At 38.3% G+C, this 288,358-nt stretch overlaps 2 protein-coding genes and 1 long non-coding RNA gene across 12 annotated transcripts in view; 1 reads left to right on the top strand and 2 right to left on the bottom strand.

The window, feature by feature from the left end:
* The window catches only part of LOC309635088, a 16,120-nt gene extending 2,000 nt beyond the window's left edge, over nt 1-14,120 (bottom strand). Inside the window, exons 1-2 of the long non-coding RNA XR_014248627.1 lie at nt 13,859-14,120; nt 1-13,818 (exon numbers count right to left, since the gene is read on the bottom strand). The exon at nt 1-13,818 is cut by the window's left edge and continues 2,000 nt beyond it. This is a non-coding gene — a long non-coding RNA (uncharacterized lncRNA). The remainder of the gene's footprint in view (nt 13,819-13,858) is intronic.
* Nucleotides 14,121-101,964: 87,844 nt separating this feature from the next.
* SNAP91 (synaptosome associated protein 91) lies at nt 101,965-260,227 on the top strand. 10 transcript variants are annotated; one of them, XM_082405849.1, is made up of 30 exons: nt 101,965-104,811; nt 106,152-106,311; nt 156,560-156,702; nt 157,338-157,413; nt 158,165-158,267; nt 159,997-160,090; nt 161,731-161,842; nt 169,643-169,749; nt 173,754-173,795; nt 176,840-176,923; nt 179,406-179,476; nt 185,062-185,089; nt 196,425-196,534; nt 198,979-199,100; nt 216,568-216,582; nt 216,731-216,898; nt 222,876-222,983; nt 223,632-223,895; nt 224,135-224,212; nt 224,373-224,444; nt 224,867-224,950; nt 226,237-226,320; nt 234,503-234,637; nt 236,193-236,342; nt 241,862-241,892; nt 242,789-242,900; nt 252,417-252,500; nt 253,268-253,372; nt 256,852-256,954; nt 258,814-260,227. In XM_082405849.1, the coding sequence occupies exons 2-29, from the start codon at nt 106,182-106,184 to the stop codon at nt 256,942-256,944; spliced, it is 2,805 nt and encodes a 934-aa protein (XP_082261975.1). In that variant the 5' UTR covers nt 101,965-104,811; nt 106,152-106,181; the 3' UTR covers nt 256,945-256,954; nt 258,814-260,227. The 10 variants fall into 10 exon arrangements, with proteins under 10 accessions (XP_082261975.1, XP_082261984.1, XP_082261983.1 ...); XM_082405852.1 differs by lacking the exons at nt 101,965-104,811; nt 226,237-226,320 and adding an exon at nt 105,035-105,273; XM_082405851.1 differs by lacking the exons at nt 101,965-104,811; nt 176,840-176,923 and adding an exon at nt 105,037-105,273.
* A 12,106-nt stretch (nt 260,228-272,333) lies between these two features.
* PRSS35 (serine protease 35) lies at nt 272,334-287,864 on the bottom strand. The gene is made up of 2 exons (XM_082405887.1): nt 287,646-287,864; nt 272,334-275,202 (listed from the first exon to the last, which is right to left on the bottom strand). Exon 2 carries the CDS (start codon nt 275,181-275,183, stop codon nt 273,942-273,944), a length of 1,242 nt encoding a protein of 413 aa, XP_082262013.1. The 5' UTR covers nt 275,184-275,202; nt 287,646-287,864; the 3' UTR covers nt 272,334-273,941.
* Between the last annotated feature and the right edge of the window lie 494 nt (nt 287,865-288,358).

The raw sequence follows: 288,358 nt of genomic DNA, 5'->3' as shown, positions 1-288,358 counted from the left end.
ATTGGCAGGCAGATTCTCAACCACTGCACCACCAGGTAAGCCCCAGGAATGTAGTTTATTTATTTATTTATTTATGGCTGTGTTGGGTCTTCGTTTCTGTGCGAGGGCTTTCTCTAGTTGCGGCAAGTGGGGGCCACTCTTCATCGGGGTGCACGGGCCTCTCACTATCGCGGCCTCTCTTGTTGCGGAGCACAGGCTCCAGATGTGCAGGCTCAGTAATTGTGGCTCACGGGCCTAATTGCTCCACGGCATGTGGGATCTTCCCAGACCAGGGCTCGAACCCGTGTCCCCTGCACTGGCAGGCAGATTCTCAACCACTGCGCCACCAGGGAAGCCCCACTAATGATAAATTTTATGTTACATGTATTTTACCACATGAAACTTTGTTATCACATAGTAAGCATTCCATAAACATTAGTTATTATTACTAAATAACTTTTGGCATTTTTATGTATTCTCAGAACAATATTACTTCACGGTTATTATCTAACAATATTATGCGTTGGGTTTTATTCTATTGTTGTCTAACTGATAAATTTTTTCTCTCTCTAACTAAACTGCATGCAGCATCAGATTGGAATAGGACCTCATTATCTCTCACTAAGCCATCCATGTACATAGAACTTCCTGTGTGAACTGATCTGGGAGATGCTGAACAGCTTATCTGCCCCAAGGTCTTTACCCCAGGGGCCCACTCTGAGCTCTGAAATTCCATATAAGAAGGACTCCGATGTGTAAGGCACTGTGTCTCCACCGTTGAACTGCAGGGTTATTATCTGGAAGAGGTGATCCAATGAACCACCAGACCAGAAAATTTAACATCGTAGCATGAATTAAGTCGGTCACCAAAGAAAACATCTGAGGAAATGAGACTTCGGTGGGGGATGACTGAGGTGACCGTTTGGCCTATGAAGGTGATCTTCGGTGAGTGGCTCTGAACCACCAGGGCCTTGGGAGAAAATAGTACTGTGGAGGAGGGCAGCTGAAAGGGAGGAAAGAAATTTCAGAAGCAGTTTTCACCTAGTTGAGATTTTACCAAGATCTTGTGTTGTATCCAATGCCGTTACTTCTACCCCAATAGAGTGGGCACCCAATATGACAACCAAGGGGTTTCTTCTGAATGAAGAAATGAGTGAATGAATGATGTCTGGAATAGGTTTTAAAAGGCCTCTTTCCTATACCCCTCTCTTTTATCACCAATATAACTAAAGTAATAATAATAGGAGTTAACATTTATAGGGCTTATCATGGGCTAAACCATTTGTATCATTATTTCATTCAATCTGCCCATAATCTTATGAGATAGTTACTATTATTATCTCCAATTCACACACACACAAAAGGACACTGAAACTTAGAAAGGTTAAGCAGTTTGCCCAAGTTATAGCCTCGTAGAGTTGGGTCTCTATCCATCCAGAACCTCCACCCTAACCACTATGCTGACTATTCTAGTGCACTCTTTCACTCTTGGTGGGAACATCAGCATGAGCTAAATGGATGTCAGAGTATGAGTCAGAGACAACAGAAGCAAAAAGCAATCATGAACACTGTGGGTTGGAGGGCCATTTTGGTCATTTCCCTCTCTGCCCTTGCCAGTCACCCATACCTCCCACCCAAGCCTGGGAGCTGTAATTGTTAATATCAAGGCTAGATCACTGTAGCCCCTATGAGGAGAGCATATCAAGCGCTAATTCCAGGTGGGCTGGCATTCTCCCTTCGTGGAAAACAAAATTAAACAAAAAGGCGTATTGAAATAACGGATGCAACTTACAACCCTTATTGGCCATTCATTAGGTGATGTTCGTTGCAAGTGCTATGTTTAGCTTGTGTGGAATATCCACAGCCCATTTTGTTTCTTTTATTTTGTCTCAGCATATTTACCAAATGGCCATTCATGAGTTTTAGTAACACATCTGCTATGTCAGCTATATTTATTCAGTGACTTCTCAGGATAGCCCCTGACCAGCAACTTCAGACAATTCAAATCCCTGGGTTGAATATTTCTTAGCATTGGCACTAACCATCGTATAAATTGGGCCAGTTCTCCTTATAGTTGTGCAGATTTGTTTATCGCATTTATGTGCTTCGAAGTCAAGTAAGACTTCGGATCTAAAACATCTGGGTGTGGAGTGTCATATAACCAAATCATCTGGTGATATTTGGAATTTTTCACTCTCTGAGTCTATTTAACAATCACTTTTCTTTTTCTATATCTCATTCTCTCCAAGGGTTCAAAATCTCAGCGTGGCTTTTATCTAGAATTGCCGTTGTTTCCTGGACCTGTAGAATTTTCCTTTCACAGCTAAGGAATTGCTAGGCTATAGCGTTTCATCCGGTTAATTGTAAAACCTTTATCTCTTCCATGCCGTGATGCTCTCCAGAGGCAGTGAGCAGGGAACGTTTTAGGATTTAAGTGCAAGAGTGGTGTGACCAGGAACAGCTGTCCCTTTCTGACTTGAGCAGAGGCACACAGTGACTGGGGACACGTTACAACCCTGTCTATGCACATGTGGTAACGTGTTACTCCAAACACCCAACAATCCTCTGCTCCCCCCTCACTACACACACAGACCCACATGCTGGCAAATGGCTAAATCGATGCAACCAGATGGGTAAGTGGCCTGAGAGTTGCTGAGACCATATGATGCAATTAGAGATTTGATTTGATGGAGATGTTAATTACTTTGCGTTCAGATAAACACTATAATGTGTCCGGGAGGGAACTGTTATTTGGAGTTGACTCCTGTTTTAGAGCACAGAATGGCAGGAGGATACTCTGGTTGGTTGCTTTAGGATCTACCCTCTCAACAAGGCTTCCTGAAAAGATATTTAAAGGACTCCCAGCTCAGCTAAGCACGTAATGTTTACATCAAGCAGATAATACCGACAACAACAAAAAAATACTTTTCAATATTTGTATTTTGGTTTCTGAGCTTCTGCAGGAATCCATATAAAGCATGTTAAACGTATGTGTCTGTTAGCTCACAGTGTGCGTGTTGAACCTCTCTTACTTACAAAGTAGGTAGCTATCTGGGTAATGATTCAACAATGTTACTTACTGAATGGCTGCTACATTTTCAAGACTGTGCTGTGTGCTCTGGGAATAAAGATGTTATTTCTCCCTTCAAGGAAACTACATTCAAGAGTGAAAATGCAAGAGAGGGAGGGTCAGACTAACCAAGAGACCAATTCAAGAGTTATTTCTTTCTTTTTCCCAGCAGAATTCCAATTTTGTTTGGGTAGCAATGTGCCCTGCCCCAAGTGATGAATTATCTAAGCCAATCATGGCATCCCTTTTCTCCTTTCCCAGACACTCCTTTTGCTAGCCTCTCCAACTAAGGTTGACATATTTGCCATTGATACTTTCTTCCACTTGGGGCACTGAAGTGAGTATGTAATGACTGCAGCTATAGCAGCCATCTTGTGATGGTGAGGTAAAAAGCACAGAGATGAACATCCAACAGGCTGAGAATGGTGAAACCAAAGGGTAGAAAGACATTTACAGGTTGTTGATGAAACTTTGGAAGCAGACAATAAATATCCCTAGGGTTTAACCTTCCATTAATGTGGTCTTCTATGACATGTAACTGAAGGCTTTCTAAACTGTTATAACATATAGTCATAAACGATTAATCAAGCAATAGATAGTTCTAAAATCTGTGATGTTGACTACTAGAGAAAGGATAATTAAAACAGAAATATTTATCAAACACTTACTATGTGTCAGATATTCTGCTTGATGTCGTTAGACATACACGTTGGAAAAGCACAACAGACACTACCTCTGCTGCAGTGGAAGAGGTAGAATTTGAGCTAGACCCTGAAGAGTGGTTAGAATTGAGACAGGTAGACGATAAGAAAGGGGATCTTTCCAGGGAAGAAAAGCAACCCAAACAAAGGTAAGGTGGTATGAAAAGTCTTGACTTCCTCCGGAGACAGTAAGTAGGTCTCTGAAAGGAGAGGTGAAGCATTGGAGAGCAAAGAGAAGTCAAGTTGGGTGGGTGGGGCTTGATTACTGAAGGTCATGATAGTCAGACAGAGGAGTTTGGGCCTGATCATCAGGTAACTGGGGAACCACTGAAGGACAAAGAAGGACCATGAAGAAAATGATTGCAAAATTAAATGCAGAATGGAATGGAGGGGATAGAGTTTAGGAATAGATGGGCCAGTTAAAAAACTGTTACAGAAATAATAATATTAATATAACACTACAAGAACAACAGCTAATGTTTATAGAGCATTTGTTATGTGCCAGACTCTCTTCTAAGTGCTCTCCATACAGTAACTCATCTAATCCTCAAATGACTCTATGAGATAGGTAGGAACACTTTTACTAATAAGGATCTGAGGCCTTGAGAGTTTACCTAACTTGCCAAAGGTAATAATTAAGGCAGAGCAGTAGTACAGTAATTAAGTAGTAATATAGATATGAGGGCTCAGACTAGGGTGACGTACCAGGGAAAAGAAAAAAGCCAGTGTAGTAAGCTCTGTAATCTTAGCAGCACCCTTCCTGCCCCCAGAGTCATCAACAGATGCTCATAAAATTCCTTTGCCCTACATCCATACTTCTAGAACCCTTTGTAGACCTTGCTTCTCAGACTTGCTTGTTCCATCTTGCAGGTTATATGCTATAAAACCTTCCCCATATTTCTCACTGTTGTTCTCAGTCCTCTCCAATGGACTTTCTGCTTTGATCTCTCACTGATTCGTGGATCATGAACCCCAAGTGCTGGGTGCTCTGATCACACAGCGCACGGCCAACCCCCTTCCCATTCCCAGGCCCAAGCTGCCTTCATTCTTAGAGCCTCAGGTCTCCAGCTTGCCCTGCAGGAAGAGCAGGCAGGATGAATACGAGGGACATTTATCGAGGAGGAATTGGTCTTCTGAAGGTTGGTTTGTTGACGAATTGAATGAAAGGATAATGTTCTAGACACCAATATCTCCAGTCGCAAGAGGAGAAGAATAGTGTTACCACCCACAAAAGATAAGACGTGAAAGAGGTCTATGATAAGATCAATCTGGATATAAAATGATAGACCTGTAGCCTAATAATGTCAGAAAGTATCGCTATTAGAGGGTTATTGAGCCAAATCCTCTGATGTTGGGTTTGTGTGGAACATTCAGGCAGAAGGGTCCTGGGGAGTTAGCAGCTAGGATGAAGCAGCCCAATATGAAGTCTGAGGCTCAAGATGCTGGTTTGGGAGTCAAAACATAGTCATGGGAGTGAAAAGTGAACGGAGACTTGGTGGAGCAAGCAGATATCAAGAGAAGAGTCTTAAGGGCTCAGGGAACAAAAGCCCAAATAGGACGCATGAAAGTAAATAGGAACCAAAAGACCAAAAATGGAGACTGAGAAGGAAAAGAAGAGTAGAGGGAGAAGCTGGACACCAGGGCCAAAGAACTCAAGAAGAGAAGAGAGTTTCTAGGAGTTTTTTTTACCTGATTCGAAGTCTCAGAGAACTCAAAGTGCAACTGAAAAATATATTTTCTTAGAAGGGTCTCCAAACCTTTAGAGTTAGATCCTGCTTTAAAATCGATATATTTTCAGATTATGCCCATTGATCTTTATCCATTTCCTTTCTAAAGGACATCTTGGTTGCTTCCAAGTTTTGGCAATTACAAATAAAGCTGCTATCAATATCAATGTGAGATTTTTGTGTGGACGTCAGTTTTCAACTCCTTTGGGTAAATACCAAGGAGCACAGTTGCTGGACCATATGGTAAGAGTATGTTTAGTTTTGTAAGAAACCACTAATCTGTCTTCCAAAACGACTGTACCATTTTGCAATCTCATCAGCAATGAATGAGACTTCCTGTTGCTCCACATCCTCACCAGCGTTTGGTGTTATCAGTGTTCTGTTATCAGTGTTATCCATTCTAATAGATGTGTAATGGTATCCCATTAGTGTTTTGATTTGCATTTCCCTCATGATATATGACATAGAGTATCTTTTCATATGCTTACTTGGGTATATACATCTTTATATTTTATTTGGTGGGGTATCAATTAAGGTCTTCGGACTTTTTTAGTCCAGTTGTTTGTGTTCTTTTGTTGAGTTTTGAGTTCTTCATATACTTTGGATAACAGTTCCTTATCAGATGCATCTTTTGCAAATATTTTCTCCATGCCCAGTGGTTCAGAATCTCCAATTTTATCTCATCCCTGCCATACTCTACTATAATTTTTCTTTGATGATCAAAAATGATTTTTTTCCCTAGAACTATGTTGTGCAATATGGTAGCCACTAGCCATCTGTAGGTATTTTAATTTAAATTAAGTAAAATTAAATAAAATTTTAAATTAAGTTCCTCCATTGCACCATCTATACTTCAAATGCCATGTGTAGCTAGTGGCTACCGCATTGGGCAGAGCAGATATAGAAAATTTCCATCATCACAGATAGTTCCATTGGATAGTTATGTTCTATAGATTCAAGGGATTATATTTTTACAGAATAAGAACATGCTACATTTTCTATCTGCAGATCATAAAGTCTCTACATAATGCCAGAACAATCTGATACTTTTGTGCTTTTGCTCCTGTCATTAATTAAAATTTCTGCCTAAATGGATCATTGTTAGACATAGTTAAGGTAATTTGGCACTATTCCCAGACGCTTCTGGCAATTACGAATGTCTATCAAGTTGCTATTACCTTTCAGAATTTTTAATTCATATTTAAGGATCTGGATTTCCTATGTATTCCTTGAGTCACAAGGTCCAGTTGAGGATGTAAAAGGAGAACCTGAGTTCACTAGGAAATCAAGACTTGGTGCTCATCCTTTTGTCTGACTTGGATATCAGAGCATTTCATAGGGACGGTATGCCTGAGTATAAATAGCCTACAGTCTCTGTGTTAAGTACATACCTAAGAGCCATTGTCTACTAGACCATAGACTAAGACATGTGGAGCAGATCAAATTAACAAGAGCATTAAATAAATAATTGATGTAGCTTCAACTAAATAACCAAGCATAGTAAATAAATAAACCCTAAATTGGCAGGATGTTCTTGTCTATTCTAAATCCAATCAATGTTGGCTGAATACCAGTCTTCTTGATGCAATTAAAACACAGTAGTGTGCATATGTTGTCCTCTAAGTAATATTATTTTTTACAGGAATGCATGCTATTCCGCCAAGTATGATTCAATGTCATGCTTGGATTATGCAGCGTTGTAACTGCAACTTTGATAACTTTGCTGTATTTTGCTTTTCCATCGTAATCGTAATCTATATGTTTAACTACTTCAGACCTTTATGATATTCTCTCCAAAGATATAGAAAAGACATGCATAGGAAGCCTAGGGATAAATATTTACAAGTTTCATTTTCCTGGTCCTATGCTCATGTCTTTCTCTTTTACACACACACGCACACATCCACAGGTGCACTCACACCCTGGAGCTTTAGCTGGGAAGAACACCTTCCAATAAATCCACTTACAATGTAACAGCAGCTTTTCATACTTCCCATTGCATAGACCAGAGAAAGATCTCAGTGTTTCTGCTCTCTCCAGAACTTGGTGAGGATTATTGAGCCATGAGTGTAGGAAGACATTTTCCATCCTTCTTCTCTTATCCACCTATCTTTCAGAATGCTCAGAAAAGGAGTGTTATGCTTATTTTTCTGTTTAAAAATCATCCAGTGCTTCCTGTGAGTCATCAGCTGGAGGAGTAATGTGACTCCACCTTATGGCTGAGTAAACACAGAGATCTGATTTCAGGCTAGGGACAAATTTCAAAATGCAAATATAAATCACATAGCTGATCCTTTTTTTCCTCTTCTAAGCAATCCTACCAGGCATCCAACAAGAGAGTGAAAATCACACTTCTTACTTGAGTACACGATTCCCCACTTTTCATCACCTTTTTCTTTTTGTTAAAAGCATTTCTTTCTTGAATGTTTTTTCTCCCAACTTGGGTCATCTTTATAATTGATTTTTCAAGGTTAAGTAATTTTGATTATTAGTGTTTGGGTAATGAATGAGGGAGTTTCAGGACAAAGCATCAAGGAACAGTTCTAAGAAACAGTTTAACATGGGGAAGAACTGGGACAAACCAGAAGACATGCAAAAAAATCCATATTTCTAACTATGTGGGCATATGGCTCAGAGGTAGGTGACTAGAAACAGGATACAAGGGCAGGAAGAAATGGTCAAATGTTCTTTGCACCTTCTAATCCCATGAGGGTTTATTTCATTACCAGGTATTTTTCATTCCTGAGAAAGGGGTACAGGTCATAACCTACGGCCACAATGAAGCAAGAACACTAGAAAAGAGAAACACCTATCTACTCATTTGGCTATTTGGCCAATTTAGGAACTTTTATGTGAAAGGAAGGAAAGAATGAGACAATTAGAAGGTGGGTAAGAATGGAAACACATACAACTTAGAGGAGAGTGGGTGACCTGGAGCAGATTTCTTATTCCAAATCCTGCCATGTCCTTGACCATGTGGAATCAGTGCTGCCCCTTGTTGAACAATTGACTCAGTTTATGACCAAGGATAAGCCACTTGATCTCGCTCTGGACTGCAAATCTCCTTGCCTCATAAATTAAGGATTTGGAGACCCACAGAACTTCAGGGTTTTGTGAATAGATAGAGTAAGAAGGATGACCATCAGGTCCAATAATAACAATCATTTTACTTCCAGGGTTGAAAGAGAGACTTCCCAGAAGGCATCTTGATATCCTGGATCAATGATATATACTCAGTGCACTTGGCTTCTTGCACACACTCTTTCCCACTAACTCATAATCCACTATTCTGTGCAAGACCTTGTGATGACCCTGATCATCAGAGCACCTTGAAACAGGGAGCCTGGATTCTCTTCCTGGGCATTTGCTTCTGTGGAACCCTCATAATAACCAACGTGATGAAGTCTATTTGTAGGATAATTTGATCTTTCCTTTTATTATTATCAAGAGGAAATGCTGTTTGGATGTAAAAATTTAGAGACAAACTAATGTCCTTTAGAGTGAAAGGTAGGATGGGGGAGAGGTGTAGCAGATGCTGGTGCCCACACACCGGCTGGGCTTCCAGCTGCCAGCGCCTGCACCAAGGACTTCCTCTTGCTACTGGAGCCCACTCTGCCTCACAGAGGGCAGGCTTGACCCATGGCAGAATCGTTGCCCCTCCCCAGAGCAGCCCTCATTTGATGACTAAAACAACAACTGATGGGAGTTGATGTGTCAGTGTCCCAACTCCCTCACCCTTCTTGGGTGCATGGTCTCCACTGGCTTTCAGGGCTTCCCCAGGGAAATTAAGCCCCATTCATACGAGGTGATAACTGGCTTCTTAATGTGCCCTTTATTGGTTGCCTCCTCCCTGTCTCTCTTCCCCACTCTCTTCTGGTCACATCCTTCTCCTCCCAAACAAACTATTTGCTTTTCAAGTCTTATCTCAGTGTCTGCTTCTGTGGGACACCAAAGTAAGACACAAGGTCACTGGAAATTTGACTTATTATATATTAGTTTTATCTTAAAGGAAGCATTTTAAAAATACCTGTGCCAGGTGTTCTTAAGTACTTCACAGGTTTAAATCTCATCAACCCTTTCAAAACTTTCTGAGTTGAGATACTCAATAAAATTTGTGTATTTGAATTTTCTGCAAGAGTAGAAGATAAATGCTTTCAATCTTTTCTTTCCTTTTTATTTTAAATGAGTTAAACTTTAAAGTGGATAAATCCCTAACAATACTTAGGTTTTTAACTTAGTTGTGAAACTCTATATAATCTGAGATCACCGGGGAGACAAAAATGATATATAATTATCTCATTATTTCACATTGATTCTCAGTTCTAATTCATTTATGCATGGGTTTCTCTTATTAAAACTGAAGTAATGGTAATAGCTACCACCTACTTTTACGGAATTTTCAGTTTTATTGATATTTTCATAATACAACTCATCTATATTATTCTGTTTTTATGATAACAACATGACCTAAAATACATTAAAATGCACTGTGATATAACAGCATAGGATAAAAATGAAGTTTCTTCATGAAGACATGAAATTTAAAATCAGATTGCCTGGGTTTAGATCCTGGTTAATGATACTTTCAAACTGTGTAATCTTGAGCAATTTACTTAACCTTTCTGTGCCTTGGTTTCATTATCTGTGAAATCAGGGTAATAACTGTTCCAAATATATAAGGTTTCTGTGTGGATTGATGAAATTGTAATTTCAGAGCACTTCCAGATGCCTGGCACTTGGTAAGAACTCAGTACATGGCAACGATTTACTCTCATTGTTATCACTCCTCCGTCTGGATCATGTGAGGTCAGTCTCCAGCTCCTTTCAAGAACATTTTTCTTATTCAGAGATAGGTTATCCCCTGAGGAAATGTGAACAACTGTGGATCAAAATGCTTCTGTTAGAGTCCAACTGTGTTTTTGTGAGTAAATTGGAGGTCCTCTATCCTTTCTCTTCTTCCCCCACCATTGATCAGAGATTTGACTAAGAAATGAAAGACAATCACATGATTAAAGGACAACAAGACATCTTCCTGAAATTAAAGACATCTTTCCTGAGTCTCTGCAGGAATGGTGCGGGATGAGAATAGTTAATTTAGTTAGTCATCTTCCCCCCACTACATATTCTTTTCTTGTAGCTCAGCAGTGACATGGCAACTGGATAATCACAGTCAGACCTCCCCCTCCTCCTCCCCTCCTCCCCCCTCACTGCTTTGCCATTGTTTTAGACTTTGTTACTCATTATGTAATGTGTTGCCTTTCAAATGTGTACCCATTTTGTGAGTCATCTATTGACTTGATTTGCCTGTGTTTTTTAATGTTATGATTCTTTGGATGGCAGATGGTAGTGTTTGACAGATTTTCTCATTTTATTGAAGGACCACACAACTAGAGTGTTGTACATATGTCATTATCTTATAAATCTTAGTGGTTTCCCCCTTATTTCCCCATGTTTCAAGATTTCCTGGAAATGTAATAGGTATTAGGCTTGTAAAATCAATTTAGGCAAACAAGGTTGAACTTGAGAAACGTATAGAATTTTCCTCAATGTTCTAAAAATAATCCTTTAATTTTTTCATCTGCACATATTAAATAAGTAGCCATTATGTAACCAGCGCTGTCTGAGAATTCACAGGAGAAGGAGAAAGAGAAGGAGGAGGAGGAGGAGAAGCAGGAGAAGAAGAAGAAAAGGAGAAGAAGGTGGAGGGGGCAGGAGGAGGAAGAAGAGCAGACGTTTCTAACCCTTCATAAATTTATAGTCTTTGGGGGGAGATGATACCTAATTAGAGGTCAATAAATAATTATATAGCACAAGTGCATAGTACACTAACAATCCCTGCCCCCCACGGAGGCTTGCACTCAACTCATAACAGAGTTTCTCCCTTCTCTCAGTCTGTGGGCTGATGTGTGAGACCTCCATAAAGAAATCATTTCTAAAAATTCTGATTCTGGTACTGAATCTCTAGGAAATATGAGGAGTCATTATTTCTCCCACATTCCCTTCTCCCTCTTCCCCAAGATACAGACTAGAAGTGAAGTAGAAATCCAGAAAAGAGTGACAGAACTGCATTCTGGAAGATCCATGCTCAAATTCTCCTTCATGGGCCTGTAACCGTGTCAATCACACAAGTGACAATTTTTCCTCACTGTTGGGAAATGAATGGGATTAGCCAATGTGATTGTTCTTTTTTGCAATGAGGAATGGTGAGTGCCTTTTCAGGAAGATAAATTTGACAAACTGTAACAAGTGGAACAAGCTGTTTCTCTTTGCTGTTTTTTTTAGTCACTTTTAAAGACCAGACTGGGGCCTACCGACTGAACTGTCCTCAAATGAAGACATGGAGCTAGTGTGTAGCACAGTGACCTGCCATTTTTGTCACAAAAGAGGCAAGAAAGATAGTCAGAACGCCACCTCTCCCTGTGAGGCAATAGCCTGGATGTGCAGAGAACTCTGGGTCCTCACCCCCCAAAATAGAGGTTCAGATTTGCTTGGGCATTTGGGGGGAAAAAAAAATCTTACCAACAGAGGACCAAAAACCTGTATGGGTAATGCCAAAATGTTGTATACTATTGTTCTCAGTAGAGAATAAACAAAGGAGTGGTAGAGAAATTAACTGGCCTCAAAGTGTCTTGGAGTCCTCAAACTTCTGTCTCCATTGCTTAACTTAGAAGAACCAAAATTAGGCCCAGTTCAGAGAAGGGAGTTGTTGCTGATTTGGCCAAGTGATTAAAATAAATGTTGATTGGCCTATTTAGGGACACTTTAAAGGAAGATGTGGTTTATGAACTAAACTCTGAAAGATGGGTAAGATTTGAATACTCAAAATAAACTATTGGGGTTAAGTTCAAAGCTTATAAACAGATGGAAATGGGAATTTATACTGAGAGAGAGTTAAGGAAGCCTTTTCAATGAATTGCCTTGGTGATAGCCTGAGGTGTAAAATGTGACAAAGAGGATCTCATCAAAATTACTCTAAAATTTATATCCTTGAGACCAACGTGGAGTCAGTTGATGAAAGGTGAGGATGAAGTAGGTTTTGAACATCTCATTTTAAGGTGCTGATGTGACTTTGAAGCGGCCTGTCCTTCAGATGAGTGGAAAAATGAAATTGGAGCAAACTGAAAGGGTAAGATGGGAATTAGAGATTAAGAGATCATCCCTGTGGAGGTACCAGCTGCAACCGTAAGAGCTGAGGGTTCTCTTTGGAGTTCACAGAGCAATGAGTACAGAGGGCAGATAAAAGGATGGTAGGGATGCATATGATGTGGGAGGTGAAGGAAGAGACAAGCCAGAATAGGGCAGAAAAAGAAGACTGCAAGACTGAAGGACAAATGGGGAAACAAGGAGTCACCAAAAACTAAAAGGGAAGGGGGAGTTTCAAGGAGCATGTGATAATAGCCTAAAGGGTTATAAGATCAAGTCGAATGGAAACCAAGGAAAAGCTATGGAATGTTATCACATTTGTGGGAGCAATTTCAGTACTGATAGAGCAAAAAGTCAGAACATGGGGAACTGAAGCAATGAGAGGATATAAAGAAAGAGGTGACCAGAGGTTGGGCAGGAAAGGAAGGGAAAAGATGAAAAGAAAAGGTGAATTTTAGGTGAAGCTAATGAAGCTTAAGCTTCACTGCCCCTTACTTACAATGACCCCTTCCAAGGCCCTGGGAGGAATGCTAGCAATGGACCCATATGGTTGTATGTTTTGTAAATTTTGCAAGAGCAAGATATTTTTACTGCAATTTGTTGTAAGACCATTTTCTTTCCTCTTTAACTTCTCCTCAGTACGGGATGTAAATTAAGGGGAAGTTGAATTGGAGATACATTTAGTTTGGATTTATTGGAATTTATTACAAAGTCACAACTGAGTATAGTTAAATTACTGTTGGTTGACCAGATGTAAGAATAGCTTTCAGAAATAGCTTCTGCCCACGCTATGCAACATCATGACATGAGGACATCAACAAAAAAATAGGTCAAGTGTTGCCAGTATCCTTTCAAAAGGATATTTAAAATTTGTCACTTAGAGGAAACTTGAAATTCCCCCAAATCTTGTAACTCATGTAGGAAAGAAACTTGATAAAAACTCTTCTAAAATTGGCAACAATTCTACAATTCAACATGCCTTTCCCAAGAACAAGTTATGACCCCCCAAAAAAATTTTCCCAGACTAAATAGAATTAAAAACCAAAGTTCCATCAACATACTAGAAGAAAATCTAAATTATTTTCTTTTTCTCAATATAGAAAAATGCTATTACAAAAGTTGTTGTCATATGAGGAGGCTAACAAAAAGTATTTTGTTTCATCTGGATTTTTAAATCAGCTTTTTAAAAAATGTGTAACTTGTTATGATTTATTTTCTCCTTCCAAATATATATTTACTTTTAAAACTAATTTTGTATTCTTAAGCTTCATACCACCCCAAACCACAATACCCTCATGATGTACCCAGGTTTTATTGTTTTGTTGCTTTGAGGGTAGAGGGTGGATTTGAAGTGAAATAATAGCCTACTTACTAACTGTGACAAGCAGTATTTCCTGATTTCATTTTTGTAACAACCATTCAAATTAAATATTATTATACCTGTTGTATAAGTGATGGAACTGAGCCTTAGGTTCCAAGGTCATTCTGCTAGTAAGTGGGAGAGCTGGATTTAAAGGCAGATCAGTCCAATTTAAGAGCTTATGCCCTTTCCATTATAACTACGAGGTAAACTGGAAATGTGGATAACTAGAACAAGAATGGGGATTTTAAGCACCATGATTCACTAATAAAATGTAGTGGTGACTATTTGCAGAAAACTCTTTTGTTTCTTTTTTCTTTTTTTCCCTACTAATTGATAATTCCCATGCAAATACACAGACTTCTCATGCCATCTCAAAACAACAGTGTAGGCCTCTAATATTGAAATATTCTATGATTCTGGCCACATACCATATTGCAGTACACTTATCGGTCTATAATAAATACAACACCTTCACACTGATAAAAGAAAATATAGGAATTGCTATTAAGAAACCTCAGAGAAGGAGGCAATACATGTATTAATAAAGTCAAAAACTGGAAAACTCGTTGAATATCTTTCATTACAGCAAATGTTTTGCTCATAGTCAATATGAAGTATGCTAATTTGGATTTCCTGGCTTGTTTCCATCTTAGTCAGTAGGCATCTGTCAATTCTCCGTGGCAAGATGTCCACTGGCTGACTCCCAGGTGCTTATGTAACAGGAAGAAAACAGCTCAAGCAGATACATACCCTTCCCGAATGAGAATTTCTATTGTATGTAATATATTCCCTCCAAGGTCTTCCATTATATTAAATGCTTCCACCTCACAATGGTGCTTTTAGTACTTCATGAGTTTGATATTAGAATATTTCATGAAAGTAGATGTGATTATTCTTTGGGGGTTGTTTAGCATTTATAGAAAGGACAGGTTAAAATTCTGTGATTAAATTTTATTGGTTTATTCAAATGGCAACCAGGACACCATAGTGTGATATTTTTAATCATGGTTTTATTTGTAGAATCTGAACACACCTAGATGATGGGAAATGGCCTATGACAGACAGGTAAGAACTTGGTAGGAGGTAATTGTTATGGGATTACAACCAATTCTTTCCTGAGATGGACTACATGTGAATTTCTGGGGAACTGAATCATCTTACAGTATTTTATGTTTCCTGTGCTAATCTATATAATATCCATTTTTAGCACACATTTGTTAAGTTAGGGTATTTCTGAAAGCTTATCAGCTTTTAAAATAATTCATTTCCACTAATATCTTTTACAAGATAGAGATATAACCAAAGTGCTGCTCTGAGAAATGATCTAAATATAGTGTCTATTCGTAGCTGATTAAATGTAGAAACTTGATCTCGGTGTCTATATGGCAAATTCTTCAACTGCTCTTGGCTTGTGCCTTAATATAGAACTGTGATGCAGATGATTAAAGCTTTTGTAGTAAGCTGAATGTTATATGTCTTGATTTTGGTATATTTCATTAGCATAAGGGAGAGGTACCTTACCAGTATTATTTTGATGATGTTTAAAAAGTTGTTTTCTGGGCTTCCCTGGTGGCGCAGTGGTTGGGAATCTGCCTGCTAATGCAGGGGACACGGGTTCGAGCCCTGGTCTGGGAAGATTCCACATGCCGCGGAGCGACTAAGCCCGTGAGCCACAACTACTGAGCCTGCGCGTCTGGAGCCTGTGCTCCGCAACAAGAGAGGCCGCGATAGTGAGAGGCCCGCGCACCGCGATGACTGGCCCCCGCTCGCCGCCAACTGGAGAAAACCCTCGCACAGAAACGAAGCCGCAACACAGCCAAAAATAAATAAATAAATAAATAAATTTATTTTAAAAAAAATTTATTTTCTGTGTATACAAGAAACTAATAAAACTTAGATTACGCTATAGCAGTGTACTTGGTTTGGTGTGAATCCAAATATAGTTTTGACAGTGTTGTTTCCTTTTTTCTCAACTGACTTTGTTCTTGAGTTGAATTTTATTTAAATTGTGATTACACGTTGTCAGGCACTATTATGACCAAATCAGCTGTTTAGCTTGGTGTCAACTAGGTACCCACAGAGCTCATTTTGTGACGTTAAGGATATTAATAAAACCAAAAAAGATCAAGCTTAAAATATTCACTAGGCTGTAACCCTGGCATTTACATACTGCCCAGAGCCTACTAGGTACCAATAACTATTATTTAAACAAATGACTGAAGAGTGAAGTTATAATTCAACTACGTCTACCTGATAATCATTGTGAGCGGGGGAAGGGTGAGATGTGACAGGGTGAGAGAGTGTCATGGACATATATACACTACCAAATGTAAAATAGGTAGCTAGTGGGAAGCAGCCGCATAGCACAGGGAGATCAGCTCGGTGCTTTGTGACTGCCTGGGGGGGTGGGATGGGGAGGGTGGGAGGGAGGGAGATGCGGGAGGGAGGAGATATGGGAACGTGTGTATATGTGTAGCTGATTCACTTTGTTATAAAGCAGAAACTAACACACCATTGTGAAGCAATTATACTTCAATAAAGATGTTTAAAAAAAAAAAAAAAAGCAAACCCAGAGAACAAATGGAAATATGTGTGTATGGAATGGAGATTACTTTGTAGAATAATGTATGAACCCTGTTTCTTAATTTTTCATCCTTCAATAGTGTTTTTTAATATTGCATCCTGGAGTGCAGGATGGGGTCTGAAGACACAGTTGAACACAGAAATGTGAGCATTACTAGGAGGCCTGAGGAACCTACTAGAAAGCGGAATTTTAAAATAGATCAATATTCTCTTTCTGCCCAGGTAATGTAGCACATAGGTTTAGCTGTGGTCAAAGAGATGGACTTAATCATCTTTCAAGGAAGCTTTCATGTCACTGATTCTTACCCTAGCTTTACTTCACTTAGCAGAGTATATCTCTTGTATTAATTTTAAGGGAGAACTGGAAATAGTTACTCAGAATCCACAACTATTTTAGTATGGCTTAATAAAAAAAAACCTTAGACATATAGAGATATTTAAATCCATATATAAATATTATATTTTTATATGATATAATATAAATTTAATATTAACAATGAGAAAAATGTGAACAATGATTTCCCATGCCAAACTGAAGGATATAGTAAAGATTCTGATAGAGTCTATTTGTAACTGCATTGTCTTATCAAAAACAAGAAGTGCCTATCTTACAATTAGGCATTCCTTCCTGTTTTGAGGACCAGAAACCTGCTATCACTTACTGAGTTCCGGTAAGCCAAGAGAATGTAAACATCATAAACAAAAGGTAATGTTTGAAGAATATTCTGCTGTGGCCCTTATTTGTCTGAATTATGTGAACAAGTATCTAGTGCTCGGAGTTTTTTGTTGTTGTTTTTTGTTTTTTGAAGTATAGTTGATTTAAAATGCTATGTTAGTTTCAGGTGTACAGATTCAGTTGTACATACATATATATATTCTTTTTCAGATTCTTTTATCTTATAGGTTATAACAAAATATTGAGTATAGTTCCCTGTGCTATACAGTAGGTCCTTGCTGGCTATCTATTTTATATATAGTAGTACTTATGTGTTAATCCCAAACTCCTAACTTATTTCCCCTGCCCTTTCCCCTTTGGTAACCATAAGTTTGTTTTCTTTGTCTGTGGGTCCATTTTTGTTTGTAAATAAGTTCATTTGTATCTTTTTTTTTTTCAATTCCACATAAAAGTGGTATCATATGATATTTGCCTTTGTCTAGTTTACTTCTTTTAGTGTGATAATCTCTAGGTCCATCCATGTTGTTGCAAATGGCATAATTTCATTTTTTTTTAGGGCTGAGTATTCCATCTTCTTTATCCATTCATCTGTCAATGGACATTTAGGTTTCTTCCATGTGTTGGCTACTGTAAATAGTGCTGCTATGAACATAGGGGTGCATGTATCTTTTCAAATTAGTTTTCTCTGTATCTATGCCCAGGAGTAGGATTGCTGGGTCATATGGTAACTCTATTTTTAGCTTTTTAAGGAACCTCCATACTGTTTTCCATAGTGGCTACACCAATTTACAATCCCACCAACAGTGTAGGAGGGTTCCTTTCTAGTGCTCAGTTTTAACAGGCTTAAAATGATCTCCTGAGGTAAAGTACCCAAATAGTTTTTCTACTTGTGAACCATGCAATTTCATAAATAATATCAACTCATGAACCAACCAATGAAGAAATATTTGGCCAACCTCCCAAGTTGACAGGTGAGCAAGTGACCTTTCTGGAGGTCCAGACTGTCATTGGCTTGCCCAGTCTCCCAGCTGGCTGGTGAAAGAGCACAGACTAGAATCAGATCTCTCACCTTTCAGTCCTCTCTGCTTTGCAAAATTGTATAACCTCATACCTGCACTGGTGTTTCCTTTCTTAAAAAACAGACAGAAATAAATATGTGCTATCTTAAAGGTGAATGAACTAGAAATTTCCCATGCTGGGCTGTCTCTTACCCCCTGAACAGTATTGGCAGAACATGAGTATTTCCCACAATGGTGGGATATTGCCCCCTCCTAGAAGAGATCTATTTAGGTTTCTAATTAAATGATTTGACCTGCAAAGGAACAGTTGTGTGTAGCGGCTTGTTAGTAGTTATAATGTACATAGTGGCTCAGGAAAAACTAATCATAACATCTAGTACAAGTTCAGGTACACAAGCCATGCTTTGTAAATATTTGACTATAAGGGTGTTTAACATCTATTTGAAATGTTCTCAAAGTGAAAACAAACATGGTTATGCTACATGATTCACACCTTTTCTCCTGCAGACAAACGCTTACTGTAGAAATCTATCTTCTGGGTTGTCTTGGGTGAAGTGCTCATTAGAAGCAATGGCGTGAGTTGTACATCTCCTTGCTCTTTCCAGACCTATGCTTCTTTTACTCAAAAAATTATCCAGTTGTTTTTTTTTTTATCGTGACTATTGTGTTATAATATATTTTAAACTAATTTCTGCCTCTCCTTGTCATGCCCCACCCTCCCCAAAATGGTGGGAGAGTTGGAAACAGGACTGTTTGTAATTCAAGTAGACCCCACTAGAGTGCACCATATGATCCAAAAAGCTAATTTAACAAGCTTTTAAAGTCTCAGAATGGAATCACAACTCTAATCATCCAGGAACCATTTCTGAACACTTAAGTAAATACGTGCTTTGAAAAATAGTAGCTTGGAAAACTATTAAGAACAAGACCATAGAATTTATATTTACTACATTTATAACTTCTGCACCAAGTGAGTTGGCTCCAGGAAATGCTAATGTTACATTTTTCAAAGGTAAAAATCATTTTAACATTTCTGTGTCAATAACAAACAAGCACAGACGACTTTCTTGAATGTGGCATACGACAGAATCTTACACTAAGAGTTTGACGGGCATCTACTTTATGTTCTGGTAAAATGATGAGAAGAGGTTACAGGTTTTAAAACAAAGAGAAAACAAAAGCAAGTGCCAGAAAACCTGGGCGTTGGAACAGAAATGGTGGAAGGAGAAAGCATCTGATGGAACACAGCATTAAAACTTGGTCTGTGGATATAGATGGTCTTGAATGAGAAGATAAATGCTCCCAGAGCCCTTGAGGGAAAAGGTAATGAAAATGAAAAACCCAGCTGTGTGGACAATAGAGGGGTTGTGAGCGATGGGCGGGGCCCAGGAGGAGCAGAGGCTGGGACCACCCTGGAACACAGGATCATCGTGTGGGCTACTAGAAACCTGGGGTCACTCTAATTGTTAACAACGACAAGTTGATATTGGGGAATACGTCAGGACAGGAAAAAGGAGAGAGCCATTTGACATTTGAACTTGTAATGCAAGACAAGGACTGGCTGCTATAAAGCCCAACCCAAGAGGTCTTTACATTGCTGGTGCCTCCATCAAATCACTGAAAGGCTGCCCAGGAGGCCAGTCACATGCCTGGAAGCTGCTGCTGGGGAACAGGCAGAGTGTGGTCAAGACACGAAAGGAAATGAAATTAAGTTGGGAAGAACAGCTCCGTGGCCATGTAATTCTGAGAAGTCTTATTGAACACCCCCGATGACTCCATAAAAAATGCTTCTCCAGTTACATGGATTCCACGGGTAAATATTCCAGGTGTGGAAAAAAATAACAAGAATTTACAAAGAGACTCCAAGAAATTGGAAGGAGGAACATCAAAAGCATAAGCCAATTTATGGTTACCAAAGGGGAAAGGCGGGGAGAGATAAATTATGAGTTTGGAATTAATAGATACACACTAGTGTATATAAAATAGATAAACAACAAGGACCTACTGTATAGCACAGGGAACTCTATTCAGTATCTTGTAATAACCTGAAAAAGAATATATATATATATATGTATGTATATGTATGTATTACTCTAACAAAACATTGTAAATCAACTATACTTTAATTAAAAAATATTTTTAAAATGAAGCAATTAAAAAAAAAAAAGCATAGGCCATTCAAGAGGAAGTTGTGCAAAGGCAGCAGCCATAAACTCCCCCACAAGTTTTAGGGTTATTGTTATTCAAAAAAATTCTCTTTGAATGGCTAAGCCACAGAATCCACATGTCCAAAAGTAATGACTGATCATCAAATCTTTGTGTTTATTTTTAAGCACCATACAGTATTTCACTGCAAGGGGCTTCAGATCAGCCATGTATATAAGAAATAAATAGCCCGGTTTAACTCTTGTAAGGGCAGGAAAGTGGTACAGCACAGCTGTTGAACATGGTAAAATGGCCAGATGAGTATGGAAATATTGAAACCAAGATTATAGTATGTAAGGAAAACATTTATGATCTGATAATTGAAGGATATCTCCCTGGATGAGAAGAAAAAGATAATTTAGACAAGAATTTAAATGTTCCAGCAAGATTTAGGAAGGTGCTAATGGAATTGACTGAGAGACCATTGACACCTGCCTGAGCTTTGTGGTCTACTGAGAAAAGCAATGATTCCACAATGGATGGTGGGAAGTGGCATGGTCAGGGCAGACATCTCCAGGTAATGGACAAAAAACAAACAAACTAACAAAACAACTCAAGAGGCCTTTTGTGGGGGCACATCTGCAGAGAAATCTCGCAGTAGTGCATGCAACAGAATGGCACTGACCACATTCAGTGGGTTTCCCTGCCCTGGAAAAAACATGAAATTTAGAATTACGATTGCTTCTGAGAATCGTTTTGGGTTCCATTCCTTGGGCCTCTATTTTCACAGAATAATTGCCTTTTCGATATTTACTGCATGTTTCACCCAAAGGAGTCCAATTACAATAGCAATTTATGAATAATTGAAGTAGAAATATAAGTCATAAGAACTCTGAGACAAGTTGGGAATTGGAGTGGTTTGTTTCTATTTAAAAATCAGGAAAAATTTTTCAAAAACTATTATTTTTGTTTCTAGTTAACACTTCTCCAGTCTTAGTCATTTTGCTTGTGCTTTCTTTGCCTGCTTTGACACTTTCTCAGTTAAAATTCTTCATAAACCAACTGAACTTAGTATGAGGCTGTTCAAAAAAACACTTTTAAAAAAACCATATCAGATCATTCAAAATAAATAAATGTACAGTATTCAAGAGCTGTCAGATCATTCTATGAAAGGGAAAGGGGGAAAAGAAAAGAACTACTTGAAAGTAATTCTGTTGAAGATATCTACGACATACTGTTGGATGAAGAAAAGAAAACCACCAGCAGTATGTATAGTCTGACCTCCTCATTTAAAAAGAGATATAGAGACGTGGATGGACCTAGAGACTGTCATACAGAGTGAAGTAAATCAGAATGGGAAAAACAAATATCGTATATTAACGCATATATGTGGAACCTAGAAAAACGGTACAGATGAACCGGTTTGCAAGGCAGAAATAGAGACACAGATGTAGAGAACAAACATATGGACACCACGGGGGGAAATCGGTGGGGTGTGGTGGTGGGATGAATTGGGAGATTGGGATTGACATATATACACTAATATGTATAAAACAGATAAGTAATAAAAAAAATAAAGTAAAAAATAAATAAAAAGAGATAGATGCTAGATAGACAGGTAGGTAGATAGATTACACATGTACACAGTTTAAAGTATAAAAGGACACACAGAAATTATTTTATATTAAAAAAACATATATAAGTGGTATATTTGTGGCCTATTCTTGTTTCTTCCTTTTACTTATTTGCATTTTCCTAATTTTCTGCAATTATCGTATGTTCCTTTGAAATAAGAAAATAATTTAAAAACTTACTTAAAAATAAAACGACTCATTTTCATATAAATGCCCCTGGTATGGTTAAGAATGCCAGAACTGGTGACTCAGCAGACTACTGCTGGATCTGACTGCTGTATTTTGGGAATTTTTTTTTTCTTTTTAGTGAGTCATGCATGGCAGTTTACTCAGAGTGAAGTAAGTCAGAAGGCGAAGGGCAGGCATGAGTGGAGCTCCTCACTTTAAGCTCTTTCCTCACCCTATCCAGATCCTCAGAATTACACCAAATCTTGTTAAAAGAGGGCTATCAGCCTGAGTGTTCCATCAGCATGATGTATTGTGTACAGACCCAGCTTGGCGGCCAGGCCTTGCTCCACCTCTGCCTAATTTGTCTTGACAGCCCCCAACCCTCGCTTTGCCTAACTATTTTGTTTCTTCAGTCTTAGCTCTAGCCTTGACATCTGCACCTTTGCCTCTGAGGTCACAACTGGTGTCTTTCTGGCTGCCTCGGCTGTGTTCTGACTTGACATTGCACCTGACTTCTCTCTCTTTCTGGAAATTTCTTGAGGGGTCTCTTTCATGTAGCAAAGGATTAGGGGGTACAGCTCCTGGCCCGGCTGACCTGTTTAAACAGCTCAATTCAGGATTCAAGCACACAGTCAGCACCAGGTTAGAGGAAGTCCCAGCTGTAATGAGATTTCTCAGCAGGATGATGAATCTAGCATGGTGATGGGAAAGTGCAGGGGTGTAATACCAGGTGTGGGCAGTGGTTCCTGGGCAGATCTGTCCACAGGATCAAGGCTCCGGCTTCTAGATTGGGTTTATAGGACAATCGCCAATCTTGAGGAAGAACCAAACAAGAGAGAAGCAGAGCCCTGGTACTTATTTTGTAGAACTGGTGAACTGTGCAGGTTAATGCAAGAAGGTCTCAGAATTGGGATCAAGGCAGATAGGTGCTCAGTGCTAAGAAGCAGAGCCACAGGAGAGTGCAAATACTGGAGCCCCACTCTCAGAATGCAGATACTACAAGAGGCAAGTTGCAACTCTAAGATGAGGACAAGAGCTTAGGGCTTGAGTACCAAATCTCACCAGAGGGGAAATGAGGCAGAGAGTATTGGCTCAGGAGCTGGGAGAGCTGAAAGAAGCTTGGAGAAACAGTAGGGAGCCCACATTGAGACTCCAAAGGGAAAATGGACAAAGGAAAATTAAAGCAGACCAAAATCAGAGAATTCTGGATGACACTGGAAGTTACTCAACCATATGAACTCATTTGAAAATAATTTTTAAGTAACCAAGTAAATTATAAATATGTATTTGTTGTAAAAATTCTAAGTTATTACAGGTAAGGTTAAAATCCTTTTTTGAAACCATCCCAACCTGGTCCACTCCCCTCTCCTCTCCAGCCAGTGATATCCCAAATGTTTCACTTTTACTATCCTTCCTGGCTTTGTATGCATTTATGTGCAGATTTTAAGGATAATTATCCCCAAAGAAGAGCTTTCCAAATATGTAGCAACTGGAAAAATGACTAAGAAGATGTAAGCATTTTGCACCCATGATGAATGGCCTTTGATGAAGCTGTCTTGCTGTTACTTTTCCCGGAAAGCTAGCTTCTCATCTTAGCCATGCAGGCTGTGCTGGATCTCCAAAGGCAGCACTAAGTATCTGGGCTGTGGCTTCAGACGTGAGCAGCGGCCCAAAGAAAATGACAAAACAAAGATGTTTGAAAGTATTTCATATTGATGTTAAAACCAATTCAAGTACACACTATTAGAAAAGCCAAAACTTTGTTGAACTCCTTGCATTTATGTCATATTTTAATATTGTTTTGCTTTTAAATTACAAATGGAGAAAGGGCAGTATGATCTCATTGTTTAGAGTCTTGGAGATTCAAATGCACCCACATTAAACAGGTCATGGAGTGTGATGCTGTGATGTCATATGATCACTTGCCCCTCCTTTTTGTATGTGCGAGTGCGCACACGCATGCACACACGCATGTGCACACCCACACATGCCCCCCCCCACACCCAGCCAAACTAACCTGAGAATTTCTTACTGTAAACTTTTATCCATTTAGTTTAAGAATTTGGTTCTTATAAAAAATGCAAATACTTTCTAAGATGAGTAATACAATACTTTTCCACCAAAGATGGTGGGAAGGGAGCATGACGATGCTGGGGGAGAACTAGTGGAAGAAGGGAATGAGCACAGAGTCAGGATATGGGAGCCTCAAAGACAAATGTGACCATCTTCATGATTGGCTTGTGACCAACACACATCTTCAGAGTGAGCTTGATGGCTCCTGCAATCCCCCTTAATGAAGAAATGTGCAAATAATTCCATTGGTTTCCCTATGGCTTTTAAGAGCTGGTCTCAAAATAATTATCTTTCGAAAGGAAATAAAACATGATAATAAGTAAGCGATGAACAGTTTTTTTTTTTGCTGAATGCAGATAGTATTACCAGAATTTCCTGTTTTATAATCCGTATCCAAAAAATGTCCTCAGGTTCCCTTAAGAATTAAAATAGGATTAAACTTCCCTGGTGGTGCAGTGGTTAAGACTCTGCCTGCCAACGCAGGGGACATGGGTTCAAGCCTAGGTCCAGGAGGATGTCACACGCCACAGAGCAACTAAGCCTGTGCGCCACAACTACTGAGCCTGCGCTCTAGAGCCTGTGATCCACAACTACTGAAGCCCGCGTGCCTAGAGCCTGTGCGCCGCAACAAGAGAAACCACCGCAATGAGAAGCCCGCGCACCACAACGAAGAGTAGCCCCCGCTCACCACACCTAGAGAAAGCCTGGACACAGCAAGGAAGACCCAACACAGCCAAAAATAAATAATAATAAAATAAAATTAAAAATCTTAAAAACAATAGGATTAAAAATACCTACTCACAGAACTCTTATAAAGCTTTTAAATGTATATAAAAGCTAAGAAGTGAGAATGGGGATATTTTAAGGAGATGGCAATAGAGAATTGGAGAGATAAGTGCAATTCAGCATTTTCATATTTAGTTTCTTAATAAAAACCAATATTTATGTGAGTAAAGACATGGCAGGTTTTTTTCTTTTTTTCTTTCATGATTAAATTAATTTAATATGAATCAATTCATTACCTAAGAGTTTACATGTTTGTGTATAATTTAGAGATATTTAAATTTCTCTATGAATTTATTACTTCAAATTAAGGAATTACACCATATCTTAGTCCAATGCAATAAATACTAACAGTCACTGTGCCAGTAATGAGCCTTGAATGTAAAATATCATTATGAAATTCAGAAAGGACATCCAACTTTAAAAAGTATTGAAGGTTATATCTGGCCAAATGAAAATGCTTCAAGGGTATTTGGAAAACATTGCTATACTTGTAGAACCACTAGTAGTAACTATCAGATACAATTTCAGACTTTTTGTGAAAAAAAACCTGATTCCCCCAAATTCTTTATTTTAAAATCTAAGTAGAGGAATTATGAAGGAGTATATTTTCCACATGTGTTCAGGTGACCCAAATTTTACAGGCACAAAAGTATACATTTATTAGTCACTCAACAATAGACTCCCCTACGTCTCATCTTTCAAATCTCTTCCCACATACCGATTTTCAACTCCAATACACCTGTGAATGTTCTTTTCACAAATCGTATATGTCCTTCCACACACTCTTCAACTTGAATGTGACCACATTCCCCTAACCGAAGTCCTCAGTTACCTTAAGAACTAAAATATGATTAAAAAATACCTATTCACTGTGAGGGGGAGGGGTAAATTAGGAGCTTGGGATGAACATATATACACTACTACATATAAAATAGATAAAAAACAAGGACCTACTGTATAGCATAAGAAACTATATTCAATATCTTGTAATAATCTATAATGGAAAAGAATCTGAAAAATATATATACATATATATATATGAATCACTTTGCTGTACACCTGAAACTAACACGACATTGTAAATCAACTATACTTCAATAAAAAAAACACTTCCACACAGGACTCTTATAAGGATTGAGTTTAAGTAATACGAAGAACCTAATATAAACCCTTGAACCCTTGAACATGGCAATGTTGGGTTTTGCTCTGTAACAAACCACCTTAAGTCTTAGTGACTTACACAGCCACCATTTATTTAGCTCATGGTGCTGAAGGTCAGTAATTTGGACTGGGCTCAAGTGGGCCATTACACTGACTTGGGCAGGCTTGGCTAATCTCTACTGGGGTCCCTCCGGTGTCTGCAGCTGGCCTCCAGGTCATATCGCAGTCATTGGGTTCCGAGAGGCAATTAGAAGCATGCCAAGCCTCGAGGCCAGGCTCAGAACTAACGCGATGTTGATTGTACCACATTCTATTGGCCAAAGCAAGTCACCAGGTCTGTCCATGGTTAACCTCTTGATGGAAGGAGATGCAAAGACTTGTGGCCATTTTTCCCATCCACCACAGCCCTGACTTCATTTCCTTTCCTTTTCCAGTACTCTCGCAGGAGGTCTTCACAATTAAAGTGATGGATTAATTTGAAATTTATTTTCAGTTTTATTTCTTTGAAACAGTACCCATTTCTGCAGGGCATGCTTCCTGCTTTCTCTTCCTTACATTTCTCTGTTTTTTTTTTTTCCTGAAGTAATATTTACATAGCACTTTGGCATTACAAAGTTCTTTCACCAAATGGATCATTTTAGGTAATTCTCACAAAAATCAGAGATTGTTAGACAAGGCAAGCATTTAAATTCCCATTTTATAGTAAGGAAACAGTAACTCAAATAGGTTAAGTTGGGTACTGGAGTTCACTTGAACAGGCTCCTGAGAGCCAATCGTTAAATTTTCGGGAGTCTTGGGAGCTAGTTGTTAAATGTAAATGTAGCCATTATTAAAAATTAAATTTTATAAATTTATAATTATATCATATTAAAAACAAAAGTAGTAGATACCCAAAACTCATCACTTCCTAGTTATTTTAGTATTCTCTTAAGATTACTTACATCTCTTGTATCCGTATGATGGAAACACCATATAATGTTGTGTTCCTCACTGCCCGTCTTTCCAGTCCCACATTCAGCAACATCATGTTGGCAGCTTGAAACTGGCTCTAGAGAGAATATTTACATCATGGAAGTCAGTATTTGACTCATCATTTTGTTGACTTTCTAGATTTTCAAAAGAAGTGAAGAAAACGTTAATAAATCAGATTAAACTTATGTTTTGTCTATAGCTGTTCCACTGTGAATAGAACAAAAAATTGAGAAAATGTCCTTCCAGTATTTAAATCCGATTATCCGACTTAGTGAAGAAGTCACATCATTGACAAACAAGTGAAGAGCCAACATACATCTTCATGGCCTTACTTTAGTCTTGGTAACATAACTGCAAGTAACATCAATCAACATTCACGTCAGAGCTACCCTCAGAGAACCAGGTGCTAAACATTTCCCAGCCCAAGTTCACACAGCTAAGGAGTGTTAAATTGGTGATGCAAAATCAGACCCTGCATCCCAGACTTAGCATTCTTCTCAAACCCCTCGTCCCTCTTCTCAAAGAGAAGTGCAGCAGGGGGATAGGACAAGGATCATTGATTGTAGACAAATATGTGGTTCCTTTCTTCACATTTCATCTTACAGGTTAACTTTATTTTTTAAAAGTTTAAGTGTTAGAGCAGTCTGAATGAGTTAACACACAAGAATTTCACATTTTTGTTTTTAGTAGAAAACAATCTCTAAGCCCACTTCTCACACTGTAGCTCACAGCTGAGAGGCCAAATGGATGGTTAGTAAGTTCATGGACTTTTCATTGGGCCATCCATGCACCCTGCCACTCGTTAGCTGCATGACCTTGAGCTGGCCAAGCCTCTCTCTTTTCTCAATATTAAATTGAGAATAGTAATAATAACAGTGATGATTACTGCATGGGATTTTATCAGATTTAAATAAAATAATGATGATAATTTACTCTGTATCATGCTTGGCACATACTGAACAATCAAAACATGTTAGGAATCACTAAAACTACTCTTTCACTAAGCTGGAGGGTCTAGTAGGAGGAAATAGGTGAACGTGGTCGATAGTGTTGCTTGGTTGAGCCCGTCCCATCCACAACCTTTCTCTCTGGTCACCTTCCAATGATGGGTGTGGGGATGCCAGTGTAACCCAATTAGAGCCAATGAAGTAAATGAAAGGATTTTTTAATGGACAGACTTGACTGGCATGGTCCTTTGGCCTTTTGCCATTCTCTCCTCCTCTCTATTCCTGCCCAAAGGTGGAGCCAAATGAGGCAATTGTCTTGATCGTAGAAGCTAACAGGCTGAAGATGGTGGTGTTTGTAAGACAGAAAGAGCTTGGGCCCTCAGTGACATCACTGAGCTGCCAGATGCCCTAGACTGCCAACCTCAAGACTTCTTGATATGTGAGAAAAATGAACTCCTGCCTACTTAAGCCACTGCAAGGGTGTTTTCTATTATTTGCTACTGAAAGTATTTTTAACTAATAAAAGGTGTCAAAATTAGAGGTGGGAGTCAGGAAGGAGGAAGAACAGCGGGTGAGAAATTGCTAAGCACCTTCCAATAGTCAATACTATATACATATTTCTTTAAAAAGTATTGATCACATAGTCAGGAAGTTCGTAAAATGGCAGAAAATACCTAATGAAAACGTTATATAATTTAAGAGATTTCCCATGGAGAAAAAGAAATCCATTTTATTCCTAACTCTGAAAACATTCAAGGATGATAAAAATACAAGACAGTAGATTGGAAATTTAATCTGAGGAAAGGTTACCTAAGAACAGAATGGACCATATAACTGTCAGAAGGAAAAATTATATATATTTCTATATATATATAAATATAAATTTTTTTTTTTTTACTGTGTTACTGAACTTCTAATGAAGTTCTCCTAATGAAGAATTGCCTGGATATAGGAAATATGGGCTACAGTAGTTGGTACAGTCTTGCCAAGAGTAACTAATTTGGGGCAAGTTATCATTTTTAAAAACTGATGTTGAAAATGATAAGCCATATTCACCACAATTAATTAAAGAAAGCATGTTATTCTGTTCCTTTCCTAACATCCTTAAGTTAAGTTACAGGACAAAATAGCATTTAGCCAGGCAGGACTTCCTCTGCAACACTCATTTTCGTGATGTCTAGAAAAGTGTTTTTCCTTTGTGAATGCTTATTGCTCAGTGCTGTGGAAAACTCAGGGCTTCCCTAAGGCAGCATCTTAAACACTTCACAGTATAGTAAGATGCAATTCTCTCTCTTTTCAAAATATGATTTTGTTTGTACACCAAGAAATGAAAACACCTGTAGGATGCTCCGAACTGAGTGCTGGTTGGGAGGACTTGTTGCCAGGTGTCGGTCCCTTTAAAGGGCATATGGTCCTAGGCAGCCTAGATGCAGCAGAGTCAAAAGCTTTCAATATTCTGGCTAGCAGTGGCTGGTGATGGGCTTTCCTAAATGCTCACTCTCCATCTATTTAATAATCCCTGCTAGAATTGTGCCAAGATTTGACCTCAAGTTCGTTGATCTGCACTTCCAAGGTCCACCCTTCAATATGTGACTTTTTAAAAATCGTGGCTACATTTTCCTACTTCGGGCACCTGAACTCTTTACCATGAACCCCCAAGCTTACCCATAGAGGTTCCGTGATCATATTTCTAAGAATCTTGGATATATTATATGTCAAGTATCTTTTAATACAGCTGGGGGAAAAAAAGAATCTTGTGTATGATCTGTGTCTGGAGTTTTAAAGACATTTAAAGAAGCAAGTGATTTTCAATGACTACCTCTCTGAAGCTGGTCTCTTGTTCCCTCCTAACTACATTGACTTTGTGAGCCCCAGTTTAAATGCCATTTTCTTCATAGAGAAATAAAAAGAGAGTTCTAGTTCTGTCTTTTTTCTACCATCTGCTAATATCATACCATCTGCCCCAAGTCTTGGCTGTATCTCTATTTTGTTGTTCTTGCTCTGGACTTAATAAAAATATCACTTGAAATCCTTTTAAAAATACTGTCAGCATTTCTACAATATTCAGCACATCCTACATTTGAGCCTTTCTGATCATCTTCTCCTAGGTTTAGGTCACTCTCACATAATGATCCTTGAAATTTTAGATCCCCTTTTATGTATGTGTGTTTCCCTTGAAAACGTCTTTTTATCGAAATGCAGAGTGGGTAGAGGAAATAGCAGGAAGCACGAAAGAGGATCCGGTTTGAAAATCTCGGAGTTCGCCTCTCGGATGTGATAAACTGTATCATGATTTTCTCCAAGGTCTGTATCATTTCCATTTAACTGAAAGTTTTGTTGTAGGTTAACACTAAATGTATATCAGAAGTTGCTCTTTTGGGGACTTCCCCAGTGGTCCAGAATCCATCTTCCAATGCAGGGGACGTGGGTTCGATCCCTGGTCGCGGAACTAGGATCCCGTATGCCATGGCGCAACGAAGCCTGTGCACCACAAGTAGAGAGGACCCCAGGCGCTGCTAGCTACTAAGACCCTATGCAGCCAAAAAAAAAAAAAAAAAAGTTGCTCTTTTTGTTTTCTCGATCTTTTGCAATGTTATATTGTTGACACTAACAATTATCTGCTGTTCTTCATTTACTAGAATGAGGCTTTCTGTAGATGCCTAGAGTTGCGGACTCCACCTCCCTCTGTGTGTGTCATGAGTCTTCCATCTTCTCCATCTAACTGGACACAGTGGGGGATACTTAACCACATCACTTCTGTTTTCTTCCATTTTCTCTCTTCTTTTCTCTTTAATTCAATGCCCTTCACACTTTCAACCCTTTTTACTTTGTGAACAAGAATCATATATAGGAGAAAATGTTATGATTGCAATAGTGATTTCAACATTTAAACTCTTCTGAATCTTTATTACAATCTCACCACGTGAACCAGGGTGGGCAGAAAAGCCTTTCTGGCATTATGCTGTTTTTTTAAATTGACATAAGGGCTTCCCTGGTGGCACAATGGTTAAGAATCCTCCTGCTAATGCAGGGGACACGGGTTCGAGCCCTGGTCCGGGAAGATCCCACATGCTGCGGAGCAACTAAGCCCGTGCGTCACAACTACTGAGCCTGCACTCTAGAGCCCATGAGCCACAACTACTGAGCCCATATGCCACAACTATTGAAGCCCACACACCTAGAGCCTGTGCTCCTCAACCAGAGAAGCCACAGCAATGAGAAGTCTGCGCACCACAATGAAGAGTAGCCCCCGCTCGCCACAACTAGAGAAAGCCCGCGTGCAGCAACAAAGACCCAATGCAGCCAAAAATAAACAAATAAATTTATTTTTAAAAAAAAAGACATAAAACAGGCTGTAACCCTAGCCCCTCTCACTTTTTTCAAAGCGTGCTTCATAACTGGGTCAGTTTTCAGAAAACAAGGCTACTTCCTTCCTGTGTTTGGTTTTGCCAGCCACGCAGCTGCACTCTGCATCTGTAGCAGACATATCTCCGCTGCCCACACCTGCGGGCCCACAAAGGTCAGCCGCTGTCATCCAGTGGTGGGCATGCCCATCCTCTCAGGCCTTCTTCCCTTGCTCCCATCTCTTCCTCCTCTGACCCAGTCTGGTTTCTGGCCCTCACCTCCGTCAGTTGTGTGTGCTTGTACTCCTGACCTTGACATTTGTGAGCTTCTGGTCCACACCTTGATCTCCCTCCAGGACTCTGGCTGGCATCTGTATTAACAGCTCCCTTCAGTTGGTGTTTTCTCAGTAGCAAAATTCACACCATGTGGGCCTTCATTCACTCCATCTAATGTGTGTCAAGCTAATATGGCACAGCTAATATGAGCTAATATGCGCCAAGTTTCCTTATTCCCCAGAGACTTAGCTCTTTTCCCAGCCCCTTCCATAAGTAGTTTCAATGATGGCTTCCACCTGTCATTCAGTGGAAGTTCACACCCAGCTCTTGAGCCAACACTGACAGTTACAAGACGCAGCACTAATGGTGGATTGAATCTGTGGTCTTTCTGTTGTGGACCCAGAACGAACCCACCACATTGCAGCTCTCTCTTACTTCCAGCTGTATGGACCAATACATGCAGTAAAGTCTATGCCTGAGTTTTCTCAGCTAGCAATCTAGCTTCCTTCCCAGGTCTGGGTCATGGCCTCTGCCTAAGCCAGTCCACTTCGGGGAGCCCTGACAAGCCCAGTTCCTGCCAGTATGCCTCCACCATCACTACCACAGCCGGCTGCTCCATGCACACTCCCTCGCACAGAGTCTTGTCCTAAGCAGACCTGGACCGTATGCCTGGTTTCGAGCACTGCCTATTGCTGGTCACATCCACCAGACTGGATTTTGTGTAACATGCTCTGAACCAAATACACCACTTTGGACCTGTTCAGTGTGTTACAGTTTCTTGAGATTTTTTACTCTTCCTTCCATTCCCATCCTGTTGATTTTTCTTCTGGACACCACTTCAGCCATGTTGCTCAGTCCCTGCATATCTCAGGCCTGAGCTTGTATGAGTTACAATACGTGATGATGCTAAGGTAATCACATAATGTGTAGTCCAAACCAGGACAATTCTGAAAGTACAATGGAGTCCTAATAATAACTACACCAGGACAGCAACATGGATGGACCTAGAGATCATCATACTAAGTGAAGTAAGACACATGGAGAAAGACAAATGCCATATGATGTCACTTATATGTGGAATCTAAAATATGACAGAGGGGAGGAGACCTTCAAGATGACGGAAGAGTAAGACGTGGAGATCACCTTCCTCCCCACAAATACATCAGAAATACATCTACATGTGGAACAACTCCTACAGAACACCTACTGAACACTGGCAGAAGACCTCAGACCTCCCAAAAGGCAAGAAACTCCCCACGTCCCTGGGCAGGGCAAAAGAAAAAAGAAATAACAGAGACAAAAGAATAGGGACGGCACCTGCACCAGTGGGAGGGAGCCGTGAAGGACGAAAGGTGTCCACACACTAGGAGCCCCTTCGCGGGTGGAGACTGCGGGTGGCAGAGGGGGAAGCTTCAGAGCCACGGAGGAGAGCACAGCAACAGGGGTGCAGAGGGCACAGCGGAGAGATTCCCACACAGAGGATCGGTGCCGACCAGCACTCACCAGCCCGAGAGGCTTGTCTGCTCACCCGCCGGGGCGGGAGGGGGCTGGGAGCTGAGGCTCGGGCTTCGGTCGGATCGCAGGGAGAGGACTGGGGTTGGCGGCGTGAACACAGCCTGAAGGGGGCTAGTGCGCCACAGCTAGCCGGGAGGGAGTCCGAGGAAAAGTCTGCAGCTGCCGAAAAGACAAGAGACTTTTTCTTGCCTCTTTGTTTCCTGGTGCCCGAGGAGAGGGGATTCAGAGCGCCGCCTAAACGAACTGCAGAGACGGGCACGAGCCGCGGCGATCAGAACGGAGCCCAGAGACCGGCATGAGATGCTAAGGCTGCTGCTGCCGCCACCAAGAAGCCTGTGTGCAAGCACAGGTCACATCCACACCACCCCTCCCGGGAGCCTGTGCAGCCCGCCACTGCCAGGGTCCCGTGATCCAGGGACAACTTCCCCGGGAGAATGCACGGCGTGCCTCAGGCTGGTGCAACGTCACGCTGGCCTCTGCCGCCGCAGGCTCGCCCCGCATCTGTACCCCTCCCTCCCCCCGGCCTGAGTGAGCCAGAGCCCCTGAAGCAGCTGCTCCTTTAACCCCATCCTGTCTGAGCGAAGAACACACGCCCTCAGGCGACCTACATGCAGAGGCGGGGCCAAATCCAAAGCTGAACCCCGGGAGCTGTGCGAACAAAGAAGAGAAAGGGAAATCTCTCCCAGCAGCCTCAGAAGCAGTGGATTAAATCTCCACAATCAACTTGAGGTACCCTGTATCTGTGGAATACCTGAACAGACAATGAATCATCCCAAAATTGAGACGGTGGACTTAGGGAGCAACTGTAGACTTGGGGTTTGCTGTATGCGACTGACTTGTTTCTGGTTTTTATGTTTATCTTAGTATAGTTTTTAGCGCTTGTTATAATTGGTGGATTTGTTTATTGGTTTGGTTGCTCTCTTTTTTTTTTAATGTTTTTAATTTTTTAAATATTTTTTTTTATTTTAATAACTTTGTTTTATTATTTTTCTTTCTTTCTTTTCTACCTTTTCTTCTGAGCCGTGTGGCTAACAGGGTCTTGGTGTGTTGGCCAGGTGTCAGGCCTGAGTCTCTGAGGTGGGAGAGCCAAGTTCAGGACACTGGACCAGCAGAGACCTCCTGGCCCCACATAATATCAATTGGCAAGAGCTCGCCCAGAGATCTCCATCTCAACGCTCAACCTACCTAAGGAGACAAAAGACCTGTATGCAGAAAACTATAAGACACTGATGAAAGAAATTAAAGATGATACAAACAGATGGAGAGATACACCATGTTCCTGGATTGGAAGAATCAACATTGTGAAAATGACTATGCTACCCAAAGCAATCTACAGATTCAGTGCAATCCCTATCAAACTACCAATGTCATTTTTCACAGAACTAGAAGAAAAAATTTCACAATTTGTATGGAGTCACAAAGGACCCTGAATAGCCAAAGCAATCTTGAGAAAGAAAAACGGAGCTGGAGGCATCAGGCTCCCTGACTTCAGACTGTACTACAAAGCTACAGTAAGCAACACAGTATGGTACTGGCACAAAAACAGAAATATAGATCAGTGGAACAGGATAGAAAGCCCAGAGATAAACCCACGCACCTATGGTCAACTTATCTATGACAACGGAGACAAGGATATACAATGGAGAAAGGACAGCCTCTTTAATAAGGGGTGCTGGGAAAACTGGACAGCTACATGTAAAAGAATGAAATTAGAACACTTTCTAACACCATACACAAAAATAAACTCAAAATGGATTAAAGACCTAAATGTAAGGCCAGACACTATAAAATTCTTAGAGGAAACCATAGGCAGAACACTCTATGACATAAATCACAGCAAGATCCTTTTTGACCCACCTCCTAGAGGAATAGAAATAAAAATAAATAAATGGGACCTAATGAAACTTAAAAGCTTATGCACAGCAAAGGAAACCATAAACAAGACAAAAAGACAACCCTCAGAATGGGAGAAAATATTTGCAAATGAAGTAATTGACAAAGGATTAATCTCCAAAATTTACAAGCAGCTCATGCAGCTCAATAACAAAAAAACAAACAACCCAATCCAAAAATGGACAGAAGACCTAAATAGACATTTCTCCAAAGAAGATATACAGATTGCCAACAAACACATGAAAGGATGCTCAACTTCCCTGATCATTAGAGAAATGCAAATCAAAACTACAATGAGGTAGCACCTCAAACCAGTCAGAATGGCCATCATCAAAAAATCTACAAACAATAAATGCTGGAGAGGGTGTGGAGAAGAGGGAACCCTCTTGCACTGTTGGTGGGAATGTAAATTGATACAGCCACCATGGAGTACAGTATGGAGGTTCCTTTAAAAACTAAAAATAGAACTACCATATGACCCAGCAATCTACCTACTGGTCATATACCCTGAGAAAACTATAATTCAAAAAGAGACATGTACCACAATGTTCATTGCAGCACTGTTTACAATCACCAGGACATGGAAGCAACCTAAGTGTCCATCATCGGATGAATGGATAAAGAAGATGTGGCACATGTATACAATGGAATATTAGTCATAAAAGGAAACGAAATTTTTTTTTAACACAACTATTTTTTTTAATCAGTTATCAATTTTATACACATCAGTGTATACATGTCAATCCCAATCACCCAATTCAGCACACCACCATCCCCACCCCACCGCGGTTTTCCCCCCTTGGTGTCCATATGTTTGTTCTCTACATCTGTGTCTCAACTTGTGCCCTGCAAACCGGTTCATCTGTACCATTTTTCTAGGTTCCACATACATGCAAGGAAATGAAACTGAGTTATTTGTAGTGAGGTGGATGGACCTAGAGTCTGTCATACAGAGTGAAGTAAGTCAGAAAGAGAAAAACAAATACCGTATGCTAAGACATATAGATGGAATCTAAAAAAAAAAAAAAAAAAAAACTGGTTCTGAAGAACCTAGGGGCAGGACAGGAATAAAGACACAGACATAGAGAATGGACTTGAGGACACGGGGAAGGGGAAGGGTAAGCTGGGATGAAGTGAGAAAGTAGCATTGACATATATACGCTACCAAACGTAAAATAGATAGCTAGTGGGAAGCAGCCACAAAGCACAGGGAGATCAGCTCAGTGCTTTGTGACCACCTAGAGGGGTGGGATACGGAGGATGCGAGGGAGACGCAAGAGGGAGGGGATATATAGATATAGGTATCTGTATAGCTGATTCACTTTGTTATACAGCAGAAACTAACAGAACATTGTAAAGCAATTATACTCCAATAAAGATGTTAAAAATAAATAAATAAAATATGACATAAATGGACTTATCTACGAAACAGAAACACTTTGCTGTACACCAGAAACTAACACAACATTGTAAATCAACTATACTTCAAGAAAATAAACCAGGCAACAGGCATCAACATGAACTAAACCAGGCAAACCAGGTGACTCTAGTCCATAACAAACGGGATGATAAATACGCTCTATACTGATTTTTATGACTTCCTCTTTCAGCACTAAGAATGGCCTTAGGAGAAGCTCATCGTATTTCTAAAAATCTAAATATTAATTTTTCCAACACCTAAACTGGTTTTTTGTCAAATATGCTTTAGCATACTAATGAATGTTATCAAACAATTATACTTAACAGATCAACTCATTTACTTGTTCAGCATCTATTTCCAGTTAATGTTATCTGTTAGATGCTAGCACACAGTAGTTGCTCAAAAATTATCTTTTGAATATGACAGGTTTGTAAGTTTACATTTCTGCACAAATAAATGAGTGAGGAGAGCTCTATTAAGATTTTATCATCGTCATCATAGTAAGCCCTGTGAGGATCCATGGGAATGAGGGTATGTCACAACCCCAATCGTCCAAATCCTATACACCAGAGCCTTTTCTCCTACATTTTATGATCGGAACCTTGGGCTCAAAATGGGTACCAATTTGTGCCTTTAAATAGACATGGGATTTGGAGGTGTGGCCTGAGAAAAAAATTTTATTGAAGTATAGTTAATTTCCAATGTTGTGTTAGTGTCAAGTGTACAGCAAAGTGATTCAGTTATACATATATATATATATATATATGTCTATTCTTTTTCAGATTCTTTTCCATTATAGGTTATTACAGGATATTGAGTATAGTTCCCTGGACTGAGAAAATTTTATCCTTATGCAAAGATAAGGATATATTCTTCTTCTTGGGGAGGTTAGACTTCACCTATATTAATGCAAAACTATCCATGAATATCATTCTTAAATGTTACCATAGGACAATACTTTGCCAACCCAATGGGCATCTTCTTCTCTTCAATAACATACCTACTTATCAAACATGAAGGTTCTTACATTTTATTAACGTCCTGATGAACTTTGTCACAAGAGAGATCAGGTATTTCAGTGCAATATGGAGCTAATTTAGAGGGAAATCATTATTTTTCTTCATTGCATGAGGCTACCCCTTCTCAGAAAAGATCTGGAAACAGAATCCATGCTGTACACACACACACACACACAAACATTGCCCGCAGCCTAATATAATCACATCTGAGGTATGCACTTCATTTGAAAAGCTTTCCATTTTTCTCCTTATGATAGCATTTGGTTGTGTTCCAAACACTAAGTCAAGTCCAACTATGTACCTTCCCACAAGTTCTTGAGAGGTGCTAATGTTCTGTTGTAGTGTTAATGAAACGTAGGCCACCTTATTGAGCCTTTTACTAAAGAAGCAAGTGTATTCAAAGCAAAATCATTTGTTAGGTAATATCATAGCTGATGTCTTTACTGGGAAAGAAGTGGAAAAACACAAATGAAAGCCATAAGCCCACAGTCTCATGAAACTTCTCAGTTTATGCATTTTAAAGACTCATATGTCAGGGCTTCCCTGGTGGCGCAGTGGTTGAGAATCTGCCTGCTAATGCAGGGGACATGGGTTCGAGGCCTGGTCTGGGAGGATCCCACATGCCGTGGAGCAACTGGGTCCGTGAGCCACAACTACTGAGCCTGCACGTCTGGAGCCCGTGCTCCGCAACAGGAGAGGCCACGATAGTGAGAGGCCCGCGCACCGCGATGAAGGGTAGTCCCCGCTTGCCGCAACTAGAGAAAGCCCTCACAGAAACGAAGACCCAACACAGCCAAAAATAAATAAATAAATTAATTAATTAATTTAAAAAAAAAAAGACTCATATGTCAGAGACATGCTATTTCAAGTCCTCTTATAAGGAAGACTTGGAGTCTCCCTGCCCGTGGCCATCAGTTTGTCCCTTTAAGGAAAGGCCATGGCGGATGGCAGAGGTCTTCAGAGACTTCATAGTCTCATAAATTTTGGTGTCTTTGTTAGAGAGTAGATAAGATACTTCTTATCGAATAAGTCTGGACAAGCCCTGGAAAATGACCACCTGTGTTTAAATCACGGACCAGCTGCTGAACAGATATGCCGTCTTGAACAAATTACTCAACACCTCAGGGCATCCATTTGCTCATCTGTAAAATGGTAATAATAATTTGTACATTCCTCAGAAGATTATTGAAAGGATTAAAGGAACTAAGAGTAGAAAAGTGCTTTACAGGAGTGCCTGGCATAGTAAGTGTTTAATAAATATTAGACATTATTAATAACAGACATACCCAGCAGAGAGGGCAAACAGTTGGCCTATGTACTGCCACATCCTGTGACAAGGGCACATTTTTCTACTGAACCCAGACAGAAGCTCAGAATCCTTCTAAACATGGTGCCCCAACCGGGCACTACCCTATGACCCAGGTAAAACCTACATCACAAGGAATGGACAGCTAGAAATAGCGCTCACTCAAGAGCACACCCCAGAAACGCATTACGAACATAGTGTGTTCAGGCATGTGTGGTGGTTTTCCCGCTGTGGGAGGTGAGTTGCCTGACAGCAGGAGAGAAGGCAGGCTCTGACGTGCGGAACTCCCGTTTCAATGGGAGCCTTGACAGCGGTGGTGTAAAACACCTCCCCCGAATAAGTCTGCAACTGATATTCCACAGGGGTTTTGCCTGTAAAATGATCCCCTGCACTTTGTATCCTCCATCTCCTTTCATTACACAAATCTTATTTCAAATCAGATGTGGAAAAACAGGCACCAGGCTTTGTACCCAGGGCCTTAAACAAGTCAGGACAGGAATTCCCTGGTGGTCCAGTGGTTAGGACTCGCTGCTTTCACTGCTGCACGCCTGGGTTCCAAGCCGCATGGTGTGGCCAAAAAATCAAAATCAAAAACAAGTCAGGAAGTCCTCAGGAGAATTAGGGGCTACCCAGAAGATAGTAGAAGCCCAGACTGGTGAAATATAGTTATCAGCTGAAGTTCCTTTAGCATTTATCGATACTTTGTAACAGTAATAGGGTTATGCATGAGTAGTGGAGACATTCACGTGATGTGGTTCTTTATCTTTGAGAACAAAACTTTAATAGGCGAGAAAGATCCATAGGCAAGCAATTATAATACATTTTACTAAAAACATGATAGGTTGGATGTTGGACTAATTTTCAAATAGATACAAAGAGAAAAGGATTCAGTGTGTTTTCCAGAATCACCTAAGAGGTTAGTGGCAGGGCTGAGGCTGGAGATAAATGCTTCCGCCTCCCAGTTGACTGCACTTGCTTCAACAAGACCTAATAATCATCGAATACCTTGGATTTACATTTATGCTATCTTATGCTGCAAACACAAATCACTCTACGTAAATTATCTCACTTTTCATAAGACAACTGTGCCCCTCCTTCCTGCTTTGGTTTGCTGGGTCATGGGTTCTGTATATAATACTGATGTACAATAACTGCTTTGGTAAAGCATCAGCTTTGTCAGTGATAAGGAGAAGCAGTAGGATAACCAGGAGTGTCTGGAAGGAGAAATTATACATTTTAAGAATGGCCAATTGATACACAATTTCTGCCACCTAATGGTTTTTCAAAGTTATTTGCATGTCTGGCATCAATGCTTTACACCTACGTGTGAAGAGGACAAATGATGGAAATGAACAAATGCTCAGGGAACAGCCTGATAGTTCAGCAATATAAGGAACTATGACACAGGAAAAGAATGTTATGTTTCCTTGAATATGACAAAAGGAATGTTTACAATTAGCACTGAATTTTTAAAATTTTATTGGGGTATAGTTGAATTACAATGTTGTATTAATTTCTGCTGTACAGCAAAGTGAGTCAGTTATACATATATATTCTTTTTCATATTATTTTCCATTATAGCTTATCACAGGATATTGAGTATAGTTCCCTGTGCTATACAGTAGGGCCTTGTTGTTTATCCATCCCATATATAATAGTTTGCGTCTAGCACTGAATTTTTGAGGTGTGATAACACCCTTTCAAAATGCCAATATTATCTTACATAGAAGCAAGGAATAGAGGGGAAAAAAATCAATACACTGCCTGCTTGAGCTACACATAGTGAGTATTGGATCTAAAATCAAAATGCTTTCTATAGAAGAGCTGTCAGGGGAAAAGTTAAAATTAGAATAGCTGTTTGAGGACTGAGCAAGAGAAAGAAATGTCATGCAGGTAGATTCAAAATATTTGAATAAAGTTCAAGGTGGGAAGCCTTTGACCTTGTTTTCCAATAGAAATCTAAAAACATCTTAACAAAAGCTCTTGAATCCTCTTTATTATAGATGGGGGGGGGCGTGCTAAATCAATGAATTGAATGATGGGAAAGAAATAAACACATTCTTTAACTTGAAGGAAGAGTCATCTTAGGGAAAGGACGCATTGGAAATCTCAAATAAGGGGAATAATTTCTTATTTGCTTGTTTCCGGTGAAGATGCATTCTATCTGTGAAAACTGATTTACCCACTGATAAAAAATACCATTTCTCTTCTCTAGGACCACAAACAACCACATTTTTGTTTTGTTCCTCCTCTCACATCATTAAGGATTTTGACATGGTATATTATTACATACCAAATGGAACATAATGCACCAAGTAGAATCATCACTCAAGACAAACAAATACTACCTGAACATTGTGGTTTAGGAGAAAACACAAAACAGCATGTCATTAAATATTCAGCAGATTTCCTCACTTCTCTTTGTCAGGAACTAAGTACTGCATTAGAGGATATTCAGAGTGTCAAGTTGGTGTGTTTACCCTAATAACACACCTGTTCTCTAATAGAGCTGGCTTCTATTTAAGGAGAGACCAAACTGAAGTCATATCCTGCTATAAATTCCTTGTTTCTTTGAGTTACAGTGCATTGCTACTGCAAGCAAATGATATCAAGTCCAAGAAAGTCGGAGTCAGTGCATTAACATTACAGTGCAGTAATTCATATTGCTCAAAATGTTAATTGGTAAAAGCATAAGTCTGCAAATATTCTCTGATTTCTTTTTTGAGGCCAACACTTTGCATTCTGTGAACTCAGAGCTCTTTATTTATGGAGAACTGAGTTCTAGCCTCAGCTTTGTTGCTAATTAGCTATGATAAGTTTACTGGTCAGGTCACTAAGTTTACTGTCATTCAATTTCCTAACCTGTAAATGGAGATATCTTATGAGATGGTTCCTAAGATCTTTCCTACTTCTGAAATTTTCACTCAGTTCATGAAATCATAACACATTCTCTCAGCGCTTCTGTGGCTACATAAATAATAATCAAATGTTAGTAAGTTAGGGATATTTGCAGGTCTTGTAGGACATGTAAATCAACAAGTAAATCATGATTTAGGACTGGGCCTGGGTCAAATTATTTAAAGGCCTCTATCAGTTTCAGGAGAAAATAAATGTTGACTAGATTCAAAGACTACAGTGATGTTTTAACATTAACTCATGATTTGGTTTGTTGAGTAGTTGAATTTCATCTGGTCCTGTGGAGGTTTTCTAGTTGAGTCTCTAAAGGACAAGTTTCTTGTCATTAAAATCAGAAGAACTACTGTGTCTACTGAAAAATTGTTTTTCTAAAATTTCTCAGGGTTTTCTTCAAATTCCCTCTGTTAGACCTAGGAAAAGAATAGATAGTTTTGGAAGTTAGGGCCTTTATATGGAGCCAGAAAGAATCTAAAAAAGAGGGGATATATGTATATGTATAACTGTACACCTGAAACTAACACAACATTGTAAATCAACTATACTCCAATAGAAATTTAAACAAATAAATAAATGGAGCAAGGAGGAACTAGTAATAGTGACAGTGTCACTTCTCCCTGAACTGGTTAAAGCATGTAACAGAAACAATGTACTATTTCTTATGCTTATTGAATAAAGTTTTCTAGTCCGTGTTTTGAAATGATAAACTTTATTTCTTAGAGCAGTTTTAGGTTCACAGCGAAATTGAATGAAAAATACAGAGAATTCCCACATACTCCGTGCCCCCAACACACATAGCCTTCCCAACTACCAACATCCCATACCTGAGTAATGTGTTTGTTACATTTGACTAACCTACATTGACACATCATTATTACCCAAAGTCCATAGTTTACATTAGGGCTCATTTTTGGTATTGTACAATCTATGGGTTTTGAGAAACGTATAATGACACATTCCCACCATTGTAGGATCATACAGAATAGTTTCATCGCACTAAAAATCCCCTGTGCTCTGCCTATTCTTTCATCCCTCCCCGCTAACCCTTGGCAACCACTAATCTTTACACTGTCTTTGTAGTTTTGCCTTTTCCAGAATATAGTTGGAATCATATAGTACATACATTTTCAGGTTGGCTTCTTTCAATTAGTAATATGCATTTAAGCTTCCTCCATGTCTTTTCATGGCTTAATAACGCATATCTTCTTAAAGCTGAATAATATCCATTGTCTGGATGTACCACACTTTATCCATTCACCTATTGAAGGACACCTTGGCTGCTTCCAAGTTTTGGCAAATATGAATAAAGCTACTATAAACATCCATGTGTAGATTTTTGTGTGGATATAAGATTTCAATTCATTTGGGTAAACACCAAGGAGTGCAATTACTGTATCTTAAGAGTGTGTTTAGTTTTGTAAGAAACTTCTAAATGGTCTTTCAGAGTGATTGCCACATTTCACAATCTCACAAGCAATGAGTGAGAGTTCCTGTTGCTCCACATCCTCACCAGCACTTGTCAGTATTTTGGATTTGGGTCATTCTAATACATGTGTAGTGGTATCTCAATGTTGTGTTAATTTGTATTTCCCTAATGACATATGATGTTGAGCATCTTTTCATATGATTACTTGCCACTTGTATATCTTCTTTGGTGAGATGTCTGTTCAATTCTTTTGATCATTTTTTACTCAGCTTTTTCATTTTCTTGTTGTTGAGTTTTAAGAGTTCTTTGTATATTTTGGATAACAGTTCTTTATCAGATGTGTTGTTTGCAAATATTTTCTCCCAGTCTATGGGTTGTTTTCTCATTCTCTTGATATTGTTTTTCACAGAGCAGAAGTTTTTAATTTAATGAATTCTAGCTTATCAATTATTTCCTTCGTGGAATGTGCCTTTGGTGTTGTATATAAAAAGTCATCGCCATACCCCAGTCTTTACATTTTCTCCTAGTTAACTTCTAGAAGTTTTATAGTTTTGCACTTTACATTTAGGTCCATGATCTATTTTGAGTTAATTTTTGTGAAGGGTGTAAGTTCTGTGTCTACACTTAGTTTTTTGCATGTGGCTGTCCAGTTGTTCCAGCACCATTCGTTGAAAAGACCATCTTTGTTCCATTGCATTGCCTTTTTCAAATGTCAGTTGACTATATATATGTGGGCCTATTGCTGGGCTCTGTCTTCTGTACGATTTATCTATTTGTCCATAGTTTTGCCAATACCACACTGTCTTGTTTACTATAGCCTTATAGTACATCTTGAAGTCAGATAATGTTAGTCCTTGAATTTTGTTGTTCTTCTTCATTATTTTTTGCCACTCTATATAACTTTAGAATCAGTTTTTTGATAATTACAAAATAATTTACTGGGATTTTGATTGGATTGCATTGAATCTGTAGATCAAGTTGGGAAGGACTGACATCTTGACAATATTGAGTCTTCTTATCCATAAATATGGAATATCTTTCCATTTATTTAGTTCTTCTTCAATATCTTTCATCAGAGTTTTGTCATTTTCCTTATATAGTTCTTATACATATTTTGTTAGATTTATTCCAATGTATTTGGGGGAGGTTAATGTAAATGGTAATGTGTTTTTAATTTAAAATTCCATTCATTCGTTGCTTCTATGTAGGGAAGCAATTGACTTTTGTATAGTAACATTGTGTCCTGTAACCTTGCTATAATCACTTATTAGTTTCAGGAGTTTTTGGTCAATTCTTTCAGATTTTCTACATAGATGATCATGTCATCTGCAAACAAGCCAGTTTTATTTCTTCTTTCCCAATCTGTATACCTTTTATTTTCTTTTCTTGTCTTACTATGTTAGCTAAGCCTTCCAGTAACGTGTTGAAAAGCAGTGGTGAGAGGGAATATACTTTCCTTGTTTCTGATCTTAGCAGAAAAGCTTTGTGTGTCTCACCATAAAGTACAATGTTGGCTATAGAGGGGTTTTTGTTTGTTTGTTTGTAGATTTTCTTTATGAAGTTGAGAAAGTTCCATTCCATTCCTAGTTTACTGAGAATGTTTATCTTAATCGGTGTTGGATTTTGTCAAATGCTTTTTCTGCATCTATTGATACATGATGTGATATTTTTTCTTTAGCCTGTTAATGTGGTGAATTACATTAACTCATTCTTGAATGTTTAACCAGCCTTACTTACCTGAGATAAATCTCACTTGGTGTATAATTCTTTATATACATTTTTCGATTTGACTTGCTAATATTTTGTTGAGGATTTTTGCATCTATGTTCTCGAGAGATATTGATCTGTAGTTTTCTTATAGCATCTTTGTCTCATTTTTTGTATTAGGGTAATGCTGGCCTCATAGAATGGGTTAGGAAGTATCCTCTTTGATTTTATCTTCTGGAAAAATTCACCAGCGAACACATATATGACTGGTGCTTTCTGTTTTGGAAGGTTATTAATTATTGGTTCAATTTCTTTAATAGATATAGGCCTATTCAAATTGTCTATTTCTTCTTGTGTGAGTTTTGACAGATTGTGTCTTTCAAAAACTATGTCCATTTCATCTAGGTTATCAAATTTGTGGGCATAGAGTTGTTCATAATATTCCTTTACTACCCTTTTAATGTCCATGGGATCTGTAGTGATGTTCCCTCTTCCTAGTCAGTTTTTAAATAAGTGATTGAAACATTTCTTGTACCTCTCAAAAGAGATCAATTGTTTTTTATTTTTATTTATTTTTAATTTTGTATGGCACACGACTGATTAGGATTTAGAAATTAATGGCATTTGGTACAAAAATGGGTCTTCTACTTACACTTTCTATAAGAAAGAATAGCACATATAATTTGGTTTCTGTACATTAGCCATAAACTACTTAATAAAGAATAATATAGCTAAAATGCTCCTGTAGAAAAGAACGTATCCCCTTAATGTGTTTCTTTGTTAATAAAATAAACTATGTATTTAAAAAATATATTGAATTTCCAGCATCTTACAGAATGGGAGAAAATATTTGCAAATCATATATTTGATAAGGGGTAAATATCCAAAATATACGAAGAACCTTACAACTCAATAAGAAAAAAATATTCAATTAAAAAATGTGCAGGGGCTTCCCTGGTGGCGCAGTGGTTGAGAATCTGCCTGCCAATGCAGGGGACACGGGTTCGAGCCCTGGTCTGGGAAGATCCCACATGCCGCGGAGCAACTAGGCCCGTGAGCCACAACTACTGAGCCTGTGCGTCTGGAGTCTGTGCTCCGCAACAAGAGAGGCTGCGATAGTGAGAGGCCCGTGCACCGCGATGAAGAGTGGCCCCCACTTGCCACAACTAGAGAAAGCCCTCGCACAGAAACGAAGACCCAACACAGCCATAAATAAATAAATAAAATTTAAAAAATAAAAAAAAATAAAAATAAAAAAAAAAAATGTGCAAAGGAACTCAATAGACATTCTTCCAAAGAAGACACACAAATAAAAAACAGGTACATGAAAAGGTATTCAACATCACTAATCATTAGGGAAATGCAAATCAAAACCACAATGGATATCAATTCACACCTAATTAAAAAGGTAATCATTAAGAAGACAAGCGATAACAAGTATTGAAGAAGATATGGAGAGAAGGGAATCCTTGTGCACTATTGGTGGGAATTTACATTGGTGCAGCCACTATGAAAAACACTATGAAGATTGCTCAAAAAATTAAAAATAGAACTACCATATGATCCAGCAACTCCATTTCTGGTTATAGATTCAAAGGAAATGAAAACAGGATATCAAAGAGATATATGCACTCCCATGTTCACTGCAACATTATTCACAATAGTCAACATTTGGAAACAACCTAAGTGTTCATCAACAGATGAATAGGTAAAGAAGATGCAATGTATAATAATATATAAGTATTATTCAGCCATGAGAAAGAAGGAAATCCTGCCATTTGGGACATCATGGATGGGCCCTGAGGGCATTTTACTAAGTGAAATAAGCTAGACAGAGAAAGACAAATACTGCATGGTATCACTTATTTGTGGAATCTTTTTTTTAAAAAAGTCAAACTCATAGCAACAGAGTAGAAATTCGTTGTCAGGGGCTGGGAGGTGGGGGAAATAGGGAGAGGTCAGTAAAAGGGTACAAACATTCAGCTATAAGATGAATAAGTCCTGAGGATCTAATGTAAAATGTGCTGGCTATAGTTGATAACACTGTATTGTATAATTGAAATTTGCTAAGAGTGTAAAACTTAAATGTTCTTACCCCCCAAGAAACCAAAGAGATAGCTATGTGAGGTGATGATGTGTTAACTAGGTGGTGTAAATTCTTTCACAATGTGTATGTATATCAAATCACCAGGATGAACACTTTAAATATCTTATAATTTTTTTGGCAATTATACCTCAGTAAAGCTGAAAAAATATACATATTGAATTCCCCAAAGGATCTGTTAGATTTTGCATGGCACACCCATCATTCTAGTTAGCATTTTTCCAGCTTCTGCTTTTCATAAGGAACTAATTCAAGAATTAAATGTGAGTCTTCCTCTCATTAAGCAAGTCAAAAACCACCCTTCTTGGAAATTTTGGTCCTCTCCACACAAACATTTTTTAGGGACTTTTTGCCCCCCAAGATAGTCTCTCAATGGCAGCTATCACATAGCTAATGAATGAATTTGTGCCAACATCCAACATTTTATCATAAATTCTTAATTATTTCCTAAAAATATTGTTAAAATATTAGCCATATTTCCAACTACAAGCAAATTACTCTTCTATCAGTTTTTGGAGTTTAACATAATCATATTAATTCTTGTTTTACCAACTAGTATCTGAAAATGTTTGAAAGTCTTTATAAGACATACTTTCAACATATTCCTTTAAATAAATCCATAAAGTAGTTTAAAAAAAGAGTTCTATTTCTTGGCATTATGGCATTAGGTCATAATGTCAATTTTGCAACAATAAAACAATTGTTCAGATCCAGAATTAGAAAAAAATAATCTTTGTCTTTCATTTATTATTTTACAGATTTTCTCTGAAAGCATTTCTATGTAATCCTTGACCATTTAAAAAACATTTAGTAATCAATTTCCTAAAGCCAAAAATATTTCTTGACTGCATTTATTTTTTGCTATTGAAGTTCTCCTGTTATGAATTACATCTGAAGTTCAGTAGAGTATTTAACATTTTTAACTTCCTTAATTAATTTCTTGTTAACACCAGGGATTTACAGTGTTCCCTCAAACCTCTGTTCATTTGTACACAATTCACAATGACAATGCAACAGAGCAGTGACCAGGGTGAGCCCACAGAGGAAGAAAATAGTGGGGATCAGATCCCCCAGGGTCTGGGCTTGTGGAAGGGGGAGGGGTTTCTTTGATCCTTTCTGGTGTGGAGTAAATCCTGAAGCAAGCAGAAAAGCCTAGGGAAAAGGGAAGTTGGCGGTCTAAACAAGTCTTATTTCCTCTTTTCCTTTCTTTCGCTCCTATAATTCTGGTCACCAATTCCAATGTGTGGGAGTTTTTCCCACACCACCAAGCAATTCTCTGACACCAGCTGGGTGTCCTACAATTCAACTCAATTCTGACACTATCCACCTGGAAACAGCATCAGATCCCACAGGTTAAGGGCTCAGTCCCTCAGAACTGCCCCACCCAACCCCGCTCACCACTTCAGTGCATGTTGTCACCAGTGCCTCTGACCAACCAACCATAGGTCAGAGGTCCCAATGACCCCTCCTTTGATTAATTTGCTAGAGTGGATCACAGAACCCAGAGAACTATTTTACTTACTAGATTACCAGTTTCTTATAAAAGGATATAACTCAGGAAGAGCCAGGTGGAAGATAAGTAGGGCAAGGTATGGGGAAAGGGCACAGAGATTCCATGTCTTCTCCAAGCATGCCACTCTCCTTGAATCTACAAGTATTCACCAACCTGGAACTCTTCAAACCCCTTCCTTCTGGGTTTTTATGGAGGCTTCATTACTCAGGCATGATGGATTAAATCATTAGCCACTGGTGGCTGATTCCATCTGAAGATCCTTTCCCCTCCCCCAGCAGTCAGGGGTGTGGGACGGAGGTTCTAACCCTCTTTTCACAGGGTTGGTTCTCCCGGCAACCAGCCCCCATCCTTAGGTGCAGCCCAGAAGTCGCCTCACTAACACAACAAAAGACACTTTTATTGCTCTCATCACTTAGAAAATTCCAAGGGTTTTAGGAGCTCTGTGCCCAAAATGCAATGAACACCAAATATATATTTCTTATTAAAAATCACAGTGTCACGCCTCCTTTCCTCTCCTATTCTCTCCTCTCTTCCTGTTTCAGTTTAGACTCTTTTATTTACAAGGAGCAGAAATTCATTCAGATTCATTCCCATAAAGATTTAATGTTAGAATACAGCAGACACCAGAAGTAAGAGGAACCCCAGAAGTCTGGCTGTCTGCCTCCCCTCTCTCTGGTTGTATGACTTCTCTCTCATACATCTGTTTTTCTTTGTGCATCTGTTCTGTTTGCACCCCTCTATTATCTGACTTCTCATTACTATTCATTTGTGCTTCCACCATGCCCATTTCTTGACTCTACATCATGCCTTCAGCTCCAGTTTCCTTTCCTAATTCACTCAGTTTCTCATTCCCCAACTCTGAAGCCCCAAGAAATGAATCTGACTGGCTCAGCCCATCTTTACGAGCCATACCATTGAGGGTTCTAATCCCCTGGGGCTGAGGAATAGGATCCCGTGGTGCAGACGGGCTATGAGTCAGGCAGGCAGTGATCAACTCTCTAGTATAATCTTCTTTTAACTTCCTCTCTTTGTGTCTTTATTTTTTTCAAGTAGTTGCTGAATACTCATGATGTACCCATTACTGTTTTAGGCAACAGGGTTTGAAAGACTCAGCCTCTGCTTTCAAGAAGCTATGTGTCCATGAGGAGAGAAAAGCAAGCTAGCAACAGCTGTCAGGTATTGTCATAACAGCTGTAGTAAACGATGCTAAAGAAGCAGTCCGAAAGGGCACCCCAGCAGATGGGGAGTCCTGGGAGTTCCTCAGGTGAGATGATGCCTGAGCTAATTTTAAGAGAATAAGTAGGAGTGATAGGAGTGGGAGGTTGATGAAGAGGAGAACACAGGGGATTCCCAGCAGAGGGAGCCATTTGTGCAAAGGCACTGGGGTCAGTGACACACTGTAAACTCCTGGAGCTGCAAGTGGTTGGGTGGTCCTGGGCACCTGGCAGGAGTCAGACTGAAGAGGTAGGCAGGGGCTAGACCATGAAGTGTCTTGTGGGTCCTGAGTTTGGAAGACAATGGACCATGGAAGAATTTTTAATTCAGTAGTAATACGATCAGATATGTGTTTTATAAAGATATCTCTGCTAGCAACATTGGCAGTGGATTGCGCTACTGGAACCTGGGAAACAAGTTAGAAGGTCACTCTAGGTTTCAAGATAGGAAATGATGTGAGGGCCAGAATTAAGGAACACGGACGGGGGTGGAAAAGAAGAGAAGGATTTAGAAAACAGAATCAACACATACACACAAAGGATCTAAAAGAAAAAGGGGTCAGGAGTCTGGTAGGTTTACCTCCCCAAATACTCTCCAAACCCACTAACATAGGTCCTAGTCAAACGCCCAGGTCTTTCTTCCATATCTGACCATTGGTTCCCACAGTGGGTGAGAAGAGGCAGGGAGAGAATGAGGGTTCCTATTTAACATCGAGGAGGAACTATTTTAAGATCTCTCCAACCCCCTTTACAAAACCTTATCTACTTTCATCCCTCAAGCCCCTTTTCCGTCAGCTCTCTCTGCCTTCTAGCCCTTTCTTCCACGCTCTATTTTCCTTCCTTGGCTGCTCTACTCTCCCCACTTCCTTTGACTGATATTAATCAGAAATTCCTCACTCATCTAGTCAGTGAACATTTACTCACTTCCTGCTGTGGTCAGAGAGGAGAGAGTGATCAGAGAGCAAGAGATCAGAGTAGGAGTTTATGAGTGCACAGGGATAAGCAAAAAATGAACATCAGCAAGGCTTTCACGAACTCAATGTGGGCGCAGACTTTTACTGGATCTCATGCTTTAGAAACCAGAGGAGAGTTGATATAGGTTTCCATATCTTACTATCTGTGGTCAATAACAAGGGTAGAGACAAATATTATTTGGGACTACTTCCTTTGGAGACCCCTCTGGCCTGTCTCACCTGCATCATCTCCTCCATCTGCAATAAATAAAATTCCATACATCTAAGGGACTGATGAAAGCGTCAAGGTTCCACTGAAGTGCAGTTGGGAACAATTTAACAGTGCAGCAGCTGAGATACATAGTATGTGACAGAAAATTCCAGAGGGTGCTATCAGGGCCCGGGGTTTTCTGTTTGGGCTGAAGCAATTCATAGACTACCAAGAAGGCAAAGTTGCAAATCTTGCCCTAGAGGTCAGGACACTGACGTGAAATTGCACATGGAATTCTTGCAGCCAATCACAGTGGATTCCTCTAGATGCTTGGTAAACAATCCCTGTCTTGGCTGCTGTGTCAGGGCAAAATTCGGTGGCCAAGGACAGCTACAAAAAGGCTTTCTACAGTTTTACTTAGGTTGCCTTCTGCCTCCAACTTCCAGAAGATCAGATGTTTCCCCTGAAGAGACTGTGCCCCTTGGACCATGAGCTCTCGGGCTCTCCCGTTGTGCTTTCCGCCCGTTGTTCAGTGAGAGCTATAGAATACGCAATCAGTTTAGTCCACAGAAGGCAGGTGGGTGACAGCTGCATGAATTTGTAGCACTGCATTCCTTTTGACATAAGTTGACACCTGTGATGGCATTTTAGGGTAGTTTTGGAGGCCCTCTCCTAATTCACTTGTACAACCACCTTCCTTGCAAACCAGAGCTACTTTTCCCAGCTTCCTTGGTTAATGAGAAAGTGAAATCCCTTCTCTCTGAGCTACAGTTTCACCTCTGTTTCCAGGTCACACTCACTTCATTGCTTGAACCCACTCGAACTGTAACTTAATTTGCTTATAAAATATTCACTAATTATATATCCCTGGGTCAGAAACTCAATGTCGTCCATGATGTAACCACTTCTTCGTGTTCTAAAACCTCCTCTAAAAGCTCCCGTGTTTTCTTCCAATTTTTCCAATGATCCTTTTCCACCTCTTAGGGTCCCCTCGGTCCCCATGCAGCCCCCTCGCCAAGTACTACATCTGGTCTGTACTTTCCCCTCAACCATACAGGAAGCATCCTCATAGCGCCTCTTCAGACTGACTTTGTTGGTTTATTCTCTGCCCATTTGAATTGTTTTACTATCTAGTCTTCCTTTGATTTTGGTGGAAGATGGGAATTTATTTTGTACCATGTACTTAGGCTGTATTGACAGAACAGATGGGAGCCAGGGAGGTCAAAGGAGCTGAAATATAAGTATAGAAGGTCAAAGCTGTCAGGGAGAGGGAGAGAGAGAGAGCGAGAAGTGGGGAGAGAGAGATTCTCTGTAGAAAATTACCACCTGCTGTATTAGTTAATGCTTTTCAAGTCAATTACTATATCGCTAAGTTAATGTAGGCAGTGATTTTTCCCTCTTCTTCCTACAGCAGATAGTGATGATATTTTCTGACAAACCTGGGCAATCTACTTACTTATTCTCCACTCCTCCCCTAAGCAGGACTGCAGTCATCTCCATCTGAAACAAAACTCTCACGGTTCAACAGCCATGCCATTTCGTTTGTTTAATTACAATGCTTATTTTTACCAATACCCAGCAGCCTGTTACTGAAGGCACATTTTTAGAAATCTAACAAATAAGCAAATACTTCCTTAGATCACAGACACAGCTATCCAAATCTGTACAAAAGGGAAAGAGCACTTACCATACCTACACACTGGTTTGTTTGTTTGTTTGTTTGTTTTTTCTGTTTCATCTACTTAAAGGCATTTTCTGGAGAAATGACACATGATTTCTAGTTTTTTTTAACCATAACTAAAACTGCCTTCTTGGGTATTTATGTGAATACTTTCTAAAAATCTTCTGTAATTATATTCAACTCTTCCTTCATGCTTTAAAATGGCTTTATAACAGAGCAGATAAGCAAATAAAATTATGTGGGCACAAGCAGGCTAGAGAATTACTAGAAAACTATAATGGTAACCCAGCAGGACTTTAATTTGGGAAGTGCCCAGATGGCTTCATTGGTGAATTCTTCTCACATGTAAGGAAAAAAATAATACTAATTTATCAAACTTTTTAAGAATATAGAAAAACAGGAAACATTTCCCCATTTGTTTGTGGTGCCAGCACAACCCAGATAATAAAACCTACAAGGATATCTTAAGAAGAGTAAATTAGAGCCCAAGCCATCTCATGAACACAGATGCAAGAAATCTTTTAAATAAGTGGTTGAATATCCAGATGGGAAAAAAATGAACCTTGACCCTTAACTCACACTCATTTCAAATACATTATACATTTACATGTAAAAACTTTTAAAATAATAAATCTTGGAGAAGAAAACATGGAATATTTCATAGCCATGAGGTAGGTAGGCAAAGAATTCTTAAACAGGACACAAAACATTTCTAATCATAAAGAGCAAGAATGATAAATTAGACTTCATTAAATCAAGAAATTGTCCTTATCACAGGACAACAAAGCAAATGAAATGGCAGTTCACGGAGGAGTTTTTCCATACATATATCCAACACAGCACTTGTATCCAAAATGTATAAAGAACTATTATAGCTCAATAAGGAAAAGGCAGCCAATCTAATTTTTAAATGAGGAAAATCTTGAACAGGCACTTCATGAAAGAGGATAACTAATAATGGAAAAGAATCTGAAAAAGAACTATATATATATATCACTTTGCTGTACACACATTGAAATTATACTTCAATTTAAGAAATGGTTAATAAAAAAGCAAAACAAAACAAACCAAAAAGGGCTTACCTAAATATCCAATAAGAATTTGAACAAAGCTCTCAATATCAATAGCCAGTGGGAAAGTGTAAGTTAAAGTCACAATGAAATATCATGACACAGCTGCCAGAATGGCTAAAATTTTTTTAATGATACAGTAGGTCAGAGAGGGCAGGAAACAACTGAAACTCTCGTACACTGCTGTTTGGAACAACTGTTTTGGAAAGGTGATGAAACATGCAAAGAAACATGCAATATCTCTATGACTCAGCAATTCTACATATCTACCCCAAAGAAATGAGTACACATGTTTACTCTAAGACACAGATCAGAATTGTCACAGCACTATTAGGTATAATAGCCCCCAACTAGAAACAATGTAAATGTCTATCAACAGTTAATGGATGAATAATTTATGACATGTTTATACTATGGAATGTTTTACAGCAGTAATAAAGGATGAACTACTGGTATGCAATGACAAGGATAATTTCACAGAAATAGTGCTGAACTTAAAAAGCTGGTACAAAAGTGTACATTCTGTATTCTTCCATTTTACAAAGTTCAAAGAAAGGCAAAACTAATGTATGATAATAGAATTTTCTTTTTAAAAGACTCCTGAATGATTCTAATGTGCATCTAGGTTTGAGAACTACTTACACGCCAGGGAGGTAACTGAGGTCCCAGGAAGTGAAGAGACTTGGCCGGGTTTTCTTGATTCCCAGCTTTGTTTTACGTGTATGAACAATACTGCCGCCTCCATTACGGAAAAATGATCCCACCAGAACTTGATTCTATGTGCAACACGTGGATCCCAGATCCTAAGCTGTTTTTACTGTCCTCAACAAACTCACTCAGTGTAGATTGATTCCATGTGCTGCCTGAGAGATGGCTTTCATTCAGGAGTGAGTGAATATTTCTGATTCTTTTCCACAAAAACTTTTTTAGATAATTTCTGTTATTTTATTTTTATTGAAGTATAGTTGGTTTACAACGTTGTGTTAGTTTCAGGTGTACAGCACAGTGACTCAGTTATATATATACATATATATTCTTTTTCAGATTCTTTTCCCTTATAGGTTATTACAAAGCATTGAGTATAGTTCCCTGTGCTATACCATAGGTCCTTGTTAGTTATCTGTTAATTCCTGTTATTTTAAAATGGCAAGCACATAGGAGTATCCATAAACATGAAGGAAGCAGAACCAATACGTATTTCTCTCAGGTGTCATTTTACATCTCTATCTGATACTAGTTAAACCCATGTTCTGATACCGGTGTTCAGCTTCTTTTTCTTTTGGCTTTTTGTTCATTTTTTAATAAACTGAAATATAGTTGATGTACAATATTATGTTAGTTTCAGGTGTACTACATAATGATTTGACATTTGCATCAATTATGAAACGATTACCATAATGTCTAGTAACTATCCGTCCTCATACAAAATTATTACGATATTATCGACCGTATCCCTTATGCCGTATATTACACCCTGTGACTTATTTATTGTGTAACTGGAGGTTTGTACCTCTTTCTGTTCATTTTAAAAATCATTTAGAAAGATTCTGAAAAGGCTTAGGAAAAGGAGAATTTCAATCTCCATCGGGGAATTGAGAAACAGTTTTTGGTCTATTAAAAAATGCTTATTATGTATATTCCGTGCCTTAATTCTACGTGACAAAATGATAAAGGCAGAAAAACGCTCATATTCTCTGCTTTTGGCATTAGCAGCATTGAATGCATTCAGATTAATAAAATTCAAGTGTTGCCAATATAAACGAAAGAGCTGTGTTATCACTTTGCACCCTTAGTTATTAGCAATCATGACAGCTCAAGGAAAGTCAGCTGACACATTTATTTATGAAAGGATTTGAACAGCCACAGCTGAAATTCATAAATGTAGATGCAGTAACTGCTGGAAAACCACAAGAAATGGTAGGAAAGAAAAACTAGTAAGGAGAGCGAGCAACCATAATCAGCTTTGTTGAAACAAGTGGTATTAATGGAGGGAACTCCTCATTTTTTTACTCTTCTGAAATCTTTATTCTCTTCTAAATTTCTCCTCCTCTTCCTCCTCCTCCTTCTTCTTTGTCTTCCAGAGTGTTGTCACCTATGCAAAATGCTCTGTGGGGCTTGAAATGTGTTTCCTTATTAGTTTATCTGAATCTCAACTTATTTTTTCTATTGGTGAGAACACTGGTTCTTAACCTGTAGCTTTTCTTTATCTCCAAGTATATCAATGGTGTTAAGTAATACCCATCCAATGCCATTTTCTTCATAGTTACCATTTCCTCATACTTCTCAACGTGACTGATAAGTCACACCTGCTTGTGAGTTCCCTTCCACCCACCAGTCAACCATCTTAATTCACAGCCAGAGCCAAGGGCTCTCTGCTCCACCGCTACCAGTATTGGAGTCCTCAATTGCTAGCTGGGCAGCGAGTCATCCAGCTCCAAAGCCCCATCATATTATCTGTGTTCTTGGACCACTGCTGGTACTGTCTCAGGTTGGCATCTGTTGATGAAACAATCAACACATGTGTAAAGGAGGGGCTGACGCAGACTGGGCATAGGGAAACGTCAGACTGTGATACAGGATGACAAAGCCTCAGCCAAGGTCCCAGGGAGCTAGAGCACGTCCTGTTCATCATTGTGGTGCCCACTGAACCCTTATTCGCCCGCCAACTTCAGTCACTGTATGTGGGCCTCTGGGAAGGGCTTGCCTGGAGGGAGGGGTCTGTCTGCTGCTGAGGCGAACCCAGAAGGTGCTGACAGCCCCGGCATTGAGTCCTTCCTGGAAGGCAGATTGTTTCCATCACAGAGATGCATGAGGACAGAATGCAGATTAGGTCAGGTCTGAAAAGGATCCAATCCTCCAAAATGACCCCAGATTTCACTTGAAAGACTATAGGTTTCATTCAGGTCTGATCTTAATTTACAGCCCAGAGTGTGGGCCAAAACGTCTCCATTTACTTTGGGAAATACTCCCAAATCTCACTGACCTAAATACTTGGTACACTGTAAGGTCACTAAGAGGGCTTTTTAAAATGTACTTTTGAAAGAGATTTCTAGTTTGGTTTTCAAGAAAGATTGTGTATGAAAAAAAGTTTTGGAGGGAAATGATATAACTCTAAAAGAGATTTAATATCAGCAGGGGGAAAAGGATTGGGGAAAAAGGGAACTCATGGCATCTCACTGAAGTACGTTTGACCTTAGGCCCTGCTTTAGATATTAATTTCTGAGCTAATGAGGCTCGGCCAGACTCTTGGGATCTAGGAACCATTTGCCAAAATCATCTTTAGCTTTATCCTATCTCCCTGAATCCAGACCAGGATCCTATAAATCTGTAATTTAAATGCTGTCCTGGCCACGTAAAAGGTTTAACCACTACGTTAAATCCAGTAGACGATTTAAAAATCCTAATTTAGGGGCGTTCATCCCTTTCTCTCTTGAGAGTGTTCCATGTTTGGCCTCATCACAAGAGTGAAGACCCTGTAACCACCAAGCTTTCCCTCCTTGAAGCAGCTCCCAGTAACCAGCAGAGCAGCCTCAAGAAGAAAAGTGTCCACTAAGCAGAGCATGGACGTTCTCGCAGGACACCAGAGCTTTGCTGGGAACTAATTTGAAACCGGTTTCCCATACATTAGGCTTCACAAGGTCACACTGTGCACTTCTGGTGTCTGGCCGATAAGGGTATTTTCAGTAACAGTTTCAAGAATAGGAATGCTAGAATGCTAAACCATTGTTTTCGATTATCTTACCAACTGTCAAATCAAATTCCTTTGTTTCTCTGGTGGTCAATAAGAATTGTATCAAATATTTTGTGTGTGTGTGTGATTTTTAAAATTGAGGTATAATTGACATACAACATTATATTAGCTTCAGGTGTACAGCATAATGATTCAATAGTTGTATATATCGTGAGATGATCATCACAGTAAATGTAGTTAATAGCCATCACCATCCATAGTTACAGAACATTTTTTTCTTGTGATGAGACCTTTTCAGATCTGTTCTCTTAGCACCGTACAAGTACACCAATACATTATTATTAACTATGGTCGCCATGCTGTACATTACATCCCCATAGCTTATTTATTTCATAACTGGAAGTTAGTTCCTCAAAAATATTTCTTGAAATAAAAACAAAAAATACTTTAGTATTATAAATTTGGAGCTTGTGTCATTGATCAATAATCCACATACTATGGGTTGATCCTATCAATGATGTAAAAATAGAGCATCCACCTTATTGTCAGAATCACATTTCATTCAAGAAAGGGATGGAGAGCTTATTGGGGTCTATGTCTGGTGATGAAAATAAATATTCTACTTCAGTACTAAGGGTATTCTTGGAACTCTTCCCTTTGTTCAATTAACTTGATTAGGAGCAATTCAGATGCAATGTTTCCTCTTATTAAATTCACACCACCCCAAACTTTCTTCAAACAAAGCAAGGTTAACATTTTGTTCTCAGTCCTTCAGAGTAAGTGACAGTATCCAAGTTCTTCTCACTTTCTCCTATTGCTTCTTCTCCCTCTTTTTTCATCCTCAACCAGAGTGTAAGCTCCTCCAGAGCAAAAAAAAAAAAAAAAAAAAAGGCTTGTTTTCTACTGCCTTCATTGCCTGGCACGAGTCCAGTAGATAAAACAGTCCCCAGGGCCTGGACAACTGGGACTATTAAATGTAATTTTACAGTTTGGTGGGGTTGAAGCTGTAGCACATATCAGCCTGACGGGCCTATGTAATTAGTTCCTGTGAGAAGTCAGGAGAAGGAGGCGATATCAATAAACTAGAACTCAGTCAGCAAAAGTGACCCATGTCAGCATGTAATTCCCCTTCCTCCTCCTCCACTGTCACCATTCAGCCATCTTTTCCACACTGATGGTCACCATCTGGCAGTCATCTCTTCCCACCTCTGCCCTCCAGCCAAAGGACTCAGGTTGATCAAACTGTCAGTGGGGAGAGAACGAAGGAATGGCCCTTTACAGCATAACTAGCCCTGAGTCCTACACCTCTGTAGGAATCACCTTCACAGTAACGGATGAAACCACAGGCCTCTGAAGCTGCTGGGGGCCTCAGAGTTCTCCAGAAGCCTGCCACTAAAAATAAGTATTAGATAGAAATGCAGACTCTCAAGCCCTGCTCCCTTCCTACTGAACCAGAATCGGAGGTTTAACAAGATCCCCAAATCATCTGCATACACAATAAAGTCTGAAAAGCACTAGAATATTCTTCATTATGTGTACCAGAAAACTGAGCCCGGGAGAAACTAGGTATCTAAATAAAATGCATCAGGAGAGATTTGCAGATCAATTCATTCATTGATCCTGGAGAAACAATAACATGAAAATGTACAACACATTAGTAAAAGCAGGGCTTTGGCTCCTTACAAAAGATTTTACCATCAACTGAACGAGAAATCCAATTGCATGAGAATACTTCGGAGTGTATCACAGCAGTTCATTAATATTTCTAAGCACCATCATAAGGACTATACAGTAAATACTTACATTAAATTAAATTTAAAATTGGTTTTTTGTTTTGTTTTTTAACTTTTTATTTTATACTGGAGTATAACCGATTGTTGTGATAGTTTCAGGTGCACAGCCATACATATACATGTATCCACTCTCCCCTCAAATCCCCTCCCATCCAGGCTGCCACATAACACTGAGCAGAGTTTACTGTTCTATACAATAGGTCCTTGTTGGTTATCCATTTTAAATATAACCGTGTTTATTTGTTTGTTTGTTGCTTTGTTTTTTTTTACCTGAGCTGGGTCATACAAATGTTAAAAGGCAGTTCTTTGTCGTTAGGCAAGATTTTTGTAGTTTCTAGGATTCCTAAAGTTGTTACTCCCTTCATCCTTGACTTTTCTACCTCGTCTATTATTTCACCTCCAGCCACGTGCAGATCCCTATTTTTTAATTATTTGTTAATAAAAGGTAATACATGCCCTACATGGAGAATACAAGAGAATATCTCAAGGACTAGAAATTACCTAGAGTTCCAACCCAAGAGAAACACATTTAACGTGTGAAATGTATTTTCTTCCAACTTTTTAATGTAGTTAAAATGATACTGTATTTATAGGTTGGTATGCTGATTTATTTTAAATTAAGACAAAGCGTATTATCAGGTTATTACCTGGAACGTAATCAAAACTTCATATAGGAGACCTTCAAGATGGCGGAGGAGTAGGACGTGGAGATCACCTCCCTCCCCACAAATACATCAGAAATACATCTACATGTGGAACAACTCCTACAGAACACCTACTGAACGCTGGCAGAAGACCTCAGACCTCCCAAAAGGCAAGAAACCCCCCACATAGCTGGGTAGGGCAAAAGAAAAAAGAAACAACAGAGACAAAAGAATAGGGATGGGACCTGCACCAGTGGGAGAGAGCCGTGAAGGAGGAAAGGTCTCCACACACTAGGAGCCCCTTCGCGGGTGGAGACTGCGGGTGGCGGAGGGGGAAGCTTCGGAGCCACGGAGGAGAGCACAGCAACAGGGGTGCGGAGGGCAAAGCGGAGAGATTCCCGCATGGAGGCTCGGCGCCGAGCAGCACTCACCAGCCTGAGAGGCTTGTCTGCTCAGCCGCCGGGGCGGGCGGGGGCTGGGAGCTGAGGCTCGGGCTTCGGTCGGATCCCAGGGAGAGGACTGGGGTTGGCGGTGTGCACACAGCCTGAAGGGGGCTAGTGCGCCACAGCTAGCCGGGAGGGAGTCCGGGAAAAGGTCTGGACCTGCCAAAGAGGCAAGAGACCATTGTTTCGGGGTGCACGAGGAGAGGAGATTCAGAGCACAGCCTAAACGAGCTCCAGAGACGGGTGCGAGCCACGGCGATCAGCGCGGACCCCAGAGATGGGCAGGAGACGCTAAGGCTGCTGCTGCCACCACCAAGAAGCCTGTGTACGAGCACAGGTCACTCTCCACACCGCCCCTCCCGGGATCCTGTGCAGCCCGCCACCGCCAGGGTCCCGCGATCCAGGGACAACTTCCCCGGGAGAACGCATGACGCCTCAGGCTCGTGCAACGTCATGTCAGCCTTTGCCGCCGCAGGCTCGCCCCACATCCGTACCCCTCCCTCCCCCCAACCTGAGGGACCCAGAGCCCCCGAAACAGCTGCTCCTTTAACCCTGTTCTGTCTGGGCGGGGAACAGACGCCCTCAGGTGACCTACACACAGAGGCGGGTCCAAATCCGAAGCTGAACCCCAGAAGCTGTGCAAACAAAGAAGAGAAAGGGAAATCCCTCCCAGCAGCCTCAGGAGCAGCAGATTAAATCTCCACAATCAAATTGATGTACCCTGCATCTGTGGAATACCTGAATAGACAACAAATCATCCCAAATTGAGGAGGTGGACTTTGGGAGCAACGATGTATATATTTTTTTCCTTTTTCTCTTTTTTTCAGTCTGTATGTGTATGCTACTGTGTGTGATTTTGTCTGTATAGCTTTGCTATTATCATTTATCCTAGGGTTCTGTCGGTTTTTTTTTTTTTTACTATAGTTTTTAGTGCTTGTTATCATTGGTGGATTTGTTTTTTGGTTTGGTTGCTCTCTTCTTTCTTTTTTTTATTACTTTTTATATTTCTAATAATTATTTTTTATTGTAATAACTTTATTTTGTTTTTATTTTATTTCACTTTTTTTCTTTCTTTCTTTCTTTTTTTTCTCCCTTTTTCGGAGCCATGTGGATGACAAGGTCTTGGTGCTCTGGCTGGGTGTCAGGCCTGTGCCTCTGAGGTGGGAGAACCGAGTTCAGAACACTGGTCCACCAGAGACCTTGCAGCTCCATGTAATATCAAATGGCGAAAATCCCCCAGAGATCTCCATCTCAACGCCAAGACCCAGCTCCACTCAACAACCAGCAAGCTACAGTGCTGGACACCATATGCCAAACAACTAGCAATACAGGAACACAGCCACACCCATTAGCAGAGAGGCTGCCTAAAATCATAATAGGTTCACAGACACCCCAAAACACACCACTGGACCCGGACCTGCACACCAGAAAGACAAGATCCAGTCTCATCCACCAGAACACAGGCACTAAGCCCCTCCAACAGAAGCCTACACAACCCACTGAACCAAACTTAGCCACTGAGGGCAGACACCAAAAACAACGGGAAATACGAACCTACAGCCTGAAAAAAAGGGACCCCAAACACAGTAAGTTAAGCAAAATGACAACAAAGCAGAGAAACACACAGCAGATGAAGGAGCAAGGTAAAAACCCACCAGACCAAACAAATGAAGAGGAAATAGGCAGTCTACCTGAAAAAGAATTCAGAGTAATGATAGTAAACATGATCCTAAATCTTGGAAATAGAATGGAGAAAATACAAGAAACGTTTAATAAGGATCTAGAAGAACTAAAGAGCAAACAAACGCTGATGAAAAACACAGTAAATGAAATTAAAAATTCTCTAGAAGGAATCAATAGCAGAATAACTGAGGCAAAAGAACGGATAAGTGACCTGGAAGATAAAATAGTGGAAATAACTACTGCAGAGCAGAATAAAGAAAAAAGAATGAAAAGAATTGAGGACAGTCTCAGAGACCTCTGGGACAACATTAAACACACCAACATTCGAATTATAGGGGTCCCAGAAGAAGAAGAGAAAAAGAAAGGGATGAGAAAATATTTGAAGAAATTATAGTTGAAAACTTCCCTAATATGGGAAAGGAAATAGTTAATCAAGTCCAGAAAGCGCACAGTATCCCATACAGGATAAATCCAAGGAGACACATGCCAAGACACATATTAATCAAACTATCAAAAATTAAATACAAAGAAAAATATTAAAAGCAACAAGGGAAAAACAACAAATAACATACAAGGGAATCCCCATAAGGATAACAGCTGATCTTTCAGCAGGAACTCTACAAGCCAGAGGGAGTGGTAGAACATATTTAAAGTGATGAAAGGGAAAAACCTACAACCAAGATTACTCTACCCAGCAAGGATCTCATTCAGATTTGAAGGAGAAATTAAAACCTTTACAGACAAGCGAAAGCTAAGAGAATTCAGCACCACCAAACCAGCTTTACAACAAATGCTAAAGGAACTTCTCTGGGCAGGAAACACAAGAGAAGAAAAGAACCTACAAAAACAAACCCAAAACAATTAAGAAAATGGTAATAGGAACATACATATTGATAATTACCTTAAATGTAAATGGATTAAATGCTCCAACCAAAAGACATAGACTGGCTGAATCGATACAAAAACGAGACCCGTATATATGCTGTCTGCAAGAGACCCACTTCAGACCTAGGGACACATACAGACTGAAAGTGAGGGGATGGAAAAAGATATTCCATGCAAATAGAAATCAAAAGAAAGCTGGAGTAGCAATTCTCATATCAGACAAAATAGACTTTAAAATAAAGACTATTACAAGAGACAAAGAAGGACACTACATAAAGATCAAGGGATCAATCCAAGAAGAAGACATAACAATTGTAAATATTTATGCACCTAACATAGGAGCACCTCAATACATAAGGCAAATGCTAACAGCCATAAAAGGGGAAATCGACAGTAACACAGTCATAGTAGGGGACTTTAACACCCCACTTTCACCAATGGACAGATCATCCAAAATGAAAATAAATAAGGAAACACAATCTATAAATGATACATTAAACAAGATGGACGTAATTGATACTTACAGGGCATTCCATCCAAAAACAACAGAATACACTTTCTTCTCGAGTGCTCATGGAACATTCTCCAGGATAGATCATATCTTGGGTCACAAATCAAGCCTTGGTAAATTTAAGAAAATTGAAATTGTATCAAGTATCTTTTCCGAGCACAATGCTATGAGACAGATATCAATTACAGGAAAAAAATCTGTAAAAAATACAAACACATGGAGGCTAAACAATACACTACTTAATAACCAAGAGATAACTGAAGAAATCAAAATATACCTAGAAACAAATGACAATGAAAACATGATGACCCAAAACCTATGGGATGCAGCAAAAGCAGTTCTAAGAGGGAAGTTTATAGCAATACAATCCTACCTTGAATCAACAAACATCTCAAATAAGCAACTTAACCTTACACCTAAAGCAATTAGAGAAAGAAGAACAAAAAAAACCCCAAAGTTAGCAGAAGGAAAGTAATCATAAAGATCAGATCAGAAATAAATGAAAAAGAAATGAAGGAAACAATAGCAAAGATCAATAAAACTAAAAGCTGGTTCTTTGAGAAGATAAACAAAATTGATAAACCACTAGCCAGACTCATCAAGAAAAAAACAGAGAAGACTCAAATCAATAGAATTAGAAATGAAAAAGGAGAAGTAACAACTGACACTGCAGAAATACAAAGGATCATGAGAGATTACTACAAACAACTATATGCCAATAAAATGGAAAACCTGGAAGAAATGGACAAATTCTTAGAAAAGCACAACTTTCTGAGACTGAACCGGGAAGAAATAGAAAATATAAAAAGACCAATCACAAGCACTGAAATTGAAACTGTGATTAAAAATCTTCCAACAAACAAAAGCCCAGGACCAGATGGCTTCACAGGCGAATTCTATCAAACATTTAGAGAAGAGCTAACACCTATGCTTCTCAAACTCTTCCAAAATATAGCAGAGGGAGGAACACTTCCAAACTCAATCTATGAGGCCACCATCACTCTGATACCAAAACCAGACAAAGTTGTCACAAAGAAAGAAAACTACAGACCAATATCACTGATGAACATAGATGCAAAAATCCTCAACAAAATACTAGCAAACAGAATCCAACAGCATATTAAAAGTTTCATATACCATGATCAGTGGGGTTTATCCCAGGAATGCAAGGATTCTTCAATATATGCAAATCAATCAATGTGATACACCATATTAAGATATTGAAGAATAAAAACCATATGTTCATCTCAATAGATGCAGAAAAATCTTTCAACAAAATTCTGCACCCATTTATGATAAAAACCCTCCAGAAAGTAGGCATAGAGGGAACTTATTTCAACATAATAAAGGCCATATATGACAAACCCACAGCCAACATCATTCTCAATGGTGAAAAACTGAAACCATTTCCACTAAGATCAGGAACAAGACAAGGTTACCCGCTCTCATCACTATTATTCAACACTCTTTTGGAAGTTTTAGCCACAGCAATCAGAGAATAAAAATAAATAAAAGGAATCCAAATCAGAAAAGAAGAAGTAAAACTGTCACTGTTTGCAGATGACATGATACTATAAATAGAGAATCCTAAAGACTCTACCAGAAAACTACTAGAGCTAATCAGTGAATTTGGTAAAGTTGCAGGATACAAAATTAATGCAGAGAAATCTCTTTCATTCCTATACACTAATGAGGAAAAATCTGAAAGAGAAATTAAGGAAACACTCCCATTTACCATTGCAACCAAAAGAATAAAATACCTAGGAATAAACCTACCTAGGGAGACAAAACACCTCTATGCAGAAAACTACAAGACACTGGTGAAAGAAATTAAAGAGGATACCAACAGATGGAGAGATATACCATGTTCTTGGATTGGAAGAATCAACATTGTGAAAATGTCTTTATTACCTAAAGCAATCTACAAATTCAGTGCAATCACTATCAAACTACCACTGGCATTTTTCACAGAACTAGAACAAAAAATTTCACAATTTGTATGGAAATACAAAAGACCCCGAATAGCTAAAGCAATCTTGAGAAAGAAAAATGGATCTGGAGGAATCAGGCTCCCGGAATTCAGACTCTACTACAAAGCTGCAGTAATCAAGACAGCCTAGTACTGGTACAAAAACAGAAGTATAGATCAATGGAACAGGATAGAAAGCCCAGAGATAAACCTACTCACATATGGTCACCTTATCTTTGATACAGGAAGCAAGAATATACAATGGAGAAAAGACAGCCTCTTCAATAAATGGTGCTGGGAAAATTGGACAGCTGCATGTAAAAGAATGAAATTAGAACACTCCCTAACACCATACACAAAAATAAACTCAAAATGGATTAAAGGGGCTTCCCTGGTGGCGCAGTGGTTAAAAATCTGCCTGCCAATGCAGGGGACACGGGTTCGAGCCCTGGTCTGGGAAGATCCCACATGCCGTGGAGCAGCTAGACCCGTAAGCCACTACTGAGCCTGCGCGTCTGGAGCCTGTGCTCCGCAACGGGAGAGGCCATGACAGTGAGAGGCCCACGCACCGCGATGAAGAATGGCCCCCACTCACCGCAACTGGAGAAAGTCCTCGCACAGAAACAAAGACCCAACACAGCCATAAATAAATAAATAAATAAATTTATTTAAAAAAAAAGAAGTCAGCAGTAATTACAATGAAATCTCTTTTAAAAAAATGGATTAAAGACCTAAATGTAAGGCCAGACACTATCAAACTCTTAGAGGAAAACATAGGCAGAACACTCTATGAGATAAATCACAGCAAGACCCTTTTTGACCCACCTCTTAGAGAAAAGGAAATAAAAACAAACAAAAAAAAAACAAATGGGACCTAATGAAACTTAAAAGCTTTCGTACAGCAAAGGAAACCACAAACAAGATGAAAAGACAGCCCTCAGAATGGGAGAAAATTTTGGCAAACGAAGCAACTAACAAAGGATTAATCTCCAAAATTTACAAGCAGCTCGTGCAGCTCAATATCAAAAAAACAAACAACCCAATCCAAAAATGGGCAGAAGACCTACATAGACATTTCTCCAAAGAAGATATACAGATTGCCAACAAACACATGAAAGGATGCACAACATCACTAATCATTAGAGAAATACAAATCAAAACTACAATTGGATATCACCTCACACCAGTCAGAATGGCCATCATCAAAAAATCTACAAACAATAAATGCTGGAGAGGGTGTGGAGAAGAGGGAACCCTCTTGCACTGTTGGTGGGAATGTAAATTGATACAGCCACCATGGAGTACAGTATGCGGGTTCCTTAAAAAACTAAAAATAGAACTACCATACGACCCAGTAATCCACCTACTGGGCATATACCCTGAGAAAACTATAATTCAAAAAGAGACACGTACCACAATGTTCATTGCAGCACTGTTTACAATCGCCAGGACATGGAAGCAACCTAAGTGTCCACTGACAGATGAATGGATAAAGAAGATGTGGCACATATATACAATGGAATATTACTCAGTCGTAAAAAGAAACGAAATTGAGTTATGTGTAGTGAGGCAGATGGACCTAGAGTCTGTCATACAGAGTGATGTAAGTCAGAAAGAGAAAAACAAATACCATATGCTAACACATATATATGGAATCTAAAAAAAAAAAAAATGGTTATGAAGAACCTAGGGGCAGGATGGGAATAAAGACGCAGACCTACTAGAGAATGGACGTGAGGACACGGGGAGGGGGAAGGGTAAGCTGGGACGAAGTGAGAGAGTGGCAAGGACTTATATATACTACCAAATGTAAAATAGATAGCAAGAAGCAGCCGCATAGCACAGGGAAATCAGCTCTGTGCTTTGTGACCAACTAGAGGGGTGGGATAGGGAGGGTGGGAGGGACGAAGACGCAAGAGGGAAGAGATATGGGGATATATGTATATGTATAGCTGTTTCACTTTGTTATACAGCAGAAACTAACACACCATTGTAAAGCAATTATACTCCAATAAAGATGTTTAAAAAATAAATAAATAAAGGCCACCTTGGAGGCTACCTACCAAAAAAAAAAACACTTCATATAATCATACTCTATAGTCATAAAGTAATAAGATCCTTCATAATCATAACCTTAATGATTACATAATATTTTATTGGACACCATAATTTACTTTATCATTCTTTCATTACCAAACACTTAAATTATTGGCAATTTTTACTTTTCAGATAAAGAGGTGAAAATCATCATTGTGAATAAAATTTTGTTCATGCTTTGGCATAGAATCATTACAAAACTCTTGATACAGACTGCCAAACTGATTACCAATTCTTTACAAGACTGATCATCTCATCAGAACCTCACAGATGCTTAAGGTATTTATTAATTTGATTAGGGAGATCAAATTTCACAGTGTGAACAGAAAATTTTAAATTTATATTGTATTGGGTTGGCCAAAAATTTCATTTCGTTTTTTCCGTAAGATCTTATGGTAAAATCCCAATGAAATGTTTGGCCAACCCAATATTTCTTCTTTGGTAAATAATTCATGTTTTCCAATGTTCATTTATCTACTGACGTTCATCGCATTTTTCTCACTGATTTGTATGTGATAGTTATAGATACTGTCTTTATTTGAATCTATGTTGCAAATTTTTTTATTTTAGACATTTTAATGTACAGGAATTTTTTAAACAAAATTTTATATAGCCAAATCTATCTTTTCCTTACTATATCTTTTGTTTGCTTCTAGGCTTAGGAAATATTCTCCTGCTCAGAGATACACTATTTCTATTATTGTCTAGTTATCTTCTGTCTTGACTTTTAGATTCAACAGTTTATTCCATCTGGAACTGATTTTGGTGTGTGTTATGAGATGAGAATATAAAGGGATTTTTCCAAATTATGAACCACTTGTTTCAATAAAATTTACTGAATCTTTTTCTTTTCTACTCAATTATTATACCACACACATATAATATACATAATTATTTAATATATAAAAAATATTCTGTTGTCTGTTCTGAGCTATATATTCTTGAGTGGGAAACACTATTTTTACTATTGTGACTTTATGGTATGTTCACAAACATGATTGACAACTCTTTTCTTGCTGTTTTTCTATATATTTTCCTGTACTTTCAATATAGGATTTTAATTGTTAATTTCTAATATTCTATTATGGTGAGAGGATTTGGTGTTTGTTGCAGTAATTTTTTGAAATTTACTGGAATTCCTTTTTGCCTTGTAAAGGGTCAATTTTGTAAATGTTCGATGTGGGCTTGTCTGATAGAAAGGTACAGAATTCTCTCTATACGTCCATTAAATCAAACTTCTTATTACATTTTTAAGATCTTCCATATTCTTACTAATTTTATGTCTGCTTGATCTACAAATTTTTGAAAGCTGTGTTAAATCACCCACTATGACTGTGGACTTATCAAGTTTGCTTATTATTTCTTAGGTTTTTTTAATGTATTTCATGGCTATGTGGCTAAATACAAGTTTATGATCAATGTTCTTGCTGGGTTTTTCTTTGTATTGTTTTGCCATGCCTCTTGATTTCTATTAGTACTTCAGTTCATATTCAGTTCATATTCACAGTTTCAATTTCATTACTTGTGACTGGTCTGTTCATATTGTCTATTTCTTCCTGGTTCAGTCTTGGAAGGTTATACCTTTCTAAGAATTTGTCCATTTCTTCCAGGTTGTCCATTTTATTGGCATAGAGTTGCTTGTAATAGTGTTTTATGATGCTTTGTACTTCTGCAGTGTCCATTGTAACTTCTCCTTTTTCCTTCCTAATTTTACTGATTTGAGTCCTCTCCTTCTTTTTCTTGATGAGTCTGGCTAAAGGTTTCTCAATTTTGTTTATCTTCTCAAGAAGCAGCTTTTAGTTTTATTGATCTTTGCTATCATTTTCTTTGTTTCTATTTCATTTATTTCTCCTCTGATCTTTATGATTTCTTTCCTTCTACTAACTGTGGGTTTTGTTTGTTCTTTTTTCTCTATTTCCTTTAGGTGTAAGGTTAGATTGGTTATTTGAGATTTTTCTTGTTTCTTGAGGCACGCTTGTATTGCTATAAACTTCCCTCTTAGAACTGCTTTTGCTGCATCCCATAGGTTTTGGATCATCGTGTTTTCATTGTCATTTGTCTCTAGGTATTTTTTGATTTCCTCTTTGATTTCCTCAGTGATCTCTTGGTTATTTAGTAACATATTGTTTAGCCTCCATGTTTTTGTGTTTTTTACGGTTTTTTTTTCCCCTGTAATTGATTTCTAATCTCATAGCATTGTGGTCAGAAAAGATGCTTGATATGATTTCAATTTTCTTAAATTTACCGAGGCTTGATTTGTGACCCAAGATGTGATCTATCCTGGAGAATGTTCCATGTGCACTTGAGAAGAAAGTGTAATCTGCCGTTTTCAGATGGAATGTCCTATAAATATCAATTAAATCTATCTTGTCATTTAAAGCTTGTGTTTTCTTACTAATTTTCTGTCTGGATGATCTCTTGGTTGGTGTAAGTGAGGTGTTAAAATTCCCCACTATTATTGTGTTACTGTCGATTTCCTCTTTTGCAGCTGTTAGCATTTGCCCTATGTATTGAGGTGCTCCTATGTTGGGTGCATATATATTTATAATTGTTATATCTTCTTCTTGGATTGATCCCTTGAGCATTATGTAGTGTCCTTCCTTGTCTCTTATATCATTCTTTACTTTAAAGTCTATTTTACCTGATATTAGTATTGCTACTTCAGCTTTTTTTGATGTCCATTTGCATGGAACATCTTTTTCCATCCTCTCACTTTTAGTCTGTATGTGCCCCTAGGTCTGAAGTGGGTCTCTTGTAGACAGCATATATATGGCTCTTGTTTTTGTATCCATTCAGCCAGCCTGTGTCTTTTGGTTGGAGTGTTTAATCCATTCACATTTAAGGTAATTATTAATATGTATGTTCCTATTACCATTTTCTTAATTGTTTTGGGTTTGTTTTTGTAGGTTCTTTTCTTCTCTTGTGTTTCCCACTTAGAGAAGTTCCTTTAGCATTTGTTAGAGCTGCTTTGGTGGAGCTGAATTCTCTTAGCTTTTGCTTGTCTGTAAAGATTTTGATTTCTCCGTTGAATCTGAATGAGATCCTTGCTGGGTAGAGTAATCTTGGTTGTAGGTTCTTCCCTTTTGTCACTTTAAATATATCATTCCACTCCCTTCTAGCTTGTAGAGTTTCTGCTGAGAAATCAGCTTTTAACCTTATGGGAGTTCCCTTGTATGTTATTTGTCATTTTTCCCTTGTTGCTTTCAATAATTTTTCTTTGTCTTTAATTTTGGTCAATTTGATTACTCTGTGTCTGAGTGTGTTTCTCCTTGGGTTTATCATGCCTGCGTCTCTCTGCACTTCTTGGACTTGGATGGCTATTTCCTTTCCCATGTTAGGGCAGTTTTTGACTATAATCTCTTCAAATATTTTCTTGAGTCCTTTCTCTCTCTCTTCTCCTTCTGGGACCTCTATAATGCGAATTTTGGTGCATTTAATGTTGTCCCAAATGCCTCTTAGGTTGTCTTCATTTCTTTTCATTCTTTTTTCTTTATTATGTTCCGCAGCAGTGAATTCCACCATTCGCTCTTCCAGGTCACTTATCTGTTCTTCTGCCTCAGTTATTGTGCTATTGAATCCTTCTAGTGTATTTTTCATTTCAGTTATTGTATTGTTCATCTCTGTTTGTTCTTTAATTCTTCTAGGTCTTTGTTAAACATTTCTTGAATCTTCTCAATCTTTGCCTCCAATCTTTTTCCGAGGTCCTGAATCATCTTCACTGTCATTATTCTGAATACTTTTTCTGGAAGTTTGCCTATCTCCACTTCATTCAGTTGCTTTTCTGGGGTTTTATCTTGTTCCTTCATCTGGTACATACTCCTATGCCTTTTCATTTTGTCTATCTTTCTGTGAATGTGGTTTTTGTTCCACAGGCTGCAGGATTGTAGTTCTTCTTCTTTAGTGCCCTTTTTGAATTGATATTCTTCATACCCCCTTTTTCCTCCTCTGCTGATTTGGAAGCTATAGATTGTATTTCTGCTTTTTGGTGATTACTCATAAATTTTACATATATGCAAATAATTCTAACAAAGTCTACTTTTTTAGTACTTCTATCTTCCTCTCAAATATCAGATTCTCATTGCAATTTACCTACTCAGCCATCCCATCTACAATCATGTTACTGTTATCTAGAATTTTATTTTTCCTTCTTAAAGGCAAAATTATTATGTTTAAATAGTCAATTACATTTAAGAGGCCCTTTTATCATTTTCTGAGCTAACAATTGTTCCCTCATTCCATGTCTCCACTCTTAATCCAGTGTTATTAATACTTGTATAATTTAGAAAAAGTCTGTAGGGGGTAAACTCTTTCTGAGTATGTCTGACTTTCTTCTTTTAGTTTTACCTCACTTTTTAATAATAGTTATGCCACATAAACAATTTGAATTTGGCAGGTATGTTCCTTTAGCACTTTAATGATATTATCCTATCGTTTTCTAGCATCCATGGCTGCTGAGGAAAAGTTTGTTACCAGTTTCAAAGTATTTCCTTTCAATATAATTTACCCTTTTCCCTTGGTAGCTTTATTATAAATAAGTAATCTTATTTTTTCTTTGATGTTCAACAGTATCACCATGATACATCTCACTTTGAATTTATTTTACCTGCTTGCTATTCATAGTGTACTTTTGTTATGATAACTCACTTTTTCTTTTTCAGTTCAGCTATTATTTCTTCAAATGTTATTTTTCCTCTATTCTCTTCTTCTGGAACTTCTATTAGACACGTGTTAGAGCTGCTATACATAATCTACTGTCTCAACTGCTCTTTCGTATACCTCATCTCTCTTTCACTCTGAGCAAACTCTTCAGTACCATCTTTCAATATGCTAATTCTCTCTTTGACTAGGTCACAATCTAGAGGATATCCTACTTTTAGAGTTTTTCATTTCAATGACAATCCCTTATTTTCATAATTTTTGAAGTTTATTTTCTCACGTCCATTTAATTTTTAAATTTTTGCCTTTTCACATTTTGATTGTTTTTTTTTTGTTGTTATTCAGATTCCTTCATTTAGCTCTTAGAGCATTCTACATATATTCATTTTGAAGTTGTTGTCCAACTGATACGAAATACTGTTTTAATCTGAGGTTAATCTGTGTCCCATTGTTGATTTTGTTAGATGGCCTTCTGAGATCAAATTTCTTGACACACTGTAGAGGTTTGGCCATATTTCTGAAATTAAATTTCCTCATGTATGGTAAAATTTTGGTTTGTAGACTCATTTTGAATACAAAGATTTTCAGTTTCATTTTTTCTCACTCTCTTAGCTATTTACTTGCTTTTTGTATTACATTTCATCTAGAATTTTTATACGTTTGAAATGGGTGGCATGGGGAAATAGGTCTTCACCAGTTAATTCTGTCATGTGTCATCTCTTTTTCTGTATTAATACTAGGGTAAATTCCTCCAAACATCACAGAGATTGTGTTTAGAGATGTTAAAACTTTAAATTAATTTGGGAAGAATTGATACCGTATTAGACTTTCCAACCAAGAACAAGGACCATGTGAATTTCTATTTGGTCAGGTCTTCTTTTCTATCTCTCAGTAAACTTTCATATTCTAATGCCTTCTGGAATAGTTAAACCTATAGTACTCAAAAAAGTTCTTTTATTTATTTATTTATTTTTTGATGAACAGAACAATAGATTTTATTACACTTTTCTTAGTGATTAGTGTTTTAATATTACAAAAATGTATGTCCCCTTTTAAAAAATTCAGATATTACAAATATGCACAAACTAAAGAGCATACATTATTTCCTTCTTCTCCAGTCCCTTGTTCTTTCCTAGAATTAATTCTTTTATTTTATTTTTTAAAACATCTGTATTGGAATATAATTGCTATACAATGTTGTGTTAGTTTCTGCTGTATAACAAAGTGGATCAGCTATATGTATACATATATCCCCATATCCCCTCCCTCTTGTGCCTCCCTCCCACCCTCCCTATCCCACCCCTCTAGGTGGTCACAAAGCACCGAGCTGATCTCCCTGTGCTATGTGGCTGCTTCCCACTAGCTATCTATTTCACATTTGGTAGTGTATATATGTCAATGCTACTCTCTCACTTTGTCCCAGCTTACCCGTACCCCTCCCTGTGTCCTCAAGTCCATTCTCTACATCTGCATCTTTATTCTTGTCCTGCCCCTAGGTTCTTCAGAACCATTTTTTTTTAGATTCCATATATGTGTGTTAGCATACGGTATTTGTTTTTCTCTTTCTGACTTACTTCATTCTGTATGACAGACTCTAGGTCCATCACCTCACTACAAATAACTTAATTTTGTTTCTTTTTATGGCTGAGTAATATCCCATTGTATATATGTGCCATATCTTCTTTATCCATTCATCTGTCGATAGACACTTAGGTTGTTTCCATGTCCTGGCTACTGTAAACAGTGCTGCAATGAACATTGTGGTATATGTCTCTTTTTGAATTGTGGTTTTCTCAGGGTATATGTCTAGTAGTAGGATTGCTGGGTCATGTGGTAGTTCTATTTTTAGTTTTTTAAGCAACCTCCATACTGTTCTCCATAGTGGCTGTATCAATTTACATTCCCACCAACAGTGCAAGAGGGTTCCCTTTTCTCCACACCCTCTCCAGCATTTACTTTTTGTAGATTTTTTGATGATGGCCATTCTTACTGGTATGTGGTGATATCTCATTGTGGTTTTGATTTGCATTTCTCTAATGATTAGTGATGTTGAGCATCCTTTCACATTTTGGTGGCAACCTGTATATCTTCTTTGGAGAGATGTCTGTTTAGGTCTTCTTCCCATTTTTGGATTGGGTTGTTTGTTTTTTTGATATTGAGCTGCATGAGCTGCTTGTATATTTTGGAGATCAATCCTTTGTCAGTTGCTTCATTTGCACATATTTTCTCCCATTCTGAGGGCTGTCTTTTCGTCTTGTTTATGGTTTCCTTTGCTGTACAAAAGCTTTTAAGTTTCATTAGGTCCCATTTGTATATTTTTGTTTTTATTTCCATTTCACTAAGAGGTGGGTCAAATAGGATCTTGCTGTGATTTATGTCATAGAATGTTCTGCCTATGTTTTCCTCTAAGAGTCAAAACAGTTCTTGATCAATTTTGCTAACTTAAGATTCCTAGAATGTATCCAGTATGCAGGAACATTCAGACTTGAGGTGATATTTCTCCTCATTCCCTACAAGGTCTCTTCTATCAATTAATACCACTTGTTATTTGTTTTTTACTGGGAAAGGATGCTATCAGCAGTGCTTCAGCCTCTGTAAGGACATGAGTCCATTTCTCTCCCTGGGATTGCTAGCTGTTTTGATAATTTAGTGCTACATCTTCTTGGACTTGTTTCCTACAGTCATCTGTTTCCTTTTTCAAGGACAATGTCAAGGCCCAAGGCCAGAAACACATGGCCATAAGCCAAGAACAGAAGTGCTCTATAAGCTAGAGCAGCAGAGGTAGTTGATGGAAGGCATGTGTGGGTGTGACTGTGTGTGTATTTGTGCATATTAAGGACACCTGCTTATAAGTCTCCAGAGAAAAGAATCATTTCTCATAATTGTCAAGCTCTACTTCCCCTCTGTTGCATACTGTTGATTATAAAGTATTTGTTCTGAATACTAATTATCTGGTGTGGGGTGGAGGGAACTATAGCAATCCAAGAAATAAATATACCATTATGTTCATATTTAATCCATTTAAATTTGACTGTTTATTTATTTAGCAATTGGAACTTCCAAATGTTTTTGAGTACCAGGTTCATGCTTGAACCTAATTAACTCTTTTCATTTTAATTTACTTATGTCATGTCTGCTATCTTCAAAAGAAATGTCACTTGGCCTACCACTCACCAAGGAAAAATAGATTTAAAATATAGATAGTTTGTTCTGAGATTTGTCCATAAAACATTTAGAAAATGGAATAATTTCTGAACTGCTGCCAAACAATATATTCCTATATTTGATATATATGTGTACATAAATAATGCTTTCTTTCCAAATAAAAATCCTAAACAAATATCGTATATTAACGTATATATGTGGAATCTAGAAAAATGATACAGATGAACCAGGTTGCAAGGCAGAAATAGAGACACAGATGTAGAGAACAAACATATGGACACCAAGGGAGGAAAGTGGGGGTGTGGTGGGGGGGATGAACTGGGAGATTGGGATTGACATATATACACTAATATGTTTAAAATAGGTAACTAATAAGAACCTGCCGTAGAGCACAGGGAACTCCACTTCGCTGTACAGTAGAAACTAATACAACATTGTAAAACAACTATACCCCAATTAAAAAAAAATCTGGGGCAAAAAAATAACAAAGGAAAGTTTAGTACTTCATAAATCCAAAAAAAAAAAATCCTAAACAGTATCAAAATTTCAAGATCTACAAAATTCCTGTTGACAACAATAACAACAACGAAAACCAAATGAAAACAAAACAAAATCTCAGTAGATCGGAAGGACTAAACCAAATTGTCTTGAAATGAAATGTGTGCTACGTGGGTCATCTCTTTAGGAACCACAAAATCAGTTTCCCATAAGATAAAATAGTTTCAATCAAGCATTTTTTTCTTTTTTTAAAAATTTATTTATTTGTATTTATTTTTGCCTGCATTGAGCCTTCACTGCTGTGTGCAGGCTTTCTCTAGTTGCAGCGAACGGGAGCTACTCTTTGTCACAGTGCGCGGGCTTCTCATTGCAGTGGCTTCTCTTGTTGCAGAGCACAGGCTCTAGGTGCACAGGCTTCAGTAGTTGTGGCACACAGGCTCAGTTGAGGCTTGCGGGCTCTAGAGCGCAGGCTCAGTAGTTGTGGTGCACGGGCTTAGGTGCTCCACAGTATGTGGGATCTTCCTGGACCAGGGCACGAACCTGTGTCCCCTGCATTGGCAGGCTGATTCTTAACCACTGCGCCACCAGGGAAGTCCCCAGTCAAGCATTTTTAATTAAACTAGTTTACAACAGAATCCCATTACCCTAATTAAAGGACTAAACATAGTATTTATAGACACTTCTTAATAACTTAAAAATAGATACCAACAATTACACTTAAAATTCCACATTAAAACAAAAATCATAAGATCCAGTAGATTAAAGTGAGTTATTATAAGTAGGAACTTCTGAAATGTTGGTCGTGCCTTGCTGATTACACCATGCAACTCTTTCAAGCATCATGAGAAGACAAACCAAGATTTAGAACATTCCTTTGGCTGAATTATGTCCTTGTAATTTGCCACAAATCACTCAATTAAAACAAAAAGCCTTGAATTATTACAATAATAATCTGAATCTTTGACTTCAAGAAATGAATTCTGTCCTATGAAAATCATTAAAGCAAAAAGCAATAAATATGTTATAATATTTTTGAGACTAGGTCTTTAATAATCAACCACAGAAAATTCCCAGTTCAGAAACCAGCTTTTCAATACCCACTGCTATATTTAAAATGGATAACCAATAAGGACCTACTGTATAGCCCAGGGAACTCTGCTCAATGTTATGTGGCACCCTGGATGGAAGGGGAGTTCAGAGGAGAATGGATACATGTATATGTATGGCTAAGTCACTTTGCTGTGCACCTGAAGCTATCACAACACTGTTAACTGGCTATATTTTAATATAAAATTAAAAGTTTTAAAAAAATAAACCAGCTTTTCAAGAATAAAAAGAATCCACTTTTAAATATATTTCAAGTGTATCTTTCATTCTCAAAAACCAGAAAATATGTGAGTCCATAGCTATTGCTCTAGGTTCTGCAATGTTCCTTCAACATTCCTTCCGAGGATTTAAATGGATTTAATTTTTAATGGAATGAAATTTAATAAAACTGTTCTTCATTGCAAAATGCCAGTAATTGGAATTGCTACTGTAACACAAGCTTTCAGCTTTTCATCCAACTTTTCATTACTGAAGGATTTGATAGTAGCCCCTTTTTCAAGTCACCCCTTTCATCCTTAAATATCAATTTTCTTCATTTCAACTCATTCTAACATCTTACCCAGCTCTTTCTCATTCCTAATCATAGCAGCCCAGTTAATCATAAACATGCTACAAAAGAGAAGTAACAAGTAGGTTCTGCAGATTCAGGAAAGCATGCCAAGTTGTGGATTTCTTCAGAGGACAATTTGAGTTATTGACCTCCAAAGTCTCACCTCCTCTGCAATATCCCCCTCAGACTGTATACATCATCTAGCTAACCAATCTAATTCCAAGGAATTCATTATCTTTCATGGCTGACCATTTTGTTTTGAACAGTACTAAAGTGACTATTCAAAGAGACTCCTGGATTTACATAAAGAAAGTCTATTCTGTCTTCTCCAAGACAGCACTTAACATTTTTGAACAAAACTATGACATCTACCTACACCCAAGTCACCTTCCCCTGTGTTAAGCATTGGCACATTCTTCAATTCCATTCCCTCACCCTTTCTTATCTGAGTATACGCCAGTTTGCATATATCTCTCTTACAATGTGGCTTCCAGAACAAAATAAGTTTCAGACAGTCTGATCAGTGACAACTAAGATGGGGATGCCACATCCCTATTGTAAATTCTGTTCTTGTGGTTTAGCTCCTCAATATGGAATTTGCTTTTGGGGGAATGATATCAAATTGTTGTTTCATTTTGAATTTATAGTTAAAGTGTCTGGGCCTTTTTATCTGATGTGTTGTCAAGCTGGTCTCTTTAATACAATATTTATCTTTTTGGACCTATATGAAGACATTTTCATTGTTTTCTTTGGCACTAAAATTAACCCGCAAAAATAGAAACAGAAAAAATACTTAAATAGCCACAGTTCCACTAATCTAAACATATCAAATCAACCATTAAAATTTTTCCCTTAAGTCTTTCCTATATGCTTAGTAGTACTCCTATCATACATACCATTTTGTTATTTCATTTTATATTATGTTGTATGTTTCCATATTTCTAATACATGGATTCCAAGATTTCTATTTAAATCTTCTGCAGAATTTTCCGTTAAGTTAATATACCACGATTTCATTAAGCATTTCCAGTTATTATTATAAGTCATCCTACTTACTTCCCAGGATTTTAAGGTTAGATGAACTCCTCTATGAATCTACAGTAAAATGGTCAAACTGCTTCCAAAATGGAAGGAGATGCATGTGCTAGGTTTCCCCTAACTCTGTAGGAATGACCATCCCAAGGAATACCCTCTAAGTATTTAAGGATATCTTTGTTTCCCTCAAATTAATGGATGGATATTACAGATATTGGGTTTAACTTCTTAATTAGAAAATGAAGAGCAGTTATTATCCTTTTCTACCTTATGCCAAATTCCCTAGCAGTGTCATGCAAGCAGCTGTTTAACCTGGCCTCACCTTACCTTTCCTACTCTCCTCTCTTCCTCCAGGCACAGTTAATAACCTCTACCTGTGTGTTCCAATAGCCTTTTGTACATGTGTCTGAGTAAGATATACAATTCATCACATTGTTTCATAATTGAACTCTACATCTTTGTCTCTTACCTGGACTGAGATTTTCAAGGGAAGGATGAGGTCTTCATTTTTCTATCACCAGTATATACAAGTGTACCTGGCATAAAGAGTAAGTGTTTTGTGAAGGAACAGAGAAGCATACCCATTCCATCTTGTCTGCAATGGTATTACCATTATAATGGTACCTTTCTTTTTTTAAGACACATCCCATTGATTATTATTAATGTTGAGTATTTTTGCATGCTTATTCAATCGTTGAATCATCTGTTGTGTGATTGTCTATGTTCTTTGCCCATTTATATGTTGGGATAGGCCTTTATATTGCCATCATCAATCTGAATGTCCATTTTCATTTAGCAAATGCTTATATCACATTTATGATTCGCCAAGTGTTGCTCTAAGTGCTTGGCAAATATTAACCCATTTAATCCTTGAAAAACCCTTTGAGATAGGTGCTATTAGAGGCATAGAGAAATTAACTCACTTGTCCAAAGTCACACAGCTAGTAAAGGGTAGAGCTGGGATTCGAAACCAGGGACTTCAGAGTCCAGGGTCCTAATCCCTATATTAAGCTATCCCTATTCATATTTTTAAATTAAATTTTGTAATATTTAATTTTGTAAAATTAAATTTTGTAATATTGATTATTGTAATATAATCAATAAACTAGTCTGTGGTTGTGCTATTTATTTTAGCTACTCTATTTTCAGTTGTACTAACATTCTGAAAATAACTTCAGTGTCCAGAGCTATCTAGACCAAAGCTGGATTATAATCTGGAGCCCCGCTCCCTCAAATCGGTTGGTTGTTTTTAATGTTGATTTGCCTAGCCTGGCATCTGACACCCCAAAGTGGACCCCAGGTAGCCTCACACACTGATCCTTCCCTCCCCTGCCCCATGTGCAATCCTGATTGTGAAGATGTTATCTTTGTTTCCAGAATTTAATTCACTTTCCCTGCTAAGACTGAGACTCGTTTATCCATAGAACTGACTTTCTCCATAGCTTTTTTTTTAAAATATAAATTTATTTATTTATTTTATTTATTTATTTTTGGCTGTGTTGGGTCTTCGTTGCTGCGCGCGGGCTTTCTCTAGCTGCGGTGAGCGGGGGCTACTCTTCGTTGTGGCGCGCGGGCTTCTCATTGCGGTGGCTTTTTGCCAGCCTCCCCTGCTGGGAATTGTGCTGCTCCTCAACTGCACTTCCTGCTCACCGCATTCCAGCCACCTAAACACTAGGAGGCAGATTGCCCCTTCCACTGAGAAACCCCCCACTGGCTCGTCCCAACTATCAGACAGAACCCTGTGTCAGACAGTAAAACGTTTCCTTCAAGACTAAGGCCACCTCCCCTTTTGGGTATCATTATCTTAAACTGCTACTTATACCCACAGAAGGCATAGAGTCTCTTAGAGTGTGAATGCAGACCCCCAGCCTCCAAAGCACAGCACAGACACAAGCCAACCTCCCACCCACACCCACCCCACACCTCAGCATCCTCTGCCAATTCTCGGCTTATTTCCCATTAGCCACTGCCCCTCTGTAGGGATTCCAGCTATCCTCACTGCACTGAGAGAGTCTGTTAGTCTTCTTTACATTTTGTTCTCTCATTTCAAAGCTTAGAAAGTTGCCAAGCCTTGGAAGACATTGGGACCGAAAGGCGAGTGTCATGCTCTTCCTTTAAAGTTTAATCTCATTCATTTGATTCATTAATCCACATTTCAGCATTCTTCTGAATATGAATTGTTTCTAATATATTCACATCAGCAAATTTATTATCTAAAACTTGATAAAAAATGTCTCTTGTATTTCATTCCATTTACTCTCATCATATACAAGACCACTCACATACACGCAGGGTCACCTGTCTCATTTGAACACCTAAAGATCCACACAGCTGTACTGTAATCCAGTCTACATTTCTCTCTCCTGTCCATTACGTTGCCATAAGAGACTGCAAAATGCCATCCTGAAATCCAGGTAGATTGTTTACACAGATTTGCCTGATAGAACAATGTATTTGTGTTAAGGAAGGAAAAGGTGTCCCTAGGGATTTTGTGATATGTGTTTGATTTTTTTATCTTAATTGTATTTCTCTTCCATATTCAGAAGTTGTAAAGTTGATGTGGGATATCCCTAAATGGCTATGAACTTCATTCCAACCTAATAGTCCCTGCAGGTTTCAGAAGTAAGGCTATTTACTACTAAGGTAACTTGTGTTATAATCTCTCAAAGTTCCCCTAAGTCTGGTAATTTTTCTCAGGAGAACCATAAATATTTCAGGAAGTAGAAGTGACAGGTACTTATTGGGTTCATCAGATATTTCTTGATCACTAGATTTGAAAAATAGCTTTCCAGTAAGTATTATAAGTAGACAGCTGATTTCTTTACAGTCATCAAGAAATAGTAGGAATTATTTTGGGAAGAATACAATGGAGGCCTTTTATAAAAAATAATTTTGTTGCTTTCACAATTGAGCTATTTCCATTGTTTATAAACATAGAACTCTTCCCATTTTATCTCAGGTAGCTTCTGTCTTCATACAAAAGACCCTCACCACTTCTAGTCCATCATTTCATTAACCTATTTAAAGTTGATTTCAAGTGACACAGAGTTCACTTGAAGCACAGAGTTCCAGACACCTTTAACTAACAGTTCAGTGTTCTAATCACTTACAAAATTCAACTTCTGGGGGCTTCCTTGGTGGCTCAGTGGTTGAGAATCTGCCTGCCAATGCAGGGGACACGGGTTCGGGCCCTGGTCTGGGAAGATCCCACATGCCGCGGAGCAACTGGACCCATGAACCACAACTACTGAGCCTGCACGTCTGGAGCCTGTGCTCCGCAACAAGAGAGGCCGTGACAGTGAGAGGCCCGTGCACTGCGATGAAGAGTGGCCCCCGCTCGCCGCAACTAGAGAAAGCCCTCGCACAGAAACGAAGACCCAACACAGCTAAAAATAAATAAATAATTAAAAACTTTAAAAAAAAAAATTCAACTTCTGCCTCAGATGTTATTTTGTATTACAAAATGATTTTTCAATGGCTCATTTATAAGAAAGTTGTTTCACAGCCATGATCTTAAAATTTGGAATGAAAGTCCTAAAATGATTGCATGTAAAAAATTTCATCCTGTCCAATGTTAACCCTAGCAACAGGGCAAGCATAATAGAAATGAAAGCCTTATGAAATTCTTAATATTTTCTCATTGCTGTGGGGATTTTCTTAGCTGAATGCATATACCTATGTAATTTTAAATTAGTGCTTTCCCTTAGCAAGTTCTCATATATTTTTCAGTGTCCCAGAGCTAGAATTGTTAGTTTAACTAACTCCTCACCATTCTGAAAAGAGAGTCTAATATAGATTTCTATTTTTAGGCTTATGTGGTTTTAGGGCAGATTTACCTTACTGGTTCTGACTTTTGGTAATCTCTCATTCCAGAGAACAAGAATGAAAAGAATGAACATTTTGTAATTAGGAAATTCAGTAAATACCCTCAATGAATACTAGAAAGTATAAAATGAAAAAGCTACTACTAGTTTTGATTCCTTAAACGCAGTATTGTGGGTTTGTTTTTTTTTTCAGTGATTTACTGGCAACACCAAGTGAGCAACTGTTTCCCATATGAAAGGCAACATTTAACATGTCATCCAAAGTAACAGGTTCAAAACCTAATCTCTCTGCTTTAACTATCAAGTACTATTTTGTTTGTATGTTTTGTGTAGTATGTGGAATCCTAACCATTTTCCTTCAGAATCCAATCATAAAAATAAACAAGCAGCATATGCGACTACCTCTGTAGTCACATATACTTGAATTCAGTTTTGTAATGCATATTAAATGGGCAATTAACACCTTTGCATACTTAGCTAAAGAGCTAGTTTAATTGTGATGTTAATCATCTATCTTTTGTCCTAATCCATTTTATTTTAATGTAGGCATCAAGCAAAGAAATAAAATGAGAACCTGTAGTCAAAAAGATATCTGTGGATACTTAGAAAACATTAAGGTCTTCATTTATATGCATTACAGGGTAAGGCGTGCAATGGAAAATGTTAAATTCCTATGTTGTGATGAGTCAGTTTTGCTCTGTGGGAATACAAATAACTGAATAAAGCAAATTTGTCCTTTGCTGTATGCTGACAGGATTACCACGTGCTCATACACCATAATTAGTGGCACTCCACACTCTCAGGAATCTTAAAGTGTGGAAAGCAAATGGAACAAGAGTATTATCTAATGCACCAACAATTCAAATGCACAGGTGATAAAATGGTCGCTTTTAGTACAGCATGCATGGAATGAGGTCTTCCGGATTTGTCAGTAGCAGGTGTTGGATATATAAATATACATCCAGAACTGTACGTTTGGCCTCTCTCTGTTTCCCCTTCTCTGTTACTTCTCTTTGTTAAGCCACTGACCTTATGGCTTATGCGAGAATAACTTACCAGAAGTGACTGTCACGTTCCTCAGATTAGAATGACAAATGTGTATTATTTTTTTTTGCTACTATCTAATCCACTTAGAGTACCTCTTTTAAGATGGATGAATTCTGAAATAGATGGCTTTTTCAGCTATAAGAGTTCCATCTATTTGATTATGTTGAATATAGAATTCATTGCCTAGTATACAATCTTCTAATTAAAAGCTCTATGGAAAAGCTACATTGTGTGCCGTATACTTTTAACAAATTTACTTATTGACTCCTGAGGGTCATCATCTGCTCTTAAACGAGAGATTTTGCGAAGTTTGAGAAATGACATTTATTTAGTCAAATGTTCAGTCTTCTAGCTTCCAAGACCAACTTTAAGTCCCTGATATGGTGTTATATTTCAAGGTAACTGACCAGGCATTTAGGGGCAAGTTGTTACTCTTGGACTTCTTCAACTCTATAAGGGACATGATTCACCTTGCCTATAATTGACATATATTCTAGGTAGTGGCTTCCCTTTCTGATTGCAGACCTTAGCCAAATATGCAATCCAAAGGCTTACAAAATGCTTGCCCCATGGACATAGACTAGATAATCAAATAGACATTTCCGCATTTGGTTCCTTTTGAAGAATTGGAACATCGCTTTATAATCTGTCCTGCTATACTACATGCTTAGTGATTGATGAGACTCACTTCAAAGATGTAACGCTGCACAGAAACTTCCAAATAAATTTTGATTAACAAGCTCAAGCTAGGTTGCTGGTGCCACAGAGCAAGATCAGAACTACTTGCTTACTGCACATGCAACATCTAGGCTAGAGTCTGGCACATAGCAGGATGTCAGGAAAGGTATTTGGTTTGTCTACTAGGCGAAATTGATGGACTGGCCAGTTGTAGTTATGACTGAACCACTCAGCAATCCCATCATTAGAGGTTCTTCCAAGACTAATGAGAATCATCATTGGCCTAAAAAAAGGCAAAATCCAAGGGTTCCACCTGAGATTCCACCTCAGATAGGAGAGAAACCATATGATTTGCTCATGCCTTTAACTGGATTCTGAATGGTCCAGTCTCCTACTAATGATATGGTAAGTCAGACCAGATTATAACAGAACCTCTGGTTCTAACAAAATTACTTGTCCTATATCGACCTGTACAAACATGGCTTATAACTAACCTCAGAAATTAAAAAGGTCTCCACAAGCTCAACAATAACACTATTTTGTGATCATCAAAATGATATCTTATAGAAAATAAATAGAAAAATACTTTTATAGAAAAATACTTTTTTTCATAGAAAAAATACTTTTTATAGAAAAATACTTTTATCTTTATAGAAGAATACTTTTATAGAAAAATACTTTTATTTCAACTCACAGGAAAATTAAGATATCATATGATTACAGTCATTTTTTTTAATGATTAGAAAACTATATCAGAAGGAAAGACACCAAAATAACAAGTGATTATCTCTGGGTGGTAGGATTATTGGTGAGTATTTTCTTATTTCTTCTTTCCCATATCGTCCAAATTTTCTACAATAAACAGGTACTATATGTGTAATTCTAAAACTTTTATGTTTAAAATGTTACCAAATTGCTATTCATGTTTCACTTATTTCATTTCCAGATAACTGTTCAGTTCACCTCTGCAGCTTAATTAAGACCTATATTTTCATAAATGGCTGGGATAAGAACATAATTTTATTTGAATGAATGTTTGTCGATGCTTTTCTGCAAACAGAAAGAAAAGCCTGAGCTAGAACTTGTCGTCACACACAAAAAAATGAATGCCACTTAGAAATGTCAACCTATTTGTTATTTCTTTTTAAAAGAAGGCGTATGGATATCTCATCTGTATTCTGTTTCCCCATGCTAACCTGAATTCATGGTGAACAGTAACTAAAACTTAGTGTGGTGTGCCTGGCGAAGAATCATAAGAATTGCTTTTATTATTATTTTTAGAAAAGGAATTTCCATTTGAGGTTGCTGAAAGTTTCAGTTCCTAGAGTTGAAAGTATCAGTTAACTTTGGTAACAAATTCCCTTTGTTTTGGGAAATTCACCAGGAAGGAACTTTTAGTTCCACATAAAATTACCTCCCATTGTTCCTGGAGAGACTTGGGAAGTCACCATAAATCTGAATGTACTTTCTATGGAATAAATCCTTGTTCTGTCAGGTAAATGCAAATGGCTGCATTTTCATGCAGACTGTGTCTTTGCAGGTTAGTGAACTATTTTCCCCAAATATGGATTTACACTGGATATTAGTGCCCTCCACATACCAAGACTGAACTACCCCAAACTTGGGAAATACATTTTCAACTAGTATTGTGATTGTACCATCTGAGCCTTCACTGTCAGCTATGCACTGCTTCTTCTGCTAAAGGAATGGGAGTTTCCAATGTCGGTCTAGCTGGGGCAAGAATGGGTGGGCCTGGGCCTTGGGGAAGGAGAGATACTCCTTGAGATATGGAGCTAAAGAAGTAGGGAGCCAGGGCTTCCCTGGTGGCGCAGTGGTTAAGAATCTGCCTGCCAACGCAGGGGACACGGGTTCGAGCCCTGGGCCGGGAAGATGCCACATGCCGTGGAGCAACTAAGCCCGTGCGCCACAGCTAATGAGCCTGCCCTCTAGAGCCTGCAAACCACAACCACTGAAGCCCGCGCGCCTAGAGCCCGTGCTCCGCAACAAAAGGAGCCACCGCAATGAGAAGCCCGTGCACCACAACGAAGAGTAGCCCCCGCTCGCCACAACTAGAGAAAGCTGTGCACAGCAACGAAGACCCAATGCAGCCAAAAATAAATAAATAAATAAATAAATAAATAAATAAATAAATAAATAAAGTAAGTTTATAAAACAAAAAAGAAGTAAGGAGCCTGAAGTGAAGGAACGTGGAGATTTCTACTTGGCTGGAGTAGTAGACTAGCTCCCAGACACACAAGAATCTGCAGGGGGCGGGGCTAGAACCCTGACATCTGGTTCAAACCTCCAGGTAAATCACTTCAGCACCAGAGAGTATTATTTCCCAAAGATTCAATAAAGCCTTACTGAACATCATTGCCCTGCACCTCAAAGGGATTTGGAAGTGTTCAGAGAAAGATGTATCTGCACTTAGAGCAAATCGATCTTGCATGCGCAGTGTCAAGTCTTACCAGAAATGGCCACAGGTGACTTGGAAAACTCTGGAGTTCCGAGTGGCCATATGGGTGGGTTCGAGACATGTGGAAGCATTCCGTAGTGATTCCCAGGACTACGTGAGGAGAGGAGTCCTAGGAAAGAGACTGCAGACTTCAACAGTCTGGGCAAGTAGGAAACACCAATCGTTATGGCTTGAATAGTCAAATAAACGTGACCCCAAGCTAGGGAAGAGAGGTGTGTTGCCTATGCACGTATAATCCAGTCTTTATAATATATCAGAACACAGGGTTTGAGACTTTTAGTCAATCAGATGACCCATTTTGAGTTCTCAGTTTCACCTGTTAAAATGTGTTTAGCAAATGCTTCACTTAAAAAAAAAAAAGGTTTTCCATATTGTTTTCAGTTCTACCTAATTCCTGATACTTTCCTCTCTGGCTTCACTAAGAGATTGTCATTCCATTCTTGTAAGACTCTTATTGTTAGAAAGTTCTTTCTTATACCTTCCTCTCCCCCAAGCTAACATTCCCCTCCTATCTATATGGAGAGAATTGTGCCCTCTACTGCAAAGAACACATCAAATTGCTTCAGAAAATAAGATAGAATAAGTCAACCTTACATTCCTGACGGGCTATCGGAGGAGTCCATAAATGATCCAAATCCTGTTAAAAGGCTCAGCACGCTTCCGAGGAAAGTGGCCTGCATCACTTCTCAGGATCCTGTATGAGCGCTATGGCTCCTACTGCGTGGTTTTCATGAAAACAGTTTTGTTTACCACCTCCAGGAGAGTCCAGCCCTGACGTGGAGCCAAGGTAAACAGTGGCAAGTGATGGAGAACCACTGAGCCAGGGGAAGCTTCCGGACTCCTTGTTCACGTTGTTGACCAGACTGGCTTCTCGTACTTCTTGAAGAGCTGAGGCAGCCTCCTTCATTATCTTCCACCAACACCTGGGAGCCATTCCCCTGCATCACCTGTCAGGTGGGGACCGGAACAGTCTCCATTTCTCCACCGTATCCTCAAACTAGGTAGCCGGGAGAGTCCTACAAGCTGCTATTAATTGGGGCTGGGAGGCATACAAGGAAGTTGCTTTCTCCTTCAGGGCTTTATGGATGAGACAGGGGCAGTCATGGGTCTGTAGGGACCCTCCGTTCTGCTCTTGCCTTCTTGTCTCAGGGACAATGGCTTCCCTCACAATGCCTACTCCATCCCCTTAAGGGCCTAAGGCTGGGATGCAAATAATCAGAGTGCAGTTCACCAATGGGAGTTCCGGAACGGGGCCAAGACACAGAGGTCAGTGACCTCTTAGCAGCTCAACATTAGGAGAAATTCAAGTCCAAGCTGAGGACCAAGGCAGGTGAACTAAGAACCAGGAGCCATGTTGGACAGGATGGCTGACTGGAAGGTGAGCAGGTGAGAGGGCAGAGGAGAACAGGGAGGGTGAGACTGATGGGCACAGAGCAGCTTGGCGGGAGGGAGTGGAGCTCCGAGCCCCCTTGGCTTGGACCATTGCACCCACAAGTCTTTAAGATGAATGATTGCACCTGACATTAATTATCCAATTGGAGGGGTAGTGACTGAATCTGTGAGCCTCTGAGGGCTTATCTAAGGCCCCTCAGGCACAGACTGCCAGAAGTTAGCCCTCCTCCCCAGAACACAAGGATGGCTGCCACAGGAACACATAACCCAAGGATGTGCCTCCTTCTAGGGGCTGGGACAAGTGCTGGTGCCTCCTAGTTAGGGACTGTCACTGCTTCCCGCTCTGTGAAGTCTGGAGCCGCGCTTCTTCAGGTGTAAGGAGACTTCCTGTGTGGAAAGAGCCTGGTGTTTGTGTGTCACCCCAATCATACGCTTTCTTTTCTCTTTCGAGACCCACTCATTCATCTCACACTCATTTTCCTTTCCCTCTGCCCCTCACCTCCACTTCCTGATAATTTTTTTCTCTATCTTTACACTTTCCTTCTTGACTTGTTCCTTTCATCTTGTCGAGATGCATTTTATTCCTCCTAATGAATGGAAGGATACTAGTCTGAATTTAGAGTACAAATAACCCCAAGCCCAGACGCAGGCCAGCCCACGCTCAGAGGATGCCTGTACCCTCACCTCCACGGCCCCATTCTTCCTGAATCCCAGTCTCTGGGGATGGGATCGAGGCCTCTCCTTGGAAGCAAAACCAGCAGGTGAGTCTTGAGAAACCCTTGCATCAATGTCGCCTCCTTCTACGGCAGGGACTCTGTCCTTTTCATCTTTGCCACTCGGTCCCCAGAATAGTGTTTGATAGAAAGTAGGTGCTCAGTAACTTCTTGTTGAAAGAAGGACTAAACTAATGGCCAAATTGAATAATAAAGTATCAGCCCTGGGCGAAACAGTAAAAATGTATTCAGTTTTTCAGCCTATCACGTTTATCAAATTTTGCCTAACGTCCCAAAGCACCAACACCTTCCATTATACCCTTGACCCCAGTGATCCTAGTAAAAGGTTCCATTGAGTCCTTATCCCACAAACCAAACATGTTGATTCTGTAATTTGCTTTTCAAAAATTCTACTAAAACATAATTGCTCATTTTCTCTTCATCTAGGGTCTCTGTGCCTTTTATGATGACAGCTCCCTAATATGATAAATAAATATGTATATTTGGTAATTGTATAAGGGTAAAAAAGTTTCCTAAGAGCATTCTCCCTCTCCTTTTAGGTCTTGTGGATTCATCTGAATAGTGTTTTCAGAAAACATGGGTATTCAATGTCTTTGCCCTGATCCCCTGGTGAGACCCAGATAACAAAGGCTGCAGGTTTCCTGGGAGGAAACCTCAGCAAAAAAAAAATGGGAAAATTTATTGGATAAAATAAAGTATTTCATTTGTAGCACCTGTTATAAATAAGAAAATGGCCTTTGCATCTTTTGTTGTTTTGTTTTTAAAGAAGCTTACTACTATGGTTATTCTCAATATTTCTCATATATTTAAAACTAAGCATGCATTTCATGTTATGGTTTATAAAATAAATTTTAAGCCAGAAAGAAAAATCTTTTACTTTTGAAAAAAATGACTATTAAAATCTTATTAATTACAAAGTGAATTTTTATCTTTTGTTTTAGCCATCAAAGAATTTTTAATATGGTTTATATTTTTTAAATTCTATAAATATATGATATTTTTATATAGGCCTGAATACTGCATCACTTTTTCCAACAGGGCAAAAAAAGTGTGTTTTTAAAAATATAAACCCATCTAAATAAATATGAACTAAAATTTATCCTTGACAAAGATGACTGTGAAATAAGAATAAGTGAGCCAGGTTACTAAAATTCAAAATTCAAAAGGTAGGCCAAAAAATAAGATAATAATGAAATTAGAAAGCTGCTAACAGGTTGAGACAGAAGTTTGGGATCACCAATGGATCCCAGTGGAAAGAACAATCAAGAAAGCTTATGGTCATGAAAAGATGCTCAACACCATTAATCATCAGGGAAATGCAAATCAAAACCACAATGAGATATCACCCACACATGTCAGAATGGCTATCATCAAAAAGAACAAATGCTGGTGAGGAGGTGGAGAAAAGGAAATTCTCATACACTGTTGGTGGGCATGTAAACTTGTGCAGCCACTGTGGAAAACAGTATGGACATTTCTCAAAAAACTAAAAATAGAACTACAATATGACCCAGCAATTCCACTCCTGGGTATATATCAAAAAAAAAAAAAAAAAAAAAAACCACCCGAAAACACTAAGTCAAAAAGATACAAGTACCCCAATGTTCATAGCACCATTATTTACAATTGCCAAGATATGGAAGCAACCTAAATGTCTATCAACAGATGAGTGGATAAAGAAAATGTGGCATGCATATATATATATATATATATATATATATATATATATATATATATATACATATATATAAAAGAATACTACTCAGCCATAAAAAAGAATGAAATTTTTCTATTTGCAACAACATGGATGGACATGAAGGGTATTATGCTAAATGAAATAAGTCAGACAGAAAGACAAATACTATATGATATCACTTATATGTGGAATCTAAAAAAATACAACAAACTAGTGACTATAACAAAACAGAAATGGACTCACAGATATAGACAGCAAACTAGTGGCTACCAGTGGGGAGAGGGAAGAGAGGAGGGGCAATATAGGCGTGGGGGATTAAGAAGTATAAAATACTATGTATAAAATAAATGAGCTATAAGGACATACTGTACAACATGAGGAATATAGCCAATATTTTGTAATAACTATAAATGGAGTATAACCTTTAAAAATTGTGGGGGACTTCCCTGGGGGTCCAGTGGGTCAAACACTCCATGCTCCCAATGCAGTGGGCCCGGGTTCGATCCCTGGTTGGAGAACTAGATCCTGAATGCATGCCGCAACTAAGAAGTCCACGTGCTGCAACTAAAGATCCTTCATGTCACAACGAAGATCCCGCATGCCGCAACTAAGACCTGGTGCAGCCAAAATAAATAAATAAATAAATATTTTCAAAAATAAAAAATAAATAAAAATTGTGAATCGCTATGTTATACACCTGAACCTTATATAATATTGTATAACAACGATACCTTAATAAATAAAAAGAGTTTATGGAATTCATTTCTCGAATCTTCATTAAAAAAAGAGATTTTCCCTAGTGTGGAATGACTTACACGGATTGTTATCAGAAGGCAAGAGGATGTACTAGATAAATATTCGACTATCTTTGGCCCAACAGGCCTTTTTTCCTATTCACGTGGTCCTGGTATTTCAAACTAGATCATTAACTTATTTTTTTTCTGTAATATAAAGCATTGACATATATACACTACCAAATGTAAAATAGATAGCTAGTGGGAAGCAGCTGCATAGCATAGGGAGATCAGCTCGGTGCTTTGTGACCATCTAGAGGGATGGGATAGGGAGGGTGGGAGGGAGACGCAAGAGGGAGGGGATATGGGGATATACGTATACATATAACTGATTCACTTTGTTGTACAGAAGAAACTAACACAACATTGTAAAGCAATTATACTCCAGTAAAGATGTTAAAAAAAAAACAACATACATTTTAAATTTAGTGTCCAAGCTTTGGTGATATTCAACTAAATTTAAATCAATAAATTATTTTACTTGCAGTAAGACCACATGAAGTTTGGTTCTTCTGAGCATGGTTTGAGGGGTTTGGTTTCTGACCCTGTGACAGTGTTGGTGGACACTGGTTCATTTTCTTCTTCTTTTTTAACCCAATAGGAATTAAATATAATGGAGCTACATTGAACAGAATAGTCTGTACTTATAGTTTTATTTTTTTTTCAGGCTCCCATAGAAATAACTCCTAAGAAGAAGGCAACATCCAATAATAAAAAGACTAGGAAAATGGACTCCTGGTTTACATATAGGAAACATACACATCATTCAAGACCAAATGTGTTCAATACACATAAGAAATATATCTTTTATCTTATTAAGGAAAAAAGAAAATAACTTAGCAGAAATGTACACCTGACTGTTTCCATGACAAGTGTGGCGTATGGTCTCTTCTATTCACTAGCTCAGCTCTGAATAAGAAGGACTTGCAAGGGCTGAGGCGGGGCCGCCCTGGAGAGGCACTACAATCCTTGTCACACAATGTTCTGTTGCCACAGAGTCCTCAAGCGGTTGCGGTGGAAGGCAACGCACTGTAAAACGCACTAATGCAGAAGTGTGTAGGGCATTATAGGAATGTGGGGGCTGAGTATGCAGCTCAGCTTGTGCAGGCACAGGGGCAGGGGCTGAGGCTCTCAGGTGTCCGCTGTACACATCCTGCTGAGGATTTGGACTTAATCCTGAAGTTAATGAGACTTCTTTAGAGAGTTTGACATGGAACGGTCTGATCAGAGCACTCTTCTAGAAAAATCACTTTGATAACCATACAGAAGACAGATTCGAGAGCAGTGAGGGTGGAAACAGGGAGATGAGTTAAGAGGCTATCCAGGAGAGAAATGGCGATGACCTGAGATAAGACAGAGCCAGACAGGCAGGGAACGGTGGGAAGAAGGGAAAGTATTCAGGAAGCATTAGGAAACCGGTGGACGGCCTGTGGGGAACAAGGGAAAGGAAGGCATCCAAATGGAGTCAGCTGCTCTGCTTTGGACAGCTGGTTTCCTTTGGGTCAGTGGTCTTATAGAGATACCAGCTTGGGAGGAGAGATGGTGAGGTCAGTTTTCCATGTCACTACTGGTGCTTAAAAATTTCTTTGTACAACTGAGCCTCAAAACCTATTTCTGTGTCAGTCAGGATAAGTTAGATGATATTGCAAAAACAAATCACTCAAGGTTTTAGCGACGTAAATAGAGTAAAGGTGAATTACTTCTCTAGGCTATATATCCGACGTGGGTCAGCTGGGAGTGCCATGTTACCCCAGTGCAGGGACCGCTCACAGACTAGCTGCCACCTGAAGCACTGCCTAGTGCTGTGGCAAACAGAAGGAGAAAGGTGGCCAAGTGTGCAGTGACTCTTAAATTTCCTGCCTGAAGTGACATATCCTATAGCTACTCAGTTCACGAGCCAGAGAAGGTCCCATGGTCACACCCAACTTCAGAAGGGCAGGAAAGTGTATCCCTACCACATGCCTAGAACCCAGGGGCTGGGGGAGAGTGAAATGTTTGGAGAAGAGCACTAATGGTGACACTTTCTAGTCTATAATCATTATCGAAGAAGACTCATTGCCAGTTATATGCGGATCCATGAGAAGAATAGACCCTAAAAGGGTTGCCTATAGACGTTAATGGTCTTTCAGTCTCGACCATTTGGTTTAATAGTATATTTAGTTCATTCAGGGAAAAAATACTTTTCATTATTATTTGTCCACTGTGTAATCTGGGAAAACTCTTTCTCCCTAGCCCAACAACAGAAATCCCACCTCATTTCAAGCTTGCTTTGTTCACTCAACAAATATTGACCATCTACCACATGCCAGGCACTAGGGATATAGGAATGAACAAGGCAGACATCAGACAACATCCCTATCATATGGCTTAAGGTCTATCTGGAAAAACAGAAATGAAACAAATAATTACACAAACAATTATTTACTTATTGTTGCAATAAGAACTGGGAAGGCAAATATAATGTGCAATGAAAATCTAAGAACGGGGGACAGTTCGGAGGGTGAGGGGCATCAGCTGGTTGGAAAGTGGGTCAGGTAAAAGTCCAGTCCAGGGAATGGTTACAGGCAGAGAGAAATGCTTGTAGGAAAGCCATTGGTATTCGAGAGGGAACTGAAATAAATCCAGCATGGCTGGGGCATAGTAAGCAATAGAAAGAGGCAGGGGGCTGGACTTGAGACAGGAATGAGATCACAGAGGTTGTCATAGAACAAATTAAGGAGATGGCACATTACACTAAAAGCAGTAGGAAATGATTGAAGTTTTAGGCAGGGGAATGACATCACCCACATACAGACATACGAGGGCTGCTCAAAAGGAAATTTACAAGAGGAATTAATGTGTTGGACACCATAGTGGCTCATTCATCTTCTTCAAGTCTTTTTTTTTTTTTTTTTTTTTTGGCCACGCCACACTGGATCTTAGTTCCCCCACCAGGGGTCAAACCCACACCCCCTGTATTGGAAGCGCGGAGTCCTAACCACTGGACCGCCAGGGAAGTCCCATCTTCCTCAAGTCTTTACTTATATGTCCCTCCTCCATGAACCCGCCACCTTTGACCACCCTTTCTAAGATTACAGCACCATCTTCCCACATTAGCCTCCAGATACCACTTGCTCTTCTCTTTTTCCATTGCACTTGTCCCTTTCTAACATTTTGATAATTTACTTATTTATTAGTTTATTTTCTGTCTTCTCTTCTAGAATGTAAGCTCCACTGGGGCAAGGATTTTTTTTCCTAGAAAGTGCCTGTCACATGGATTCTCAACAGATATTTGTTGAGTTAATGGCATATCACATTATTATTTAGAGCTATATTGTAAGATGGCATATCTACCAGTGTTTATGCTTCAATATACTTTGTTTAAAATAACTGTTTCCTAGCTAAGCAAAGCATGGATGGTGATTTGATTCTTAAAAATGAAAATTGCTGCTGCAGCAGAAATGCATCATCTCCTTACTCAAGTGTATGGAAAAATGTTTTTAGTTGATCAAATATCAAAACACTGAGCAAATTTTAGGAAGAAAAGATTATGAAACATGGTCAGGAATCATGAGTCACTGTGACAGCTTAGCTATTTTACAATGTTGCTACATATAACAATCAAAATATTCTGCTCTGCTGACTAAATTATAGTATTTTCACAACACAGGAGTGATTAACCCTTAAACCTACTTTTGAAACACGATTGTAGCCTTACTTGAAGGTGCTTTAAGGACTAATGTGCAGTTGGCAAATTATAGCTTGTGACAATGTCTAGAATTCCTTGGAGAAAAGCCAGTTGAGTTGCAAAAAGGGCTGGGAATTCTCCCTTTAATTTCCCTGTGTATCTGACCTCATATAATCAGAGGGATCTGAAGAGTTTCCAAGCTTATTTCACCAATAAAATTTTCCAGGAAAAATCATTTCCACTGTCAATGTCATTACTACCTATGATTTCCCATTCATTCATTTATTAAACTCATTTAATGAACATCTATTACATTTTTGGCACCATGGTAGATATTGGTCCATTCATTTATTAGCTCACTCATCAAATATTTATCTGTATTGAGGAAGGACACAGATTTTAAGAGGTAAAATGGGACAATTGTATAGTCATGAAATTATTTGTAAAAAAAAATGAGAAGGCTTAGGTAAATAGAGGAAGATATATTTAACTTTTATTTAAAAAAACAGATTCAGTTAGCTCCAGTTTTAAAAGTTATTTTGGCCAAAAGCAAGACAATGAGATTATAATTGGAAATCTTCTTTGCATTAAACATATATAGATATGTTAAACCAAATATAAACGCCAAAAATAATTACATTACTTCATTTATATGTCTAGCACTATAAAGAAATATGATTGCATATTATTGTCTACTTTCTAAACCACTTGAAGACAGCTTTCACATGAAACTATAGTGCAAGATAATAAGACTAAAACAAGGCAGAGTTCTCACTGAGCTTGGTTTCTTGCCTCTGCACCCATTTTTGGAAATGGGGTTCTTTTATTCATCCTTGCAGAATGAGTGTTATTCCAAGTCTGAACCAGTGGGTAGTATTAAAGAATGACTTTTAATCCCTGCTCTAGAATTTCTTTTTCCAGCACTCCTGCCCCTGCCCTTGACCTGCTAACTGGGTTCTGCTTCCTCATAACACACTTGCCTGGATAACTAGGTATTGCCTGCTTGGTCCTAGGCTCACCAAGGTTAATGAACACCGAGCATTTTCTGGCATGTTGAATGTTACCCTAATATGTGCAATTTGGTCATAGACACCTGCACCTCAAACACTAGAGATGAGCTGAGATTCATATCCTTTTTTTTCATCCTTCTGTACCAAATCAGCCTGAATAAAGCATCCAAATATATGCTTTCAACAACAATTAAAGCAATCTATTCTACATAAACTTGCTCATAGTTAACAAAAATGGACATAGCTTGTGCCAGAATATTCTTTCACACATGTAAGAAAATCATTCATTCCACTAGCCCAAGATATCCCTCAAGATTATGAAGGTGGGTTGTGTTATTTTATTTCTCAAATAATTCTGCTATTTGCTATTCTTGAAGTTTCCATGTAAGAAGGAATTTCCCGGCCATGGAATGAGCACATCTCTACTGACCTGATCTCAGCCAAGCCTCTGCGAGGTATCCCTACCACAATTAAGAACTTCCATTTACTCTGTGGAGTCAGAGGTCACAGGGCAGTGTTTGAAGACAGATACTTTGGTTTCCTGAATCAAGGAGGCCAAGATGAAGCTGGTAAAGTTTAGAATCGGTGAGTTATCAAGCTGCAGAGGTATGGGTCTAACTTTCCAGATGACAGTAACACTTAAACCTATCATAAATGTCATCCAGCCTTTGAGATGGTCACTGGGGAGAACAAAGGGGCAACAGAGACTCTGCAGCAATGAGTTCCTTGGACAGACCCCTGACAGTAAATGATTCTGCTACACGCAGCTGTATGAAATGAAGCGGATGAGGATGAGGACTTGGAAATGCCTCCACTATTGCCAGCTGAAGCTCAGACAACTGCAACTAGAGAAAGCACCAGATATGTTTTAAGGGCTTATTATGCCTAGTAAGTGGCAAGGCTGTGGGCTATGAGGGGATTATAGCCCGTGAAAGATGATGAACTTAAGTGAATATAATCACCATTAAGGGTTTATAAGCAAGAGATTGTGTATCTGAGGCAGGTCTCAAACAGAAGCAGCCACACAAACCATGACTATAGTTGGAAATTAATCAACAATATTTATAAACATAGTTCAGAAAGGGCTATGGGTCCCTAATAAGGACTGATTGGTAATGACAATCAATAGTATCTCCAAATGCAAAGGACAGAAACAAGCAATAAACCACACAGCTGCCAAATAATGTCCCTCACTGGACAGCGCCAGGCTAAGGGCCAAAGCCCCCAACAAAACTTCAAAGACCAAACAATAGTATGTGTTACCTGAAAGAAATGTATATCTTCAAAATTTTGTTGCTGACTAATGAGTAATATTTTGATGTCCCTAGGAAACAAAGCTACATAAATACTAAGTTTATTGACTTATTTATTTGTTTCCTATTTTATTGCCTATGCCCATGAAATGGAAGCTTTAGGGTTTTCTTGTATGTCAATGTTCACTCTTTCTTATCAGCAACATCCTGAGTGAACTTGACAGGGGCTATAGAATAAAGTCAGTAACAATGGAAACAAATTGGCTGTCTCTCCACATCTAGTAGATATAAAAGATGCACCACTGACACTGATTCAGGTGTCATTAAATCAAATGCACATCTCTGGTGATACCCATCTAGAAGCATCTGAAACAGAGACATAACAAGCCTCCAAGTCCACGAGTTATGAACGATCATGCCGGAGAATTTCAAGTTTTGTTCTTATGAATACATCTAAAATCATTCACAATAATAGAATTAATCCAGTTTTAAGTTGAATAAGACAAAAATTTAAGGTTAAGACATACACTGATCAAGTCAATAATGGCCATAAATTTGGGGAAGCACAACAATCAACTCATTCTTTTTTTATTAATTTTTATTGGAGTACAGTTGATTTACAATGTTGTGTTAATTTCAGGTATACAGCAAAGTGAATCCATTATACATACATATATATCCAAAGAGCTGGCACTCTGACATTATTTTTTTTACCTGTCTTCCTCCTTAAAAGCGAAAATGTGATCCTCCATTGAGAAGTTGGTTCTCCAAACTAACATTTTTTTAAAAAGGAAATTATATATTTTGTTTCATTATACTTGTATTTGGAGTTTAATTTGGGAACTTTCTAACATGAGGCTAACATAAGTATTTGAATAAACTATAAATGTAGAGACTTCTAATTTTCTAAACCTCGCATGACAGTCCTCTGTCCTATGTAATGACACCCACATGCCTGAAGCATAAGCTCCTGGACAAAGGAAAGCACCTGAGGCAAGTAGAAACAAAATTCAATATTGTTAAATGCATTATGCGCTAGAAAGAGTAAGGCCTTACTTGTTCCAGCCAAAATTAGTTTAAACAGTAACACAGCAGTCATTCTCATCTGCTTATACTGAACATCAAATAGCCTAAACTTTCCATTTCTCTTTAATGTTCTCTTTACTGGAGAAACAGAAGTGGATGACTGATATAATTATAGCTGATCTATGTAATTACTTTTGCATGGGAACTTTTGAAACTGACAGGCAATGTGTGCATGTTCCAGTTACACAATTTGAGGGAGGGTCAGAACCTTGGGTCTTTTCCTAGTGCACTGCTGTGTTCCTGCATCTGGACAAAGACAAATGCACAGCCTTCTATAATACCCAATATCAAAGACAGCCTGAGTCACTCACCCTAAGCAGCTCAGAATATAAACTGTAGACAAATACAGACAACAACTGAAAATACAGAAGGTAAAATAACGAGAAGAAAACTTAAAGAAATACACAGTGGGAGGTGAGGCCCACTGGCTCAGCCCTCACATGCTTTTAAGTTAGAAGTTTATTTAGGGAACTTCCATCTCCAGACAAACTTTTCTGCTTAATCCTCTCCTTTTTCAAAGAAAAACCTTCTCACCCCCAAGAATTCCCTTGAAATCATCTCTTTAGATTGGAAAAAAATAGAAAAAAAATTGCTGTTCAGAACAGCATTACTGTACAATGACTGTATATGCAAGTGTTTTCTTCTCTAGTTTACTGAGAATAATAGAAGCTCAGTTCAACCTATGATGGTATTTGAAATAATCTGGTTTCATGTCTCAGGAACTAGGTAAATTCTTATTTTCTCACTTTAGAAATGATACTAGTTGAATAATGTATTTATCAGAGAACGGTATAAACTTGAATTTTAGTTCCAAATTAATAAAATAAAATAATAAAAATATAAAGTAACATGACCATATATTAATCCATGAACAATTCCATTACTCCATGAACAATTCTGAGTACTATTACTCAGAATCCATTACTCCATGAACTATTTTGAGTACTATTAATCACATATATTGGGCTTTTAATGTGCGTCATACACTGTGCTATGGGCTTTATATGCCATTGCCTCATTTGGTGGTAATAACAATTTTTTGAGGTGGATGTTATGATCATACCCATTTAACAGATAAGGAAACTAAGCCTTAAAGACTACAGAATTTGCCCAGTCATACAGCAAATAAGGGCCAATGCAAGGAATTCAAACCAATACTATAACCTAGGATATTAGCTGCTACACTTCCCAGCCCATAAATTTCTAAAAAGAACTTTGCTGACTAAAAAGCTAATTAATATTATGACATGAGAGTCTATTGTAATACTATCCTATCTTTATCAGAAGCAATGAGTACAGTGGAAAGAACACTGGATTGGAAGTTGGACGTGTGGGGTTTAGGATTTGTTATGCCATTATCTCACTGTGTGATAGAGGGAAAGTCACTTAAACTCTCAAGTCTTAAATGTCCTTATTTGTAAAAATAAGAGACTAACAGAGGATTTGGGAAAGATTTGCCGATCATGTACAACTCGATCTGGGGTCTTGAAGGATGAGTAGGAGTTTACCTAGTATGTGAGAGAGACTATTCCAACAAGAGGAAATGGTGTACTGTGCTATTTTAATTTATGCTCAAGCAATTTTTTGCTAATTTTGGGGGTACTTCTCCATGAGACCTAAGTGAATCACTTAACCTCATACTTTGAAAGCATAGGTTTCTCTCTATAGGTTCTTCACAAGGGTTTACTTCTGTGTGTCGCTGTGGTAGTTGTTCCCCAAATGAACCTTCCAGTAACAGTCTCTTCCCCTTGAATCTGGGCTGTCTGTGTCGCTTGCTTTTGATCAATAGAATATAAGAGAACTGATGCTGCATGACCTTGGAGTCAGGTCGCAAGAAAACTTATAGCTTCCACCTAAGTTTCTTGGAGCACTCACTTTGGGATGTTCCCTCTTGGAAGCCAGCCAGCATGTAAGAAATGTGACTACCCTGGACCACTTTCCCATGAGGAGCCCAAGCCACGTAAAGATAACTTGTGTTGGTGCTCTGGTAGAAACCTCAGATGAGTTCTCAGTGAGCGGCCAGTGTCAAGTGCCAGGCATGAGAGTGAATAAGCCATCTTGGACAGCCCAGCGGGGACTTCCGATGACCACAGCCCTGGCTGTCATCTGATTGCAACCACATGAAAGACTTCAAAGGAGAACTACCCAGCAGAGCCCTGTTAATTTACAGAACTGTGAAAGAGAATAAGAAATTGCTTTTTTAAGCCAAAGATTGTTGTACACCAATAAGTAACCGGAACAGCCACATGAGATTTAAAACAGGGAAGCAAAATGAAAACACCATATTTAAATTTTTCTAATTGTTATCATGCATTAAAATGTACATGTTCCTTCAAATATGCTTATTGTCATGGAATTCATTCCTAGACTGATTATGAAGCAGAACCAACTTAATAAATATGTTTGTCCTGTCTTGGAATATACTGTCTCTTCATTTACTTCCATTCTTAAATAAGTTGAATGGTTTCATGGATGAAATGTTATATTTCCTGAGATGATCTAGTTGTTTGAATCTCAATCTTACTGATATTTCATGCAACCTACTGTTTTCTTGCTATGTTAGAATGCTCATCAGTTTCATGGTCTCTTTCATTTGCCATCTTATAAAAGAGAAGTGGGACTTCCCTGGCAGCACAGTTGTTAAGAATCTGCCTGCCAATGCAGGGGACATGGGTTCGAGCCCTGGTCTGGGAAGGTCTCACATGCCGTGGAGCGACTAAGGCCATGCGCCACAACTACTGAGCCTGCGCTCTAGAGCCTGCGAGCCACAACTACTGAGCCTGAGTGCCACAACTACTGAAGCCCGCGCACCTAGAGCGCGTGCTCCGCAACAAGAGAAGCCACCTCAATGAGAAGCCCACGCACCACAATGAAGTCCCAATGCAGCCAAAGATTAATTAATTAATTTTAAAAATCACTTAAAAGAGAAGCAATCTTTTCATCTCTGTACAGTGCAAGTGCATTCAGGATATCAAAATTTGCTTTTTGTTGTCGGTTGCTTTTGAGTTTGGACAGACATGTCACATTTGTATGTGGAGGTGGATATATTCCAATATAGTTATATTTGCAACTCATGTGTTTTTTTCTGCTTTGTCAGAAAAGCATCCCTGGAATAAAATCACTCTACAGTTTTACCTGAAGAACGACATTAAGTTTTTAGAGAAAAATGCAAATTCCACTTATACCTCAGGTCGTTGCCTAAGGCAATCAGATTGTCCTTAGCTTTAGTTCTGTTTCTTGTACTCACTGTATCTTACTCTTGTGTCTTAAAGACATTTGCCCTCACATGTTGGTGTGAATTGTCGATCTACATGTAATTATTGTTGGTTTGTTTTTTCTTTATTAAATCTGATACTCAGAAGAAAATATGTATTAAATCAGAGACACAGAAAAGAATGTATATGGTGACATATATGTAGATTGGCTCAGAAAAAAATAAGTGCAATGTATTTTTTAAAAACATGTTTTGGATATCTATGTATTTAACTTCTTTTCTGACCACTGAGAGAGATCAAAAAACCTTTCCATTTTTAAAAATATTGAATGTCAATACTTATTCTTGCTTCAGATTTGTTGAATATTATTTATTATGTCCTTGGGCTTTCAGAGGGAATATATTGACAAGGAATCCTTTCTCTTTCTCTCAATGTATTTCTTTTAGTCAATTTTCTTTCCTTCAACTTTCATGGTTGAAATTTCTAAGTTTTTCTGGAGATAAGAACATGGCATTTCTTAATCTTTGCCACTGGAAATATGCTACTATTTTCAAAGCTTAGGAAGATTTTCTTTCAAAACAACCAATTACATTTCAAAAGTTGGTTTTACCCTTGACATGATTCACTAAAGTTGGTTTTACCCTTGACATGATTCACTAATTTTTATATGATACTTCCATTGTAGGGAGATTTTCAAACGTTTTTCTGCTACCACCCATGACAGAAGGATGTTCATGTGTGGGATACTCTCCCATGTATAGTAACAGAGACACGATTAGCATACTGAAGACAGACTATGGCTTTCCATACTTCCCATGCCACGTGTACATAATTTACTGTATGTAATACCACACTATTATAGGATTACAATGAATCCACTCCAATTTATTTTCGAAAAGTATATCACTCACAGATTGTATTATTTTAACCATTATTGGAATCATGTTACTTGCTCAAAATCTCTTAACTAATAGCAATGTATATGACCCAACATCACTTTTGGACTATGGGAGAACCAGTATTCTACACTATTTCCTTATTTCATGACAATTGTCTAATTTATTGGCATAATGTTCATAACAATCTCTTATCCTTTTAGCATCCATAAGACCTATCCTCTCTTTCATTACTATCATTGAAAATTTGTGTTATCTCTCTTTTTCCTTTCTGGCTAGGGAGCTTATCTGTTTTATTGATCATTTCAAATAAACAGTTTTTGGTTTCATTGAATTTCTCTATTATTTGTCTATTTTCACTTTCATTGATTTTTACTTTTATCTTTATTATTTCTTTCTTTCTGCTCATGTTGAGTTTCATTTCTTCTTTTTCTCATTTCTTAGTTGTTTTTCATTCTTTAAAGTATCTTAATGCTATAAATTTCCCTCTAATTTCTGTTTTACCTGCATCCCACAAGTTTTGATATGTAGCATTTTCATTATCATTTAATTCAAAGTAATTTCTAAATTTCTTATGGGAAAGTTAGACCCATGGGTTGTTTAGAATGTGTTGTTTAATTACCAAACATGTAGGGATTTCCAGATATCTATTTGTTATTAATTTTTAGTTAAATTCCACAGTAGTAAGAGAATGCAGTTTGTATAATAGTAATCCTTTTAAATTTATGAAACTAGCTTTATGGTCCAGAATGTGGTCTATCCTGATAACTATTCCATGTGCACTAGAAAAAAATGTATTCCACTGTCGTTGGGTGGAGTCCTTTATAATTGTCAATTAGGTCAAATTGATTGATATGGTTATGTCAAGTCATCTGTAATCTTTCTGTCCACCTGTGCTATCAATAGAAGAGTGTTGAAATCCTGAAGTATAATTGTGGATTTGCCTATTTCTCCTTTCAGTGCTATTAGTTTCTGCTTCAGCCCATTTTGAAACTCTTCTCCTCAATATATATATAGGTAGGATTCTTACATATGCTTGAGGAGTTTTTATCTTTATGAAATGTGCCTCTTTAACACTCCTAATATTCCTTATTGTGTAGTCTGTTCTGTCTGATAATATTGCCACTCCAGTTCTTTTTATCAGATTTATTGAGGTTTAATTTACATACAATAGATTCACCAATTTTAAGTATACAATTTGATAAGTTTTGAGAAATATATGCAGTTGTGTAACTATCATCGCAATCATGATATCCAACTTTTCCATCACTCCAGGAAAGTTACCTTCTACCTCTTTGCAGTCAATCTCTTCCCCCATCCCTGGCAGCTGACATGCTTTGTTTCTATAGTTTTGCCTTTTTTAGAATGTTATATAAAGAGAATCACAGCTATAAGTAGCATTTGAGGTGGGGTTTCTTTGATGTAGCATAATACATTTGAGATTCATCTATGAAGTTAGTTCCGTCCTCGTTATTGCTTAGTAATATTCCATTTTGTTTATCCATTTACCGCTAGAATAACACTCTTCCAGTTCGGAGCCACTATATAAATCTATTACAAAATGGGAGGACAAGGTTTTGAATGGAAGTGTGTTTTTATATATTTCTTTTGTTTAAATATCTAGGTGTGGTATTGCTAGATATGGTAAGACTAGCATTTGAATCCTGACAAAGATAGTCTTGGGCTGCCTTTCTTTAGTTGTCAAGCTTCCGATTAATGCTAGAATCAGTCCCAACAGTTACAAAATCATGATTCGTACTCAACACTGTACCAGGTGAAAGAGAGTACACAATAAAACCTTGATATCTATAGGTAGACATTTTAAAGCCTCCAGGCCTAATAGAGGTCACCTGTAGCCAGGAAACATGGCAAGAAAATTCACAAATGAAGTTCTGATCTTGATTGTACCGTGAGAATTTAAAAGTTTTTTTAGGTTAAGGTAAATAACAGTCTTTGAAAATGTCAACACGTGAAACTTTTAGCATAGCCAAATCCCTGTTTAGAAATCCATGTATACAATTCAAATACACTTAAGACATTCAAACACTCTATTTAATTGGCAAAAATTACTTAGGGGTACAGAGTTTTCCTTGCACACCTAAATGATTACTGTGCGTATGATCTGGGACTCGATTGATGGTTTTGTCAATTACTCGTCCTTGTGGTAGACTTCAGTATGCGTTTCAGACCAAAGTGGCTAGAATTACCTGCCCACCCCAGATCCCAGCTAAAAGAGAGACAAGTAGAGGAGCTCCAAGGAGTTGAGGACGCACAGGTAAAGGGCGCGGTTGGCCAGCAGAATCTGACATTTTAAATCGCCCTGCCCATCAGGGCCTCTGCTGCCTTTGACGGGTGGGCGAGTCAGAGGTAGGGGAGAGCTGGCTGGGCTTTGCCAGGCAGCGCGGGACGACGCCCCAGCCGCGGCCTTCACGGCGCTGAACTCCAGGAGCCCACTTGCCCATCTGCGCCAACGCCCCCGGCGCCCCCGGCGCAGCCCGCAGTCGGCCGGCAGGTGTGCGTGGTGCGCGCGCACGCAGTGCGTGCTGGGTGCGGGTCCCGCGAGCCGAGAGGCAGCTGGGCGCCTGGCGGAGGGTGGCTGGCTGGGTGAGTGTCGCCCTCCTCGCCTCCCCGCCTCCTTCTCTCCTCGCGCCTGCCGGGGATGCTCGCGCGCGGCGCCCCCTTGCCTGTAGGCTCGCGGCCCCGGGGGGCGGCGTGTGTGAGTAGCTGGGAGGGGGCCGCGAGGCGCTGCGTGGAGAGCTCGCCCGGGTTTGTCCGCCGCCGTCACCTGACTCGTCGGAGCAGCCACAGCTGAGGTGGGGGCGGGGATGGGGACGCAGCGCGGAGGGCTGGAGAGGCACGGCGGCGGGCGGGTGCGGCTGGCTCCTGGGGCCACGGGCGGCGGGCGCAGGGACCGCGGAGCTGAGGGCGGGGGCCGGGCCAGGGCCGGAGGCGGCGCGCCGCGGACACCGGGTCCGCTCGCGGCCGCTCACACCCACCCGACGCGACTTCCCTCGGCGGCCCGGGCTCCGCTCATCCTGCGGCGGGCGGCGCCGCTCCCGGGGCGGGGTGAGTACCGCCGCCCAGGCTCGGCCCCCTCCCCGTGCTTGGGCCGCGCGGGGATCCGGAGAGGATAATCCTAGGGCGCGGAGAAGGGCAGTGGCCGGGTGACAGCTCCGCGGCGCGCTCGAGGGCGGGCGGGGGGCTGGGCTGTCAGCCTGTCTCTGCTCCGCTGTCAGGAAGGGCGAGGCGCTGCGAGACGCCGGCGCCTCCGCGGAGCCCTGGGGCGGCCCCTGCGGCGGCGATTTGGGGGCGAAGGGAGGGGGTCCGGGCGGAGGGCCTCGGCGGGGCTTTGGAGACCGCGGTGAGGAAGGAAGGGGAGGCGGGCGCGTAATATGGCGCAACGCTAGGATAATCTCTGCCACGACCGAGGGAGGACGAGCCAGTTGCTGCAGCAGCGCGAGGAGGAGGGAGGCGGCCAGGGCTTGCGTATGCTATCCATTCTCCGAAGCCTGCGGGCTGCTAGGAGGAGACGCTGCGGCTGGGAGGCGAGAGGTGGGCACACGGCGGGCGCGGCGCCCAAGGCATAACCCCGACGCACGCGGGAGCTGGTCTGGCACCCGAGATAGCTTGCAGGGGAAGTGCTGATGGACGAGGGGGGGGGGGGCGCGGAAGGGTGAGGCGGGCAGCATCCGGGGGGAGGGGAGTGGGGGGGGGTCGGTCGGGGACATTGGCACGATGCTGGCACCGGACTCGCGCTAGTCTCGCTCAAGATCTCCTAGACCGCGTCGTTCGAGCGGGGCTTAGCGCGGTGCTGGCTCCGGGGAGGTGGTACCGGGGCGGGAAGGAGAAGAGAGCCGCCATGCGGCTGGAGGAGGCAAGGCCTGGGTGCTCAGAGGGTCGGGTCTGCGGCTTAAAGCAGGACCATCTCCCCCTTTTTCCCGCAGAAGAGGAGGCGGTAGACGCGGCCGGAGAAGATGTCGGGCCAGACGCTCACGGATCGGATCGCCGCCGCTCAGTACAGCGTGACAGGCTCCGCTGTAGCCAGAGCGGTGTGCAAAGCCACCACTCATGAAGTGATGGGCCCCAAGAAGAAGCACCTGGACTGTAAGCATCTCTTTATATAAGTGGGACATGCGCACGGCCGAGGCGCGGTGGGTACGGGCGGCGCGGCCTGCGCTCTCGGTCGATAATGCTGCAGCCTTCCGACCTACCAGCGGGGCTGCCCCTGGGCTCGAAATCTCCCACCGTGGAGGTGTCGCCTTGGGTCGGCCCTGAAACCTTGTCTTTGAGCCATTTTTTTCTCCTGTTGACCTCCAAGGTTTTGCTGGAGAAAAAAAAAAATTATATATATATATAGATTAATAATTTGATACCGAGAAATTGTAAATTCAGGGTTAGGCGCTTTTCACCTCTTTTTTTTCCCCCCCTTTCTCCACCCCCCCCTTTTCCAGTCCACGTTAGAGGAAATCAGGGGTTACACAGTAACCCCAAAAATGGATTCATGGAAGGTCAAATTTATCACCCTAGTTGTTTCCTAAATACATTTTGGGTAGTTTTAAAAGAGTGTCATCTTTTTCGGTGCTGCTGCTGAGATTTGGTGCTTGAGTGTGTGTTGTATGTCACCACACCAAACTGAAATAAATTCCAGCTCTTGAATGAGGAAATTGCACATCATAGATAATGGAGATTTCATTTTACCCATCCTGGCACACTTCTTTGTCCCATTCTCAGGAGCTGCTGGGCAGAATGGCCATGCAGTGGACACAAAATGGATGTGCTTTCCCAGCCTTAGAGATGGTGCAATTTTAGATGAAAACATTCAACTTATAATTTTTTTTAAAGTATTGGTTTTTTGATGGGAAAAGGCTTTAATCTAGTTTGGAATCTATATATTTCTGAAGTAAATATTTCATTTGATTAACATAGTAAATGTTTAGTTATTGAAGGGCAAATGGGGACACTTAGAAAAAGGCTTTCACCTGCTTTGAGTAGTGAGGTTCCTTATAAGTAAGGCTACATCAGAATATATTCTGTAGTTGCTGTTCAGTCTTTTGGGACCTGTTTAGGATCTGTCCTGCTGTGGCGTTCGTTTGTAAAGGTCAGTGCTGGCATGAAAGACACAGGCAGGTCTAGCCATACCCATTTCCCATCTGGCTTCCTTTGCCCATTTTCTGGTTTTCTTATGCTTGAGGCCTTCCCCAGTGTCTGCCTTGTGCAGCTGAGAAAATGGCACCACTGTTAGAATTGACTCTGGTCCTGTTACCTGTTTAAGCAAAGCTTGATGAAGCTTACAGCTGGATATTATTGTAAGGGTTCTCCAGCCTTGCGAACCTGTTGTCTCATAAAATTGAATAATTTTGCTACTAGAAGCTTGCCTGAGGGGGAAACACCATTACTCTTTCCCTGAGGGAATTTTCAACAAAATGTGTTGATTATGGTATCGTGTGTTATACATGCAGTACAGGGTGAGAGAGGTGGCCACGGCCCCTAACAAAAGTGGAAATTATAAATTCATGACCAGCTCGTTTTGCTGCAGCGTGCTGAATCATTTAGCCATCTTTGATCAGTTTCCCCAACTCTGGAAGGATGATTCATGTTTTAAAGGTAGGTGTAGGTGTAGCAAATCCTCATAATAAAAAAGCTATAGGTTATGGATTTGCTCAATGGTTTGAAAATGATAGATCGATATATTGATACATTTCAGAGAACACTTACAGGTTTGAGCATTTCATTAAACATGATTCAGATAAAGACTGACTTTTCCATATCTAGATAGTCACCTTAATCTTTAGATCTTGAAAAGTCTTTTATAAACTTTCCAGGTGGGAGGTTTTTCAGTATCTCCAGCATATGTTAGTGAGTGAAGTGATTCTGAAGATGTGGAACACAGGGGGAAGATTCCTTATTTAAGGAAAGCAGCGGAAGTAGGAACTGGTATTGAGTTAAGAACACGGATAATCATAAGAGCTAAACATTTATTGAGCAGTTACTATATGCTGGGCACTGAGCTTTACATTATTAATTTATCATCACTTAAAAGGTTCGGGGAAGGTAATTAACTTTCATACCTTTTAACCCCTGCACTTAACTGCCATCTGTGGTTTATTTAGTAATATTCTCTAACAGAGAGGGGGGAAAAAGGGAACCAAGTGAGCCTGAATGGTCTAATCTTCAGAATACCCATCCTGTTTGCATGGCTTTATGTGAAATTGAGCATCACAGCCCCACACACTGACTGTAATTTCTATGATATGCGTGCAAAAATGTTAATTCTGTCATTTAAAAAATGAGCAAAAGCCAGGCACTGAGGAGTATTGGTCTTTCTTTTTAACATTTTACTTTTCCAATAAGACATAAAATAAATTATCTTCACTTAAAGCCAACCTTAGGGTAGAATTTGGAAAGATAGGTATCAAGTTACTGATATGTCCTATTTTAAGAAAACATGATATGGAAAGTCTGAACATATAAATAATGTTGTATGTATATGTACTGCAAGAGGGGATCTTTGCACAGAATTCTTTGTAGTGTTCCTTTAAGTAACAGTAGACTACCTTAGTAATTTATTCACAGGTGTTCCAGTAACACACCAGTTTTAAAAGTGAGTTACACCAGTTATTAAAACATGCAAACATATAACTAAGTTTCACTATAGGCACTGAAATAATCTTAAGTTTATTTAGTTTTGAAAATATTAAATACTAGTTAGGAGGAAAAGAGTGCAAAATGTAGAGTTGGGGATTTGAAACCAAAAAAGTTTTGTTTTTTTTTTAAATTTCTCTTGTAAGTTTATTTTCAATATTCATAACGAAGAGCTTCCTGTTGTTTAGCTGGTATATAGGTCTTTTTTTTTAACATCTTTATTGGAGTATAATTACTTTACAATGGTGTGTTAGTTTCTGCTGTATAACAAAGTGAATCAGCTGTACATACACGTATATCCCCATTTCTTCTCCCTCTTGCGTCTCCTTCCCACCCTCCCTATCCCACCCCCTTAGGTGGTCACAAAGCAGCGAGCTGAGCTCCCTGTGCTGCTTCCCACTAGCTCTCTATTTTACATTTGGTAGTGTATATATGTCAGTGCTACTCTCTCACTTCGTCCCAGCTTACCCTTCCCCCTCCCTGTGTCCTCAAGTCCATTCTCTACATCTGCGTCTTTATTCCTGTCCTGCCCCTAGGTTCATCAGAACCATTTTTTTTTAGATTCCATATATATGTGTTAGCATATGGTATTTGTTTTTCTCTTTCTGACTTACTTCACTCTGTATGACAGACTCTAGGTCCATCCACCTCACTACAAATAACTCAATTTTGTTTCTTTTTATGGCTGAATAATATTCCATTGTATATATGTGCCACATCTTCTTTATCCATTCATCTGTCAATGGACACCTTAGGTTGCTTCCATGTCCTGGCTGTTGTAAACAGTGCTGCAATGAACATTGTGGTACATGTCTCTTTTTGAACTATGGTTTTCTCAGGGTATATGTCCACTAGTGGGATTGCTGGGTCATATGGTAGTTCTATTTTTAGTTTTTTAAGGAACCTCCATACTGTTCTCCATAGTGGCTGTATCAATTTACATTTCCACCAGCAGTGCAAGAGGGTTCCCATTTCTCCACACCCTCTCCAGCATTTATGGTTTGTAGATTTTTTGATGATGGACATTCTGACTGGTGTGAGGTGATACCTCATTGTGGTTTTCATTTGCATTTCTCTAATGATTAGTGATGTTGAGCATCATTTCATGTGTTTGTTGGCAATCTGTATGTCTTCTTTGGAGAAATGTCTCTGTAGGTCTTCTGCCCATTTTTGGATTGGGTGGTTTGTTTTTTTGATATTGAGCTGCATGAGCTGCTTGTATATTTTGGAGATTAATCCTTTGTCAGTTGCTTCGTTTGCAAATATTTTCTCCCATTCTGAGGGTAGTCTTTTCATCTTGTTTATGGTTTCCTTTGCTGTGCAAATGAAACCAAAAAAGTTTTAATTAGTTTGATATGTATATAACTTTGTAGTTTGGAGTTCAGATTAGAAGGTTGTAAGAATAGAGTTTATGGCTCTGTGATTTTCTTTTTTTAAAGACACTGGGTTAATTGAATGGGCTCAGAATCTTTATGAAATGTGTACTTAATATTATTTAAAGTACTGGTTTAGAAGATAATTTTTTTCTCTTTGGGTTGGTAGGCCACAAAAATTATTGTTAACTATGGTAATTTATAAAATGATGCTTAATGATATATGATTTATACATTTGAAGAAATGATTTGTCAACATCTGGAGGCAGAATTACATGTAGTAAGAAGGTAGAGAGATAAGCAAACTCTAGACATATATTCTCATATATTTTGTCCTTCTTTTCACTCATAGTATGTTTCTTGGAGGAAAAAAATGTATTCAGAAAAGCTTGACCATAATCAGCAGTTATAGATGAAATTTAAGGGCTATGATTAACCTTAATAATTTAAATAAGGATTATATATTTTAAGGTACTTTTGGATTATGTAAAACTTTTATTCTATACTATAATAAGATTGCCCTTTGCACATGAAAATTAAACACCTAACCAATGTTAGTTTAACATTAGTTTTTCTGGATCCATCTGTACATTTTCACTTCCTTTCCCTTTAACATTGTGTACCTATTTGATAGCATATGAAACATCCAGACTTGTCAAGCATTCACCTTCTTGATTGCGTTACATTACAAAATGTAAACTGTTTTACATTTCCATTGTTTTTCCTTTTCTGTTTTGTAGTTGATGGCCTAAGGGATAGCCCACGTCAAATAATAACGTAACAGGATCCAGTAGGGCACCCAGTGCTTTCCCAAGCGCTGCGTCAAGGTTAAAGAACAACAACAAAATAGAGTTGGCCCAGAGTAACACCTGCAGGGAGAATTTGGGAAGTTTTACAGCCCTGTATAAGATTCATTTTGGTTAATTGCTCTTATGAACAGTTTCTGTGTATGCTATACTTTTAAAATACCCTATTTAGGATTGTCAAAATTCCAAACTTAGATGTTACTATCAACATCAAACCAAACCTTATAAAAAGCCAAATTGCTTATCAGTAATCCTACTTTTTTCCATTCTAAACCTCTTGTGAGTTTTTAATAATGAGCTTACCCTACATAATTAGCAAGTAATTCAAGTTCTGAATCTTATGTTTGAGAGATATTGGCATTTTATAAATGATTCTTTTCCTCCCAAATTAAGAAAAAATAAGATTATATTTCTTTTTTTTTAAATCAGACTATCTTTATTGGATACCTTTTTTTTATATATATACATTTATTTATTTATTTATTTTTGGCTGCGTTGGGTCTTCATTGCTGCTCGCAGGCTTTCTCTAGTTGCAGCAAGTGGGGGCTACTCTTTGTTGCGGTGCGCGGGCTTCTCATTGCGGTGGCTTCTCTTGTTGCAGAGCACGGGCTCTAGGCATGCCGGGCTTCAGTAGTTCTGGCACGTGAGCTTCAGTAGTTGTGGTTTGCGGGCTCTAGGCGCGCAGGCTCAGTAGTTGTGGCGCACGGACTTAGTTGCTCCGCGGCATGTGGGATCTTCCCAGACCAGGGCTTGAAACCGTGTCCCCTGCACTGGCAGGCGGATTCTTTTTTTTTTTTAATTATTATTATTATTATTTTTAAATTTTATTTATTTATTTATTTATTTATTTATTTATTTATTTATTTATGGCTGTGTTGGGTCTTTGTCTCTGTGCGAGGGCTTTCTCTAGTTGTGGCAAGTGGGGGCCACTCTTCATCGCGGTGCGCGGGCCTCTCACTATCGCGGCCTCTCTTATTGCGGAGCACAGGCTCCAGACGCGCAGGCTCAGTAGTTGTGGCGCACGGGCCTAGTTGCTCCGCGGCATGTGGGATCTTCCCAGACCAGGGCTCGAACCCGTGTCCCCTGCATCGGCAGGCAGATTCTCAACCACTACGCCACCAGGGAAGCCCAAGCACGCGGATTCTTAACCACCGCGCCACCAGGGAAGTCCAAGATTGTATTTTTTACAAGAACATCTGGTAAAGGGAATGGGTGATACAAGACTATGTTTTGATTCGAGACAAATATTGGCAAATGACCACAAAATTCCTACTGCTTTTACTTTATTTATAAAATATCTGCTAATAAGAAATTTTGTGAGTAAACATAGAATGAAAATTTAAACTTAAAAATTTATTTGCTTTACATAAGCTTCTTTAGGATACAGTATATAAAATATATTTCAGTTTAGAAGTGCTATTTGCACACTGATTCAGTTGATACCATATCTGTCTTTGTGATAACTTATAGAGCTTTCTGTAATGCTAGTATCAAAAACGTAAGCTTAGTTTATTGAGTAAAATTAAGTTGGAACAGTGTATAAAAGTTTACTGAACACTCGGGTAACTTTCAATATGAGAAGTGTACTAACCTGCTGTAAATATATTTTACTTTGATTCCAGTTCTCATTTAACCATTTGTTACTCTCTAAAGAAACCCTCTAATTTTCTATACCGAGGCATACTCTGTTCCTCCTCCTTGATTTCACCGGAAGCCTCAGCCCGTGTGGAGATGGTTTAGAACAGTCTGTGTTATTTTTTAGGTAGTCAAGAAGAGATGAGGGAAATAGACTTCTGAAAAACATTCAAGCTGAGTATCCTTTATACCTTAAATCTGAAGGGGTCCAATCTGTGTGGTCCTGTGACATTCTCAGGTGATGTTCAGCGTCCCAGGAGGGGAGAAAAGAGATCTTGTGAAGTTTAGGGGTTAGCAGGATTAGGAAAAGAAGAGTGGCAAAGACTCTTAGGTGTATCTTTGGGTCACTTTAGATTTTTTTTTCCCGTTTGAGATCAATGTGGTTAACGGGTACTTTCGTAGAAGCAGTATAATTGGTAACTCAAATCAATTTTTTTAGAAGTTACTCTAGTGATTTAAAAGATTGTACACATGGAAAAAGATGTAAAACTATGTACGTAGTAGGTGAATTCATATCTTAATTGCAATATTAGCTTGATGCATTTTAGATTAAAATCTAGATTTTTTCATACATTGCCGTATTAGTTTTAACGTTTAACAAATGGCTCCTGAAGTCTTATTTGAAATTTAATCTGTGCACTTAGTTGCCATGGATCTTTCCCTTAGTTTTTCACAAGTAAATATCCTTTAAATATCTTAATTCTTCTCTTCAAATTGATTGATCCTGGGATAGGGTGTTCTTTGGAGCTTATCTTGGTTTCAGTAACTTGGTAAAGAAGGTCAGAAGTGGCATATAACCCTGTTCCCTGAGGGCCGAGGATGCTTGAGTTGTATTTTAGGTGACTCAACTCCTGAGCCAGCAACTCCTGAGAGAACCTTCAATATAATTTTAGTGCAGTTAAATAATTTGAAAAGCCACATTTCTTGCCATTAAAAATATTTATTCTTCAGTTTCACTTTGTAAAATTCCTTTCTCTTTACAGAGGAATATATTGTTTGCTTGTAAGGGACATGTTGACTCTCTGTTTTTTCTTAGGTGTTTATGTAACATGGAAGTTTATCTTTTGTTCCTCACAGAGGGGAGAATAGTTGAATGGCATACTCATTGTCAATTGCATGGTGACCTATAAGTGCAAAATGATGGTGTCTTCCTTGGAGCAGTTGGGTGAAAGCACAGATCAGAGTGAGAATTGTACCCTGAAGCCCACAGCCCTTCTCTAGCTGTTTGTTTTCCTGCTCTCTCTTCATTTGTCCCAAGTGTGTGAGGATCCCCCTGTCCCCCCTCCCTGCCCTCCCATGTGTACATAAGGTTTCTCTATTATGCATCTTTAAGAAGGGTCTAGTGTCTTCTAAAAGATTTTGTGATGTGCCATTCCTGGCTACCTAGGAGAGAGAAGCTAGATCTTTGCTTTCTGTGGTTTTGCTTTGTGGCCCGATTATTTGATTATTCTCCTAGGGTTAGCACTTTTATTTTAAGGTATAACTCTCCTCCTTTCTGCATCAGTTATTCTCTCTGTCATCCGTATCTTTAACCTCTCTCTCTAGCTCTCTTACGAAATTTTCGAGTATCTCCATTGAAAACAAACAAACAAAACCTCCTACACACAGCTCTCCTTGGACTCTATGACCTCTTCTAGCAACCAACCTGTCATCCTTTGCTTTTCTTTCACAGCCATGCTTCTTGAAAGAGACACTCACAATTCCAAAGAAAACAAGCACAGCTCTAGCTTACTTTGGATATTCTGTGTCTTTGGCTTAATTCATGCATGAAATATTAGAAGCTTTGTGAGGTGCCAGGTATTGCCCACCCAGTTGCCCAGGCCACTGACCTGAGGGTTTTCCCTCCTCTCTCAAATCCAGTGAGTGATCAATTCTTTTAAAGCTCTCTGACCTCTCCTTCTTTAGCTGTCTTCTGCCTGGTTTTGATCAGTAATAAGCCTTATCTGTAAAACGATTAGTAATAGTACCTACCTCATATTTGTTGAGGAGTAAGAAAGAGAGTACATGTAAGAGACCCAGCCCAGAGCTTGACACACACACCTGCAATGAACATCAGTTATTACTACCACTACTGTAGTTAACCATTACTAGTACAATTGCTGTTATTGCCACGACTAGTACCATTACTGCTACTCCCACCACTATAACAACTGATGCATGATCCTTACTAATTTGCCCTTACTGTGCTTGTTTTTCGTCTCCTTTCAACTGCTTCAGGTTTTACTTTAATTCTAACTTTCCCCTTCTTTAGTTTGGAAGCTATATATACTATTTCAGTTCTTTTAGTGATTGCCCTTCAAAATTTAGTATGCATTCTTAAAATCTCACGTCTATCAGTATCTCTTTTTTTTCCTACCAAAGAAAAGAAATTTAGAAACTTTTTTTTTTTTGCCATGAAGCGTGTTTTATTGGCATTAATCATGCAAACAATTTTCTATAATATCCCAGAGCAAACCAGAGAATTTGGCAGTCCTATTAGAGGATCCCCTCAGAGATCCACAGGCCGGTGGCATCGGCACAGAGTGCCTGGGTTCCCAGTGCAGCTTGTTGCTCGTGCCCATCTTGTAGGTGTCTGTTCCTCCACATCACGACTAGGGTCTCCAAGATGATGGAGGCGGAGAATCCTCCAGGTTCTTAGGAAATCTCACTTCGCTTGCAGGGTGTTCTTCTCCTGCATCTCCGTCTTCTTCAGCTTGGCCTTATCAAAGCTCACGATTTCTCTCATGTCCAGCTTGTCTGCCATTTTCTTAAAACAATCTTAGAAGTTCCACTCCAAGCCTGCGGTCCCGGTGCTCCCACTCGCATCACGTCAACAAGAGACGAAATTTAGGCATTTTGAATTCCAGTCACCCACTTTTACTTAGATGCTATTATTGTCCAGGGTTTTGGTCCGCCATTGTTTTAACCCCCAAAGCCAGACATTATTACTTCATACAGGCAGTGTTTATTTAGCTGAATCCACCGTTCCTTCTTTGCTCACCATTCCTTGATCATGCCTAGGATTTCCTTGAACTATATCTTTTTGAAGCTCTTTCAGTGAGGCTGTTTAGTAGTAAACTCTGTTTTTGTCTAAAAAAAAAATCTGTATTTTACCCACGTTGCTGAAGGATAGTTTATCTGGATATACAATTTTAGATTGAGTTATTTTCTCTTTAAAGATAATATTTGGCTTCCATTGTTGCTCTTAAGAAGTCATCTATTAGACTACCAGCCTTTAGGTAATCTGTTTTTGTGGTTGCTTTTAAAATCTTGTGTCTTCTCTATCTATACTGTATGTGTGTTTAGACGTAATTTTCTTTTTTATTTACCCTATTTGGAGCTTTATGGGTTTCCAGAATTTGAGAATTCATGTCTCTCATTAGTTCTGGAAAATTCTCCATCTTTGATTGTTGCCTACACCCATTCTCCTCCTTCTCTCCCTCAAACCTGATTATATATATGCTGGACCTTCTCATTACACCCTTATATCTATAAATATACCTTTCATAGTTTCTAACACTTTCTTTACTGTTTGGCATGCTTTGTTTTTCAGATATGTTCCAGTTCATTAATTCTTTCTTTAGCTGTGTCTTATCTGCTTTTACTCATTCTTAGTTTCTAATTTTATTCATTTATATTTTTCATTTTTGGAGTTTTTCAAAATTGCCCTGTTTGGGGATAACGTATATTTCTTGCTCACATTTTTGAGTTTCTCTTTTATTTCTTTACCATTTTGAACACAACTCATTTTATATTCTGTATCTCTTAGATCTATTACATGAAGCTCTGTTTCTGCTGTTGTTTTTGCCTAACCCTCAGTCATCGTTTATTTCCTTGTGTGTTTTATAATTTTGGACTGTGAGATCACGTTGGCTAGGACTTCATCTTTGAGAATCCTGGAAAGCCTAGGATCACCTAGACAGGATTTGTGTTTGCTTCTGCAAGGTCCCACAAGTGCTACCATCCTGGGAGCACCTTAAGTTGATTTGTGCTCTTGGAGCTTCCCATCTAGTGCAAGACCAGGTCCATAATCCTTATCCATAATTTGAAAATCCAGAAAGCTCAGAAGAATGAAATTCTTTTTGTAAATCATCTGGTGGCAAAACTTGATCAGATATAGCTGTTGTACTACCTACCGTGAAGGTTCATATATTGAGCTACAGAAATGTTGTCATATTATGGTGTGTTGTCCACATTATACTAGGTTACTTAGTATATGGTATATGCACCACATTACTTTTGTAAAATCTGGGAAATCCTAAATTCTGAAACATGTATCGCTCTAAGGGTCTTGGTTGCAGGAATGTGAGTCTGTAATATAAATTTGAATCACAGACTCGAGCAAGGTGAAAAGCTATGTTTACAAAATGCCCCAGAGATTTTTTCCCCCCTGACATCTACCAAGAACCTGGGTTGAGTGAATTGTTTTCCTCTGGTCTTCCTTTGCTTGAAGGTGTTCTTTGTTGGTTTTTTTCCTCCTAATTTTAGTAAGGGAGTAACTCTTTGAGGATCCCAGCTCTATAAGGAGGTCTTAGTTCCAATCAGCCATCTTGCTTAGTCCCAACGATCTTGTCTTCTATTCCCCACAGGGTTGTTAAAATCTAAGCCTCTGGCTGCTCAGACTAACACATGGCCTCAGGGCAGCCTTTTCTTAAGTATGAGTTTACCATGTGGTTTTCTGCATCTTCTTTCATTTCTGGCCCTAGGGATTGCTTTTATTTCCTCATGAGTACAGCCAAATGGGTAGAAGATGCCTGTAATGTTTATCTAAATTATCAGGTGGTTTTTTTTCCTTGATAGTCCACCTATATGCTAGAAACGGATCCAGCCTGTTTTTCCCATCCTCTGTCCTCCCACTCCTGTTACACACCCCCTTTACACACATTCCAGAGCAGCTCTGACATTCATCAGCTTCACGATACTGTGCATTATTTTGGGGTCTTTGTACACGCTGCTTCTATGTTTTAATATATATTTTAAAATCTCATGTCTGAAACCTAGCTTCACTCACTCCTTTCCAGTAGGTCGATGGCACCCAGTGCTTCTGTCCCTGTCATCTCACTCATGGAGCTGTGGTGGGTTTGGTGGCTTCCTCTGACCTGCAGTTTTGTGAGGCTGCCTTATCTCTAACACCAAACATAGCATGGTAGCACGTTTAGGTAAACATTTGCTGAGTGGTTTTTTATTACATCTTTCCTAAATTTTAGGCCCTTTTTTTTCCCTTACTATTTAAAGATTCTATTTAAAGATTTTACTATTTTATTTAAAGATTTTAACTTTGCTTACTAATCTTTCAGAAGGGCATGGACTTAAGTTGGATCCATTGTCTCTCAAGTTTATGAAAGCAATAGAAATATGATATTGAAGGAAAGCAAACAAAAGAATCATTAAATTGCTTAATGTACATAGTTAATGTGCATTTCCTGACCGTCTCTTGACACTTGCATTCTTTTGACATGACAAAAATTTAATTTGGGGAAAATTATAGCCTTGATATGCCAAGTTTTTTGGTTGTGGATTTAAAGCATATGTACTTCTCTTGGTGCATATCACGAATGATTAGATAGGAGATGATTGGGTATTAATATCAGAGAAAATTCTTCACCAGCATCTTGTGTGTGCAGATGCATTTGCTTTGGTTTTTTTTTGAGCTGGATACAGTTGGGTAGCATTGTTCTTCAATAGCCCTTTTATAATTTATAACTGCCTACATTATGAATGGTAAGGGTATTTATGGAAGAAAAGCATTATTTCAAAAGTAGCTACATGTTGTTAATTTTCACTGAAATGATATCATTCACCAGGTGTATAGTGATATGATATTACCATTAACAACTTGAGGGTTTTAGAAAAACAGTGAGGAAAGGAGACAAGCTTAACCTAAAGCTTTGGATTCTCTTGCCTTTGTAAAAAGAACAGTGAATATCAACATATTTAATTTAGCTTTTAATGATCTGTTTGGAGAAATTATAAATTACTTTTAGTATTGAGGCTTTTAGTAGCTTATTAAGCACAATCCCATCATTTGTTCATTTAACAAATGTTTGGGTGTTTACTAAATGCCAGGAATTATTCCAGGAGGCAGAGGTACTATGGTGAACAAGATACATAGAGCTCTTGGCATCAGAGAGCTTGCAACTTACTAGTGTTGACAGAAAATGGAAAAACTAATTACAGGTGGTTCTAAAAGTTTTAACAGGGGGAGGTGAAGACATCCATGGGAATGCATTGAAGGGGAACTGATATTTAAGCTCAGCCTTGAAGAATGATCATGACTTACCTGGGTGAGAGGTGGACAAGGGCTGCCGCACAGTGTTATCTTGGAAGAGGCTCAGAGCAAGCGAGGCATGTTTTAGGAACTGAAAGAAGTTAAGGGCTGCTGGAAGACTGAGGTTTAGAAGGCTAAGAATGCTGTGAAAGGAAACCTGAGTTGTGGGCAGTGGCAGATCTGGAGGGCCTTCTAGGCTGCAGAGGATATTAGAAGTTGTCCAACTTTTTCATTTTTATAGATGAGGAAGCTGAGTCCCAAAGAGGCAAAAATCACACATTCTATATGTGTTAATACTGAATATTTCTTGGAACTTCCCTGGCGGTCCAGTGGTTAGGACTCTGCACTTCCACTGCAAGGGGCATGGGTTCAATCCGTGGTCAGGGAACTAAGATCCCACATGCCATGCAGCACGGCCAAAAAAAAAAAAACCATACTGAATACTTCTTAGCTATCTGCCTGCAGCAGGTACACTAATGGGCCATTGCTTTGTTCACCTAGTTCTGATGGCTGTGCCTATGGCAGATAATACTCTCCATGTGGGGTCATGTGGGAAATGTAAAATATATATAAATATATAATATAAATATTAAGTATACACACATACACACACACTTGAATTCAAATTCAAATTCACCATAAATGTACACGTAACCCTGGGCACTTCTGACACAGGGACAACCGTGCAGCTGTCCCTGATAAGTGTTCCAAGCCTCATCCTGCCAGCCTGAACCTTCTTACCTTTTTCCTCTCCTTGTCTTTTGCTTGGTTCTTGGGTCCTGGTGCTGACACCAGAGAATGCTGTCTATGCCATTGGTGACAGTGAAGACTATAAAGATTACAGATGTGTAATTTAGTTGAAAGTCTTCTAAAACTATGTATTAAAACAAACTTTAAGGCCATTTAGTTTGGTCTTCTTATTGTGGTGACATAATTTGTAACATTCCTTAACTATCACCACTGAAATAATAGAATTTTGCAAATCAGGCTTCCTAACTATTAAAACTCCAAAACAAAATACCGAAAATAATCCCCCCCAAAACACCATATATGTTAAGTATATCTAAGTACGTTCATGCCATACTTCACTGGGTTGGTCTCTTAGTCTGTTAACACCAAAGAAAAACACGACAGTTATTAAAATTTAGGTTAAGAAAATATCCAAGTGAAGAATGTTACCTTTCTCCTATTCTTTCCAAAGCCAGTTGCTTTCACATCGCTATCCTTTGTAATTTTTTTCCTCAAGGTAAATATTAAAAAGATATAAGAAAGTATCCTATTGGTTCTTCCTTAATAGCATTTTTTAAAACTTTCTATAATCTCACTATCATCTTGATTAGCATCAAATTATACAGCTTACAAACCATCATCTAGCTAAACACTTCAGTTAGACCATGGCTTAATGAAGTTGTTATTTTTGTCTCCCCATCACAACAGAGATGCAGCGTGTTCATGTTTTTCTGGTCTCTTCATTAAATATTTTAACATTTGAGATTCTGGTTTTGGTTACCCTTGAATGAGCATGAGTGTACTCATGGCAGTTGCCATGGAAGACTGATTTGAGCCTTGCTAATCGACAGGCTGCACCAACAGCTTTTAACACTTGAATCTCCTCTTTGCTTTGTGGTTCTCTAGTTGTTCATTTTTTCCCACAAGAGTTCTCATCATGGTTCCAAAGGAGTCACTTAATTTTTAGTTATAAAAAATATAGTGCATTTTTTGAAGAACAGTGTGCTGCACTAACATGACTATGTCAAGGGTCTGTTCTGCATGTGTCTGTATATATATATCGGTAGAATAGAGATTTGACTTTGGTCCTTCTTGTGGATTGTACTAATCATTTCATGCGGTAATGCTGTGAATTCAGCAAGAAATGCTTCTTCAGTTGAGTTCAGCGTTACTTTCTCAGGTGGAAAAAGAAGAGTATGAATTGGGCATTCAATTGGTGGGAGTATAAATTGGTACAAACTTTTGTGGGGGCAGATTGGCAGTACTAGCCAAAACTCTTGAAAATCCTTTGACTCAGCAATTTGACTGTTATAAATTGGTCTCAGATAAATAATTGGAAAAATAGAGAAAAGTATGCATTTAAGGGTATTTGTTGCAGCAATGCATACAGGAATACAAAATAATACACCTAAATACTTGATTAAAAAAGGATGGTGTGTGCCAACAATAAGATACTGGGCAACCTTGAAAAATGAGTTTGTCAAAGTATATTTGACATGGAAAGACAGTTTGTGAGATATGATTCAGTTTTCATTTTTTTAGAAAGTATGTATATGCCCATAGTACTTATTTTGGTAGAATATATGCCAGAACGTTGTCTGTGGATGGAAAGATTTTTACTTTCTGCTTCATACCCATATTCATCATGACCGTTTTGAATGTGAGTCACAAGAATATAGATCAAACTATTTTGGCAAACAGCTTCTCCAAAAGAAAGGGACTGTCTTCCTAGAGCTAAAGTTTTAGAAAATCTTAGGGAAGAACTTTTTTTAACATCTTCATTGGAGTATAATTGCCTTACAATGTTGTGTTAGTTTCTGCTGTATAACAAAGTGAATCAGCTATATGTATACATATATCCCCATATCCCCTCCCTCTTGCACCTCCCTCCCACCCTCCCTATCCCACTCCTCTAGGTTGTCACAAAGCACCAAGCTCATCTCCTTAGGGAAGAACTTTGATTTGCTTTGCTCAGGTCCTGGTTGACCTGTGAGAGTATGTGGCATGTTACTAATGATTACCGGTCCAACCAGAACTACTTAGTTGGGAACCCCAAGAGCTAGTGGCTTGATACAAGTTTGATTTCTTGCTTGCACCACAATTTGCTACAGATTAGTTCATTCCATCTAGCTGATTTCATCACCTAGTTTCAGAGTCCTCCACTGGATTCTATGCATCTGTGTGGTGGAAGAAGGAAGACAGAAAGGGGAGTATTGCAGGGGAAGATGGAGGGCCAGGCCTAGACATCATTTCTGTGTATTTTCCATTGACAAGAATTCAGTGGCCTCACCAAAATGTAGAAGGTAGGAAATGAAGTCTAGCTATGAGTCCAGGAGTAGAAGGAAATGGGATGTGAACACACAATTGTTGACTCCACCATGCCTATGGAAAAAGAAATTGGATTATGGCTTGTCGCCTATATCTTAAAAACACTTATTTTATGCCACTGAGATCTCCAAAGATTTGACTGCTATAGTAATGTCATTCATGTCTAGCAATAAGCTAGTTGCTGTTAATTGTTTTTTCAGTGAGGCCAGATAATTCTGGAAATGGATGACTAATGTCTGGTCAGTAGACTCACTGCATATTCCTCCCTCCTTGGCAGACATTGCAGATTGATGCTGGCACTCTTCAAAGCATTGATTCAGCCTCAAAATGCCATACATATACAATGTTTTGGATTTCTACTGTCAATCGTAGTTGACATTTAAGATGAAACAGATTTGCTATTACTTGTCTAGGTAATTTATCTATGTTAGATACTGAGGCATACTGCTCTCTGGATTTATCTAGACGCCCAGAATTGACATTCAGCTTGGCTGGTTCCTAGCCCGGGATTCATCTGCCAGTGATCTTGTCTTTAAAAGCTAGTAATAGAGTGATTTGTGTGGTTAGGCCATGGGGAGAAGTTCTTCCTGGCTCCATTTAACAGCAAAAAGCTATTCTTGATTTTATATTTTGTGTAACAGAGACAGTTATAGCTTTTGTGAGATAAGGAAAGGATGTTTTGGATTTTTGCATAAAATCTAAACTTTCTCTAGGTAGGCATCAAGTCTGATATTAACCAATTGCCTTAAAATATAAGTTATGCAAAGCATATTAGAATTTTAGTACGAAAGAATTGTCTTTGAGCTGCTGCTTAGGTACCTACATGGATATGGTTTCTTTTTTAATGTAAGTTGATTCTTGATTCACTTGTTTGATGTATAATGTATTAGCAGTCTGTCTTTTCCTGTAAGATTTAAGTGAAGAAAACTAAAGGAGGCCCCTAGGGCTGAAGGGGGTGAGCACTGTGCCTGGCACGTGTACAGGATCAATTGCTGCTTTCCTCACAAACCTCCCTGAAATTAATACTTTTATCCTAGGGAGGTTGGGAAACTCACCTGAAGTCCCCCTGCTAATGAAGGGAGGAGCCAGGGGTTCTAACTGCAAGACTTAAGGATTTTTTTTTCCTTTGTATCGTGTTTTTTGCCTCTTGCCTGTGTCTCTAGTTATCACAAGTCGCAATAATCCAAACCAAACCAAACCAATTAAGATACCATATGATTGTTGTAGGGAGGAAAGACCAGGGTGAGCTCTGAAGGCAGTTCATTAGCTAATTAGCTTGATGGGCAAAAGCCCTGTGAAGGTCCTTTTCTGCCTAATGGGGAAAAAAGTGGAGGGGTGGTTTCAAATGACTGCCCTTAGCCCAGTCTCACCTCTCATCAGTTACGTCTTTTGATGCTTTGCTACTGAAGCCTTTATTGGAACATACCTGTTAATTAAGGACTTCGGGCAGTGCTGGGAGGTACAGGAGGAGTAGTGATTTGTGAAGAGGACCTAGGGTAATTCCAGGCTCTGTTGCTCTCTGGCTGTGATCTTGGCCAGATGAATTTCATTTCTTTGGGCCTCAATCTCCTCTTCTCCAAGGCATCATGGGGTTATGGTAATATTTAAATGAATAGATTTGTTAAAAACATCAATAACAACAATAAACTTCAACCCTAAATGACTCTACAAATTATTGTTATTAGAGGAATAAGCCTTGTGGGCCCCAACAGTTAGCGTCCTAGGAATCTTTCACATACGATGTGCAGCAGTGAATGTACAAAAAGATCCCAGTCTCAGCTGCTCTCTGCATATCTTTGGCATCTGCTTGAGAGATGATAGTTTATTCCTAGAAGATAAGAAAAGAGAACTGGGCAATTAAACCCTCACTGTATGGTTTTCATGATCTTGTTTTTATTCTGTTGACAGATGTTAGTACTAATTATCAAAATATAGGTGTAACTTATGTTTGATTAAAATCATCTACTGAAATAGATTGACTTGATGCTATAGGTTTAAACTTCGCAGTTTTAGATATCAAGCTTTTCAAATATAGTCTTTTAGTAAAAGAGGGTTATTGCTTTAAGAAAGATAATGGTCATTGCTCACTGAAATGTTTAATAAGACAAGAAGGCAGTGATAAAACTGAAAAATGTGGAGTGACTTTATTGTTGGGTCTAGATTCTTCATGGTTAGCATTTTGTACTATTTTTGGTTTATATTTGAACACATGAATAGAAATGGAGAGACACTAAATATATTGTTTTGCATTGAACATTAATGAATTGAGGAAAGAGTTAAAAAATATTTAGAAAAAATTTTTGAACTGATAGCAAAACTGATTTAAAAGTGAGGTCAGTTTCATGGTGAATCTCAATTTATATTGTATGTACTAATAATATTATATTTGAAGGATTTGACAATTTTTAGTACTAATAGAAAGGTAAACAAGACATAGTAGAACCATATAACAAGATGTAGTCAATAAATAATGTTAAGGATACTGATGTCCGTTGTTTGTATTGAAGACATTTTGAAAAAATATTAGCAGGATAATTGAATCATTTAAAATTTACATATGAGAATTTAGTCCTTATAGCTAACAGTAAGTTGTGTAGTTGTGGTTAGGAATTCATAACATTTAATAAACTAATTGATCAGGTGCAATATAACTTTAGGGAGGTTATAGTATGTAGAGCTTGTCAAAATCTTAGGTCATAAATATGAGCTATTTTATTTTTAAACATTTTTTGTGTGTTTTTTGTTATATATTTCTAAAAATGTCTAAACTTGGCCAGCCTCTGTTAAGAGTGTGGAAAGAGGAAGCATTTGTCTTGACTCAGGAGTACCATTTTTTGAATTAAAATTTTAATTTTAAAAACCCAGGAATTAATTATCAGTAGTAGAACATTGGAGTTGAAAAGGATAGGAAATGGAATATTAGCAATGTCTGTACCATAGTACAACTCAGTATGTATATCAAATCTTGGTTATTTTATATAAAACTGTGTTATATGGTAGTTTAAATGATTTTCTTTATATTATGTGATAGTTCTTAGAAAAATTAATGCCTTTCCCATTATAATCTAATAATTATTTTTGGACTGTTAGTTAATATAGGAACCAAACTAATACTGCCCATCTCATCTTTCTTACAGTGCATGGCCGAAGAGATAAAATTGAAGGGTATTAGGGAGTGAGATGGAAAAGCAAAAATTGTCAAAGTCATAAGACGTATCTGTTTTCAGCTAAAGATTCACTATTTCTGTTTCCAGACTTATTCCTATGAAAACACTTGAGGTTTTATACTGTCAGCCTTCTCTTTCCTTTCAGGTATGTCAGTCAGTTTGGATATAACCAACCAAACAAAACAACTGGTTCGGTGTCTCTATTGCTTTAACAGAGAATTGAGTATTTTATTACTAATGTGTAACTGAGCTGGACTGTGTTTTCCTAGACCTACAAACCTTCTTTCAACAAGTGCTTCCTCACTAACTTTGAGATCTTAAAATATGTTCTAGTCTCTTTTGAGTTATACAGCAAGAGAAGAGTAATGAGATCACAGTTCTCATCAAAAACTGTGCTAAAAGAGAGGTACTTTAGAAATGTGTTCCATTTGTCTTAATCACAGTATGATTTATTCCTCACAGAGAGATTTGTTCATCAGAGTAGTATTAGGAATTACTTCCTGGAAAACATTTAAATACTCAAGTTAAGTTATTGTTCTCTGTCCGTAATCATTAGGAAAACCTTCAATATATGATGTTCCCTTTTATCCTTATGTTCAAGAAAATTTACCTGAGAGTATTTTTCTATACTCATCATGAATGCAAAGAAAACTTTAATTGTTCAAAAATAGGGTGGAGTAGAAAGAAGCTGTTAAGATTAATAAAAGTTTTTTAACATATAAAATGAAATTAAATGATGAGAAATGGAAAGGAAGTAAAAGGAAAAAATGAAGATAATGATTGTAAACCACTTAAGATAAAATTTTATACTCTGAAGAAAAGATAGTTAAATGACAGTATGTGTAAGATAGAAAAGAAAGAAAGGTGAGGCAACTGACATGAAGAAGTGGGAGGTTTGAAGACAAATATTTGACATAGATTAATAGAAAATTAAAGATGTCATATTTATAGCCATACTTTTTTGAGGATTGATGTCAAAAATTGTTTTCAAAAAAAATTTTTAACGTCTTTATTGGAGTATAATTGCTTTACAGTGTTGTATGTATACATACATCCCCATATCCCCTCCCTCTTGCGCCTCCGCCCCCATTTGAGGCCTCATTCTTTTTGGTCCTCTTTCTTTTCTTTTCTTTCTGTTTTTTTTTTTTTGTGGAGGATGGGCACCACGCTGCATGACATGTGGGATCTTAGTTCCCTGACCCGGGATCGAACCCGTACCGTGCCCCTGCAGTGGAAGCACGGGGTCTTAACCACTGGACCACCAGGGAAGTCCCTGGTCCTCTTTCTTGATCTTTAGATGACAAGAGAGTACTTAGATGACAGAGTAAAGAGAGTACCATCATACTGAAATTGGGTTAATATTTACCAGATTTTAAAAATATTTATCCCAAAGTTATGTGAAAGTTTCCATTTTTTAGTGCTTGTTTTGTGTATACTTTTTCTTATAATCTACCTTTTTTTTTTAAACCATTCTTTGTATGAGCAAAATGTATAAAGATTCATTTATCATTGCTATCTTCAACAAATGTTTACTGAAGACCATAGAATATTCTGCTAGGTGTTGGCTTTCTGGCTCTTATGGTTTTGTAATTTGGCAGGAGAACCAAAGTAGAATTTTGAATTTTGAGGACTTAATTGGATGATTGTTTGAAAGATGTGCTTTGTAGTTTCATAGGCATGTTATAAAGACTTCAGTATATTCAAATACAGAGGATGGCTGATAGTTCAGTTACCGTGAAGGCTGCTCTGTCGTCAAGCTGTCTTGGCCTCCCACCTGCTTCCCTTTCTCTGGGTGGTCCTAAATGTCTTTGTCCCTAATGTTGCAGGTGGGATGGGGTAGGATGTCCTAATCCCTACTCTGAACCTTGATGGGTGGCTCATCTGAAGGTGAAAGATCTTGAATAAGAAGTACCTTTGCTACCTCTGAGCAACACTTAGTTTCATTGGGGAGGCTCAGTTTAGCAAAGACTTTTCCATGAACCTACTGCTTAATGAGATGCTGTGAAAAAATCAGATAAGACACAGCAGCCTCTATTGAGATCCTCAGAGGATAAACATGTAAACAGACCAATAATAATACACCATTATAAGTGATATAGTGAAGAAATAACCAATGTACTGTGAGAGCACAGAGGAGGGATGGCCAGTTTTGCCAGAAGAGAGTCAGGAAAGGCTTTTCTGAAGTGGTGATATGTTTGGCTGCATGGGAGACAAATAGGAGTTTGCAAAGAACAAAGAAGCGTGACTAGGCACAAAGTATTTAGTGTGCAATGAAAAGGAAAAAGAAGTAGGGTGGGGCTGTGTAGTAAAGAATCATAGGGGCCAGCCCTAAGTCTTATTTTATAAAGCAGTGAAAAGCCAGTGCAGAGTTTTAAACAGGAGAGTTCCATTATGAGATTTAATTTCTAGGAATATACATCTGGTTATGGAGAAGATGGCTACATTAGGAAGAATGGAGACCAGATGGAAATACTGGAGTGAGTCAAGTGCGAATGAGGGTCTGAGCAAGGAAATTGCGAAGGGGATAAAATGGAGAGGCTAGATTTCAGAGGAAATTCTGCCTCAGAAGCTACGGGAGTGTGTTTGAAGGGTAAGGAGGAAAGATTAGAGACTAGAGAAACCTAAGCTTTTAAGCTGGCTAACCATGGAGGCAAAATTAATGAGTTTGCAAACATCTAGACTCTTAACACTCAGCACATCCAAGACTGACCTGTTTATTTTCCCCTCAAACCCGTTTCATCTCATATCAGTCATCTGAATCTCAGTTGATAGCAGCTTCATCCATTCTGTTGGTTAAGTCATTGAGGTCATTCTCGACTCCTTTCTTTCTCTCCTCCCCTGTATTCTGTTGGTGGGGAAAACCTGTTGCCTCTTCCCATCTGCAAACTTATATTTATCCAACCACCTGTCACCACCTCCTCTGCCAGTCTCAGCCGCCATCATCTCTTTCCAGGATTACTGCAGGAGCTGCCTAATTCTGCAGCTCAAGTGATCCTTTTCAGTGTCATTCCAGTTATGGCACTGCTCTGCTCAAAACCACCATTCCACTCACCCCCAAATTTAAATTCTGATAAATTCATTACAGTCTACGCCCTGTCATTGTTAATTAAATACCTCTGTGGCCAGTAGCTTTTTGTTTTGTTTTGTTTTGTTTTGGCCATGCCACGTGGCATGTGGGATTTTAGTTCCCCAACCAGGGATCGAACCCACACCCCCTGCATTGGAAGCACGGAGTCTTAACCACTGGACCACCAGGGAGGTCCTGGGGCTAGTAGCTCTTAAAAAAGAAAATGGTGAATTTTATTATGAGTTATGTAAATGTGACCAGCTGATTCAGAAAAAACTCGAAGTAATAAAAATAGCACGTAACTAAGGAGCCACCTTACACCTGAGAGACTTCATCTAATTTTGTCTGTTTTGCAAGCCTGGTATAGGAGGAACCCAGATTAGAATCATAAGAAAAAATCAGAGCTGACTATAGGAGATGAAGGAAGACTAGACTTAGGCAATTGAGATAAAGGCAGAGTGCATTCCAGGTTGACAATAAATATTAGTGAATAGGTCCGCTGTCCACCAGGTCCTGTTCTGGATGCTTGGGTGTACATCAGTGAACCAAACAGATGACAATGCTTCCCTTGTAGAGTTTATATTTGAGGTGGGTAAGACAGTCAAAATAAACATAAGCAAATGGAGTTAGATGTTAAAGACAAAAAATGGTCTAGAAACAAAGAGATATGAGAGCACAGATGCAGGAATTCATTGGGTGGACCTTGAGTGTGAAATAAAAATGACTGGATTTTATTTGTAGGTAATAGGCCATTGAAATTGTTTAGAGCAAGAGAACAATCAGCTCAAAGAGATGTTTTTGAGAACCTCAGTCTTGTCGAATGTAGAGAGGGTTGGAGGGAGGGGAATCTACTTGATAGGATTGTTTCAGAAGACCAGGTTCTGAAGGGTTGGTAGGCGGTGTTTACAAGGAAATTGGAAGGAGTGGACAGAATAAAAGACATTCGCAACACTTCGTGTGGTGCTCAGGAGAAGGAAAGAGTCAGAGATTGCAGTGCTTCCAAGCCTGGTTTTGCTTGGAATGGTTGAATAAGAAGTTAAGCAGTGTGCGATCATCTTTAATTTACTAAAGTTAGGGATGGTCCCTCTTGGTGTTGAATCTCACTTTAATTCTTTTTAATCACAACGAGATGAATGTCTTTGGATAGGGAAAATCAATTTATGATTTCCTCGATTCTCTACTCTTAGTCTGTGCCAAGCAACGCATTAGGCGTGGCTCCTCCTCCTTCTGTCCTCTGCCAGAGATGAGATGTCTCCCTGTGGGGAAGGAGGCCTGAACCCCCAAGCTGGTGCACCCACTGTGCTTGGGGAAGGCGCAGAGGGCTTTCAACAGTCATGTTCTAAGGGCACAACCAGGCAACTGTGTCCATGTGGGCTGTGTTCTGACCCTTATTATATCTTTCTCTGATGCATAAATGTTGGGTCCGTGGCATCCAATCATAGTTCTTCCGTTATTTACACACTGAGGGACAAGTCTGGCTCCTTTTTCTAACAAGAAATTAGAGCAGCAAACAAGTATGATCTTTAAAGAGAATTTTAACAAGGTCTATGTGGATATTTCTCGTCCTCCTCCCTTTCTTTTGGTCACGTGTTGGTTATCTTCAGGGAAGGAGGCACAGATCTTGTTGCAACTCATTGTAACAATAGTCATCATGGTTTTCTCCATCTCTTCCTTTGAGAAAGAGGAGTCATTATATAGTGGCTCGAGGGTTTCTTGTGATTAATGCCAATGTGATATTAGTTTCTGATTTTCTTAATTAATGGGTAGAGCTCCAAGAATTGGAGTTACTACTGCAGGTTTTTTGGGATAAGGAGAAAAGGAACATTTATTATGTTTCTCTCCAAAGAGTTTTATTGCATATCCACTGTGTTTCAGGGATTTTGCTGGTGAAGCAGAGCTCACATCCTAGTAAAGCATGCAGATATGCGAATTATCCTGCATGATATTGTGAGATGAGCCCTAAAGGTGGGTCCAGAGTGCCATGGAAAGGACTGTGTTTGGTGAAGTCCAAAGAAGTTCACAAAGAAAGCATTGTGTGAGCACCCAGGCTGCGTGGGAGCCCTTGAGTGGACAAGTGGAAGAAGAGAATGCCAGGCCAGGGAACAGCACGTGCAAAAGCACATGGGTGTGCAAGAGCCTGGGGGTCCTGTTTGGAGGCAGGCTGTGTGTGTGAAGAAGTAGCAGGACATGATGGAAGTTGGGCAGCTGGAGGCCTGTGTTAGTCTTTCTCAACCGGAGTAACTCATCTGAACCACAGAACGTAGAACATGATTTAAGTGACTCCTTCCTCAGTTCTCCCAGTGGTGGTCTATAACTAATCTATTCCAGATGCACGCCAGAGACGTTAATTTGTTACGTACAATGGCTGCTCTAGGGCATTGGGGAACCCAGGTTGAAAAGGACAGTATTATATGAAACTGTTCATTTTATCAGTAGGATGACATCACATTTGTATTTAGAAATATACTTTTGAGAGCTGATTAAAAATAAAGTGAGAAAAGGACAGGGAAACAAGTTAGGAGGTAATGGTGAGAGTGATCCTAGTGGAAGATAGTAAGATGATTGAGCAGAGAAACAATTTCAGAGATACTTAGGGCTTAGGATCTATATGACTCAGTAATTAAATACAAAAGACAAGAGAGAAGACAAGGATGACGCTGAGGTAGAAAGCTGCGGCGCCTTGTGGATGGCAGCACTGTCATCTGGGCAAGGCTAAGTAGGTTTGAAGAGAAGGGAATGATTTCTGTCTTGCTGGTCCATTTCAGATTATCCAGGTCTAGTAGAAGTACAGGCATGGGAGCGAGTGCTTAATGAGAGAGTCTTGATGAGAAAAGAAAAGTGATCTTGGGGACATCCAATATTTAAGGGACTGGAGGAAGAAGAAGGGCCAGTGATGGAGACTGAGAAGGAAAAGCAGAGATAAGAAAAGGGCGGTTCCCCCAAATCACAGGAAATATGACTTTAAAAACTAAAATTTGGGAGAAAAAAATTATTCAGCAGCACACGAAATGGAATAGGATGGGAACTAGAGGGTGTCCATTGGTTTTGGCAGTTTAGGGGTCCCTGCTGGCCCCGGAGCAGATTCGGTAGCGTGGTGAGGATTATTGTCATGTTGTAGAGACTCCTGTGACTGAGTTCTAGTGGATTCCAGACACTTGAGTGAAGAAATGGAGGGAGAGAGAGAAAGCGTGAGTTCAGGAAATCTAGAGTATAACACAGGGTCAAGAGAGGGATTTCTTGTTTCTTCGCCCTCCAGAATGGGCTATGTTGACCTTGTTTTTAGAAGATACAGAGGAGCGGGTATGATGGAAAGAATAAAGATATAGACAGAGTGGCAGAGAGGCCGGGGGGGAAAGAGAACGCAGACTGAGGTGTGGCCTTAAGAAGGAGGGGAGGACTCGTCTTTCTCCAAGGTCGAGGAGAGAAAGCAGTAGGGTATCAGACCACCAAATGGAAGGGAGGTCCAGAGGGTGTCAGCAGAATTCTAAGGAGCTCTTGTTACCCCGTGACTTAAAAGAACATTCTCGTGTGCTGGTTGCCCGCCCCCCCACTTCTGTGACTTGATCATGGGAGCCCCGTGACCCATGGAGCTGGAAGTTTAAACTCTGCATCTCCACTGGTTTTGAGTCCAGGATTCCGGCCTCCACTCCCCATTTCAGAACATTTCGGGAGGAACGGTAGAGCATGTTTAGTCATCTTCGGTACAAGTTATTGTGTGCAGAGTTGATTGCCACTTAATGGATAACCCTCTAATCTACCTCTCAGCCCTTGCTCTGCAATACAGAATTGCTCCTCAAAGTAGCTACCCTTCATTTACCTGCGTTCTCTACTATTCTTCACTTCCAACAAGTGCAATTCTTTTTCTTTCCTCATCTGTTCTTCCTTTGAAGTTTTCTAACTTTTTCTTTTGCCTCTGAGCTGGCTAGTAATCTTTGTCATATTGTAAACTATAGATGAATCTGAAGTGGACTTTTGTAGATACTAAGACCTATCATTTGTCTTTATCTTGGGGATCTAAATAAATGGGAGAAAAGAGCCGAAGAGAAGCATAGGAAGCCGACATCTTTTTGGGGCCACTGGGTCTTAGAAAAGCTGGAAGGCGATGTATTTTCCCACGGGGTCTGGAAAGGTGGAAAACCTCATCAGAGACAGAGACCGCTCTTGGAGAAAATGAAAATGTGAGTCAGTAGTGCCTGAGGACCTTGAAGTAAAGGGACAGCCGGAGTAGAAGAGTTCAGCAGGATTTTGTGGGAACATAGCATTGTTACAGAAAGAAATGATTATGTTGAATTATGTGAAGTTGCTGGTGGTGTTAAACCATTTTTTGATTGACAGAAATGGTAATTTTGATATAGCCCAACTGAATGTGTTCCTGATTCTAAGGACACTTGTAAACTTTAAAATCATAACAATCATAACCCTTTCGAAAGCTGGGAACTGCTGTCCTTGGGTATGTGTGAGAGTTCCTTTTCTGTAAGTCTTCTTTGCTTACAACAGTACATGCTCTCCGTGCATATTCAGTTCTTATAGACTGCTACCCATGCAGCGCGGTCCTTTGCCCACAACTGCAACTGGAGAGGATACTGGTCACAGGCTGGGACAGCTTCCCTGGGGACCTAATCTAGCCTGACTTCAGCTCCTGAGATCTCCAGATTCTTACTCTAGACAAGCAGTTCTTACTAGGGGGCAGTTTTGTCCCAATGGGGAAACTTAGCAGTGTCTGGAGATGTGTTTCGGGGGGCGAGAGGGTGCTACTGGCGTCGTGTGGCAGAGGCCAGGGATACTGCTAAGTATCCTGCAATGCGCAGGGCAGCCCCCATAACCAAGAATGTATCTGGCCCCAAATGCCAGTAGTGCCAAGGCTAAGAAACTTCTTCTAGACTGAGCCACCGGGGAACTTAAGAAAACACACACAAATCATATTTCTTCGTGCTGAGCGTGAAAAGTGTGTAAGGAGATGAGTAGAACTTGGCAGAATAAAGTTTGGAGAATATAATAGAGCAAAACCAATGGCTTAACTATCCTAGATTTCTGAGGCTGCTTGTCTGCAGAGTGCACTCAGAGCGCTTAGACAACAGACAGTTTTGAAGAAGCGTTGGGATCTGGGGTCTCAGGAGTTGACTAACTGGTTTAGCTTTCTGCTGCTACCACCTGTTATATCTGAATTTCTGACCATCTTTCATTCTTCCCTACAGTTACGCATCAGTACATGAAGTCTCAACAGCTTCTCTTCCGTGTCTCAAGAGCAAATGTAAAGCCTTTTTTCGGCTTTTCCTTTATCCCCCCCTCCGCCCCTTTATCCCCTAGGGATTAAGGATATATATGAAGGAGAGGCCTAAATATTCTTTTCATTTCGCTTAAACATTCTTTTTCTCTTTTACTGCAGGAAAGTGATATTACGTATATGTGTTTTTATATAATATATTTATTTATGTGTTGATATATATAATATTTATGTATTAAATAATCCATAAAATAAATATGTATAAAGAACTAGAGTTGTATTCCTTAGTATTTCAGACCGAAAATAGACTTGGGTCTTTTTGAGGGTTTTTTTGACATTTCCTTCTAGGAAGTTCTGTAGAGGACTGTGAAAAATAAAAACAAATATGACTTTGGGTAAGCCAAGGAGATGGGATAGTGCTGGGAGGTGTTGCCAAGGATCCTTGTGTTGTGGAGGAACAGGAGTGGAAAGCACGGAACATCCAGCCCTGTACTAGCCTTGGAGTGAGGGCTAAGATCTTGGGAGAGGGCTTCCCTGGTGGCGTAGTGGTTAAGAATCCGCCTGCCAACGTAGGGGACGCGAGTTCGAGCCCTGGTCCGGGAAGATCCCACGTGCCGTGGAGCAACTAAGCCCGTGAGCCACAACTACTGAGCCTTCACTCTAGAGCCCACGAGCCATAACTACTGAAGCCCGCATGCCTAGAGCCCGTGCTCCGCAACAAGAGAAGCCACCGCAATGAGAAGCCCGCGCACCGCAACTAGAGAAAGCCCGCATGCAGCAACGAAGACCCAGTGCAGCCAAAAATAAATAAATTTATATAAAAAAAAAGAACTTGGGAGAAACCCTGAGATTAGGCTGTAGATACAGCAAAGGAGGAAAGTTCTAAATGTCTACAGCAGGAGTTGTCATTTCTGGATACTATTTATTTTTAGGAAACATAAGCTTCACATATGTGAGTGGGTAGCTTGATTGGAATCAGAAAACTGATGCCTTATTTCTGCTGCTTGAGTCCTAACTATGCAACGCTGCTTTTCTCTATGGCTCGAGAGCACTCTAAAAGGAGGTGTTGAATATAAAGGGTTAACCGAGGTTGGAATGGCTGTTCTTTTCTGAGGATGGAATAAGAAGTGATGGGCTGTGGTTAGTGCATGAAGGACTTAGGTTAGACATTTAAAAAGACGTGCAGGGTTGATCAGTGTTGAGATACAGTAATTTACTAACATGGCAAATTCTTCTCCAGACACCCCTAAAATGTTGTTTGGGGATAACTTAAATATAAGCTTTTAATTTTAGTCCAAGTCTCTGTGAAAAACAAAAACAAAACTTAAGGTCATCATGTAAATAGGGCATGAGTTAATTTACCTGACACACTTGAAGACTAGACGTAGGTAGATCATCATGTGGCAGTAGAAGGAACTCAGAAACCCAAGCTGCACATATCTTCTGAAATCTCCCTGGCAACGAAGTCAGCAAAGGCCATCCTTCCAGCAATTACTGCCAGCTTAAAGAACTGGCTAGAGATTCTTTGTGGATTGCCCAGAACACCATGATCTTCTGTTTCAGTGGTTCTGTTACAAATGTCATCTCCTACCTCTGTGATACTGTCTCCTTTTTTGGTATCCTTTTAAAATTCTGTTCATATAAATTGTCATCTGGTTCTTAAGGCACAGAGTTCTTTTGAGAACCCTATGATAATTTATAGAAAACAATTGGAAGAGGATAACATATAAAAGCAATGTAATGTTATGGCTAGTGGACGTATGTGTTTATTTCTACCTCAAGGTTATAGTGTTAATGCCAGAACTAACTGTGTACAAATCCTAAAGGACAAAAATGTAACCTTCCAATTTTTGTCCTAATAATTTTCTACTACCCTAGAGTTAACTGGGGGTGCAGTATTTGGTAAATGGACTGCTTACCTGCCCCCTACCCCCCAATCCCAAGCAATAGTGGTTCATGGCCCTGGATCCAGAGTCATGCAGGCAGGCAGGTGGGCACTTGTCCTGGCTCCTTGAAGCTCTCTGAGTCATGATCCTGCATTTGGGAGGCACGTGGTCAGTATCTCCTCTACTCCAACTGGTCAGAACAATCATAGTAATTTATAATGTTCCTTTTGAAAAGTTGCCTATGCCTGCATCTCAAACCGACCCATGTTTAGAACTCTTTTGGGTATAGTTTCCATGAGGCTTAAATGATTGACATAATTCTTGGGACGTCCTTTTATGTGTTCCACAGACAATAGACCTTCCATCGGATGTAGCTCAACCATTGCACAGGGCATGGGGCTCCCTGTGGATGGGAGTAAAGTCCAAAAAGAGAGTGACAAAGTAGGTGAAAGTAAGTAGAAAGAGAAACAAGAACACGAATGCAAGCGTATGCCTACAGTGCTTCTCTTTCCCAGAGGGTACAAGAGGCACTTCATCCAATTGTTCAGATGCTACAAGCTCATCATTCTTGATTCTTCTCTGTATCTCATGCCTCCCATCAAATCCATTGGCTAATGTTCTTGGCTCTGCCTTTGAAATAATCCAGAATCCTACCTTTGGTTTTCCTGCTTCTATCCCATTGTCACACTGATGTAAGCTCACTATCACCTCTCATCTGAACTATTGAAATAGCCTCCTTTATTGTCTCCCTAACTCCACTCCCTCTATCCAGTGTAGGCTCCACATTGCCCCCAGAGCAACTCTTCAAAATATAAGTTGGGTCATATCATTCCCCTGCTCAGAACCCTCTAGTGACTTCCTACTGCATTTTAATGAAATGCCAAGTCCTTCCTGTGACCGATGATGCACTGAGTTACCTGGTCCTGATAATTCTCTGTCTGCCACTCTCTCTGTTGCTTGCTGTTTCCCAGGAACCTGGCTTTCTTGCTGTTTCTTGAATCCGTCAGGCATGCCCTCACCTCAGGGCCTTTGCATTTGTTGTGGGCTCTGCATAGAACATTCCTTCCTCACTGCGTGTAGGTCTCTTTAAATGTCATTTCTGTGGGGCAGCCTTTTCTGATCACCCTCTCTGAAACAGTAACCACTACTACTCTGTGACCCCTTATTTTATTTCTCATCACATTACTTGGCTCTGCCTGGCACATGATGAGCATTCAGTAAATATTTGTTAATTAGTGAATCAGTTGAATTAACAAAATATGCCAAGTCCTTTTTGATCTAGGTAGCCAAAGGGTGACTCTAATTATAATTGTGTGTGTGTATCCATCCCTTTTTGTGTATACTATACTATGTATGTAGTAGAGTATGTATATATGTGTGTGTATAAATGTGTGTGTGTGTGTGAATGTATCTCAACCAAAGTATCTAGCACCCAGCCTGATATATTATCAAAGTATCCATCCCATATAGTGTATCAGGCTCTGTGCTAGATATTTTGCTTGCATTACCCACTTTAATCAAATAGCTCTCAGATAGGTGTCGTCGTTATCCCCGTCATGGTAATGCAGAAATGGAAGTTGAGAGGCAACTTGGCTCAAGGTCACACAGTTATTCAATAACAGATGATAATGGACAGGATGTGATCTGGCTCCAGAACCCTTACTGAGTGACTTGACTATGCTATGTATATACTACATCTCCTAATTTTGAATTTGCCAAAACCCTATAGGGGAACAAATAGGATAAGCAGGAGATTTTTGTAGTATATATTTCTACAAAGGATTACAAAAAAATCACAAGGTATACATATTTTTCTTTGAGATGAAAGATGTTCCCTTAGTGGTTTAGAAATTAGGTTACATTAAAGTTCACAGATAGTAATATGAAATACAAATAAAGTTTTTATTCAGCTATATTGACCAAATTTAGTGAAAAATACTAAAAGCTTACATTTTATACCTTCCTATTTAAAGGATTTGTTTGAAGGATACCTGTTGTTATGTTCTGCAAATCCTATTCATCAAGTTGGGCACATTTACAAAGTGCTCCCCCTTGATCTCTGTAAACCCGAAGGTGTTTATTCTTTTATTTCCTGCTCCATTCATCCTTGTTATCTACACCTAACAGTTGAGGGACATCACTTACCCTTGCTGTCTCCACCTTTGCTGTCGTTCACTGAGCTCTCAGCGCCTCCCCCGCTAAGCCCTCACTAGGTCACTTCATTTCACATGCTCAGCCCTGCCTAGACTTGCCAAGGTTCTCCCAGTACCCCTCCTCAGCTTCTTTTCTTTTGGGATGTCCATGCAGTGTCCAACCACCTCCTTCATATTTTTGTTCTGATTACTGTCTGTGCTACCTCTGAACTTCTATATGCAAAATTCATATCTTATAAAATTATTTCACATTTGTTAGTTCTTTCTGCATGGCACACAGAAACTCTCTTTCTCCTTCCCAAAATATAATTCTTTCAGTTGTACCCTCTATCCTAGTTCCTGTAACCAGCTCACCTGAAACAGAACTTCTATGCAAAAAGCGCTTATCTCTCGAGGGAAGACATTAAGGGGCTGTTGAACACTCTGTAAAAGCTCAGAAGCAACGTGGTTTTGAGGAGCAGTGAGTGAGATGCTGCAAGGATGTTAGAGCTGGAAGGTACTGGAGAAGTCATGGGCCTGGTTCCTTTTGTTGTGTTATGTTCTGTGTGGGTTGTATCACTTAGGTTGCTTTCAGCTGCAAGTAACAGAATACCCTACGAAAGGAACTGACAAGATGATTTACCATCTTCCTTAACAAGAAGTCTGGAGAGGAGCCCGTTCCTGGGTTTGGTTAGGAGCTCAGCAGCATCACCACCGGACCAGATGCTCTCCATAGTTCCCCTTGCCATCTTCAGCCTGTTGGTGAAGCCTGTACTTCTGTGTCACGATGACCGTGATGTCACAGGCATACACAGCTACGTCTACTGAAAGAGAGGAGACTTGTTTCCACTCTGTTAATTGTACAGCTCTGCTCATTCCAAAGGGAAACGTTTTCCCAGGTGATCCAGAAGACTGCCACTCCTATGTCCACGGCTAAGTACAGGGGAAGCAGGGATGGCATGTATCTGGCATTTTTAGGCTTTCTGATGGGCGAGGTGGGCGTGTGGATTCTGCTGGTATAGAAGAAGAGAGAAGGAACTAGCTATTGGTGTGGCAACCATTAATGTCTGCTATTCATAGTGAACCCAAGAAGAGGAGCTTCTGAACCATCTGCATCATTACCTTTTTGCATTGCCCAAATTGGAAGGATTAGTTTCGGTTTACAAATGTTTGAGCTCTCTGATGTTGTTAACTAGCAGGAAGGAAGGGAGAGAGGAAGAAAGAAAAAAGATATAAATTTAGAAGAACTATAGTTAATAAATTTTCATATACATCAGTTCACGTGGCAAATACTCTGAGATATTATGATGTATCAGCAACTCTTAAAACCTGCATATTACTGTGTCACTGGACTTTGGTCTATAACTTCTCATTTTCTTTTTGGGGGCTCAAGTTTAGATGATTTTAAGATAAAATAATGACCAATCTTTGTACCCCTTTCTGGCATTCAGTCAAAGTAAAATTGCTTTCTTAGTGGAGTTTGACAGAATCATGTAATTGAACTTAGGAAGAGATTTTTTAAAAATTGAAGTATAGGTGATTTACCTATAATTTACAATATTGTATTAGTTTCAGGTGTATAACAAAGCGATTGTTATTTTTATCAGATTATATTCCATTATAGGTTATTACAAGATACTGAATATAATTCCCTGTGCTCTACAGTAAATCCTTGTTGCTTATCTATTTTATGTACAGTAGTTCGTATCTGTTAATCCCATACTCCTAATTTGTCCCTCCCACCCTCCCTCGCTCTCCCCTTTGGTAACCATAAGTTTGTTTTCTATGTCTGCTAATTTGTTTCTGTTTTGTATATAGATTCATTTATATTGTTTTTAGATTTCACATATAAGTAATACCATATAATATTTGTCTGTTTCTGTCTGACTTACTTCACTCAGTATAATATTCTCTAGGTCCATCCATGTTGCTGCAAATGGAAATATATCATTCTTTTTTATGACTGAGTAATATTCCACTGTATATATATACCACATCTTCTTAAGCCAGTCATCTGTTGATGGGCACTTGGGTTGCTTCCATGTCTTGGCTGTTGTAAGTAGTGCTGCTATTGAGGTTCATGTATTTTTTCAAATTAGAGTTTTTGTTTTTTCCAGATGTATACCCAGGAGTGGGATTGCTGGATCATGTGGTAGCTCTACTTTTAGTTTTTAAGGACCCTCCATTCTGTTTTCCATAGTGATTGCACCAATTTACATTCCCACTGACAGTGTACAAGGGTTCTCTTTCCTCCACACCCTCTCCAGCATTCATTAATTGTAGACTTTTTGATGATGGCCATTCTGACCAGTGGGAGGTGATACCTCATTGTGGTTTTGATTTGCCTTTCTCTGATAATAAAAGATGTTGAGCATCTTTTCATGTGCCTTTTGGTCATCTATATGTCTTCTTTGGAAAAATGTCTGTTTAGGTCTTTGGCCCATTTTTTTATTGGGTTGTTTGTTTTTTTGATATGGAGCTATAGGAGCTGTTTGTATGTTTTGGATACTAACCCCTTGTTGGTCACATTGTTTGCAAATATTTTCTCCCATTCTGTAGGTTATCTTTTCGTTTTGTTGATGGTTTCCTTTGCTGTGCAAAAGCTTTTAAGTTTGATTAGGTCTCATATGTTTATTTTTGCTTTTATTTCATTTGCCTTGGGAAGCTGATCTAAGAAAATACTGCTACGATTTACATCTGAGAATGTTTTGTCTATGTTCTCTTCTAAGAGTTTTATGGTGTCCTCTTATATTTAGGTCTTTAAACCATTTTGAGTTTTTTTTTGTTTTGTTTTTTTAGTATGGGTGTGAGGGAGTGTTCTAATTTCATTGATTTATATGTAACTGTCCAGCTTTTAGGGAGAGATTTTTTAATGGAATAGAAGATGCCTTTCTAAATGTAGGCTGCTGATAAAAGTACATGTAACAATGAAATAAAAAGTAACTCTTCCTTTCTAATTTGGTGATTCAGTTATGTCCAGTAGGAGTTACAGAAAGAAACAGCCTCTAATACCTATCAATTTTATCATGAAACTATCTTAAATTGAGGCAGCTAATGCTAAGCCAGTCATGGCCATCTCATTTACTAAGTTTCTTTTGTATGTCAGGGCCTGTGTTAGGTACAGAGGATCCAAAGATATAGAGATGGCCTTATTCCTACTATTGGACCTTGAGCTCCAATGGGGCAGAGGCTTATGTAAACAAGCAATTACAATTCCAGGTACTACAGACTACAATAGAGATGTGTAAAAGTAAGGATTAGTATTAGCACAAATGACAGTGTCTGTCCTATAAGGTAGTTCATATTATCCTCACTTCTAGGTGAAAAAAACAGCCACAGAGTAGTCAAATTAACTTGTCCATAAACAGCCAAGTCAGATTGTGGACTGGATTTCTGGCCCCAAGTCCAGTGTCCTCTGGCCTACTCTGCATGGAAAGGAAAATCAGGTCTCTCTTCCCCTTGAGGGCAGTGTCAGAAAAAACCTCATGGAGGTTATAGTATTTGAGATTGGCTTTGAGAGATGAGATCTCAGTAGGGTGAGGGCAGAGACATTCTAAGCAATGAGAACAGCATGAAAGGCTTCAGTGCTATATTGTTGGTGCACAATTTGTAGCAGAGAAAAAATTAGGAAGGTGGCTGAGCCTTCTAATGAAAGGCCTTATACTCAGGGTTGAGGTATTTACTTAATTCAGTGAACAGCAAGAGGATCCAGTGGGGTTTGAGCAGGTGACTGCTATAACCGGAAGGGTACACTTAGGCAATTATTTTTCCACAAATATATCTAGTTGGGCTGGAGGTGATCCAGAGAACAGGCTAAAGAGCAGTCCAAGCAAGAGGTTATGAGGGCCCTGTCACGTGGCTACCTTTTCACGTGGCTCAGGTAGATGAGAGTCTCCCGTAGTCGTGGAACAAGAAGCAGGTGATCACAAATTTGAGAGCCATTCAGGTTTGTTGCTATTTTCTTGTCTTAGTGAACAATTATTTACAACTCCTAAAAGTTCAAAATTTTTTCCCACTCCCATTTATTTTTTTTATTCTCTTGATTATATTATCTTGCCTCAGAGAGATTTTTCTAAGACATTTTTAATAGCTTAAAACTACTGAAAAGAGAGACTTACTTTGTGACAAGATAGAGTAGCAGGGTCTGTATTTACCCTCCTGCCTGAAACAGCTGAGAAACTGGACAGAGCATAGGAAATAACTCTTTTCAATATGTTGGACATTAGGCAATAAATGACAGTGACCCCTGAGAGACGGGGAATAAACAAGGTTAACTCTAGGACTGTCCAAGCTCACTGCCATGAAAGGGTCTCCGTGCCATAGCACAGGGTGCTGGACCCCAGCTGGATCCTAGTGGTCTGCTGAATGGTGGAGGGTGGAGCTGGTTCTTTGAGAACATTGACACAGTTAAATGCCTTTACTCAGGCTGATCAGAAAAGAAGAAAGATGTAAATGACCAATATCAGGTAATTAAGAGAGGGGGTGACGTCACTACTGATTCTGTAGCCGTTAAAAGGACAATAAGGGAATACTGCTAATGAGTTGATGCCAATAAATTCAACAACTTAAAATGACAAATTTGTTAAAGGCACAAACTACCCAGGCTCATTCAAAAATAAATTTAAAACCTGAAAAATCCTATATCTATTAAAGAAATTGAGTTTATGGTTAAACACCTAGCAAAGAAAACTCCAGGCCAAGATGACTTAATTGGTGAATTCTGTCTATAAAAGAAACAATCCCAAACTCTTTCTAGAAGAATACACAGACTCTTCCAGAAAATTGAAAATGAGAGAACACATCTTTACTTATTCCATGAGGACAGCATTACCAAAGATGTTACAAGAAAAGAAAAGCTATAGACCAATAACCCCCATGAACATAGATGTAAAGATTCTGAACTTCCCTGTGGCACAGTGGTTAAGAATCCGCCTGCCAATGCAGGGGATATGGGTTCGATCCCTGGTCCGGGAAGATCCCACATGACTTGGAGCAACTAAGCCTGTGTGCCACAACTACTGAGCCTGCGCTCTAGAGCCCATAAGCCACAATTACTGATCCCGCGTGCCACAACTACTGAAGCCCGTGTGCCTAGAGCCCATACTCCGCGACAAGAGAAGCCACCACAGTGAGAAGCCCGTGGACCACAACGAAGAGTAGCCCCTGTTTGCCGCAACTAGAGAAAGCCCGCACACAGCAGTGAAGACACAACACAGCCAAGAATAAAAATTTTAGCAAATCAAATCCATGACAAAATATCATGACCAAAGGGGTTTATCCCAGGAATGCAAAGTTGGTTTAACATTTGAAAATCAGTCAATGTAATTCACCATAATCGACTGAAAAAGAAAAGTGATTATGATCAGTATTTGACCAAGTCCAATATTCATTCATAAGAAAAAAATCTCAGCAAACTAGGAACAGAAGGGAACTTTCTTAACCTGTCATAGGACATCTATGAAAAACCTACAGCTAACATTATACTTACTAGTAAAAGGCTAAATGCTTTCCCTCTAAAACCAGGAAAAAAGACAGATATCTTCTCACCATTTCTATTCAGATTGCACTGGAGATTCTAGCCATTGCCATCAAGTTTAAAAAAAAAAAAAAAGAAGGAAAAGGTATTGAAATTGCAAAGAAGTAAAAACTGACTTTTATCACAGATCACATGATCATCTATGCAGAAAATGTGATGGAATCTACCAAAAAGAACTATTAAGTGACTGTAGCAAACTGTAGGATACAAGTCAATAATACAGAATAAGTTGTATTTCTCAATATTGGCAATGAAATTTTAGAAATTGAAATGGAAAATAGTACCATTTACCATATCAAAGAATATGAAATACTTAGAAATGCATCTGACAAAATATGTATGAGACTTGTATACTGAAAACTGCAAAACATTGCTAAGAGAAATTAAAGCAGATTTAAATAAATTGAGAGACAAACCATGTACATGGATTGGAATACTTAGTATCGTTAAGATGGCAGTTCCCCCTCAATTGATCTATAGATTCAACATAATCTAAATCAGAATCTCAACAGACATTTTTGTTAAAGTTGATCAGCTCCATCTAAAACTCATATGGAAATACAAAGGATCTAAAAAGAGCTAAAACAACCTTAGAAAAGAACAAAGTTGGAAGAGTAACTTTACCTGATTTCAATTAATTATTATAAATTTATAGTAAGCAAGATAACGTGATATTAGTATAAAGTTGGACAAATAGATCAATAGAACAAAATAAAGAGTCCTTTAATAGGCCCAAAGATATGTGATCAAAATTTATTTTTAACAAAGGTACCAAAAAAAAAAAATCATATATCCATACCTCACACCATTTATAAAAACTAACAGTGTATTATAGACCTAAACGTGCAATCCTAAAATTATAAAACTTCTAGAAGAAACATAGGAGAAAATATTTGTGACCTTTACTTAAGCAAAGATTTCTCAAATATGACACCAAAAGCATAATCCATGAAAGACAAAAACGTGATAAATAAGACAATCATAATTTCTGTTCTTTGAAAGACACTGTTAAGGGAATGAAAAAGAAAGCCACAGACTGGAGAAAATATTTACAAATCGTGTGTCTGAGAGAGGACTTTATCCAGAATCACTCAGTGATAAGAAAACAAACAATCCAATAAAAATGGGCAAAGAATATATACCAATGACAAGTAAACTAATGAAAAGCACATGAAAAACATGTTCAACATCATTAGTCATCAGGGAAATGCAAAGAAAAACCATCATGAGATACCACACTACACCTGTTAGAATGGTAAAAAATAAGTAAACTGAAACACTTGTGTACTGCTGGTAGGAATGTAACATGATACAATCATTTTGGAAGTATTGATAGTTTGGCAGTTTCTTAAATATTTACTTCCAAATGACTTAAACATTTCACTCCTGGGCAATTACCCAAGGGAAATTAAAGCATATGTCCATAAAAATACTTGTACACAAATGTTTATAGCAGCTTTACTTGTAATAACCAAAAACTGGAGTTGCCTCAGATGTCCATCAACAGATGAATGGATAGACAGTTTTGGTATGTCCATATAAGGCAATACACCTCAGCTATAAAAAGGAATGAACTGTTGATACATGCAGCAATTCGATGAGTTTCAAAATAATTATGCTGAGTGAAAGAATCCAGACCTCCGCCCACCCCCGCCCAAAGAAAAAAGTATGAGTTTCTTTACAGGAAATTGAGAAAATACAAACTAATGTATATTTACTGAAAACAAATTGGTGGTTGCTAAGGGACAGCACGGAGGCAAATGGGGAGGGATAGGAAGGAGGATTTTATAAATGGGATTGAGGAAACCTTCGGGGTGATGGATATGCTCATTATCTTGATTTTGGTGATAGCTTTATAGGTGCATATATTAGTCAAAACTTATCAAATAGTATGCTTTAAATATATGCAGTTTTGTGAATCTCAATTATACTTCAGTAAAACTATTTCTAAACTACCAGAGTGACACCAGATCTGTCTTCCCAAGTTCTACTAAGACTTCGAATTCTAAGGAATTCAAATGTGATAAATATTTAGCATTTAGATTCTCACGATTTTCAAGAGTTTTTTTCAGCATGTTTATGTCTTTGTTCAGTTTTTTGAAGTTCTTTACATGGAAGCCCTTTATTTCATGAAGAAGTAGAGCAGTATAAATGCATACAAACTACTGGTGAGAATATAAATTGGTGCAATCACTATGTAAAAACACTTCTAATGTAAAATATGTGCGTACTCTACAACATAGCACTTCTCTTTCTTGGAATGGACCGAGAATAGCAGCTCTCAAACTGGTCTCAGGTCGCCTTTGCACTCTTAAATTATTGAGGAATTCAAAGAGCTTTTGTTTATGTTATGTGAGTTATATCTTTAGATATTTACTTATATTAGAAATAAAAACTGATAACATTTAGAAATATTTTTCATTTTTAAATAACCATAATAAACATACTGACAGGTTAACACAAATAATACTTTTAGGGAGAACAATGGTTTTCCAAAACAGAAAAACAAGTGAGAAGAGTGGTATTGTTTTATATTTTTAATATATTTATATCTAATATCTTGCTCAATCGAAGATGGACGCTCATATCTGTTTTTATATTTAATCTTTTGGGATATACTGTCTTAATTGAAGTGTATGAGGAAAATCTGGCCTCACACATATACGGTTGGAAAAGGGAGAACCTTAGCAGATAATTGTGGGTAGTCTTCTTTGATACTACACCATAACTCTAAGTGATAGTTTTTTAAATTTAAGTTGCAGTGTTGAATATGAAACCACATCAGTGAATTTTTTGTACTCTGTTGCATTAAAATCCATTGGCATTTGTCGATCTGTACTTTGAATGGATTGATCACATTATTTGTAATATTATGCACTAGTTTGGAAAATATTGGCTCAGGTGAGTTATTCACATGTTCCAAATGTTGCCACATTTCATTATATAATATCAACAAATGATACTCATTAATATCACCAACAATCTTATCAGAAAAGTCTCAAAGAACTAGAAAACTGTCAAGCTTGCCATGGCAGATGTAAGTTTTCTGAAATTCTAATTTTTACTTGAAAGACTGAATTTTATCAATGGCAGCCAGTAATGCCATTCATTTCTTTGAAGTGACAGGTTCACTTTCTTTATTTTCGAGAGATAACTGTTAAATACCAAGTCTGAATCATGATGGTTTGAAATCTGTCAGTCATTCTTTCAAGTAAAACAGTGGTCTGTGGAAAAAATGGTTAGTTCAGCTTGCAATTCAAGCACACGATTGCTTTTCCTTGAGATAGATGTTGCTATTTGTTAGACATCAGAAGTGCCTTATGCAGCTTCCCATTTAGGGACAGAACAGGAAACATTTTCTGTAAGAGGTCAACAAGTATATACGTTAGGCATTGTGGACCACGGAGTTGAGTTTTAGTTGAGTGTTGTAACGATTCAGCTACATCAGTGCAGTGTGAAAGCAGCCTTAGACAATATGTAAACAAATGGATGTGACTGTGTACCAATAAAACTTTATTTACAAAAACAGGGAGCAGACTAAGTTTGCACAGCAAACTGTAGTTTGCCAAACCTGACATACAGTATTAAAAAGATGAGTATATTAAGGTTAAGAGTTAATAAAATTAATAACTTACTGCTTCACCAAGTGACATGCTTCTCAGTAGCATTGATATCTGTCATCATTCTTCTATCTGAATGATAGATGCTCTTGAGCATCTATCAAGAGGATCCATGCTTACTGCTCTTCATTGTGTAACCCTCCGCTCGGATGCTATTCTCAGCATCTGAGCCCTGGATTCTAGAGTTTATCCTGCCTCGAGAACGTCCCATAAATTATCTCTACCCTCTTTTCAAACTCAGCTCTTTTTGACTTCTCCTTCTTGATCTCAAACATGCTTACATGTGTCCCGTCTTTAAATGATAAACGCCTTCCTTTGACCCTCTCCTCCACTCACACCCAGTCTGTGCTTGGGCTCTATTTCCTTTGCAATGACAGCAGTCTCCTAGTCGTACATTTTGTTCTTAGGGTTCTCTTTGCTAGGACTTTTGTAATGTTTGATACCAGTGATCCCTGATTGCTTCTTGAAATTTTTGAAGCTCTCAATTGCCTCCAAAATTTAATTTTCCTGGGCTTCTATTTATCATTCTGATGGTTCTTTCACCCAGTTTTCTTCCATTCATCTCTTAAATGTTGGTCTTTCTTGGTTTTGCTTCTTATTTTCTTATTTATAACAGATAATTTTCATTGTTCTTTGTATGATCCATGGGTTACCTCTTCTGCTTTCATGATTTCAGCTCCCATGTCTTTGCTGGTGACTCCCAAAGTTGTATCTAGACTAAGCGTTTCTCCTGAGCTTTAGAACATGCTTCCACTCCCCTATCAGACATCTCAATTTGGAGCTCCAGCAGCTACTTCATATGTATCATGTCTAAAATAGTTTATTTCTCTTTTGAAACCCACTTTCCTCCTTATTTCAGTAAAAAGCATTTACTGGGCCCCAAACTAGAAATCTGGAATTATTTAAGATTCCTTTTCCCTTCACCTCTAATATCTATGTGCTCACCTGCAAATCCCCATAGCTGTACCTCCTAAATTTCTTTCTGCTACATTCATTATCTCCCTGTCTCCACTGCCTTTTCGTGAGTTCAGCTTCCTCTCTCTGGCTCTCAGCTGGGCTTTCTAATGTACCCTTGTCCTGTCTTCTAGTATATCTTTCCAGGCAAAGGTGATTCTTCCTTATCTGCCTCTTCTTACCTTGCCGATATTATTTAGTAGTCACTGGGTAATGTGGTTGCCTGTAAAAGCAAAATCTTATTGGTACTTTTCTGCTAAAAGACTCCCAGGGGCTCCCCTTGGTCCAAAGGGTGAAGTTGAAACTCTTTAATGCCAGGTGTGAGATCTCTCACTGGCCATCCCCTGGCTCTTTAGTTAAGTTCCTCCCCTCCGTCTGCCCACATATACCCAGCCCCCAGACCACCACAGTTCTCCAGGGACACATCCATCACCTCTTACGGCTGCACTCTTTGCACATTTGCTAAAAATGTCCTCACTCCTCTCCCATGTCACAGTTGACTTAAGGGTCCCGCTCCACTCTTTCCTCCCCGTGGAATCTTTCCTAATACCCCACCATACTCTCACAGAACACTGCATGGATAACAGCATTTATTTTGGGTGCCTACTTTGTTCAGATCATTTGCAATCCTTATAATAACCTTGAAAGGTAGTAATTATTACTCCCATTTTAAAGATGAGGGCCCGAGTCCAAGATACATAATATTAAATGATTTGTCTGAAGTTACACATGTAGATGGGGACTGAGCTAGGCTCTGGACCTGGGCTCTTTCTGTTCTATCAGTCTGTATCTCTTTACTCTTCTAGGGATTTCTTTACTATCTGGACATGTATCCATCTCCTCTGATCAGCAATACATTTCCACATCACCAGTTCAATAAAAAAAGGAATAGAAGAATTTGTGACTGACACAGAGTTTCAGGTATAAAGCAGTCCCATGATATAGTCTCAGAAAACCGTGTTAGAGCTTAGTGATTTGTCTTTTTCAAAGAACTGTTTATTTAGATCTTGGGTAAAGTATTTTGGTTCTTGTACATTTTGGTCAACAGATGTTTACTGTGTGCAGTGTTCTCCGAAGCCCTGCCCAGGAAACAGACATTGGTATGATTGTTTCCGTCCTCAGAGAGCTTTGGTATGGTAGGAATTTATGACAGACACACAGCTGATGTGGACAGGCAGTAACAATAAAGTGCCTCAGGTTTTTAAGCAGAGGAAGGTCACATGAGACTGCATTCAAATGGGACCAGGAAAGATTTCCTGATGGATGAGTAGAATCCCAATAAAGGGAGATATTTATTTTAAACTTCCTATCTTCCTATTCAGGGGATAGGAAGTTTAAAATAAATATAAAGTAAGAAAGAAGTCTGGTTTGGTCCATTTATAATTCAGATCAATTATTGATACCCTTTAGTCTTGGAGTTAAGAGCAGTGATGGAGTATCAATTTTAAAAATTCTGTTTATTGTACAATAAACAAATGCATAAAACAAATGTGGGGCTTAATGATTAATGAGTGTGGATTTTAAGTAAGGAACAGAGTGGGTTTGTCTTTGCGTTTGTTGCATGGGATTTCCTAGGCACTGGGTATCACTGCGGTCCTCTGCAGGATGGGTGTGGCCTGTAAGAGAATTCCCGCAGTTTTCTTGTTCTGACAAGGTCATCTTGTCTGTGGAAGTAATTTTCTTAAGTCCACACTGCGCCAGGGTGGCTTTGCTTCTGTTCCTTAGGACATGGTCTTTGGTTGCCTCAGCTAACTTTTTGACAGTGCTCACTTTTTCTGAATTCTCGGCAGCCCCTCTTGGACACTGTAGACATTTTTCTTCCCCTGAGGTACACCTGGAATAGTAGCTAATACGTAGATGTGGATGGTGAACGTGTTACAAAGATTTACTCTCTTATAAACTCAGGTCAAATCATAGTAATTTAATGCCTGCATGATCTGTGAAAGCTTTGATGAGCATAGTGGAATTCTTTCTTCTTTTACTGTTCCCTCTCATTCTGCCACTTACATGACAAGTGTGGTATTAGCACCCATCAAAATTAAAATCCAAGTGAAGTAGGCTTTTCAATATAGTATTTCAAAAAATACACTTATGTTATTGCCTTCAGATGGTATATATCAGGACTCCCCAGCCCCCCTGGGCTGCACAGCAGGAGGTGAGGGGCAGGCAAGGGAGCGAAGCTTCATCTGTAGTTACAACCTCTCCCCATCGCTCGCATTACCGCCTGAGCTCCACTTCCTGTCAGATCAGCGGCAGCATTAGATTCTCATGGGAGCTCGAACACTACTGTGAACTGCACATGCGAGGGATCTAGGTTGCGTGCTCCTTATGAGAATCTAATGCCTGATGATCTGAGGTGGAGCTGAGGCGGTGATTCTAGCGCTGGGGAGCGGCTGCAAATACAGATTATCATTAGCAGAGAGGTTTGACTGTACAGAGACCATAATAGATCAATTGCTTGCAGACTCATATCAAAAGCCTATCAGTGAGTGGCAAGTGAAAACAAGCTCAGGGCTCCCACTGATGCTGCATTATGGTGAGTTATATAATTATTTCATTATATATTACAATGTAATAATAATAGAAATAAAGTACACAATAAATGTAATGTGCTTGAATCATCCCAAAACCATCCCCCCGCCCAGTCCATGGAAAAATTATCTTGTATGAAACCGGTCCCTGGTGCCACAAAGGTTGGGGACCGCTGGTGTATAGAATAAGTGTCCGCATGTTTGAGACTTTGTGCTAGGAGTGATAACAAAAAAGATTAACATAAAGTTTAGCTTTCCTGGGAGTTTGTAATTTTAAAAAATGACAGTGGTACTGGAAAACGGATAAAGTTCAGAAAGGATACAGAAGAGAATTCAATAGAAAAAATAAGCCCAAGAAAAAATAAATATATTGGGTAAATGTATTTATATGTCGATGTGTGAAAATATGACATTTAATCTTCTTTGAAGGAAAGATTTTTTTTTTAATTTTATTTATTTTTTTATACAGCAGGTTCTTATTAGTCATCAATTTTATACACATCAGTGTATACATGTCCATCCCAATCTCCCAATTCATCACAGCACCACCATCACCCCCCGCTGCTTTACCCATTGGTGTCCATACATTTGTTCTCTACGTCTGTGTCTCAATTTCTGCCCTGCAAACCGGTTCATCTGTACCATTTTTCTAGGTTCCACATATATGCGTTAATATACGATATTTGCTTTTCTCTTTCTGGCTTACTTCACTCTGTATGACAGTCTCTAGATTCATCCCCGTCTCTACAAATGACCCAATTTCGTTCCTCTTTATGGCTGAGTAATATTCCATTGTATGTATCTACCACATCTTCTTTATCCATTCGTCTGTCTATGGGCATTTAGCTTGCTTCTATGACCTGGCTATTGTAAATAGTGCTGCAATGAACATTGGGGTGCATGTGTCTTTTTGAATGATGGTTTTCTCTGGGTATATGCCCAGTAGTGGGATTGCTGGGTCATATGGTAATTCTATTTTTAGTTTTTTAAGGAACCTCCATACTGTTCTCCATAGTGTCTGTATCAATTTACATTCCCACCAACAGTGCAAGAGGGTTCCCTTTTCTCCACACCCTCTCCAGCATTTGCTGTTTGTAGATTTTCTGATGATGCCCATTCTAACTGCTGTGAGGTGATACCTCATTGTAGTTTTGATTTGCATTTCTCTAATAATTAGTGATGTTGAGCAGCTTTTCATGTGCTTCTTGGCCATCTGTATGTCTTCTTTGGAGAAATGTCTATTTAGGTCTTCTCCCCATTTATAGATTGGGTTGTTTGTTTTTTTAATATTGAGCTGCATGAGCTGTTTATATATTTTGGAGATTAATCCTTTGTCCGTTGATTCGTTTGCAAATATTTTCTCCCATTCTGAGAGCTGTCTTTTCGTCTTGTTTGTAGTTTCCTTTGCTTTGCAAAAGCTTTTAAGTTTCATTAGGTCCCATTTGTTTATTTTTGTTTTTATTTCCATTACTCTAGGAGGTCGGTCAAAAAAGATCTTGCTGTGATTTATGTCAAAGTGTTCTTCCTTTGTTTTCCTCTAAGAGTTTTGTTGCGTCCAGTCTTACATTTAGGTCTTTAATCCATTTTGAGTTTATTTTTGTGTGTGGTGTTAGGGAGTGTTCTAATTTCATTCTTTTACATGTAGCTGTCCAGTTTTCCCCATACCACTTATTGAAGAGGCTGTCTTTTCTCCATTGTATATCCTTGCCTCCTTTGTCATAGATGAGATGACCATAGGTGTGTGGGTTTATCTCTGGGCTTTCTATCCTGTTCCATTGATCTGTGTTTCTGTTTTTGTGTCAGTACCGTATTGTCTCATTACTGTAGCTTTGTAGTATAGTCTGAAGTCAGGGAGCCTGATTCCTCCACCTCCGTTTTTTCCCCTCAAGACCGCTTTGGCTATTCAGGGTCTTCTGTGTCTCCATACAAATTTTAAGATTTTTTGTTCTAGTTCTGTAAAAAATGCCACTGGTAATTTGATAGGGATTGCATTGAATCTGTAGATTGCTTTGGGTAGTATAGTCATTTTCACAATATTGATTCTTCCAATCCAAGAACATGGTATATCTCTCCATCTGTTGGTATTATCTTTAATTTCTTTCCTCAGTGCCTTATAGTTTTCAGCATACAGGTCTTTTGTCTCCCTAGGTAGGTTTATTCCTAGGTATTTTATTCTTTTTGTTGCAATGGTAAATGGGAGTGTTTCCTTAATATCTCTTTCAGATTTTTTATTATTAGTGTATAGGAATGCAAGAGATTTCTGTGCATTAATTTTCTATCCTGCAACTTTACCAAATTCATTGATTAGCTTTAGTAGTTTTCTGGTGGCATCTTTAGGATTCTCTATGTATAGTATCATGTCATCTGCAAACAGTGACAGTTTTACTTCTTCTTTTCCAATTTGTATTCCTTTTATTTCTTTTTCTTCTCTGATTGCCATGGCTAGGACTTCCAAAACTATGTTGAATAATAGTGGTGAAAGTGGATATCCTTGTCTTGTTCCTGATCTTAGAGGAAATGGTTTTGGTTTTTCACCATTGAGAATGATGTTTGCTGTGGGTTTGTCGTATATGGCCTTTATTATGTTGAGGTAGGTTCCCTCTATGCCCACTTTCTGGAGAGTTTTTATCATAAATAGGTGTTGAATTTTGTCAAAAGCTTTTTCTGCATCTATTGAGATGATCATATGGTTTTTATTCTTCACTTGGTTAATATGGTGTATCACATTGATTTGCGTATATTGAAGAATCCTTGCATCCCTGGGATAAATCCCACTAGATCATAGTGTATGATCCTTTTAATGTGTTGTTGGATTCTGTTTGCTAGTATTTTGTTGAGGATTTTTGCATCTATATTCATCAGTGGTATTGGTCTGTAATTTTCTTTTTTTGTAGTATCTTTGTCTGGTTTTGGTATCAGGGTGATGGTGGCCTCATAGCATGAGTTTGGGAGTGTTCCTTCCTCTGCAGTTTTTTGGAAGAGTTTGAGAAGGATGGGTGTTAGCTCTTCTCGAAATGTTTGATAGAATTCACCTGTGGAGCCATCTGGTCCTGGACTTTTGTTTGTTGGAAGATTTTAAATCACAGTTTCAATTTCATTACTTATGATTGGTCTGTTCATATTTTCTGCTTCTTCCTGGTTCAGTCTTGGAAGGTTATACCTTTCTAAGAATTTGTCCATTTCTTCCAGGTTCTCCATTTTATTGGCATAGAGTTGCTTGTAGTAGTCTCTTAGGATGCTTTGTATTTCTGCAGTGTCTGTTGTAACTTCTCCTTTTTCATTTCTGATTTTATTGATTTTTGTCCTCTCCCTCTTTTTATTGATGAGTCTGGCTAATGGTTTATCCATTTTGTTTATCTTCTCAAAGAACCAGCTTTTAGTTTTATTGATCTTTGCTATTGTTTTCTTTGTTTCTATTTCGTTTATTTCTGCTCTGATCTTTATGATTTCTTTCCTTCTGCTAACTTTGGGTTTTGTTTGTTCTTCTTTGTCTAGTTCCTTTAGGTGTAAGGTTAAATTATTTATTTGAGATTTTTCTTGTTTCTTGAGGCAGGCTTGTATTGCTATAAACTTCCCTCTTAGAACTGCTTTTGCTGCATCCCATAGGTTTTGGATCATCGTGTTTTCATTGTCATTTGTCTCTAGGTATTTTTTGATTTCCTCTTTGATTTCTTCACTGATCTCTTGGTTATTTAGTAACCTATTGTTTAGCCTCCATGTGTTTGTGTTTTTTACATTTTTTTCCCTGTAATTGATTTCTAGTCTCATAGTGTTGTGGTCAGAAAAGATGCTTCATATGATTTCAGTTTTCTTAAATTTACTGAGGATTGATTTGGGACCCAAGATGTGATCCATCCTGGAGAATGTTCTGTGCGCACTTGAGAAGAAAGTGTAATCTGCTGTTTTTAGATGGAATGTCCTATAAATATCAATTAAATCTATCTGGTCTATTGTGTCATTTAAAGCTTGTGTTTCCTTATTAATTTTCTGTTTGGATGATCTGTACATTGGTGTAAGTGAGGTGTTAAAGTCCCCCACTATGATTGTGTTACTGTCGATTTCTTCTTTTATAGCGGTCAGCAGTTGCCTTATGTATTGAGGTGCTCCTATGTTGGGTGCATATATATTTATAATTATTATATCTTCTTCTTGGATTGATCCCTTGATCATCATGTAGTGTCCTTCCTTGTCTCTTGTAACATCCTTTATTTTAAAGTCTATTTTATCTGATATGAGTATTGCTACTCCAGCTTTCTTTTGATTTCCATTTGCATGGAATATCTTTTTCTATCCCCTCACTTTCAGTCTGTATGTGTCCCTAGGTCTGAAGTGGGTCTCTTGTAGATAACATATATATGGGTCTTGTTTTTCTATCCATTTAGCCAGTCTGTGTCTTTTGTTTGGGGCATTTAATCCATTTACATTCAAGGTTATTATCGATATGTATGTTCCTATTAGCATTTTCTTAATTGTTTTGGTTTGTTTTTGTAGGTCCTTGTCTTCTCTTGTGTTTCCCACTTAGAGAAGTTCCTTTAGCATTTGTTGTAGAGCTGGTTTGGTGGTGCTGAATTCTCTTAGCTTTTGCTTGTCTGTAAAGCTTTTGATTTCTGCATCGAATCTGAATGAGATCCTTGCCAGGTAGAGTATTCTTGGTTGTATGTTCTTCCCTTTCATCACTTTAAATATATCATGCCACTCCCTTCTGGCTTGTAGAGTTTCTGCTGAGAAATCAGTTGTTAACCTTATGGGAGTTCCCTTGTATGTTATTTGTCGTTTTTCCCTTGCTGCTTTCAGCAATTTTTCTTTGTCTTTAATTTTTGCCAATTTGATTACTAAGTGTCTCAGTGTGTTTCTCTTTGGGTTTTTCCTGTATGGGACTTTCTGCACTTCCTGGACTTGGGTGGCTATTTCCTTTCCCATGTTAAGGAAGTTTTCAACTATAATCTCTTCAAATATTTTCTCTGGTCCTTTCTCTCTCTCTTCTCCTTCTGGGACCCCTCTAATGCGAATGTTGTTTCCTTTAATGTTGTCCCAGAGGTCTCTTAGGCTGTCTTCATTTCTTTTCATTCTTTTTTCTTTATTCTCTTCTGCATCAGTGAATTCCACCATTCTGTCTTTCAGGTCACTTATCCATTCTTCTGCCTCAGTTATTCCACTATTGATTCCTTCTAGTGTATTTTTCATTTCAGTTATTGTATTGTTCATCTCTGTTTGTTTATTTTTAAATTTTTCTAGGTCTTTGTTAAACATTTCTTACATCTTCTCAATCTTTGCCTCCATTCTTTTTCCGAGGTCCTGGATAATCTTCACTATCATTATTCTGAATTCTTTTTCTGGAAGGTTGCCTATCTCCACTTCATTTAGTTCTTTTTTGGGATTTTTTCTTGTTCCTTCATCTGGCACATAGCCCTCTGCCTTTTCGTCTTGTCTATCTGTGAATGTGGTTTTTGTTCCACAGGTTGCAGGATTGTAATTCTTCTTGCTTCTTCTGTCTGCCCTCTGGTGGGTGAGGCTATCTAAGAGGCTTGTGTAAGTTTCCTGTTGGGAGGGACTGGTGGTGGGTAGAGCTGGCTCTTGCTCTGGTGGGCAGAGCTCAGTAAAACTTTAATCCACTTGACTGTTGATGGGTGGGGCTGGGTTCCCTCCCTGTTGGTTGTTTGGCGTGAGGCAACCCAACACTGGAGCCTAGCCAGGCTCTTTGGTGGGGCTAATGGCAGACTCTGGGAGGGCTCACGCCAAGGAGTACTTCCCAGAACTTCTGCTGCCAGTGTCCTTGTCCCCACAGTGAGCCACAGGCCCGCCCCCCGCCTCTGCAGGAGACCCTCCAACACTAGCAGGTAGGTCTGGTTCAGTCTCCTATGGGGTCACTGCTCCTTCCCCTGGGTCCCGATGCGCAGACTACTTTGTGTGTGCCCTCCAGGTGTGGAGTCTCCATTTCCCCCAGTCCTGTAGAAGTCCTGCAGTCAAATCCCGCTAGCCTTCAAAGTCCGATTCTCTAGGAATTCCTCCTCCCATTGCCGGACCCCCAGGTTGGGAAGCCCGACGGGGGGTCAGAACATTCGCTCCAGTGGGTGGACTTCTGTGGTATAAGTGTCTTCCAGTTTGTGAGTCACCCACCCATCAGTCATGGGATTTGATTTTATTGTGATTGCGCCCCTCCTACCATCTCATTGTGGCTTGTCCTTTGTCATTGGATGTGGGATATCTTTTATGGTGAGTTCCAGTGTCTTCCTGTCGATGATTGTTCAGCAGTTAGTTGTGATTCCGGTGCTCTCGCAAGAGGGAGTGAGAGCACATCCTTCTACTCCACCATCTTGAACCAATCTCTCTGACATTTAATTTTTGAAAATCTTTTTAGCTGTTGTCAATGCAATTTTGGACTCATAAACTCAACAGGTTTAAATGTTTAAAATCTGAAATGAAATTTTTTTATGCAATCATTAGTGTCATTGACTGAAATCTTCTATTTTCATAGATTTGATCCAGGCTACCAATGAGACCAATGTTAATATTCCTCAGATGGCGGACACGCTCTTTGAGCGGGCAACAAACAGTAGCTGGGTGGTTGTATTTAAAGCTTTAGTCACTACGCATCATCTCATGGTGCATGGAAATGAGGTAAACCATGTAAACCTAACTTTTCTTTTTTTGGCAGGGGAGGGAGGCTGGTGATGACTTAAGTTTCTTAAGCTTTCACTAATTAGGAGAAAAATAAGAGGAAGTATATGGTTCACAGTCATCTGGAGTACAATTTTAATCTACTGTTTAGCTGTTTTTCAGAAATATGTTGTTAGACATTTTGGTAGAGATATCAAAGTGTTAAATCTATATATACCATGTAAACGTATTAATGGACAAAAATATTAGGAGAAAGGAACAACAAAATTATTTTCCCATTGGGAAGTAATTCCTTGTGCCTCTGTGAAAATTGCTTTCATAAAAATGTTAATTTTGGAAAATATTGACTAAACTAAAAATTAGCCATTTTATATGGGATACCTACTGAATCCTGTTAAATTGCAGTGTTTCTGTTATATACAGAAATGAAATATCACACAATTTAATTCTATTTCAGTGAGTATGATCAGTTTTTATTCCCCCTCAGAGAAAGCCCGCAGACTAGGAAACTTTATACTGAGTAAAAAATATCACAATGAGAATTTATATTTTTAGAAAATTCCCTTTAGTATCAGAACTTGTTTAAAGTAGTGATTTCAGAATATTGATGTTTAGTTCTGACTTTTGTTTTTCAGAGATTTATTCAGTATTTGGCCTCTAGAAATACACTATTCAATCTCAGCAATTTTTTGGACAAAAGTGGATCCCATGGTGAGAATATTATGTTTTATAATTTTCTTGCTAATGTTTTTGATGCAGAATTTTTTGATTTTTGAAGTGAGGTTATTAATTAAAAATCAGTGTTAACTGATAGCTCCATTGGATATACAAGAAAAAAATGTAAATGTAACTGTATAGTTACTTTATATTAGCTTTAAAGTATTTAACTGTTATGCAACTCAGCATATGAATTATACATTAATTCTATTTCTTGTCTTTTTCAGTGTTTACCTTAAAAAGTAACAGTGGGTATGTTAGATCCACAATTGTTTGTTAATGAAGGTGTAAGAGGCAATGAAATGAAAAAGTACTTTCCCAATTAAAAATAATCCAGTTTTAAATGTTTTTTTGTAAATTAATAGAATTTGTACTGCCATCATTTGTTCATTCAGCATATTTACTGGTTGTCTATTACGTATAAGGCAAGCACACCAAGCAAGTGGATAGTTCTCAGATAGCTACATGTATTAAATCTGAAACAGTGAACAAAAATGCAAGGAAAAATCAGAAAAGACATTCTGTACAAAGATGGTAGCATATCTAAATTGAATAGTCTTGGAATGTCTCATGCCAAAAGTATTTTTGCCTGAAGTAGGATTTTAAATGAGGCCTGGCTGGTACACTTATTGACCTCATCTTAGAATTATTTACATTTGAGGAGTTTAAAAAAAAATTGGAACTAGCAAAGCACAGTTGAAGGTATTTTATTAATTAGTTTTATCTCCTCTGCCCCTCCCCCCAGGTTATGATATGTCTACCTTCATAAGGCGCTATAGTAGATATTTGAATGAAAAGGCTTTCTCTTACAGACAGATGGCATTTGATTTTGCCAGAGTGAAGAAAGGGTATGTTTTTTCTTTCTCATATTTATTTGAGCAGAAGTCTTTGAGACATACTTGATTTATCTTAACTAAGTTAATTGCCAACTAGTTTTGATCATGAAGGCCCAGTTTATAATAACCTAAAAAAAAACTCAATTAATAATATTATGCAAGTATAGCCTTGTGGTTGCAATGTTACTTATTTATATTTTCATGCAGAAAATCTGATTTGCTGCTCAGAGTTGACATGGTACAACATTTTATTTTGTTAAAATCAACTCAAAATTCTTGAACAGTTATATACCTTCAAATAATTTTAAATGGAGAGAATTTAAACAAGTTTCATTTAAAAGAACATGGCTGTAGTCGACAATAGTTATTTCAATGTGTTTTGATTGAGGTGAAACTGAACTGTATGTATGTGTGGAGATCTGTCACAGATCTGGAGGACAGATAATACTGTCCTACTATTATACATGCACACACACAAACACATGAAAACACACCATATTTGAACTAATTATTAATACTAACCATTGATTAGGAAAAGCTCATTGATACAGACTCCTTGCATGTTTAATTCATAATTGCTATTTATTTCCCTCTAAATAGATGTTTGAATTTAATCGAAAGTGTTCAGCTATAAATCTGTGCAAATCTTGTATCCATTCCTACTTTGAAATAATGGCAACATATTGTACAAAGTTTAATATTTTAGTCTCAAGAATTCACACAAAGAGATATAACTCTGTTTTCTGATAGCTGACCTAAACTTAGCTTTGAACTACTTTTTGTTTATCATGGTAGTGAAAAATATAAACTTGCCTATTCAAAATAAACTAGTTTCTTGTGGGTGAACATTTTATAAAATGAAGGTTTGACTTCATCCCCATCTCATTAGAGATGATTCTAGTTCCTGTGCCTCCCTCTGACTTCTTACGTGGCCCTGGGCAGCCGTGGCTGATGTTCCGAGCTGGACTGTGACCTCTCCACAATATGTCCAGAGCCTTCTTAGAAACTTCCGCACCGCTGAGTGGGCACATAGGGGCACTTGGGGTTGCTTTCCCTACCGTTGAGGTGGGAGGGACCGAAAGCTGCCATTATCAGCGCGGTCACGTCACCTGGGCATTTTCCTCAGCTGTGTCATTCCTGCTGCTCCTTGACCATCTCTGGATACAGGAGCTCCCTAAGAGGCCTGTGGGTGGGTGCAGGCTTCAGTGCCCCCTACGATGCACCCTTCAGTGCTAACCTCCAGTCACGTTCTCTACAGCTGGTTAGACTCAGCTCTTTTTGACCAAACTGCATATCAGAATGCCTTTTTCTTCACTTGATGGTTAATAGTATAAATTCTGCTCCCAGTCCTACAGGTTTTGAAGACTTCCAAGACAGGTTTTCTCTCTCTCTCTCTCAAAAACAAACAAACTGGGGTTTAGGAAACCTAGATTTTTAATACTAGTATTTCTGTTACAGATTTAGAAAAATCCATTCATAAATTCGGCTGGCCTCTTTTATCCAGACCACATTGCTTTCTTCCTGAGGGCAGTGCATAGGAAGTGCAGCCTGGGTGGTTAAGGAATGCAAGTGGGTAAGAAGGAGTATAGGGCAGGGGCCCAACCAAAGCCTCTTCACATCTCAGAACCATCCCAGGAGATTAACAAGGAAATGGGAGGAAAACGGTTTGGAACAATGCATGTGGTCTCAACTTTTCCACATACAAGTAAGTTTTACCTTTTTGGTTTTTTTTTAATTGTAGGGCTGATGGTGTCATGAGGACAATGGCTCCTGAGAAACTACTGAAGAGTATGCCCATACTACAGGGACAGATAGATGCGCTGCTGGAATTTGACGTACGTATCTCACCAGAAAATACTTCTTACACAGTCATGCTGCCTTTTATTTGAAGGTGGGCTACAGATAAAGAATTTCCTCAGGAAACAGATTTAGGTCTCCCTCATATAGTTGAATTAGATGAACACTTAGTTTAGGCTGTCAGTGAGGAATAGAGGATTTTGGTTGTCCAGACTGTCAGAGAAGTTTACAGGTGTTTACTTCAGTCATGGAAAACTACGAGTGGTGCATTCTTGGATCCCCATGTTCAGAGCAGGATGGTGGCCTCCTGTTGTGTTTGACAGGATAAAGTAGCTGCAAAACGTACGCTCAGGCAGCTAAATACCCCAGCCTGCTATTAGAAACTATTTTATACAGTCTGTTTAAATGGTACCATCCATGGAAGAGAATTATTTTTGTTTTGTCATGGTCCTTCTTCCTGCCAATACTAACGTGGCTTGTCTCTTAAAACCAAACCTGTATCTTGACTGTGATGGTGGATACACTAACTTACACATGCGATAAGATTATATAGAACTAAACATACACACAACAGGTAAAACGGGAAATCTGAGTAAGATGGGTGGATTGTATTGACATCAGTATCCTGGTTGTGATACGTACTATAATTTTGCAAGATGTTACCTCTGGGAGAAACTGGTAAGTAGTACATGGGAATCTCTATTTTTTTTTACAGTTTCATGTGGATTTGCAGTTATTTCAAACCAAAAATTTTAATTAATGAAACATATCTGATTCATGAAAATAAAATGTTCTGCCACGTAGGAAGATTCTTAACTCACGTTGTTAGCTTTCCTCTGTTTTGGTGGTTGCCTAAAACAAAGATTTTCCTCAAATATTAGTAACTAAAATCTCTGTTAAGATTATGGTTTCGTCTATCCTAGTCACAACACCCAACTCCTGGGAAATTTCATTTAAAGCAGCAAACCATCTTACTGTTTTTTGACAGATTTTACAGTAAGGACGTCACTAGGTATATATGGAATTGCTTCTCTTAACTTTTTTTCTTATTATTCATTTTTGTTTGCTTTCCTTACCCTTAATGTTGGTACTGTCTTACTTAAAGGAGAAAAGAAGTCAGAAAAGGAAAAAGAGCAGAGCATGAGGAGTTGTGAGCAAGGATTGGGAAATGGAGAGAAATTATTCTTCTCTGTGCTAGTGATTAGAGTATTTGGTGGGTGGGTGGATACTGTGAGTCTCCAGAATTATTTTAGGGGTAGCCGGCTAAGGTATGTTTTTCCTATGCTAGGCTTCCTCTCTGACTCACTGCAGGCCCCTGGAGCCTGAACCCTTCCACAGAGATCATTACACAGGGGAAGGAGAAGAATGTAATATGGCATAGTAAAAGCAACAAGAGTCCAGGTGTTCAAAAGTTGGATTTGATTTATCTGTGGATCATTAATCAAATAGAATGTATATATATCTTATAATTGATAGGACTAACTTCATTGACTTAAATTGAAGCAAAAAAATAGGCAATCCAGTTTTTGATATTGGTAGTGTTACACAAAGAGTTATACAGCATTTGGTGAATATGAATGAATTTCTTAGTAATCATTTGAGACTTCTTAACATGCTCTGAGAAAAATTGTCATTTGATGATCTGCATTTAACTTATGAAATTTTCGTCTGTTTCTAGGTACATCCAAATGAACTAACAAATGGTGTCATAAATGCTGCATTTATGCTTCTTTTCAAGGACCTTATCAAACTTTTTGCTTGCTACAACGATGGAGTTATTAATTTACTTGGTAGGTAGAACTACTGAATGGTGTCTATGAAGAGAGACTGTATCAGAATGCAAAGATTTGGATGCTGCAGACTTCATAAAAATCTAAACACATGGCTCATTCAGGTCACATTTCTGTGTGTGTTCTTATGTCGAGATTAAGTGCAGGGAATGGAAAGCATTCTAGGTATTTTCAGCAGAAAGAGATTTCATACAGGGATTTTGATGCTTACAAAATTTTGGAATGACCGAAGGAGCAGGTTCTAGGCTTTGCCTCTTGGAATAAGTCCCGTAACGACACCTAACTGTTCCACTGTGCTGACAACTACCTCTGATGCCTGCCCTGGAGGTGCTCCTATTTTGATGTAGTTCCGTACATGTCACCATCTTTCCTTTGCCATAAAGTGAAAATCAGATAGATGCACTGCTTGACGTTTGGCCTACAGTAAAAGATTTCTTTCTACGGACAAGGTCACCCCTTTCTGGGATATAATGATTCAGCAAACCACTTCCACCTAGTGTCAGTCTGAGAAAACATCTCTAAACCAAGCTTGAATTATTTTTTTCCCTCTGTCAGCTGGCCATAGGGATCTCCCCAGAGCCTATAGGCATGATTGGAGGGAGAAGTAGCCGTCCAGAAGATGTAGGTGCACTTGGGAGTATGAGCCACCTGTTCATACAACCTACATGGGTATTCAGGTACTGCTCGAGGCTGATCGCTTATATTACCACCTCCATTTGATGATGGAGTATATTCTTGCACTTGTCTAGCTTTATGGTTTGGTGTATAAGATATCGCTTGAGGTCTTATGATCACTTGACATTCTCTGGTCAGAACTTCAGTCTTTAGAAGCAAGCCTAGAGCAATTTTTCCAAAGGAGATCAGTTACTGTCTGAAAAAGAAATGGCCCTGCTCCAAAGCGCTAGAGGCTTCTATTGCATTTTCCTATTGGCATGTGCCAGAGTTGTCCTGCAGCATTTGGATCTGCTGTAGACACTTACAGTGCCTTTAGCTCTGCAGGAACAAAGGCCTGAGTGGCTCCAGGTTGGAGCAGTTGCAGAGTCTTCCTTGATCTGGGCCCTGCTTCCATCTGACACCATACACCGATACTCCGTTTAGACCAGCACATACACATGTTGTCTGTGTTACCTCCAAAACCAAAAAAAGCTCAGCAAAACTTTCGCCTGCATTTTCATTACAGGGAGTGCAAAGTGAAGCAATGTGTCTTTCAGATGGAAGGGACCTTTGGACCCGCAGAAACTTCATTGATGTAGCAGGTCCCTGGGCTTTCATAGATTCTCTCTCCTTCCCTTTGACCTGCCTGTGACTTATTAGGCACCTAGCATACCTGAAATTCTTTCTCACCAGCTACAGTCAACCTGATGTCATCAAATGATATCCAGTGGCATTATGACAACCAGAGAGGTTAATATACTTGAAATAAGACAGTGACCATGTACCGGCATCCCTGCCAGATGAAAGAAAACTACTTCTGATGGGCTGTGTTTACTGGGATAGATAGAAAAGAACTTGCTAGTTTGATAGATGCTTATCACATGTCAGCAACTATGTTGATTTTATGCTGGAAAGGAGGACACATCTGGATCTCTGCAAGTAAGAATCATCACCTGATTAAGTTTCCAGTAACCTACAGTTCATCTCTAAGATTCACTCATCTTTTGCACAAACCAGATATGCAAGTTAACTGGGAATATGATGGAATTGCTACCCTGTGTCTTTGTAGAGATCAAGAAACCGATGTGGGGATCCTGCTAGGTTTAAAGTATTTCTGTGTATTTCAAAGTATTTCATCTATGTATTCAGGAAACTGGGGAAATAACCACTGATAGTTTCATGCATCCACTGGATCTAATTTTTTTTAATCTCCTAATCCCCAGAAAGCCTCCACTCAGATTGGTAGAAAATATAGTGACATTTTGGATCCCCAGAGACTAGCATCGGCTTAGAGTCTGTGTCCCTGAAAATTCTGGGTGTATCCCCTTTCCCATGTGCGTAGTCACTCTGGTAAATGTCCCTTTGCAGAAGAATAGGAATAGATGCTTTTGGCTGTGTTTCAAGGCTCTTACTCAAGAATATCTGGAGGGCTTATTAAAATTGAGGTTGCTGGATACTAACCCAGAGTTTCTAATTCAGTAGGTCTGGGGTAGGGCCTGCGAATTTGCATATCTAGTGAGGGCCTGGATGGTGCTGGGTCTGGGGGACTACAGTTAGGGAACCACTGTGTTAGATCCAACTTCCGGATGTTCAGGCCAGCATTTTTTTTTTTAACATCTTTATTGGAGTATAATTGCTTTACAATGGTGTGTTAGTTTCTGCTTTATAACAGTGAATCGGCTATACATATACATATATCCCCATATCCCCTCCCTCTTGCGTCTCCCTCCCTCCCACCCTCCCTATCCCACCCCTCTAGGTGGTCACAAAACACCGAGCTGATCCCCCTTTGCTATGCAGCTGCTTCCCACTAGCTATCTATTTTACATTTCGTAGTGTATATATGTCAGTGCTACTCTGTCACTTTGTCCCAGCTTACCCTTCCCACTCCCTGTGTCCTCAAGTCCATTCTCTACATCTGCGTCTTTATTCCTGTCCTGCCCCTAGGTTCTTCAGAACCATTTTTTTTTTTTTTAGATTCCATATATATGTGTTAGCATACAGTATTTGTTTTTCTCTTTCTGACTTACTTCACTCTGTATGACAGACTCTAGGTCCATCCCCCTCACTACAAATAACTCAATTTCGTTTCTTTTTATGGCTGAGTAATATTCCATTGTATATATGTGCCACAACTGTATCCATTCATCGGTCGATGGACACTTAGGTTGCTTCCATGTCCTGGCTACAGGCCAGCATTTTGAATCGGTGCTTCTTGGCATGTTCACCCAAATTGATGAATTATCAGTGACATCACAAAAATGAACGTAATGGTCCTTCTTTACTGCTCAGAACCTTTAGAATTTATTTGAATTCTCTAGATTTTTATCAATTAGGATTGCCCGATTCAGGAGGAAAAAAATACAGGACATCTCATTCAATTTATATTCAGATCAACAGGAGTAACTTTTTTAGTATTAGTAAGTCCCATGGAACATCTGGGACCTACTTATGCTAAAAATTATTTTTTACAATTTAAATTTAACTCAGTGTCTTGTATTTTATCTGGCATCCCGACTGCCAACATGAATTTGCACAGTCTTGCACTTCTTTTAGCATGTATGTTTTTTTCCTCTTGAGTCAGGCTTTGTACTTGTCTCCCGAGGACATGCTGGATTGCTGGGTTCTAAATCTCATTCTAGGTATTGAAGCAGTTGGCAAGGGGAAGGGAGTAAGAAGTAGAGGGACGGAGCACGAGGAGAATTTTTATTCCCTCGTGGAAGGTGGGTGGATTACAGGCTCTCCAAGCAAAGCAGGACCAGCCTCTTCAGACTGAGAAAGAAAAGCTTTTTCCAACAAGGGTAGCTCATGTTGGTTTGAATCTACCCAAGTACTTTCCTTTCTAGTTTTCTTTTTCAATAAGAGTCCTAACTTTCACAAAGGAGACCATGTTGAAGCTGGAAATTTAACTTGCCCACATACATTATAATTCAGCAACTCACAAGATTAGACTCTGTGACTTTAGCGATCACAGCCCTGTGTCTGTAAGGATAAGATTATTTTAGGGCAGCTTGGGGTACCACAGTCTGACTGGAGCCTTGAGCCAGTCATTTTACATCCTGTGTTGTCATTTTCCTTTTTAAGCTCTCCAGTGGGGTCCGGAGCAGCCGTCCACCCTACAGTTCCATCTGCCTTGTTCTCATCACGGTCTATCCCAGCAGCTGCTTGTCCTGATAAGCTTCATTCTAGGTGCTTATATCAGAAAACCACAGGTCATAATTTAAGTCATTATTTTGCTCCTGTGCAACACAGAACCCGAGAATCCCATTCTCCATTAGTTGCAGGTGGTTATCACTGCCTTCAAATTCATTCAGGTTACATATCTAATCCCAGATTCCTCCCTTGGACATTTTTGAGTGTCTGATTTCTACAGCCTCTTCAGCCACCAAATACTGTGTCTATGCAAGAAACAGAAACCACTCTACGTATTCTAAATAGAAAGGGATTCAAAACAAGGGGTTAGGTCCTCATTTAATTATGGGAAGCCTACAGGAACTGGTTCTGGTCTCGGCCCCCTGAGATGCTCCTGAAGTAACCAGTTCTGTGCTCTAGGGAAGTTACTGCTTATGAGACCACTACTTGAAAGTATGCTGAAACCACCTCGGCTGCCTTACAACACTAGGGAGCTGGAGAATGGACACTTGAAGCTATAATCCAGGGAGTAGGGAGTCAGATCGAGTGGCTGTGACTGTGACAGTTATTCCCTAAAGCCCAGGAAAGCTGGAGGGTGACAGTGAAATGCTGTGAAAGATAGCTCACCCTCCAAGGATCTTATCACTTGCCATGAGAAACAGCTGTTCAGGTACAGGAAGCTGCTGCCTGCTGCTGCTGCCTCAGTTTCTCCTTCCAGATCGCCCACAGTTCTGTCTAATGTGCAGAACTAAATTTGCATCCAGATCCCTGGCTTCTCATGAGTCTAGAAAAAAGATAGAATGGAGTTGGGTGAGCCAGTCACCAACATCGAATACAGTGCTCTGGGAGGTTTTGCCTTTCCTGGGGAAAGATTCCTGCCCGTGGTGTGCAGTTCAAAACCACATCACCTTTATTTCAGGTGAGGGAGTTTGGTGGCAAGCCAAGTAAGATAGACTTTTCCATTCGCTTTTGCTGGCTGATCCTAATCTTTACAACTCATAAAGGTGAGCCTTTGCTAAAGTTCATGTCCAGCCATCTGCTGTTTTGCTTTCTCTGTGTATTCTTCACTGGGAAACTTATTATTTCCATTATGAGGAGTCTCACATCTATCCTTTCAGTCCTTCCCTTCCTCCTGAGCTTCAGTTTTGCACGTCTACTTATTTGTCGACACATAAATTTAAATATTGTGTTCTTACCTCAAACTCGGCAATCTCTGAAACTGAACTCTTGAATTTGCCCTTCCTAATCTCCTTGTTTCTGTTTATATATAATTAGTCTTTTAAACCTGAAACCTCAGTTCTCTTTGAGTTGCCCACTGACTAAAATCTGTGCCAGTCAGAAATGAAATTCTGTTGATTCATTCTCATCCTCTCTCCCCAGTGTACCCCCGCTTCATCCCCACTTCTGCTTCATGAACATTGGACTTAATGCCTTTACCGTTGATTTAGCAATTAACGATGTTAAGTCACGTGACTCTCCTCTATTATTATCTTGAACACTCCTTAAATGCTGCTGTGCTTTACTTTATGTTGACTTTACAGATGGAGTGTATTAAGCATGCATTTTCTCCTTATATTAAAATAATAAACATTCAATGTATATTTTTTATTTCATTTAATTTGAAAAAGAGAGTCTCTTGCCTAAGATTAGGAGCAGAAAAGGAGAAGAGTTGTACCTTTTCATATTAGAGACCTAACCTTTCAAAAGTGGTAGTTGTACATTCTGGCCTCACGACACTGTGGCGTTGAGTGGCCTTCATTCAGCATTGTCAACTTGCTCTTGTGAAAGTAACACTCTAGAAGAGAAGTATATGCAGTATCCCAAGTGTTTTGAGACAGGTCTGTTTTTTGTTTGTTTATTAACTAAGCGCTAGGAATTAACTTTATAAATATATCATGGGTAAGTCTTAGTCAAGGACTTCATGACCAGATCTCTACATCTAATTTTGGAATCAACAGTGGTGCAAATCTTAGCAAACATTTTGTCACTGTAATGAAACTCTGACGCATGAATAAGAAGATGCTTCCCTTACTGACTAGTGGTCGTTAGTAATAGCCTACATGCAAGGTCTCAGTTTGTTTCACAGGGATGAGATACCTTTTCACCTGGTTCTTTTCCTCGGACAGTTATTCTGCAAAAGTCAGTACTAATATGACAAGGGAATTCATCAACACTTTATAAAGATTTATGTTACAAATGTCAATATTTGATCATTTCAGGTACTGAAAATCAACATATGTTATCTTTATTATGAAAGAAAGAGACTCATTTCTGGGTGACCCATCCCCTCTGTTAAAAGTGTTAATTTCTCTGGTCTCTTAAGCGGGTGAGGGAACTTTACAGCTTTGTATTGATCAGTACATGCTGCTTTGCTGTGTCATTACCACTGTTACAGAAACACTTATGAGATTATAACCTAAAACCATCATTATTGAAAGTCTTTTGTTACTGAATCCTAAATTACCACAAAAGATACAAACAACTTAAAACGCATCCAGAGGAGACAAAAAAACACTGCTTAAAATTTTGATGCATTGGTTCTTAGAGGAGATTGAGATTATTCAGTTTGATTTCTCTTTTTGTGTTATCACTGAAGATCTGATTCAAATAAATAAACTTATAGTAAAGAAAAGTAATTTAGACACTTGGAAGAAATTGTTTATGTGAAGATTGTTTAAAAGGAAAGAAAGGTGTGTTTTACCAGAATAAGTCCTTATTTTCAAAGGTTTAAACTGAAAAGATTTGTTCCCCTGTAACACCATATTTCTGTCTCTAGCTTAGAAGACAGGGTGGGTGGACAAAGAAAGTATACTTAAATTTGGCCATTTTTTAAAAGACCCACTTTCCTCTCAAATCTTAACAACTAGAAAACATTATGTGTTTGTTTTCTTGATCTTTTTGCTTCCCTCGAATACCCTACAGGGGAGGTCCATGTTAAAAGTAAAATTACCAAAAGACTGTCAACAGAAGGTAATGAGTAGCTACCCTCAATAATTAATTCTTTGTGTAATTATATATTATTAAACCTTTCTTGAGAAAATTAAAAACACTTTTGAGGTAGTAAAATTACATGCCGAATGAAATCCAGAACTTTCAAATGTGAGAGAGCATAAAAATAGCATATGTTTAGCCATGTGCAAATATGAAATAATGGAGATACTGAGCCGTCAGTTATGATCCAGGGCTGCCAGGGAGCTATTGTAGACACTGGCCGACTGTGTCTCCATCCACAGTGTCAATAATTTTTGACTGAATGAACGGATGAATGACTGGCTGGGGAAGGCACTGTTAAAGTGCTAGTTTTCTTCAAAACATGTATGGAGAAAATACACTCTCATACTACAGTTATAATTCATGACTGAATTCTAGTCTTGGGAGGCAGAAGAGAGCAGCAAAAGGACCCTTTGTTTTTCTGTCTAGAAAGCTAAAAGTTGAGAAAGAGGATACGATTATAGACTAGAAAGGACGAAACTCCACTATTTTATAACAAAAAGACATAATGTTTGAAAGAAATAGTTAATGACCAGTAAAAGCAAGTATCACTTATATGGAGTGTAGACAATTTAAAGAATTCTTTAATTCAGGGAAGTTTATAGATTATTGCTTTATAATATATAGATTATTGCTTTATAGTGAACTAGTAAGAAAAAAAGGATGCTGTAGGGTACAGTTTTAACTTTTGAGATTGTTATCAGCAAGAATTTGATGCTGTTTTCTGAAACAGAATATTACAATATATGTATCATGAAGTATACCTGTTGTGACAATTAATATATTCTTCTACTTTAACTGTACTTTCATTATTTAAATTGTTTCATGTGAGACACCTTAGAACATAACACCTTTCCTAAACTACTCAGACCTCCCTTGTTTAGGTGTTTTTAATATTTCCCATAAGTTTTAGTGCCAACTGTTTTGATTCAAACATTAAAGTTGTAAGTAATAGTATCAATGTAAGCTTAGAAGCAGATTGAATATAATACACTTTTCGAAATGCTTATCTATCTCTTCTAGAAAAGTTTTTTGAAATGAAGAAAGGACAATGTAAAGATGCTCTAGAAATTTACAAACGATTTCTAACTAGGATGACACGAGTGTCTGAATTTCTCAAAGTTGCAGAGGTAAGTAATATTAACACATGTATCTGGAGTAAACAGAGTTCATAATCTGGCATGACATTCTGCCACAGAGTCACAGGTTATTAGGGTTGGAAGTGGCCTTGGAAGACATTTCATCCTGCTTCTCACTCAGAGCTGTGCTCTGCACTCTTGCATTTCAATCAGAAGATCATCCTGTGTCCAAATAAAAGTTTCATGGATGATGAGCTCACAGCTTTGCAAGGTGGTTTGTCCCTCCATCTCACCTCATGGCTGTCCTTGATTGTAAGAAAGTGCTTCCTTTGTATTGAACTGTAGAAAAAAGCCCTTAGAAAAGTCTGTCCATTGTTCTCAGTGTGTAAACGATAAACCCTGACTTTTCTTACTTTGTCAAAATGATTTCAATACAAGGAAAAAAGAAAACAAAGTATAATTAATTTTATAAAGTTTATAAATTGTGTCTTAAGGATGTCTCTTTATACGTAATCACAGTAACTGTGTAACCATCAAGTTGTTGTTCCTGAGGTTATCTGTAAATTGGTGTCTTCTCTTATGAAATCCAATGATTGACTCATAGTGGAAATTGTGACATTTTATTACAATCCTTTGTCAGGGTGACAAATGGGTTCTTACCTTGCTTGTCAACTAACTGATTGCTAGGGCTGACTGAAGTGTTTTGTGGGAAGGGTTCTGAAGCTCACCAGCAAAGCATTAAATGCTGTGGACGTGGGACATTCATGCCATGTTTTGGATGTTTTCGCCATTTTCAGAATATAGCACAAGAACAGGCATTTTATACACATAATTTCAAAAGCACTCTAGCCCAAGCATTATTCTTCAAATTTCATTTATTCACAGGAGTGATAATTGTCACATTTAAATTCCAAGACCAAAATAATCTTGCAAAATACTATCTCTTGAGCTTAGATCCATACAGTTTATAATCAGAATTTGTTAAAAAAAATCAATATGGGAAACAAAAGGTAAAGATTAGCTTAATAAATTACATATACATTAAAACATGTTCATGTATATTTCCATGGGTTTATTGATGTTGGTGGCCTTTAAGGAAGGATAGAATTGCTTGAAACTTTTGCTGCTACACAAGTTTTATTCTTTGTATTTGATATGATTTTCCCATGGTTCAACTGTAATTATCAATGTAATCTAGCAAAATTTGCCTAATTTCTTTCTGTGAGAAGATCAGTTATACCTAAACACCCAGGGCAGAGGATTATTTCACTGTTCGATTAATTCCTGGTGCACATGCTTCCCAGTGTTCTCATCTGATGTTGTGTATATCGGAAAAGTAAAGAGCTGGACATGTTACAGTTTGGGGTAAATATTTCTCTAATCAGCATAATAAGGCTGGGCTAAAGGTCTCCGTGAGAAAAAGGGTGCTTATATATCAGTTCCTTCTATTCTTACATGTAAAATTTTACTTTGTGTCTCTTGATAACCTCGTGTTATCACAGGCCCATTTCAGGCTGCTGAGAAGGAGATATACAGAAATTAGATGTCATTTTGAGAGTTTGTCTTTAAACAACATAATAATAAATATTTTAATTTTATTCAAACATGACTAAGACTTTTTATAGAATGGATACTAATTTACAAAATTATTTTTAATAGAATAAACATTAATCGCAATGGGTTAACCATTAGTGTTTTCTTTCACATTTAAATCGCATTGTTCATAATTTAAACACTAACTGTTTGGATACCAGTGTTGAATCGTTTGGTTATGATTGGTAAATACAGAAAGTTTTCAGCAAATATACGAAGCTTCTCTTTTCTACCAAGCAGTGCTTGTGTGGTGTACATATGTATGGACTCCTACCTAATAAGCTACCCTGTTGTTAATACCATTTGCCTGAAGAATGCGTAGATGACTTGCAAGAGTGTTGTTTTTAAAATACAACTCTCTATATAGGCTAGATGGCAAATGTTAACATTAAGTTTCCCATCGTATTAAAAGAAATGTGGAGTAATTGAATAATTCCTATGGATATATTCAAATTTTGCACAGAGGAATTGCTTGAAGTACAGAAAACTTCCCGTGCTTTGAATTCTTATACTGAAGTCTCCTAAAGCAGACAACTGAAACTTTGTAAAATGGTTATTTTACAAGTAATAGGCATGTCTGCTAAACGCACTTACCTTTTATAGAACTAAGTTATTCTTAGTTTGCTATTCCAAGGTAAATACCAACTCATAGGAGTTATGTCTCCCAGAATACTTGCAGACAGAAAGTGATGAGATTTCTGTAATATAATCACACTTCAGCTCCATCCTCCAACTTCATTGTGGTTCAGAAGTTCAGGACAGTAAGAATAGCAAAGTAAAGGAAGAATTTCTTTAACAGAGTTACCCACTTAATAGAATCGCATCACCTTTTAAGGAGGTGATTCCAATATTAGGGACCCATAATGCTTTAATTTAACAAACACTGACGTCATTCATATTCATATTTATTTTAATGGATCATCTCAAGAGGTATTGAAATATGGAAATAAATAGAATGAAGTTGCCTTAATTTATAATTTCCATACTTTGAAAGAGTGTGAGTTTAGGGCAGACATAAGACAGCCCCCAGCAAAGAATTATCATCCCAAAATGTCAATAGTGCCAAGGCTGAGAAACACTGCTTTATTTTTTATTTTTTTCAACATCTTTATTGGAGTATAATTGCTTTACAATGGTGTGTTAGTTTCTACTTTATAACAAAGTAAATCAGCTATACATATACATATATCCCCATATCTCTTCCCTGTTGCGTCTCCCTACGCTGCTTTAGATATAGAAAAGGCAAAGGAAAGAAGTTAGCTCAGCATTTGACACACAAGTGGACTTGCGCCTCTCCAGTTTGCCTTATTGTCTTTCAGGAGCCGACACTTAGGCTTCCTGTATTGGCTTCCACATTTCCATCAGCATAACGAAGCACTTCGTTTCTCACAGAGAGACTTGGGTTAACCCTCTTTGTTTCTTTAAGCCTCAATTCCATCATTTATATAGAATGAGAGAATGAAGTTATGATTTGTATTTTTCCCCAGCTTTTTATTTTGAACACTTGTCAAACCTACAAAAGAGTTGATAAACTTGTATAGTGAACACCTTTGTACTCTCTTCATTGATTCACCTTTATTAATATATTCCTGTATTTGCAGTCTTGCTAGCACTTTCTTTTTCTGCCCCTCCCTCCCTCCCTTCTCTTCCTTCCCCAAGCTACCAAAATTTAAAATTCACATATGCTTTTATCTAGTAATTCCACTTCTACAAATGTGTCCTACACATGTGTCCACACAGGTGCAAAGTGATGTGTGCAGCATTTCTTGCAATGGCAAGGGATTGCAAGCAACTTAAGTGTTCATTAATAGGTGACTTGTTAAATAAATTATAAGACAAGGAAGCTGTTTAAAAATGAAGAAATTCTGTGTATTAATATGGATATAGTTCCAAGATGTATTGTTAAATGAAAAGTATAATCCCAGTGTACATAATACACTATTATTGTATAACAATGTGGGAAATAACTATGTATTTATGGATTTCCTATTTCCTTGGATATGCATAAAGAAACTCTGGAAGGATACATCTTGGATGTCACAGTGGTTCTCTCTGTGTGAGGAAGGGTGGAAACTACACCCTGAAGAAGTTATTAAAATTCAGTGAACATTCCCTGTCCAGAGGACTGACTGGGCATAATTAACAATTTAAATTTAGTCGAAGCATTTTTTAAAAATTTTAGTTGCCATTAACCATGGAGGAAACCTTTTACACTTCAGTTTCCTAAGTTCTTTTTTCGGGTTCTAGCAAAATTCTGTACATTTGTTGTATCTATATTGCCAAAATCATTGCTCTTATATTGAGTGGGAAACTCCGCGAAAAGCACATATTCAAAGTGAGATTGATATATATAATAATTATTATTTTATACCAAGATTGAGCTGTGGTTTTAACTAATTCTATAGGTGATCTAAGAAATTAATTTTTAAAAACCTATTAAGTAACTTTTTTTTAATCCGCAGCAAGTTGGCATTGATAAAGGTGACATTCCTGACCTCACACAGGTAAGTGATTCTCTGAGTGAAAAATTTAGTATGCATGAAATTATTAATCCATAGTTCACCATAAATGGTCTTACCTAGGGCAGAGGCTTGTAAGCATTTAATGTATTTTTGAATGTAGGCCAACCACCTTTCTTGGAAATCCTTCTAACTTACAATTTTTTTTTAGCTATTAAATATATTTCTGGAGATAATATGAATATTTTCCTACTCTTATAAAATCATTTCTTCTTTAAAGGCAACTGTATTTAATTATTGAGCTCATTTTTTCATTCTTAAACTTGAATCAAAAGGAAGCCTTGAAAAATGTTTAAAAAGTGTTTTATCCATGAAATGTGACTATTCATAGGCATGTAATCAGAACATTTGAACTGTTCTTCCTGCTTCTTCTCCTAGTTTTCAACATGTCCCAGGGATGGAGGAGGGGCACGAATAGCAAGAACACTGAGGTTGTAGTTCTACTATTCAATACACTGATTCTTGTCTCCCCTGTGAAGGGGAGGAATTTCTATATACAAGAGAACTTTTTTAAAAAAATAGTAGTGGTGGATGAGTGATTTTCTGGGGACTATCTAGGAAGCAAAACAATAGTAGAGCTTCCTTATCAATCCTTTTATCTGTTAAGAGGGTACATTGTACGGCTCCTTGGATGTAGAATCAAGATCATTCACATGTGCAGAATTACTGTAGGACCTTTCTCATAATTGGCAGGAACTGTTTTTGTTTAATCAACTTGTCATTCTGCTACAGTAAATTTCTGTTCCAAACATGTTCTTTAACTAGAAATAGATGATAGGAGAGAGTTAAGAACTGCTACCATATATACCAGTAATGAATATATGAGTTTTCTGTCTTTGCAAATAAAAAAAAGTTATTGTAATTGAAGAAAATTGTCATAATGAAAGATTACCCATTTTTAATAGTATCGAAATGTGTTTAATAATTTCTTATCTTTATTATCCCTTAAAATGTTTCTATATTTAAATGTTAACCTTAAATTTTTTAAAAAAATTAGGGAAACCCAAAGTAATGGCCTCTGTATTTACATTATTAAAATACCAATTAAATGCCAAGAATTCTTCATAAATAAAATCCACAGAACAATTCAGAAAATGATGGCATTGTATTTTTTTATTTAAAAGTTGGGGGAAAGTGCCTTCTAATAGACAGAATATTAGTATAAAATATTTTTGCTACTATGAGAAGATAGTGTTCTTTGATCAGGTGAATACCTAAATAAGATATTGGTATCGTCTTGGATATGGCTAAAAATTGTGTGCATAAAATGCTATTAAAATTTCTTTATTAGATTATAATCTAATAAAGATGTATTAATTATTATTAATAAAAAGCAAAGAAAATCACTGTGCTTTCATTTTAAATTATTTAATTATTTACATTATTAACATTAACATTTACATTGCAGCTTTAAAAAATAACCCAAATACATGTTAACCTAAAAAATGTAGATATCTAAGTATTTAACTCAATGAATAGCTTTTAGAAATGGTAAATCATGTTTATTTCAACTGTATAGACTGCTCTCACCATGGAACAGGAGTAAAACTAGTCATGTTGTTAGAGAGGCTGGCAGGTTAAGAAAAAAGAGGTCCTCGTTTATCTCAGTTTGGGCAGAGTCTGAAGGGAGATAAAGAAAGGTTTAAAAGCATACTTAAATACCTTTCTGTTTTTAAAATTAGAAAATTATAGCATATCATTGACAGATTTACATACTTGGCTTTAATTTTTAATGATACCGTTATATTCTTTACAGTTTATATAATCTTCTCTCAAGAAGTCCAGAGGCATAATATTTTATGTAATGATGTATGTTCTGTGTTATTATAATTTGGGGAACAGAGACCCATCCTTAAAGAAGATAAAATCTTACTCTGGTTCTAGTAGAAAGCGATTCTGTGGTAGAGATTCGTTAGATACTGGTAACATTCTATCCTCTGCTTTTGTTATGACTTTAAGAGCCACATAGACTTCAGTATTAACATTTATTTTGAAATTACCTCCTTATAAAAAAAAAATCCTCTAGTTCATTTCTCCAGTGTATATTTAAATCTCAATTCGAAAGTTTTGTGTGCTTCTGAAATTTCTTAATAAGTTACTTAATTGTGATTTCTGTTGGGTTCATGAGCAGCAGAGCTAAACACACCCCCTAATTTTTATTTAGAACCCTTCCACAGGTCTAATTGGAGGCTTGTCATTGAGCTGGGGCTTTAGACCCACTGTGACAGTCTGGTCGGACAGAAGCTGAAATGTGAGCTGTCCTAGGGTTGGTCCTTCGGATAGTGTTAGACCAGAACTAATCTGGAGATGGGTCAGAAATGCCAGGTAGTGTGGACTCTGTTTGAGACCTCTGAGATTGGGTTCTACTCTCTGCGAGGCTTCTCTGTGGCTGCCATGGCCACTGAATCTAGCCGTGGCGATGAACAAAAATAGCCAGCAAGGAAGAGGATTAAGGAGATAGATGATGGGGACCAGAAGGGCTACCTATTGACTGGGAGTAGGGAAAGGCTGCTCCTAACTGAGAAAGGATTAGAATTCCTCTTGCAGCAAGATGGAACACAGGGATTGAATGGATGTCTTTCTGGTTAGAAAATGTACAGTAAATACCAGTGTGGTCATCTGTAGCCCTTTTTAAATTGTGCATATAATATCATCATAACAGCGTTTTAAATGATTTATAAATACCAATGAAAAACATTTTTAAACACTCAGAAGTACTGTATTGAATAAGAAGTGAATATGATATCAGAACTGAAATATTCCTCCTCAGCACTTTCCAATGGTTTCTTAGATCTAATAATCAAAAAATCTGAATGACCTTTTGGTTGCTTTTTATTTCCATTTGTTTTTAATGATGCTTTAGGACCTAAAGCATCTGAATTGTAGATGGATGCTTCCTTCTTGATCCTGTACTCACAATCAGCTATGAATTTGTTTCAAGAAAAGGAATTTCAAAATATTATTTCCTGTTTGGTGTGTGTGCATGTGTTCCGAATTTAATATATCTCCATTTATGAAAAACATCTTAGGTTTTGATGTCAGGAATTCTGGTTGATCTGAAAACTACTGGTAAAGAAAAGTCTCCTTTTAAAGACTGTACCACTGATGAATCGGTAACCATGATATATCACTGTTATTTATTAGCTTTCACAAGCTGCCTCGTGTTCTTTGGGTTGGTATTTTCACCTGATTGGTCTATTGACTTCAGCATTATTTAAAATAAGCAACTAAAGAAACTGCTAATTATACTAAAGTTCCTTTCACAACAGCAGAGGCATTCTCAAAGTTTTGCCCCTTGGAAATTTGAGACAGTTTTCATTTTTGTCTGCTGCATGCCAGGATGTGCTCAGTGCCATAGATAGAGCTCAGAAGGCCAATATTCCTACACTCAACGAACTTTACTATCAAAGTAGTTTTTTTCCCTCCAGAAATGTTTGAGGAGTTTATTTCTGTTAGATTTCACATGTCCTAATAAGAGATATAAATGATGAAGCATTTTTAAACTTCTAAGCTAAAATGCTCCAAACTTAATTTTATGTACAATCCATTGCAAAATAACACCTCTTAAAGACAAAGTCAGTTTTGTAGTCTGTGTTCTTGGTCACATTTCTCTCAACTATTGTGATTTTAGTGACTACTACTTTATTTTTAATTTTTTTCTTAAATTATTAAGAAACTTTACAAAAAGAATGAAATTGGAAACGATCATCCTAGTTTTTTTTTTTTTTGTTTTACATAATTAAGAAACTATATAGGAAAAAATACTACTTCTTTTGTTATCCCATACTGTTCTCTATTTTATAACTATAAATAGCATTTCTTAAACAGGTTTAGCACAGAATCACATTTCTTTTACATTGCATTTAATATTCAGAGGACCTAAGTCTTCTAACTGGAGAGAGGTTCCATGGCTTGATATATTTTTCCTTACTATGATCCCAATGAAAAGAATGGAAACCGAAAAGTTTAAAGTTATATGCCCGGGCCTCCTAGGTTCCATTATTATGACAATTATAATTATTACTATTATGACAGTTATAATGGAAGTTATCAGGTGTGAATTCATCTAAAAATTGTGAAGCCATTTCTGTCTTCTTCCTTTTAAAGTTACAATACACATTCTGTTTATTAAGCAAGCACATCTTAGTAGTTTACAATTTTTCTATAGAGCAAAATTTCCTTTATCTCTTAAAAATTCATTTTTTAAAACTTAGAAGTATACCCCTAGTTGTAGTTTACTGGAATTTGCTGAGTCAGCTTTTACCTGACGTATATTAAGAATTCTAATTTTTATAACTTTCAAAATTTATTACATCTCCTGAAAGTCATTTTTTCTACTCTACAGTAATTAACTTTTTATATAACATTCACAAGGCTGTCCCTTTCTACCCTACCTTCATCACTTTGATCAAGTTAATATTTTTGTTCACTTAATTTATATTTATAAATTTATGTTTGGCTCACTTAGTAATTTACACATACAATAATCTCACATAATTATATATATAATAATATTATTGCTAAGGCAGTATATGAGTCTATTAGTGAAATAAAAATGAATATTAAATGTACTAAACAATTTTAATAAGAATTTTATTTTCATTTGTCATTATAGGTGCAATGTAAAATGTACAGTTATACAATTTTTTAGCAGTTAGCATAGTTACTTTAAAATCCCTCAGAATTAATTTTATATTAATTTTAAGAATAATTGTCCAAATTAAATGTATCTATAAATGTTATGCCAGTCTTTGCATGCCTATGCTGCTGTTAAAGTCTAACTTGGGTTAAGATTATTCGAGAAAGGTGAAATTAAATTTCTAATGCTTGAGGAATAGATGGGATGGAATATTTATATGAACCTATTATTTCTTCTAATATACAGCAAAATGCCATCACTTTATATTGCCTAAAATATGATGATAAAAACATTCAGGTACTTAATAAAAGAGGTGAAATATATTAAATTTGCCAAAACACAGTAGTCTGTTATAACATTAATATTTACTAAAGTTACTTTACTATGTATATAAATTAAATAGCTCAATAATAAGAAAATCTTAATTGTGGTTGACTATTAAAGTTGTATTTTTTCCCCCACAACTCTCACTTACCCTCTCTTTTTTAATAAAGTAGTAATTTTCCCTAATATTTCAGTCAAATGTGGATAAGTGAGATTTTACTGTATTTTCATATTTCTGTAAGTTTGTATTTGGGCACTTATATTTTTGACTTGGATACAAATGCCTTTACTTTTTTCACTGTGGTCTTATGGAAACATATGGTGAACTTGATTTAACTGAGTTTACTACATTTAAGTAATATCTTAGTAAAAGTCTATCCAATGTCATTTCTACACCGAAACCACACTGTAACACTGTTTGTTATGCAGTGAAGTTAAGTACATGTATGATGGGCCTGTTGGAGATTCTGTGGAATTTAAATATTTAAGTACCAAAAGACCCTGGAATGAAATTATCTCCCATATGTATTAGGGTGCCCAGACCTGCACTATACAAAGTTACAGTGATGTTCCAGTGTATTTATTTTGAAAGAAAGCGATGCAGACATTTATTTTTTACTTTCTTATTGTAGGCTCCCAGCAGTCTTATGGAGACCCTTGAACAGCATCTAAATACATTAGAAGGAAAGAAACCTGGAAACAAGTACGCATTAGTTGTATATTCTAAATAAGATGAAAAATACTAGAGTCATTCTTTATACAGTGAGATTTATCACAGTACTACCGTTTTAGGGTATGCTTTATTGTAATTATCCTGAGTTCCCTGAAAACCCCTACCCTTCCCATTAACTTACGACATCGTGACCCCATTATAGGTAATCTGTCTGCAGGCTAATTCAGCAAACTAGTAGGTTGTACCTGTGTTGGCTGGACTTGCTGATTTATTTATTATTTTGCCCTCAGAAGGGACTCACAATCCTCAGAAAAAGAATTGCTCATGCTAAAAATTGAGGCTGTCATCATTGGGAACCCAATTTCCCAAGCAGCCTTGAACACTCTGTTATGTTACCAACCCTACTGTGAAAAAGCAGAGCCTTCAGGAATGGCTTTCTGGACTTCAGACTCTCCCCAGGTGGACCCTTCGTCATGGCATGCTGCTGACACTTGACTCAGAGTTATTTTTCTAGACAGAGTAGCAGTTGAGCAGCGATAAGTGTAGTTTTAGTAGATTTTCAACCTTTCTGTTTGGACACTTAGATTTTTGACCATTTTTCCTGACTGCATGCCAAAAATGTCCAGGTTCCATTTTGGTCTTCTCTCCAGCCGGGGTCATACTTTTCGGTTCACAAGACCTGGTACTTTCCCGTCTTTGTGCCTCGCTCAGAGTGTAATTCTGCTAATCTTGGGTGCCTCCCCTCCTTGTCTCTGCGTGCGTGCATTTTACATATCCTGGGAGGGCCATCTCATGAGGGCTTCCTTAATCATGGACCACACTGTTTAATGACTCCCCTCCCCACCTCCCCTGCCCCGATATGTGGTTTAAACGGATTTTCTGATTCTTAAGGTCAGGGACTATTTTATACTTCATTATCTCCACCTAAAAACATAATGTAGCTCTCTCTACAGAGTCAGCTTGAAATCTGTTTTTGTTGGTGATCCCAGCTTTATGTTGATTCTGTTTAGATCGACAGCAGAAATTGGTAGAGACAACCCGTGAACTGCTCATTGCAGGGCTATAGGCTGATGGTGGATTTTACCTGTGATACAGCTATCAAAATGCACCTCCTTTCTGCTTGCTTCTCTCTGGGCATTCTCCCAGAATCTAGACTCTCGTGTCTTGAGTCACTTTTTTGCCTGTTGTTTAGCTAAGGGTGATTTCTGTCATCTTTTCCAAGTTAGTATAAAAATTATTGCATGTCTTAAGTTTTCGATGGTAAACAACAGAATAGGGCTCTCTCAGGCTGTGATGGCAGAGCTATTTGGAATGATGGATGACAGGACATCTCAGGGGCTCTGTCAAGGTTGTACCATTGTCCAAGGTCTGTCCCCACTTCAGTGTGGCCAAGGACGATCAGACTTGTGTTGGTAGATTGATGTCAACTGAAAAGACGTGCGAGTATATTGTCACAAAAGAGGGTGCCCGCTTCCAGTAATTGCTGCCTCCTCCCACCCCTCCCGTATTAGGGTGTCTGGGAAGCCAAATGAGTCGCCTAGGATTTAAGCCAAAGGAGGCAGGAAGCCTGAGAAATGTCCCTCTTCCTGTGGCAGATGGATCCCTTTAGCTGAGGAAATATGCATATGCCAGAGTTAGAGCCTCTCCCTTGGGCAATGCAGGACGCGCATGGGTGCAAGTCAGCTTCTCCGCGCTCTTCCCCCCTCAGGTCCCCGCACCCCTCACAGGTCCACCCTCTTCCCTCCTGAAATCTGCCAGGGCTGCAATCCTGTGAGAAGCCGCCTCCTAGAGTGGATCTCATCAGCCCTAACTTCAGCTCTAAAGCCGCCCCCTTGTGGCTGCTGCCAACTATTTTTGGACTATTTAGCTATGGACACTTGGTTACATTTCTAAGAGTAGTAAAATAAGAACTTAATGATCTTCTGTTTTGAATTACCTTGTACTGAGCGTAATTTTCCTCTCTCCTTTAAAATCATTTTATGCTTGTCAGATTTCTTTTCTGAATTGGCTGAGACCACCTATGAACTTGTCTTTTGCTTATTCCCTATTTTTAAAATAAATGAACTATAGTAGTTAACTATTTTCTTCTTTGTATGTTTGTGCTTACCTGGGACCTTAAGTGAAGGGTGAGTACTATATTGAGTGACTTTTTTTGCATTTGGTTATTCCTAAAAATGCAAAAAACACTCTTAAAATTCCACATTTGGTATTTAGAACATTGAAAACTGATTTCTGTCCATTTTACACATCTGTGTTTTTTCATTATACTTTTAAAATTTTCTCTTAAGGTGACTCGCATAAATGGTTTTATTTTGGTCTTCTTTGATCAAGACTAACAGACTCTCTTAGTTGTATATTCAGATATCCCTCTTAGATTTTAGAAATCAAAGACTTTTCACTTGTTTAGTAAACAAAAGATTTCCCTATGGCACATGGCAGAAGTGCCAAAAGACAATGCTATAAAGAAAATAAATTACTTAAACGGGTTTTCTTTGTCTTCTGGTAGCAGTATAAAACTATTCTAACCTCTAAGTCAAGTAAATGCATAAAATGAAGCATTTTCAAATGTCTGCTAAAAAATATGTGGGCCTTTTATATTTAGTGCCTTATATCCACTGATACTCATTTTTGAAATTCTATGCAATACTGTGTGATATGCCTTTGTATATTGTCTGTTTCTGTAATTCCACAGAACAAAAGAGAGAAATTGATTTTATTTTATATGTGGGTTTACTAAGTGTTGAGAGTTAGTAAAGAAACTCAAGTTTATTGTAATTAAAATTATTTGGAAGAGATAGGTTTTTCACATCTGTGTTTTGTTTGTCTTTCTGGCTAGCGTTTTTGACCAAAAACTGTAGCGATTAGTGTTGTGAATAAGAAATAAAATTTCTTCTTTTGATAGTTTACCATTAACACATGGGAAGTGTAAACCTTAACATTTTCTGTGTTCATCATAGAAACCCATGTATTTGTTTGTAACATTTTACAGGATCTATGGGTCATGCATTCTCTTCTAAAATTACATTCATGCTTTATTTTCCCCCAACATGGTTCACCATGTACTAAATTTCTCTAGCTGAAGTTGTTGAAATAAGTATTGGGCTTTAAATAATATCATTATATATAAAAGATTGTAGCATTTTCTTTTATAAATGGTGACTAGCCAGTAGGGCAGAAAATCAGCTGAGGAACAGGTAGAAAGAAGCAATTTGTGTGTTGTGTAGGAGAGGAACAAATGTGATGGGCTCCCCTGTGTTTTTGTCAGGACAGGCTGGAATGTGAAATGTGCACAGACAGACTTGGACTGAAGCCTGAAATCCACCATTAAAGAATGATGAGACTTTGGCAAGTTATTTACCTCTCTGAGCCTCAGAGCCCTCAGACTTTAATCAGTGTTGAGTGATGCTTTTTAAAGCTGTGGCCCCAATGGGAGCACCTCTGGTTCTACCTTTTTGATGAAATCATGGCAAAACCTGGATCTGGTCCATGGGAACAGAAGTCATACATCCTGACAGTTTAGTTTCATACAAAATAATTTTTAAGATGTTTGGTTAATTTATTTTTAAGATGTTTGGTTAGTTTATTTTGGTTAATATGTTTATCTGATATAAAACAATGAGATAGGTTCGCTTCCTTCAAAGAATTTGGCATCTAGTGGAGAAGACAGACGAATAAGATACAGTGCTTTAAGTGGGATGATAGTGGGAGACAGTAGGAGATTTTTTTTGCTGAATCCATGGGGTAGCTACAAGTGTCATTTAATAATAGCACTCATGCGAGAGCTTGACAAAGTGATTCTTGTGCCAATTATGATATTCTGTACTTAGGTTTGAGCATGATATTCTTTAGTAGTAGGTAGAGAAATTCTGTCATTTTTACTATATCTTTATTTTGCTACAGAGTATAGAATATGTTAGAAACTTTTATGTATTAGTTTGGAAATACAGTTCAAAAAGTTCTCGTTCATCCTCAATTCTCTTTTCTGTATTAATATTGCTCATTGTGTCAGTACCATTAAGAATTGGTTCATGAAAATCTCTTGAGAGAGAAGCAAATTAATTTCAATTAACTCATTCTTAGAAACTGACCACATCAGATGGCTTCTATGTTTTCTTTGCAGAGTTAAGGCTATTATTTTCTTGGATTTTTATTTAGACTTAACTCCCTTCCTTTTTCCCATATGTAAAGAGAAAAAAGTGGTAGGAGTGGAGGAATTGTTAACCAAAAACTCATTAGGGAATTTTCAACCTCAGTACTAGATTTTTAGGTTCCTAAGTTTCTGAGATATAGAGAATACTGTGATTCCATTTATTTCAGTAGACCCTTGATGAGCAATGTAGAGAAGCATATATCCTTTTCTTCATAGGATATGTTACTCTGAAAATAACAGCCCAACTACACATAACCTAATCGAGTGTAACCCTTAGGCTTCTATCTTCCTTATATCACAGAAATCTCTGTTAGCCCTTGCTTTCATGTTCATTTTAAGTGAAAACTAAATTTAGACAGGAAATGGCAGGCTTGTGTTTGCAAATGAAGTTGAACATAAGAGGTATTAATCTGGCATATAATGTTGTTAAATTTCTTTTGCTATATCCAATAAAACAAAAATTCATGATATTGTACAAAACTCCAGTTACTAAATCTCTGCTGATTTTATTTTACTCCTGCCACGTGTGATATTTTCTCTGTAGATAAGTAGAAGGGCATCCCTGCCATCCTCTGAGACCCTGACAATAGTCTTCTTATTGAAATGTCTTTTTTTCTTCATTTTGTTTCCTTACTAATTTATTTTCCACCAACTCAGGTTAGTAAAACCTACGCTGTTTAGGCAGTCGTCTCTGAAGCATTTTGCTAGAAATGATATACTATAATCAGTGCTACCAGCAATCTAACTGAAAAAAAAAAAAAGTATTTCTTCCTGATTTTCCCTCACTCCCTTAGACACAAGCATTGAGATTACTCTTCTTTTTCCAGCTCCCAAGTTCTCACAGGATAATGGGAATATTTCTCATAGATAGTTTTCATTACAGCCATGAAAAAAACCAGACAATCTCTAGGAGTACGCACAGTGTGTCTCAGCTCAGTGTGGAAGCTGAGACACACATCAGGCACAGGGCTTGTAGGGATCTTTTTTTTAATTCTAGTGTTCCTTTTAGGTATCACAATTATGACTAAATGAATCACAATGTTGCTTTAACCTTAATGGGTTTTCTAACTTTTAAAAATAATAAACCAGACGGTTTTTAAAAAATTCTGTAAAGCATTATTTTTCCCAAGTCTTGGCAAATTTTTTAAAATTCCAATTTGAACAGTTTATTTTTGATGGACGTAGGCAATAAAGATCAACTCGAATAATTAATTGAGTTGCTAGAGATACCAAACAAAAGATTTTGAATTTAAGAATTTCTAATACTAGAAATTAAGTGGATGGGAGACATTGGAAGCAGATGTCGTAATTGAGTAAAAGATAAAATATATTTTAAAAATAGTTTATCCATTACTAAAAAAGTCTATATATAAACAAGTTAATGCTTGACCAAGCATCAAACTTAAGTGCTTCTACAAATGTATTCATGTATATCCAGTTTTAATTCTTTTTGGTTGCCTTTTAGATCTGGTGCTCCCTCTCCATTAAGTAAGGTAAGTTTGTTTTTTGTTTTGTTTTGACCATTTTAACAACTTTTTTTTTTTTTTCATTTTAACAACTTTTGATTGTACAGTTCAGTGGCATTAAGTACATTTACATTGTTGGGCAGCCATCACTATCATCCATTTGGAGAACATTTGTCATCTTCCCCAACTGAAACTCTGTACCCTTTAAACACTAACTCCCCATCCCCCTCTCTGACCACTCTCACCCCCAGCTCCTGGCAGGCACCATTCTACTTTCTGTCTCTATGAATTTGATTACTCTAGGTACCTCAAATAAGTGGAACTGTCCTTCAGTATCTGTCCTTTTGTGACTGGCGTATTTTACTTAGCATAGTATCTTCAACGTTCATCCATGTTGTAGCATATGTCAGAAATTTCCTTTCTTTTTAAGTCTGAATACTATTCCATTCTATGTGTGTACCACATTTTGTTCATCCATCCATTAATGATCACTTGGGTCACTTCCGCCTTTTGGCTATTGTAAATAATGCTCCTGTGAACATGGTGTACAAGTATCTGTTCAAGTCCCTGTTTGCAGTTCTTTGGGGTCTACACTCAGAAGTGGAATTGCTGAATCATATGATAATTTTATTTTTAATTTCTTGAGGAAAGGTAAGTTTTTATGTATTCCCCTTTATATTAGTTTCTTAGTCATATAGCAGTGTCATATAGCAATGTCTACTTAGCCCTCTATCTGGACTAAATTTTTCTTTAAGTAGAAGAAATTTTCATACATTTATATTACAACTGAAAACAAATGTGTCAGTGTTAACGTCTTACTAGTTACAAAGCACTTTCACGTACTCTGAATCACAGCCCTGTGAGATAAATAAGGCACATAACATTGTGCCTGCTTTGATGGTAGAGAAACCAATTGTCGTTGGGTATCCTTGCAAGCATGCCTTTTAGACAGTCTACCGTAATAACTGTCACAACTCCTTCACCTCCCTCTCTCCTTTAGCATCTTGAAGGACAGGATTAGGGTTGTTAGTGACAAGAGTATTTACTTCTCTAGGTCAGTAGTTCACATTTGCCATTGTATGTTTCACATTGCCATTTTCATTGCAAAAATGTGATAAATGTGCTCTTTCCTCTTTGCCAAATTTCTGTTACATAACTGCTGTTATTCCAGACAAGAAGGTTGGCATTATGACTGCACAGGGTACCCCAGACAACCTTTACTCTGTCAATACCTGGCCGGCTGCCCAAGAGACCCTCAGGGAGCTCCAACAATCAAACAAACAAAGAAACAAACAACCTAAGCTCCCTGGTGATTCTGCTACAGAGCCAGGTTTAAAATCATTATGTCACATGGGAGAAGATGACGGTGTGGGAAGACGCAGAGTTAGCATCTCCCCACAACTAGGGAGCCTGCTGGCCACTGGTTGGGGACTCTGATGCCCAAGGAGATTGGAGGAACCCCAAAGTGAACTGGTAGGATGTAGGGGGACTGAGTGGGGAGGAGAAGTGAAGGCCAGACAAGGAGCGGGAGAGAAATAGAGGGCGGCTGCCCCATCCACTGGGGCCGCGGGAGCCTCTGACCTCCCAGGCTGGTCCCCTACCATCCAAAGCCCCTCCAGGCTGCGTGGGTCCTGGGAGCATAGGAGGGAGGCCAGGGAGATTGGGAGAGGCAGGTGGGAGGGGCCCTCCGGGAGGAGTGGGAGAAGAGCAGAGGATGATTGCCCCGCCCACTCGGGCATGGGGAGCCTGCTGAGCTCCCAGGCCGGTCCCCTCCCCACCAAGGCCCACCCTTCCCTGCTGGCCGCACTGGTCCTGGGGGCATAGGAGGGAGGCCGGGGAGATCAGGAGAGGCAGGCGGTGTGGGGGAGAGGTGGCCCCCTGGGAGGAGCGGGAGAGGAGAGTAGGGCGTTTGCCCCACCGACTTGAGCCCAGGAAGCCTGCTGGGCTCCCAGGTGAGGTCCCCCACCCTCTGAGACCAGGGGTGGGAGGCACGCCTGGCCCCTTCTGTTCCTTGAGCCTAAGCCACACACCCCCCCAAAGCTCCCAAGGCCTTTTCCAGCCCTGTGGGTCCTGAGCATTGGCCCCGCCCACCACCCAGACCTTGCCCTTGCTTAGGTGCCACCCCCCACAGCCAAGGCCTCCCCCCCCTCTTTTTTTTTCCTTTCCCTCCTCCTCTTTTTTACTATTGTGGTACTGATGTACCTTCCAGTTGTTGATTGATCTATAGTTTTATTTTTACATTCTTTCTAACATGTCTGTTAGGTTCCTAGTCTAATTTTATTTTTACTTTTTTTTTTTTTTTTGTACCTCCCCACATGGCTTGTGGGATCTTGATTTGCAAGCCTGGGGTTGGGGGGAAGCTCCTGCAGTGGGAGTAGGAGCTCTGAGTCCAAACCACTGGACTAGCAGAGAACCTCAGACCCCAAGGAATATTCACCGGAGTGAGGTCTCACGGAGTTCCTCATCTCAGCACCAAGAACCAGCTCTACACAACAGCCTACAAACTCCAGTGTTGGAAGCCTCAGACCAAACAACCAGTAAGACAGTAACACAATCCCACTCATTAAAAAAAAAAAAAAAAATAGCAAAAAAATATGTCACAGATGAAGGAGCAAGGTAAAAACCTACAAAACCAAATAAATGAAAAGGAAATAGGCAATCTACCTGAAAAAAAGTTCAGAGTAATGATAGTAAAGATGATCCAGAATCTTGGAAATAGAATGGAGGCATGGATTGAGAAAATACAAGAAATGTTTAACAAAGATCTAGAAGAACTAAAGAACAAACAGAGATAACAACACAATAACTGAAATGAAAAATACACTACAAGAAATCAATAACAGAATAACTGAGGCAGAAGAGCGAATAAGTAAGCTGGAAGACAAAATGGTGGAAATAACTGCCGAGAAGCAGAATAAAGAAAAAAGAATGAAAAGAATTGAAGACCTCTCAGACAACACTAAACGCACCAACATTCGAATTATAGGGGTCCCAGAAGAAGAAGAGAAAAAGAAAGGGTCTGAGAAAATATTTGAAGAGATTATAGTAGAAAACTTCCCTAACATGGGAAAGGAAATAGTCACCCAAGTCCAGGAAGCACAGAGAGTCCCATACAGGGTAAACCCTAGAAAAAACACACCAAGACACATATTAATCAAACTAACAAAAAGTAAATTCAAAGATAAAATATTAAAAGCAAGTGAAAAACAAAAATAAAATACAAAGGAATCCCCATAAGGTTATCAGCTGATTTTTCAACAGAAACTCTGCAGGCCAGAAGGGAGTGGCAGGATATACTTAAAGTGATGAAAGAGAAAAACCTATAACCAAGATTACTCTACCCAGCAAGGATCTCATTCACATTCAGTGGAGAAGTCAAAAGCTTTTCAGACAAGTAAACGCTAAGAGAATTCAGCACCACCAAACCAGCTTTACAACAAATGCTAAAGAAACTTCTCTGAGCGGGAAACACAAGAGAAGGAAAAACGCACAAAAACAAACCGAAAACAACTAAGAAAATGGTAATAGGAACATACATATTGACAATAACCCTGAATGGAAATGGATTAAATGCCCCAACCAAAAGACATAGACTGGCTGAATGGATAGAGAAATAAGACCCATATATATGCTGTCTACAAGAGACCCACTTCAGACCTAGGCACACATACAGACTGAAAGTGAAGGGATGGAAAAAGATATTCCATGCATTGGAAATCAAAAGAAAACTGGAGTGACAATACTCGTATAAGATAAAATAGACTTTAAAATAAAGACTGTTACAAGAGATAAGGAGGGACACTAAATAATGATCAAAGGATCAATCCAAGAAAAAAATGTAACAATTATAAATGTTTATGCACCCAAAAAAGGAACATCTCAGTACATAAGGCAAATGCTAACAACCATGAAAGGAGAAATCGACAGTAATGCAATGATAGTAGGGGACTTTAACACCCCACTTACACCAATGGACAGATCATCCAAACAGAAAATAAATAAAGAAATACAGCTTTAAATGACACAATAGACCAGATAGATCTAATTGATATTTATAGAACATTCCACCCAAAAGTGGCAGAATACACTTTCTTCTCAAGTGCACACGGAACATTCTCCAGGATAGATCACATCTTGGGTCACAGATCAAGCCTTGGAAAATTTAAGAAAACTGTAATCATATCAGGCATCTTTGCTGACCACAATGCTATGAGATTGGAAGTCAGTTACAGGAAAAAAACTGTAAAAAACACAAACACATGGAGGCTAAAGAGTGTGCTACTAAATAACCAAGAGATCGCTGAAGAAATCAAAGAAGAAATTAAAAAATACATAGAAACAAATGACAATGAAAACACGAAGGCCCAAAACCTATGGGATGCAACAAAAGCAGTTCTAAGAGGGAAGTTTATAGCAATTCAATCTCAACTCAAGAAACAAGAAAAATCTCAAACAATCTAACCCTACACTTAAAACAACTAGAGAAAGAAGAACAAAGAAAACCCAAAGTCAGTAGAAGGAAAAAAATAAAGATCAGAGCAGAAATAAATGAAATAGAAACAGAGAAAACAGTAACAAAGATCAATAAAACTAAAAACTGGTTCTTTGAGAAGATAAACAAAATTGGCAAACCCTTAGCCAGATTCATCAAGAAAAAAAGGGAGAGGATGCAAATCAATAAAATTAGAAATGAAAAAGGAGAAATCACAACTGACACTGCAGAAATACAAAGGATTATAAGAGACTACTACAAACAACTATATGCCAATAAAATGGACAACCACAGAGAAATGGACAAATTCTTGGAAAGTTAAAATTTTCCAAGACAACCAGGAAGAATTAGAAAATATAAACAGATCTATCACAAGTAATGAAATTGAAACGGTATTTAAAAATCTTCCAACAAACAAAAGTCCAGGACCAGATGGCTCCACAGGTGAATTCTAGCAAACATTTAGAGAAGAGCTAATACCCATCCTTCTCAAACTCTTCCAAAAAATTGCAGAGAGAGAAATACTCCCAAATGCATTTTATGAAGCCACCATCATGCTGATACTAAAACCAGAAGAGATCACAAAAAAAAGAAAATTATAGACCAATATCACTGATGCACATAGATGCAAAAGTCCTGAACAAAATACTAGCAAGTGGAATCCAACAGCACATTAAAAGGATCATACACCATGATCAAGTGGGATTTATCCCAGGGATACAAGGATTCTTCAATATATGTAAATCAATCAGTGTGAAGCACCACATTAACAAATTAAGGAATAAAAACCATATGGTCATCTCAATAGATGCAGAAGAAGCTTTTGACAAAATTCAACACCCATTTATGATTAAAAAAAAAACTCCAGAAAATGGGCATAGAGGGAACCTACCTCAACATAATAAAGGCCATATATGACAAACCCACAGCAAGCATCATACTCAATGGTGAAAAACTGAAAGCATTTCCACTAAAATTGGGAACAAGACAAGGATGTCCACTCTCGCCACTTTATTCAACATAATTTTGGAAGTCCTAGCCACAGGAATCAAAAGAAAAAGAAATAAAAGGAATACAAATTGGAAAAGAAGAAGTAAAACTGTCACTGTTTGCCAATGACATGATACTATACATAGAAAATCCTAAAGATGCCACCAGAAAACTACTAGAACTAATCAGTGAATTTGGTAAGGTTGCAGGATACAAAGTTACCATTGCAACAAAATGAATACCTAGGAATAAACCTGCCTAAGGATGTGAAAGACCTGTACTCAGAAAACTATAAAACACTGATGAAAGAAATCAAAAATGACATAAACAGATGGAGAAATATACCATGTTTGTGGATTGGAAGAATCAATATTGTGAAAATGACTATACTACCCAAAGCAATCTACAGATTCAGTGCAATCCCTAGCAAACTACCAATGGCATTCCTCACAGAATTAGAACAGAAAATTTTACAATTTGTATGGAAACACAGAAGACCCTGAATAGCTAAAGCAATCTTGAGAAAGAAAGAGAGAGTTGGAGGAATCAGGCTCCCCAACTTCAAACTATACCACAGAGATACAGTAATCAAGACAATATGGTACTGGTGCAAAAACAGAAATATAGGTCAGTGGTACAGGATAGAATGCCCAGAGATAAACCCACGCACCTATGGTCAACTAATCTATGACAAAGGAGGCAAGGATATACAATGGAGAAAAGACAGTCTCTTCAGTAAGTGGTGCTGGGAAAACTGGAGAGCTACACATAAAAGAATGAAATTAGAACACTCCGTAACACCATACGCAAAAATAAACTCCAAATGGATTAAAGACTTAAATGTAAGACCAGACACTATAAAACTCTTAGAGGAAAACATAGGAAAAACATTCTTTGAGGTAAACCACAGCAAGATCTTTTTTGACCCACCTCCTAGAGGAACGGAAATAAAAACAAAAGTAAACAAATGGGACTTAATTAAACTTAAAAGCTTTTGCACAGCAAAGGAAACCATAAACAAGACAAACAGACAACCCTCAGAATGGGAGAAAATATTTGCAAATGAAACAACAAAGGATTAATCTCCAAAATATACAAATAGCACATGGAGCTCAATATCAAAAAAACAAACAATCCAGTTAAAAAATAGGTGGAAGTACACCATGATCAAGTGGGGTTTATCCCAGGAATGCAAGGATTCTTCAATATATGCAAATCAATCAATGTGATCCACCATATTAACAAATTGAAGGAGAAAAACCATATGATCATCTCAATAGCTGCAGAGAAAGCTTTCAACAAAATTCAACACCCATTTATGATAAAAATCTTCCAGAAAGTAGGCATAGAGGGAACTTACCTCAACATAATAAAGGCCATATATGACAAACCCACAGCCAACATCGTCCTCAGTGGTGAAAAACTGAAACCATTTCCACTGAGATCAGGAACAAGACAAGGTTGCCCACTCTCACCACTATTATTCAACATAGTTTTGGAAGTTTTAGCCACAGCAGTCAGAGAAGAAAAAGAAATAAAAGGAATCCAAATCGGAAAAGAAGTAAAGCTGTCACTGTTTGCAGATGACATGATACTATACATAGAGAATCCTAAAGAAGCTACCAGAAAACTACTAGGGCTAATCAATAAATTTGATAAAGTAGCAGGATACAAAATTAATGTGCAGAAATCTCTTGCATTCCTATACACTAATGATGAAAAATATGAAAGTGAAATTAAGAAAACACTCCCATTTACCATTGCAACAAAAAGAATAAAATACCTAGGAATAAACCTACCTAAGGAGACAAAAGACCTGTATGCAGAAAATTATAAGACACTGATGAAAGAAATTAAAGATGATACAAATAGATGGAGAGGTATACCGTGTTCTTGAATTGGAAGAATCAACATTGTGAAAATGACTGTACTACCTAAAGCAATCTACAGATTCAATGCAATCCCTATCAAACTACCACTGGCATTTTTCACAGAACTAGAACAAAAAATTTCACAATTTGTATGGAAACACAAAGGACCCCAAATAGCCAAAGCACTCTTGAGAAAGAAAAACGGAGCTGGAGGAATCAGACTCCCTGACTTCAGACTACACTACAAAGCTCCAGTAATCAGGACAGTATGGTACTGGCACAAAAACAGAAATATAGATCAGTGGAACAGGATAGAAAGCCCAGAGATAAACCCACGCACATATGGTCACCTTATCTTTGATATAGGAGGCAAGAATATACAATGGAGAAAAGACAGCCTCTTCAATAAGTGGTGCTGGGAAAACTGGACAGCTACATGTAAAAGAATGAAATTAGAACACTCCCTAACACCATACACAAAAATAAACTCAAAATGGATTAAAGACTTAAATGTAAGGCCAGACACTATCAAACTCTTAGAGGAAAACATAGGCAGAACACTCTTTGAAATAAATCACAGCAAGATCCTTTTTGACCCACCTCCTAGAGGAATAGAAATAAAGATAAACAAATGGGACCTAATGAAACTTAAAAGCTTTTGCACAGCAAAGGAAACCATAAACAAGATGAAAAGACAACCCTGAGAATGAGAGAAAATATTTGCAAATGAAGCAACTGGCAAAGGATTAATCTCCAAAATTTACAAGCAGCTCATGCAGCTCAATATCAAAAAAACAAACAACCCAATCCAAAAATGGGCAGAAGACCTAAATAGACATTTCTCCAAAGAAGACATACAGATTGCCAACAAACACATGAAAGGATGCTCAACATCCCTAATCATTAGAGAAATGCAAATGAAAACTACAATGAAGTATCACCTCACACCAGTCAGAATGGCCACCATCAACAATCTACAAACAATAAATGCTGGAGAGGGTGGGGAGAAAAGGGAACCCTCTTGCACTGTTGGTAGGAATGTAAAATTGATACAGCCACTATGGAGAACAGTATGGAGGTTCCTTAAGAAACTAAAAATAGAACTACCATACGACCCAGCAATCCCACTACTGGGCATACACCCTGAGAAAACCATAATTCAAAAAGAGTCATGTACCACAGTGTTCATTGCAGCTCTATTTACAATAGCCAGGACATGGAAGCAACCTAAGTGTCCATCAACAGATGAATGGATAAAGAAGATGTGGCACATATATACAATGGAATATTACTTAGCCATAAAAAGAAACAAGTTGAGTTATTTGTAGTGAGGTGGATGGACCTAGAGTCTGTCATACTGAGTGAAGTAAGTCAGAAAGAGAAAAACAAATACCTTATGCTAACCCATATATATGGAATCTAAAAAAAAAAAAAATGGTACTGATGAGCCTATTTGCAGGGCAGGAATAAAGAGGTAGACATAGAGAATGGACTTGATGACATGGGGTGGGAAGGCGAAGCGGGGGCAAATGAGAGTAGCATTAACATATATACACTAACGAGTGTAAAATAGTTGGCTGGTGGGAAGCAGCAGCATAGCACAGGGAGATCGGCTCAGTACTTTGCGGTGACCTAGAGGGGTGGGATAGGGAGGATGGGAGGGAGGCTCAAGAGGGAGGGGATATGGGGACATGTGTATGCATGTGGCCGATTTGCTTTGTTGTGCAACAGAAACTAACACAGTATTGTGAAGCAATTTTATTCCAATAAAGATCTATTAAAAGAAAAATAAATAAAATCATTATGTCTATGGAAAAATTCCACCATACGACTGCTGAGTAGAGTGTGGTAAAATCCTGGAATCCTTTGGGATGGTCTGTTTCTGCGTTTTGGCCAAAATGAATTTTGACTTTTTCTTCTTGTAATAACAGGATTATTTTGGTTCTGTTTTCATACCTCCCGCATCTCTTCAGAGCTTATTATTACGAGGCAGTTTTTAATGAGCCTTTGAAGACCTTCATTTCTGCATTTATATTGGTAGATTCATTGCTGTCATTACGTTCTCCCTGCTGTTTCATAAACATCACTTTCCAAAGTATTTACATGTATTGGTTTATTTTTATAAATTTATTTATTTTATTATTTATTTTATTTTTGGCTGTGTTGGGTCTTCGTTGCTGTGTGTGGGCTTTCTCTAGTTACGGCAAGCAGGGGCTACTCTTCTTTGAGGTGAGCGGGCTTCTCATTGCAGTGGCTTCTCTTGTTGCCGAGCACAGGCTCTAGGCACGCGGGCTTCAGTAGTTGTGGCGTGTGGGCTTCACTAGTTGTGGCACACGGGCTCAGTAGTTGTGACTCGTGGGCTCTAGAGTGCAGGCTCAGTAGTTGTGGCGAACCAACCTAGTTGCTCCGCGGCATGTGGGGTCTTCCTGGACCAGGGCTTGAACCCATGTCCCCTGCATTGGCAGGTGGATTCTTAACCACTGCGCCACCAGGGAAGCCCACATATATTGGTTTAAAAAAAACACCCCACTAATTTATTTCAGAGTTGTCAGTGTCCACAATGGATGACATGCAAATTAATGTTAGTCCTTTCTATCCCCTTGATAATCTTTCACATTCCATTTGGAAATTTTAAATTTTTGGTGAAGAGCAAAACTTGAGTTCACCCTTTCTGAGCAACAGCGTCCATACTGTTCATGGGTTTGCCTTTCTTGAAGTGCTGAGCACTTGGCACTTGTGTATCTTTGGATTTTGACTTCTTGATTAGTTATATTCTTGGACAAACAGCTATTAAACAGATACTATTTAAGTCTGGAAACTCCTATACATTTCTTATCTCCTCAGTCCTTTTTCTTAAATCATTCTTTTTCAAACTTCTTCTAAGTTTGATCTACTTGAAATTAGTTGTCCTGTTACAGCAATGTCTGATGGCCCTTGCTTGACCTTGGTCTTCGTGCATCTTGCTTGCTGTTAGGTCTCGTTTCCACTTATAGAACTAAGTATTGGTGGACTGGTTTGAGATTGCTATTAATCTTTCTCTTGTGAATACAAGCAAATTAAATATACCAAATAGAGTTAGGATAGTTACTAAACAAACTTTTTTTGATATATTAGCTGACTATTAAGTCCTCTTCTTAAACCAGCCCAGGACAATAAATGTTAGGTTTTATTTCACTTTTTTAGTTTTATCTGTTTCATATTAGTGATGGGCTATCCTCAAGCTGTCAGTGACTTGAATCTTGTTTGGGAATTGCTCTCTGCCATCTGTGAACTATTTTGTAAGTTACATTTCTAGATTTTAAAGGCATCTGAGAAGACTTTACATGAAATCTGTTTAGGATGCAGAAAAGAAAATAATGGCCTTGGTTTCACAGCAGTCATTACAATTAATTTTTTTTTCCCATTTTTGGCAGCTAGCAAGATCTTTCCCACTAATTTAATGTTTAGAAAATATGTTTGGCTTTGATTTTATTTTATTTTTTTATTGAAGTGTAGTTGATTTACAATGTTGTGATAGTTTCTGATGTTCAGCAAAGTGATTCACCCCTCATATATATGTATATGTGTGTGTGTGTGTGTGTGTATTCTTTTCAGATTGTTTACATTATAAGTTATTACAAGTTACTGAATAAAGTTCCCTGTGCTATACAGTAGGACCTTGTTGTTTATTTTATATATAGTAGTGTATATCTGTTAATCCCAAGCTCCTAATTTATTGTTTGGCTTTGATTGTAAATACATGCATAGAAGTCATTGCAACGTTAGGCCAAATATTTTTTTTCATAATTTTATATAAATTACATATAACTTTTAAAATTTGAAACATGTTTTGTCCAGTATTGATTATTTATTACAATTCTCAATTTCAAATTTTCTTGAGTTTTTTCTCCCACGAGGAGCAACCAAAAAATTGCTGGGAATGGCATGCGTCTGAAAATTGGAGGTCCTCTTGCCTTGTGTCCTGTAGATTAAAACTTGACCAGAGTGTGCTTTGCATCTTCCCTTTCAGTCTTCTCCAGCCACAACTGTTACGTCGCCTAATTCTACACCAGCTAAAACTATTGACACATCCCCTCCAGTTGATTTGTTTGCAACTGCATCTGCGGCTGTACCAGTCAGGTTAGTTCATGAGAATGCAGCGAACCGTTTATTAATTTTATGATCAGGTTTTCATTTTATTTTTGTGTACCAAACCCAAATGACTTCACAAAATGAAATGTAGTCCTAGTAAATGTGTGATATTTTGGGTTATTTTCAGGTACATAGACTAAGTTCTTCTATACTTCATACAGTTACTTAGGCTTGTACCTCTCAAAGTGTAAGGAAGACCTAAGCTGTGGAAATCACCTTGTTGCTCACACATTTGGGAAAGGAAGTGGAAGAAAGATGCACACACTTCAGGTTCTTCTGAAATGGATGATATGGACAATGTTTTCTGAAATTAGTTTCTTCTTGTGTGAAATTTAAAGGGTGTCTTAAAGTGGTAAGAAATGAGATGAAAGGAAGTGAAGTGAAATGAAATGCTTGTAGTTGCAGGCCAATTACTGGTGCATATGAAGAACTCAAACTCTGGTGGTAGGAAGAAACCGTCAGGATGAGCCTAATTGCTTTTTTAAAAAATTTATTTATTTATTTGGTTGCACCAGGTCTTAGTTGTGGCAGGCAGGCTCCTTAGTTGTGGCTCATGGGCTCCTTAGTTGTGGCAGGTGGGCTCCTTAGTTGTGGCTCATGGGCTCCTTAGTTGCGGCTCCAGGGATGCTTAATTGCAGCTCCAGGGCTCCTTAGTTGTGGCATGTGAACTCTTAGTTGCGGCATGCATATGGGATCTAGTTCCCTGACCAGTGATCAAATCCGGGCCCCCTGTATTGGGAGTGCAGAGTCTTATCTACTGCACCACCAGGGAAGGCCCCTTATTGCTTTCATAGTGCCTAAAGGTCAGAACAGTAGTGAGAAAGGGGGGGATGACTGTAAAATCTCTTGGCCACCTGAAATGAAGCCTCAACTCAGAGAGGCTTCCTCAGATAATAATTTTAGGTCAACTCTTTGTTTGGTTCTTTAGCCTTGAGCGCATTCTAGTCCCATCGTGTAGTATCTGTGACTCTGATTATGAATGCCCAGTATTTGGAGACTTGAATTTTGAACTGAGCAATAAAGCCCCATAATGTACGCATGTTAACTATGCACGTTACCCTCTACTTGCTTAATTCTGCTTTTATAATCACAGGCTTGGTAAAGCCGAGTCCTTTCTGCCTCTATACTAAGATAAATTGCTTCTTATAAAAGCTTTGATTCTGGTCTTAATAATAAATGTTTCCCTATTCTGGCTCTTAGACCAGTCATATTTATGAAATAGACATCAAAACTAGGCAAGTTTCTGGGGTCTTGAAACTTTTCTTTTTAAGCAGCAGAATCCTTTTTTCAAAAAAATATTGCTCGGAAATCTAATACGTAAAAAAGATAAAGATGGAATGGCTATTTATGAGGAGGGGTGGGGAACCTGGGACCCTGATGGCTTAGTACCTGGTCTGTCAGCCTTTAAGCCAGTGCTCCTTAAACCTGACTGTACAATGTAACCCCTGGGGTTGTAGTAAAATGAAGACTCTGATGTAGTAGATACGGGTTAAGCCTGGGATTTTGCATTTTTAACAAGGTCCCAGGATGCTGCTAGTTTGGAAACCACACTTTGAATAGCAATGCTCTAGGCTCCTCCTTGGAACTTCTATAGATGAAGGAGCTTTGAAAAGCACAGCCCCAATTGAATAAGAGTGAAAAATATGGAATTATTTTTAGGTGAGGTCTCTTATAGGCAAACTTGATGTGTTGTAGTTTAACTTAGAAAAAAGGTACAATAGTAATTATTCATTTTAGTATTCTTTGGTTTATAAATAAATTATTCTTTTCAAGTTAAGAATTATTTACCATACTACAAAAAAAAACATACAAAAAAACTTTAGAAAATAGAGAAAAGGAAAAAAATTACCAATAATTCTCTTACCTTTAATATTTGGAGTATGTTTCCTTTTGTCACAGCCCTCATAACCAGCATTTCAGATGCTACCCAGTGGACATAACATGTTTAAAATTCCCCCTTATTTTGAGGCATTTAGATTTTCCCTTTTAATTTCTGCTCTGTGATTTGCTGAGTGACCCATTGCTTGAAGTATAATTTAACTTTGCAAGAGTTGGCAGACGATGGCCCATAGATCAAATCTAGCCCACTGTCTTCTTCTGTAAATAAATTTTTATTGGAACAAAGGCATGTTCATTTGCTTACGTACTGCCTATGTCTTATTTCACTCTGCACTGGCAGAGTCGAATAGCGATAGAGACTGTCTGGCTCGCAAACCTAAAATTTTTAGTATCTGGCCCTTTACAAAAGTTGTTTGCCAACTTTTGGTATAGAGGAACATATGCTTTACTGCTGTACTTTACAAAATATTATTCTCTTACTGGATTTAAAATAGCCAAAATCTGTGATGTTTTCTGCATAAGTCTTTATTTAAAAAGCATCTTTACATTTTAAAATTTCAGAATCTGATTTTAAAATCATATTTTCCTTTCAGCGCTTCTAAACCATCTAGTGATCTCCTGGACCTGCAGCCAGACTTCTCCTCCGCAGGGGCGGCAGCAGCCGCGACACCAGCACCACCACCACCACCTTCAGGAGGCGCCACTGCGTGGGGGGGTGAGTGAAACCAGGCAACCATGCCATTTTTCTATTTAGTTGTTGTTATTCAGGCTGTAATTGTTATACTTACCTTCTGATTATCCAAAATGGTGCTGGAAACTCAGGGAGAAAATGTTAAGAATGGCATTGATTGATTGATTGAACTATATATTGAGAGAGCGAGACAAAGACAGAAAAAGTACCCATAATACAGTTAAAATATTCGAGTAATCATATAGTTTTTTAGTTTAAAAGCTGGAACAATGGGAGTATTTTTTCTTCGCTGTTCTCAAATTCTGATTATTTTTAGTAATTGCTCCCTAGAGATGCAGGCCTTTAGAAGATTGGGTGTTCCCATGAACTTATGAGATTACTCACGGGCAGCATTTCAAATTTGGTTTGTTCAGATATGGTCTCCTTCATGGATTCCTTTAGACCTTAACTGGTTTTATTCACATTGTATTTGACTTCGTGAAGTTGAGATCTGGGATAGATTCTTGTTGGTGCCACAAAATATCCATACTAAACTAATTAAGAAGAATCACACCTAAATGCTTGATTTCCATTTTATTCATGGATCTTGGGGAAAAAATTAAGCTTTTATATGTTTTTAATTAAGCATATTTAATACCAATATAAAAATTAAGTTAATTACTGCTTAATTCTCTAAGCTTCACAGAGTTGGTGTTAAATAACTTACTCGACTACATCAAACTATCAAAATAAAAAATTGTTTAAGTTTGAAAATGGCTCGTAGGAACAACACAGAGGGAAACAACACAGAGGGACTGACACAGGAGGTGTCCCATCGTATCTCCCCATAGGGACAATACTTTGGCAGCCACCCACAGATAAAAGTGCCTTTGTGGGAGCTTTGGGATCCAGGTAAAAGGTTGCAAAGCCAAAGTGGAGCCCAAGACCAAGAACAGTTGATTTGAGAAGGCAAGCCTACTCCCAGGTGGGAGGCTCGCCAACGCTGGTCCTGGCAACAGACCTGGAAACACTGCCATGCCCCTGTGGACTTACTACAGTCCTGTTTGGCCATGATCCTGCCACCAGTAACATCTGCCAAGAGACCAGGGAGGAGTGTACACACCCATGCCTTGGGTAACAGGCCTCCTGTCCTTGGTCTCAACTGTGAACCCTGAAACTGCCTGTGGCCCAGCTCCAGCCTCTCTCAGTCATGGTCCAGGAGCAGTCCTGCCTGCCCAGGGATCCAGCAGGAGACACATCTGTCTGTGCCCCCAGAGGCAGGCCCAGGGACCTTAATCCAACCTCAGATCCTGAAGCAGCCTCGTGACTAGGCTCCAGCCCCTCCCAGCCTCACTCAGGGAGCAGTCCTACCCACCCAGGGACCTTGTGGGAGGCACACTCATCCATGCCCCTATGCGCAGGCCTATAGATCTTGGTCCCAACTGTGGACCTTAAAGCAACCTTTTCACTTCATTTAGCCCCACTTAGCTGCAGTCCAGGGCTAGTCTGGCGTAGCCAGAGACCCAGCAGGAGCTACACCCAAACACGTACCTGGTAATAAGCCCACCATCTCTGAACCCAACTGCACATCCTTAAGTGGACCCTTGTCCCAGCTCCAGCCATACTAACCAAGGTCGTGAAGGCAGTCCTGTCCACTCAGGAACCAGGAGGCAGGAACTACACCCACCCAAGCCCCTGGTAACAGGCCCACCAACATGGGCACTACAGCAGACCCAGAAGCAGCCACATGACCCAGCCCCAACCCCACTCAACTGCAATCCCAGAGGCAGTATCATCAGCCCAGGGACCTGACAGGAGAAGGCCTTTACCTGCCAAAACCAGTGTTTAAAAACAGGAAGAGGTGTTTGCTCCTTCAGATGCACAGACACCAACACAGGGCTACACAGAATACAAAGAATCAGGCAAACAAACATGACACTGCCAAAGGAGACTAATAAATCTCTAGTAACTTACCCTAAAGAAATGGAGATCTATACATAGCCTGGTAACGAATTCAAAATAATTATCTTAAAGAAACTCAATGAAATACAAGAGAACACAAATAGGCAACAAAATTAAGTCAAGAAAACTATACGTGAACAAAATAAGAAAATAGAAACCATAAAAGGGAACAAAACAGAAATTCTGAACGAAACAGAATACAATGACTGAACTGAAAAGAAAAACTCAGTAGAGAGCTTACTTGATCAGACAGAGTAAAGAATCAACAAACTCAAAGATAGAGCGTTAGAAAATAGCCAATTAAAGGAACAAAAAGGAAAAAAAGTGATGCATACAGGACCTATGGGATGCCATAAAATGAATGAATATATGCATCATGGGAGTCCCAGAAAGAGAAGAAAGCGAGAAAGAGAAGAAGGCTTATTTAAAGAGGTAATGGCTAAAAACTTCATAAATTATGGGAGGGGTATGGACATTTAAAGTCATGAAGTTCAAAAGTCTCCAAGCAAGCTCAATCCAAAGAATATTACCTGAGACACAGTATATAATCAGATTGTCAGAAGTCAAAGACAAAGAGAAACTTTTGAAAGCAACAAGAGAAAAGCACCTCCTCACATACAAGGGAACCCTGATAAAGCTATCAGCATATTTCTCAGCAGAAACCTTGCAGGCCAGGAGTAAGTAGCATGATATATTCAAAGTCCTGAAAGAAAAAAACTGCCAACCAAGAATAATATACCTGGCAAAGTTGTTCTTCAGAAGTGAAGGCGAGAAAAAGACATTACCTGACAAGCAAAATCTGAGAGAATTCATCACCACTAGACCTGTCTTACAGGAAACGCTAAAGGGATTTCTTTAAGATAAAACAAAAGGATGCTAAATAACAATGAGAAAATGTATGAAAGCACAACCCTTGAACAACATGAGTTTGAACTGTGAGAGTCCACTTATACACAGATTTTTTTTCCACTAAATATGTAATACACAACTAAACAATACATGGTTGGTTGAATCTGCAGAACTGTGGATATGGAGGACCAACTGTAAATGTATAGGTGGATTTTTGACTGCATGGGAGGTTGGCTCCCATAACCCCTTTGCTGTTCAAGGGTCAACTGTGTCAAACTCACTGGTAAAGGTAAATTTGTAGTCAAATTCAGAATTCTCTAATACTGTAAATGTGGTAGGTAAATCAGTTTTAATCCTGGTATGAAAGTTAAAAGGCAAGAGAATTTAAAATAACTAAAGCTACAATAATTTGCTACTACATACACAGTATAAAAAGATGTAGAGTGGATAATATGTGGAAAGTAGAGAAAGGTAAAAGTGTCCATACTTTTTGTATGTGATTGAAGTTAAGTTGTTATCAGCTTAAAATAGGCTGTTAAAGCTATAAGATGTTTTATGTAAGCCCCATGGTAAACACAAAGAAAAAAACCTCTACTAGATACTAAAAATAAAGAGAAAGGAATCAAAGCATACCACTGAGGAAAATCATCAAGTCACAAAGGAAGAGAGCAAGAGAGGAAGAAAAGAACAAAGGAACTACAGAATGGTCAGAAAACAGTAAACAAAATGACAATAGTAAGTCCTTACCTATGAATACTATAAATTTAAATGGATTAAATTCTCCTATCAAATAATAGAGTAGTTCAGTGGATATTAAAAAACAAACAAACAAACAAAAAACAAGATCCAACAAGCTAGTGCCTACAAGAGACTCCTTTTAACTTTAAGGACATGCATAGGCAAGGTGAAGGGATGGGAAAAGATTTTCAGTCAAAATCTATCACAAGAAACAAAGAAAATCACTATATAATGATAAAATCAATTCATCAAGAGGCTATAAACATCAAAATACCTAAATATATAAAGCAAATATTAACAGAACTGAGGGGAGAAATAGACAACCATACAGTAATAGTGGGGGGCTTCAATATGCCAATTTCAACAATAGATCATCCAGACAGAAAATCAGTAAGAAAATAGCAAACTTGAATAACAGTTTACCCCAAATGGACCTAATAGGCATAAACAGAAAATTTCATCCAACACAGCAGAATATACATTCTCCTCAGGTGCACACAGAACATTCTCCAGGGTAGATCATATGCTGGGACACTAAAAATTTCTTAACAAAGAAGACTGAAGTCATATCAAGTATCATTTCTGACCTTCAGTGGTATGAAACTAGAAATCAGTAACAGAAAGAAATTTTGAAAATTCACAAATATGTGGAAATTAAATAACATAGCCAACCAGTGAGTCAAAGAAGAAATCAAAAAGAAATTAAAAAGAATCTTGAGACAAAGGAAAATGGAAACACAACATATCAAAACTTGCACGATTCTGCAAAAGCAGTTCTAAGAGGGATATTTATAGCACTAAATGCCTCCATTAAAAAAAAGAAAGATCTCAAATAAACAATCTAGCTTTACATCTCACAGAACTAGATAAAGAGCACACTTAGCCAAAAGATAGCAGAAGGGAAGAAGTAATAAAGATTAGAGCAGAAATAAATGAAATAGAGACTAGAAAGACAATAGAAAAGATCAACAAAGCTAAGGGTTGGTTTTCTGAAAAGATAAACAATTTCTTACAGCTAGACTAACCAAGAAAAAAAGAGCAACAACTCAAAAATAAAATTATAAATGAAAGAAGAAACATTATAACTGATACCATAAAAATACAAAGAATCATAATAGACTACTGTGAGCAATTTATGCCATAATTGGATAACCTAAAAGAAATAAATTCCTAGAAAGATACAACTGACCAAGACAGAATCATGAAGAAATAGAAAATCTGAGCAGACCCATATGAAATAAGGAAATTGAAGCAGTAATCAAAAACCTCCCAACAAAGAAAAACCCATGACCATATAGCTTCATGGGTGAATTCTACCAAACATTTAAACAGGAATTAATGCCAGTCCTACTCAAACTCTTCCCAAAATATTTAAAAGGAGGGAATACTTCCAAACTTATTTTTTGAAGCTAGTTTTACCCTCATTCCAAAGCCATATACAGATACTACAAGCACATAGCTGCAAGAATCCTTCACAAAATATTAGAAAACTGAACTCAGCAGCAAATTAAAAGGGTCATACACCATGATCAAGTGGGATTTATCCCTGGGATGCAAGGATGGTTCAACATATGCAAGTGATACACACCACATTACAGAATAAAGGATAAAAATCATATGATTATCTCAATAGATGCAGAAAAAGCACTTAACAAAATTTAACAACCTTTCATGATTAAAACGCTCAACAAATTAGGTAAAGAAGGAATGTATTTCAACATAATAAAGAGCATATATGACAAGTCCACAGCTAACGTGATACTTAATGGTGAAAAGCCGTAACCTTTTCCTCTAAGATTAGGACCAAGACAAGGATGCCTACTCTCTCCACTTCTACTCAACATAGTACTGGAAGTCTAAACCAGAGCAGTTAGTCAAGAAAAAGGAATAAAATGCATCCAAATAGGAAAAGAGGAAATAAAATTGTCTCTGCAGATGACATAATCTTATATGTATAAACCCAAAAGACTCCACCAAAAAACTGTTAGAACTAATAAACGAATTCAGTAAAGTTCGAGATACACAATTTATGTACAAAAATCAACTGCATTTCTATACACTAACAACAAACTCTCTGAAAAAGAAATGAAGAAAACAATCCCATTTACAGCAGCATCAAAAAGAATAAAATACTTAGGAATAAATTTAACCAAGGAGGTGAAAAACCTGTACACTGAAAACTGTAAGACATTGATGAAAGAAATAGAAGATACATATAAATGGAAAGATATCCTGTGTTCATGGATTAGAAGAATTAATATTGTTAAAATGTCCATATTACCCAAAGTGATCTACAGATTCATTGCAATCCCTAGAAAAATTGTAATGGCATTTTCCCATTAATAGAAAAATATTTTGTCTTCATACAGACCACAAAAGACACCAAATAGCCAAAGAAATCTTGAGAAAGAAAAATAAGGCTGGAGGCATCAAACTTCCTGAAATCAACCTATATTTCAAAGCTATAGTAACCAAAATGAGATGGTACTGGCATGAAAACAGACACCTCAACCAACAGAACAAGAGAATAGAGAGCCCAGAAATAAACCCATGCATATTCAGTTAGCTAACCTTTGACAAGGGTGCCAAGAATACACAACAGGGAACAGATAGTCTCTTTAATAAATGGTGTTGGGAAAACTAGATATCTATGTGCAAAAGAATGAAATTGGAACCTTATCTTACATCATACACAAAAATTAACTCAAATGGATTAAAGACTTAAATATAAGATCTGAAACCATAAAACTCCTAGAAGAAAACATAGGGAAAAAACTCCTAGACATTGATCTTAGCAGTGAATTTTTTGATTTGCCACCAAAAACACAGGCAACAAAAGCAAAAATAAGCAAGTAAGACTACATTCAAACTAAAAAGCTTCTACACAGCAAAGGAAACAACAAAATAAAAGTGCAGCCTATGGAATGGGAGAAAATATTTGTAAAAAAAAAAAAAAAAACCCAAATAACTTGATTTTAAAATAGGTAAAGGACATAAATAGACATTTTCCAAGCAAGATATGCAAATGGCCAACAAGTATATGAAAAGGTGTTCACTGTCATTAATCATTAGGAAAATGCAAATCAAAACCACAGAGATAGCACCCCACACTTGTTAGGATAACTGTTATGAAAAAGACAAGAGATAACAAGTGTTTGGTGAGGGAGTGGAGAAAAGGGAACCATTATTCATTGTTGCTGGGGATGTAAATTGGTGCAGCCATTATGGTTTATTTTTTATTTATTTTTATTTAAAAAAATTTTTTTATTGGAGTGTAATTGCTTTACAATGTTGTGTTAGTTTCTGCTATACAACAAAGTGAATCAGCTATACGTATACATATATCCCCATATCCCCTCCCTCTTGAGCCTCCCTCCCACCCTCCCTATCCCACCCCTCTAGGTCATCACAAAGCATCGAGCTGATCTCCTTGTGCTATACAGCAGCTTCCCACTAACCATCCGTTTTACATTTGGTAGTGTATATACGTCAATGCTACTCTCTCACTTCATCCCTACTTCCCCTTCCCCCCACTGAGTCCTCAAGTCCATTCTTTACGTCTGTGTCTTTATTCCTGCCCTGCCACTAAGTTCATCAGTACCATCTTTTTAGATTCCATATATGTGCTTTGGCATATGGTATTTTTCTCTTTCTGACTTACCTCCCTCTGTATGACAGACTCTGGGTCCATCCACCTCATTACAAATAATTCAATTTCGTTCCTTTTTATGGCTGAGTAATATTCCATTGTATGTATATACCACATCTTCTTTATCCATTCATCTGTCGATGGACACGTAGGTTGCTTCCATGTCCTGGCTATTGTAAATAGTGCTGCAATGAACATTGTGGTACATGTATCTTTTTGAATTATGGTTTTCTCAGGGTCTGCCCAGTAGTGGGATTGCTGGGTCATATGGTAGTTGTATTTTTAGTTTTTTAAGGAACGTCCATACTGTTCTCCATAGTGGCAGTACAGCCATCATGGAAAAAATATAGAGGTTCCTCAAAAAATTGAAGATAGAACTGTCACATGATTCACCAGTCTCACTTCTGGATGGATGGAGATCTGCACCCCCATGTTCATTACAGCATTATCCACAATAGCCAAGATATAAAAATAACCTAAGTGTCTGTCAACAGACAAAAGGATATAAAAAAAAAACACATTGTATATATTCAATGGAATATTATTTAGTCCTTTAAAAAGAAAGAAGTCCTCCTATTTGTTACAGTATGGATGAACATGAAGGACATTATGCTAAGTGAATAAACCAGACACAGAAAGACAAATGTGTATGATCTCACTTCTGTGTGAAATCTAAACTCATAGATGCAGAAAGTAGAAGGGTGGTTGCCAGATGCTGGTGGTGGGTGACGGAGGGCAGGGTATGGAATTGGAAAACGTTCAAAGGGTACAAAGGGTCAGTTGTAAGATGAATAAGTTTTGGAGATCTTATATACAGTATGGTTACCATATTTAATAATACTGTATCGTATACTTAAAATTTGCTAAGAGAGTGAATCTTAAGTATTTGCACTACAAAAATACAGTAACTATGTGAGATGATGGATGTGTTAATTTGATTGTGGTCATCTTTTCATAATGTATATGTGTATCAAATCATCACATTGTGCATCTTAAATATATACAGTTTTTATATGTCACTTATACCCCCATAAACCTGAAGGGGGTGGGGAGAAACAGCACTGGTAAAAGACATTAAGTGACTGATGAGGAAACCGGTAAGACGATAAAGCTGGCTCAAAGAACGTTTTGAGGAACTGGGTATTTATAGATGTTTGAAAGGAAATGTTAAAATAAGATGGCTAGGTTAAGTACAAAACTGGTTAATGTCCAGTAGAGCAGTAAAAATCATGTCTTGAGGTTATCTTTTCTCCCAGACAGAGCATCACTAGCAGACAAAAACTGTAACTCAGTATATCATTTCAGAATCAGAGTCTTTAATTAACAGTTAAATTGCAGCATCAAATGAAGATACATTTCCACAGGTAATTAAATAATCCTTGGGTGAGTTTGGTAAACATTGGCAATATAACATCAACACTACCTGCTATAATCTCTTGGTTTTATTTCCAAGTTTTTGTGGTAACAAAATAAACAAAAATAACTACTTGTGAAACAAAGTTGCTAACTATATTTACAAGCATTTAAATATTGGCGCTTTTCCATTTAAATACTTAAAACTTCTCCATTGTTGAAATGTTCAACTCCTAAGCCTATAGCTATCATTTTTTTAATAAAAATTTTCTTTCAACTACACTTAACTTTATTAAATTTCAATTGGTAAAGGAAAATATTTTTGTTGAAGAGATTTTATAAGGGCCTTCTGGTTTTCATGTTTTTTCATTCTGAGCTTCATCTTTCAGAAATGTTTGATTATTTCAGTTTACTAATAATTTTCATTGCCACAGTATCTTATACAGTGTATCATGTTTTCCTATTTATTTAAGAATGCTTCAAATCCAAATCCTTAAATCAGGCTTTCTCTGTCATAAAATTCATATAAATGACTTTCATAGAACTTTTATAATTTAAAATTTAGTATTAATTATAAATTTGTAAGGTTATACAGAATTTTTTTCAGTATTATATGAATGTGTTAACTCTAATTCTCTCAACTAATTAAATCAGTAGATTGTTCACACTGTAATTTTTAGAACTTATTAAACATTTATTTGTTTAGTGATTTAGAACGTAAATGAATAAACAGTGAAATTGTAAACTGTCTCCTTTCACTGTATTCTCCAGCATCAAATTGAAGAGAAATTGTGTCTTTTTTGTTTGGTTGGTTGGTTTGGCACCAAAATAATAATAAATGAAAAAGAAAAACCCTTGGTGAAATCTTTTTAAATTGCATTGTAACATTTTTATTTATATTCATCTTCAAGTACTTTTTGCTAAGACACATAATATTATAAGGAATAAGTTATAATAACCAACTTTATTATAACACATTTCAGTCTTGTTAGGAATAAATAACTATTGATGACTGAAACACTGAGGTGTCAGTGGATATAGAAGAAAGCAGATTAGTGTGGTTTTAACCAGGGCTGTGCAGTGTGGACCCGCAGTTTGTGCCTTGCCCAAAGGCAGGGCGAGAGGCCTGAAATCCAGCCTGCTTTCTGCTAGCCAAGCTGTGGGCTTTTTTCGTCCTTGAGGAAGAAGTGCTTTTCCTGTTCCAACCTGCTGGCCCAACGGGAGCACTTTTTTATAATTAGTACAAAACACATTATAGTGTATCAAAATGTTGGCTTAGGGCCTGATGGTTAGTATTAGTCTTTTGTCTAACAAAATATCTACAGCTCCTTTCATAGCAGTAAAAAAGTCAGCTGGGGAGAAAAATACTAATAAGTAAATTCTCTCATTCCTAAGCAAAACAGGAAAAATTATAAGCCTTAAGAAATTCAAGTAGGGAATTCCCTGGTGGTCCAGAGGTTAGGACTCAGCGCTTTCACTGCCAGGGCCCGGGTTCAGTCTCTGATCGGGAAAAATAAGATCCCACAAGCCCGTGCACATGGCCAAAAAATTAAAAAATAAAATACGTATCTTACTTAAAAAAAGAAATTCAAGTAAACTAGTGAAATATGAAATTGATAAATGTTACCTTCAGTTTACATTTATCCTATAGATACCCAGTCGTATTTGAAGAGGATGCTAAATTGTTACCAATATGTTTTGGCTCATTTGACTAAGCAAAAAATTAAATACATAAAACCACTTTCTCAGTCTTGTTTGATAAGATCAAGCCACTTCACTATTATTGTAGTTTATTTGAATTTTGTGTAACTAGATGGTAAAATGCAAACTCTAAAACTCTTTAGACCTATTTGGATGTTCTTATCCGACCACAGTGATAGTAGGAGGATTTCATTTTCAAATGACTGTGGCCACATCAGTTGTTTACAGATTTCTCTTGGGGGTTCTGAGTACGGATGAATATTGCCATTTTATGAGACATATTGTAACGGATAGTATTTCTTGTCATTGGTGTAAACCAAATTTTAGCAAATTCATATTTTAGTAAATTTAATTTAAATAGTGCATATTCCATGTGGCATTCTGCCAGCCAGTAATGAACCTGGAAGAATACAGAGTGTTTTTAACATCCCTACCTTTCTCCCCATAAAAGGGAGAGTGTTTTTTTCCTTCATAATAAATTCATCTCTCTGCACAAACAAATGAGTGTGTGTGTGTTGTATTTCTATGCATGTTAGAAGTGGAAAATGTGTAATTTTTTATTGTAAATGCTTGAAGTGAAATTTCTGCTTTTTGAGAAATACAGAATTACTGCTAGGGTTTAATTAGAGTTAATAGACTTAATAGAAGTTAATTTACACATGCTGGAACGCTCATCAGTATTATGTGATCACATGACTTTAATAGTTTCCATGAGAAATATTAGCTACAGTACAAGCAGTTTTTGTGACCCATATTACCATTTGCTTGTTAATTAGATCTGGGGGGGCACATCTGCAGGCTGTCTTCAAACACATTCATGTGTACACACACACACACACACACACACACACACACATATACACATGCTCTCTCTGAAAGATTTATAGAAGCTTTGAAATTCACAGTCCTATAATAAAAAATTATTATTTAACTTAAATGTTAGTTATTGCTATTTTTTTATTGAAGTATAATTGACATGCAACATTATATTAGTTTCAGGTGTACAACATAGTGATTCAACATTTATACACATTGTGAAATGATCACCACAATAAGGCTAGTTACCATCTAAGCTATTGCTATTATTAACTTTTATTATCGAGCATTTGATATGTTCTTGGTATGGGCGAGCACTTAAGTATATTAACACATTTAATCTTCATAAAAACCTGAAAAGTTCAGCTCCATCTCACTGCACAATATAGATTTCCTTGTTAATTTAGTTGTAGCTCTGTTTCCTTGGTTACAGGGAATATTTTCTAGCAATTTCTATAATACAAACAACTCTGATTATGTACTACTTGCAAATGGATTGAACTCTTATGCTGAAGTGGGGTTTTTTTGTATAGTTTAATCCTCTATAAAAAGTAGCAGTTTTGAGAATATTTAATAACCATCCTCATCATCTTGTAATAGGAACTTGCTTTTATAGTAGAGAAAATTTTGCATAAAACAAGGAATATATAACATAAATTATATTTCATCTAGAAAATTAAGACTTTGGAGACTAACACCTGTGGTTTCCAAGAGTGGAAAAAATTTTCAACATCAGTTATCCACCAATATGCTTAATCATTGTACATTTTCCTAGGAAATTTTACTTTCCGTCTTCCATCATATAATTCTCCTCACCCTCCATCTGAACAAAACACTAGTAAAGAGCAAGGAACTAATATTTTAATCTTTCATACTTCTTTTTAACTCTCTCTCCTTCTAGTACACATAAACAGTCTTCTCCTTTCTCACTTACCAAATGTATGAAATAAATTACTCATCCCCTGTGATAGACTATGGGAGGTCTGGAAGCTGTTAAATCACATGGCTCTCAGCTTTTCTGCTAAGTCACACTGCAGCTTGAAGTAGCCATTGATAAGGGCAGGGCTAGGGAGAGCCCCACCAATGCCAGGAGAAGAGAGAATCCAAGTCTCTCTGGCTTCTGATGACCCACTTTGGTTTCTAATTAATATTTTTAGGACTTAGGACTGTAGAGTAACAGTTGTATTGGGCCAGGTCCCGTTGGCTTGAGGAATGATGGGAAGGACCTTCTACTTCTCAGGATTTGGGACCTGGACACCTAACAGCAGAAAATACCCTAGCCCTACGTCAGCTATTCACTAGGCGTACATTCTAAAATTTAAAAACTATTTCTAATGTCGAGAACTCTATGTGCTATACTTTCCTAATGTTGCTATGAAATATGTAAGATTTAGTTTTAGGAAGAGCCTTGATTATCTTAGTGGATCTGTAGAGTGCTTTACCTCATATTTATTGGGTTCACAAATTACATAGTTAAATTAATGTGATAATTTATTTCTTCTAGTTTTGTTGAGACATAATTGATGTACAGCACTGTAAGTTTAAGCTGTCCAGCATAATGATTTGACTTGCATACATCATGAAATGATGACCACAATAAGTTTAGTGAACATCCATCATTTCATAGAGATACAAGATTAAAGAAATAGAAATTTTTTTCCCTTGTGATGAGAAGTCTTAGGATTTACTCTCTTAATGACTTTCATATATAACATATATAACATGGTGCTGATTATGTTTATGATGTTGTATATTATACCCCTAGTACTTTTTTATCTTATAACTGGAAGTTGGTATGTTTTCACTGCCTTCATCAAACTCCTCCTTCGCTTTTCCCCTGCCTCTGACAACCACAAATCTGATCTCTGTTTCTATGCATTTGTTTGTTTGTTTGTTGTTTTGAACTATAATTGACCTACAACACTGTTAGTTCCCATTACACAACATAGTGTTTCAGTATTTCTATACATTTCAAAATCATCACCACCATAAGTCTAGTTACAATCCATCACCATACAAAGATAGTACCTATTAATGACTGCATTCCCCACAATACATTTCATCCCCATGACTCATTTATTTTGCAACTGGAAGTTTATACCTCTTAATCTCCCTCACCTATTTCTCTCCTACCCCCCAACCCCTCCCCTCTGGCAACCACCTGTTCCCCAAATCTGTGATTCTGCTTCTGTTTTGTTGTGTTTGTTAATTTGGTTTGTTTTGTAGATTCCACATATAAGTGAAATCATACAGTATTTGTCTTTCTCTGACTTATTTCACTTAGCATAATCCTCTCTAGGTCCATTCGCATTGTTGCAAATGGCAAATGTGGCTAAGTAATGTTCCATTATCTATATGTAGACACACACCACATCTTCTTTATTCATCTAGTGATGGGCACCTAGGTTGCTTCCATATCTTAGCTATTATAAATAATGCTACAGTGAACATAGGGGTGCATGTATCTTTTCTAATTAGTGTTCTGATTTTCTTTGGATAAATACCCATGAGTGGAATTGCTGGATCACATGGTAGTTCTATTTTTAATTTTTTGAGGAATCTGTATACTGTTTTCCATAGTGGCTGCACCAGTTTACATTCCCACCAACAGTGCATGAGGGTTCCCTTTTCATCACATTCTCACCAACACTTGTTATTCATTGTCTTTTTGATAATAGCCAGTCTAGCAGGTGTGAGGTGATATCTCACTGCGGTTTTGATTTTAATTTCCCTGATGATTAGTGATGTTGCACATCCTTTCATGTGTCTGATAGCTATCTTGTATGTCTTCTTTGGAAAATGTCTACTCAGGTCCTTTGCCCATTTTTTAATCAGGTTGTTTGCTTTTTTGATGTTGAGTTGTATGAGTTATTTGTGTATTTTAGATATTAACCTCTTGTTGGATATATCATTTTCAAATATCTTCTCCCATTCAGTAGGTGGCCTTTTCATTTTGTTGATCATTTCCTTCACTGTGCAAAAGCTTTCTAGTTTGATATAGTCCCATTTGTTTGTTTTTGGTTTTGATTCCCTTGCCTGAGGAGACGTATTCAGAAGAATATTACTAAGACCAGTATCAAAGAGTGTACTGCCTATGTTTTCTTCAAGAAGTTTTATGGTTTCAGGTCTTACATTTAAGTCTTTAATCCATTTTTAACTTATTATTATACATGGTGTAAGAAAGTAGTCCAGTTTGATTCTTTTACCTGTAGCTGTCCAGTTTTCCTAACATCATTTATTGAAGAGGCTGTCTTTTCCCCATTGTATATTGTTGCCTTCTTTGTTGTAGATTAATTGCCATGTAAGTGTGGATTCGCTTTCTGATAGTTCACTCTTAGTGTATAGAAACTCAACAGATTTCTGTATATTAATTTTGTATCCTGCAACTTTACTGAATTCATTGTGAGGTCTAGTCATTTTTTTGGTGGCATCTTTAGGATTTTCTATGTATGGTATCATGTCTTCTGCAAAGAGTGACAGTTTTACTACTTCCTTTCCAATTTGGATTCCTTTCATTTCTTTTTCTGATGGTATGATTGCTATGGCTAGGAGTTCCAATGCTATGTTGAAGAAAAGTGGCAAGAGTGGGAATCTTTCCCTTATTCCTGATCTTAGAGGAAAAGCTTTCAGCCTTTCATTGTTGAGTATGATGTTAGCTGTGGGTTTGTCACATGTGGCCTTTATTATGTTGAAGTATGTTCCCTCTATACCCCTTTGTTGAGAGTTTTTATCATAAATGGATGTTGAATTTTGTAAGAAGTTTTTTCCACATCTATTGAGATGATCATATGAGTTTTATTCTTCAGTTTGTTGTATCACATTGATTTGTAGGTATTGAACCATCCTTGCATCCCTGGGATAAATCCCACTTGATCATGATGTATGCTTCTTTTACTGTATTGTTGGATTTGGTTTGCTAATAGTTTGTTGAGGATTCTTGCATCTATGTTCATCAGTGATATTGGCCTGCAATTTTCTTATTTTGTGATATCTTTGTCTGGTTTTGGATCAGGATGATGCTGGCCTTGTGGAATGAGTTTGGAAGTGTTCCTTCCTCTGCAGTTTTTTGGAGTAGTTTCAGAAGGATAGGTGTTAACTCTTCAATAAATATTTGGTAGAATTCACCTGTGAAGCCATCTGGTCCTGTACTTTTGTTTGTTGGGAGTTTTTCTTATTACTGATTCAATTTCATTACTGAAGTGTTTGTATTTTCTATTTCTTCCTGATTCAGTATTGGGAGATTGTCCATTTCTTCTAGGTTGTCCATTTTTTTGGCATATAATGGCTTGTAGGGCTCTCTTATGATCCTTTGTATTTTGTGGTGTTGGTTGTAAGTTCTCCTTTTTCATTTCTGATTTTATTGATTTGGATCCTCTCTCTTTTTTTCCTTGATGAGTCTGGCTAAAGGTTTATCAATTTTGTTTATTTTTTCAGAGAACCAGCTCTCAGTTTCATTGATCTTTTCTATTGCTTTTTTTAGTCTCTATTTCATTTATTTCTGCTCTGATCTTTGTGATTTCTTTCCTTCTTCTAACTTTCTTGTTTGTTTGTTCTTCTTTTTATAGTTCTTTTATGTGTAAGGTTAGGTTGTATTTGAGATTTTTCTAGTTTCCTGAGATAGGCTTGTATTGCTATAAACTTCCCTCTTAGCCTTGTTTTTGCTACTTCCCATGGATTTTGGATCACTGTATTTTCATTTTCATTTGTCTCCAGGTATTTTTTTATTTCCTCTTTGATTTCTTCAGTGATCCATTTGTTTAGTAACGTATTGTTTAGCCTCCATGGGTTTGTGTTTTTTGAAGATTTTTCTTGTAGTTGATTTCTAGTCAAGGCATTTTGGTTGGGAAAGATGCCTGATATGATTTCAGTCTTCTTACGTTTACTGAGACTTCTTTTGTTGCCCAGCATATGATCTATCCTAGAGATTGTTCCATGTGCTCTTGAAAAGAATGTGTATTCTTCTGCTTTTGGATGGAATGTTTATATACATAAATTTATATATTTAAAAAAAATATATATATATATATATATCCATCTAATCTAATATGTAGTTTAAGGCCAGTGTCTCCTTATTGATTTTCTGTGTGGATCTGTCCATTGATGTAAGTGGGGTGTTAAAGTCTCCTACTCTTACTGTGTTACTGTCAGTTTCTCCCTTTATGTCTGTTAATATTTGCTTTATGTATTTAGGTGATCCTATGTTGGGTGCATATATATTTACAGTTGTTATATCTTCTTCATTAACTGATTCCTTTATCATTGTGTAATGTCTTTCTTTGTCTCTTTTAACAGTCTTTATTTTAAAGCCTATTTTGTCTCGCTTAAGTATTGCTACCCTGACTTTTCATTTCCATTTACATAGAATACCTTTTTCCATCCCCTCACTTTCAGTCTGTGTGTCTTTGTATCTAAAGTAATTATTTTTAATGTCAAATTTATGTTTCTCAATCTTTTAAATGTCTTCTAGAACTTTTGGTTTACTGAGTTCCCATATGACTTTTAAGGCTCTGAAAAAAATAGCTCCCTAATGAGTTTTGATAAAGTTTCTTCATGATTAAAATAAATTTGCAGTAACATTCATGAATTTGAATGTGATCCCTGAGATGTATCACATGACTGAGAGTAGAAGAATGCCATTGGACACTCTATAAATGTTTAACCTAAAGTCATAGTACAGTTAAAAGTAATCCCTCCTAGGCTTTCTATTTAGAATGCCAACTGTAATCCCACTGTTGGTCACTAAGTCTGAACCTCCCAATGGAATGCTGACCTCAGAAGGGCTGAAAAGTTTTGATGCTGTATAATCTCTCACATTCTTCTTAAAAATAATTTTCATATGTTGTCACATAATGTTTATAGAGATTATATATTGAACTGAAAAACACCTGGTAATGTGAAACTTACGAAGAAGAAAATAGTTTAGGTTAGAGTTTCTTTTTTCTAACCCCTAAACTTGCATTCAACTTAGTATGTTCCACAGTCAAACTATAGCCATTATAAAGCCTCTATTCATGTTCTGGTATGACACATCAAATAAAGAAGATCAATAAAATTCAATTAACTATGGTTTCTTCAGAATTGACAATTACAGTATAATGAAATCAACCAAAGCAGATGAAATGGTAAATCCAATAAGAAATCAATTGAGTTTGTCAAAGTTGTTTAGGCCTAACTTAAGGTAAGTCTCTTGACCTCCCTTGCTCTCAGTTTTCCCATCTATGAAGTTGGAAAGTTGATCTAGAGGATCTCTAAGGTCCATTCTGGCTCAAAAGTTCCATGATAATAATAGGTAATACATTTATTTTTTAAATTTCAAATGTCCAGAAAGGTACATAAAGCTAAAATTTCTTCAGTTAGTGCCTCACCCTGCTTGGACATTGGTGTGGTTGAAAGTTTCAGCTTTATCTCTTATTTCTTCATATGCTGACCCATGGACATCAATAGACCTCTTGGGAGAGGGTGAGTAAAACTTTATTTGTAAACCTCTGTTTCGAGAGACTTCCATATCTTAATAACTGTCCTCACTTTGATCATTTGGAGCCTGGTATATCTTTTGTCCTTTCCTTTTCTTCTCTTCCATTTGTTCTCTGTCTCTGGTGCGACATAGATTCTCTGGCTGCACTTTCCTCTGTTCCCTCCGAAGCACAGATTTCAGATCCGTTCGCACCAGAACCTATTCCTCCTGCTACAACTGCTGAAATTGCAACTACTTCAGCCTCTGCCTCAACTACTACAACTGTCACTGCTGTCACTGCTGAAGTGGATCTCTTTGGAGGTTAGTCAGACACATCACTTTTCTTTCATTTTCCTTCCAGGATTGCTAAAATTACCGCAGTGTTAAAGCATTTAAAATCTTTTACATGATAGAACATGGCAGATAGATAGAACATTATAGAACATGCATGGCAGAGTGTTTAAGTACTTTTAAAACATTTATTCATATATATTTATCTTTGCTCAATTTGTCAACTTCATATTCATTTAATTTTAGTGATTATAGAGCAAAGGTTGCAAATGCTTTGGACCTATTCAATTTTCTACTTTTTGCGAAGTTAGGAATTTAAGTTGCTATTAGAACTCTCGTCCCGTATATGCTTCAGCCCTGCAGTATCTGTAAGAGTGGTACCAGATCTTTCTATCATATTTAGAATTGGCTTTTTGGAATTTTTTTAGATTTGAACTAGCTGAGAGAAAAAAACGTTTGGGGAAAATGGGCGGAGAAATCCTGGCCTAAGTTATTTTTTAAGATTTAGGACAAAAAAAAAATCACCTAAGTGGAGTTCAGATCTAGAGGTCTCTGAAGAGAGTTTAGGGATATGTCCATTTTTGCAACTTTTTAAGCTTGTTCTGTCCAAGCAAAAACTTGGATCATCTTTGGCTTCAGAACTTTGAGAGACCGTTGGAGTTGACACTTGCAACGCTGATTGAAAACAGTTTATATCAGACTTTGAAATGATTGTCTGAAAATATTTTTTCCATGCAAATGTAAATTCTGACACAGAGTTGATTTACAGCTGTAAGCTTGAGTCAAATATCCTACGTTCTGTCAATATAATATGCCTAGACCTGACGAACCATCTGAAACCAGTTTATTTACATCTTCCCATTTTGAGTGGTGCTAATGTCCAAACCTGGAGAAGTGCTCATTTCACATGTGTACATTGAACAGTGTTATAGTCATCATAGTTTTGTGTTTCTTCGTTACAGTATAACATCTTTCCCAGGGCATTTTGAGAATATGGTAAAGAAATTGGAGAAAGCAAATGATAAGGGGTGGGGGCAGGAAAGATTTGGCAGGCTCAGTTGGAGTTAACGTATTCCCCTGGGAACATACACTTATAAACTGTCACATACCACTGAGCTACATGCCGTGCCCCAGTCTCTGAGGCTTGCCAACATTGTCTAAGACAAGGAATACTCAACGGGACACAGCATCATTGCCTCTGTTTCATGCGAGGAATTTGCCCCTGCCTTGCTGCACTGCCATTCTGTTGCTCTTCCAAATCTATTGTAGGAGAAATCCGGTTTTTTTGTTTGTTTTTTAAAGTAGGAGAAGGGATTTGCATACTCTTGAATAATTTATTATGAGGAGTCATCCACTAGAGAAAGTTAGTTTTTCAGTTATGCCTCTGTAACTTTTGAGACCAGAAATTAAAGTATTAGCTTAAATTTATAAAACCAACTTCTTCACCCCATCCTTCCTACCTCCATTATTGGTCTTGAGTATGGATGGTTTCTCATAGGCTTATGTTAAGAGAAAAATTCAAGGAAAATATGGACAGCTTGGATAACAATTTTGTACGTAAGCATTTCTATTCCTTTAGCTATTTAGATTTTTGTTTTTCAGTCCATTTTAAGGAGCTTAATTGCCTATAAGAAATCAGTCAACTCCATCTTGCTTCTCTCATGGTCCTGCCTAAGATATTTCTTGGAAATATTCTTTGTGCCGTTATGCTGTTTGTGTTAATCATTTATTACTGCTTTGACGACAGTCATCAAGCAGAAGAACCTGTATGTTTGAAAATATTTTCGTGATGTCAGTCTTTCTACCCCGAAATACAAATTTAAAAGGTCAGTACTGTAGAAAATCATATAATTTAATGCCAAAGAATGGAGGCTCTCCTTTAATTTCACCAATATCCTTTCTAGTCATCTGGCTGGAGGATAAGTAAAGATGAGGACATCTGCAAATCTCATCACAATTATTTTTACTAATCTTTATAGTTCTGTAAACTGTCTCCTGGCCTCTGATAGCTGTGAAATCTCTATCCTTTATGTTCAGAAATCTATATGTGTCACTGTCTGTCTTGTAGTTTTCAGTGATACTCCCTGATTTCTTTCGTGTTCTTTATGGATTTATAAGGAATCATTTAGAGGTAAGATTTTAAATTAAAACCTCAACTAAAATCTCTTTGGTCGTGTTGTGTGGCCATTTTTTAAAACTTTTGTATCTCTAAAATGGGCAAGTGGTAGAATTTTTGAATAATAAGAGCACCAGTTCTTTCATCTATATGACTTTAAAATAGCCGCTTTGAGGTTTTATGTAGCATATATAGCAGTATTAAGTAGATTTCTTTAGAAATAAGCTTAATGAATTTTAATTTCTGAATAATGGCTAATTGTTTAATTTCAGGAATATGAAATACTGAAATGTTAAATTTTTCTATGTATTTTAGTCTTGTATTTTCATTACAAATTTGAAAAATATGGAGTGTCTGTTATTTTAAAATACTCAGATTGATACCCACATAATGTTTTAGTCGTTTCAATGTAAGTCATTAAAAAAAATTTTTTAGAAACATTATATTTACTAAATGCTTATTTTTTTAAAGGGAACTTTTAAGAAATGAAATCTGCCTTCTGCCTTCTGTGGTCAGGCAGAACAGGACTGCAAGGCAGTGTTATGCTTTAAAAATTTAGTAAAACTTAGATACTGATAAAGATAAAACACAAAATCCTTAAAAGCATTCTGTTTTTCACTGATGTAAACTCTACTAACAACAGCACGTTAGTTTGTAACAATACAGTTTTTTTCTAAGCAGTGCAATGCTAAATTGATGCTAATTCCTCTGCATGTTCACCAGGGTACCCTTTCAGTCAACTGTGTTAATTTGTGAGCAAGCCTCCATGATGGTAGGCTGTGAGCACAGAACCAAGTGGCTGGAAAACCAAAGAACTTGCCTCCCAAACCTGACTTCATTTGAACAAATTGGTTAACAAACTAAGTTAATCAATCTTCCTTAAAACCAATACTTAAATATTAGCACCTACAACTAGATTTCATGTAAGAGTCTTACAATCTGGGACCTTTGGGGAAGAAAATGGACTGGAATGGTGACCCTTGGGCTCAAGACGCTGAGAATGATTGAAACTTTTGTGCCGAGTACGTGATTTAAAGATGGTGTGTGTGCCTGGAGAAGACAGGGAGAGAGGAGTTCAGGCTGGAGAAGACAATAGCAGTAAGAAATTTTTACAAAGGTAGTCAGTCACATGATAAAAAGTGAGGGAAAAAATTCTTCCTAGATTTCCAGAAGGAAGAGAAGGCTAGTCTGCAGCAGTGTCAGAGACTGGTTTGCTGGGTAAGGCTGGACTGAGTCCACAACAGTAGAAAAGCAGGAACATGCATTTCCTGGAAGTAGCACTGGTTGGTAATTGGCAGAATGTAGACCTGAACTGCAAATGGGTAACAAGGGAAAGAGAACTAGATTGGAGATGACTTTAGCTTTCAGTGCTGGAAGGATAATGCTGCCATCGATGATGAAAGAAAGCTGAGTAGCTAAGAAGTTTTGCTGTTTTTTTAAACAAAATCAGAATTATATTATTATCTCTGACAGTCCTGGGGGTTCTAGTGGGCTCAGCTGGACGGTTGTCTCTCAGGGTCCCTTTCGTGGCTACAGTCAGACAGTGGCTGTGGGGCTGGGATCATCCGGTCTCACTTGTTCACATCTCCATCAAATGGCCTGGGAAGACTTAGCAGCTGGGGGCTGGAGCAGCTGGGGCTCCTTTGTTTAAGAGAAGTGTTGACAGTTGATGAGTTAAGTTTACAATGTTTAGTTTCAGAGAAGCATTAAAAGGAGACGTCTTGCTGACCGGGGATGGAGGGACACCACCTCTCCTAAAGATACAGCTACAAATATGGGTTTCACCTACGTACACAGAAATTAAGGAGGCCAGCCTGTGAATATTTGTTTGAACTCTAGCACTGATATAACTGGTACTTATTCCATCCTACAAGGAGGGAACAATATAGTAGAATGTGGCACAGTTCATAACAGTAGAGTGGTCAAACACCCAAACCTCCGTCAGACAACTTACAGCCAAATCCTGACTCCGCCACTTGCCGGACCTTGGTCACATCCTCAGACTTTACAGGTTTCTGTTCTCTTATCTACAAAGTGGAGATGATAAAACCTATATCACAAGAAAGTTGTAGGAATTAAATTTAATAATGCAAATAAAATATTTACACAGCGACTGGCACATAAATAGTGACTGCTATTACTGTTTCTATTACTTCCAATGGCATTACCCTCAGTTCCAAATTTTCTAAGAATGAAAAGAAAGAAAACAGACCTGACCTGTGGCAAAATATTTTCAGCCCTCCCAACCTCCTCTTAGACTTTTCTTGTGGTCTTCTGCCCCAGCTGTTAGTGCTTTCAAGTTGCTCTAAGTCCTCTGTGATAGTATCCTTAACATGGCATCTGAGGAGGTATGTCTGTCCTATCCCCTGGTGTGTTTTTCCTACTCCATTATTATTATTCAGCCTCTCCCCTGACTGACCTCTACTCAGAACATATATGTATTCCCTCAGTGTAGCTGTGGGAAGCAATCAAATCAAGCTGTAACATATGATTGTCCCATTGTCCCTTCTAGGGATATTTGTGTTTTTGTAAAGGACCTTTTAACTCAAGCGAGTCTCTAATGTTTAATGTTTGTTAAGGCCGGGCTTCAGGACGTTACCATAATGTGTCTCATACTCAGATCAGTTTGGAACACGCTGGGTGAACCTGAGAAACAAGTGTCTCGACTGCAGGACTTCCTACAGCCCAATATACCACATAAATCTCTGAGAAAGTGGGTATACTGTGTAGCATTTCCCAAGCATGTTTGACGAATTCTTTTTAATGGCTAGAGGAAGTGTTCTAGGGAACACTGGTAGATATTGCAGAAGGCGGTATTTTAGGATGGGAAATCTAGCATGTCAGTGGCAGGTTCTTGTTGGTCCCTACCTTCCAGAAATTTCTTCTAGGCAAGGCATATTTATGATGGCTTCATTCCTTCTGTACTTTGGAACCAAAGGGTTTCTTTGAAAGCTCCAGGATTTTTTTTTTTTACCATAATTAACATGGTGTGTTGACAGAAACACATTGGGAATCATTTGTCACATCAGCCATTGATAAATTGGACATTTATAAATGGAGGCCGCCTGCATGTTAATGGATCCACTGTATATTATTATAATCTACTATAGATAGTTATACACTTGTAGTCTTAAAACATGAAGCTACATTTTTAATCTGTTGAAAACAGATCATTGTCCACATAACTGGAGCAATGCAGTATTTGAAAACAGCTATAAATTTAAGTCAAAATAAAGGCATTATGGTGTCATCTCCTCATTTTTTTTCTTTAGTTCTTTAAAACAAATCCTTGGTTGTGTCTGAAAATGTCTTTCAGGGATAGTGAAGATTTAACTTTTATGAACATTTAGTATACCTTTCATGTTAACAGTGTAATTTCGTCTGTAGTAGACTATAAAAGGACATGTAAACTAAAATTGTTTACATCATCATCATGTATTTAATTTTATTGGGCTTAAAGAAGATATCCGTGTTTGCTGGAAACCACTAGTCAGAGACATCATAGTAACGTAGTATATAAATATTACCTGGACATGAAAGATCAATGTCTTAAATTGCATAATGAAGTTATTTTTGTGTTTTATTTTTCACATCCATTGCTTTGTAATGATACATAAAACATGCTTCTCAGAGCCCTTATACAATGAGAATCTTGTCACCTTTTGGATCTCGCAGGCTTCAGCAGGATCCACACTTGCATGCGACCAACATGAAGGGGCGCCAAGAGTCATTGTCTTGTGACCGCCAACAGTGCATGGGCCATAAAAATGCGTTTGAAGCAATTCATGTTGTATAAGGGAGCCTTCTTTGCAATTTAACTTGGTTCTTTTACTATATTTTTCTTCTCTTTTTGTCCCTTTCATTTCTGTTGTTTTAAAACCTGCACCCAAGATGCCTTTGCAGCTTCTCCCGGGGAGGCCCCTGCAGCATCCGAAGGGGCCACTGCGCCAGCACCCCCGACCCCTGTAGCCGCGGCGCTTGATGCGTGTTCAGGAAACGGTGGGTTTCCAGTCCTGAGCCCATCTGTTGTCGTTCTGTCCTGATGTGAAACTCCCGTAGCTAGACTTGGCCCTATGTGTTTCTAATTTTGCTTTCTTCTGAGTATAAAGTATCACTCATCGTAACGGAATAAAGAATGCGGGCACTTAAAAACATTAAGAAAACGAAGGGCATCCTTATCAAAATTGACAATTTCTCAAGATTGACAATTTTTGTCATTGCAAGTATGCTCTCTTAATGTTTTTTTGTTTGTTTGTTTCCCTCTAATGCTGTATTGTACTCTTTTGTAACACTGAGTTCCAATATGTAGGCATGTTTTCATGAATTTTCCAAGCTACCAAATTGACCAGATTAAAGTAAGGATTTGAATAACCATCTCTGATCCTAGACTGTAGGCTAATCTGACAATACTCTGAAGTGTTTCCATTTCTGAACTTTGTGGTGCCTACTACATTTTCTTTTCTCTTTAGAAAAACATCCTAATGACTGACCCCTGCTAATAGGGTAGTAGCTCAAAGCAGGCCACCTAATGCCTAGCTCTCACATGTGAATATCTGTGCCGGGTGTCTCGTACGTATAGTTTTGACGCCTCTCTGTTGTCTCTTTCCTTACTGATGCTGTATGTGTCTCCACTTTCCTTTCCCCAAGACCCCTTTGCCCCATCTGAAGGTAGTGCAGAGGCTGCACCCGAGCTGGACCTCTTTGCAATGAAGCCACCTGAGACCAGTGTTCCTGTAGTTACCCCTACAGCTAGCACAGCCCCTCCGGTTCCCGCCACCGCTCCTTCTCCTGCTCCCGCCGTCGCAGCTGCCACCGCTGCCACTACCGCTGCCACCACAGCTGCCGCTGCCACCACTGCCACCACCTCCGCCGCCACCACCACCGCTCCTCCTGCTCTAGATATCTTTGGTGGTAATTTTTTTTTGTCATTGTCGTTGAACTCTTTCTACCTGGTGGATTGAATTCTGGTCCTTGTGATGTACTGCATCCACCCCTCTGTCTGCATGGTGATTGTGTCGTTAAATGGTTCTCCAGCAACCATTTGCAGCTCGTTTCAGAACCCTCCAGAGTGCTCACGCACAACTGGAAAGTGATGCTGTTTCAGGCGGGTTTGTCCAGTTGAGTAAAGGCATGTGTGTTCTTGGTCTTAGATTTATTTGAGTCTGCTCCCGAAGTCGCCCCCGCGCCTAAGCCAGATGCTGCTCCTAGCATAGACCTGTTTGGGACAGGTAAAGCCAACTCCCCCCTTCCTTTACACTAATTTGCCTAGATGTTTTCATGACTAAGCCCTTTGTCCTCACCTGTGATAATGCACTTGTTAGACTTGTGACTTTGATTTCAGCTCTCTACTTACCTCTGCTTGGTTTTGGTTTGTTTCACTTTTGGAAGATGCTTTCTCCTCTCCACCACAAGGGGCCTCTCCCGTGCCTGAGAGTTCTCTCACTGCTGACCTCCTATCCGGTGAGTGCTTTTGCCAAGGTGAAGCCTTCCGAGATGTCTTGTGGGCATCATATGTGGAGAGGCGGATGCAAAAACACACGGGTTCGTCTTGAGTTCTTTTACACTGAAAACTCACTTTACAATAAAAAAGTCTCATTTTGTGTCCATCCCCAACTAATGAGGGTAAATATTTCAAATCTACTGCCGATTGAAAAGAGAAAACCTCTTTTTCACACTAAAGCCTCTGACCTCAGGGGTCAAAAGTTTTATTTTCTTCTGGAAAGTATGTATTTTTAAATCTGTTGGCTTTTCCTTAACTGTTAAGATTGTCTACAGTCTTCGGGCTATTCAACATGAAATCTCAAGAAGCCATTTGTCGAGGCTCATGGTTTCATTTTCCTTTGGGTGACGTGCACTTTGTCCTGTTCTGTGCTTTGCTACAGTGGATACATTTGTAGCACCATCTCCTGCAACCACTGCCTCGCCAGCAAAGGTGGATTCTTCAGGTGTGATAGACCTTTTTGGGGGTGCGTATCTCTCCTCCTTCAACACTCACAGAATCTTTTTTTCCCTCAGAATAGTTTTTAGATCTTCTATTTCATGATACTTCGTCTTTTTTCTTTCGACTATGTGAAGTTATTTCCATCTTTTAAATGTAAACTTACGTTAAGATCTTTTCCATTTGTCATCATCATCTACATGCTCGTCAGTTCATCATATTTTTTAGTGCATGTCCTAACAAAACCAGATCATTTTTCATTTGAAGTCTTTGTGTTTTTAACTTTTTGTTCGTCCTAATGTAGAATCAGCTGATTGGAATTTCCTTCTACTGCTCTTCCTTAGTGATCCTGATCTGTTGGCTAAATCAACATTTCTAAGCTCTTAAAAGCAATATAAACATAGATAATTCAGAATTGAAAAGACATGAGTCAGTCAGAACTGAAAGCATAAGCTCTAGATGTCATACATTATTCTATAGGGTTTATTTATGTTGCGTTTAATGTTTCTAAATCCTCCCAGAGAACTGGAAGATGTTTCACTGATTTAAATGCATTTTCCTTTTCCTGTGTGTTATCAGAAGATAGGCAGATGTACTGAATTAACTCTTGAACTACTCATTTGGATGATACATTCGAAGTCTTCTATTAGCAGTAAATTTATAGGGAAAAGTCCAGGTTTGAAGTGATTTCTTCATGAATGTCTATAAATGTGTATGCTATGGGATAAAATACCATCCTTAGCAAATTAAACCCACACTGAGTACCTATAGTACATTGACACATCATGGAATGTGCCATGATGGGTACATGGGGTACAAAGATGTCACAGTCTGTGACATTCAGGGGCTCAAAACTTGTACAAATAAACACTGAAATTTAATATATAGGTACAAGTAGGGCTGCTGCTGTTTGAATTGAGTTTGTTAAATTTTATTTAATAGAGTTCTAAGTGGGAAGATTCTTTCGTTTTGCCTTTGGGCAAAAATTTTAAAAACTGTGATGCTGTTTGGATAGGAATTAGAATTTACAGAATTTAGTCCCAAAGTTTTATTCTTAAAAAAAAAAAAAAAAAAAGAATTCTCCTACTCTTACGAAGAGATGTTAATTCTTAAATAGCTTAGAACTCATCTTTTGAGAGAATAAACTGGTCAGAGCGTAATTCAGTCCACTAAGTCATTTAACACATCCGCAGGAGACAGGCTTACCTCACAGAGTGTCATGTCTGTGCATTTCTCGGGAAATCACTTCCCTTACTTACTGTACTTACTGTTTACACTCTTTTACTTTTTTGCTGCATAATGGATAATTGGTAGATGCATTTGGAAGTAGTGCTTCTGAACCTCAACCTGCACCTCAGGCTGCTTCTAGCTCGTCAGCATCTGCAGACCTACTAGCTGGTAATTAATTACATTAACATAAAACGGTGTTCTGTTAAAGTTAAGTTTGGATATATTTTTATAAGTAACAGATATTATATAAATTTCAAGGTGCATGTTTTCTTTCCCTTTTGAGACATGACATTGAAAAGCAAGACATTGTGTAATAGAAGGTTGATTATTTCCCAGGATTTGATGAAATTGGTTTTAAAATCACAGTTGTACACAAGCCACCCCTGTGGCTCCTTGGATGCTCTTAATATGCGTTACTTTCAGTTAGCACATCCTTTTTTGTTTATTAAGGAGGTAATGTGCTTATGTAGCAATTTTTATCTTGTATTGCCCGTGCCCACCTTTTTTTTTTAAGGAATTCGTGGGGAAAAGTACCGTGATATTTGACAGTTGGTTCTGTAATATGAGAAACTGTTACAGAGTTCCACCATTGGATTGAAGCCGCTGCTACCTATGTGACACTGTAAAATAACTGATCATTCTCCTATCTGAAAACCCCTGGAGTGATCCCAGTTCAACAGGGCCATAGTGTGAAGTAGATTGGCACAAGGTGCCTAGGATTATTGCTTATTGCCAGGATGGGATAGATAGAATAACAGGAAACATTTCAACGACTCAAAGATAGTAAAAGCCAACTAATAGTTTTCCTTGGGACCAAATCAAAGTGTGCTTAATGATAACTAGACCTAGACATTATTATTGTTACAAGCAAAGCATTTGCCAGCTGTCAGACCACAGTAGTAAGTTTCAGGTTCAAGTTCTCAGTCAAACTCAGCAGACGCTGCTGGTTTACCTTGCTCTGACTTGACTTAGAAGGGTACATAACAGGAGGTACGGCAGTGGCATCGCCGAGGCCACAGACACTCAGCTGCAGCTTTGATGTCCCTCCCCTGTCATCACAAGGGATGCATTTTGTCACAAGGTTGGCAAGGGGCTGATGAGAGTGTGGCTCACATCAGCACAAGGAAGTCACCAATGTGTCTGGAGTCTCTCAGCTTCAATTCCCTGCTACCCAGGTAGCCCTTGATAGGCTGAGAGACTAGTTCTCATTTTTTTAGTGTAATGAACAATCCTGACACCAGGAACAGCACACTAAGGAACATTCGTTCTTGGATTAGTGACGACTAGTGACCTCGTTAAAGGACCCCCACCAGCTTTCCAAGTTGTAGGAAGTTTGACACAAGGTCCAGAGTCTGGAGGTGCCATCACAGCCCAGCTGTTACCCTTTCCTTCTATCAGTCATTCAGACAGGTTGTTTAACAGCCTTTCCCAGGGGCAATAGCATTTCTTTTGCATCTTTGCCATTCTCTCCGGACTACCCTGGTTAAACATGACACTCTTGTTTTCTGAATCCACTTCAAACCAGTAACTGCCAACCGATATTTTCCTGAAGGGTGAAGAGCCAGGGTTCCACTGTGATGTCACTGTGGACTTTGGAAGCTGCAAATGTAGGAGGCAGTGCACTTAACATAGACCACAGCTGGTTACTTGGGGAAAAAAATACTACCTTGCCTGGCTTTTCTCCTGACCTAGGTAGTCTTCATAACAGCTTCAAATCAGTCACAGTAACTTTGAAGCTCTTACTAAACCAGTAAACTTAATCCATGTTTTCAAGGTTCTGCAAAAGGATTTTAACGGGCCACAGAAATAGCATATTTGGGGGAAATGACCTTGTCAATTTTTACATGAGGTTGCTAATTATAACCCTTTTGCTCTGAAGTTATAATTAAGCTTGAGGTAGCACATGAAGTCAAACGTTCCAGCTTTTTGCAAAATTCTACGAAGTCTGTCTTTCTCTCTGGGTAGCCCCCATCCTGCCGCAGACCCCAACAAGGGGTTTGAAGCCTGCCAGACAGAAGCCTGGCAGAGTGATCAGCCACCGCTGACCGCATCCAGAGCTGCAAAGCCATGTCGTCTTCTCCAGTGTCCCAGTTTGTTTGGGCTCTCTGTGCTTCCAGGGCTAGAACCTGAGATACTGTGTTTCCAAATGAGCCAGGTACACTAGAAACAGGAGCAGAGAGGCCAGTGGGGAAAGCCACTGTTCCCTTCCAGTGCCAAGTCAGACGTCAGTGACAGAGCTGAGAGATTTGATCCTGGGAGATGAGATGGAACTCAGATACACCTGCAACGAGCAGGAAGGGTTCTGTCACCTACTGCTGAGTCTAAGAGCAGGTAGCTGAGCCTCCACTGCTCAGCTTGGTACATGGATGGGTCCCACGGGGGAAGTGCACAGAAAGTGCAAGTCAGGTCCCTTCACTAGAAGCCAGCTTAGATTACTCAACTGTGTTGTCCATCCAGAAATCTTAGTAAAATGGGGTAGAAAAGAGGAGAAATCAGTGCTGAAAGTGACAGTGTCATTTACATAGATGTTGTTGACTGTGCCTTTCCCCCCTTTTCCACCGCATCTTCTTGTGATTATTTCAGTGATGGGAAAGGTATTTTTGTGTACATGTTTTTCTCTATTTTTTTTCCTATTTAAAGTAACTTTTTAATATAAATAGGTATAAATGGGTTTTAATGTCTAGTTTGCTTTCCAAATATTTCTTGAAATTGAGTTTGTACATTTCTGTGTCTGATTTACTTGGCATGGGCCAATATCCTGATGTAAGAAATTTTCACCTAATAGCCTGATATAGGAAATTTTAAATTACTTCTAATTTCTCCAGTTCTTAATTATTTGGAAGGTTTTTCATACTTCTGTTTTGCTTATAGAAAAACATTTTTCACGCTTGCTCAAGTAACAAAATAGCAAGAAGCCATGTTTTCAGTGAAGAATATCATGGACCATTAATATAATTCTATCTTATGAACCGGAAGCAACTTTCCTAGCCAAAAAATGAATAAACACAAACCCTGCAAATATATACAGTATAAAATCACAGTCATATTTATATAGGTAATCTAGCTGACAGTGGCTATTCTGAGTTTTCACATTGCCTAGACATCTTTATTTGATGAATATCAGTGATAGGACAAATATTCGGGGCCCTGTGTTACAGTAATATGCAGTGAAGCTTAGCATTCACTGCAAATGAATGCTTAGCTTAGGTATTGGGTTATACCTGTGTGTGTGTCTGTGGAGATAGATCAGCTAAGTCCACAGGCTATTGAAGTAAAGAGGAACATTATTTTAAAAGATAAATGAGCCTAATTATGGATAACAAATAAGTCCACAACTGCCATCAGATTCAAAGTAGGAATTTGAATTAAAAAAAAAAAAGAGAGAGAGAGAAGGTTGTATTATGTGAGTCTCTAGAATCTTGTATTATTGGCTTTCAGTAATAAGACGATTGTGAAAGAGTAAAAAAGAAAAATAATACACAGACACAGTAATGGGAGGTTTAGACTGTCCAGAATGTAATGTCCGTTGCTGGACTGGGAGGAGATCTTACCTTATGCTTGACTGAGGTTAGATTTTTTTGAGGGAATAAATATGCATGTAAGTAACAAGGGAAATGCAATAAAGATGTAGTGTAACTAAATTTTTTAAATGATTTTTAGAGATTTTAAACCAAAAATTAAGAATCATCTCAAAATTGGGGAGAAAGCTTTATCAAAACTTGGTTTGTAATTTAAAACTAGAAAATAAAGGCTAAGTGGATAATCTCTTAAAAATGGGCTTATCTCCCAGAAAAACTTGTTATTCTTCTTCATTTAATTTACTTCTAGAACTGTCAAATAATACCAATTCCACAATTGAACTATGGATAAAATATCATCTTAGTCACCTTCTACTCCTTGAGTAAAAATTTCAAGTTCTGTTTGGTGCACCCAGGGTGTTGACACTAGAGAAAATTCTAGAAAAGGCAACTGCTGTGACCAAGGAGAACAGACTAACAGAATAAGTCTCTCCAAGTCACCGAGGTTACTGGTGGGATGCAGGTATTACCCGTATCTCAGACGGAGACTGGCTGGACCCTTGAGAGTTAAGTTTATAACAAACAGAAGGAAATATTATTTCACACAGTGAAGAGTAAAGCTGTCAAATTCCTCTCAGGATGTACCAGCTGAAAATACAGATGTTTGAAAGCTAGAGACAGATTCCTGGATGACAGTGTAAAAGTGAATTATTAAGGGAGGTTAGGTATGTTGAAGGATATGCCTAACTTCTGAGGTTGACATCAAACAGGAAAACCGTGTTCTTCCATAATAGACCATTCTGGGGCAACTGTACCGTAATCTGTACTAGCATAGGACTGTGCCTCTTCCTATCTTTAATTCCAAAGGTAGGGAAGAATAGGGGCCTGCCCTGTGAGGTCCTTCATAGTTTTGCATTCTCTGTTAACCACGTGACACAGCTGGCTTTTTTTTTTAGCAGAGCCACAGAAGTCCTTGAACTGATTTAAAATATAATCAGTGTGGAAATAATAACTAACCATTTCCACTAAATGGGAAAGTCTATAGAGGACCAATTCTTTCATCCTCTCTGGGGGTCAAAAACAGAAAATTGTCAGACAAAAGGTTCTCAGGGTATTATTCCTAGAAATATTGACTATCTCAGATTGATCTTAGTAAATGGAATTTAATAACTGACTTTACCACTGAGAATAATGGAAATGACAGTGTCTTTAACATAATAGAGCAGGTGTGAGAGTGGGGGAGTATGTGTGGGAGTGTGTTTATCTACTGATAGTTTTAACATTGAACTCCTTCAACCCAAGTGATATGTAGACGATGACTGTCAGTTTTGATATGTCTGCGTTAGTAGAACTTCATTAAGTGTGTAGGCCGTTCCCCTGTGGGAAGATGCATTCATAAGACTAATCATCTGTGATAAAATGCAGTGTGTCTGTAGCTGGTGATTCAGTTGTAGGACAGTTCAAACATGTCTGCAGGGCATCCGGAAGCCTAGTGATTATTACTTTATTTTCAATTCCACAAAGCACCTTTCTTAATATAATTCAGAACCACAGAGAAAGAAAGAGTCGTGGTTAGGGTTCTCTAATTACTTACCTCTATTACAGGGCTCTGAATTTTCCTGCTTAGCTCTTCATTAAGAGTATAGCAACAGGGGCTTCCCTGGTGGCGCAGTGGTTGAGAATCTGCCTGCCAATGCAGGGGACACGGGTTCGAGCCCTGGTCTGGGAAGATCCCACATGCCACGGAGCAACTGGGCCCGTGAGCCACAATTACTGAGCCTGTGCGTCTGGAGCCTGTGCTCCGCAACAAGAGAGGCCGTGGTAGTGAGAGGCCCGTGCACCGCGATGAAGAGTGGCCCCCGCTCACCGCAACTAGAGAAAGCCCTCGAACAGAAATGAAGACCCAACACAGCCAAAAATAATAAATAATTAATTTTAAAAAAAAAAGAGTATAGCAACAGATTTTTCTTCATTAACATAATCAGTTGGTTATTCTATATCACTTAGCTTTTTAATTAGTCTAGGTTTGTGAGGGCCCCTGCATCATAAGAACTGAGTATAATGGGGGAAAGTCATCTTTCTAGATCTCTGTCAAGTTTATAAATGTGTCAGAAGGGGACAACTCTGGCGTTACTCCTGGCTGTCAGAAAGACGCCAAGTAGTATTGTGGTGAAGAACCAAGGCTCTGGAAGATTCCTTTGTGGAATCCTGGCTCTGCACTTGCCATCCTGTGACCTTGGGCAAATTATTTAACCTCTCTGGCCTCAGTTTCCTCATCTGTGAAACTTCCTAGGGTTGTTGTGAGGCTTAAATGAGCTAATATATGTTTTAGGTTGAACAATATAAAATTGCTGTTTTTTAGGATCAAAATAGTCAAATATTGGCAATTTATGTGATTCAGATGGTTTACCCTGAAAAAAGTGCTCAGAACAGTGCCTGGCACTTGGTGAGCCTCATGCCAGTTTTGGCTTTACCATCACTTTCTTAGAGAAAGCAGTAATTTTTTTCCATTGAATAGTGTTATTTATTCACCTATGGAAATGATCTACTTACCTTATGAAACTGAACAGCCCTAAGCAGATGAGCCCTGGGTAAATGCACGTATTTTTCTATTTCTGAATTGTGGGTAGGTGTGTTCACTTCTCTTTGCATCTTTTCTAACTGTGGAAAGATAGGATTGGATCAGATGATCCTAAGGCCCTTTCCAACACTAACGTGCTGTGATTCTAGAATAAATTGTCTCTTCTTGAACAAGTTTTAAGAAACGGAGAGTCAAGTACAGTTGTTTCCACGTTCACCTGTAACAGAGAGAACCACACCCTAGAACAATTGCCTAGATTTCCTGCAGCCATATTCCAAATTGTGTGGGATGTCTCCAAAAAGTCAGCATTAATACAGCCACCAATTTCCCTAAAAGCGAAACGGTCATATCTTCAAAAATAATTACATCTAACCCATCTTCGCTTCATAACGATATTAGTTCTTAAAGATCTGGGGAATGTCTTATCTTCATTTAGGAAGGTTACATGATCCCTAAGTCACTCAAACAGTGCTAAAACCACTTAAAGTAGTCCCCATGAATTTTAAAGGACCAACTTCTAATAGGTAACAGTTTTCCAAATTGCAGTTTTTCATAAACATATGAAAAACTTAGGCATGGAAAGACTAAACCCATGTCACTATCAATTGCCAGGGACAACATGACTTTCTGGTTAGAAAATAGTAACTGGAGAATGTCAATGGAAGTCATTTTCAAAATTATAATTGATTATTACAAATTATAAGCTGAAGGATTTTGGTAAGCATTCTTTATGTTTTTTGGCAAACAGTTTGTGAAGAAAAGATATGGCTAGATGAGAAAGGAATATATATATGTGTGTATATATATATATATACATCTATATACATGTGTGTATATATATATACATATATAGTATATGTGTGTGTATATATACATATATATGTACGTGTGTGTGTGTGTGTGTGTGTGTATATATATATATATATATATATATATATATATATATATATCTCCAAACTGAGTGTAAAAAAGACTTCTGATAGTAATACATTTTTGATAATAGAACATCATATAATGTCTTATTAAGAAATCACTTTCTTCACAGGCTGCATAATTTTGTACAGAAGCAAAACAGAGTGAGCTCTGCTTCTGTCTGTTGATTGAGAGCAGTAATTTACTTCCAGACTTCAAAAGAAAAATATTTAATTTGAGGTTTGGTTACTTTACAGTAGTCTTTGATTTTTCCTCACCATTTAAATTCAGAAGTTGCCCTTCATTCAATAAGTGTTAATTCAGTGTTTTAGGCATTTTGTTGAATATTAGTGGAAAAGATGAAAACAAGAGGAAACAGTTCCTGACACCAAAAAGCCATTCCTAGGCTGGGGTGGAGAGATGTACCAGGTGCTGAGGACACAGAGGCAGAGCACATAACCCACGTGTACCGACGGTGGGAGGGGCAGGGCGCGTTGTGGCTGGTAGCAGTAGCAGGCAAGATAAGGTAAGGAAGCCCTCCTAGAGTTGGCATTTGACTCACTACGGTGCATTATGGCTGCAACTGAGTTTGCAGGGATGGGGAAGGGCCCAGAGACAGATGAGCTTGTTTGCCATGCAGAGGAACCTGCATTTTATGAATCGGAAAGTTAAGGGGAGCCAGTGAAGGATTTTAGAGAAGTAACTTTGTCAACGTTTTCCACTCAGAAAGATCTCTCTGGTGCACTGTAGAGGCTAGATTGGAGGAGGTACGGGTTAGAAGCAGAAAGCCCCCTCGGGTTGTGTTGCGTGAGCCTAAACTTGTCGGTAGCAACAGTGGGACTGGAACATACATGAAATATATTAAGGAGGATTTGATGGCAGAGTACATGCATATTTTTCTGATTTGCCTTTTATTATTATACTGAGCCAGTGTGTACAACTAAGCATTTTCTAGCTACCTGGTATTGTGATTTGAAGAGACAAAATTTAAATTACGATGAAAATAATTATCTGAAGTTTAACCCTAGTGAGACCTTCTTAGCTTTATGTACTCCATTAAAACAGTAGATTAGATTGCTGCAGGTTCTTTTAACTAGGGTATACAGTCTTGTGTGCTCTCTTATTTCCAGTTAAATTAAATCTCTCATTAATACATGACAGATTTCAAGATACTTGAAAAACTTTTTAAAAACTAACTTCCTGGGTTTCAGTGCCTTCTCATCCATATGCATTCAATTCCTTTTTGGTCTTCTATGACTTTTTCTGACTCTGTTGTAATGGCCTTTACTTATCTTTAGTTGTTTCTGCTTATATTTTTCTGGAACAATTTTTTTCCCAGGATTTGGGGGTTCTTTCATGGCCCCTTCTCCATCACCAGTGACTCCTGCTCAGAATAACCTGCTACAGCCCAATTTTGAAGCAGCTTTTGGAACCACGCCTTCAACTTCTAGCAGCAGCTCCTTTGATCCGTCAGGTGAGGCAGTGATTTTCAAACATGCTTTTTATTTGTTCTGATTATAAAATACACCACCTAAGGTTAGCGTGATATCAGGAAATCTATAAGCAAATGTTGAGTGATGACCTTGTTTTAAAACTGTTCAATAAATCTCTCATTCTATAATTTAAAGTAAATATTTTCTGTACATTTTGGTAGCTTTAAGAATAACCTGCAATCCCTTTCTGTGTTTGTTTTTAACTTTTAGAAGAAATCTAACTTAACATGCACACCCATCTGTTTGCATGAGCTTACATGCACATGGTTTGGAGAAGGTTAAGGAAAAACAAATACTTTGTGCTAAATCTTTGTGTGGTATCTCAATGTGTGGACACTCCCACTGCTGTTGCTTACACCCTCTGAAGCTTGCCTGGCCCTTGGTTTTATGAAGTTGACACAAATAGTATTCTTTGCCTGCCTTTAACCTTTCATCCTGCTGTCATTTTGTTTGTATTCTCTTCCATTCTACTCTTCCCATGCTGGGTCCTTACTACAAATTTTCAATTGGTGAGTTTTTGGCAATCAAATGTGTTTCAGAAACACCCTAAATATATCCCCTGCCTGACAATTTGGTAGCTTCCTTTGCCAGTGCCTAGTTGAATGCTATCGTTTTTTTCAATTTAGAATTATTGTAGAGTGGTGTGTATGGTAAATATGCATAGTTTTTTGATAAAAAATTAACAACCATAAAATTTTTGACATGGTTATCAGCAATAACTTTTGTGCACATCCTATGAGCCTGCATTTTGAACGGTCTTTCTGTATTCCAGGAACTAAACAAGTGATCATTTGTTATATGCTGATGAGGAACCATCCATAATGGCATGATTCCTGATGTTTAAAATAGTGTTTACTGTAGCTGTGCCCTTAAAGTTAGAACCAAAAGTGAATACTGTAATGAGAGAAGAAAATCAAAATTCTTACTTCTACAATATGGTCAACTGATTTTCAGATACTTATTACTAGGTACCGACCATTAGATCAGGTTTTATTCCAGCACTGATTTCATAGAAACTGGGAGATTCGGCCTTCCTTTCTCGTTTAAGAATTGTTATAAAAGTAAGCATTGTAAATACTACACACTGAGCGCCTATATAAAGCAAGCATTATAATAAAGGCGTGACATATATTATCTATTTTAGTTTTCACAACAAATCCGTGTAGTAGTGGTACTCTCCCCACTTCAAATGAGAAAACTAAAGCTCAGTCACTTTCTCAGAGTCACACGTTAGTGAGGCATGCCGCTGAATTTGAGCCCAATTCTGATTCCAAAGTCTATGCTCTTTCCTGTACATTATACAGATTTTCTTTTCCATCTTCACATTCATTAGTATTTCCATACTTTATGAGTAGACATATGCAGAGATGTTCTTTTTTGGTGTTATAGTCGTTAAAAGTGTGAATGAAGTGCCTTCTTTTATAAGATTGTAAATACATTCACTTGTTTCCATAGTTTTTCAAAAGGCAGTGCCCCTTTAATTTTGCATATGGGTTTTTTTGCAGTTATTCTGAACCCGGTCTATTTGATTTCCAGTGTTTGATGGTCTAGGTGATCTTCTGATGCCAACCATGGCACCAGCCGGGCAGCCTGCGCCCATCTCAGTGGTACCTCCCAGTTCTGCAATGGCAGCAAGCAAAGCTCTTGGGAGTGATCTTGACTCATCTCTTGCCAGCTTAGTAGGCAGTGAGTAATATAGTTTTCTTTAACAGAATCATATGTGAATTTTTTTCTCTATCTGTTCGTATGTATTGTTTCTGGATTCACTTACAGGTGAGTGTGTCAAGGAGCGGACAGAAATTCTTAGTGCTTTACCCAATACAGTTCCTTGGAAGATACACAGTCACTATGCCGTTGTCTCCCAAGCAATACCCAGGACACTTTTAATCTAAGTTACCGAAGGTGTAATTAGAGAGCATATACAAGTATGAAACCAACTGTATTATGTTTAAGAAGTACTTAATTTTTTATTTCTCTTGGAAATAACATAGAGTAGCTTAAATGCAGTGTATTTACCAATTGAGTATCCAAGTTCGTTTCAGTTACTCATTGAACAAGTATTTATTGAGCACCAGGCGGTCTTCCAGGCTCTAGAGATAAATCATGAACAAAACAGGTATAAATTTCTATTCGTAAGGTGCTTAGAAGGGCAGAGACAAACATTAAATATTTTCAAATAAATAAATTTTCTAGTGCCATGGAGGACAAAAATAGAACACGCAAAGAGGGATTGTGAGTCCTACAGAGTGGGAGTTAGAGTAGGCCTCACTGAGAAGGTAAAATTTGAGCAAAGATTTGAATGTAAAGGAATGAACCATATGGATATCTGAAGGAGAATATTTGCAGGCAAAAGAGAGAGCCAGTGCAAAAGCACTGGGGCAGAAGATTGCCTGGCATAGTCAAGGAGTACCAATGAGATTAGTGGCTAGAGCTGGGTAAGTGAAGGAGAGGGTCCTAGGAGATGAGGGCAGCTATTATAAAGATTGCCTTTTTTAAAAAACTCTGAATTTAATTTTTTAATAAGGTGAATGGGTTTACCGTCACAGATACCTTTCATTTTACTCAAGACTATATCAAAAATTTAGCAGATCCCTGAGACAGACCTTTTTTCCTATGCATTATCCTGTGGACATACTTTTTTTCCCATTCATCGTCCTTGGTCTGGACATTCATGAAAATGCTTTGATGACACCCACGGAGAGGTTATTTGAATATTTCTTCCTACTTTAAAATTTCATCTTACTGATGGATAGTCTGCAGTAGTAACTGCTTTTACTGAATATTATAAGGTACTGTCTAGATCTTCCTTCAGAAATAAAGACTTTATACCTCCAGGGCTGAAAGTGCCACTAGCACACATCCCTCAGGTGGCAACCACTTTTAAAATTATCTCAGCTGAAGAAAGCAGACCCACTTGAGAAATAGCCAGACAATCTGGATAAAGAAGCACAAATTCGAAGTAGTCACATTTTGCAATATCAAAACTTCTACAAAGCTACAGTCATCAGGACAAATGGTATTGGCTTAAGGATAGAAAGATAGACCAATAGAACAGAATAAAGATCTCAGAAATAAACCTCACATACATTGTCAAACAATTTTTTCAAGGATTCCAGGACCATTCAAAGTGGGAAAGGACAATCTTTTCAAAAAGTATGCTTGGATAACTGGATAGCCACGTGCAAACGAATGAAGTTGGGCCTCTTCCTTATACCATCCACAAAAATCAATTCAAAATGAATCAAAGATCTAAATGTAAGAGATAAATCTGTAAAACTCCTAGGAGAAAAACTAAGTACAAGTCTTTATGACCTTAAATGAGGCAGTGGCTTCTTAGATATAATACTGAAAATACAAGCATTCAAAGAAAAAATAAATTAATAAAAATTCGTCAAAATTAAAAACTTTTGTGTTACAAATTGATACCATCCAGAAAGTGGAAAAACAACCCATAGAATGGGAGAAAATATTCCCATATATCTCATAAGGGACTTGTATCCATAATATATAAAGAACTCTTACAATTCAATAATAAAAAGTAAAACAACTTAATTTAAAAATCGGAAAAGGATTTGAATAGATATTTCTCCAAAAAAAGAGCACAGGTGGCCAATAAGTATGTGAAAAGATGTTGAATGTCATTAGCCATCAGAGAAATGCAAATCAAAACCACAATGACAGGCCACTTCACACTCTCTAGGAAGGCTATCATCAAAAAGATAATAACAAATTTTGGCTAGGATGTAGAGAAATTAGAATTCACACAGTGCTGGTAGGGATGTAAAACGATGCAGCCTCTTTGGAGAACAGGTTTACAGTTCTCCAAAAGTTAAACATAGTTTCCATGTGGCACAGCAATTTCACTCTTAGCTATAATAATCCAAGAGAATTGAAAACATATGTCCACATGACTTGTACACAAATATTCACAGAAGCAATTTTTATAACAGCCAACAAGTGGGAACAACCCAAAAGTCCATCAGCTGTTGAACGGATAAACAAAATGTGGTACATTCATAAAATAATTAATCAGCCATAAAAAGAAGATGAACCTTGAAAATATTTTGCTAGGTGAAAGAAGCCAAATACAAAAAGCCACATATTATATGATTACATTTATATGAAATGTCCAAAACAGGGGAATCTTTAGAAGCAGAATGTACATTAGTAGTGGTCAGAGTGACTGCTAATGGGGATGGGGATTCCTTTGGGGTGATGAAAATGTTTTGAAATTAGAGTGTGTTAATGATTTCACCACCTTGTGAACATACTTTTTGCACTGAATTTTACTCTTTAACAGTATGAATTTTATGATATGTGAATTGTATCGATTTTTTTAGAAGTCTCATCTTACTATACACCCATTAGAATGACTAAAATTTTTAAAAGAAGAGAAGAGCTGACAATACTTTGTACTTAACAAGGGTGTGGAGCCTCTGGAATTCCCACACTTTGCTGGTGGGACTACAACATAGTGTTGCCATGGAAATCAGTTTAGCAGTTTCTTATAGTTAAACCTATACTTAATATGACTCAGTAAATGCACGTCTAGGTACTTGTCCTAGAGAAATGAAAGCATATATTCTCACAAAAACTTGTCCATGTATCTTTATAGGAGTATTACTTTAAAATGCCAGAAACAACCGAAATGTCTTTCACTGGGTAAATGTATAAACTGTGGTAAACCCCTTCATTAGAATACTACTTAGAAATGAAAAGGAATGAACTATTGATGTACACAAGAGCACAGATGAATCCCAAATACATTATGCTAAGGGAAAGAAGCCAGACACAAAAAAATTATATACTGGTAATTCCACTTACACAGTTTACTTTTGTTAAGGCAGAAATATAGGGAATATATCAGTGATTGCCAGGGTTAGGAGTAAGGGGAAGTTTGGGTTGCAAAGAGAGAATATTTTTAAGTGATTAAATTGCTGTGAATCCTGATTGTAGTGATGATTACGTGAAGCCATGTATTTGTCAAAATTTATAGAAACGTACAACACCCCCCAAAAAAGTCCCACTGAATTTCACTATAAGTAAATATTTTATTAATGAAAATATACTCCAAAACTGAAAAAAAATTTATCTTCATACTCCTTATCAATATTGCAGCTTTGCTTTTTTACAGAAATTGACAAGCTGAACCTAAGACTTATATGGAAATGCAAGGAAGCCAGAATAAGCCAAAACATTTTGAATGAAGAAGAATCATTTTGAAAGACTCACACTTCATGATTTCAAAACTTAACTACAAAGCTACAGTAATTAAGACGAGTGGTACTGCATAGGAATAGGCATATACATCAGTGGAATAGAATGACAGTCTAGAAATAAGCTTACACGTCTTTGGTCAGTTGACTTTCAACAAAGGTGCCAGGACAGTTCAATGGGAAAAGAGGAAAAGAATCACCTTTTCAACAAACAGTGCTAGGACAAGTGGATATCCACATGTAAAAGGATGAAGTTAGACTTTTTATTTACCTCAAAGTAATTAATTCCAAATGAATCTAGAGCTAAGTGTAGGAGTCAAAATGATGAAACTTTTAGAAGAAAATTTATGAGTAAATATTCATGACCTTGGATTAGATAATGTTCCTAGATATGACAGCAAAAGCACAAGCAACAGTAGAAAATAAAAGATAAATAGGACTGCATCAGCATTAAAAACTTTTGTGCTACCCAGGATATCATCAAGACAGTGAAATATCCAGAATAAGTAAAGAACTCTTATAACTCAATAATGAAAAGACAACCCAATTTTTAAATGGTCAAATGATTTAAAAAAGACATTTCTCCAAAGAATATATACATGTGGCCAATGTACACATGAAAAGAGGCTCAACATCAGTCATCTGTGAAATGCATATCAAAACCACAGTGAAATATCACTTCACACCCATTAGGATGGCTATAATGAAAAAGACAGATCATAACCAGTCTTGATAAGGATGTGGAAAAATTAAAACCCTCTAACATTGCTGGTGAGAATGTAACATTGGGCAGCTGCTATGGAAAGAAGTTTGGCAGTTTCTGGAAATGTTAAACATAGAGTTACCACTAGGCAGAGATGCCTAGAAAACTCTCCCCCAGATCTCTGCTCAGCTTTGCGTAAGCTTCACCCCTATGAGGCCTCCCTTGAACACCCTATTTAATCCTGCCTGCCCCTCACTCTCAGCCTACCCCACCAGCTCCCCGTTATCCTGCTTTCCATTTTCCGTAGGCTTGCCGTATCACCTTCTAGCAGCCTGTGTACTCTTTTATTATTTTATTGTTTTATCATCCATCTCACCCCATCAGCATGCAAATTCCTCTGGGGTTGGGCTCTTTGTTTTGGTAACTAACCTATCCCAACTGCTTAGAACAGTGCCTAGCATATGTAGGGTTCAATAAATATTTGCTGAAATAATAAATGAATTGAGATTAGAGCAGAATGATTAAGCCCGTTGGGTCAGGAGTCCCCAAGGCCACCCACATATTTGTAGATTCGCTAGAAGGACTCAAGGGGGTCGGCGCGTAGCTGTACTCACAGCTAAGGTTTATTACAGCAGCATAGTAAGGATACACAGCTGGATTATCAGGGGAATAGACACAGGTAGAGTCCAGAAGAATCCACACATGGACTTCCTTATGCTCTCTCTTCCCCTTGAGGGGAAGAACACACAAAAATGCAGCCACACATAGGATGCTCCTGCCCAGGAAAGCCCTTTAGAGACTTGGCATCCAAGGTTTTTATTGGATGCTGATCCTGTAGGCACTCTGCCTAGCGTGTACCAAAATATCAGTCTCGTGGAAGGAAAGCAGATTTTCAGCATACACCTTGTTTGTACAGTTTAGATACAGTGATCCACGCTTATCATTAGGAAAACTTTTATCTCAGTGTAGAGAACAATTTATATTAGCCAGGTCCCCAGCCACACGGGCCTTCCTAAGATAGCAGTCTCAAGCCTGCTACGTTCACTCTTTTCTGGACACCAGTTGACATTCAAGTATGATCCTTAAGAATAACGTGACGTGAAAGAAAATGTTAGACTTGAGAATATGTTTCCTAACGTGGTTTCTCCTTTGTAAAACTAAATGCAGTCATTTGTAGGCAAAATATGGACTTTTTCTAGACCTCTGATTCTTTGCTCTTTTAAATGTCATATCATTTAAGCTGAGTATAGAGGTTTAAATTCTTTTTTTCTTCTATCCATTTATAGATCTTGGAATTTCTGGTACCACGTCCAAAAAGTAAGTGTTTTTGAAATTGTCTGGTTTTCTTATGAGAAGTGTATCTGTACTTATTTGAGACTATCAGACATTGCACTCATTGGAGTAATTACTCATTCCCAGGCTAGGTAACTGCAAAATTGGTTTTTACTTCATTCCCAGTTTTTGTTTTTGTTGTTATTCTATTGGAACCTCCAAACTATTGGCTCTGCAGTGAGAAGGAATAATCGATTTCAGCCTCCATATTGTCACTAAGTATATCTAGAAATATTTGGGAATTGTGGTTTGAATACTTTAGTAGCTTTAAATTGTAGATTCATTATAATATTCCTAACTAACATTGATTTTAAAAAAAGTCTCATGGGGATCAGTTTTAGGGAAGAGTAGTAAAAATGACAAACAATGTACACTTTTTTTAGATGCATATTTCAACGTCTCTGAAATCGGGATGCATTTAACAATAGATGTAATCCTACAATCACTTGAAGGCAGGTTGTAGTCATGACATAGTTATGTGAAACCTTCTTTTGAACCCTGTATGATCCAGAAAGTGCCATTATGGATTCATCTTCAATTCAACAAAGGATATACAGTATTTATGATATACTTATTTGGCATTTTTTATAACCAGTGATGAATTCAGCTGAATTTTGTGGCACATTTTTCCATTAGAAGTGACAGGAAATTCTTGTTATCCCTGAGGTCTAAACTCTAATTGATTTTTTTGTCAAATGCTCTTAAGGTCTCTTAGGTGAGATATGGTAAGACTCCTCTATCTGTTTTAACCTGTTCTCTTTATTACCGCTTGACCCAAACAGACTGCTTCTGACCCCAGATAAAAGTATTTAGGTAGCCACACACCATTCTTTTCTGATTGTGTGTTTGTCTCTTTGTTTGTTTTGCATGCTTGATTTTAGGGGAGATCTTCAGTGGAATGCTGGAGAGAAGAAGTTGACTGGGGGAGCCAACTGGCAGCCAAAAGTAGCCCCTGCCACCTGGTCAGCAGGCGTCCCTCCCAGTGCGCCCTTGGTATGTAGCCCCCAGAGGCCAGGGCAGCGCGGGCACTTTGCCAGCTTCCAAGTGTATAGAACAGGGTCCATGTTGCTGAATTTTGCTACTGACCTTGTACTTTTTCACCCACATTGAAGAAATAGGAGCAAGATGCCATATTTACCAAAATGCAAATTTCACTGACTTTAATAAAGATTATGACCTATCGTTTTATTTTAATTATTTCAAAATAGTATTTATGCTTCTTCAGATATTAGTCCTTTATTTGTACAATTATGGAAATGATTCTTCAAAACATGTAATATCATTGATCGTTATCTGTGTTTTTACCACATTTCTTGCCCAAATTTCCTGATGGCCATAAGAAGTAATGCAAACTTTTTTTCTTATCAGAAAGATTGGGCAGTTTTCTACTGTGTAAGTGAACTTTCATTTTAAAACCCTATGGATTCTTCTCACCATTTTTTCAATTTGAAATGACTTTCGCCATCTTTTCTATAAAATTTAAATAGGTTTCTTTTCTGTATATTAAATTTCTATCAGTATATTAATGCCACCATTCACTCTGTGAAAGAGCATATCACTGGAAATAAAGGCTTAATTATTACTTAGTGCGATTTGCCACCACAAAAAGTACGTTTCCAGGATAGCAAAATTTACTATTTTTCTATATATGCCCCAGATTTAGCAGAACTAGGCGAGCTACTGTTTCCCCAGCTCACCCGTAGTTTTTCACCTTTGCTTACACCTTCACCTGTCTAATTCACCCATCTCTAAGGTTTTCTTGATACCATCCTCTCCTTGTTGCCTGAATTAATTCCTAACCATCACCCGCCAACCCCAGCCAAACAAGCATGCATGGAAGTGAATTAATATAAATTAGAATATAAACATTTTAGATAGACTCCATTAAAAATGAGGTGTTCCAGAAATTTATTTAAATATCTGAGTTTTTGAATGTAGAACACATTTTCTTTTTTTTTTTAACTTTTTATTTTATATTGGAGTACAGTTGATTAACAGTGTTGTGTTAATTTCAGGTGTACAGCAAAGTGATTCAGTTATACATATACCTGCGTCTATTCTTTTTCAAATTCTTTTCTCATTTAAGTTGTTACATAATATTGAGCAGAGTTCCCTATGCTATACAGTAGGTCTTTGGTTATCCATTTTAAATACAGTAGTGTGTACAAGAACACATTTTCTTTTAAACAATTTTATAAATAGTAATGTTTTTACACATAGACAGTTTCATAGCGATTTTATAAATAAAAATAAGCTCAAATCAATCTGAAAAAGGACTTTTGAATCAAAATTTACCACTAAAGAGTACTAATAGTATTAATTGAACTACGGTTTATACCGTAGTTTCTATAGGAAAATACATTCTGTGCTCAGACTTGGTCCTCAAAACCCACGTCCTCTGGTCTCCCCACTCCACCCCCTGGTGTTTGTAAGAGAGCAGGAAATTCAAGGACTGATATTCTCTGCCTTTGGTGAGTTCAAAGTCTGAAAGAACTTAATTTTAAGAAGTGATTTCTAAAAGATAACCATGAGAAGATTGCCTATTATATATGGATATTTACCTCTTCAAATCTTTCTTTTCATTATTTAAAAACAATGCTTAAGAGGGCCATTTTTGTATTTAGCTATAAATAGAGTTCCATTTTAATTTTTATAAAGGATACTTAGTAGAAAGCTACCAGCCTCTTAAACTGAGCTATGCCCAGGATAACCGTATAATTTATTCCCCAATCTAGGGCTCTTTAAGGGTGAAAGGGAGCATAATTATTACCCTGGGACCCCAAGCATGTGCCTGGTACCTGGTGGCCCACATAGATGCTGAGACCATAAGCAGGTAGCACTCTGGGCCTAGGCAGCTGCGCTCCATTCTTTTTTTTTTTTTTTAATTGACATAAAGTTGATTTACACTGCTGTGTTAATTTCTGCTGTACAGCAAAGTGATTCAGTTATACACATATACGTATTTTTTTTTCATATTCTTTTCCATTATGGTTTATTACGGGATATTGAATATAGTTCCCTGTGCTATACAGTAAGACCTTGTTGTTTATCCATTCTCTATATAATAGTTTGTGTCTGCTAACCCCAAACTCCCAGTCTATCCCTCGGCTGCACTCTGTTCTTAAATACAAAAACATTGTTGGGGGTAGAGGGAGAGAGATTCAATAAATGTAAATAACATCCCTAAAGAAAGAGAAAGCTTCTTTAGAACGGATCTCATAAATCTGTTAATACTGCATATTGACATGAAAGCTCACAATTTATATTATCATCCCCAAATTAAAAGAACTAATTTTTCTATTCTGTTCTATGCAAAATTAAAGAGACCTTATCTGCAGTCCTAAGAAGTTTATATTTTAGTATTGTTGCCCTTATCAGCAGGATAAAGCTGTTTAATGTTTTTTAACAGGTTAGTTTCAAAACAGTCATGGAGGGAAGGGTGATGAGAATACTGGCATCTGGCAGATCAGCTGTAGGTTTAAAAATTTAAAAAAGGTTGGAGCCAGAGGTGAGGATGGAAAGTAAGACAAGAAAGAAAAGTCTCAGGTAGAATCCACACAACTGGGGATAATTGTGAACAAACACACCGAGACACTGGTTGCCCAGGTTTGTATGTGGGGCAGTTTGCTAAGTAATGAGACCATTACCCCAGAAGGGGAACAAGGGAGAAGTCCTTTAAAAACGGTATTGAATTGGAGACCTTCCTTGGCCATCACCTCCCCTGAGATGAAGATTTTAACCATACAAGGTTAAGAATTCATCAGATACTTAATTAACAACTCTTTTGCTTCTTCAGGCCCACAAGGCTGCCAGTTATCTGATTGTCAGGCGCCATCCCTGAGACTGAGATTAATGTTCTCATATTTTTAAACCCCAGAACTCCTTATTTTTGTTTATGAAGCAGAAAACTTTACATTGTTCATAATGAAACTCCAGAAAGTTAAAGACAGTAGGCTTTAGCATAAAGTGTCCACAGCACCTGTGGAAAGAGAAATTAGAACAACAGAAATAATTTATTAGGAGGGCAGAGTTACATGTAGTCCTATTTCTTTTGTCTATTTTCTTTAACATTTTAGGTAATAATATGAAGGCTGTCCTATGCAGTTATTTTATCATTATTAACCCTCACTTAGTTGTGTAAAAATTCACTGCCTGGGGACTTCCCTGGTGGTCCAGTGGTCAGGACTCTGCACTTTCACTGCCAAGGGCCCGGGTTCAATCCCTGGTCAGGGAACTAAGGTCCTGCAGGCCACACGGCGAGGCCAAAAAAAAAAAAAAAAAAAAAAATTCACTGCCATTTACTCCATTTACTGTAAAGCTCTTCTTCCTGAACAAAGCTGTAGCCTTGCTTTTACTTGGTGGTGCAGCTCTAAAGTTTTTCAGACCATAGAACCCAAGTTATATCTAAAAACCTTTAACAGGACTGGCATATCATCATGGCCATCAAGAGGGTTACTCATTCCTAGTTTTGAGCACAACAGACCGGTTAAGTTTCCATCAGACAAACTAGGAAGGTACTTGCAACTCAGAAATATGTGCATTTTGCAGGAGGCCACAGAATCCACAATTCTCCCCCTGAAAACAACTAATCTTTATATGCCTGTAGGTGAAACATTTTGTTGAGTGTTGAAAAAGAAAACAACTTGTAAAACCTTAGGATAAATAATACTGAGGGAGTAAATTATTAAGAGTTAATCTACCATTTGAGCAAAATGACAAACTTAGACTCTCTTTAAATTTTTTGACCCATTTGTCTGATCAGGATTCTCTGCAGGTTCATTTTATTTTGGTAGCTTTTTTCTTTCATAGTCTTAAGTCCTAATGATACAATTCTTATAAATACAGTTATTATTGTATGGTACAATTCTGATAAAATAAGCAATTCTGGGTCTAGTGAATAGCCTACCACCTAACCTGTTGAAATGATGAGTAGAGTGAATCTGAAGTATAATACTTCTTCTGTAGGGGAGGAAAAATAACTTTCCTTCTATCCTTCTGAATTCTTAGTAGAGACTCCTGTAATAAAAGACATATGAACAAGAGAAAAACAGAAGTTTATTAACATGTATGCCTCATATATACAGGGAGATACCCAGAGAAAAACATGAGTAACTCCCCAAGGTGGCCCAAGCCACTGGCTTAAATATACCATCTTCAGCTAAAGACAAAAGAAAGAATGATGTGGGGAGGTTACCAGGAAGAGCAGGGTCAACAAAGGTAAGATTTGTTATGTAGATTTAAGTCAGTGACTTCTCCATTGATAAGATTCTCTTGTGATTTAGTCATCCTTCTCTTCCCGGTACAGAGAAGGAGACACCCTTACAAGTGAAGATTTCCTTTATAAATCTAAATGTCCCTTACAAAAGTTTAATTTCTACTGTTTTCAGAGTTTCTCCTGCTGTTCTTCAAAATAATCAGCTCAAAATCATCCTTATGCCAAAGAAGCATTTGGGGGCGGGGTAGGTTTTTCGGCTACCCTTTGGATTTTCTTTCTTTTTAAAATTTTTTGAGATAAATTTATGTAACATTAAATTCACCATTTTCACAACTTTAAAGTGTATAATTCAGTGATTTTTAGTATATTTTTGATGTTGTAAAACCATCACCATTCTCTAATTCCAGAATATCTCCATCACCCCAAAAAGGAACACAGTCTTTCCCAATTTTCCCCTTCCCTATCCCATGACGTCCAAAAATTTACTCTGTTTCTATGGATTTGCCTATTCTGGATTTTTAATATAAACAGAATCATATACTTTGGAGGCTTTTGTGCCTGGCTTTTTGGCTTCTTTCACTTAGCATAATGTTTTCAAAGTTGACCCGTGTTGTAGCATGTATCAGTACTTCATTTTTGTATTGCTGACTATTCTATTGTTTGGATATACCACATTTTGTTTATTCATTCATTAACGGATGGACATTTGTGTTGTTTCCACTTTTGGCTATTATGAAAGATGATTCTGTTATTTGTATACAAGTTTGGTAAGAATATATGTCCTCAGTTCTCTTGGGAACATATCTAGGAATGGAATTGCCAGGACTTGTGTGACTCTGTTGAGCTTTTCGAGGAACTGCCAAACTTTTTCACAGCAGCTGCATCATCTTATGTTTCCACCAGCAATGCATAGGGTTTCATTTGTGGTTTTCATATGCATGTCCTCAATGACTAATGATATTGAGAATCTTTTCATGTGCTATTGGCCATTTGTATATCCTTTTTCAGAGAAATGTTTGTTCATGTCCTTCGCCCATTTTATAATTGGGTTGTCTTTTTATTGTTGAGTTCTAAGAGATCTTTATTATTCTGGATACCAGATGCTTATCAGATACATAATTCGCAAATATTTTCTCCCATTCTGTGAGTAGTCTTTCTTGGTAGTATCTTCTAACACACAAAGTTTTTGATTCTGATAAGCTCCAATTTGTCTATTTTTATTGTTGTTGCTTTTGCTTTTGGTGTCATATTTAAGAAGCCATTGCCTAATCCAAAGTCTTAAAGATTTACACCCTGATTTCCTTCTAAGAGTTGTATAGTTTTATCTGTTACATTAGGTTTTTGACCTATTTTAGGCTGATTTTCATATGTGGTCCAAATTCTTTGTGTTGCATGTGGAAATCTAGTTAATCCCAGAACCATGTGTTGAGAAGACTGGTTTTTCTTCATTTCTTGGTCTTGGCATTCTTCTCAAAAATCAATTGACCATAGATATATAGATTTATTTCCAGACTCTATTCTGTTGTATTGACCTATATGTCTATTCTTATGCCAGTACCACAGTGTTTTGATCAATGTAGCTTAGTAGTAAGTTTTGAAAACAGAAAGTGTGAGTCCTCCAAATTTGTTCTTGTTTTACGAGGTTGTTTTGGCTTTTCTGGGTCCCTTGCATATCCATATAAATTTTAGGTTCAGATTGTCCATTTTTCCAAAAGAAGCAGTTGAAATTTTTATACGGTTTGCACTGAATCTATAAAGCAAATTGGGAAATATTGCCATCTTAACAATATTATCTTCCAGTCCATGAACAGAGGACATCTTTCTATTTATCTGAGTCCTCTTTAATTTCTTTAACAATGTTTTGTAGTTGTCAGTGTACAAGTCTTATACTCTCTGTTAAATTTATTTCTAAGTATGTTGTTTTTAATGCTGTTGTAAATTAATTTTTTTATAATTGCATTTTTTATTGTTCATTGCTAGTGTAAGGTGAATGTCACATTGATTTTTGTATATTTATTTTGTATCCTGTGACTTTGCTGAACTTGTTTATTGACTGATAGTTTTTTTGTGTGTGGATTCTTTAGGATTTTCTATATATAAGCTCATATCATCTACAAATAGAGATAGTTTTATTTCTTCCTTTCTTTCTGGATGCTATTTCTTTCTTTTTCTTACCTAATTGCCCTGACTAGACTTTCCAGTACATCTTTGTCTTGTTCTTAGGGAGAAAGCTTTCAGTCATTCAACATTAAGTACAATGTTAGCCATGAGTTATTTGCAGATGCCCTTTATCAGGTTAAGGAATTACCCTTCTGTTCTTAGTTTATTTAGTGTTGTTTTGTTCATGAAAGGATGTTGGATTTCGTCAAATGCTTTTTCTGCATCTACTGAGATGATCTTTTTTTCTTATATTCTATTAATATGACATATTACATTGATTGAGCCTACCTTGCATTCCTGGGATAAATCTCACTTGGTTTTGGTGTGTAATTCTTTTAATATGCTGCTGGATGTGGTATGCTAGTATTTTGTTGAGAATTTTTGTATCAACGTTTGTAAAGGATTTGGTCTGTAGTTTTCTTTTCTTGTGATGTCCTTGTCTGGCTTTGGTATCACAGTAATACTGGAATCAAAGAATAATTAGAAAATGTTCCCCTTCTATTTTTTTTTTTTTTTTTGAGAGCTTGAGAAGGATTGAAATTAGTTCTCCTTTATAAATGTAATAGAATTGACCAGTGAAGCCATCTGGTTTTGGGCTTTTCTGTGATAGGAGGTTTTTGATTACTGACTCAGTCTCTTTACTTGCTATACAACTATATAGATTTTTCTATTTCTTCTTGAGTCAGTTTTCGTAGTTTGTGTCTTTCGAGGAATTTGATCATTTCATCTAGATTATCTAATGTTTTAGCATGTAATTTCTGATAATATTTCCTCATAATTTTTTATTTCTGCAAGGTTGGTAGTAATATCTCCACTTCCTTTCCTGATTTTGGTCATGTAAGTTTCTCTCTCTTTCTTGGTTTGTCTACCTGAGAGTTTGTTAATTTTATTGATCTCTTCAGAGAACCAACTTTTGGTTTCTTCTATTTCTTCTTTTGTTTTCCCATTCTCTATTTCACTTTTCTCTGATCTAATCATTATTATTTCCTTTCTCTGCTCACTTTGGAATTGGTTCTTCTTTTTTCTAGCTCCTTATGGTGGAAGTTTAGGTTATTGATTTGAGATCTTTCTCCTGCATATGGGCTATATGTTCTTGTTTCTTTGCATGCCTTATAATTTTTTGTTGAAACCTGGTCACTTTGAATATTATAATATGGCAGCTTTGGAAATCATGTTCTACCCCCTCCCCAAGGTTTTTGTTGCTACTTTTTTTGTTGTTTTGCTACCTTGGTTGGGGGGAGGGGGTTATTGTTTGTTTGTTTGTTTTGTCCTTTTAGCTAAGTGGTCAGCTAATGATTAGACAGATACTACTTAAACTCCTGGAACCAAAAATATCTCCCAGTCTTTGCAGAGGGGCTCTGAGTGTGTATTAGACATGACTTCAGACTCAACCAGGCAGTTTGCAACTCTGCCTTAGCGATCACTGCTGCTTTCTTAAAGCCTCAAAGTCAACCCAGAGGGCTTCCCTGGTGGCGCAGTGGTTGAGAGTCTGCCTGCCCAATGCAGGGGACACGGGTTCGAGCCCTGGTCTGGGAGGATCCCACATGCCACGGAGCAACTGGGTCCGTGAGCCACAACTACTGAGCCTGCACGTTTGGAGCCTGTGCTCCGCAACAGGAGAGGCCGCGACAGTGAGAGGCCTGTGCACCGCGATGAGGAGTGGCCCCCGCTTGCTGCAACTAGAGAAGGCCCTCACACAGAAACAGGGACCTAACACAGCCAAAAATAAATAAATAAAATTAAAAAAAAAAAAAAAGTCAACCCAGAGGCATCTCACATCTTTCCTGAGCATATGCACAGCCCTGGGCATGTGCATGGCTATCTAAATTCCCAGGAGAAGGTCTGGGTTTTGCAAAACCCTTAATCCTCAAAGCATCTCATTCTCCAGCCTTTCCTTCTGAGCTTTTTGTTTAGTCTGCTTTTTTTGCTGACTGATATCCATTGCCTGATACAGCAACAACTGAAAAATTTGCCTTTAAGTATTTTCCACAAATGTCTTCCGGTGACAACTTTAGCACTAGATGGGTTCCCAGTTTGGCAAGATAAAGACAAGCCTTTTGAGCCAATGTTTCCAGGGAGCCACCTATACACGAGACAAGACAAAGCAAATAATTAAAATATATTCTGCTCCTCGTGGTACTATTACTGGGACTGTGTGCTGTTATTTTCAAAGCTACAGCTGAACTGGAGAACAGTGGCTGGAACTCTAGGGTAAGTTAAAATGTCCCAAAGCTCAATGTTCTTACCAAGATTCAGCTGATTTTTTTTTTTTTTTGATTAAGTACTTTCTAGGCTGCTGCAAACTTTTAGTTAGTTTCCAGAGTTCCAAAAAAGTTGATTTTGACCATTTTTGCCTGTTTTTCCATTGCTTTTATGCCTAGGGGGACTCTTAGAGTTCCTTATTCCACCATTTCTGCTGATATCACTATAGTATTTTCTTTTTCAATTAGGATTTTGCTCTAATGGTTAACTTAAATTTAAGAGATTGCAGCAGGGTTAATTTTATGCATAAGGGAAATATTAGGGGTTTTGGTGTGTGACTGAAAACTATCAAACCTGTGCCTGGAATGGGATATATGTATGATATTACGTGCAGTCCTCTAAATGCTTCCTAAAACTTAGAATTAATTTTGGTCTTTGTGCAAATGTACAACAGTCAAAAGTCAGAGAGAAGCAAATATAACACAGAAAAGAATAATATAAAAATGGGGGGAAAAATGGAAACCAAGCATTAAAAATGTAAATGAAAGCATTCTTTAAATTTCTAATTCAGTGCCTATTGGAGGATATAATGATAGGAAAAGACAAGCTTAGAAAAATTTGTTTACAGTGAGGGTGGTATAAGGAGATAGAGAGGAAGCCCAGTGCTTGAGTGTAAGCTGAGCCTGAATAAGTGAACCCAAATAGCACCACAACAGTGAACATCAAGTTAGTAACCTTCTTCATATCATTGGCGTGGTGCTAGTGCCTTTTTTTATTAATTTAAAACTGAAATTTGAGATTTCTTTACATCTTTACACATACTTAAGGGCGTGCATTTTAAAATTGTATTCTGTCATTTTAAAACCAAATTATATTGGTTCTTTTTGTTTGTTGTTGTTTGTGTGTGTGTGTGTGTTGTTTTGTTTTTGTAGCAAGGAGCTGTACCTCCAACTAGTTCAGTTCCTCCTGTTGCTGGGGCCCCATCTGTCGGACAACCTGGAGCAGGATTTGGAATGGTGAGTGATGACCGGTGCTAAAAATTGTAATTAATACTTCTACGGCCTTCACCAAATCCCAGATTAACTATAGAATATAATTCTCCCCAAAATGCAGTAAAGTAAAATTTAAAAAGTTAAGTCATCTGCTTTAGACATTAAGTAGTCTACAAAGGGCATGATTGAGTTACTTATAAGACACTTAAATTCTGCCATGAAAATAATTTTTATAGTACACTGTTAATGTCATTTTTGGAGTACTATTTACCAAACATATTTTTAGCTCAATCATCAAAATCCACTTTTAATCACTATACTAGGACTTTTCACTTACCACGTTTATCAGTAGCAAATTTTAGAGCCATTTTCCATAAAGAAACAAGTTTTCACCTCTTCAAGAACTGTGCTTCCAGAAGATGGATAAACAACAACAAACAAGCCTGGGTTGGGTGAGGATGCCGTGTGGCCAGCCAGGCCCCTACTGCACCTCAGTGATTCTCTGCCATCTGCCAGCCTCACAGCACCCATCGTTCAAAATTACAAATTATGCTTTCTCACAGACCTGGATTCCTCAGGGAATATGGGGATATATGTATACGTGTAGCTGATTCACATTGTGATACAGCAGAAACTAACAGAGCATTGTAAAGCAATTATACTCCAATAAAGATGTTTAAAAAAAAAAAAAAAAAAGGAAAGAAAAATTTTCAGGAACGTATTAAAGACGTAAAGGTCAGGGCGTTGCCAGAGTAGGTTCCACTCACGCTATGAACCGCTCTGCTTTCCAGCCTCCTGCTGGGACAGGCATGCCCGTGATGCCTCAGCAGCCTGTCATGTTTGCACAGCCCATGAGGAGGCCACCCTTTGGAGCCGCAGCTGTACCTGGCACACAGGTCAGTTTTTAAATGTCCCGCCAAAGAATGACATCACTTTATACATGTAAAACTGTCATGGGACAAACTGTTTAAAGATGTGTTTACCTGATACAGTCTTCATACCTGTTGCTTCAGAAGTAAAGGGAACATGGAAGAGAGATGAGCAATAGTGTGACATTTGGAGGAAAATGATGGCAATAACTAACTGTCCTAAGGTCCCTCCATTCCTCTCCTACTTAATTCAGAAGGGCTCCTGAGAACTACCAGGTGTTTAAAGTATCCAGACATTTAGTCCGGGAAAAATGAGCAGCTCTGATCGATACTCTTATTATGTGTTCCCAGAGTTAGCCAGACGGAAAGTTAGGAACACAGTCCTCCAGATTGCCACGTTTGCCCGAGACTAGTAACACAAACTGCAGTGAGTTTGCCAAACTGCAAAGCCTGAGGGAGCAGTTCCCACAAGGCTGCCCTCACATCAGACCCTTCAGGTCCCAAGGGCCACCCTCACTTCCAACCACCTGCCTACAAATTTGAAGGTTCCCAGGACCATCCTCAGATTAGACAGTTTTCCAGAATGACTCATAGAACTCAGGGGAGCGCTAACTTTATGATGACAGTTTTAGTGTAGTAAAAAGATGCAAATCAGATCCAGCCAAAAGAAGAGATGCGTAGGGCAGAGTCTGGGAGGGGCCCACACATGAGGCTTCTTTGTCCTCAGGGATGCATTCATTACCCACCTGGCATCAATGTGTGAGGATACGCAAGCCGTACTGCCAACCCAGGAAGCGTACCTGAGCTTCAGCCTGCAGGGTTTTTATTGAGGTTTCATTGGATAGGAATGACTGATTGAGTTCAACCACATGGGAAATAATTCAGTCTCCAGCCCTCCTCCCTCCCTGAAGGTCAGGCTCATATCCTGTGGCCCAAAGACTTAACTCTCTAATCACATGGCTGGTCTTTCTGGCATGGCTAGCCCCCAACCCTGAGTCATCTTGTTAGCATAAATTATCAGGTGTGGTTCCAGACACCTGCCCTGAATAATAAAGACATTCCTATCGCTCAGGACGTTTCCAAGGGTTCAGAGGTTACCTACCAGGGTCCAGGACAAAGGGCAAACCTCTCTTTAGATGAGGCCAAATTTCTTACTGCACAATGTGCTACCTTCATTTATGAAGATGCTAAAATATATGCACTTGGTTGAACTGTTTTGCTGCTAATAGTGATGTTCATATTGATGAATCACCCTTTCTTTCTTCCTCTTATAAATTGCCTGGCCAAAGTGAAGGTATATGTAGAACCAAAGAGGTCACTGTGAGAAATTGATTTAGATGGAGACAGAACATTGTAACTACTAACACCATGCTGAGCAAACCAAAACACATAGCTCAAATATATTTTAAGGACATCAGTAAATAGTTTCACTTCTATAATGTTTTTAATTTACCACACGGGTATTTATATTGTTTCAGCCAAGGAATCCTACTGTGAACTTTCTGAGTGTACTCTAATCCCCTTTCCTTCCTTGAATCATTTCTAAATTTATTTTCTACCTGTTCCCAAAATTTGCTTTCAGCTTCTTTACTTTAACCCTCAAAAGCCATAATGACCAGGAGAGAGAATGGTGGGTGTCCAGAGAGATGAATTTACAATGTAAGGGACTCTAGTCTTCAAAGCCATAGCCAAAGCACTGGCTTCATGAGAAATCTTCTGTTCTGCTCTCATACTAATGAACGCTGCCTAAAATTGTTTGGGGGGAGTGGGGTGGTAGTGAGGAAGGTTTTAGGTGTAATAGTTGGTTTTAAATTTAATCTAGATATATTTAAATTCTAAGAAGGATCTCATTTATTGTGACTGTCTCCTTGATGGTTAACTATATCCATGACTACCTACCACCGTTTTGAAAAAAAGGAAAGATGTTCCTATTTTTATGAACTTGGAAGGATGTTGTTGAGATTTTTAAAAGTCATTGTATTTGGTGTGCTGAAAGCTTTAGAAATAAATTAATATAATTTTATTACTTAAGGTAGTTTTTCTGTGTGATACCAGTGTTACAGAGCATCAGTTTGTTTACTTAATTCAAAGAATGAAAATGAAAAATAGATGATATGATGAAAGCACAGTGTTTTCATCATTTAATTGAATTTCTGGTAATTTAGGAAATGGTATGCCATACTTACACAATTTTTAGATTGTATTTCCTATATCAGAGAAGAAGCATAGCTGATTATATACTAGATAAGAAAATAAACATGAGTTGGTAACTTTAGAAAACAAAACAGTTTTTCATTACTGATATGTGGACTATTCCACTATTGCTCAGTTGGCTAGTATCACAGTGTTGTCATATCACCTAATTATTAATTATAGACCAGTCCTTGAGTTTCTTATTTTCCAAACAACTTTGACCCTTACCTCGGTCTTCCTATGAAATACGATCCCAGTTTTAAAAATGGAAATTTGACTGATAGATACTACAGTCAGTCAATAGTTCATGGACATAGGAACAAATCTGAAACTTCTTACTTCTGGAACTTTGTTTATGGAACCAATGAAAACATACATCCATGCCTTACAATCCCAGGTCTCTGAGGTTTCCATCATGTTATAAGCATAGGAAATTAATTAGACTCGAAGGATACATGTCAGTTATTGCTCTGTGTAAATTCCATGACCTTTTTCAAGGCCTTGGACCCTAACATTCCTGCAAAAGCCTGTTCCTAGAACTTATGTCTGTCACACAATGAAATAATTTAGGTATTCACTAAACAGAAACAAGGTAAGAAAATTTTTTGTTGCTTTTGCTGCAGGTTTAGTATGATTCTTCTCTATAGTCTGTAATAATTAGTCCTCTCTACAAGCTGGATAGGCAAGATTGGAATTAGCGACATTCATAACTAGGAGACTATTTGCTCATCTGAAACTAACAGTGCCCCAAAACTTGACAGGTTTTCACGTAAAATACTTTACATGAAATCCTAGTATATTTAGCTGATATTTTTAAATAATTTCTTAAGTAACTTTCTGCAAGCTGTTTTCTTCCCATTTTTCCTTCACACTCTCACTCTAAGAGAAGTCATTTATATTCCTTTATTAGTTTAGTGGTACTAATAACTCAAAGTAAAATGCTTTGAATAGAGAAATTGTTTGGGTTTGTTTTTTTTTTTTTTTACTGTATATTCATAATAACTTTAATGTGACTAGTTTTTCACATCTTCCCTAACTAATATCCATATTGTTCTACCAGAGTCCTCAAATTTTACTTTGGCTAAATTTGATGTCAAAGAATGTCAAGAAAGCCAGTATCCTTTGAAGTGTGTTTATAAATCCAAAATCTAAAACAACACTGTGACTAAGTAGAACAAAGTAGATTTTGTAAACTTTTAGCCATCTAATCTTCTGCATGTTTGTTTTCTGTGGTATGTGCTCGGCCTAATGCTTATCTATCTCTCTGTTTGCTTTCTGTTTCCACTATCTTGGGCTGGCTTTTCCCCCCTTAGCTTTCTCCAAGCCCTACACCTGCCACTCAGAGTCCCAAGAAACCTCCAGCAAAGGACCCATTAGCGGATCTTAACATCAAGGATTTCTTGTAAACAATTTAAGGTATCTAATATTGAGCTTTTCCTGTGGGCTTGTAATAATGACCTATGCTATGCTGAGCTATTTTATTAGGTATAATATTTGTACTTCTGTGTTTTTAATACATGTATATAATAATAATAATTTGAATGTTTATGCTTTTTAAATCAATATTGAAAGCTATCTCTATCAATGATTTTTTTAATCTTAATTTATAAAACTAAGAGGGAGAGAAACCTCCAAATTGTCCTTACACTGGAAAGCACAAAGATTATACTGATAAAGCAAAAAGTTGCCCAAGCTACTACATAAATTAGAAAATTACCACTTCATTCCATGATGACTGGAATTTATAGAAAGGTAACATTTATAATACTTCATTTAGAAATTGTCTAAGAATATATTTGGCTACAATAATTGTAATTTTATTTTGCTTATTCTTATGTGGCCTCATCAAATAAAGCTTAGATTATTATCCTTGTATTTCTGCATTCAAGCAAAATTTTAAATTTCTAACATTCTAGTTTTAAATTTCTAATGTAATTTATGAAATTACATTATGACTAATAGTGGACTTACAGAAGAAAACTGATGAAGGAAAAGGGTTTACTACTAACCCCAGCACCTAACACAGTGGGTAGGTTCTCAACAAATACTTGCTGAATGTGGATGAACAGTAGTAATGATGCTTTTCATTTACATGGTATTTTTCGTACTTGCCAGTCATTAACTCTTTGACCATCTCTGTAGAAGATCAGACCCTGCGAGATAAACTAGTCAGATACTTCTGCCTCCATTTCACAGCTAAAGAAACTGTTCCTTGGCATTAAGTGATTTACCCAAGGTCACACTGGAAGAGCAGTTAAGAGTGTCGAAGCTTTTGGACCCCCGTCCACTGTTATTTTTATCATGTATCTACTACCTATATTTTTTTAAACTTTCTCAAATGCCTACTAAGATTTTTGAGGATTCCTGCCTTATGAGTTTTTTCTTCATACAAAATTAATAAATAATTTATCATTTTAAGGCCTTGGCATCTCAGCCAAGTAATTCTCCTTGTGCCCAACTTTTCTGTCCCACTTTGGTTTGGATTGGGCTGAGGTAGGCATCATGTAGGACTAAGTAAGACAATGAGCACTTATTTCTTAGCAGCTGAAGTTTCAGGAATGACCGAGGACACTGCAGGAAGCAGCCTTTTATCCGCCTTTTATTCAGTAACGTTGCTGTCAGTCTATGCAGGAACTCTGATAAGGACCTGAAACGGAGATGCTTTAGACAGTCCCTGCCCTCAGAGAGACTATGTTATGAAGAAGAGTTACCCCCATGGCTAAGCCTGAAGACCCCAGGAAAGTTTTCCTGGCAGAGATGATGAAGCGTGGGAGATAGCCAGGGTGACTAGTGGGGGGTGGCATAAGTGAAAGCTTTGAATCGCCAGGGATGTCTCCCCTCTATTCTGTTCTGTCACTTGTGCAACTGTTTAGTGGCTCCTTGAAAACCATAACTGAAAAGGACCAAAAAAAAAAAAAAGGGAGTCCCTGCCCTTCCCCCTTTTTTTCACTGCCCTTTTTTTAAGGTTAGCTGTTCTTAATTGGTACTGAATGTCTTGCTAAGGTTTCTAAGTATCCAAATTTCAAAATCTTGCCGATAGAATTTTCTTATCTAAAAATGAAGCTGTACATTGAAAGTTTTTTTTTTCCCCCCTGGATGAAATTTTAAGCTTGTTTTAAAGAATTGTGAAAAGTATATAAATGTGACTTTGGTAATACAAAAACCTTTGGTGTAAAGATTTTCATTGTAACGGCGAAGTAAAATTGCAAGGAAGGTAAAATGTTTGAGGAGTACGTAGTATTGTTTTCTAATTCGAGTGCTTTTTATCTTTACAGCTGCAATTTTTGTGACTGAATAGGAAAAAAAATAATGAGTTTGGACACTTCAAATAAGACTGATGCTCAGAGTTTCAAAGGGAGCCACCAGTACCAATCCCAATGCTTATACATAACTTCTCTTCCAAAATGTGTAGCACAGCTGTGAAAGTGAACATTAGGAATGTGTACCACCTTAGCTGTTATCCCTACTCTCAAAATTGTAGTGTATATGGGTTCTTTGTGTGTTGTACGATGTAAACAACGAATGGACGTTTCTAATGCCTTTAGTGCTTTTCTGGCCCTCACCCATGGATGGATGATGCAGCTGTTGTGTGGTGAGCCATTTGGAAAGACGTGTCTGTGTTTCTGAAGGTTTCAATGTATATATAACTTTTGGACAAACCTAAACTCTCCCCATAAATTCTCTTTTCTTCTGTATGTACGTTACAAACATAGTGTGATGATATCAGATAGTAAAGAAAACACTCTTAAATATACAGAACTTTTTTCGGTGTGGAGTACACTTTTCCAATCACAGGAACTTCAGCTGTTGTGGGAAATGTTTATTTTTGTGGCACTGTATATGTTAAGAACTTTTATTTTAAAAAAATATAAAGGTCAATGTCCATAACAAATATTTCTCCTCGAAGCTACCTTCTCAAGAATGAAAATCATATGGGAAGAATTCCATATTCAATCACTGCTATATAAAAATATATATTTTAATTATATTTGACAGGTTTTGCGTCTAAATTGACCTATTTGTTCAGTTTTGACTCAAGGCACTGAAAAGTGAAGGGTCCATTTCCGTCATGTCCGTGAAAATGCAATTAGAAATGTGCTATTCAAGTGATTATAAAGGCACCCCAAGGTATAACTGTAATTTAAAGATTACTGCAAATATTTTTATTTTCTTGTGGGTTTTACGTACATCTGTTAATTTAGTATTTCTTTATGTGTTCTGTAGAGTAGTGTTCTTCCATCCCTCAATTGAGCTCAAAGTAGGTTTTGTTGTACCATTGTGATTAGAATTTAAACTAAATCAGAGAATTGTATCCTTTACTGTACATATTGTATTCTTTAATTTTTAAGTTGTTGTCATATTGTCTGTGCTGATGGCTTGGCTTAAGATTTCGATGCATAAATGAGATCACTGTTGATCAGTGTTGCTAGTGGCTTGGCAGTTCTTCGTTAAAGCATATTGGGTTGGAAAGGTGTTTGCCTTTTTTTCAAATTATTCAATAGATGTATGGTACCATTTAAAAGTGGTTGTATCTGAATTTACTGTGGGGATAACATACACTGTAATGGGGAAAAATTACCTAAAACCAATTTCAAAATGGCTTTTCTTTGTATTTCAGTTTAAAAACCCAGTGCATGTATGCCCTCTGAGATGCAATAAACACCTTGAACAAAGAAAATGCAAACATAATCTTTCTCTTTTGATTATTTCTTAGGGGAAAAAGTCTGTTTCAGATGACACACGTATCATATACAAAATATTGCAAATGTTAAAACATTTAGGATGAGAAATGCGGTCTGTGCCAACATAGTTTTGACTATTTTCCAATAAAGTAAAGACAAGGATAAAAAGAACAATTTTAATCAGCTGTCATTGAACTTGGGACTCCGTGGCTACTGCCAAATACACTGAAATTCCATATTCCAAAAAAGAAAAGGATGAACTTTCTTTTAAAATATGCAGTTAAATTCTTATAATAGTTCTGTAAGAATTCTCTGTGGAAGTTGAAGAATTGTATGATTTTAGGTAATAGTTTACAGTACTCAGACACTTGCATGCACAGATACTCGGACACAAAGTCTAGATTAGCCAATTTTAGTAAAATTGGATGACTTGATGCCTATAACTAGATTGTTACAGTGTCTCAAAAGGTAGTCCAATCTCAAATAGAAGTATTCCTCAAACAGAAGCACATTTCTATTTCTAAAATTGTCTTTCCCTTAGTTACCTAGGATTTGTATCTTGAGAACTAACTTTCAGAAGCTGGTATCTGAGTATGTAATGTGATTTTTATAGATTACATTTTGATCGTATGTTACTTTGCGGGCATATTGTAATAAAAATGTGTTTCAGATTGTAAATAATTTTAAGCTTAATACTGCATTTTTAATATGCTTTTTTCCCTTCATTGAATGACCCATGTGGTATAAATTCTTAATAGGAGAAGCTACAACAGCATTATTTTTAAATTGGATGCTGGAACCTTGCTGTGGTGAGATTCTTGATGTCCTTGGGTGGGGAATTGTCTTATAGATGAGATGCCGGATCAGGTCCTCTGCTCAAACGACTTATCTCTCTGGAGAACTTTCAACACAGGTCCATTTTACCCGCGGTGTTCTTCCTCGTGGTGCGCATGCCTTTCCTGCCTCTCCTGAGCTCTGCATGCATACACACGCGAGCACAGTATTCAGGGTGTGACCACACCACTGCTCACACAAGGGGTCACTTTGCTGGCCAGCACAGGGCCCTCTGCCTTAATTCCCTCCCCCAACCCCACGAGTACATTAGTTCTTCTTTTTTTTAATTTTTATTGGAGTATAGTTGATTTACAATGTTGTGTTAGTTTCTGCTGTACAGCAAAGTGAATCAGTTATACATACACATATATCCATTCTTTTTAAGATTCTTTTCCCATATTGACCATTACAGAGTATTGAGCAGAGTGCCCTGTGCTATACAGTAGGTCCTTATTAATTAATCTATTTTATATAGTACTACGTATATGTCTTAGAGGTCTTTTCACTTACTTGGATACTGCTGGGCTGTTGTATTTCTGATGACTAAAGAATAAATCTCATATAGTGCAGTTATTGTCAGATGTTACTAGAGTTTGAATAGCTCTCCCAGCTCATTGCAATGCAAGCATTAACACCAACTGAAAACCCATCTTGAGTTGAAGGTTTGAATTACTTTATGGTGTAATGATTACAACAAGTGGTTCTCTCAGTACTGAAGTGTCTCCTTTGTTCTCTGTCTTTCATGTTATTTGTCGTGCTTTTTAAAAAAAGAATAAAGACCAAAGACTTCTGGGGAGGAGTCATGGGGTTCAGAAGAGGAAGAAAGGTGTGGACATGAAAAAAATACATGAGAACTTGATTCACAGAAAGATAAGATGTGCAAATCCCTCTGTCTGCCTCTTAAATAGGCACACCTTTAACAATAGATCTCCAAATTTTTGAAGGTGGAGAAAGGGCATGGTCTTGTAGCAGTAATGACAGTGTTTCTTGTGTGGAAGTAGTTGATGAAACTCAAAATGTGTGTTGTCTTAGTTGAAAAGTCACGTTGGTCTATACTTTTGAGGCAACAGGCTTTGTGGTAGTTTGTTATTCATCCTCTTCGACTGTAAGAAAACTTCTGTTTCTCATAGCCTTGCTGACAGCACATTTCACTACTGGATACATCATTCGGGTCTCCTGTATGAGTGGAAATGTATGAGGGAGCAAGGTTTCGTGACTTAGTGATATGGTCGTTAACCTTAGCTAAACTCTCAGAGCTGCAGCACTAAATCATCCAAGTTCATCTCCACTTATGACATGCCTCGTCAAACAATTCTGAAAGAGGAAGCCATGCTATAATTGATTTCATAATTAGGTATTCTGTATCTGATCGCAGAACAGAGATTTTCAAACTCTTTGTCTCAGAACTAAATTTGAACTTTTTTTCGCCGCGCCGCGCGTCATGTGGGATCTTAGTTCCCCAATCAAGGATCAAACCTGGGCCCCCGGCAGTGGAAACGTGGAGTCCTAACCAATGGACTGCCAGGGAATTCCCTGAAGTTTATTGAGGACCTCCAAAAGCTTTGTTTATATGGGTTATGTCTGTCAATACTTACTATGTTAGAAATTAAAACTGAGAAAATTTTAAATTTTTGTTTAATTCATTTTTTAAAATATTAAAACTATTCTATATTAACATCAATAAAATATTTTTATGAAAAATTCCAATTAAAAAAAATTTAGAAGAGTGACATTGTTTTGCTATCTTTAATCTCTTTAATGTTAGACTTAACAGAAGACAGCTACATTCTTATATCTGCTTCTGCATTCAATCTGTTGTCATATCCCATGTCATGCAGTCACTGGGAAATTTCACCATGAGCACAATTGTGAGAAAATGAGCATCCTAGTATTATTATGAAAACAGTTTTTACCTCACAGTATTGTTATAAAAATAACTTTAACCTCACAGACCCTTCGAAAGGGTCTCAGATCCTCAGAAGTCCCCAGACCACACTTGGATAACCACTTCTTTAGATCTGAAAGAATTGTTCTCATGTTCTTTGAAAGAGAGAAAACATTTACTAGTTAACAGATTGCATCATTTTCTGTGTGTGTGAACAGAATAACCCTACCACCACCATGTGTCTTGTTCAGTGTCTGAACAAATGCCCTCCTCCACCAACCCCACGTTACTTTTTAAGCAACTTTGAGACATGTACAGGAATGGGAATTCTGTGTCAGACTCCACAGAAGGGCATCCCTGCTCAACCACCCACTGTTACCTTAGGCAAGTTACATAAGTTCTCTAAATTTGTTTTCTTGTCTGTGGAAAGGAGAAAATTTCTATCTGTGTACTTACTCTTCAATGAGATAATCCATGGAAAATGCTTGGCACAGAGATAGTGCCCAATAAATAACTGCTGTTGTTACTTTTAGAATTACTATGGCTGTTTTTGCTATAGATTTTGTCATTTGTCTATGATTGTAAGAACACTAAAGGATGGAGAAGATGGAAGTATAAAAAGTAGTCAATAATAGGAATATTCCTTAATAAAGTACAATCACCAGAAATACTAAACGTGTTTTAAAGTTTCATCAACGTAAGTGCCTGTTCCACATATAAATACAGCTCACAATTCAACACAGAGCCCGAGGATGAGGTATCTGAGCAGGGTACAAACAACATCTACCACTGAGTTCAACTTGATTCCCTGGAGCCTCTTCCTGGGCACAGTTTCCAGTGTCTAATGACACTTTTTAAGAACATAAATGAAAGATACTGATATGAAAGGTGTTTTGGGCCCATAATAGAATTGTTGCCATTGGCCAAAAGTGTTTCTACTTGGAGATCAGATATCTTTAAAAAATACACTTTAATAGTGATTTTTTTAAAATAGGAGAAATATTTAATGAGTATTTGACAGAGATGGAAGGTAAAAATATCCAGAATGGACATAGTATGTGCAGGTTGCAACACTGAGGACTGGAGTAGGGAGAGAATTTTGAACAGAAGCCTACAGCAGCAAGAGACTATAGCCTAGGACAGAACCCAGGCCTGCAGACAGCAGACCACAGGTGAGTAGGACCTAGAAGAGCCCCCTTCCAACAAGGGGAGGGGGAGACAGTCTTCTTTTAGTGATCGTGTTCTCTGCTGTTAACCCACTCTTTAATGCTAAATTCATCTCCAGATACCCAAACAGCCCGTGGTTCATCTCTCTCCTTCAGAGTACGGAACATCTTTGGGGTAAGTCAACTAATTTTGTAATTAATAATTGTGTTTGTAAAACCTAAACAGGAAGTTAAAACTTACAGCCTGAAGTGACTTACAAATCTGTGCCAAGGAAATTTAGAGTTATTTTTTAAATCACCTGCTATTTTGGATCACATGGCTTTTGGCACTCCATTGAAAACAGGACATGCAGTTGTGACCATGTGTGTAATATTTTATATGTAAATTTGGGGCCAGATTTTTTAAAAATCTATCTCTTCTAGCAGGGAAAAAAAATATATATGGCTTCAAAGCTACACTAAAAGGAACATTTAGTTTAGAACAGAGACAAAAGTGTTCCTATTTGATTGGGTTCAGAACAAAATATAGTTACATAACTGGCTAGTTGGTGATGTGTTAACTAATGGGTTAGTTCACTGTAAAACCACATAATGTTTATAACTTAACTTGTTGCTTTATGTCTAGGTGTTATCAAACTTATTGATAAATATTCTACAAAAATGTTTAACAAACATGTCTAAGAGTGAACTCGTTATCTGTTTACCTCAAGGCTGGTTTTTCTGTCTAGGTTGGTGGTCTCACTGTCTACCTAGTCTCCCAAACCAGAAAGTTGGTGTGACATTACACCCTCAATTCTTCTCCCCTATATTCAGTGAGCCACTAAGTACACTGAACATTCTGCTCTCGGAATGTCTTACAAGTTGCCCTCTCGTGCCATTTCTGTGGCCACTTTCTTAGGACAGTAGCTCTTTACTGGGCTCTTTGCCTCTAGTCTAATCCCCACCCAAACTCACCCCAATTCAGCCTACATGGTTGGCCAGGTTTCCCTTTCAAAATTCTCATCTGATGACATGACTTTTCCCTGACTTCAAAACCTGCATGTAAAGGTTGAAGTCCAAGCTCTCTAGCATGGCATTCAAGTCAAACGTCTATTCAAGGCTAGAAGTCTAGTTTGGAGCCTCATTTCTTGCCATTCCTCGCCACTAGCAGGAGCTAACCTCTCATGGCAGCAACCCCCAACACTGCGTCCTAAACACACAGGACAGTATCACACTTCCATACCTTTGCACAGGCTGTTTCATCTCCTGTGGGTGCCCTCCACTCCCCCAAGCTCCCCACTGATAGGCTGGCAAACTTCAACGCATCCTTCAAAACCCAACTGAGGTATCACCTCCTCTAGGAAACCTTTCTTTTCATCACACTGCCCACCCCGATAGAGCTGATCCTTCTCAAATGTGTTCCTTCAGCACCTTGTACTTGCTTCACCTTTTTCACACTATTTTTTAAACATGTGTCTGACTTCCTTACTATATTATGAATTTTTTGAAGAAGGGTAGAATCTAGTACTTAACTCTATATCCTATGTGCCTAAGATTGGACTCAATAAATGTTCGTTGAACTATAGTGATTTGATCTAACCTATAGTGTAAGCAGATCATGAATAAAAAAAAAAAATTATCTCATTTCCAGGAAACAAGTAAAATTGGATTTTGTCCCTGATTGTAAAATGATTGCCTATGTTCAGGAGTTTTGTAAATTTGACTCATTTCTTACCATCATAAAACAGAATTTGACAGTGTTATTGCTAAAATGTGTTTCCGCTTTATAAAAATACTGAAAAGAATACCATCTATGTGTCTGATAGTTTTACCACCACTTTCCTTACCAAACTACTTAAGATAGTTTACAGGAAAAATTATAAAGATAGGTAAAACTGAGAAGACATTTTATTGGGGAGAAAAAGACAAACATCATTGTGCACAGAAGGAAAGTGTAGGAGCTGGAGGAACAATTAATTTAGGGAAGATAGGTTTTCATGGTGGTTCCCAAATGAAGCTAAATTATGATCATCATAATTCCTTGGAGAGCTTTATCAAATATAGATTTCTGGACCTCACTCTTAGGGGCTGCAAGGTAGATCTCAGTGGGGCCCTGGAAGCAATCTTTCTAAAATAATTCCCTAGGTCATTCTGATGAGCAACCAACTTTGGAAACCACTGAAATATCATAAATCTGGTGGACTCACAGAGTGTAGCTCTATTTGAACGTTATAGATAATTCCAGCAAAAGAGAAAATTTCTGAAGTCTTCAAAATAGGAAAGCCACGGAGAGTATTTTGTCTCATCTATAGTCTAAAAATTGAGACATGTAGTTCCTAGTCATAAAAAGGTGGTCCCTATGGCATTATGATACATTAGGTGCCACCAAAAACCAACCTTTCGTTTGGCGGGTGTGTGCAGGGAAGATGCTGGACCAGTGAGCGCCCAGGACATCTGTCCAGGGAGCCACATCAGCCACGTACCATCTACAGGAAGTGGCACCACTGCCCATTGGGTGGGTACAATGGTGTTGCTTATTTTCCCAGGCCACAAAGAGAGCCTTTTAAAGTAAATGTTCCAAGTACAGTGGCAGAATACTAAATTTGGTTCTGTCTTAGAAATAACACGCTTTTATCTTGAGGCAGTTGCTTGATAAAGTGGTAGTTTTGTTTGGCAGTAGAATCTTGGCACCAAGCCCACTCTGATTTTTAAAAGAAAAAAAGAATTAAACGGCACTTTTGTAGGTATTGTGAAGAAAAACTGTTGAAAAGCTTAAAAGGTGCATCTTCTAAGATTGTTAGCTGCAATTTTTTCCAACAACTGATCAACTTAAAGGGGTTTTGAGGGAAAAAAATGAATGTGTCCTCTCAGATCTCTGTACTGTATACTAGTCTGTTCTTTTCTCCTGTACGCTGAGATCGATGTTGTTTTGTGATCTGGTATCTGGGTCAGTAGCTGTAGTTTAAATCCTAAGGAACGCAAAAATTGCAGTTTTTACTCCTGTCAATTAAGAGGAGAAGAATGGAACGTGCTTAGAACAGAAAGGGACTTCTCCTCATTTTCCAGAAGCCTCAGTCATCTAAGGATTACTCTTGGAAAGCCCCTGGAGGGCTTATCTAGCTGAGAAGAGAGTAGTTCTTTAATAGGCAGTTCTTAGAAAAACCTTGTGTTGTTGGCTAAACCCCAGGAAGCTGGAGGTTTAAGAGCAAAATAGTGGTGGGAAGGGGAAGTTGACAGTTTCAGAAAACAAGAGTTGCAACACCCCAATCCTCCCAAAACGTGCACCAGCACACACTCACACTCACACTAGTTCTTCAGGGATGATTGATTGCTGATCTCTGCCCTTAGGAACTTCCAATCTTTCTTTCAATTATAGGAGGTAATTTCTATCATTTTATAATACTAATTACAATTATCAGCGTATTATATTTGGTGACCATTTACTTCACTCAGGGCAGTCTACTAGGATTAGACAATTAAAGCTATTGTATTCCACGTCCTGAATTTTCTCCAATACACCAGAGTCGCTGTACCTGTGTGATGTGTTTGCATAAACTGGGTGCAGCTGTATGGCTAATTCTCAACTTTCAATACACTCATTACCAGTCAAAATCACAAATATTTTAATGGTTAAGGATTTGGGGGTATAATAAAACATCTGGGAAAGATTTTTTTCTTGACTTTCAAGATGAGAATTTCATTTGGTACAGAAGCAAGTCGATTCTGTAGACCACTGATGTTTCTCTTAGCAAAGCTTTAAAAAGTGTATGTTAAGCTTTTTTATGAAAAATGTTCTATAACACCTTACAAAACTCATACTGAACATAACTAAATTTTATATCAATTATTCAGCCAGCATTGTGAACATAACATACATTGGTAGGCTTTCACAAGCTAGTATGGGTCGCATAGCTACTAGCACCAAAACTCAATAGCTCTAAACAACTGTAATTTTGTAGTTTTTAATAACTGGTTTTTGTTGTTGTTGTTTTAGTAGTTTAGTAGTCTGTCTGCATCTTCTCTCTCAGGCTGTCTCTTTTGGGGACTGATCTAGACTTGCCTTGACAGCTGCTTTCAAGTATAGTTTAGGAAATGAGATAACCAAAGTTGTTAAGATTATTTCCAGAGTAAAAGTAATTTCATGTCATCCGTTTCGGTTATCAGAGGATAACATTGGGGCTTAATATTTTTGTTATATTTTGGATACTTGAACTTACCAGCAAAGGAAATTCTGGGTAAATGAGATGATAATCGTATGGTATATTACAAATCACTGATGAAGCTGAATGTAAAATACAGCGACGAGTAAAAAAAATGAGTAGTAGTTATGCTGAGCAAAAGGCTAAAGGAACTTTTCCAAACTCATCTGTATTCACTTGTGTGAACAGTTTCCAGAGTTTTGCTCTTATCTGTGCCACATGTGTGAGAGTATATACTATACACATTTCAGTATATGAATGCATACACAGAGGATTTCAAAAGCATAAATGTGAGATTTACTACTAGTAAAACATTTACAAATATAGATTAAAATGTGATCATATTGTCTCAGTTTGGTAAAACCACACTGGAAGGCAGTAATGGATCATATGGTCACAGTGACTGGAATCTAGATTAAAGTAGACATTCTAAGCAGACTACTTGTCCCCGGGGCTTGAGAGAAGTGAATGAATTTTAACATGTTATTGGAAATTTTTAAATATTACTGAAACGAAAGACTTCAGAGGCAAGTTCTGAAGCAGAGATTATCTGATTAAATATTTACATGGCATGGGGGAAGGGGAAGCTGGGACGAAGTGAGAGAGTAGCATGGACATATATACACTACCAAATGTAAAATGGGTGGCTAGTGGGAAGCAGCTGCATAGCACAGGGAGATCAGCTCTGTGCTTTGTGACCACCTAGAGGGGTGGGATAGGGAGGGTGGGAGGGGGAGGCTCAAGAGGGAGGGGATATGGGGATATATGTATATGTATAGCTGACTCACTTTGTTGTACAACAGAAACTAACACAACATTGTAAAGCAATTATACTCCAATAAAGATGTTAAAAAAAAATATTTACACGGCAGAGCAGGGGATGAGGCATAACTACAGGACCCTGGCACTCCTCAGTTTGAAGGCATTTTTATCAGAAATACCCGAACCAGTAGGGAATATGGCAAATGTCTGATTCCTATGCCATGCTACAATATTCTGATATTAAAATTCTCATTACAAATAAACATCCCCATTATTTGAACATGTGCTATATACAATATGTGGTTAAGATAATACCTCTAGTATAATATTTTGGAGCCTTATCATGCAGCACGGAGTAGATAATGCCCTGAAAGAGTAAGCCTCAAGGAATACTGGGTGTTATTTTTAAGCATGTATTTATCACCTCCTCTGTGCCAGGTATAAGCACTTGAGATAATGATCATGAAAGTGAGGAGAAGGAGATTGGTTGGCCTGGGCTTCCATTCATACCCCATTGCCTCATTCCCCTGCTGACTGCTTTATTTTATGAGTTCCCTGGGCCTGGCCCAAGTTGCAACTTGTGGGTTTAGAATAGACACTTGTTATGGTCTGAGTGTTCGAGTCGCCCCATAATTCATGTGTTGAAGCCCTACCCCCAATGCAGTAGTATTGGGCGATGGGGACTTAGGGAGGTAATTAGGGTTAGATGAGGTCATGAGGGTGGGGCCCTCATGCTGGGATTAGTGCCCTTGTAAGAAGAGACACCAAAGAGCTTGTTCTCTCTCTCTGAGAGCACACAAAGAAGAGGTCATGCATGCACACAGCAACATGGCAGCCACCTACAAGCCAAGATCAGAGACCTCAGAATGAAACCCACCTTGCCGGACTTCCCAGCCTCCAGAACTGTGAGAAATAATTTTCTGTTGTTTAAGCCACCCGGTTTATGGTATTTTGTTATGGCATCCCAAGCTGATTAAGAATTACCTGGACTGTGGGTAAAGCAAACTAGCCCAGACTGGGATCAAAAGTTATTTTGGCCACCATACTCTAGAGAGTTTCACTAACTGGATCAAACTGCCAGTTATTAAATACAGAAAGGAGTAGACAGGGAATTGCCCTCCTAGACTTTATTTAGAAAAACAAAACCATCTGAGGGTGACTTTTTCCCCTTAGTTGAATGGCAAATCGATAAAGAATTGTGAATCTGCCTATACACTGACCCCATATAATGAAAACATGATTTCACCACCAATTAGAACAAATATCCTAAATATCTCTGAACTTTATGATTTGGCCATTGAAGAAAGCTAGAAAAATCAGTTTATTAAAAAGATTGTTTTGGGTTGTTAATTAACTGGAGATTAAAATACATCTCCAGTTTTTATAAAAATCAGTTTTGGTCAAAAATACTTTTAAGCCTTGGCAGATACTTTTTAAAATCAGTAGGGCTTCCCTGGTGGCGCAGTGGTTAAGAATCTGCCTGCCAGTGCAGGGGACATGGGTTCAAGCCCTGGTCCAGGAAGATCCCACATGCCACGGAGGAACTAAGCCTGTGTGCCACAACTAGTGAGCCTGCGCTCTAGAGCCCTTGAGCCACAACTACTGAGCCCACGTGCCACAACTACTGAAGCCCACACGCCTAGAGCCCGTGCTCTGCAACAAGAGAAGCCACCGCAGTGAGAAGCCCATGCGCCATAATGAAGAGTAGCCCCCGCTCACCACAACTAGAGAAAGCCCACACGCAGCAACAAAGACCCAATGCAGCCAAAAATAAATAAATAACATAAATAAATGTATAAAAGAAAATTAATAAATAAAATCAGTAGCCAAAATATATGTTATAAGAAAACCGCATTAAAGAATGATGATGCTATTTCCAGGCTATTTATAGTTATAGATCCACGTCCTTCTAATGCCCAGTGCTTGGTTCAATTGCTTTATCCCAATATTCTTAATTAATGATCACAGTTCATTTTTGATGAGAATAAACATTTGATTTAGTAGTATAAGGCCAAAGAATTATGAGTAATTGAAATTGTCAACATTGGGATAAAATGCAAGATAAACACTATACAATTTTTACAGTATGTAGCAAACTGACCAAACAATTTAAAGCAATAAGTTATATTCCTAAATTAATTTTAATTACTAAACAATATTTAAGTAGTGAAAAGATTTTTCTTATTACTGGACAACCCCTCAAATGGAATGCTATAGAGGAAAATTAAAATCTAAATTATGGAGTTAAAGTATATAATCTTTATGGTCTCTTATAATCCTGGGATTCTAGAAAATAAGAATTTCAAAGAATTCTTTGATCTACAAACAAAAAGCATAATGATTTAAAGAAGCTGAAAAAAAAAAAGGTAATGATTTGTGCACAACTCTGATCTTGGTCATACATATATTTAAATCTTTTTCAAAGTGAATAGTTGGGATTTAACTAAAAGCATATCAAAAAAGGAAAAATGTCTCTTCTGCCCACACAGTTATTGATTTAAGCAAGAAAAAACATAAATAAAATGAAATATATTATTTGTGTAAAGAAAAAAACATAATTCTAAGTTTCAGTTGTTTTATAAATAGTTCTTTGAATTCACCCATTGATAAGTCTTTCTATGCAATAAGTCAGTATCATCCTTTACACACAGTAGACAACATATGTGTGTGTAGGTATATTTGTTTAGCTAAGAGGATTCAAATTAATTTTCTATTTCAAATCCGATAAGCATAACAGAAGAAGTATGTGAAGTAAAACTTTCTGAGTAATGTAGTACATTTTAGTGGTCCTAAATAGGTCATATGAGATCCATGATTCTCTTGGGAAAGAGAAGAAAAATGAGAGAATCAAACCGCTGCAAATAAAATGAGCTAAAATTTTATATTTTTGAAAAGTATATTATACAATGATTTTAAGGAAATCATGTATATTCAGAACTTAACCTTAAGAACCAAACTGTTGACAGTAAGCACCATAAATTCCTCCAAACTGACTCAAACCCAGGACTTATTTTCTAAGAAACTAAGATGAAGAATGCATGTGTGTTTGCAAGAGTGCAAATGTGCAAAATTCACCTTGGAACATTTTTAGTCGCAGTGATCATATAGATGTTTCCCCAAAAAAGATTTGATCAAAGTTTTTGAGACAATAGCCCTATTCCACTACCACCAGTGATAAAATACTTCCCAGCAAAATGTGCTTAGAATTAAGTAGAATCATTTTTTTAAATAAACAGTTAATTTAATACTTGCTAAAACCTTGTATGTAAAACATATATACAAATACAGTAAGAGTTATAGTTGATTTATTTTTTAAATTTTTATTGAATGCTTTTTAACAGATTCACATTATAAAAGAATATAACTTGTGCTAAATTTCAGCTATTTTCAACACCATTTACAAAATCACTTTTTAACATAATCTAATCATGTATTCCTTTGCATACTAGCCAAGGGTATAACTTCCCCTTATTACGGAAAATAATAACAAGTAAAATAAATTGGAACTCAGGCAGAATCAATGACTTGGGTGTGTCCCAAGAGAAGAGTGTGTACCCTAGACACTACCAGGAAGAGCAGCCCAGAAATAAGGTCTGCAACTCCTGAATTTTATAGTGCACTCAATTACAAATCACTAAAACGCTTTAAACATAATGGCCTGAACTAAACTGCTTGTACAACCATTCAGCAAATATCTGATCATTCAAGAAATATGTATTGAGTGTCTACTCTGTGTTTTGCCCCAGGGCAGCCACTGGACTCTGTCTGCTGAGGCTGCCATGATGGCCCGAGTGTGTGCACCACCTTGGTCCCTAATGAAAACGATCAGAACTTTCTTTTAAAAATTATATTCATAAATTATACTCATTTTGTTAAAAGGACATATCCAAAATCGCTAATCAGAGAATTCACCAAAATAATATGTCTATGGCCCTATTAAGAAAAGCGAACTTTGTCAAGGGGAAGAAAGGCTTTCTCTTAAAAAAGACGATAGAATTCCTTGTCTCAAACTGTAACACCTCATTCATAGGAGACTGTGTAGCTGTATAAAAAGATGTGGCTTTCAACACCTGATCATTTATTAACTTTGGAACTGTCTTCCTACGCATACTTGAAAAGTCCATGTTTTGAATACTAGTTAAATAAAAACTTGAGATCTTAAAATGTCTCAGTTTCCCTGTTTTTAAATTAGATTTATTTCATAGAACAAAGTAGTTCTCCCATAAATAATAACACTTCAGTTGGTATTTTTTTAAAGCAGTAAAACAGTTAATAGTTTTGTTTATAAAGCTTGCTGTTCATTGTAATTCTTAAAAAAAAAAAGAAAGAAAGAAAGAAAAAAAACCTAAAGTTTCTCAGACCCAATGGAAAACACAATATAAACATGGAGGGCATGAGCTGAATGGGTCTACCTCAGAGTAGTACAAACTGTGTTATAACTGTCTCAAACTTGATTCTACTCGTGTTACTGCCCCCTCTGTATATGCAGTTTCACATTTAATACACAACCGGCACCCTATTAGCCTCTTCTTAGAGTAGGACCCTGAGAGTTAGTCCATTGAGAAATCACATATTATTTATGATACCAGCTTGAAATTTTAAAGAGTGTCTAATCTTTAACAAGGCAGAAAGAAACAAAAATTTTCCCACCAATGAAACATCACCATGTAAAGAAGAATATATACTTGGCATTGAAGTGTCCATCTAATTGTAGGATGTGTACCTACACCTTTTTAAAATGTATGAAAAGCTCCTAATTTTGAAAAAATAAACATGTTGAAATACTATTGATAGGGTTCAAGTCCAAGCAAAACCTATGAAGTCATCTTTACTCGAGTAATCAGAACTAGTTTTCTCTGCGATGTAGGTCATCCACAACCTCGTTTCAGGTATCCGTTAGCCGTAGGTGCAACTGGCGTCATCCCCGTGCATCCAGAGGCAGATCTGGGCGTACTTGAGGGGCGTGATGCGCACGGCCACGTTGTAGTCCTTCTGAACACCGTTTATGTCCACCCACTGGTGGCCGGAATAGACCGCAATGATTTTGCGTTTCCATCTCTTTCTGTCTGGATCTTTCAGACGCAGATAGACCCCAGAGCCAGTGGAGCCCGACTCGGCATCGCAGTATTGATAGAGAAGATCATTGGATTCATCGGACACACTGCAAAACCGGTAGACTAACTGATCTGCCCTGTCGTGATCAAATCCTGAGAAGTGGATCATCCCGCCTGGCAGCTTCTTGATGGTGGGACTGATTCCCAGCTCCATGTATTTCTTTTTGTGAGCACGCTTCAGCTCCAGAAGGGCGTAGTCATAATCCAAGGCCGCGTCTCCCCTCCCTCCTCTAGCCCAGCCTTTGGGGATGTAGGTGTTCTTGACCCGGGTCCACTGGAAGGAGGGCATCCCATCAGCAGCTCTCTGACCCCGAGCTGATTCCTTTCTCCTTCTTCCGGCCTTGGCTCTCTCCTTCAGACTCTCTCTGCTACCCTCTCTTCCATCACCACCCCTTGCTTCCCTCCTGCTCCTCCTAGAACCTCTGTGTTTCTTGCCACTACCTTTATTTCTCATCTTCAACAACCCTACCCTTAGCTTTTTGCTGCCTTTGATGTAGTCGTTTCCATCGTGGACACAATGGGCAGCTGTTAGGACGTGGTTGGGGGAGACGAGGATACCACTGCAGCCCGTGGAGAGCTTCACGGCCGTATTGAAAGGGAAATTGGTTAAGAACCTCTTGTCCAAGATGCTGAACCTGCTGTCAGTGCCGTACACGTGTCTCCTTCTCCTCACAGGTGCTCCCTGTGCAGTGAGATTTTCATGTGGCTCGGGGACCCAACCTTGAACTTTCACTCTGGTCAAGGTTCGGGTGCCGTTCTCAAAGACAGTCTCATATGAGAGAGAGTCTTCCAGGTCAGAAAGGTTGGGAGCCGGGAGTTCTTTCTGGCATTCGATGCCACACGCTTGATTTAACACCATCTTAGCATCTGCTTCAAAGGTGGGGCTGGTGAGATGGAAGGTCCTTTCACTGACAAGCCGCGGTATTTTTCTCAAGTGCCACATAAAATCCCGTTCCATTTCAGATCCATCGATGGGAGTCCGCCCAAGGGTGAAAAGTATCAACCAAAACAGCGTCGTTTCCATTTTGTTCTTCTATGTTGTCCTTTAAAATAGAAAGAGAAGCTTTATAATGGTTTCTTTTAAAGTATGTTACTTATCATTCATTTAGGTCTTGGGTCCTAAAGGTAGCTTCACCACAAAGAGGAGCCCATATTTTCACTGTACTTAGATTTTACTGAGATTAGATAAACACCCTACTAAGTAGGCTCATACAGACATCCAAAATCAGTAAATTGTTTTCACTCAGACTTCCCTCCACCAGCCCTAATCCCCGTGTATCCTACCCCCATCTGCCATCTCCCCCTCTTTCTCCCCTCTTTCAACCCAACACATGGGAGAATAAGAAGGGATGGCAAACTGGGGTCCTCTGTTGCATAAGCCACACCATCTTCCTTCCAAGGTCTCCTACAACCTTATCTCCAGATGGTTTAGAAATAAAGATAACAGCAGATGTCCGGCCCTTTCCCTGAACTTAGCTTCTTAATAAAAGCAGGGATCATAAATTCCTCATGTCTAGAATGTAAATGGCTAGCACAGAGCTCAAAAAAAGCATTCACTGGAATACAATGAATTTCCCTTAATCACGGCTTGCAGACCAAGCTGATTGATGGTGCAATTAAAATCATAGGATAATATTCTAAAATATTCAGTGGAGATTTTAGAAGTAAATAAATGGGCTCCTCTGCTATTGACCTGCTTTGATTTTTACAAGCAGAACCCCTAGTCATAAAAAGAAAATACACAGCACAGGCCCTTTTATCCGAAAATAAGAAAAATGTACCCTGTCCTTTTTTTAAAGTTGTGCTTGGAACTAGCACCTAAGCAAAGCACCACACGAAAATACTTTATAGTGGCATTTTACTTTATATTAAAATTGTAAGAATTTATGGAGCACAGGCGATGGTTATGCATTTGCTACTTGGGGGAACATGATCATGAAGAAATATAGTCCCTTTCATCCTGGGTCTCTCATCTGAAAACTGTTTAAATTGTATAATACCTCTTCTACTGTTTACATCTTCTTGCCTTCATTTCTTGCTCCTCTAGGTTCACTGGTATGTAAATCTGTTCCTAGAACTGATGTTTGTCAGTTGTTGCTTGGTGAGAGTGAGGGGGAGTAGCAGTCTTTGGAGCAGCAGTTTGGAAATTTGTAAGCTGCGTTCCAAGTTGTTTTTAACTAATAGTTAAAATATCCAGGCTTAGCAAATGATTTGCACTGTGTACAAAGTAGAGACAGTTCAAGGTTAGATTATTCCTACAATACCTTCACTCTCAAGGCTTTCTCATAAGCTTTCTTTGCTTATCAAAGAAAAGAAAGCTAATAAGGAATGTCAGGAATGGCCCACAAAGCAGGGTACACCCATAAGATCCTGGGAGCTGGCAGGAAAAGCAAAAGTTGTCTCTGATTCAGAGCCGAATATGGGCATCTCTTGACACAGCAGAGTTCATTTTGCCATATACAAGTATAGAATTTTATTAACACACTAATAACATTCTTTTGATAAAACAAAAACATATACTACATTAACCTCTTTGTTATTTAAACATGATCTATTCATCAAAACATGACATAATTAATTTGAATGATCATACATTGGAACATGTTAAGCAAGTTTAGAATAATCTTTACCATGACTTGGCATCAGCAAAATTACGTAGAAGTTCTGCAATTTCCATTTTTTTCCATTTGCTCACAGTTGAATGCTAAGTAATGGTGATTCTGGTTAATATTAGTATTGTTTGCTGAATAGTTTGTACTTTATTTTGGAGACGGGGCATTCTTCTGTAGACTGATGGATATTGTCCAAAAAATCAGTAAACAATATACTTGAGAAAAAAATCCACACTCATGTCACAATATTTTCTAATCATTACCATGGCAAATTTGACTTTACACAAAGCAGTAATTATATCAGTAATTATTTTGTTGAACCACTTAGTATTTTCTTTTGTTGCCTTTTGTGCAATTTTCATAATGAGTATTTCATCCATTTTATTTAATTGGATTGGAATGACAAAGGCTAACAACTCAGTAACTCTACTGAGACCCTGAAATTGTATGTTTAACTGGGTGGTTCCCAAGATGAAAAGTTACGTCTTTCCAAAAAAAAAAGCTAAAATCAGAGTTATTTGCTGCCTCTTAGTTTATCAACAAGCCATAATAGATGATTAAAAAAAGATGTATATATATCTTTTTATCTACTTGATTCTTAGCAAAATTTCAACCAAGGGAGTTTTTTGATGTGGGAAACAAAAGTTTTAAAAATCGATTTTTTATTTAGCCCTATGTGATAACAGCTGTTCATTATGTACTTAATATATGATTACAGCAAAGACCGAGAATCAGCCAATTACCCACATTAAAAAATACACAGGATCACTTTGTACATTTTAACACTTGGTAATAATGATCTGTGCAGTAATAAATGTGTGAAAGGCATTCCTAGGCAAAAGAGAGAACGTCAAAATCATGGTGTTGTGGTATTGCTTCCACAGTTAGGTTTTGTTTTTCGGATTTGGGTTGTTTTTTTTTTTTTCCAGTGTTGTTTAATTTAGTCTTGCAAATTTTTAGCTAGTTAGGATTTAGATAGGCAGAACGCAAATATTAAATTATAACAGACCAGATGATATTTTACTATACAAATAATTGACCTAGAATATGAATCTCAAATTTAGAAGTTCCTTTATTCTTTACCAAATAAAACATGTGCCCTGTGCATTAATTCTGTAGTCAGACTTTTAAGAAAGTCCCATGTAATGGTTAGTTTTATGTGTCAACTTGACTGGGCCACAGGGTGCCCAGATATTTGGTCAAATATTATTCTGGGTGTGTCTGGGAGGGTGTCTCTGGATGATATTAACATTCGAATAGGTAAACTGAGTAAAGCAGATTGCTCTCCCTAATGTGGGTGGGCCTCATCCAATCAGCTGAAGACCTACATAGAACAAAAAGGCTGACCCTTCTGTGAGTGATGGAGAACTCCTTCTGCCTGACTGCTTTGAGCGGGAAAATTGGTTTTTTTCCTGCCTTTGGATTCAAAATGAATTTTGAATAAGATTTTGTTAGTAGGATTCTGTACTTGTGAGTGGCAAAATAAACTGTGTCACATCAAGGGATTCCCAGGTTGTAGTTCCCAAACCAGCAGTGTCATTATCCCCTAGGAACTTGTTAAAAATGCTAATTCTCAGGGCCCAACCCAGACCTACTGTTCAAAACTCTCCAGGAGGGGTGTGGGTTCCCAGCTAGGCATGTTGTACACAGCCCTCCAGACAGTTCTGATACTCAGTACAGTTTCAGAACCACTGCAGCAGCCAAGGTCCTGGTGTAGCAGCTTAAGCCCCTCCCAGAAGGTGGACTTTCCAGGGATGATTGCTTCACCAGGTTTCAAAGGACCTCTGCTTCATCTCTGTGTACAAAATAAATTTATTCTAAACTTTGCTCTTTTACTATGTCAGCAACTGTTAATATTGAATGGTTCCACCTTTAATAGGAAAAAAAACATACTTTTACATAAGTGATTCAATAATACTTCTGAAAAGATTCAAATTCAGTAGGCTTGTATGTAACGCCTCTGATGCTACAGATGCTACAGATGATGCAAGAGTGTTAGCTGGCCAGCCCTGTCTGGTGCCCTTTGAGGGACTCAGCTGCAGTGCAGCCCAGGAATAAAAGCCATGCCCACATCTATCCTTGGGCACGGGAAGGGCAGAGCCTTGTCGTATGACCTCAGAATCACAGTAATAAAGGGCATGGATTTAGTAAGCCTGTCTAATTTGGCCTGTAATTTCAAATTGGACAGATGTCTCAGGACACTTTCTTTTGGGAAATCTAAGTTTGCCTTGTGGTAAAACGTCAATGTAACGTAAATGATAGCTCTTGCTGATAGAGCAAGCCATGGCTCAGTGGGTACATCTATAGACGCCTGTCATCCAAAAAGCACTAACTAAAGAGACACGGTCCCAGCTGGTGGAGCAGTTATAGTATTTTGAAAGCTTTAATGTCCCATGTCTTCCCTCATTCTCCTCCTTTCTCCTGTCTTCCATTATAATTGTGACCTTCCCTGTCACTTTCCAGATGGCTTGGATTTGGGGCTTCAAATTCCAGTTTTGGTTAATGAAAGTGAGGTTGCAGTCATGGCTCTCACCACGAGTCAATGTACACATAGTTGATTATGGGTTGGACCATGGAGACGAATGGAAGGGAAGAGAATTAGGGAGGAAGCAAGAATACCAGGATTTATAGATGAATTCTTACTGATGAAGCAGATATTAGTCCACATTTCTACCTGGTCTGTACTATTAACAGAAATGACCACCCGTAACTACAAGAGATAACTTACTATTGCTTTTGTTTGGTCGCTTGCTTATGCTTTCTTAGAAATGTGAATGCTGATAGTATTTAGAATATTTGGGTATCTCTACCAGCATAGTGGTTACAAGGGCAGACCAAGGAGTAAGAAGACTTGGGTTAAGTGTCATCTTTACCACTTATTAGGCAACTGAATATGGGCAGTTTATTAAGTTCAATTAGGTTTCCATTTCCTCATCTGCAAAGTGAAGATAATAGTAATCTCAACTTCATAACGTAATTGTGAGAATTAAATAAGTTGATATATGCAAAGAATTACCACTGAGCCCAGAGCATAGACACAATCAATAATAAGTTCTTTTAGAGTTATTATTCTACCTTAATGGGTGAATTAATATCACTTTAAAACAATTCATTATATAAGGCAAAGTTATAGCACTCTTAGTTTTCTAGAAAGTCAATTTTACACTCAAATATTTTTATTTCAGTATAGTTTCTGACACACTCTCAAACTCCGTTTTTCTTTGTTTTGTTTTTTGTTCAAGGACAGCTTCAGTTTAGAGACTTCCCAAATGAATGCTTTCCTAATTACTCATTTCTATGAATATCTGTGGCTTTGTAATATATTTTTCTCATTGCTATTAAACTTCAGTGTGATTAAACCTTACCCAGCCACAGAACACTTGAATTGCATTTCCCATGTCTTATTTTTAGCCTGAATCTACCCTAAGAATTCTGGAACTGCAACAGGCCCTCAGCCTAAAAAGAAACAGTCAGTGTCAGAATAATTACTCTAAGGGAGCGATTTACAGTGAAAGAAAAACCTAACTTTTTGATTGAGTCATCTAGAGTGTATAGAATTTTACTATGGGATGATGTAATTACATTCTCAGGCTCAGTTTCTCTTTTGTTTTTTGGTTTGTTACCCTTTAAAGTTTATATTTTAACTTATGTCAGGCAGACGAAAGAAAGATTAGATGATCTTGCTATATTAAATGTTTTGAATGAACTATTTTTCTTGTAAATGAACATGAGCTGATTTACCATCCAGAATCTGCACCAGGTGATAGAGTCACACTTACTTGGGCCCTTCTTTTCACCTGGTCCCTCGTAATGGACAGTGAAGTAGTTGCCCAAGTTCATGTGTATAGTATGCTGCCTTGGATCATAATTTTGCATTACTCTGTCAAACACTTTCTGGGGGGCTGATACGGGTCAGGGACCACTCAGATCAATGGCCTCATAGGGCCAACACCAACTTCTACCTTAATGTATATTAGGACACAGAAATGACTGCATAACCACTTTTGACAACTTGCCTGTCCTTTATTTAGCCATTCATGATCCCAGCCACTCACCCCTCCCAGCGTCACTGCCTACATTTACACATGTGCACGAATGTGAAAACATGTTCCAGCTATCTCCCTCTTCCTCCACGTTCATCCTCTACCTGCTCGGTCAAGACTGACGCACAACAGGTAGACATTGCAGTCTGGACCAGATACTCTGTATCTGCAGAGAGAAGTGCTGGCTTAGGCAAAAGGCCAGGGCAGGAGAGGAGGAACATTACTAGTGAGAGCAGACAGGTGGAAAGCGAGCTTTAAATGGGTCAGGTTTGGGAGAACACTTGTCAAACTTTGAGTCACTTTCGCAAATTGGGAGCAGATGCAGAGGAGAATAGGTATTTTATAAAGTACGGTTCCCAGCGCACTTGAAGCCCCCAGTGAATGTCAGTCACTAACTGGAGCACGGAAATGGAGGCAACGTTTGGGCTAAAAAGTGTGGGATCAGTATGACGAGAAAGTAATAGTGACGTGATCAATAGGGACAGTGAGAGCTGGGGTGTGTCAATGACGGTGGTGTCAGCGGGCTTTGAAGCCAAACCAACTGACGTCCACTTGCAACTTCGTAGCAGTATGAGTTTGTGAAGGTCACTTAATCTCTCCAAACGTTACTTTCTACGTTTGTTCAACAGGGATAATGTTTTGGAGTATTTTTGTGAGACACTAGTATGATATATTTATAAATACAGTGCCCAGAGCACAGTAAGCCCTCAGCAAATGGCAGCAATTATTATTAGAAGCGTCAAAGAATAGGGGTCAAAACCTACGTAGGTATTTATAAGGGATTTCATGCATCTCTGACTGCTGTGGACTTCATTCACTGTGGTACACCAAGTACAGGCAGATCTCGTTTCATTGTGCTTTACTGCACTTTGTAGATAATGTGTTTTTTACAAACAGAGGGTTTGTGGTAACTCTTTGTTGAGCAAGTCTACCAGCGCCATTCTTCCAAGAGCATTTGCTCACTTCGTGTCTCTGCGTCACATTTTGGTAATCCCTTTTCATTATTATTGTATTTGTTATGGTGATCTGTGATTGGTGATCTTTGATGTTATTTTTGTAATTTTTTCAGGGGGGGCCACAAACCACACCCATATAAGAGGGTGAACTTAAGTATTGTGTGTGATCTGACTGCTCCACTCACTGGCACTCTCCCCATCTCTCTCCCTCTCCTTGGGCCTCCCTGTTCCCTGAGACATAACAGTATTGAAATTAGGCCACTTAATAACCCTACAATGGCCTCTAAGTATTCAAGTGAAAGGAAGAGTTGCACGTCTCTCACTTTAAATCAAAAGCTAGAAATGAATAAGACATGTGGAGAGCCGAGATAGGCTTAAAGCTAGGCTTCTGCACCAGTTAGCCAAGTTGTGAATGCAAAGAAGTTCTTGAAGGGAAGTAAAAGAGCTACTCCAGTGAACACACAAATGATAAGAAAGCAAAAGAGCCTTATTACTGATAATGGAGAAAGTTTCAATGGTCTGGATAGAAGATCAAACCAGCCACACATTCTTTTAGGCCAAAGCCTAATCCAGAGCAAGGCCCTAACTCACTTCAATTCTATGAAGGCTGAGAGAAGTGAGGAGGATGCAGAAGAAAAATCTGAAGCTAGCAGAGGCTGGTCCATGAGGTTTAAGGAAAGAAGCCATCTTCATAACAGAAAAGCACCAGGTGACGCAGCAAGTGCTGGTGTAGAAGCTGCAGCAAGTTATCCAGAAGGTCTAGCTAAGAGAATTCATGAAGGTGGCTACATTAAACAACAGATTTCCAATGTAGATAAAACAGCCTTCGATTGGAAGAAGATGCTATTGGACTTTCACAACTAAAAAGAAGTCAGTGCCTGGCTTCAGAGCTTCAAAAGACCGGCTGACCCTCTTGTTAGGTGCTAATGCAGCTGGTGACTTTAAGCTGAAGCTAATGCTCATTTACCATCCTGAAAATTCTATAGCCCTTAAGAATTATGCTAAATCTACTCTGCCGGTGCTCTAGCAATGGAACAACAAAACCTGGATGACAGCACATCTGTTTACAACATGCTTTACTGAATATTTCAAGCCCACTGTTGAGACCTACTGCTCAGAAAAAAGACTCCTTTCAAAATACAACTGCTCACTAATTTCGAATTTTGAGAACTGTAATTTATATTTTCTTTTTTTTTTAATATTTGTTTATTTTTTATTTTTTGCTGCGCCGGGTATAGTTGTGCAGGATCTTTCGTTGCAGCGCGCTGGCTTCTCTCTAGTTGTGGTTCGTGGACTTAGTTGACCCGCCACATGTGGGGTCTTAGTTCCCCAACCAAGGATCTAACCTGCGTCCCCTGCATTGGAAGGCGGATTCTTAACCACTGGACCGCCGGGGAAGTCCCTATATTTTCTTTGCTAATACACAGATGTTTTGAGATGAACTGATTCTAAGTAACTGAATCTAATTAAAATGGACTCTTAACCCAGAAAAAAATATATTACTGCTCACTGACAATGCACCTGGTCACCCAAGAGCTCTGAGGGAGATCTACCGTGAGATTCATGTTGTTTTCATGCCTGCTAACACAACGTCTGTTCTGCAGTCCATGGATCAGGAGTCATTTTGACTTTCAAGTCTTATTATTTAAGAAATACATTTCATAAAGCTACAGCTGCCACAGATAGTAATTCTTCTGATGGATCTGGGCAAAGTTAGTTGAAAAATTTTGGAAAGAAGACACTATCGTAGATGCCATTAGGAACATTCATGAGTCATAGAGGTCAGAACATTAACATTCACATGAGTTTGGAAGAAGTTGATTCTCATGGATGACTTTGAGGGGTTCAAGACTTCAGAAGAGGAAGTAACTGCAGGTGTCATGGAAACAGCATGAGAACTAGAATTAGAGGTGGAGCCTGAAGATGTGACTGAATTACTGCAATTTCATGATAACACTATAATAGACGAGGAGTTGCTTCTTATGGGTGAGCAAAGAACATAGTTTCTTGAGATGCCATCTACTCCTGGGGAAGATGCTGTGAAGATTGTTGAAATGACAACAAAGGATTTAGAATGTAACATAAACTTAGTTGATAAAGCAGCTCAAGAAAGAAGTTCCGTGGGGGAAATGCTATCAAACAGCATTGCATGCTACAGAGAAATCGTTCATAAAGGAAGAGTCCATCGATGCAGCAAACTTCATTAGTGTCTTAATATTAAGAAACTGCCACGGCCGCCCCTGTCTTCAGCAGCCACTGCCCTGCTCAGTCAGCAGCCATCAACATCGAGGCAAGACCCTCCACCAGCAAAACGGTTATGACTTGCTGAAGCTCAGATGATGGTTAGCATTTTTTAGCAACAAAGTGTGTGTTCAATTGTTGTATACATTGTTTTTTAGACATAATGCTATTGCACAGTTAGTACACGACAGTAACTTTTATATACACTGGGAAAACCCCCAAAATCACGTGACGCTTTACTGCAATAGCCGCTTTATTGCAATGGTCTGGAAATGAAGCCACAGTATTTCCAAGTTATGCCTGTAACACATCCTAATGTGTCATATGTGACTATGTTCCTGACTTGGTAAAAGAGACTTTGCAAATGTGAATTAGTTAAGGATTGTGTGATGAGGAGATTAGCTCGGGTTACCCAGGTGAGCCCAATGTAATCACAGGAATCCTTCTGAGAAGGAGGCGGGAGGGTCAAGAACGAGAAGGATCTGTGAAGATGGAGGCAGAGGTCAGAGGCAGGCAGGACCACGAGCTACAAAATGCGGGTGGCCTCTAGAACCTGAAAAGGTAAGGAGACATTCTCTGCTGGAACTTGCAGGGAAAAAGGCAACCCTGCTTACCCTCTCTGGACTTCTGGCCTCCAGAACTATAGGATACTGTGTTAAGTCCCGAAGGTTTTGGTAATTTGTTACAGCAGCGATAGCAATATACTTAGAAAGGTAAAAACCTAGTTTTTAAAACTGTCTGCCCTGGATGTTTGGAAAGAAAGAAGTAGTGGGGAGTGATATAAGGGGGAAAAGAATGTTTGGTTCAGAGACTTAAACATAAATGAAAACGTTCATTTTTAGGAAAATTATACAGACACACCACTTGAGAGCTAAAATCAGAAGATCGTGATAAAACATTCCGGTAGCATGCAGCAGTATTGCTAGGGAGAATCAAGAATTGGAACAGGACAGATAAATGTGTTTATTCGACAAATACACACAATGTGTACAGCGCTGTGCATCATTTCATAAGCCTCTTTCCTTGCTTATGAAACTCTGTGATAAGTCCTCCTTAGCCACTGAGTTGAACTAGAAAATTTCTAAGATCTCTTTTAGCTCTAAAGTCCTAGATTAAATCACAAATGAAAAAAACACGAGTTAACTTACTCATCACTGAGCCTCAAGCCGCTTCAATTCCTAGTCCCGGGTGAGGGGAGGGGTGGGGGGGAGGTGGGTAGGAACTTGCCTGCTATCCCTATTTCTACCACTAGATGGCGAAGCTAGCCTGGTGATGCCCAATCCAAAATCCCACACTTCAGATGGTTTACGTTCCTTGAGGTACAAAATCGAATTTATTTTAAAAGCATGTAGGATTCATGGGAGGGAGAGAAGTCTAACTGGCTAATAATATACTAGATGGTTATCACATGGAATTGATCACATTTAGAAAACCCACCTCCAGGCCACAGAGCCCATCCGGATGAGCTGAGGGCTGATAATGCTGTCTACAGCCAGACGATTTTCTGGCAGGTGGTTTCCCAAAACCATTGTGGTGCCAGCACACTTCCACTATGACCTCCAGCGCTGCTAAATAGTCCCCCAAATGTGCTGCAGTTCATTTCAACGGGAAGAAAAATCTTCAGCCTGTCAAATATTTCCCATGTCTATCAAATACTTAATAATTCACTTCCAAAGGGTAAGCTCTCCACTGATTCTATGCTGAAAATAAATGGCAAGGAAGTTCATTGACAATGTGCCAATTGCTATTCAAAATATCATACCATAGCACTATCTTCAAGTTTAGTTTCAGGAATGAGACAGAGTAATGTCTGCTTGAAAAGTTTAGCAGTAGTGGAGGGAAAGGAAGATGGTAAAGTTACACGGTTGATTACTTTACAGTAACCCACAACTTCTGTTTCTCATCATAATAAAAAAATAAAACTTCCCTTTGTTTTTTAAGCTATTTTTCCAGGACCTGTATATTTCAGTTTGTGCAATGGATATGCTGTGTGTAAATCAAATTTGGGGTGAATGGCACTGAGGGAGCCCCAAGGGAACCCTCTGCTGGCTCTCTCATCCACTGACATAGGAAATGCACAGCGTATGGCTCCTGACTTATTATCTTGCAAGTTGGCCTTGGAAAGCGAAGAATATCTGGAACTGTATTAGGTTTGCTACTCTTCAGGCTTTAAAGCATCTTATGATCACTGTGTTTCTAGCTAAGCAAACATCTGTTAAAGCTTGTGAAGCTTTTGAAAAAATTTTAGTTAAGCAAAGTCATAAAATAATAACGTTCATACTTAACTTTGCTGTTTCCAATCTCTCATCTCAGATTTCTCAAGTGCAAAGTTAACCCACGCGAGGTACCTTCAGCCTCCAAAATTCTGAGTCTGATCCCGCTGTTAAAATGCAGTGCGCTTGCCCTGGATAGTTGAGCATTGGGCAGAGAAAGGTAAGTAATGAACTCAACAGGGGAAATTAACTCACATTAGCAGTTGATTACTTTAACATAATAAGCACATTCTATGTGCCAGGCACTAGGCTAAACAATCTCACATTTGAAAACACGAAAAAGATTCTTAAAAGTGTGCAGGTTTCCGAGCTGTCTGGAGGAAAAACAGGAAGAGTATCCACATCCAACCTCTTCTCACGTTAAAGGAGCTCTTCTAGTTACTTCCTAATAAACATAAAATTCCATATGATGCTCACACACTACTTTCAAGCCTAGATGTCTTATTTGGCTGGAATTTTAACCTTCCCTCTTCTAAATTATATACCAGATCCTAAGCATAATTCTCCAAGCAGCAAAATACGACTTTTATAACTCTCTGTGGAGACAAATGCACTTGAGATAAAATGAGAATTTCAGAAGTGAGAAGAGTTAATAGAAGGGAAAAAAACACCTAGACAGGATATGCAGCTTCTTTCGAATCAATGACAGTGTAAAAAGGTCAGAGGAATCAGGCAGGAAGTGTTTCTACAACTTTTCAAAGACTTTTATGATAGAAAATTTCCAAAGTAGAGGGAAAGCTAGAAAGTAGAAAATTACAACCCTACATGCCCGTCATGCCGCGGCAACAATTACCAACATTTTGACAATCTTGTCTCACTCAGTTGTCTTCCCCCACCTTTTTTTTTTTTTCCTAGAGTATTTTAAAGCAAGTCCAAGACTTTTCAATTTCATTTCATCTTCTCACTTAAAAAATGTTTTCCGCTGCTCCTTTTGCTGACCTGTGCTGCCAGGTTGATGAGAGAGAGAGATTCCTAGCTTCCATAGTAACTCTGCCAAAGAGGCTTTCAAGGAGACGAGACTTTCCAGGAATGCGTTTTACACCTTTTTCAATGGCATCTGTTAATAATCATAAAAATAAAGAGGGCCCCCTCTGGTAGTGCTTAAGTGGAAAGAATTCCATTTATATTCCAATGCAAATAATTTTACTGTTAATATTAAACGGTGCAGAGGCCAACACAAAGAATTGCCTATTTGGACGAGTAGCTTCTTTGATGACTTAAAACTGCTAAGTTTGATCCCTATCTTTAGAGCCCTTCAAAGAAGCTCTCCCCGGGTGGGTCCTGCCTTTCTCGGGGGAAACTTCCAGGTTCTAGGGTCTCGCCCTGTCCGGGGCGGGGGGGGGGGGGGGTTCCATCCTTACCTGCGAAGCTCACTCGGTCCCGAGGGCGCTGCCCTGCTCGAATCAAAGTGCCCCCGAGGCACTCACCGATGCCGGCGAGGCAGGAGGGCAGGGATGCAGCTGCCTCGAGCCTCGGGACAAGCCGGAGTCAGAGCCCGGGCGCCAGGCCACCGCCCCCCAGCGCCGCCGGGAGCTCGCGGCTGAGACTGCGGGGAGGCGGGAGGCGAGCTGAGCGCCGCATCGCGGAGGTGGGAGGGGAGAGGGGGCGGGGACCGGGGCGGCCTCCGGGGGCGGGGGGCGGGGGGGAGTGTCGGAGGCGAAGGGAGAGGAGGGGGGCAGGCGGGGAGGAGGAGGAGGGGGGTCTGGGGAGGGTTTACGAGGAGGTGCGGGTCGGACCGGGCAGCCTCTCACCCCAGCGCCTCTGCCCCCAGCATTAGGAAAAATTCATGAGTCGGTTCACAAGAGATGTCTGTCGCTGTGCTAGAGTGCATCCCTTAAATAAGGTCAAGAAGATACTCCCAAGTGTGTGCTTGGACGGATGGGGGGGGGTGTTCGGGACTGCTTCTTTGAGTGCCAATCCCCCGGCTCTTAGACCCCAGCGTCTAGAAGAACCAGGGGCGTTCCCCCAACCCCATCGCAAGCCTGTCTCCGCCCGGAACGCGCTCTCCACAAGGCAAATCCTGCGTCTCAGGCTCCAGCAGGCGCCCACACCCAAACTGAGGACCTGCGACCTG

This window comes from Balaenoptera borealis, assembly GCF_965194805.1.
Source record: "Balaenoptera borealis genome assembly, chromosome: 9".
In the NCBI taxonomy this organism is placed as follows: domain Eukaryota; kingdom Metazoa; phylum Chordata; class Mammalia; order Artiodactyla; family Balaenopteridae; genus Balaenoptera; species Balaenoptera borealis.
This window is presented reverse-complemented; position numbering and strand designations above follow the sequence as displayed.

Bases quoted from the DNA above. Each gene is read 5' to 3' on its own strand.
- SNAP91 (XM_082405849.1), top strand. From the start codon at position 106,182: ATGTCGGGCCAGACGCTCACGGATCGGATCGCCGCCGCTCAGTACAGC. The intron at 179,477-185,061 runs GTACGCATTAGT...GTTGCCTTTTAG, and splicing joins GGAAAGAAACCTGGAAACAA to ATCTGGTGCTCCCTCTCCAT. The intron at 224,213-224,372 runs GTAAAGCCAACT...CACTTTTGGAAG, and splicing joins CATAGACCTGTTTGGGACAG to ATGCTTTCTCCTCTCCACCA.
- PRSS35 (XM_082405887.1), bottom strand. From the start codon at position 275,183: ATGGAAACGACGCTGTTTTGGTTGATACTTTTCACCCTTGGGCGGACT.